At 39.0% G+C, this 288,358-nt stretch overlaps 5 protein-coding genes and 1 long non-coding RNA gene across 13 annotated transcripts; 2 read left to right on the top strand and 4 right to left on the bottom strand.

Moving 5' to 3' along the window:
* Window positions 1-59,077: 59,077 nt before the first annotated feature.
* LOC309692004 lies at window positions 59,078-76,479 on the top strand. Its single transcript, XR_014272189.1, has 5 exons — window positions 59,078-59,118; window positions 70,575-70,755; window positions 74,163-74,197; window positions 76,119-76,208; window positions 76,428-76,479. It is a non-coding gene; the product is annotated as an uncharacterized lncRNA (long non-coding RNA).
* On the bottom strand, window positions 76,319-201,700 carry LOC309691999 (contactin-associated protein-like 4). 2 transcript variants are annotated; one of them, XM_082510100.1, is made up of 24 exons: window positions 201,275-201,700; window positions 171,789-171,899; window positions 150,810-151,003; window positions 147,241-147,388; window positions 145,770-145,976; window positions 134,061-134,236; window positions 133,516-133,662; window positions 130,193-130,460; window positions 128,985-129,134; window positions 125,588-125,759; window positions 111,514-111,620; window positions 107,803-107,922; window positions 107,454-107,654; window positions 106,674-106,836; window positions 105,248-105,375; window positions 104,449-104,619; window positions 102,400-102,618; window positions 92,556-92,795; window positions 88,388-88,612; window positions 85,025-85,158; window positions 84,231-84,318; window positions 78,765-78,980; window positions 78,257-78,328; window positions 76,319-77,464 (listed from the first exon to the last, which is right to left on the bottom strand). In XM_082510100.1, the coding sequence occupies exons 1-24, from the start codon at window positions 201,354-201,356 to the stop codon at window positions 77,268-77,270; spliced, it is 3,936 nt and encodes a 1,311-aa protein (XP_082366226.1). In that variant the 5' UTR covers window positions 201,357-201,700; the 3' UTR covers window positions 76,319-77,267. The 2 variants fall into 2 exon arrangements, with proteins under 2 accessions (XP_082366226.1, XP_082366225.1); XM_082510099.1 differs by lacking the exon at window positions 201,275-201,700 and adding an exon at window positions 180,138-180,215 and having other exon boundaries at window positions 76,321-77,464.
* LOC309692002 (uncharacterized protein) lies at window positions 187,951-192,739 on the top strand. 5 transcript variants are annotated; one of them, XM_082510108.1, is made up of 13 exons: window positions 188,045-188,428; window positions 188,947-189,021; window positions 189,130-189,368; window positions 189,681-189,784; window positions 189,899-190,161; window positions 190,266-190,463; window positions 190,554-190,639; window positions 190,799-190,897; window positions 191,100-191,254; window positions 191,374-191,502; window positions 191,730-191,870; window positions 192,145-192,262; window positions 192,641-192,739. In XM_082510108.1, the coding sequence occupies exons 1-8, from the start codon at window positions 188,215-188,217 to the stop codon at window positions 190,844-190,846; spliced, it is 1,227 nt and encodes a 408-aa protein (XP_082366234.1). In that variant the 5' UTR covers window positions 188,045-188,214; the 3' UTR covers window positions 190,847-190,897; window positions 191,100-191,254; window positions 191,374-191,502; window positions 191,730-191,870; window positions 192,145-192,262; window positions 192,641-192,739. The 5 variants fall into 5 exon arrangements, with proteins under 5 accessions (XP_082366232.1, XP_082366235.1, XP_082366234.1 ...); XM_082510105.1 differs by having other exon boundaries at window positions 188,806-189,021; XM_082510106.1 differs by lacking the exon at window positions 192,641-192,739 and having other exon boundaries at window positions 187,951-188,428; window positions 188,806-189,021; window positions 192,179-192,194.
* LOC309692000 (uncharacterized protein) lies at window positions 192,937-255,067 on the bottom strand. 3 transcript variants are annotated; one of them, XM_082510101.1, is made up of 8 exons: window positions 255,027-255,067; window positions 196,227-196,846; window positions 195,509-195,642; window positions 195,059-195,206; window positions 194,567-194,710; window positions 194,349-194,453; window positions 193,975-194,239; window positions 193,380-193,620 (listed from the first exon to the last, which is right to left on the bottom strand). In XM_082510101.1, the coding sequence occupies exons 2-8, from the start codon at window positions 196,595-196,597 to the stop codon at window positions 193,411-193,413; spliced, it is 1,377 nt and encodes a 458-aa protein (XP_082366227.1). In that variant the 5' UTR covers window positions 196,598-196,846; window positions 255,027-255,067; the 3' UTR covers window positions 193,380-193,410. The 3 variants fall into 3 exon arrangements, with proteins under 3 accessions (XP_082366229.1, XP_082366227.1, XP_082366228.1); XM_082510102.1 differs by lacking the exon at window positions 194,567-194,710; XM_082510103.1 differs by lacking the exons at window positions 194,349-194,453; window positions 194,567-194,710 and having other exon boundaries at window positions 192,937-193,620.
* ncbp2 (nuclear cap binding protein subunit 2) lies at window positions 237,550-243,309 on the bottom strand. The gene is made up of 5 exons (XM_082510175.1): window positions 243,142-243,309; window positions 242,710-242,796; window positions 241,918-242,012; window positions 240,444-240,582; window positions 237,550-238,116 (listed from the first exon to the last, which is right to left on the bottom strand). The coding sequence occupies exons 1-5, from the start codon at window positions 243,214-243,216 to the stop codon at window positions 238,018-238,020; spliced, it is 495 nt and encodes a 164-aa protein (XP_082366301.1). The 5' UTR covers window positions 243,217-243,309; the 3' UTR covers window positions 237,550-238,017.
* Window positions 255,068-256,694: 1,627 nt separating the features above from the next.
* LOC309692001 (uncharacterized protein) lies at window positions 256,695-259,130 on the bottom strand. Its single transcript, XM_082510104.1, has 4 exons — window positions 258,717-259,130; window positions 258,153-258,293; window positions 257,850-257,931; window positions 256,695-257,316 (listed from the first exon to the last, which is right to left on the bottom strand). Exons 1-4 carry the CDS (start codon window positions 258,762-258,764, stop codon window positions 257,201-257,203), a joined length of 387 nt encoding a protein of 128 aa, XP_082366230.1. The 5' UTR covers window positions 258,765-259,130; the 3' UTR covers window positions 256,695-257,200.
* Between the last annotated feature and the right edge of the window lie 29,228 nt (window positions 259,131-288,358).

The following is a 288,358-nucleotide window of genomic DNA, read 5'->3' as shown; positions in this document are numbered from 1 at the left end:
AACATTGTTTTATCTTAAAATTCTACTACCTTTGTTTGTATTGGACACGTTTAGGACATGATACTGGTATATGGAGATTCAAAAATCACATCACAGTTTGCCTCCAAATACGTCACATTCAAACCTCTGACCTCACTTTTACATTTCATATCTGTATTTCTTTGAAGTTGACCCCAAAATGTGTTATAAACAAAGTGAAAGAGAAAGAGAATGAGCTAAGGTTAGTTAGAAATGATAAGATCAGGTTATCCATGTCCAGTTGTTCTTAATTCAGTAGCTATTATTCATTATGGGGGTGACCGTGGCTCAGGGGTTGGGAAGCTCATCTGTAACCGGAAGGTCGCCGGTTCGATCCCCGGGCTCTCTGTCCTGGTCGTTGTGTCCTTGGGCAAGACACTTTACCCTACCGCCTACTGGTGATGGCCAGAGGGGCCGATGGCACGATATGGCAGCCTCGCTTCTGTCAGTCTGCCCCAGGGCAGCTGTGGCTACAACTGTAGCTTGCCTCCACCAGTGTGTGAATGCGAGAGTGAATGAATAGTGGCATTGTAAAGCGCTTTGGGTGCCTTGAAAAGCGCTATATAAATCCAATCCATTATTATTATTATGTACTTCTAAAATAAACATATCATACTACCCTTATCTGATTTTAACTGCAGTACAAACTTAATAACATATGTTAAAAATGAAGAAACCAAAATAAAAATATATAAAATACATTATAATTCCCTTAAAACTAAATATTGCTCAGAGAGTCAGCTGCCTTTGCAGAGGTTGCAGAGTGCTTCTTGTATTTATTTATTGCCATTTAAGTCATGAATATTAATGGTTTAAAGTAAAAATAAATCACCAAAAACTCCAATAAGCTTGAAGCCGAGAGATTTGACAGAGGGCAGGTGTGGTAGTATTACAGTGCGGCTCTGAACACATATTAAATGTACCACAGACTGAGCATTTAAACATTGAAAGAATGATGATCATTTATGTACAAATCTTCTTGCTGTAGAAAAAAGAGGGTTTTTGTTTGAGTCATAGAGCATGACAATGTATCGCATTCTGCAGCCAGACTGGAAGAAGCTTGGCACTTGCATCACTTCTGCTGAAACAGAGCATGGCAGATATCAGGGGGACAACATCTTTGTGGCTCTCTCATTGAACAAACCCAACGAAACACATCACATTAATTCTTTGCTTTGCCATGAGGAGGCAAAACACCAAACAAGCCAGCTGTCAGCGAAAGAAAATCCCCCCCAGGCCAGGTATAAATCTGGATAGTCCAAGAGTAAAACCACACACCAGCAGTCAGCAGTAAAATCCCTCCACCATTCAAAAGCATAATCGCCCTAATCCCACATGTATCTGTCTAGAGGCTCGAGACTTGGCCTGAATCTGTCCTTCCACTTAGCCATTCCTCTGTGTTTGTGCCTCTGCTCTGTTTGTGTAAATGGATTTGTTGTTGGGCATTATGTGGCGTCTTCATCATCAGTATGAAGCTCTGAACAAACACCTTCAGTGCTTCCCTTCACTTGACATTAAGTTCATCATTAAAATGTGTATAAAATCAAATAACCTCAGACAGAGTGCCTCTTCTTTTTAAAACAGATTTACGCTATTCATCCAAACGTATGCGGAAATAATACTCCTTGAGTAAGATTTACTCAATAACTTCATTCATTTTGAGATGCTTCTAGAATTTCTCCATTGCATATATTTTCCACTTCCAGAAGTTTTATTTCTACATAAATGTTATTTCTCTTTTTTAAGCACTGCCTGGTTAATGTTTTATTTTGGAATGCCCGCGCCACCAAAAACAAGTTTGTGGAGAATCGATCCCAGTATGCAGAGTTCCAATGACTAATTGTGACCTCTCCAGCAAACTGGAATCACACAGTATTGACTCCATTTGTGTTTTGTCAGTCTTTGGTTGTGAGGACACTGCTGATGATCTCATTTAATCATCAGCGACATTTAAATGTCTAAATCTGGTCACATTCTAAATAGTTACTACTAATACATACACTTACTGGACACATTATTAGGTACACTTTGCTAGTACCACGTGGATCTTTTGTTTACTTTTGGAACTGCCTTAATTCTTGGCACAGATCTAGAGTTGGATGTCTCAAGACCACTTTTTCGTGGTCTCGCTCTTGTCTTGGTCTCGCTGTCTCGGTCTTGCTGTCTGAGATCAACATAGTGGTCGGGAGATTTGGAGTCAACAGTATCCATGACACACAACGTAACGTTCGATAGTGTGTCATGCGTAAAAGCATCAGCTCTAAGAGCTGTGCTTAGAGAGTGCTTTGTAGTGAATCAGAAGAGTCGACTCCTCACTTCATTTCCTTTCGCTGCTCAGCTCTCACACAGTGGCTCAGTCCCTCCATATTGTGGCCAATCACATGCGAGGATATAGGATAATATCATTATGTGAAAAACAGAGAGGGTGAGAGACGCGGCAGTCAAGTGGAGCGTGCGTCTGTCCTCTCAGTAAGTGAGTGAGACAGTAGACAGTGAGGAGGGCTTTGCAAGTGCATCGCAAAAACACATAAACATGCCTGACACCCGTAAACAGCGCAGCACCTGGCTGCAGTTTAAAGACTTTTTTGTCTCGGTCTGTCTTGGTCTTGGTCTCGATACCCCCTGGTCTTGGTATTGTCTTGGTCTTGGTTTAGGGGGTCTTGACTACAAGTCTACTCAGATCGTGGTATAGTTGAAAGATAATTTCAGTTTCTTGTTCTTAATAACAGGATTTGCACTTGGTGTGGTCTTTTGTTGCTGTGGCAGTTCTCCTTTGAAATTTGCTGCGTTGTGTGTTGAGAGATGCTCTTCTGCAAACGTTGGTTGCAAAGAATCTGCTTTATTTCTGTTCCGTTCCCATCAGGTCCTTTGACCTCTGGCTTAACAAGGCATTTTTGCCCAGAGAACTGACACTCACCAAATATTTCCTTTTATTTATTTATTTATTTTTTACCATTCTCTGTAAACCCTAGAGATGGTCCTGTGGCAAAATTCCAGTAGATTTGCTGTTTCTGAAATACTCAGACCAGCCTGCCTGGCATTAATAGCCATGCCACATTCAAAGTCACTTAAACCACTTTTCGTTCCCATTCTGACGCTCAATTTCATACGGGATTTCTTGACTATGCCTACGTGCATAAATGCTGCAAAGTGACTGGCTAATTAGACATTTCTAGCAATGAGCAGTTGAGCAGCTGGTTCTAATGAAGTGGCTGGTAAGTGTATATCATCATACAATCTGCCTGGATTCAATTTATAAATGTATACATTTAAATGTCCGCTGGGATTTGATTGTGTAGCTGGAGGGTAAATTGTGTGGTTGTCTTAGCACAAACATTTCGCAAGCAAATAAAAAATGCAAGTCAAAATTTGCTTGTAAAAGCTTTTAAAAACAAATGTGGATATTTTAAACAATGATGTCTCAATCAAATCAACCAAAATAATTTGAACCAAACAATTCAATCCTAATATTAATCTTGATGCCTGATGGACTGTTTAGACATATTTTAAACCTCAAATCAGAAGAAATAGCTCCTATGGAAAACATTAATTAATTGATGAAAGTTTACAATGGCTTTTAAAAGAAGACCATTCACCATTTTAAACCAGATTCAGACTGATTAGTAAAGGTTCTGGTCACTGTTTCCAAATTCAATTCAGTTCAATTCAGTTTTATTTATACAGCGCCAAATTGCAATGACAGTCGCCTCAAGGTGCATTATATTGTAAGGGAGACCCTACAATACAATAATGTGAATTATTCAACCACAACAAAGGCATCCAGTGAACCAGTGTTACACAAAACAGACGACCTTAAGAAACTTAAGGGACTTTGTTATTAGCCTTTAACAAAATCAGAATATTTCTTCCAATTTATTTCACTCAGTCTTTAAAAAATAACAAACATAACACAGTTTAAAAGGCATAAAATAGTCTTTTTCAACAGCAAGGTGACTCAAATAGAGGTATTAGATGAAAACCTGACATATCTTGGCATGGTGTGCAGTGGAGGACAAAAGAAGAAGTCGCAGGCTTAAAAAACAGACAAGTCTGAAAATCTTTACGAAATAGGAAAAAGAGACGTGACACAGGACCTAAGATGAATCTGGATCTTCAGTTAACACATCTGCTGCTCACTGCAGTGTTAATTCTGGCAGAAAATTCAGATTCAGTTTCAGTCATGGTCTTGTGCCTAATATTTCACTTAGTTTTAGTCATAATTTAGGCATCTAAGTTTAGCTTTACTTGACTAAATAAGATTATCATAGACTACACCTTAAGTTGATTTAGCAGTCATAGATATTAAGTGTAAAAGCTTCTTATGTTTGTACCGGGTTTTGAGTTTACAAAGCACTTTATTTTCCTTCACATCAAATGCGGAGTGTGTCCGTATGTCTGCTCTTCTCTTCCTGACTTTTTGTCATGTTTTCATGAGAAAGAGGGAGCATGGAAGCTCCCCTGCCTCCCACACTGTTTGTTAGCAGCAGATCAAATGTGCACATCTAACCTTACTCAAGAAGGCAATTACTTTTGATTGGATCACTTCCAAACTCGTTCTGCCTTTCTACACAACTTAACTAGTTCTGATTGGATCTTGTCTCCAGAACATTTTCATCTTGTTTTATTAGCTGATGAAAGGGTAAATGCTTTTCATCATAGTTTCTGTCCTGGTGTGTTTTCATCTTGTTTTAATCAGAAACAAAAACTATGGTGATAATTATTGGTTAATGAAATTAAGACTGGTTCATTAATGGTGCTAAACATACTTGCAATAAAAGCATACCTGATTAGAAAAAGACACAGTGGGACACTATCACTCACTGACTGGCCTCCCCAGAATGTGGACATTATTGAAGCAACGTGGGAGAAAATAAACGGCAGCAAACATCCAAAGAGATTTGTCCTTCAAGAAACCTGGAGAACTATTCCTGAAGACTACTTAAAGAAATGACAAGAAAGCTTGACTAAGAGCGTTCAGACTGTCTTGAAAGATAAATGTGGTAATACCATACATAGACTTTCAAGTTCATTAGAGTTCTATAAACTCAAGGGTTCATACACCGTTTTCAGGGTCAAATTCAAGCACTTTTTAAGCACGTTCAAGATCCATTTTCAAGCTTTTCCAGCACATTGCCAAAAAACACAATATATGCTTCACTTTGCATCACCTCAATAAGACAATGTAAAATTTTTAATCAAATCATCTTAGATTGACTTAAATGTACCTTTTCACCTTTGGTTAAAAACATAGAAAACGTGACACAAAATGCTGCAAAATTAATTCCCTATAAAACCATCAGTAAGATGTTTAACTGTGTTGCTGTCTGTATTGTTTAAGTCCTAAATTATGGCCTTTAAAGTATTAGTCCTAAATGCATCATGTACAGTAAGACAGGAATGGAGAATAGAGGAATGGAGGCTTTGAACAGATGACATAGCCAGTTCAATTCAACACATAAAACTTTAAGAATGTAAAAGCATCTGTCTAAAAGCTGTTTATTTCATCGATCATCTGTGATATTATTATATACAGTTATAATGCATTGTTCATCTCCCTTAAATAAACAGGCAGCCTCAAAATAGGAAACATTCATATACGAAAACACATAGATATTTGTCTGTTGTCTCAGTGGCTGATAGTGCCCCACAGGCCTCAGTGTGAGCTTGAAGCAATTTATAATTTTTAAGTTGTTTAATGTGTAAGCCCTGACAATAAAAAGATTTTGCATTAAAGCCAGGAAACTTGACTTTTCTTTGTGACCATATGGATCAGTCATATCACCCCTAAGGTGTTGCCAAAGCTGCCAAGTTAATAGTCGAAAAAGCTGCAGCAATACACAAAAATATAAACAGTATTCTGTTTACTTGGTGACAACTTCGATTTTACCTTTTACTTAGAAAGCCTTAAGTTGGCTAATTATGTATCGAGCTAACGTTTAAAGCTTTCACTTGAGGGAAGTAACTCACATTACTGCAACTGCTAAGTAATGTTAGCTAAGTACACAGCATATTCTATAAATTACCATGCCATAACTAACTGCTATACTAGCGCTGCTGTATTGCATCACACTCAGTGCATTTCAATAATGTATCCCCTGAGTTTGCTAGCTAGCAAAATAATAATCAATTGTAACATCAAATGATTCAAGAGTGGAAACTCCACCATTGTGAAAAAGTGCAAATCCTTTTTGCAGACTTTTCAGGTGTCTACTCATGAATTTGGTCCTTGTCTTATCCATGATTTGTATTTGTATCAGATAGTAATTTGTTGTGAATAAAGTACAATTACAATTTCAAGCAGTTTAAGCACCACATCTGAAACTCAAGCACTTTTCAAACCTTGAAAAGACAATATTAAAATCCAAGTATTTTCAAGGCTTTCAAGCACCCTATGAACCCTGAAACTCTGTTAATGTCTTATATACTGTATCTCCATGTATGTTTGCACGTTTTTATAAATTATTTCTATAAATTTGATGAACATAAAGAAATGAGGGGTATGTCATTAGGGTGATGGTTGGTCTAGTTTCTCCTTTCTTCTAATTAAACTTCCTGCAGTTATTCTCCTCTCTAGTGAGCGGAGTTCTGTTCCCACTCCTCAGGCTGACACTGTTGCTGATTGTCATCATTAACGCCACTATATGAGGACCAGGTGATCCATCTAGCCTCTGCCAGATAGTCTCCCTCTCTCAAGTGGTAACAGGCCAAATCTAACCTCCTCGCACTTACCTTTTGCTCAGTTCCCTGCGGTAACCATTTCAATAAAGACTACAAAACCTTCTCTGAGTCTCTTTTGGTTCTGCATTTAGTGTATACACTTAGTGTATTGTGTTGCCATTCAATACTCTGGCCATATGATGAACCCAGGTAAAGTGTAGAGTGCATGTGGAGCCCTGAGGAGCATTCATTGAAAGCTGATTAAAAATGATCTGAAAGCAGAATATCTATTTTGCAATTGCTCTCTCCGGAAGAAATGTTTCGGATTATTAAGCAGATCGGTGCACACATACTCAAAACAGGGTAATTAAAAGATTTAATTTTAGATAAAGACAAGATCAGTACTTGTAACAACACATACATACATTGGAGAGATGAGGTTTTTTTTCCTTTGTAGTCGGTGCCAGATTGTTACCAAGAGACCACATCTTAAAGGTACACAAATATTGATTAAAGCAGTTTTCCCTTTAGAATTGAATCCTTGTTATCCACAGTTAGAGTAGCACCGCATAAAAAGAAAGGGCCAAAGAAATGTCTGGGGAAAGAAAGTCCAGCTGGAATTTCAAAGTTCGTTTTTTCCTTTCTTTTCGTTTTTAGTGCCAGCTGGCCATCCTGTCAAAAAAAAAAAAAAAAAAGACAGTCTGAATGGAGTTTAGCCAAGGACATATTTGCGTGCTGACATGTCTATTCTCTGTAGTCAAGCCTCTTGATGACAAAGAAAAAGAAAAAAATCCTACCTCGTGTTGTTGTGATTGAACGACCTTGGGTTTGTTTGTTGCTGTCAAACTCTTGAAACAATGTGTTGGAGAATCTGAGGACTTTGATTCTTAAGACTCAAATATTTCAGCGACAACATTCAACAAAAACACAGATTAAGACCCCCTGGAGATATAAGCATCTACTGCTGTCAGACTGCTGTCTGTTTCATGTTTCAGTTTTCCTTTTAAATAGTACGCGTGCAGCACACTTCTCGTACAGTTTTAAATACACTTGGTTCCGTTGTGGCGATCAGTTTCATGTAATTGCATATTCAATATCTCGGTGTGGGGCAGGGATAGCTCAGTAGGTAGAGTGGTGGCCCCATGATCGGAAGGTCGGGGATTCGATTCCCCTGAACAGCTACCCTGAGGTACCCCTGAGCAAGGTACCGTCCCTACACACTGCGCCCAATGGCTGCCCACTGCTTCACTGAGTGAATGGGTTAAATGCAGAGAGGAATTTCCCCACAGGGATCAATAAAGTACACTTTCTTTCTTAACTTCAGCATTATCTTGTATCTACTCAGCCCTCCAATAATTTCAGACAATGTCTCCAGCAATGGTCACTCTGATTCAGTAACGACCTTTCAGCCCCCCTTAAAGTAATTATGAACTCATTGCTGCAGGCAGCGTAAAGTCTTTTCTTCAAGCTGTGCTGAAGGTTTTATTCTTTTAAACCAGTGAATGACATGGAAAGTATTATAAGAAGGATTTAATGAATAATAAGCTTAAAAAATGAACATCAAGTGGATTGAAGGGCAGACTTTGGGAGTGCACGAATGACCCGTTTCAATCAGAGATTGTACATTTTGTGTCTCAACCTCCTTATATCAGCAGAGTGACGACATTGTATTAAGTTCAGGTAGACATAAAATCCCTGCTTCATTACTCTTAAACCTAAACTGTGTCAGTGCAAATTAAGTATAAGACTATTGAGATGATTTTTTCCCTTTTTTTGTAATTCACATGAGATACAGTACATGAATATAGATTTCCATATTTGTCTGCAGAAGTGGATGATGTGATGACATACTGTGATAATGTTGAAGCAAGAGTTATTTCAGCTGGGCTTATTTATGAATTGGGAGCATCTGGGTTTAGCAGAATGCACCACAGAGAGCTGAGATTGCTGGAGGTGACACTTACATGGTAGTTGAGTCTGGCTGGTAACAGTGGTAGGAAGGTTCGCCACAGCAGGACAACCACATGCAAGATAAAATATTCTCCTCTTCTGTGCTCTACACACTGTTCTTGAAGGCCACTTGAAGTTTGGAGGTCTGCAGTGACTCTGCAGAAAGTTGGTGACCTCTTCCTCAGCACCCGCTGACCCTGCTCTGTGAGTTTAGGTGCCCTGCCACTTTGTGGCTTAGTTTCTGTCGTTCCAAGTTTCTTCCACTTTGTTTTATTACCAGTAACAGCTGACTGTGGAATATTTAGTAGTGAGAACATTTCACAAATGGTCTTGTTTTGCAGGTGACATCCTATCATGGGATGATTCACTGAGCTCCTCCTAATGTTTGTAGAGGTAGTCTGCATGCCATAGAGGCTTGTTTTATACAGCTGTAGGCACAAAAGTGATTGGAATACCTAAAATGATCAATGATCTGGATGGGTAAGTGAATACGTTTGGCAATATACTCTGTATATTTCAAACTTAGAGGTTTGAATAGAACAGTTTTGTCCTCTATGGGTAAATTTTTTTCATAACTCTTCCAATTGAAGGAGCGTGGCCACTGACTGACAGTCTACTGGGCATCATCCACCGCTTTGTTTCATTAAACTGGGCCTCTTCTCTGTGTGTGCACAGTTCGTGCCTCTGAGGTCTTTTAAATTGATTATATGACTAATATTGTTGCTTACGACACTGAAAAAAGGGGATTGGCCAGCTCTTGGATTGACGTAAGCAAGTGCCTCATGCTTTAAAGTTAAGTGTAACTATATAGTGTAGAAACTACATGATATGCAGAGAGGGTAGATTAAATTGTTTATATGCACGGGTTTCAGACTCACGCTCTTTAGATCGTGGTTTCAGGAAGGCATCCATCTCAGTCAACTCGAGCAGCCGCCTCTACTTTTTTTGGTATACCGAAAAAAGTAAATTGGGTGGTTGTTACATTAAAAAAGTCTAACTTGTAATTTGAACACAATAATTTCATGTTTCTATGAACGTAATTAAATCATGAAGGAGCTGTACGAAATTCAACAACTTAATTTGTTCTTGTTGAGATGACATGATACAGTCTAGTGAGAGTGGTTAGTTGTCGAACTCGTGAAATTCACAAGATCGCACGAGATTTCAAACTGCAGGAAAATCACTGGAGTTATAAGAGGCAGAGAACTACACACACACCACATGCATGCTATTGCTGTTTATTGTGGATTAACCTGTCAAGGACAAAAACAAAAAAATTCTGCATCAAATACAGGAAATCATAGCTTTCCTGTATTTCCTAGATTGGTGGCATGGTGGTTCATGCTGTTGCTACACAGTAAGAAGGTTCTGGGTTCAAATCCACATTATGGCTAGTTTCTCTGGGTATTCTGGTTTCCTCCCACAGTTAAAAGTCATGCAGTTATTAGAGTTAGGGTTAACTGGTGGTTCTAAATTACCCGTGAATGTAAGTGTAAATGGTTGTTTGTCTCTATGTGATAGACTGGGGAGCTGTCCAGGGTGTACCCTGCCTCGTAACCTATCACTTCAGGGTTATTTCCCAGCCCGCCTGCAACCAGGATAAAGATAGAAGGATGGTAGTTGTTGAAGACCCGTTCAATTTTTATGGTAACCGGGATCTAGACTTTGTTGAACATATCATATGTAATATGAAGACAACATGTAGTATTTAAGTGACCAAGTTGTATTGGGGTAAAAGTTATTGAATAGTGTGGAAATAAAATGACAAAACTGTGAAGGATTAAAATATTCCAAGAGCTCAACTTACTTCATCTGAACATGTTTCAATCACGTTTTATGAACACAAAATGCACAGATTTATTGACATGAATAAGCGTTGATTTAACTCATTTGTTTAAGTTTCTGGCAAAGCAAAACATTTGTGTGCAACCAATGTCCACTATTGAATCAAATAAATCCAACATGGCTTTTTTTCAGTGTATGTGGTACAGTAAGCCATGATACAATAGCACTTGTGTTTACTCTGCCTCACTTGTTCCCTATCAGCTGTTTACATCAAGTTTCCATTTGTTCTGAACTGAACCTTTCCAAAGCTTTAGACTGTCTCATGAGCCACACACAGCTCTCATTTTGGTGTATGACCACTCCCTGCAAAATGCCACAAGATATTCAGATAAAAAAGGCACACACAAGTGACACTGCTGGTACACTTAGGTATAAACTGTAAAAGAGTCAGTGGAAATACATGATGATTGCTTCTAAAAAGATAAAATGAAAGCACAGAAATAAACCATGTATGAGAAAATGCCTCAAATATATGGGATTTCTATTTTTTCCATCTTCAGCTTTTTGTGACAAACAAAGAGCAAACCTGCAGTATTTCTTAAGAAAAACTCCCAAGTTGCTTCACTCATCTGAAGCCAAGAGAATACAATGGAGACTGGTGTCATCCAAAGATTTACAGCAGGCAAACAGCAACCTAAGCTTCACTGTACAATGGAAATGGCTTTGATTCAAGTTTAAATGTCCCCAACCCAATCCCAATCCATGCAACAATGACACAAATAATTTTACTTTATGTTGAAACCATTCATTTAAACCCTTTAAGCTGTAAACATTACTTTGACAGAGGCAGACAGCTAGAATTGTATTTTCCCCAGACTCCATATAAATGTGCAACTTTCCTTTGTGATTTGTTGGTAAGCAGCAATTCTGTGAGAGAAAACTCCCCTTTTGGAAATTACAACCTTCCCCGCTGTCCTTGGTTCATCCCTTGTGGCTTTTCTTTCATTAACAAGCTCTCATCCTTTTTACAAAAAGCTGATCTCATGTCACAAAAAATCTATAGTAGAGGAACGCAGGGAATAATAGAGAAGTTAAATTGATCTGTGAAGCTCTCAATTTGCTTTTGTTCTCTTTTTTATCTGGGCAGTCTTTAGAGTTTTATTTTGAAACACAACACTGCAACAAACATTTCTCTTGTGCAGTGCTTCTTAAACCACAGGTTAACGTAGTAACATATTAATGCCGTGACTTTAATGTTGCTGAACACAGTGGCTGTTGGACATTATTGAAAAAGGTTGCTCTATACATTATTTAATATACTGCATTGAAACGGGTCGTGAGTATATCAACGATTATACATCATTTTGTTTTTTAGCTCTGCTTTAACATAACACTAACGCTAAACTATTACTATAACACTACATAACGCTATGGATGCTGGTTTTTGTTGATGTTAAACATGGCGACTCTGCTGGATCACTGTCATTAAGTCAGCACAGCCATGTGCTGTCACTCACCCAGCCAGAATATCAGGGAAAATTGGCACCTTTGCCCTGGATGCAGAGAGAATTAAAATGAAGTGATCAAACATTTACAGACCCGACACTTTTTGTTCTTTGTAATGCAGAGCAACCACTTTACTATTCTCTGCATGTTTTGCCTCGACCCATCTCAAACCTCAAAAACTTTTTAACTTTTAAACAGAAAATACAAACATGTGACATTGCTATTCAGCTCATGTGCTCCTATTAGAAGCACTAGGTGAAGCATTTCAAGGATCTGAAGATCCCTTACAGATTATTGGACCAGATAATCTTTATTTTAATGAAGGGGCAATTTAATTTGCGAACAGCAGTCAACACAACATGCTAAATGAATAATAAACCCCCACCCCCAGAAATGCTAATATATTACATAACATAAATTAGATACTGTCACAATAAAAGCTGAAATGAGTTGTAGAAGCACTCAGCTAGATACTCAACAGCTGAGGGAACAAATGATCTCAGGTGCCTCTCCTCATAGAAGAGTGCCTCACTGATGCTGGTGCCAGTGGTCTTTTGGCAAAGTTTTCATGTCTTTCTTTTTGTTTGTTTTGGATTTTTTTTCTTTTTACTGTCTTCAGGGGGCCAAACAACAAAATAATCATGAGGTAAAACTAGGCGTGTGTCGTTACGATAAGTGAGGCTTTTCCCTGCAGAGTCAAGAGATTCACTGGATGAGGAGTCAAGAGAAAATTATTAATTTCTTTATTTGCAATTTATATGCATTAGAGACTTTTAACAAACTACATATTTTGGACATATTGGGCTAGCTTTCCCCACAGTCTGGGAAAACACCTTTGGATGTGTTCCCTACATGAGGATAATGTATGTGACCTCCTGTGAATCACTGCTTGTATCCAAATAAGGATTTATTTAGGAGAAAAGTTTAATGTTTTTTGACTTGCTCCAACTTGAACAGTTTGCTTTTTGCTGCTGCCTTTAACATTCAGCCGCTGATATTTACAGACCAGTCTAATCGGAAAAAGAAGCAATAACAATAAAATTGATTTTGCTCCATTTGGTAAATATGAAACTGGATTAAAACTAACAAAACATCAATCTTATACAAGGTATTTCAGTTAAACGAACAGATTCTAATTGTAAAACTGATTTTAAAGTGTTATTAACATCCACATTTTGATTAAGACCTGCTACACCATAAAAATGAGCAAACATATTTAGTGCTGTTCTGTATTTCAGAAACGAGGACCACAGCTGGAGACAGCACATGAAGCTCAGAACATTTGCTGAACAGAGCAGCAGTCGAAAGAAGCTGCTTCACCTCTTTGGGGATTTATTCAGATGCTGAACTTATATCCTTATTATTGTTCAAGGCTGCTTCAGATTGGCTCCCATTAGTGGTGTGCGATACCACTGATTTCATTTCCGATCTGATACCAAGTAAAATTCAGGGTGGTATCGACGATACTGATCCAATACCGATACTTTGTACAAAAACGTATTTTATATGTTGTATCTTTTATTGTATCTCAAATTATAGCATTATCATGATTACAGGACATCGTATTACTTATTCCTATCACTTAATAATGCAGAATTCATCATTTAGAAATAAACAAACTGAAGTTGTGCGCTATTTGAACATGGAGGACTCCGCAGAGATGTCTGTCCCCTAGCAGCACCTGTCCCTGTCCACTGCTCCTCTTCAGTTTGTCTCAGCATAAACTCATCATATTCTGTGATATGATTTACTCTGAGGTGTTTGACAAGGTCAGTGGTGTTGCCACAACACCTCACTTTCTTGCCACATGTATCGCAAACCACGTCTCGGCTGTTTGTGGAGGTAAAATACATCCGAACGTGACTCCACTTACGCTCAGCCATTGTGAGTGCGCACGCCAAGGGGCTGCAACACATTTCTACAGCTGGCACATGACAATGGAAGGCAGAAGAGAAAGTAGTTCCTTCCAACATAGACAATCCGAACGATATAGTTTCTTTCCACTGTGTTCCTGTTAATGATAAACTACAAATTTACCCTAAATTACTAAAATATCGATATTTTAATATGAGAATCGATTCTAGAACATAAATGGCTGGTATCGGAGGAATCGATATTGATCTGCACATCACTAGCTCCCATCATCAACATCAAACTAGCAGAGAGCAGAGCTCTGCAATTCAATTATTTGCAGTCACAAACAACTGTATCTTAATAGAGATGCATGTGAGCAGCTGAATAAATAGTTTTGTCTCTGTGACGATTTGTGAAAGCAAATTATGGTCATGATTTAAAGCAAATGTCAGTGGTAACTTGACTCAGTCACATTCATGCAGATCTTTAATTAAAATAAAGTGTGGATTATAGAGATATATTGTATCCACGTAGTGGGAACTGAATTAGAAACAAAACTAATATGCAAAATTATTCACTGGATTTAGCTTGCTTTGGTATACGTGTGTTTGTTTGCTCTTCTGCTTCTAAATTGAAAAGGCAAAAATCAATAACAAATCATCCATCCATCCATTCGCTTCCGCTTATCCTTTTCAGGGTCGCGGGGGGTGCTGGAGCCTATCCCAGCTGTCATAGGGCGAGAGGCGGGGTACACCCTGGACAGGTCGCCAGTCTGTCGCAGGGCCAACACACAGGGACAGACAACTATTCGCACTCACATTCACTCGCACATTCACACCTAGTGTGCTACAAGCTGCATGTCTTTGGACGGTGGGAGGAAGCCGGAGTACCCGGGGAGAACCCACGCAAACACGAGGAGAACATGCAAACTCCACACAGAAAGACCCCGGCCTGATGGTGGAATTGAACTCAGGACCTTCTTGCTGTGCGGCGCGGTGCAAATCAAACCTGCTCTTGCTGTTGACGAAGGCGGTTGCACTTTTCTCCTCTCCTCCTCTCCCTTAGCTTCCCTGCTTAGCGTCTTATGTCCTTGTCTCGTGTTTTTTGTATTACTTTTCCCTAGAACACTCTCTCACACTCTGTTCTCTAAAACCTAAAAGAGAAATTATGGATTTGATCAACTGGTCCCTAAATGCAATTGACACCCCTTTCTCAACGAGAAGTTTGGGCTCGGGTGAGCCTGAGTGCTGAAGATATCTACCTATTCGGAACCATGGTAACAGGGTTCTGGCAGATCGGAGCTGGCTTGGCCCTGACTTATCGAAGGAAGGAAGGAAGCGGCTGTTCAAACCTCCACAAGGCTGCCCGCGGGATTGAAACGATGGAACGAGGCGTGAGTTTCTCCAAATGGGCTCATTGAGTGCAGCACGGATAAGATCTTGGAGAAGCTTACGGCTGCCGTGAATACTCAGAATAAGATCTCTGAGTGCAGACTGGATGACATCTTGGGGAGGCTCACTGTGGTCGTGAGTTCTCAGAATCGGCTCTTTGCGCACAAGATTGACAACATCACAGAGCGCAAGTTTGATAACATCATGGAGAAGCTCACGGCTCTCCAACGGGAGATTGGGAGACCAGTGTTGGACTGTTAGAACAGCTTTGAAATTCATATGAGTTGTTCGCACTAAAGTAAAAAGTTAAAAGCACCATCACTTCATGCGGATACCCTTTCGGCGCCAGCTGCAGTCGCAAGGCTGGAGCCGAACAAAAACACCCTGATAATGGACTGTGTTTAGTCTGTTCCTTTCCATTCCATGCAAGGCCACCTGGCTTGGCTGGAAGACTGTTTTCTTAGCCTAGCAGGGCGAAGGACACTGTCTCAGCTGAACTCTGGACACGCACACACATACATATACACTGATATGCACACACTCATCCCCCCTCCCTTTCCAAACGCCTTCGATGCTTGTTCCCTCCTGGGGAACACGGCGGGTCTGAGCCCGCGCTGGAATGGTAGCGCTGGGCAGGATGGCTGCTGTGTTTGCTTCGGATTACTCCCCATTCCCCACCCGACCCTGTGGCTTGTCACGTGTTCCATAATGTTGTGCTGTGGACATTTGTGCTTTTTTGTGCAGAGGAGGTTTTTGTTTCCTGTTCTAATGCTGTCCTCCCAGGAGCCCAGCATGAGTAGAGGTCTCTTTTTTCCTCTTGTACTTTGTAGTGTATATTTCAGTGTTCTTTTTTTCTGTAACGGTACCGATCTCCGACCTGTATCCCCATGTGATGTCTGTGTTGTGATGTCCTGCACGTGGCGAATAAAGCCTTGATTGATTGATTGATGTGTGTATCTGTCTTGTATTTATATGTACTCCTACATACTCCTGTATTACTTACATTAGTAAGCAATTTCTGAACACAGACATAAATAGTTAAAAAATGCTACATCAAGTACAAACTAATAGTTTAGGCTCTATTAATAGTTAATTGAAAATCCATGTAAATGATTAACATCCCTTAACTTAAGAATTAAGCTTATTTATGTGATTAAGATATGCACTATACTTTGTGAATAAACAGTGGTGAATGGGGAGCAGTACATCAAGACTCAATTACTGTATGTCTCTGCTATATTCACAACAGAAAAATGAAAAAGATGAAGCACAAAGGGATAAAGATGATAAAAATTTAAAGGAAAAATGAAATGAAAGAGCAATGGAAATTCAGAGCTTCAGGGACGACCTGCCATTGCTTCATCAAGGAGAATCCCAAATTAAAAGGGTATTGATTTAAGTAGATTTGTTGCTCTATTGCTTCCGGTTTTACTTTCTTTTTTCCTGCCACTTGCTTGCTACCTGCTTTTCTCAATATCTTCCTCCTTTTTTTCTGTTCTCAAACTGATCTCCCTGTTGGAGCTCAGTCTGGGAGGAGTTTTTTTTCTCTCCTTATCTTTCCTCATGTTGTGCATTTTCCATCGTTATACCTCTCTGACCTGTCTCCCCCATGTGATGTTTTTGTGCAATGTATGTATGGTCGGAGGGTAAGATGGTGCCGCCATTGCGTGCAATTGGTTGGCAGCCTTAACATGAAATTTCCCAATAAAGGTATCTTATCTTCTCCATCTTTATCTTCATCTTTAATCTCTCTCCTTGCCCCCCCTGTCTTCACACCAATTTTTCCTCTCCCTATCCCCCTCCCTACATGTCTTCTTCCCTCCTTCTCTATCTATCTCACGTCTGGGAGTAGAAGAAGAAACTCTACTAACTTGCAGTTATGTAGTTATAGGTTTAAGTTTCTGGGTGACTGGATATGCCATGATGCGCCCAGCACTTCTTCTCCACCTCTGTTGTTTCACTCCCAGTGTGTTTATATACTAATACTGCATGCCATTAACCTTTTTGTCATGGTCCCTAGGATCTGTAGGATGTGTTGTGTTTTGCTGCCAAAAAACGTTTTGGTGTTTGTATTTGACATTGATATTAGTAGTCATGGGACAGAATTTTATGCCTTAAAAATGTTAATGCCTAAATGATACAATTTGAATAGCAAATGTATTTTATTCAAAATTGTAGATTTTAGATGATGCTTTCATTGTAGAACTTCCAACTTTCCATCCATCCATCCATCCATCCATCCATCCATCCATTCTCTTCCCTTATCTGGAAGCTGTTCTCACAAACATCAGTGTAATTATGAACAAAACTGGGGAGAGAAACAGTGTGCAATCCACCCTTTAACAACAATGGCCACGGTCTTGGAAGTGGCCATTTTCATCTCAGCCACTTCACTGTCTGCTGCAAACTGCTCCAATGCAAGTCAATGACATCAATGTGAACACCACCAAAAAGCAAAGGTGTGATCCCAAGGCCACTGAATCTAAGAGAAAAGGTTTGAAATAAAAAGAAAAGCTGGCATACCAGAAGAAGGGGAAGAATGGAAAAAAATTAATCTCACCACACTACCTTAAGATGTTTTCAGTTACCATCAGAAAAACCTAATGGGGCTATAGCATGCTGATCATTTACTTCAAAGTGCATCTCCAGTAAAACTGACAGAGGTGGGACCAAGTCATTGTTTTGCAAGTCTCAAGTAAGTCTCAAGTCTTTATCCTCAAGTCACAAGTCAAGTCTCAAGTAATGTCAGGCAAGTCAGAGTCGAGTCTCAAGTCACTGGTGTAAAAGTCTGAAGCTTTGAATTTCAAGTCCTTTCGAGTCTTTAAAAAAAAAAGAAAAAACGAAAAAAGAATGTTGCAGTTATGCTAAATGTAAATATTAGACCATGTAATTTTTAAATCTGTGTTTTTCTAAACAGAAGACGAAATAGTGAACTTAGAAAATATACACAAATTGTGAAATTGCACCTCTTTAAAATGCAGCTCAATTAAACTTAGCTCCAAGAATAATTTTCACCGACAGTTCTGAGATAAGCTGCATGTTATTCTTGGATGCGCTTGTAGGACCGGCTTTAAAATCGCATGACAAAAATATCATACACATTAAAAAAAACTGTATCACCAACGTAGCCTGGACAACATTTGCTAGTTAGATGAAGTCAGCTATCTCATTGTAGCAAAAGAGAACCTACCGTTCTTTATGCAACTTCAACTGTCGGACAAAGTTGGAAGTTGTTCCATCTCTGCCTGTGATTCTCTTCTTGCATGTTTTGCATATTGCATTTCTGTTTTTTGTTGACTACTTCATAGTTTATGTACCTGAAAAAAATAACTCCTTGCAGCATTTTTGAGCGTTTTTTTTTTCTTTTTTTTAAAAAAAATCTGGTTAATTTGATTGGCTGTGCTACAGCTCACGCACACATACGTACGGAGTGTGGTTTGAATGAATGAACTGAATTAATGGTGCACACTTTCTATATAATATGCGTGTTAAATTTTATATTTGGGGTAAAATATCAAGTCTTTTCAAGTAAACCGGTTCAAGTCCAATTCAAGTCCCAGGTCATTGGTGTAAAAGTCCAAGTCAAGTCACAAGTCTTAGAACATTTTTTCAAGTCAAGTCTAAAGTCATAAAATTGATGACTAGAGTCTGACTCGAGTCCAAGTCATGTGACTCGAGTCCACACCTCTGAAAACTTAATGTTACCTTTAAATTTGTGACAGAGCTCTACCAGCTACAACTGATGTAACAGGTAATGCAAAACCAAGACTGTGATGTTACAGCAATGGAGACTTTAAATATAGCTTGTTTGGACTGTTTTGTATCTAAAACCATACAGTACAGCGAGAAAATAAAGCATTCTGTGTAAGTGGTAGCTGAAGTTGTTAAGTGCTCTTAGAACAACTTTTCCAGTTTCCTTGGCTGTGTATCAACTGATCTTTCTACCTACACAGGCAGAGCTGACTGCATCTACTGATCTATGGACATGCACAGGACTGCCACCATTTCAGGATTAGAGCACAAGAGTGAGTTTTTTCTCAGTGGTGTCTGTGCAGACTAAAAGCTGCTACAACAATAACTGTTTTTCAAGGCTCTTAAGCTGTTTCTAAAACATGTCACCAGACAATGAGAGGCCAGAGCAGTACTCATTGTTAAATTATGTAATGTAGAGTTTCTTGCGCTACTTTGGTCTGAAATAAAAAACAAAACAAAAAAAAACACAGATTTTTAAGAACGTGCATTATATTGTCAAAAATATTTACTTCACATGTATATGAACTGGAGTGACGTCCCATTCTTAATTCATAGGGTTTAATATGATGTCAGCTGTAACAGCTTGAACTGTTCTGGGAATGCTTTCCACAAGCTTTAGGAGTGTGTTCATGGGAATTTTGGACCATTCTTTCAGAAGTGCATTTGTGAGGTCAGACACTGATGTTGGATGAGAAGGCCTGGCTCACAGTCTCTGCTCTAATTCATCACAAAGGTGTTCTGGTTGAGGTCTTTATTGACTGTGCTTTGTGCAATGATGTACAGTAAGGGCGATCCCCAAACTGTTCCCACAAATTTGGGAGTATGAAATTGTCCAAAATGTCTTGCTTTACACATTGCATCCAACATTTTGCATTGCACTTGGTGATGTAAGGCTTTGATGAAGCTGCTCAGCCATGGAAACTCCTTCCATGAAGCTCTCTGCACACAGTTCTTGAGTTAATCTGAACGCCACATGATGTTTGGAGGTGTGTAGCAACTCAGCAGTTGCCTCAGCATCCGCTCACCGTACACACAAACCCCATGACTGGACTGGTTACAAAGGTGCATCTTATCAAGGTACCACCCTAAAATTCACTGAGCACCTGAGAGTGACCCATTCTTTCACAAATGTTTGTAGAAGCAGTCTCCATGCCTAATCTTAATTTTTTACACATGTGGCCGGGGAGGAGATTAAAACAGCTGAATTCAGTGATTTGAATGGCTGAGTGAATACTTTTGGTAAAAGAATGTATATTTATGACATGATTGTTGTAACAAAATCAGGTCACTGTTGTCAGATTAGCATGGGTACAAGTCAGTTTTGTATCTTTTTCATTATATTATAATTTATTTATCCTGATGTTAATGTCACTGACATCAAAATTGTCCATTTCAAGAGTGACCTGTGCGGAGCGCCATGCAGATGCTATGTTGTGTTTGTCTTGTGTAGGATATACACTACCTAGCTCATCAGCAGCTGCCTTCCTGCAGTGTGTGCTATCAGTGCTAATTGTAATAATATGTAATATGTTTAATATGGTTACTGCATAGCTGACTTTAAAATGATATTAATGTTGATGTATGATGTTATGTCATGATTTAATGCCAAACACATGGTTTGTGCTTCATGCTTGTCACCTCAGTGTGATGAACCCTCTGGTGGACTTAACTGCATGCCAACACATTTAACCCATCTGGCTTTTGGCATTCCCGCTGGGTTTAGAGCAGTGAGGTGTGCTGGTGAGCATCACATAAATCACAGCAGAGGATGTAATCATCATGCAAAGCTGATGCAAGAGTCAGAGGGGACGCCTTGTTTGACTGTAGATATCGTATGTGAACGTGTCAAGCTTTCCAGGGGTGGCTGTAGACCACACACGCACATGTGCACACACACACACACACACACACACACACACACACACACACACACACACACGATTGTCTGACTATCAATGTCTCCTCCTCTATTATTAATGCTCCTCATAACCCTCCATCCATCCATTGCTGGCTTAGACTATATATTATGAAGCTGTTTAATGAAACATAAATGGATGCGGTGGAGTTACAATAACATGCCTCTCTGACTTCATCTCTGACGGAGAATCCTGACGGTTTTGTGGGGTGAGCCGCTGCAGCTGAATGGGCCATAATAACTTATTACTAATAAAACACAATATCTGTCAGAAATATCATCTGTAGCACTGAAGATATTAAGATGTGAATCATTCATTTCCTCCAAATACAAAAAACCTAATTGAGTCTCCTTTAGCATTTCCATTATTCATGTTTCTGTGGATTGTGGTCACATTTCCAAGGTAGGGTGGGAATCCAGAAGATCAGTGTAATTACAGTATGAGTAATGACCCAGCAGTGACTCAGACAGTGGCGATTTTCTCCCAAGGTCCCATGCATTATTTTGCTCCTTTATTCTTCAGCTTCTCGACCATACCAGCTACCTCGTATATCACACAACTACTGTATTACTCTGCCATTACTGAGCTGCACCTTCAATAGGGATCTTCTGCAGAATAACAAAGGACTCATGGCTAGATTCCAGCTTGCAAAGCACCAATAGCGCTTTGGTGAGAATAGTGTTTATTACCTACCTTGCAGGTGGTGGATTTAGTAGATATAAGTCTACTCTTATCAGTGGGAAGCACAAAGAGGTGAACAAAGTGGTGCCCTGAAATGTTTGATTTCTGACTGAAGATGTGAGTCACTGTTAAATATTTTTTTTATGGTGGAAATGAGCTATGGGGAAAAATAGCAGCCAGATAAATTCAGTATTTTTGTTCTTTTTGACTCACCCATTAGGCATTTACAGCTGTATTTTCAATGCCATGACTCTATAGTCCAGTTCCAGTAACCATCATACCTAAATAAAGTGTGCCTTTTCATTGAGAACTCAATATATTATTTAACAATTCTAATAATACAAGCTATTTGTTGAAAAAGTAACTTTGGAAAACGTGTGAACCAGGCCCCAGTAGTACAATGCAACTTCAATATACACAGGGTGTCACTCTGTACTGTAAAATCTAATTAGTTCCCAGAAATAAAATAAGAAAAACAATTATGTAAACTCGTTGCATAAAAATTTAAGTCAAGCTTAATTAAGATGACAAAGTTAGGCCAACTTTTTCATTTTGAGTAAATGGTCTTGAGTAAATGGATAAGTGATCAATTTGTTAAGTTAACCCATGTTTTCCCTTGGACATTCAAATGAAAGGACTGGCACCAGTAGCATCTGACTAACCACAAATAGGAGCAGCTGATTCCACAAGGGAAGATAAAACTATACTGCCGATACACCCCAGGAAGAAGTGACACGGATACAAAATAAACACAAAATATCTTTGACAGGAGTCTTTTACTAGGACTCCCCACTTCAAAAACACCTCTAGAGGCCACTGAAACAGTTAAGAATAATATTAGTCACATAATTGTATTGAAAAATACTCTCCCTGACTTAAATTAGCTATAGTAGAGAGTAGCCAGCACCCTCCTGTGATCATCAGGATAGGCAGCATTAGCTGATTGGACAGAAAGAATGGACAGAATACATTTATTCCTCGCTGTATGGTCCTGAAACCCAAAAGTTCGACATCATCACCCAGACTAATGCATAACTAATAATGACCCACAGGTAGAAGGAATTTTCAGATTCCATAAAAGCTGAGATATTTACATTGTTTTTTATCAAAGTTTTAAGTTGCTGATGTTTATGTCAAAGCTTTAGATGTTTTCTTAGCCAAGTCAACTTTTAAGTCTTGATAAAATTGAAACGTTATGAAAAAAATTCAGAAGGGGAAATGAAATACAGAGGTAAACCATTTTTGTACCAGGCTGTAAACATTTTACAGTTTATTTTTGCTCTAAAGTCTAAAGTATTTTTGCATAGTTTGGGCACTGACTTGGTTCTGCAGCCAACCTCAAGTGATTTAGAGGAATCTGCAGAGTTTGCTTTTTCTTTTTTCTTGACACCCAGAGTACGAATAACAATGTCCGACTACCTCAGCCTGCGACTTGAAACATCCAGTGTCATTTTGGTTAGAGTTACAATCTATACCAATACTAATGTCCTTTAAAGATATCCATCTCATTATTTTTTTCTCAGCAAGTTGTCCCAATTAAATTTGTTCCAATTAAAATAGACTGTACATTGCTTTAAAATATAAAAAAATAATCATACCTGCATGTGTTTTTCAGTACACATTTCTCTTTCCACTAGCGGATAGCCCATTCATCATAATCTGGTAGCCTCTGCACAAAAGCAGAGAGAAAGAAAGAAATACTGTCAACGTCATCCAAAAAACTGTCCCAGGTTTCACTGTCTGTTTGATGGATGAGCCCATTTGATGCTTTGCTTACGTATCAGTTTCTCTTTAGCTACTGTCTGCCTCTGTTTACAGGTATGTAACATGCGGGCTGTTCTCCTGGTTTTTTTTGCACAAAGTTTACCCATCTGTTTGTGCACATGCTTAGACATCCGACTGTCTTAGTTTCCTAATAGAACAATATCCCATCGAAGGAGATCACTTTGACAGGAGGATGGCTGAAAACCTAGCAACCTTCCTCTGCTTTTCTCCCCCCGCTGACCTTTCACATCGACAGTATCAGCATTTATTTTGTCAGAGCAGCATTTTGAACTAGCATCCCATTTGGTCTCGCATTAGAAAGAAGAGAAAAAAGGCAGAAAGAAGGAACAGACATCTGAGACAAAGGTGCTTCACAACATGGTTCCTGCTGATTAAAGAGAAGCAGGCCCGAGAGAGGCGAGCTTCAAAATCAAAGACACGGGATTAAGTTGACCTCAGAGGGAATCTCAGCCTAATGCCTTGGCTTTGTCCTGCTAGTCTTTGTCGGCGAGTAAACAGCTCACACAGAATCTCAAAGTAAATGAGGATGTATGCCTCGAGATTTTTCATCTGGATGCCATGTAATCAGCATCACAAGTTCCCGCTGAGTGCACCAAGTGACTATTTTTCTGCACGGATTAATTTGTTCTGAGTGTTTTATTTTGCTCGCCTCCCACAGCCGGAGCTGTTTAAAAGGAGGACTCGCAGCTGTCCTACGCTCTGTACCCATAACGACTTTAAGCCTCAAAACTAATCTGAGCTTCTCAGTTGAATTTCTTTGTGACTGTGAGCAAAATGAGACAAATTCAGATTGTGTAATTTTTCTGTACCACTAATCTCTCATACAGGGATTGTGAACTGTGTCGACACTGAGCCAGAGAAAAGTAAAAAAGATCCAGGAAGACCTCGCCTGTAACTAGACATATAATTACTTAGCTTTTAACACAAAATAGAATATGAACTATTTTAAAAAAAAAAACGTTAAAAACTTCAACACCATCTTGATGTTGATACGTGTGATATTGTGTTGAGTAGCTGACATTAAAAATGGTTTCAAAATGCAATGCAATACATTTCCCAATAATTCAAATGGAAATGACAGAATAGTAAAACAAAAATAAGACTTATAATGTGTAAACTGGATATGAGCTGTCAAAATGGTTGTGAGTTAAGAAACAGTCTGACCCTCTCATAAAAGCCCAGAGGTCAGTACTACCAATTTAAATTACCATTTTATTTTATTTTATTTTTGGAGATATGCTAACAGGAAAAACAATGTTCTCTTTGAGGGAGGGCATGGGAACAGAAATAAAGAGGACTTAATCCTCGTGTAACAGTGACACTGATCAAGTCTCTGAAATCCCAAAAAACCTCCAGAGGATTCGGAACATAAGAGTGAGACTGGCTTGGCGAAGAAACTTTACTGTTTTGTCTCAGTGATACAACACAGAAAGTTAGCATGCAGCATTGATAGCCCCCAGGCACATGAATGTAACAGAGCAGTTTCCACATTTGAACATTGCAAATGGAGACTAAGCATAACAAAGTAATATATGATCACACTAAAATCATGTTTTATTATCATTTAAGCATCAGAATAAGCTGCTATTTTGTTTATTCATAGAATAAAGCTAGAGAACATGTTGTAAAGGCTCACCTTTCAGCACATTCACTTCACCAGATGCACCTTGTTTCTTTTCCTCACCTTTGATTGGGGGTGGTGCTTGGCCTTAATTGCACTCACCTGTCACTTGTTATATAAGGACTGCACTCACCTACCCCTCACTCTTTCTTCACTCCCACATGGGGTGGCAGCTGAGGTGAGTTTCTCTTTGAGTCTCCTGAGTTCATGTATCATTTTGAGTTACTTAAATCATACTTTGTCCTTTTTAGAGATAGCAGTCCATGTGTCTTTCCTTTACCCGTTATCCAATAAAAAGACAAAACCTGCAAATGATTGATGACTGCTTATTCTCATTCTAATCGGCTGAGCCCATGATGATGACTACTTAAACCCTGAACCTTCCTTCCTCCAAAACAGAACACAAAAGCTATTTTGGCACTCAGTGCAACAGGGTCGCAGTGGGGCTGAAGCATGACCCTGGACACACTGCCAGTCTGACAACAATTCAGAATGACCAGCACCATGTGCATGTCTTTGGACTGCTTGGGGGGAGGTGGTGTCAAACCGAGGATCTTCTGAATATGAATATATATAGAATTTGTTTCAAACATGCAAATATAGCTGAAATAACAAGAGGAAAAAAAACCCTTAAAAACATCAAGTTTTCTTTAATATCTCTACACGTATACCCCTTATTTCAAATTTCATTGCTTGCAAATCAATATTCAGAATTTAACATATGATCCATACATTTGAAACTATAATTTACACTCGTATACAAGACATAAACACACTCATAAACCAATTTCAGCTTGTAAATCAAAACAACAAACTACATTTAAAGATAAACGAAGCACCCTGTGGTTAACACCCACTTAATCTGAGCTTATTTTATATCTATGTGACAAATACTTTAATGAACACTTTAAGCTTGGGTTACTCTTGCCTTGATCCATAAAAATGAGGACAAGGCTTCAATAGAACACAATGAGACAGCTCAATCACAGATTTCCTGTATTCATGGAATTTATTATTTTTAAACAATCGTGAATATTTGTATTGATGTACTTTTCTTAATTCCATCTGTACAGGTGTTCCACACAATAACTCCTGTGACTGTAACTTGTGACTTCTTATCACGAGGTGACAGTGCTAACAATATCACTGTACTGCCCTAAGAAAAAATGATTAGGGCTTTTGAGGCGAAATGATCTATTCTCAGTGGGTAAGAAGCCCAGCGTGCTGGCTTAACTTGGACGATGAACTGAAGCTGCAGCTCAACCAGGTTAAGGCACCTGATCATTTGTCATACTATATATTATTAGTAATACCAAAAACACAAAATATATGTTTACATTTTATTATATTTTTACACTCATTTTTACTTGGGTTCTTAATTGATTTCAGTTAGACCATCTGTAAAATAATCCCCAGAGTCCCATTAGGCTTAAAAGAAAACAAAAGCGAGGGTATAGGGAACGGATTCCCATCTGAATTCACATCATTTTTTTAAACCATCCCTCTCCTTTGAGACAGAGTTTTGAAATGTAGATTTGGCAGTTATTATTACCGCAGCATATTTACATATCATTATATAGTATATGGTTCATATTTCCCAGAGATCATAAATATGTAAATGTTGAAGTCTACCAGGTGTTTAAACGACCAATGCTTTCAGATGACCAGGAGTCATTAAACAGCCAAGAACTTCCTGTCTCTTGCTCAGTTATTTGTTATGAGATTCTCACACTGAAATCACATTTTCCTTGCTTTCGTGAGACCTTGCAGTGGTGCAGTGGTGCCGTGCTGCGTGAGCAGGAAGAACTTTGAAGGTGCAAAAACCATTTTTACAAGCAGCCACTATTAAATCGTACAGTACAGCTTCATTCTGTGAATACGCACACCCAACTCTCCGTGGAAGGACACGCTCTACAGCAGCATAATGTATGTCGTATCTGCATTCAGTCCATATGCTCCCTCTTTTCTCCACTGGTCAAGAGTATAGTCAGCGGTGGTCTCAGAAGGATTAATTATAAACCCTCTAACAAAACAGGCTAATGAAAACCTGTCAATCTGTCTGCTCGTCTTCTGATTCGCTGCCGCTCTCCTCCTCATTAGAAGAGCACGAGATAACAGTGATGAGCAGAGCTAACTGTCAACCCAGATCCATATTTTAGTCATGTTCATGTTAAAAAGCATTTACTCTATAGTTGACTTCAGTCAGATGTACTGATGCATGAGAATGAACACTGCTGTTAGGGCTGAAACTCAGGAGAGAGCTTACAGAATTATCATGCTGCATCAGTGATTCGGCGCTGTTTAATGATATTCTATACATCAGGAAAACACACACAGTTCACTATCTCGCTGCTGTCCTCTGCAGCCTGGAGCCTTTTTGCAGCTATGACTTCATAACGCTTCCTCATTGACATTCATTGGAAACGTTTAGGTGGCAAACTATTGCTTGATGGTTTCACAGCAATGAGCTGGTGAATTCAACATGGCTTTTAAAAAACTACTCAAACACTGTTATTTTGTCCGTGTGAAATGCTGGAAAGTTTTTGGCATGCTGTTTCGGGAAAGAGAACCAAGCATTAAGTTTCCTACAGGAATATTGATGTCTGAAAACTGTATGGTACATCTCAGTTTACTCTAAACTCAGGTGCATGTTTTGACTGATGAGCTCTTTCTCTTTCTACAGCAACATTCCTGCTCCTCTAAAGTGCTCTGCTCAAATTAAAACTTGAAAAACCCCAGGGCATTCTGATTGCCCGGGGTACCTGAAACTGTGTTGTTTTCATGACTTCTGGCTAATGAAAAAGGTGGTGAATGCACTTCACCAAAAGTCAAAAGGCAGGTGCTGAAAAATGCAATGTGAATTATGTGGAATAGAATCTGCAGGATGTGAGAGGCCACACGTTTGAGTGCCAGGCAAGACTTTGAAATTTTCTATCAGGATAGATTCCAACTTTGAAACAAGGTGTGAATATTTGAGTTTTTTCATTTTCCCCTCTTCATGCCATGACTCTGTTACATGAGCTTTATGCTGTCTATCAGTGAATACGCAATCTTGAATACGCCCAGAGAAGTCCAGTGTGGACTTGGACAAATTGGGATATAAACATGTGAAATCAGTTTGTTCTTTGCCTAATAAATAACAGTTTAATAAGTTTTTGACAGATTTCTAAAATATTTGTGTCTTTGTTGTTATGACAACTTAAATTTGTTAAGAACTGTGTGCAATCTTTAGAAAATCTGAAATCCATCCATCTCTTTTCTACCACTTATCTGTGTCTTGGTCACAGTGGCTATAATCTAAGCAGAATCACCCAGACCTCCCACTCTATGGCCACCTCCTTCAGCTCTTCTGAGGGGATACCAAGGCATTCCCAAGGTACCCAAGAAACATGGTTTCTCCAGCATGTCCTGGGTTTCAAAAACCTCATCTAGGAGGTGAACAGAAGAGATCCTGGTCTGGTGTCTGAACGTATTCTACTGATTCCTTTTGTCATGGAGGAATACAGAGTCCCTCTAAAATGACTAAGCTCCTCATTCCATCTTTAAGGAAGAGCTCAAATACCATTTTCATGTCTACCCAAGTTATTCTAGGAGCTATGAACTTTTACGTCATTTGACTCAGTAAAACCAGGATCCCATTGAGGGATTTTGTTATTATTTGTCATGGACTGCTGGGGCAGACTGTGTGGAGTGAGTAGAGGACCCAAGAGCAGACAGAGACGAGGAGACAAAACTGGACTTAACAAAAGGCGAAGCTTTATTTAGGGCTGAAAACTCATGGAAAAAAACAACAAAGTAACTGAGGGAAAACCTGAACATAGACTAGGAAACTATGGCTATGTTCACACTGCAGGCGAAAGCGCATCAAATCCGATTTTTTTGACCCTATGCGACCCATATCCCATCATGCTATGACAGTGTGAACGGCACAAATCCGATATTTTCAAATCCGATCTGGGTCACTTTCGTATGTGGTTCTGAATCCGATACATATCCGATGTTTTAGAAAGCGACTGCTGTGTGAATGGTCAAGTCGCATTAAATCCGTCTTTTACGTCACTGACACAAGACAGACGCCAATTATCAGCGCCCGAGAAGACATCGCGAACGCTTCCTGGCCATCCCGTGTAGATATCAGTGAAACTGTTGGGAAGACAACGTTGGAGAAACGTGAACATTTTATTTGTGCTGTATAATCTGCAGATTCTGACAGAAATCTGCAACTATCCTTTGAAGCACCGCTCCTCTAAAACAGCAATAAGGATCATTATTAGGTTATTTACATAATAATGTAGATAACCTAATAACTTAAAGCAAAAATTGGGAAACGTAAAGCCTGAAGTCTTTATATTAACGGCCATCAGTCAAACAATACTGTTTGCTCTGGGTCTAAACAGAGCGCGTTGTGTGTGACGTCTTCTTTTGCGCATATGGGCCGCTTTGAGCGTTCACACTAGAGCGCGTTTGCTGTCGCATTTTATTTGTAGTGTGAACGAGCAGACAAAAAAATCGGATTTGATCAAAAAATCAGAATTGAGCATCAAGACCTGCAGTGTGAACGTAGCCTATGACTCTTACTGTGATTTTTTTTACTATGACTTGACTGGGAAACCATGACAAGGAGTAGGGGAGATAACACAGACGAAGCAACGCTGAACACAGCAAGACTGAGGACTAAATACACACATGAAGTGATCAGGGGAAGTGGAGACACATGAGGACACAGCTGACTAGAATGAAACATGATGACAACACAGGGGAGAGTAAAACTAAATGCAGTGAACAAAGAACACCAGACTCTTTCAAAATAAAACAGGAAACACAGAGATATAGACATGAAATGAACTTGACAACAAGAGCCACACAGACATGATACATGACAGGTAGGCGCACGAACCAGGAAGACTGAGTACAGGGGGAGATGGCAAAAGGAATTTAACAAAGGACTAAACAGCAACCTGGAAATTAACTAGATGAGCCAAACTGAAACTAGAACACCAATGAATACAAAATGATACATTAAAAAAAAAACACATACTGGGTGACACGACCCAGTACCGTGACATTATTTGCTGCCTGCTTTGTGTGAAGAAAACAAAGAAATCATCATTAAAAATAATAAAATTAATCAACTAGAGCAAAATTTCTGAGATCAACATCATTCACTGACATTCATAAATGTGATCTTACTGGACAAATGGTTTCGTCAAAGTAGGCTGATATATCGGTGCAACTCTATACACAGTGTGTACATGTACAAACATTTAGAACGCATAAAATATTAGCATATCTAGCATGACATTATATAATTTTCAAACAACAAATAAACAAAAAGAATCACACTAATAATACTTATGATTGTTTACATTTTTGTGGTTTCACCACAAGTCCTGCAGCCTGAGAGTGTGCGGTAAGTGAGAGGAAGGAGGCCGGGGACTAGTGAGTGTCAGAACTACTATCCAGGATGAAACAATGAACATCCATTTGTACATCAGGAAGTGCTTAGTTAATACCTCAGACAGCAGAAACCCAAGAAAGAAGAGGAGCAAGAGGAGGAGCCATCATGAAAGGACAGGCCCCTGCACAGTATGTAGTGGCTGACATTCAGTAATCCTACTAGTGGATTGAAACCTGGACTGAAAGACAGCACAGAAACACTAATCATGTCAGCACAGGAACAAGGTCTGAGCACAAGATCCATAGAGGCAGGGGTCTATTACACCAGGCAAGATGTAAAGATGCCCCTGAGACAATCCAGCACATGGATACATGGAGCGCCATAACCAAGAGGCTGCCATAATATACAGAAACATCTGTGCCGAGAATGGCCTGGAAATCCCGAGGTCAAAATGGGAGACGCAGGAAGTCACATGTCCTGAGAGCAGGTCAAGCACGCAGGACCATGACAGGTTTTGCTATCATAATAAAACATATCTAGAAATGGTGTTTTTAATTTCACACAGTAGCTGCAACTTAACTTGAGTCCACTACACATTGCCCTAAATGTTGCTTTTTCCATGGAACATTTTTGAGCGTTGTGGAAAATGCTTCGGCTGCTTGTGGCTGAACTTTGTCTCCTCATCTTCTTCTAGCAAACTCTATTTTTATCCTTATTCACAGAAACCAGTTTCCATATAACACGGTAAAGAAAGCTCCTGTCAGAGTAGAGACACTAGCACAGTGTTCAAAAGCAATGCCTGTAGGCTAGATCTGGGAGCTCTGACTGTGAGCAAAAGCTGACAGAGACGCAGAAAAAAATCATGTAAATCCATTCTTCGAGGTTCCAGCTGAATCATATGACGACAAAAGAAACAAACAGGACCCTGTAGAAACAGGTCAGGCGGAAGCTGACATTTAATTTCAGTCTCTTTATAAACACCATGCATGGTCAGAGAAGTTATCTGAAGGATACAGAGTAATTATTTGATAGTACTGAAACTGTATCACCCAATGCAGACTGCTGAGTTTCCCTATGGTCTGTTATAGTTGGGCTGTTTCATTCCAGGATTAAACAGGGATCTGCATCTTGCTATAGACAGTGACATCTATCCATGGGGCATTTGGATACGTGTTCACAGAATCGGTTGTTTTCACTTTGCAAATTTAAAAAAGTAATCTAGAGCCAGACCAAAATGTAATGGGTTTTTCCAATGGCTATGCTCCACATCTCTCACAAGGTACTCAGCTGAAATCCAGCTGGGTACCTTTTGCACAATCTTACTGACACACAAACAAATGGCTCTTTAAACAGACTCACCTTGGCCTTGAAGAAAAAATAGTGCTCTTGAATTTATAACTGGCTGAGATCTGTTCATGCAGCCCAGTTCACCTCCAGATGTGGTCTATTAAATTCACACTGTGTTTTTCACACATTTGAATTTACATCTTTGTTTTTCATTGCCAATTACCAATTTATATTAATGTCATGGTAATTGTACATGCGGCACAGAAGATAATAGAAGAAGTCAAGTATTTAAGTCAAGTGTGTTATGCACGCTGTGTTTGGGATATTATTAACGGTATTTGAACATAGTGGAAGACCTCTGTGCCCTACTGATTGCAATGGCTGTCATGGAGTGAGATACTGGAGTTTGCAGGTCAGAGTGACCCGGTAGTGATAATGAACAGGAGTAAACTAGAAAATACCAGATCTTCTGAATCCCTGTTAGACAGTAGGTTAAAGAATGGAAATTTACACAGAGAGTGGGCTTGGTAAACTACTGTCTGTAAAAGTAAGAATCCCTGAAGGTCCATGTGTGTGCGTGTGTTCATCTTTAGTTGGGTTCATATCTGTTTGTCTATGTCCTAACCTCTCTGAGGCACACTTTGTCTGGTTTTTCTGTATTTTGTGTACACTTCATGTTTTCAATAAACTATTTCTGCCATTTTAAGCTGTTTTCTTTTGTATAGTTTTGATTGTATTAGAAATCGTTTGACAGTCACGTTGGAGAGTAAATTTGGTCTTCTTCCAGCTTCCTCCAGACCCCCTGGCAACAAAACGTGAACTGTATATTCCATGGACTGGTGGCGAGTAAATGCTGGAGGTTGCTGCCAATCAGTTCTCCTTTTTTGGTTTGAGTGACTTTTTTACATTTGACAACTGCTCTGCAAATAGTTGGCCAGTGTTTGCAAACAAGTTGGTGCATTTTTTAATGCAAACATGTGAAAGTGTCAATCTGCTAGCAACAAATCAATCACAAGAAGGCTTTTGGTGCAGCACTTTCTTTCGAACTGATATCATATAGCCACTGTTGGCAACCTTCAGCAATCATTTGCTACCTAGTTGGGGAATACAGATTTTGCCTTAACACTTTAATTTGCCAGGCAGTCTCTGGGCTGGTGTCAGCAAGAAGTAAAAAGCCCCCAAAACAATAAAACACTGGAAACTTAATATTCCAAACAGCAAAGCTTTTGGCTCACAGGAATTTCTTCAACATATGTTTACTTCATTTGAAAGTTTGGCCACATTTGTTACGCACATAACGTCTCATTTAAAGGTCTCTTTCTTCCGGGAATTTCAGATTTTTGGACCTTTGCTGTCACTCGAATAAAAAATTTTCCCTTCCAGACTCTCCACTCTGTGTTGCTATGGAGACCGCAGGAAAGCTTGACCTTTTTTGAGAACTAGGAAAAATGGGGCTGTCTTGTAGTATGAGCTGACCTTTCATCCTGAGCTCTCCTGTTTGGATCTTATAGCTCTAAGTTCTCCTTAAAATATTTCATCCGCTCATTCAGCAACATCTCTGGCTGCTGACTTGTGTGAGCGTGATGGGGAGTAAAGGGGCTCCGAGATAGACCAAGCTAACCTCTAATTACTCCCCAGGAGGGATGAAGCCAAACCCCTCTGTGTATGTGTGTGTGTGTGTGCATGTGTCTGTTAGACTAAATGAGAGTCTGGGGAGCAGACTCCCTAAACAGTACAAAGTATTCTGCCTTTCCAATACAGGTCGATGTCCCACCACCATAACAGCAGTTTTCTCCTGGATAGTTGAACAAAGATGAAAATAATTTAGTCCAGCAGGTATCTGTGGTCATGTTTTTTCCATTAATTTTCTTACTTACAGGTGGCCAAGGAAGTGCTGAAACAATTAAAATTGAACATAAATAAAGAAAAAGGGTGAAATAGAACAACTGAATTCAAGTACTATCAATTAGCAGAAATGCAGCATTTATGGCCACGACTTCTTACTGCCAGCAGCAGAAGTTGAAATCTAAAGGGGTATTTGAGCAGAAACACATCATGGCATTTTCATAACCTTTTAAGCTGATCTCAGATTTGTTAGTAATGAAGCCTCCTGTTGGAGAGAATGAGTGTTAACGAACAAGACTGCAATCACACTTCATCACAAGCATACTTAATCTAGCTGCTGCTGCTGCCTCTGTCTTGTGCTGGTCTTTCTTGATTGAGCATTTTTGATCTCAGTGGGACTAATTTAGATTAAATAAAGCCTTAATTGGCTATGAAAAGCTTGTAAAACAGCAAAAGATTCAGACAGAATCCATGTTCAAAACTCAAAGGATTTGTTGTCCAATTATGATAATAATGGCGCCTATAAGTCTACAGTTTTGTTTTTGAGTGCTTGTTTTCACGCTTATCAGAGCCTCCTGAAGAAGCAACCGATTAGTCTGCCCACAGTGAGAGTTTATCTGTGTTTTTAGGGGTCATTTCTTATCTTGTATGATGGTGCTCTGAATTGCAAGCGCACCTCAATAAGTCATGTCCAGTTGAAACACAGGAACCAAGTTGATAATGTGTTTTGCTTTTGTATATAAATCTACCTTTTTAGTACAAAAATCTGTTTTGCTTTATTTAGTCACTGGCCATTTTATCAGGTACACTTTCCTAGTACTGGGTTGGACCTTCATTTGACATGATAGCATCACACAGTTGTTGCAGATTTACATGTTGACTGGCTATGATGCATGACCCCGTTCTGTCACATCTTGAAGGCGCTCTGTTGTTTTGAGATGTCGTGACTGTGAAGGACATTTGATTACAGTGAACTCACTCTAAAGGTGAAGCAACCTGTTTGAGATAAAGAGCTTTGTGGCATGCTAGCCATCAAAGGATAAATTCTGACTTTACCATCCTAATGTCACAGTACAAATCAAGACTCAACAGACCACACAACATTTTCCCAGGTTTTTATTGTTCAGTTTTGTTGAGCCTTTGTAAAGTGTAGTCTTAGTTTCTTGTTCTTAGCTGACGGGAGTGGTACTGAGTGTGGTCTTCTGCTGGTGTAGTTCATCTACTTCAAAGTTCGATGTGTTCAGAGATGCATTTCTGTACCTTGGTTGTAACAAGGGGTTACTTGAGTTACTGCGTAGTTGCAATGAAGAAGGCGAAACTAAATCATCACTGCTAAAAATACATTTTATCAACAGTTTAGCTACATCAGAATTTGAATAAAAAGGGTTAGCATAACTCTTAAAAAGCTTGTGAGGCACTGGATTCAAAGCAGGAAAGGGCAGTTTGCTGGCATTAATATTTGCTTAAATTCTGTAATAAATACTTACTTAGCACTTAGTTCCTCCTATGCAGAGCGGCGCATCGGGCAGCTGACGATCTCCATCGACGTCGGTCAGCAGGAACTGCTTCATCTTCATCCCAGGCAATGTCGACGGTTTTTATTATCATCCATAAACGTTTGATGCCACGTGATCCTTGGTCAGCCTTGCTTTTGCTTGCCACAGCGCGGGAACCATATAATGGGGATCTTGGCCAGGTGATGAGGGGGTAGACGTAGAATATGGCCCGCAAATCGGAAGTGCTTTTCGGCAACAACATCAGCTAAAGGGCGAGTGCCCGCTTTTTGTAAGGCCGCTTCGTTCATTATCCGGTCCTGGTAGGATTCGCCACAGGCCAGGTTGTTGAAACACGTTCAGGAGCAGAGTGTAATAGAGATGAACATAATTTTAATGTAAGCAGCTAAGCTGTGGGTATTGATCAATTGATTTTCAAAACATGCAGACAAAATATTTCACAACATTACTGTCCTTCCTGACTGTGTGTACACTGATATTTAAAAAGGCAGTGCATCATGTGGAAAACACACTCTCCCAGCTAGTGTTCATAAAATCACAGGAGTCTATTTGCATAAGCTCCGATGCCCAGATGGCTGACACTAACTTCACCTGACGTAGCAGAACAATAACCCTTAAAGGGAAGGCCTTCAAGTTCAGTAACTGTCCATAAATCCACTGATTAACCTCACAAATGGTCCACACTGTTGCCTTGAAGCATTTATTCCAAATCATTAACCAAGAGTGCATTTCTCATCACTGTAAATTACTTTTGTTACCACTGCGTCTTTTCCATGGGACTCCACTTTGAGCACATCAGGCACAATAGTAAACAATGTTCACACGTCCCCACAGTGCACCTCTCCTCTCATAAGGTGGTGGACCATAACTCCCTGAAATATGTTTATATAAAGTCAAGCAGAGAAGAACATAAATTTTCAAGCCCGAAATGCATTATGGTTGGCAAAAGTTGAGAGTATGCAGAGCTATGTAAAACCCTGGTGGGTAATAATGAATAGAATGGTCATAAATAGGGACCATAGCCAGCTTTACAGTCAGTCATATTGGATAGGAAAGAAACTACTTTGTGCTTGACATTAACATGCATCTTTGACACGTGAATTGGATTTATTCAGTTTATCCATTTTGTTTAAATCAGAAGAAATGCATGAAGTGAACTGATTATGCATATCCAGACCTACAACAGAGGTGAGTACATCCATGGGCGATATCCTTTAAATGTCAAGAGTAATGCAATTATGGATAGGTGATGCAATTTTGAATAATTTAAGCATTTAAGTATAATGTAAGTATTTTATTTGCTTTTATGTAAAATGAAACATGAACACTTCAAATTTGCTATGTAGAAATACAGCCGCCACAGAGGGAATCTCAATGCAGCAAAGTCAGTATACTTTACATTAACCGAGTTTCCCATCTTTTACTTTTTTTTTCTTTTTCTTTTTTTTTGCCTGTCCCGTTTGGCTCTTTTGCCATCAGAATTATTGTCTAAAGGCAAAGAAAGATGCCCAACGGATTTACTTTACCAAATTGACCATCCCAGCCTTGCCGTAATGGTCCATTTGATTCACCTTTTATTGTTTATTTTATTTTCACTTACTGAATACGGGACAGACTTGACTGGGGGAAAGAAGGGGAGAAAGAAAGAGGGAAAGGGAAACAGCAGAGAAGAGGGACGGGGGAGAAGGGCAAAAAACAAAAACCAACAGAACGGGCAGAGAAAAAAAAAATGCATATATCAATCACCTGGATCACCTGCTGAGAAAGAAAAAAGAAAACAAGCAGAAGAGAACAAGAGTAATAGAATAAACAACATCACAATGATATATGGGAATATGACAGTAAATACTAAATGTTAAACATTATTGTGCAGCACATAAGATCAACAGAACACAGTGTGCTTTGAGGTAGGAGCCAAAAAGGGTGTAGTTTGTGGGTGCGATCACCCGTGTGTACACCTGTGAGCATGGATGCGCTTGTTTTTTGTTTTTTAAAAGGTTCCTTCATGTAATAATCTGCTAGAGGGTGTGGGGGGGCCATAGCCCCGTCCTCCAGGGCATGAAGCAGGTATGGAGGAGATCAAAACTCCAGACATCCAGAGGCCCCCAGAACACAAGAGACCAAGGAAGACCAACAGAGGGGCAGCTGCGCCACTGTCCCAGAAAGAGCTGAGGAGAGTCCCAGATGAGGGCTCACTCAGCAGCCGCTGAGCAGAAGCCAGGGGGAGTTGCAGTGACGCGCCCGTGAGCTCCGCCAGCAGCCAGCCGCGCCTGAGTGACCGAGCCCCAGGCCGAGAGGCCGGGGGCACCCCACCTCCGAAGTGGCCCGAGCGAGCCCCAGGCTCCAGGCCCCGATAAGCGGCCGCCAAGGAGTGAGCCGGTGTGTACCTGGACGCCCATCCCCGGACACAAAGAACCACCAACGCACCGATGTCTGAGGGGGTCCGCCACTGGCAGGGGAAGTGGTGGTAGGGGGAGATAGGCCTCCAAACCTTGGAGGGCCTGAGATGTCCCCAGAGAGGTGGCGCCTGACACCCAACCTGACATATAGACACAGACATACAGGCACACACAGATACAAACATCCATTCCCACCCTCATGCTCTCATATGCACTTACTCCACACTCAACCAACGTGGAGACAGACATAAAGAGACGCTGTACACACGATCACACTCCCCAAGCGTACTCTACAAACCGGGTCTAGGTGCCCTTGCCCCTGGAGGGGGGAACTGCACCCAGACCCAGGTGGTGTTACCCTTTTCCCTGCGGTGGGGGGAGGCAGACCGCCCCGACTCCGCAGCAGCAGGAAGGCCCCACACTCCAGACCGCAGTCGGACGGCCAACTCCTCCTCCTAGCCCCCCCGCTCCAGCAGGTCGCAGAGAATGGGGGTGAGAGAAGACTCCAAACCTCCCTCCACCCGCTCATTGTAGTGTTGATGCATGTGTGTTCTAAGGTGCATTTAAAACCCAGGAGGGCATGGAGCTACCTGCCAGAGAGCAGCAGGTAAGCGCATGGTCCCTCCTGCTAGCCCTCAATGTCTACGTGTATTTAAAATTGAGAGGTGGGCAACGATGCCAGGGGTGGGGTGTACACCCTGATGGTACTTTGGACTCCGTGTATCGTGCCCACCCCCAAGATCCTATATGTATGTGTAATGAGAGTGTGAGTAATGTGAATGTCTAAGTTGTGGGATAAAATTGAGGCAGAGGCAGCCAGAAGGGGACGGGGAGGGGGGGGGGGGGGTAGCCTCCTCTGCACCCTGGTGACATACCCCTACTCCAAGGTCCTGCATGTGTGGGTGGTTGTGGTGGAGCGGGAAGAGGGAGGCAGCTGGAGATGGGGAGGGAAGGAAGGGAGGGGCAAGTGACCCCTCCCTGGGGCCAGCTCCCCCGCTGACCCCAGTAGGCACCCCCATACTCCGCGACCCACCAGGGAAAGGGGGCCCAGGCCCATCCAGACCGGGGCCCAGTGCAGCAGCGCCACCCAGCCCCATCTTTTACTTTTGCCGGTGGTTTGTATTTAGTTTACAAGATACCCGTGTTTTGTTAACCTGTGGTGAAATATTCACCTCTGCGTCATATGTGTTCATATTTTGCCTCTTTACAAACCCTTGTGTGTTTTGGTTGTGAGCTTTGGGTCATTGTCTTGCTGAAATACTCCTCTTCTGCAAAGCTTCTCAAGAACACCTTTGCATTCTAACCCGCTAGCAGTGGTTGCAGACCTGGTCCATGTTTTTAAAGCAAGCATTTCAAAGGCAGCAAGACCACAAGTTCATTGTACACAGTCACATCATTTTGGGTCATGCCATGGTCTGTCACCACTTTTTACACTAGTTTGACTGCTAGCATGAAGTTTATGAAGAAGGAATATGATTAAAAATGTTCTTCTGGCCACGTTTTGTTGCAGCAAGTCAAGCCTGATTGCCTTAGCACATTACATTATATTTCAATATACACAACTCACTATTCACAAACATAGTGTGAACTACATTATATTCTTCTTCCCTGGATGAATTGCATTGTATTAGTTCTCGATTGTAATCGGATTATGTTCTCTGTTTTGGTTTGTTTTTACATCCATCGGGGCCTGTTCCTATTTCTGCATGATTTCTTCATTTTTTGCCCCCAGTATTGTTTCTAATTTCAGAAACGAGTCCATCAAACCTATATTTTCTTTTCTCCACTTCTCCTGTGAGACTAATTGCATTTCTTCTTTGAAGCTGTTTTAACTGCCATATGTGATCATTTAAGTGTAAATCATCTTATATGCAAATGATGAAATAAGGGAGCACCTTTGTATGATCATGGCTGAGGAGGAAGTGGCAATGAGGCTTGTGCTCATGAGGAAACCTGAACAAGACCATGTATATAAATGACCTTGTAATTTTGATGAAATGCATGCTTCCATGCTTTTTTGCTTAGTACACTCAGCTGCAAATCTATGCAGGGTTTTATGCATTTATATGCTACTGTGACAGGCCCTCTGATGTCAGATGATCAGAACACCAATACTGCAATACTCTGGAAGGACGGCCAGTCTAGTTCATATTGATTAATGCTATGATTCCTTCCATACAAAGCTACCAAAACCTCCCTGACCCAGTGAGAAAAAAGTAATTATATTAAAACCCCCAAAAAGAAACCATCATGGCAACACTCAAACATTGGTGGTGGTGGTATCACAGTCTGGGACTACTTCAGGACCTGGACAATGTCCTAACATTGAAACCATGAAATCCTGAAGGGGAATGTCTGCCTTCAGTTCATGTTCAAGCAGGACAATGATCAGAAAAACACACCAGAAAGTCCACATTTGGATGGCTAAAGAAAAGACAAAATCAAGATTAATCAAAGCTTTCACAGCACGGTCTCCTGATTACTGTTTCATCTTTGTGAAGTCAGCACAGCTGTGTGTATTAACAAAAAAAAGTAGTGCCTAAAACTAAAACACTGAAAGTTTAGATAAATATATTCACATAATTTACCTAATTACTCTGTATCTTTATGAATTCTTATTATGAATATAGCTCTAGGACACAGGGTTGCTCATTGCAATATAGTCATCAGCTAGTAAATTTATATCAGTACATGATGAATCAGGTTTGTAATCACCCAAAAAGAAAACTGACAGAGACAGAGAGAGAAAAAGATTTTTTTTAAAAAAAGTTGCTCAGCGTGTTTTCACAACTCTGGCTGAATGTGAGAGCTGGCTCATGAATATTGCATGGGATCTTATGACTCCATTAAGTGTGATATATTCAACTTTGAGTCAGTCAGCATGAAATGATGCAGTTTAATGCGGCTTTAAAAGAGTATTTATCATGTTCACATCAGGGAGTCTGTCTATAAGATAGAACTGTTGGTAGGTAGACAACCTTTTTACATCAGCCGGCTAAGGGCGTAACATTTCTACAAATGTAATAGGTGTTAAGTTCAAATGCCGTATGAGCCTTTTGACAAAACAGTGTTTGTGAGGCTTTGTGAGCTCACATTAAACGCCTATTGAAGAGAAAGATATGAGCACAAGCAAAGAGGATGATCATGTATTCATGTTAAAAATGATAAAATATGGAATTATCCTTGTCTTAATGCATTTTTCTGTGGCTATTTAACACCAAAGTATGTATCTATATATCATTTACACAGTACATTTAGAATGCACACCATGAGCCATTTTGAAACGGTTGATGTGTTTAGCTCATCCGCAGAGCAGCTCACTGTTCTATCAGAGCAAAACAAAACAAAAACAACTGAATTGTACGAACCCGGTAATTAAAGTTAATTTCACGCATCTGCAGTTTGTGATCCACTAGACACGGAAGCATTAATCATAATTAGTTGAGATGCTCAGATGCCCTCCAGACCTATCAATCAGCAGGCCACCTCTGGCCCCGATGGCAAGCTGCAGAGTGTTGTCTGCACTGCTGAGCGGGTCATACGCTGTCAGCAGCAGCCGCTCATCGAGTCAGGAAGAAAAAAAGGGCAGCAAGGATTGTCACCAACCTTTTTCACCCCGGCAAGCACCTGTTCGAAAAGCCTTCTTCTGGGAGACAGAAACCGTCCAGATCCACCAAACCCACCTCCTTCACTCTTCTTGCCAAAAATTGCTATCTAACTGACAACCAGCCCTCAAAGGACTCACACAGTGTGGACTCATACAGACCCACCTGTTAGCCTTGTTACTGTCATAAATTATTACCCTTTTTGTAAACAGCATGACACTACTCACTGTGGAACATATTCACTAAGCTCTATATAATTTATTCCCAAGAGAAATACCCTCATCCTTTAGAGGCTGTAAGCAGCAAGGGAACAATGAGATGGGCAGTAAGTAGTGTGTTTACTTATTTGTCTGTCACTCCATACTTATAAACATAACTTCAATCTATTTTTCATTTTTCTCCTTTTTCATCCAAATATAACAAAATATTGACAGTATTCCCACAAAATATCTTCGTAACTTCGTAACTGAATTCAAAGTCAATAGGATCCATTAGAAAGTAATCACGTAGAAAATATGCTCTTATTTGTTATTTTTCATGGATCCCTCAGTTTTTTTCTGTATTTAAACAATAAGACCAATAAGAGGTCAGGACGTATACTCGGTAAATTCTCTTTCTTTCCTCACTGCAGAATTTTTAAGGATAGCACACAGGAATACTCTACTGTGCTGCACACCAGGAACGCTACTTTGATCTCACTTCACCTGTGGATTTAAGCACATTTCACAATTGAGGAGCTGAGTTATTTCTCGACAGGGAGTACTGCTGGTGGATTTGCAGGCAGATGCCTGCTGAGGACATCCCTGTGTTTTATTCTATGCCGCAGATTGAGTTTCTTGCTGTCATTAAAAACAACCATTGAGGTGGAAACTGAGTCCCTGTTGTGTGCCCTTTGTCACATAAAAAAACTGCATTGCAAAGTTTTGTCTTCATTTTTAAATCATCTCTAACTCTCCTTGTTTCCATGTATCAATCTAGAAACAGTCGCACTTGTGCTGTGGGTCACCCTATGACATGAATTTGACCAAGTGAGGCTCTAAATCTCAGCACATAAGAGCACATTGCAATATCTATAAGTTATGGTTGTGCTGAGCATTTCTTACTACAATGTTCATAGTGTGTGTTTGTGTGAACGCCTCTATGCACCTGATCTGCTCTTTAACGGTGTCATGGTCCTGCGACCATGACTCAGTGACTTTATGTTTATGTTCTTTATTGTTATTACTTTCATTATTATTCATGGCTGTTTTGGGATGGTTTGTGTTTGGGATTTTAGACACTGGGTTCTGGGTTTGTGCTCCCTCTGTTGGTCCCTGGTGTTAGTGTTCCCCTGTCTCGTCAGGTTAATCAGGTCCAGCTGTTTCCCCCACCTGTGTGTGATTTCCCAGTGTCTCTTTGTGTATTTATAGTGTGTGATTTCCTCTGCTCCTCGTCGCGTCGTCTGTGTTCATACCTGGTGTAATCCCTTGCGTGCTCTCCCTGCTGTTCTCCCTGCTGTTCTCCCTTCATGCTCAGGTTTGCTATTTCTTTGTGTAGTTTCTCCCAGTTAGTTCATCCTTAGTTCTGTTTTACCATCCCCACTTTATATTGGATATTATCAATAAATCACCCTCACACCTGAATAAGTGCTGCGTTTTGAGTCCTCCTTCCGCTCTCCACACGGCCGCTGCCCCGGACCGTGACAAACGGGTCTGCCAATCTGAACAAAACTTTGCATGTACATCGTCACACTGTAGATAACTTAATGGTCACCAAAATTTATGGAATTTGGTTTCAGTCACCACTAAATATATGATGAAGAATATAAAAAAGTGTCTGTCTGTATCTGGAAGTCCAACAAGATCACCCTTAGGGGACATCTCCCATTTTGACCAGGGGGCTTCGACTCCATACTCAGCACTAGGGATGGGTATCGTTTAGGTTTTATCCGATACCGGTGCCAAATCGGTACTTTTGAAACGGTGCCGGTGCTCAAACGGTGCTCAAACCGGTGCTTAAAGAATGGAGAACACAAAATTGGTCCAAAAACCTCTCATGTTCAGCTGTTTTTTGTAAAAAGATAACAATGTTAGCCTTTTCTGCAGCTATGGGGCATATATGGTATCACTCTTGGCTGGAAGCAGTGCTTAAACAATGGAAAAAACACAAACTTTGTCCAAAAACCTCTCATGTTTAACTGTTTTCCACTTTTTCTTTGGTCATTTTAGCCTTTTTAGCCAGGGTGAAGGGAGTATATGCCATCAAACAAGAAGACAGCCGCATGTAGCTATGATGATGTTTGCTAGCTCACCTTACATGCATTAATGTAATAACGTGGTTAGCCTACTCAACGTAAATTAGCTACTCACGCAGAGAAGAACGGCTGCTGCCACCATCATCCGTCATCATTTCTGCTACACTGGCAGGGCTAGGGGCCAGGACTCTCCTCTTCGTGTTTTTGGGGGATGTTGCATAACAGGCAACCCACCGGCAGTAGATGTGCTCGGTGTGAGGTCTCGCGGCAAGCTATCAAATACGGCGCATTTCTGGGCTTTTAAAAAAAACGCTATGCGTCGCCAGGTGTTTCATCGGATTTGAGGTGTTACCTCCTTTGACAGTATCACAGTATCAGCTTAAAGCACTTGTTGCAGGCTGCTGAGTTTGCATCTTTTGCTATGAAGTACAGCCAGACTTTTGACCGCTTCGCCTTGGACATTTTTAATCTGTAGCTCTGCTCTAACAGAACGTACGTACCTGGCCCCGCCTACTATCCTCGGAAACGTAAAATGATTGGCTAGAATCTAAAGTGTATCACAGCTCAGGAAAAAAAAGCACCGAAATAAAGCACCGAAATGTGCGCTGCTTTTCGGTCTGGTTACTACTGTTTATGTCAGAACCGGTGCCATCATGGCACCGGACACCGGTACCCATCCCTACTCAGCACAGATGTTTCTGTACACTATGCCGGCCACTTGCTTATGCCGTTCCATGTATACCCTGTCTGCTAGCATCTTGCACCCTGCTGTTATGTGCTGGATGGTCTCAGGGCCACTTCCTCTACCTGCCTGTGATACATACCATGCAGGGGCCTGTCCTTCCATGATGGTTCCTCCTCTTTCTTGGGTTTCTGCTACCTGAGGTATTCAGTGAGCACGCAGTCGGTTGGAGCCATCCTCCTGATGTATTCGTGGATGTTTGTTGTCTCATCCTGGACACTGTTATGGACACTCACCAGCATACAGCGTACAGCCTCATGGTGCTGGACTTGGGGTGAAACCCTCCATACTTGGTCAGGAGCTTCCTCGTTTGACTTCTCAGGACTTGCCTGACCCTCTGTAGGTTCTTGGTGGTTGCAGCTTTCCTAGCAGCCTTTTCATGGTTCCGATTTGCCTGTGGGATTTCCAGGTACTTGTAGCTGTCATCTATGTCTGAGGTATGGACAGCTTGCTGTACTTTTTAGGCACCTTTTTCATTGCACCTTTCTGCAGCTCTGATAGTTGACTAACCTCCCTTCGTGCTACCTTGATCTTGGCCTATAGTCTCCTTCCATATGGAGGGTACTGCTGCTTGTGGCTGTTCAGCTTGTAGCCAAGCATCTCACTGATGCTGCTGTAATGTAGATCGGTAATGGTCGCCGTAGGTATTGTCCGTAGCGTTGCATTCACATCATCTAATAGATCTTCTGAGATTACTTCATGTAGTCTTGGTAACCGTCTATGGAGGATCCTTGTTTTTAAGCTTTGATGTACACTGCAGGCTGTGGTGTGCATTCACTCAGCTTTAAGTCACTCTGGGTACTTGGCTAGCTTAGCGTTAGCATACTGTCTGCGTAGGTGTTTGCAAGGGACAAAGTTGTGTTAGCATTATAATACAGTTGTTTCTAATCTGGAGTTTTCTATCTGCCTGGTATGCAAATTACTGAAGAAACTTGTAATGTGATTACAGTAACAAGTTACTTTGTAACACGTTACACCGAAGACTGAAGAAGAAAATGTGTGTATTTTTTTCTGTTGTATTCTTTCCTATCTGCAGTCATATGAAAAGAAAATTTTAACAGGACTGTATGCAGCATGCAGTCTGCATTGTGCATATATTCACCCAGTACTCATTTAGTACCTCTGCATAGACTAATGGCTGTGGCCCGTGGTTTATTTTGTGGTGAATAAAATCTTAACCTGTGTTCCAACAGCAAACCACATAAACCCCCATCGACAATTTATGTGTGGATTCACTGTGACTGGTTTCTGTGCAAAAAGTTTTTGTTTTGAAGTGATTGATTTTTTTTTCTAAATTGCATTTTGTTATAAACAGTATGCATAACACTCTCAAATAACTCCTATTCATTTTTAATGAGGGAGATGCAGCAATCATCATGAATCCTGTGAAGTTTCTTCAGAAGCTCATAATTAAAAGTTTTTTTTACACATATATTTAAAATAACTTTTGCTGATGCCAGTGTGTAGATTTAAAATCTATAAAAAAATAATCATATTTTGTGTTTTTGTTTTTCCACTCAAACACTTGACTGCCCCAAGGACAATTTAGACACAGATGACCTGCAGATATAACATGATACTTTAATAGGTGTTAGTTGCTCATGGCTAATGAGTCCAAACACAAATATACACATACATCACTATATACATAAGAAAACAGTAATTTATTAGACAATAACCACAGCAGGAGTGCCAAAATAATTGCTGTCACATCAGCATGATAAGACTGCAATATTTGTGGGAAATCTAAATGCATGTATTCTTTTTGTTTTGTCCTCAGCAAGAGAGGAGAAAGATGGGATTGAGGGCATGAAACTGGAGGCTTGTGGTGAGCCACAACACACTTTTCTTTCCTACTGAAGGCAAACCGTGTTTAGTTTATTAAAATGCAACACACTTAGTGTTCACAGAGCACCGAATACGAATCATCAACGAAGGTTTTATTTTGTAGAGATGGATTAAAGTAATAAAATAAGGCATAAGCAGCTGCGAGAGTCAAATTCAAACAATGTGTCAAAGGACCACAAAACATACAAAGAAATGTAGAAATTGATTTGTGCTTTCTTCTGTTGAAATCTAATTGTGTTTACTAGGTTATTCTTAAAATCACAAAAGATCAAACAAATCCCATCCACAAAACAGGGATCTGTTTTAATGAAAAAACAACATTTGTGAATAAAACTGTTGAACCTTGAGGGCACCCTGACAGGGCTGACAACTCATCTCACGACTTGTTCCACAGCGCACAAATCCGTGCTTCAACTCCTGGCCTGAATCCAGCATTTGTTCTCTCCACCCAAAACTTTCACATTAAACTTTTGCACACCTTCAACTCCTCTGTGTGGCACTCCTGAGCAGCCTTTTCTTTACTCAGACAACCTGTGAATTTACACATGTTTCTCCCCAAGTCCCTGTTTCATCTTGAACCCAAGTCATCACCTCCAGCTCTAAACCAAACCACTCTGCTGGGACTCAACCTTTTAGTTTTTATTTTTTCTCTCTCTGTACCCACCAAGTATTTTTGCTGTTAAACTTAACAACACAAGTCAAACAAAAGCAAAATGTCATTGGAAACATTTTCTATTTGTCCTCAAACTGGTAAATGAAGAGATTGTTTTCTCTCAGTTTTTAACAACATCCATTTCACTGCCGAGAATAAGATCCAAACCATCAATCTATACTCCCTACCGGTCATCACATAACAGCTGGAATAACAAGCTGGTCAGAAGAGGAGATAGATGCCACTGATGTGAAGACATGAAAACTCATCATAATGCATGGAGGTTTCCACCCGAAGTCCAGCAACAGAAAGAGGGAGGATTAGTGAGTGTTAGACCCACGATTCAGGATGAAATATAGAACATTAGTGAATACAAGACAATGACCAAAATGAGCTGCTCTAAGAATGCCTCATTATGCTGCAGAGAGAAGGTGATAAGGAACAGGAAGAGGAACTATCAAGAACATCATCAAGAAATGCTGGCAGTTGCTAGAAAAAGGCAAAAAGAACTCTGACCATTGTAGGCAGAACTGACCCTAAGTACCAGATCCATAAAGACAGGAAGGAATTTAACACACCCAACATGACCCAACTGGCTGGAATAGTATAGGTGTGACAGATATAGACTGAAAGTCTATTAGCTGCAGACAACCAACCAACCCTGTGAAGCCAAGTTCTGTACTAACACTAGATGGACAGACATGTTCTAAAAACCTTAGGCACTTATTTCCTAAATCCAGCTACACTCGGTTAGATCTATGTCAGTTTCTTCCTTTATATTCTGTCTATACTTTATACTCTTTATACTCATGTTCTGGCCACAACAAACTCTATCCCATAAGGTGGTTCATAAATATACTTGATAGAAGAGAATCGTAGGCCTAAAGTTGTTTTTGTATCTGATCTGATCTGGAACTGTGATAAACTGCATCAGATGGTAGGGAAGTCTGTCAGACAGACCTAAAAAAACCCCAAAGAGCTGTGAAAATGTGGTAGAGACCTTTTTTTTGAAGGATCTTTAACTGTCGTGTCTGGAAGGATTTCTCTTGCAAAGTGGTAGAAAGTGGAGACAGAGTCTGAATGGGGAAAGATGACATACTGTCTGTCTCTGGTAGCAGAGATAAGGACAATTGAAGGTGATGCAGAATTACCTGAAAATAAGACATGACACCAGGTGGGCAGTCTGGTCTGATAACAGGTTCATGGTAAGGGCAAGCAAAGCCTTTTGGATTGCTGTGATTGACAGTTCTGTCAGACAGTGTGGAATTATAGAAAATCCGATAGTGTTGGGCAGAGGAAGATAGTTTTTAAGATGTTGTGTATTGTACAAGAGATGCATTGAGCTGTCATGAGGTTGCACCGGACATCAATGAGGAAATGATTAAAAAACAGTATAGTGTCTCTTCACTCCATCTGCATCCTCGCTTCTGTCCATCAAATTCCAGTAAAGACTGCATGAATGACAGGAAAACACTTGGGACTTGTTGTGTTCTCTGTTTGTGCTCTTGATTATAATTAAACCACATTTTTGGTGTAAAAACTCTTTTCTATTTGTGCTGTGCCTCCAGAGCATGAACTGTACAGCATCCTATAACTGTTTGTACTTTTTTTGTGGCACGATGGAACTGTGATTTGTTGCATTCTTGTTTCTAGGCTTGATTTGTTTGTGTCTGTTTATGTCATTAGCCAGAGTTACTTTGTTGTTACACAATATTGAATCTTACTGGTAGATGAAACAGATTAAAACTGAGTGCTGGCTCAACTGTAATGTATAAAAACATTAAATACCAGAATCCCCATTGACTTTTCATTAGAGTCAAGGTTTAATACAGGATTTCTGATGAGATTAAACATTAAAAGATTAAACATGTCTTAGAGAAAGAAATGAACTGAAAACTTTTCAGCATATAGCTATGCAATGTATTTCAAACCATCAACCTCAAGTGGCTGGTGAATGGGATACAGCAGCCTGTAAATATATTGACTTATATTACTAAACTAAAGACACTGGCACATCAAAACTGAATGACATTATGCCCAAGTTGTGTTTTGAAAATACAACTTGGGCAATAGTGACACATTTATCACTCCAAATCCTGTTTTACCCCAATCCATGATTTCTTCCAAAGATAGACAAGTAGTTTTTGTTGCAGAAGGCTAACAAATGTGAAAAAAGTAAAACAAATGAGTAAAGACTAGACAATGAAATATAAAAGAAAGGAAACCAAATACAAAAAGCAAAGTTCCCGAATGGAACATGAACCATCAGTGCACCCCTTTAAATGGACTTCGGGACCAACAAAAACGCCTTGCTCAATTTTGGGTTCACTTTTCTCGAGCCCAAATGTATTTCTTAAATGCTGAAACGCATTGCTGTTTCTCTCCAAACATCCTAGCTGTCAAATGCTTAGAAAAGAACTTTTAAATAATTACACATGCTAGATGAAAATGGTTTTTTTTTTTTACATTTGAAGTCAGCAAGTGAGATTTATTAAAGTACAGGTGAAAGAACGTCAGAAGCAAAATGCTTGTTGGCCAGTGTAATCGCACATATAACTGTGTACCAGTAACATCTCTGATGTAGAGAAGCAACCAATTACTGAAAAAAAACAATCTTTTCTCTTTTACAGCAGCCAGTACATTTTCTAAGAAATGAAATGCTACATGTATAAGAAAACAACTTTATGACTGCATATCCCCAAACAGCTCACTTTCAGTGCAAAATGTCTGGAAAGAGCCTTTCTGCAAATGTATCTTTTTTTCTTCCTGGGATTTTGCCCTACCTGTGACATCAGCGGACATCACCAGATTTTTGGGGTAAATAGTACAACATTGTGCATCTCTGGTGTAGTATCAGAGCTTGTAACCAGTCGCATCAGCTGATAGTTTTTGTTATCTGTTCATTTTTAAGCTGTTAAAACTAATTTTAATATCATACTATTAATAACTATTAAAGCTAAGCATAGTCTAAAACTCAACATTTTATTTAAAAATAGCAGTCAAGAGATTAAGACATGTTCACTGTCTGTTTCTTGTGGTGGCTTTGCAGTGACAGAGTGTGGGCTCCCCGAAGATGAGCACAACACAAAAAACCTGTCATTCCACTTTCCAAACCTGCTTGTGCATGAACTCCTGCTGACACAGGGAAACGTTTCCAAAAATAACTAATGAGTCATGCACACACTAATTCATGATCAATACTGTGGTTACTATTTTACCTGATTATTTTTATTATTATTATTTCTCCCTTTTATCCTCCTTTTTCCTTTTTTTAACCATTGCAGCCACATTAGGCAGAACAAACAAATCAGGTAAGCCCTCAAGGGAATCCGTCTTTTACCTTGACTGCTGCTGTCTTATCATCTCTTGTACATTTCCTTGTGCAGCCTGTAAGGGAGAAAGGGTCACAGGTGGTGTTCTGCCTCACAGCACTCACTTTAACTTCATTATGCAGATTTTCCCCCATTTTGTTATTCACCCAGCTTTGCAGAGTCTGGAGATGAATCATTAATGGTCGGCAGTGATATCACAGCAATCAGTAATCAGTACGTCAATACATCTCTTGAGACTAATTTCAGAACCAATTTCAGAACCATTTATCGTTCATATAATCGCTGAAGACTGAAAAAGGTTCAAATTTATTTTTGACCAAAGGAAAAAAAAACCCTGTCTCTGCGTTTGACACTGACTTATCAAAGATTGAAAATGGTAATTATTAAAAAGAAGTAATGCAAGCCTCACATTAGCGCTCTCAGTAAGAGGCATGAACTCACGGTTTGCCATCAGCCTTCTGCACAGGAGAATGGTTACTTTAAAAACTATGTGGAGACGAGGCTGAACGATAGCAAGTGGCAAACTGCAGGCTGATGATATTAATTATCACCATAGTTGGCAGTTGACCCCAAGCTTCAGGGATGTGCACATAACAACATTATTTAATGTGTTGCTCATGAATTTTATTGTTTTTTTCAAAATAAACATGAATTCCAATTTTGGTTCTTGCAACACATTTCAAAAAAGGTTGGAACAGTAAAGCATTTACCACTTTGTAATGTTGCCATTCCTTTTCACAACACTTAAAAGATGTTTAGGGACTGAAGACACCAAGTGATGAAGTGTTTCAGGTGTAATCTTGGCCCATTCTTCCTGCAAACAGGTCTTCGTTGTCGCATTTAGCACTTCAAAATGCAACAACTCTATACCATGACAGACCCTGGCTTTTGGACTTGTTGCTGGTAAAAGTCTGAATGATCCTTTTTGTCTTTGGTCCGGAGCCCAGGGAGTTCATTTCTCCCAAAAAATACCTGAAATACTGATTCATCTGACCACAGTACACGTTTCCACTGTGTGATCGTCCATCCCAGATGCCTCTGAGCCCAGAAAAGTCGATGGCGCTTCTGGACACTGTTAACATCGGGTTTCCTTTTTGGCACAGTACAGTTTTAATTGGCATTTGTGGATGTAACTACATATTGTGGTACTTGACAAATGTTTGCCAAAGTAGTCCTGAGCCCATGTAGTGATATCACTTATAGATGAATGACAATTTGTGATGCAGTGCCACCTGAGGGATCAGAGATCACTGTTGTTCAGCTTTGGCTTGCGCCTTTGTCCTTTACGCACTAAAATTCCTCCAGATTCTTTGAATCTTTTAATTATGTTGTGCACCGTTGAAGGTGAAATATCCAAATCTCTTCCTATCTTTCTTTGAGGAACATTGGTTTTACACATTTCAATAATTTTCTCTTGTATTTGTGAACAAGAATCACCAGTTTCGCAAACTGGCAAATATCAGCCTATCTTTGCTCCTAAAGACTTGACCTTTCTTGGATGCTGCTTTTGTATAAAATCATAATTACAATCACCTGCTGACATCACCTGTTTTAAATCACATCATTATTTAACCAATTTACCTGATTACTAGCCCTAAATTGCTTCTGTCCCAACCTTTTTGGAACGTGTTGCAGGTCTGAATGACAGGAAAGGATGCATATTTACAAATGAAATGAAGTTGACCAGAAAAAATATGAAACATTTTGTGTTCGTATTGTCTGCAATGGAAAAATACTTTTTTGTTTGTGTTTTCCATGCTGTCACAAATTTTTCTGGTTTGCGTTTGTACCTGTCTAAAGCCCACTGTCACTGAATCTGTAGTCCGGAGATGTAAACCCAACCAACCAAACATGTATTGGTTTTTTTCCTGTTTTTTTCCCCCTCTGTTTTCTTAGGTGCCAGATAATTGACCACATAATTCTTAGACGAAAGGCTGTGTAAATCCAGCACTTGAGTTAAGAAAGCAGGTTAGACTTATTGCTCTTTTTCATAAGTTCATCCATTTACTTCTCTGTGTTGGATATCCTGCTTTCTGCAAAGTCTGCAAAGTGTCAAAGCTTTGCTTGGATTTCTTTGTGTTTTTGTCAACATTTCCCCTTGAACCTATCTGCTAGTTTGCACTTTGGATGACTGAGAACTTTGTTTTTTTAATTTTGTATATTTTAGCTTTTAAATCATTCTGTCTGTGGTATGAGTAGTTCGTGTTCTGCAAGGACCCATTTTGCCTGCACGTTTTGGTGAGGGAAGGTCAAAAGGACAAAATAAAACAGCGGTCCTCAACCCCCGGGCCTCGGACCGGTGCCGGTCCGTGAGTCGTTTGGTACCGGGCCGCGAGAGTTGAGGCTCAGGTGTGAAATGTATGGTTTTCATGGTTTTTATTGGTTTTCAGCGTTATTTTGTTATCGTTTTTATTGTTAACTCTGCTTTCCTGGGTCTTTTCAGGTGTGTTATGAACAGAGATGGGCAGTAACGCGTTACTGTAATCTGATTACTTTTTTCAAGTAACGAGTAAAATAAGGGATTACTATTGCAAAAACGGTAATTAGGTTACCGTTACTTTCCCGTAGGAACGCTGCGTTACTGCGTTACTAAAACCGTGATTTTTTTGCGAGAATGTCTCATGACAGTGACATAAGCGAGTGCGGCGTTAGTGACAACAGCTGTGTGCAGATCAACAATGGATCATATATCGAGTGCAGGAGAGAGTATGAGCGTGCAGCGTTTAAAGCGTGGAAGTACTGACCTTACTTTGAGTTTGATTCCATAAAAAGTGACAAAAACATTAGCGTCCATTGTGCGTGGGAAGAAAACTTCTATTTACAGCGGAAAAAAACCCTAAACAAGCACCGAGTGCGCTACGACGTAATGGGAAATTCACAGAGAAACTCGCGGATTCTTCCACTGACCGCTGCGGCACACCTGCACCAGGGTAAACCTCCGCCTGCTTTACAGGTGAAAATAGAGCAACAGGACCGCTAGTCTTTGATTTTATTTATTTTCTGCTGTGTTTTACTTGCATCTATTTGAAAGAGTGAGTGTAAACACAAAAAATATTTTATTTTATGTGCTGGAATGTGCAGAAAATAGGTTTAAATGTTAAAAAATTTCTTCAAGTCAGAGAATGGTGCATATAATTTAATTTTTGCTTGATGCATAAAGTTAAAAGATTAAAACTGATAAAACAGGTTTTAAAAAAGGAGACTTTTCCATTTGATTACATTTTGTATGATGGATTATGCAGAAAAAGTAGAATTGGGCTGAAAGATCTATCACTTTATGACCTATTCAGGTGATAAATCGTGTTTTTAAAAAGTAACTAAGTAATTAATTACTTTTGAAAATAAGTAATCAGTAAAGTAACGGGATTACTTTTTTGGGAAGTAATCAGTAATTAGTTACTGATTACTTTTTTCAAGTAACTTGACCAACACTGGTTATGAATGAATCTTCTGAAATAGAACATTCAGAACTCCTAACAGGACTTGGCTGCCATGATCAGGTTTTAACCTGAATGATGACTGCCCATTAGATTTCAAGTCAGAACACCTACTTTTAGATGGTGGCTGTCTGACAGTTGCAGCAGCCCCAGCAGCCTAAAGGACAGACCACTGGCTTCCCAAGCTAGTGATAACAGGTTTGTGTCTCATCTAGGCTCCAGAGTAAACAAAGAGTAAGATATAAAAACTCTAAACCTATCCTTCCAGTTAATGTGTGACTGTATACCAACTACAATTGTGGACATAGTAGTTAGGTAAGTAAAGCAAAATGTATTTATATAGCACTTTTTAAGACAAGAATCTATTACAAAGTTCTTTACAGGGAATTTAATAATACATCAGACAAAAAAAAACATAATACACAACAACATTATCCAAATGCCTGTCTAAATAGAGAGTTTTCGGCTCTATTGTACAAGAAGCCACAGAGTCAATGGTGCATAGAGGGAGTAAGCCCATTTTTAAACGGGTCCTTGGAATAGCACTTTGGAAAATAAGGGCGGAGAAGATGGATGATATAAGTGGGGGACTCCTCTAAGGCCACAAAGATAAGAGTGAAGATTTTCATCTGATACCTGCACCTAACTGGACACATTTCAAAGACTTTAACAATGGAGTGATATGTGAGAATTGCATGTAGCAGAAGGGCTTTTGTTTCGTCTAGTGATCACTGTGAAACTTGAGAAACTCAGTTTGCAGTAAAAATGCTTTTACATTATACTATGACTCATCTGGGAAGAAGTGGCAGCAGAATGTATCATGGGATGGCAACCAGCTAGCAGAGGTAGTGTGATGCTCTGGGTAGTTGTCTGCTGGGAAATCATGTGATTTATGTGAATGTTGTAGGTACCACCTAACTAAATAAGGTTTTTATGCTAAGTATAACCCTACAACCCTTCATGGTAGAGGCATTACATGCTGGCAGTGACCCCTTTTAACAGGATAATGAGCTCTGCCACACAGACAAAAAATATTTCTGGAATGATGTGAGAAACAGGACAAAGAATTCACAGCCTCTTAAATTCCCCAGGTCTCAACCTGACCAAGCACTTGCTGGAAAAGAGCAAGTCTAATCAATGGAAGCCCCACCACAACCAACCCCAGAGACACCGTGTACACAGGCCTGTGGCACTGAAATGTTTTGTTCTCTACCACTGGGTAAAAAAAAACACATCTTGAATGTATGTTTATATGAAGCCCACAGGACCAGTGTTGGACTGTGTGGCGGTTTTGGTGTGGTTGAAGAGTGCAAACCTAAAGAAGCGTCCAGTTTTACTTAATGCACACACGGTTTGTGCACTACAAAGTGCATGTCGGAAAACCAAGCACTCTCTGAGCAATATGTACCCATAGATTGAACTTCCTGACTTTCTCCCCATTGGATGTAAACAAGAAAGAGGTAATCTGTCAACAAGGGTGCTGGTAAATAAGCTGACACAGCTTTCTTGGGGGGAAAGAGGGGATCTTAACTTGCCCCTACATTTCTGTCACTGACTGTTTTTACAACATAATGCACAAGTGATAATGGCTGCCAGGGCTTAAAGAAGAAAAGTGACGCTTTCTTGCACAGGAGTCTGGTGAACATTAGTTATTATACTATAATTTTCCAGCAAAATTAAAGTGGTGGAAGGTCAGATTATCAAACAATGATATTTAATGTTAAATGAATGTTTTCTTTTAAACCAGTATGGAGATGTGAGGACATATAGCCTCTCAGTCTGTGCTCCCAACCTTGAAAAATGTTTAATAGGCTGTTTGAACCAACCTGAAATCAAAAGAAGGAAGTTCAAAGAATAAACTAGAGATGGACCTAATAAAGCAGGAAAAAGCAGTCTGTGGACCGAGTAGGCAAAAAATTCATTCAAAAGGTGCCATTCAGTATTTGATTTATATAATACATGCAGTCTGCACAAAGTCAATATTTGGTCCACTTGGTAGAGGACCAGAGAAAATGACAGATTTTCCTATTTTAATGCCAATTACACAATCCTGAAGGCAGTGCTGGCAGCTCTTGGTGATAATTAGCTTAAAACTGAGGTTCCTCATTTGGCTCACCCTGAGCTGCCCAGGGCTCTCACTTCAATTCTGGCACTAACCCTTGTTGGTGTGTTCCATTTTGCTAGTTTACATTTAAGTTGTTTAATATTTGAAGCAAAAGCATTTGTATGGGCTTCCTCTTTGCATACCTTAAAGTCAGTGTTGGGGAGTAACGGAATACATGTACCGCCGTTACGTATTTAGAATACAAAATATGAGTAACTGTATTCCGTTACAGTTACCGTTTAAAAAGGTGGTATTCAGAATACAGTTACTTTGTTGAAATAAATGGATTACACTGCGGTACTTTCCTGTTTCATTTTGTCGCGGGTCAGGACTGTTTGGGTTTTGTTTGACAGCTACGTTCTGTTGTTCCAGGCGGCAGCGTTACGGTTGCCATGGTTACAGGGCGACGCTCTCTCTCTCTTTCTGCGACTGTGTGTTTCCTGGGTGAGAGAGCGCCTTTTCGTTGTTGTTGTTGTTGTTGTGCTAAGCTAACAGGCAGAATGCTACAAGCATAGCTCTAAAGAATGTAGCATCATGGCCAGTGTAGTCCGTGCTGCAGGGAGAATGCACTGCCATACACGTTATGTGTCTGTGAGCGCGAGGAGGGAGAAAAAGGTGAGTGGAAAGGTACGAGTTGTCATCGAGGAAAAACGGGCGCTGGAAGCATGTAAATATAATAATAACCACTGCAGCCAAGAAGAGTGCCTGACGAGCCCAGTTGTAAGTAAGCTATTAAGACTCGACACTGTGTTCGTGTTTTCCTCCGAAAACAATAAGTTCCGTTGGAGCAGTCTTTCAACGCCTCTCTCTGTCTCTCGCAAGAAAAATTGACCCACACAACAAAGTAAAGCTATTTTTCGGCTACGAGCCGACAGGAACCCCGCCGTATTAGTCAGAGGTCCCTTTACTACAGTTCGGAGTCGCGGACCTTCAGTAATAGTAATAAATCACACAGCAATAGTACATTCACGTTGTTGTAAAAAGCATGATAATATATTAAGTAATCCAAAGTATTCAGAATGCGTTACTGTCATTGAGTAACGTAACGGAATACGTTACAGAATACATTTTGGGGCATGTATTCTGTATTCTGTAACGGAATACATTTTAAAAGTAACCTTCCCAACACTGATCATAACAGCCAAAATTTAAAGAAAAATTAAGAAACAGTTTCTGCCAAAATCAGCTGTTGACTGCTCTGCCAGCAATTTAATCTATGCCATATGTTCATTAGAATATCTGGAGTGCTGCACAAAGACTATGCAACCATTAGTATTTAAATGGTTTTGTATAATTAGAAGAGATTGTAATTTCATTGTGTCTATTTTCACGGTCTTTCTTACAGTGAGTGGGCTGGTAGGAAGGAGTGGGAGGGATTTCTGAACAGCAAAGGCCTCAGTTTGTTAATGCTTTAGATCTGGCAAAATTACTGTCACATCAGTCAGGAGCCTTCACATTAAGCCAATTAAAATGGTTTTGAAAAACCATTAGTAACACTTGCACCACTAGCGGTATGAACTGTGCTGATTTTATGCGTAGCTGAATATCAGTATGTATCTTCACAGAACAGTGTAGGTGGTAGGCAAGAAATTATAGATGAGAGAAGAAGAAAGATGAGGGGGCAGAAGAGAATAAAAGCGTCCCAGGAAGAGCGGAGTATGGGGTATAACGGGCCTAGTGCACCTTTCGGAGGAGTAGAAGCAAAAGAGCGAAGAAGTGAGAACTTGAGCACAAATAGTAGATGTCTGTCTTTAGAGTAAACACTGGTTCTGGGACTACTTTTGACAGCCCCTCTCTGTGCAATAGTTTGCTGAATGTTTTTTTTTGTTTGGTTTTTTTTGGTATTCTTGGTACCTATATGATTCCTGTTTACTTGGGTTTCCCTATAGCTGTTCATTTCCAAAACCACAAAGTCAAAATCCACGATTCAGTATTCAAAATACCGTATTTTCCGGACTACAAAGCGCACCCGAATATTAGCCGCATAAGCTAAAATCAGGGGAAAATCCTGTTTTGTACATACATTAGCCGCACCTGACTAAAAGCCGCAGGTGTTTCAATGTTGACTTATCATATGTAAGAGAATATGCACAAAGGGAATTGTCAGGAAAGAGATGGCTGTTTGGAGACACACCCCTTTTATTAATATTTTGAAAAACAAGTTAGGGGTACATATTTGCATAACTTTTTAGGTATATGTACAAGTACCGGTAATTACAAGTACGAAACATGTACTGTGCTTCATAAATGAGTAACAAATGTAGTACATAACAGTAACCTACAGCACACCAGAAAAATAGATTCGGCCTACCTTTTAGGCTCAGGTGCAGTGACACGGCTTTAACAAGAAGAAAAGTCAGTCATTCACCACCATCTTCCTGCGCACTAAAACCACCAAAGTCCTCTTCTCCAGTGTTGGAAACGAACAGGCTCAGGATGGCTACGTCATCCACTCTCCGCTTCTCTCCTTCGTTGTCACTTTCAAAACCAAAGAAATCCTCGTTGTCAGTGTCAGAGTCGAACACCCTCAGAAGGGCCGTGGCGGTGTCCTCCTCTCCATCATGCAGCAGTCCAGCCCTTCAAAATCCGTTGGTGATCGTGGATGTTTTCACACTTTTCCACGCTGTTAGAATCCACCGGTGGAGTTGGGCATAACTTGCTTTTCGCAAGTTTATCGCCGCTCATTATCTACGCCTCCCGCTGAACGCGTAGCGCTACTTTGAAGTTTGTTTTTCGCGCTACTTCGTACGGCACTACGTTGCCTGGCGGACGGACATGTGACCAACATACCACTCTTGAACCCCGATACTGTGTGTCTGATCACATGCCCTTCCGCCAGGCAACGTAGTGCCGTACAACAGCGGAACAAACAAAACAAATCGTCTTACGATATGACAAAAATCACGGACAATCCATAGAAAAGCCACACCTGACTAAAAGCTGCAGGGTTCAAAGCGTGTGCAAAAAGTAGCGGCTTATAGCCCGACAATTACGGTAATGCTTATTTATCTCCAGCTGCAGGCCCACAGTTCATCCTGTGTCTGAAACAAGCTGTTTTAGCTCCCTCCTCCTCTACTCAAGCCAGCTTTCTTAAGATTGGCTGCCTCTTGCAAACAGAGGGTTTGAACAGGAAGTGGGTGGGGTCGTGTGCCTGAGATCACCATATTGAGATTTCCACTATCATTACACTATGCAGAATCAAGAGTAGAAAAAAATGCCGTCTGACGCCTTAGCTTTAGTCTAACAGGCTTTACTCGCTAATTTACTGCCTTCATTTAATGTGGATTTAACAGACGGCAGGAAAGAGAATATTCTACTTGAATAGTCCAGTTTAATGTGTGGAACTAACAGCACCTCTTAGATGAGCAAGTTGCCATTGCAGATTGTGCTCATTAAAATGGAATACAGTCATCTAATATGCATTTTAACATATTTAATATATTTTAATGTATTTATAAATAGATATATTTGCATTAAAAACAAAAAAGGTTCACACTTTTTCAACTGGCAGAGAACAGGGACCACAAAGTGTTGCTTTGATTCTTGCTCTTACCACAAACATAGACATCCGTACCTGGGAGGCTTTTTAGCAGATGGTCAGAAGTTGTCAGTGATTGACTTCAAAAATAAAAGTCATGTGTTTTTTGTTTTACTTTTTTAAACAACATGCTGAGTGATCGCACAGTTGACAGTATGAAACCTAAAGCCTCTATGCAGTTGGCACAATAAGATTTGTAATTTTGTGTATCTGTGAATCCTCCCTTAGATATGCTGCAATAGAGACCACGCTGGATCCTAGCCTAATGCAAGTATACTTTATAACCTGCTTGATGTACACACAACTAGATGATTAAAGTGCCAGGATCCGACTGCACTGTTCTACCTGACCGCACTGACACATGTCAGCGTATCCAATTATGGCTTTGTAAAAGGAATATAAACCTGGAGCCTTTTTATTGTCTCCTACCCTTCCCAGACCATAGAAGGTAGGAGAGTGTGTTGGTGAGCACATCACACTCCAATGAGATTAAGTGAAGATGACAGTTAAATAGGAAATTAGATAAAAACATCATTCCTCCTTGCTTCACTATGCTTTTAGCTTTCCACACAGATTCTCTGGATTATCGTCAAATAGAAGCCCGTCAAATGCACTCATGTGTGATGTTTTTGTTGAGATGTTATGAGGCGTGCCAGATGCTTTGACAAATGGTTAAAAAACTACCAACTGCCCTGCCCGAGCCTCAGTTTTGCTTCCGAATGTGTGATTGGGAAGATGTTGCAAGTAAGTAAAACTGCTGATTTCATACAGAATAAACACTGTCAGCATGTGTGTGTTTTTATCTTAACCACAATCAGTAGTCATGCATCCGTAGTGGGTATATGGTATGACTTTCAGCATGTTTATCAGCAAACATGGCAGCTCCTGATATGATGATGTGTATATAGTATGACGATGATCTTCAAATGCATCACTCAGACACGTGATAGTGTTTTTGCACCTTCAACAGTGAAGAACAATGAACTTTTGCATTTAATAAAGTAGGTCCTTTATCACTTATTACATGACAGATGGAAGTGAAATGTGAAAGGAGAGATCATTGACAAAAGTTAAGTTAAAAATTTAACTTATTCAGTTAAAATTTTTTCAGCTTCTAATTTTGAGGATTTACTCAGGAAGGAAAGATTTGAGGCTGGCAGCTGACCTTAGATTCACCTGTACTTGTCTTCATTTTACCATTTTCATTATACATAGTGCTACAATGCACTGTTTTGCATGAAAGATGGAAAGCAGGAAAGAAGTAGCAGTGTTGAGTGCAAGATACGTTTGACAAATTTATCTTGATCCCCATCATGGCACTTATTGCTATGCACAGTTACTGAATGAAGGAGTGTGCACGAATCTCTGTAAACTAGCAGTCGGCACTCTTAAGGCACCTTGAAGTGATTGTTATATTAATTAATAAATAAAATTTACATATATAGAGAGAGAGCTTCTTGATTAAATTTTATAATTAAGCATCCCAAATTCCTAATCTTATTTAGGAAAGAATGTGGCAGTTCACATTCAGTCCAAAGTTCCTTTCTTTCAAGCAGGTTATTTAACCAAGTTACACTGACTGTTTCTTCTTCACTCACCTCTTTTCACTCTCAATGTGTTTTTACATCACTCTGCATTTAATCATTAGTTATTATTAATTTCTGGCTTCCTTCCTCATGTCACAATCTGCAATGGCAGATCGTGTGGAGTGAATGAGGTGTGGACCCAAAAGCAGACGATAAGACTTAAAACTGGACTTAGCAAAAGGTGAACCTTTATTGTGGCGGATACACAAACGTAAACCAAATGAGGGAAACAACTACAGAAGAGACTAACATAAAATCTAAAGTGGGAAAACCTAAAATACACAAAACCTGGAAATAGTTGAATATCTGAACCACGGAAACGCTGGGGAGATTAGCAGACGATCCAACAGTGAACAGAGGGAGACAGAGGACTTAAATATACAGAAGGATAAAGAGGAAAGTGGAAACACACGGTGAGCACACCGACACAAATGAACAGGACGCCACAGGGGAAGCAAAACTAGACGTAATGAACATGGAACACGAGACTGTCAAAATAAAACAGGAAACACTGAGATGTAGACTGACAAGTGAGCTTCACAAAGGACCGGAACATAAACTCAAAAAAACTCAGCTTTATTGCGGGATAGTAGACAACAGAAACCTAATATAACTGAGAACATAAACTAAGCAACAAAACAGTTGACAGGCAAAACGCACAGCATGGTAGACAGTAGATCATGACACAGACAGAGGAAAACACAGGGCTTAAAAAAAACAGAGGGCGCAATCAGTGAATGAGAGACAGGAGGGAAACACAGCTGGGGCAAATCAGGGCTAACGAGACAAGGGAAGCAAAAACTGATACATTAACCCGAGACACGGACTTCAAAGTAAAACAGGAAACAACACAGAGATGCGGACTTGACAAGGGGATACAGCAGGCAGGGGAGAAATAAACTAATGAACACAGACAGAAGCCAAAAGAGTAAAACTCTAACATAAACCACACAGAGAACCTAAACTCAGAACAACCCTATAACCCATAAGACAAAGAAAAATATAATAAACCCAATCAAAGAACCAAAAACACAAAACCTGTACATGTGAAAGCACAACACAACAGTGACATAACATGGAAGACATGGCACTCAGGGGAAGCGTTGCATCAATCATAGAAGGAAACAAGACATAAGGACTCACACAAACACAGACACACAGAGAGGGACACAGGAAAAAGACACAAGTGGAGCCTAAATCTAAACAGAATCAAGTCAGAGCTACTAAATGAACTTTAAATAATATATCATAATACAAAATGACTCAGAACCACGACACCTCGGTGTGATTTTGGTTCTGTCTCCCTCCCATCACCCCTAACTGATCACAGCAGAGCCTGTTTCTACTGCTGGTAACGGGGAGTTTTTCCTTCCCAATGTCGCCATGTCATAGGGGGATCTTACAATTTAAAGGGCCTTGATTGTTATTGTGATTTGGTACTACTGAACTGAACTCAACTACAGAGCTATGAAAGCCTCAAGGAGCAACTCAGGCTAAAACCCTGAAGACTGCAAACTTCTTTTATCAATTGTGGCAAGGCCATGAACCAAAAAAGGAAGTGTTTGAGGCAGAGCTTACAAGAGTGTTTATGTTATATGGATGTTTGAGTAAAATGCAGCTGAACACACAACCTGAGGCAAATGCAGTGTTTTGAGTTCAAGGTGATCTGAAAATTATCTTTATTTTTTTAAAAATCAGCTGAATGGCCTATTGTCCTTTAGCAGCACAAACCAGAACCACACTGGATTCTGAGATGATGGAACGAGGCTGAATGATTAGGTGTTTAGGTAAAAATGAAAAGTGCAAAGAAGAATTACTCAAGGGTGAATTGAATCAATGTTCTTAGCCCTCACAGGCACACTGCAACAATGAAATGTGAATGAAAAAGGCCACTGTCTTCACAAATTCATTTATTGTTAACAGCTGCTAAAGGACCCATTTTCATCAATTTGATAAGGTAATTGTGATTCCCGAAAAAGCAAAGTCCATTTAGGTTTCCTTGAGCATTCGAGAGGTATGTGATTTAGCCCTGTGTTTACTGCTTATGAGGACTTACATCACAGTGGAACACTAGGAAACACCGAGGCCATATTTTCAGCCCGCTTCTCCCAAGTGTCAGAGAAAAAGAGTCTCAAAAAGTCTGTTTTTTGTTGATTTGCTGAAATGTGTCAGTGTCGCAGAGAGTTCAAAGCCTTGGTAACTATTAATCCATCACAGGCTTGGCTCCCTAGCCCCTCTGCTCTGACCTTGGGCAATAAACAGCATTACTGATGTATTACAGGAGCAGAAACTGAATAATTACATGGAGGAGTTGAGGGAATTTGACACACAGCATGACAGGCTGGATGCTGCCAGCACAGATGGGTATAAATAGTAGATGTCATTGGAACCTTAAAACGCCTACAGATCTGATTGTATTGTGGGGTAAAATCAGTGTGGGTAGTGATTATGGATGCAAGGAGTTTCACAGTGCTTAAGGATATTATAAGTACAAATGACCAGATATTCAGGTCCGTATGTTTTCTAGCAAAATTTCAATTCTCAATTAAATTTTTTGCAAGTGAGACTATTTTAAAGAGCTGTAGAGCAATGTGTAGGAATGCCAAGAAATGTTCACACTTGGACTAAAACCAGACATTCACACAGAAAGCTTAGAATCAAGCACCTTATCTCCTCTTGTTGAAACATTCAGCATTTGGGCTGCACAAAGTTTCTGTTACACTCTTAAGTTGCCATTGTCAGCACTAGTTTCAATACTTGCTGAGTCATTAATACCTCCTGCTCTCTTTATCCTGTGTTTGTCCACCAGTGGGTGTCTGCATGGTGTCTGTTTGTCTCTTTCATTTGTCACTGATGGTGACAGCAGATGTCAAAACCAACAGCAATGCTCCATATTCATGCTAGGAGGCTCAAGAAGTAATGTTCATCAGCGTATACCAAATCTGGACATCCAAATATACTGAGTGTTTAGACTATTTTAGAATTGTAGGTTGCAGGTTATGAAATTTACAAGTTATAAAAAGCACAAAACACATAAACATTGATGAAAATATGGAGAGAAAAAAAGCATCCTCTCAAATCACCATGAAGAACAAAGGCAGTTCTGAAAGCACAAGAGGGCCCAGCCTGGTACTAACTAACTGTCCTGTGAGCGTGTACAATATCATGCCAGCTTGGAGCTCACTTCCCCCTCCTTGTGATGACATATGTTTGTTTTGCACTAATTTTTTGTCAAGTGCACATTATATCTTTCACTTTCACCTGTTTTTACCTCTCTGTGTGTGTGTTTCTGAATACATACTAATGTGACCATGTTTCATGCATTGAAGGAAAGGAGCTGGAGCAGCATCTATTGTGCTGCAGTTCAGTGCGTCTGACGAGGAAATTAAAGTGTATTCTTTTGCCCCACCTGCGTCACCCTACTTCTACAGCTGCGCCCCCAACAAAACAAACCGGTCAAACTATATATATATATAAATAAAATAGAGAAAGAACGCTAGTGAGATTGAATTAGGGCATCACAAGTAAGCTTTAAATTTCCAATTCATCAAATTTCACATGCCGAGCAGTCGTAACCTTTGAAAATATTTCATCTTCTTCTCCTTTCCTGTGTTTCTTAGACCTTTCTCCATCTCTGAGAGTGTCGCACATCATTTTCTTCTCTCCCTGGTGAATACAGCAATTTTAAATTTAGCTATGGTGACATAATGTGTGACAAAATGCTCAGAGACATTATATGTTTGCTACTATTTTTTGAGCTATTTGGAAAGTTACATCTGAAATAACCTGCCACTTAAAAAATGTTACTTCATCTATACTCATTTCTTTTCCATAGTGGTGAGATGCTGAACTTTGACATCTGCACCAAAAACTCATAACATAACAACAACATGAGATGTGTTGAAGGTGTGATCAGGACTGTGGTATGTCATTTTCTGATTATGGAGCAAGTATCTCCATGAATGAAAAATTATATCATTCAACAGTATGATGCATTAATCTGCCTATCAGATTTAATTACTCAGTAAATCCTAATTGTTTTGGCCCATTTTAACCCCTGGGTATTCTCCTCTATTTGTGCTCTGTTATTACTTGTTGCTACTACTATTTTACAGTTATTGCTCTAGTCTTTAACCTTTTATGCAATGGTGTTAGTATTGTTCATGTGACCTGGGATAGCTTGATATAAATTTAAAACTCCTTTATGTCTAAAATCCTTCATGCAATTCATTAATAAAAACCACATTGATCAAACTTGTATTTCTGTGTCAGAAAGACAGATAAACCTGCAGAAATTACTTGTCTTAATTTGATTTAAATGTACCTGTTCGCTATTCAATCGAATGTTTTTCAACTTTAAACACCTTACCCCCTAAAAAGTTTCTAGGAACTTTCTAAGTTCCCTTGGAAGTGCAGGATTGTTCACATTAAACTGTCCTTAGTGGCAAGAAAGCCTTGGCGAGCACTGAACTGTGCCAAGTGAGGTTAAAATCCTTGAGACTGGAGCCAAAAACAAATCATACCCAACAAGGCCAGAGCCTACAGTGGGAGGTAGTAAAGACTGACAGGATCTTTTATTTTAAACATTAATTTTAACTAACTAGATTGTATGAATAGGACTTAGTGTTTCATTAAACACATATCAAATACAGAGGACAGGTGTTTTAGTTTAGGTAAAAGAACATTCTAGTAGTATGAGACTGCTGTCAATGAAAGGCAAAACATGAACCCATCATCCCAACACTGAGGAGGGCTTTTCCAGTAAAAACGTATTTTCGCAGGAAAAGGTTCTACATTATTAAAACATAAAACTACAAAAGTCCATGAAGTACATGTTCAAAAGCACAGACTGACTGACACAATAGGAAATAGCATGTTGTGCATATTCATATACAAAGGGATGCTTTGTGTGTCATGTGACTTTTGTTCAACACAAAATGATCCCTGTGAGAGCCACCTCAATAATCAGGGACGTTATTGAGATGATGATAATATATTGATAAAAATCTACGAGGAACATAAAAAATTCAACATCAAAATGAAACATTAAATATAACATATCTAATGTGCAGTCATTACAGTACATATAAATAACAGCGTTAAAATATAATAACTCAAGTTAACTTTTATTTTACTACTCTGTCTAAACCCTGTTACTAACAATTTCCTGCAGCTTTAATGTCTTGTGTTATTTACAATAGTCTTGCATTCTGTTCTTATATTTTTTATATTCCCATTGTATCCCCATTTTTCCATCATCATCATCATCTGATATTTGATTCTAGTTTGATCATAGGGGTAATTTTATGGTCAGAGGATGTATGAAATCCAAGAAACACAGAATCCAAAGCACAAAGCCTGGCCCAACATGCTAAGTTGGATACCAGTTGGATACCAATTATATCCAAATGGGGTTTTAGGTTTTCTAAAGCCAGTTAACACAAATAAAGCCTGACTGACTGAGTGTAAATTGCTTTCTAGTATACCCCTCTGCTGTACCTCTTCCATTATAGGCCTTCTGTGTATATACGCTCCAGTCCTTCCTGTGTCGTTGTGTCTGTTGAGCTACCGTCTGTGTTTCCTGTTTCCTGTCCTGCCCTTGCACTTGTGTGTTTACTGGCACCTCATTGCTGGTTTTGATTTGGGTATTGTTGGGACTGTTTGTATTAAATTCGGAATATATCTTTGTAATAGAAATGGTGTATAGTTGATTCTATTGCAGATATTAACATCCCGTTAATGTATTTATTCAATTCAGTTTAGTTTCATTGGTTTTATTGCACCAAATCACAACAACAGTCACCTCATTAATTGATTAATTTATTAACCCTGAAAACATGAAGCTAGCTCTTACCTACTAGTAACTTTTAAAGTAAGGTGAATTATCGAGCAATTAATAAGGATCAAGTGCTGACTCACTTCTATCTACTATGTAAATAGTACACACAGGTTGGCCAAAAAGGTCTTTTGAAATTCATATTATGAAAGTCTAATTCTATTAAGTATGCTAAAGTTATTGTGTGAAAAATTACGACTTCATGAAATGACCTGTCAGTTTTGTATCTCAGACAATTAGATCTCTTCATTCACCTGATTGTTTTCTATCATGTTTTCTTTTGTGAAAGGAGACAAGAAGTTTGCATGAATCATAAAATAATAATTTTTACACTCTTAGCTTATCTCAGCTTCCATTCTCTTGTCCTTGTCTCGTCCTTGTCCACTAAAGTTCTGTGATAAGCAGCTTGAAGAAACTCTGTTAACACCCTTCGTACTGTTTCATAGTTTTAAACCTCTTGTGTAATATCTTTGTGCTTTTTGTTTGCCTCACAAGCTCAAAAACAAGATTCACTACTACCACTTCTACCTTCCTTCATCTGTCATGACACTTGGAGGTTGAAAAGGTGAGACTGAGGTCTTGTTGACATTCTGAGAGATGAGCTTTAGCGGTGAGCGGTCAGAGGGATGAACTCTGGCTGTTTGCAAGCACAATATCAATAATACATGAGGTGTTTAGTGAGTCTGTGTTCGCCAGATCACTTTTATTTATGGAGCTTCTTCTGCATAATGCGGCTGAAGATGTAATCAGTGGAACAGCAAAGCCGAGTGATCTATGTCTGCACTCTTATCGGATCACTGAAAGGTTGCACGCTGGCCGGGTGGGGACGATATGTACCAGTGTTCCTAATTAATGGTGGACATTGTGTAGATGTAACGGTGTCAAAAACCATCCTCAGCCCTTCACCTCCTTCGACATCATTATCTGCTGTGGCGATAAGAGACAAAGGTGATGTTGAAAAGTGTTCAAGAAAATTTATTATCAAACTTAGAGTCCCCAAGGTGGCTTGGTGTTGATAATTGATATGTATCAGGAGAAATATTAAATCCTCTTATGGAGGTAATCAGGGCAGACCATGAAGAGATGGCTAATCTTGAAACTCTGTCCCTCACAGTGCCCTCCTAGTGTAATATACGAATATTTCTCCAGCATAAGAAAATAACTTCATAACAGTTTGAACTTTTACCTTGTATAAAATATTTGATGAAATTACAAGAAAATGTTATTTTTATTTTTTAAAATTTGTACCAACCCGTTTACAGTCATTAGCGGTAAAACATACTATGTCAAGTTAGCTTATTACTGCAAAATGATGTACAGGGTATTTATGAGTCGCGGAAATGTGGCTGGAAAAGGACCTTAGTTCAAGGAGACCACTGAATAAATGCTCCCACCAGCTAAGTCATGCCCAGTATGAGCATTACTAAGGATGCTTTTAAAACTGTCACTTCTCACATGATATGCTGTTGATTCTCTCACGAAACCCTGCTCGATGCCACACGTCCCTCTAGTTTGAAAACTTTCCCTCATTTCTGAAGTTGGTAATGAATTATAGTTGATAACAAAAAGACATTTATAGTCAGACAAAAACTTGAATATTCAACCTTTTCATGGAAATACGTGAATGGGTGCTGCCTCCACATGTGTGGAGACACAGAAAAAAACTGGCAAAAGAAAGCTTATGGGGAATTTGATTACGGTGAATGAACAGTTGTTTTACAATTGGTTCATGTTGGGTAGCGTCACAAAAGTGTTTTGTGTTTTTGGTTCTTTTATTTTATTTATTTTATTGTGTTTTAGCTTTCTTTGTCTAATGGGTTACAGGTTTGTTCTAAGTTTATATTCTTTGTGTGGTTTATGTTAGAGTTTTAGTCTGCTGGTATCTGTTTGTGTTGATATCTCCTCTGTATCCCCTTGTCAAGTTCACGTGTCTGTTATGTTTCCTCTTTTACTTTGAAACACTGTCTCATGTCAGTGTTTCTGGTTTTACTTCCCTTGTCTCATTAGGCCTGATTTGTCCCAGCTGTGTTTCCCTCCTGTCTTCCATTTCCTGATTGCTCCTTCTGTGTATTTAACCCCTGTGTTTTCCTTTGTCTGTGTCATGACCTCTGTGATTCTGTACTCTGTGTTCTGTCTGCGAGCCTGTTTATTTTTTTGTATTTTTTCAGTTTAGTTTTTTGGTCCTTTTCAGGAATAAAGCTGTTTTGAGTCCTATCCCGCCTTCACGCAGCTTTCACTTGACAAAAGGATATAGTGGTGGTGTCCTGTACACCGTTATTATTATTTTATACTACTTTTTTCCTGTCACTGTTTGGTTAACACCTGAGAGAACTGGTTGGTTGGACTTGTCTAAAGATGAATAATTTAGCAGTAGGACATCAATGAAAAATAACCATAGTGGTTGATTTTTAAGGAGGTTAATGCCTCCTTAATGTTAATGATCATTTGCTGTTAATGTAAGATTTGTGACCTTTCTGAGGTAGGTCTGGTCACCCTGGTAACTAAGGCTGCGTTCACACTGCAGGTCTTAATGCTCAATTCCGATTTTTTGATCAAATCCGATTTTTTTTTCTGCTCGTTCGCACTACAAATAAAATGCGACAGCAAACGCTCAAAGCGGCCCGCATGCGCAAAAGAAGACGTCACACACAAGGCGCTCTGTTTGAACCCAGAGCAAACAGTATTGTTTGACTGATGGCCCTTAATATAAAGACTTCGGACTTTACGTTTCCCAGTTTTTGTTTTAAGTTATTTTGTTATTTACATAATAATGTAAATAACAAAATAATTATCCTTATTGCTGTTTTAGAGAGGAGCGGTGCTTCAAAGGATAGCTGCAGATTTCTGTCAGAATCTGCAGATTATACAGTACAAATAAAATGTTCACGTTTCTCCAACGTTCTCTTCCCAACAGTTTCACTGACATCTACACTGGATGGCCAGGAAGCGTTCACGATGTCTTCTCGGGCGATGTCTTCTCGGGCGTCTGTCTTGTGTCAGTGACGTAAAAGACGGATTTAATGAGACATGACCGTTCAAACAGCAGTCGCTTTCTAAAACATCGGATATGTATCGGATTCAGTACCACATACAAAAGTGACCCCTGTCGGATTTGAAAATAACGGATTTGCGCCGTTCACACTGTAATAGCATGATCGGATATGGGTTGCATAGGGTCAAAAAAATTGGATTTGATGCGTTTTTGCCTGCAGTGTGAACATAGCCTAAGACAATGGAGAAAAAGCTTTACATGGTAAGAGGTAGTAGTCATTTATACTTCTGTGAAACCAGATTTTTTTAAACGATCCTTTAATAACTTGATTCTTTTAAATTTTTGCAAAAAATTTTAATGTATGTGTGATATTTGCACAGGGTATATAAAAAGTTTTTGGTTAGGGAAATAATGTGTAGTTCAGGTCAGGCAAATATAATACTTTTGTAACTGTGTTTAACTGTGTGGAGTTTGCAGGTCCTCTCCATGTCACTTCAGGTTCTCTCTTGGTATTCCAACTTCCTCCCAGATGCTTAATGACCCCCAAATTTTCATATTGATCTAATAAAAAAGTAAATATGTAGCTTATGTAGGGGAGAGGAACCAACTAAGATCCAGAATGGTAGTGGAGCGCAAATGTGTCTGTCTCTAAAGCACTTTGGAGCCTATAGCACTGCTATTGCCTATAAATAAAATAGACATGAATCTATCAACAGACTGTAAATATTTCCATGTTCACCCTTTACTTTGTGTTTACTACAGTGTACATGGGATGGGCATAAAGCATACTGCAATGTGCACATTTATGGTAGTGCTATGGTATGATACTGCATGTGATTTTAATATTGCACAACAATGGAAATCTATCGCACACAAATAAGCTAGTTAACTGCACACCTTGGTTATACATCATACATGTGTTGTATTGGAAGCAATTAAATGTTTGTTTTATGGGGATTGTGACAAGAAAATGATATAATACCACCAGCCTTATCCTGCAAAACAGTGGAAAAATGGGGATATTGGGCTAATGTCACCTGCATTACCTTATGCTGCAACTAAACTGCTAGAAATGGCTGAAATAGCACAACAGAGTTCACATATCTACCTGTGTGCTCTTTGTTTGTTGCTCATGTTAGATTCACTTGCTTAATCATGTTTCTAAACTTGACAGTGTTTTGCCACCATAGAAGCCACGCTGCAATTCCAGATCAATTTTCCAGAACAATTATGATGGATACAAAGTGACAACAGAGGTCTGCGATGTCGTATATAATCAGGCGGGTGGCGATGTGTTTTCTGCCTGTAGTGCTGCAGTCTCATCAGATCACTAATCAGGGAGAAGGCTGCTGGTAATTATCCATCAGATCTCCAAAGTGCAGCAGGAAACAGCAGCAGAGAGTCAACGCTCTTTCTCTCCACCCGCCTCTTCTCTTACCACTGATTGCTGCTGTTTCACAGGAACGCATTAATCAACTCTCTTCATTCAGGTGAGAGCACGTTTATTCATAACACTTGACACCAACTTTGAGTGAGCAGTGTGTTAAATTAAATTTAGTCCACATGTTACATTAGAGATGAGCAGAAATCCTAATGGTATTTGGGTAATTTAGAGTCATGTGAGCATGGAGTGATACTGAAACAAAATGATTATTCAAAAATGCCAGCAGTTACAGAGGATGCTCCATGGGAGTGTGAAATAATCTGACAGGCATGCAGACAGAAACAAAAGTGGGCAATAACATACATGAAACACACGGAGTCCCACTTTTTAGATATTAAGTAGTAATCCAAAGAATGTCAAGTAGACGTGGAGACAGGTTTCATTTATACAGTGATTATCAAATGAAGAGTCTCCCAGCAGCAGATATATTATTTGTTCGTTATTAGCATTCAATCCACAGTAAAATAATTTCATTGTTACTGAATGAAAAAATAATAAACTGTTGATTTTTCTCAGAAATTATATCAATGATTTCTGAGAACATTATGCTTAATTTGTTTTATGTTTCTTTGTCTTCAGAGAGTTAGAAAAACAAAAAGAAAAATAAGCGGGGACTACAGCTCAGGTTTTTGTTTTTCTGTCCACTGCCCAAGAAGTTGCCGGTTACTCCCACTGGGTAAACAAGTCACCCAATCAAAACATGCGACATCACCTCATGAGGCCTGAGATGACAGTTTGAACAGAGAATCCAGTGTTTATTCAGGGGACTGCATTCTTACATAATTTTCAAGTAAACATATAAATCTTGAGCAGAGAAAAAGAAGGAACATGATGTCTGCATTGTGGAGGGTGTCTTTGCCTTTAACACAGAAAACAGGTGAGCAGGTATGGAATTGTAAAATCAGTTGTAGTGGTTCAGAGTACGGAAAAGACTCACAACTCGCACTAATTTCTATAGAGAGCTTCAGTAGATTTTCTTTATATGCAGGCTGTGATCGGCTGATCTGGGCTACTGCTGTTCTGAGGTTTACTGCTCTTTGTGGATTTACACATCTGAATTTAACAAGATGTTTCATAAGATGTCCTGCCTCATTTCCGTCCTCTACACTGACAGTACACTGTTTATACTGTTATTATATTAGACGGTATAAAGTTGGTGTGAAGGTGGAATTCAGTGGATGAATCTCAGCATTATCAGCTTCTGCTAACCTAACTCTGACATGAAACCACAGTCAGTGTGCACAAATGCTTCTTTACTTTAAACCCTTCACATTACAGCAAACTAACCTGCAGAGGATTTTCATGCAGCCTTTAAATATCAGTAAGTCTACCTCGGTTTGTTTTGCAGCACAATTCATAACATAAAAAAAACACATAATGTCACAAGCCTTTTTTGAAAACGTAAGGAGTAGAAAGTACAGATATTTGTTTAAAATTTAGAGCGTAAAAGTAAAAAGTTCTCAAAAAAGAAAAAAAAAACAGACTCAAACAGAGTACAGATACTTGAAAATTCCACTTAGCACTGGGAATGCCTGCGCCATTTATTGTGATTATGGTGGATACCAGAAGTTCAAATTTACCTATCTGTGATATGGACTGAGAAACACACAAAATTCAAAATTTGATGCAATCTTGTTGTAATGAATGAATATAGAGACTGAAGCCATTTGCACTCATAAAACACAGTTTGGAAAAATGTGTATCTTACAACAAGTAATAATGAGCTAATCCATGTGTTTCAATGAAGAAACTGAGATTCCGGGTTGGATGATTGTATTATTGCTGTGTTTTGTTTTGTTTTTTTGTACTTCTGTCACAATTGCTTAGGCAATGAAAGGTTGCTGGTTCAATGCCAGATGTAGACAAGGAAGAGCATCTGGTGTAAAACACTTCTATACCTGCTATAGCAACACCTTGTGTCAACACAGCAGCTGAAAGGAGCGTATTCCCTTGTCAAAATCTTCAAAATGCTGTAGCAGAGCTGACTTTGCTTAGAAGTTCATTTGTTTCCGAAACTTCTGTTAGCGATGTGAGTCATCTTTCCAGAACTTGCAGCCTTAAACAAGATGAATTCATTCCTGTCGTGAAAGTTTGGACCAAGAAGTAACTTCTCTTCGCTCTCCAAATGTTGTAATTTGGAAGGAATTTGGCGATTATAAAACACGCTTCCGTTTAGTCAGCTTTGATGTTTATCTGTGTTTAGGCTGATGGAAGCATATTAATACCCATCAATAATGTCACATAGAGCATAAAGAAAACCTTGCCTTAAAAGTTTAGGAACTACAATACATGATGTAAATTTATGTTAATTTAATTTGCTCCAGAGATGCAAAGTGCTGCTGTGTTTCAGCTTCATTTAACAGGGAAACAAAAGACCTCAGCTGCCTCTAAACACTGTTTTTCCACTGCATTTCCTGCACAGCAACAATTTTTTTTTCATTCAACCAGATTTGAACATAAAAACAATCCTATATACAATGTAAAAGTTTGCTTTAAGGTCGTAAGTGATGATTAAAAGGACATTCAACACAAAGATCAGCCAAAGTAGAGCTGATCTGTAAAAACCAGCAAGATTCTGGTTCAAAAAGAAACACATAAAAGTGTCTTTAACCACCCATCCAAACAGCAATGGCTTTGTTCCAACAGCAGACACAAAAGCAGATAAAAAGCTTTGCATCTCTTCTATATGACTGGGGGACAGAGACTAAACAAGCACTCAGAGGGATGGAGAGGAAGTCGTTAAAAAGCAGTTACGCCACTTAAAAGGACGGTTAGCAGAACCCATATCGTGTAATTTCCCCAGTTGGTCCCAGGAGGAAATTTATTACCCTTTAACCTCTTTAACCACCAGAGACTAAAGCTCTCAGCCAAGGTCTCACTCAGATGTCTGAATCACCTGGGCTGCTTCTGACAGCAGAACCCCAAACTAGCAGCTGTTACAGGACATGCAAGCTATATAGTTTCATTGAATAGTTGCCATTTCTCTCTGTGAGGACAAATAGGAATTCAGGATAACAACAGTAGGAACATTTTTCAAGCATTTTTTGTGTGTTTGAATCTCAGTTGGAACAACATAAAATCCATACATCCTGTCACAGGTAAACACAGTTTCCTTCTGCACAGTGATAAGGCTGGCCAGTCTAATACGGCAGACAAATTAGTTCCTACGAGAAACTACTTACAGGGTCATGATTTACACAAAGCAACATAGATACTGAGTTTTTCTTGCTTTTGGTTTACATTAATAACTGGCTCTTTTAAAAACAACAACAAAAAAAAAAAAAACAAGTCGATGACAAGGTGAAGTTTCTCTTTAAATGAGTCCTATTGTGCTTTTATCCTTTGCTTTCTGCCATTGGTATTCTAAAGCCATTCTGGATATTAATGTCAAATACAGTCATTCAACAACATTGTTGCATCACCCTGGTTACAGGTTCTTTTTTTCTGTTTCAGGTCTCATCACATCGGTGCTGGTGTGTGATTGACAGGTGATTTGTGTTAAAACATTAATCTGTCTATTCCCATAATCCAGAGCAGGGAAACACCTCTACTGATGTCATTAAGAGATGCAGAGTATTATAAAATTATGGGATACCTTGTGGATGTAAATACCTTACTCATTTTATGAGTGTGTTTGCCCAAGGTTTTGAGGGTTCAGGAAACATATTCCAGCTTTCAAAAAACCTTTCTTTCAAATACTTAGTGAATAATCAGACCCATCACATTTTTAAGACCTCATAGTAGCACCACACAACACATGTTGAGTGGGAGGCAGAGCCTTGCAACTTCAGGCCCCTCTTTTGTGGAACCAGCTCCCAGTTTGACACCCTCTCTACTTTTTAGATTAGGCTTAAAACTTTCCTGGATCAGGTGACCCTGACTCCTCCCTTAGCTACGCTGCGATAGGCCTAGGCTGATGGGAGCTCGCCTCTTTTCATTTTTATACACCTATTTGGATTTTAATAATTAATAGTCAACTATAACTTTCTCTTGCTCCCTGTTGTCCTGTCTGTGAGTCACAGCAAATGGCCTCCACTCCCTGAGCCTGGTTCTGTTGGAGGTTTCTTCCTCTGAAAAGGAAGTTTTTCTTTCCTGCTGTTTCCACGTGCCTGCTCATGGCGAGTCGTCTGATTGTTGGGGTTTTCTCTTTATTATTATATGAGCTTTCCCTTAAAACATAATGTACCTTGAGGCAACTGTTGTTGTGATTTGGTGCCAAATAAATAAAACTGAACTGAACTGAAGCGAAAAAGTAGCTGCAGCTATAAAGGTTAGTACAGACTGAATAGATTAACTTATGCATATAAATGATGTTGCTATGACTGTTCGGCATTTATAAATGTTCCACTGTCTACAGTCTGCAGTGAATTAATCACACTTTTCTCCATGAACAAGAAAACTGTAAAAGAAGTACAGCATTTTTTGTGTGTCTTTTAGATTTATTATTGGTATGTTGTTAAAGAAAAACATTTGCTTTTAAGAGACTGACTGCAGGCTGAAGGAGCAGAGACTCGGCTATGCAGCAGATCTAGACGTACTGAGACCGGGTACTTTGCAGGAGAACATTTCTCCTTTTCTTGGGATTCACTTTATACACTTTCATTTTGTTTCATCAATCAAAATGCAGACGACTGCTGTTTTGTGTAGAAGACTTATTCATAGTAGTCCTCTGATGGGAGCTGTGTGAAACCACAAAAATTACTTTCTTTTTAAGTTATTTTTTGCAGACATGATCCATACCGTTCCCCTGTTTACCTCTCCACTCATTGGGCATCGCTTTGCTGTTGCTTTCCTTTGATTTTCTAAGCATAAAGTTTGCATTTGGAGCACTTTGTGGTTTCTCAGCTACATTGTCAGCAGTCAGCTGATGTGTAGAAGAGCAAGTAACCATTTTCATGAAAAATGTATCATCGCATTTGCGTGGATGTTCTGTGCTAAAGAGCATCAACAAAGACATTTATTTGAATGGCAATGACAGCTTTTGAGAGAAATGAGCAAAAAAGAACAAATAGCTAAATTCTGCAGTAATGACTTCACATTGTGATGCATGAAACCATTAAGGAAAAAAAAAAGCACTACTTTTTCACTTCTTTGGTCAAAAAACCTCCAATGATTCAGAGTTTTGCATAAAGAGTGAAATATATATGTAACAAGCATCAATACTGAGTTGGTTGGCTTTCATTGCATCATTTCTACACAGCCGTCTCCTTGAGTTCATCCTAATTCTTTTTCTGATTATCCTTAAGGGATCCTTTCTCAAACTGGGGTGCACCTGCAGCAAGGCTAAGATGAGATGATGCATAGCTCTGCAGCAATAGACAAGTTTGTAAAAGGACCACTGGGTAAACATAAAAGGGCCGATGAATGTACACCAGATGTCACAAAACTTGAACATGTTTTTATCTACAGGCTGGGGCGCTGCCAGGCTCGGCTGCCTCGTACATTTGTCCTACACCCCACCCACTGCTAGCCTGCATCACACTGTGCTTAACTTTCAGAGTGAGTATTCTTCATTTTTCCTCTCATATTCCCCATATTTTGTACCCGTGCTTCCTTTCCTTTATCCCGAAGTGAATGGAGCATTAAAGCTTTAACTTTGTGGATTATTTGGGTGATTTTTGGAGGGAACACAGCAGTCTCACTAGTCAAACAAACTGGAGTTTGGGGTCAAACATGCTCAGGTGTGGTAAGAATGTTCTAGTGTGGTTATGTCCTCAGGACACCTATCAGGCAAAGACAGAGGAAACGGCAAAAACAGATGAAATGTCTGCAGAGTGAAAGCAGGGAGATGGTGTTTTATGGTCCGTGTCGCCTTGAGTTCTCGGGCTGGCTGCTCACTGCAGGAGGTACAGGTAGGCAACTTTAAAAAAACCCAAACCTTGGTCTCATTGTAAAGCTTTTATTTTGTTCATGAAAAAGTACACGGAGTAGCATAAAAGCTTTCCGACCAACTCGGTGACAAAGGGTTGACGTAAAGCTTTGGACTGACTGACAGTTTATTATTTATATATACAGCAGGTGTTGAAGTTATGTTAAGTTAAAACAGATGGATTTTTTTTTATTCTTGCACTGTGCTTTGGCTGAGGTTTCACATGTTAACCACGCATATCAATCCTCCTGTCAGTAAAGTCCATCTTCCCATCTTTTAAAACATCCTATGGCTCTGACATCTCGATTTTTTACATAAAAGTCATCATCCTCGTAGAAAAGTGTTTCTTTTTTCTTTAAAAATCAAGCATAAATGTGCCATTACCTTTGTTTTTCTTTTTAATAAATTAATTGTAGCATTTCACAATGGCAGAGAATTTGGATAATAAGCACACAAATCACCATTTATTGTGCATCATTAAATATTATGTACATCAAAGTGACACCATCGATTACTTCCAGGGAAATGGAGTCCAACACATTTGCCAGTGTTTCTAGCAAATTATACAACATTTACAAAAAAAAAAAGGTAACAAAGAAAAAAGCTCAGTGGTATTTTATAAAGCACTGAGAGTAAGTCCTCCTGATCTGTACAGGGCCAGGTCAGTGAGCGGTTATTTAGCAGTCCTGCTAAATAAAATACTCCTTCTGGTTTTCACTGGGAGCGCTCGGAGAATCCGGCTGGCCGCTGAAGGGGAACTCGTTGCTGTCTTCAGGTTGAGCTGCTTTCACTTCCTGGTTCCGATATGTTTCTTTCCTGCTGCATATGAATCTGGCCATCACTGCCAATGCGGATAGGGTGACAAAAATCACAACAGCAATCACCCCTAAAAACAACAGAAAGGTAAAAAGAAAGAAAAATAATTGTTGAATTGTTTCAGATGTTGTGTAATTGTGCTAAAAAACCTGAAAAAAAATTATCGCTCTCTAATTTTTAACCATATGTTAAAAATCACATAAGGGTAGCATGACATGTTTACTTTGATTACACAAACATAGGAAACATACCTAAACATGGGTAAGGAAAATTTAAATGGATCGTTAAGTTGGCCCCACTTTACACCCCGACAAAGTTTTATTCAATTTATTTGAAACTTTTCAAGCTTACAGACAGAATGACACCATGCATGCAAGCGTTACCAAAAACAAAACCTCCTTGGTGGAGGTAAGAGCAGCTTTCTGCAGAGTTGAAGAATGTGCCCACCAGCACCTCTAAAACTCACTTTGTCACATTTGTTTAATCTTTAGCCAAACAAGGCTGCAGCCAAACACTGTGTTTAGATGCACTTAAGTAATGGATTAAAGTCTGCCGTCCACAACAACCTGTCATCGTAGCTGCCCCGCAAATGAGAAATTTGGTTTCTATAACCATGGTGCAGGACAGAGAGAACAACCTGGCAGTTCACAAAGTTCCTGACTGCCTTCAAGCACACATACGACGAAGCAGCAGTGAGTCACACATGCAAAAGAAAGCCCACATAAACACAGTCACAAGAAAAACTGACGAATAACCAAAAAAAGGTGTTCAGTTCTACAGAACTGCATCTTCCCAAAGGTTTTGATTCAACTTTTATAATCTATTGATTTGTTCTTATTCCTGCTGAGAAGAATAGCATTACCTCCAATTAGAGCGGAGTCACTTCTGATGGTGTTGACTAAAGGCTGACCTGGATCCACTGAACCAGGCTGGCCTGCAAACAGAGGCAGAGGAGAAAAATACGTAGAGCAAAGATGAGAAGGCAAGAACATACACACATCTATCTCTATCTCTATATATCTCTACATGTATATATACATATATATATGAAATAAAGTGACAGAAGGTAGAGTTACTGAGAAAGCCATCAGTCAGTACTGAGAGTGCTTGTTTAAAGTCTCAGCACAGCCTTAAAGGACCTCACTACAGTTGTCTGACTAATCTCATCTGCCGCTGTGCCATCACTCTGTCTGTTTACCGAGGAGGATGGTTAATGAGCCAATAAGAAAGTCTAATGAACAGCCATAAGAATAATATTAAAGGCGTACCAGACAGATTCCCACACCAGGAGAAGGTGGGTGGATGGGAGAGGGCTGGCCAATAATATATACATAAACTGAGCATACAGAGGCTGACTTTGCTCCCTGTACCTGATAAGGAGTGTGTTGTTTCTGCTGCGTAGGTGTTGGCTGGAGAAGAGGAACCACAGCTTGATTGTACCAATGGGCCGGTGACAATAACAGGGCTGTCAGGATGGAGCAGAGCAGCTTTCAGAGGACTGATGGAGTTAAAATGAACACCTGACAGGCAGCCAGTGAACCCAAGCGAGGCCAGCTCGGCCATCTCGGCATCCAATCCATCAGGCTCTGAATCCAGAGGGAGAAACACACAGCAAGGAGAGGGAAAAGGGGGCAGATAAATAAAACCTCGACTTTGACGACAATGAACAACCACTCATTATGTTCAAAGTCTTTGATTGCTTTAACAGAGTTATACAGTTATACAGTATTCGTACACATCAACAGCAATATGATGACAGTATCAAAAGGTTGGGAAAGTGAAGCAAACTTTAAAGAAAAAATAAACGTCAAAGGGCTGTGATGGTCTGCTTGCCTTTGTCACTGCTCTATTTCTTTTCTACTTCCAGCATAGCGTATGAGTGGGGCAGGATAGCAGATCAGGCTAGTTGGAGACACCTGAGCCCAGCGTTTCCTATATAAACCCCACTCTTCCTCACACCTTTGAGTGCTGTTCTTCAACATGTTTCATGGTTTTGAGTCTCATGATAATTCGACCTCAGCACTGTTCACTCATCCACTCACACACCCTTACTCCTTTTCTTAATAATAGCACCTCGTCTGTTTCTGCTTGTTTTAATTCCATGTTTGGTTTTTTCTTAAATGATCATTCAGCATTTATCCTGCATGTTTCTCTTTTTTGACATGGCATCAAAAGGCTGTGTTTTTTGAGATGGGGCATAAATCATAGCATCCAGCATCAAAGCCACACAAATTATGTTGTGTCTGTCGTGCTGCATCTGCACAAAATAGTGGCAATTTAAGTGACTTTGAACGTGGCACGGTTCTTGGTGCCTGACGAGGCTGGTCTAAGTATTTCAGTATTTCTGCTGATCTGATGGTATTATTGGGATTTGTAACACTTCTGGGGTTTACAGAGAATGGCCTGAAAAAAAGGGAACATATCCAGTGAGCGGTGGTTTGCTGGAGTGAAAATGCCTCAGAGGTGAGAAGAGAATGGCTAGACTCTTGCAAGCTGACAGGAAGCCAACAGTAACTCAAATAACCACTTGTTACAAGCAAGATATCCAGAAGAGCTCTGTCAATGCACAACAGGTCAAACTTAGAAGCAAATTGGCTACAAAAGCAGAAGACCACACAAGCTGCCACTCCAGTCACCTAAGAACAGGAAACAGAAGCTACAATTTGCACAGGCTCACCAAAATTGGACAATAGAAGATTGCCTGGTGTGATTCTCGATTTCTGCTGCAACATTCAGATGGTAGGGTCACAGTTTGGAGTAACAACATGAAACGACATGCCTTACATCAACAATTCAGACTGCTGGTGGTGTAATGGTGTCATATTTTTGGGCAGCTGAGCATTTTTGGGCAGCTGAGCATCATTTAAATACCACAGCAAACCTGAGTACTTTTGCTAACTGTCTCCATCCATCCCTTTGCTAACTGTCTCCATCCCCGCTTCAGGACACCTACACCAGGAGATGCCGGACTAGAGCAGCGCAGATACTGAAGGACCCGTCCCATCCTGGCAACAAACTGTTCCAACTTCTGCAATCTGGTAGAAGGTTCCGCATCTTCCGGGCAAGGACAGAGAGACTCAAGAGGAGCTTCTATCCCCAAGCCATCCGTGCCCTAAACACACACACCCGCCCTCTCACATCATCTATAATTGACTGAGACAGGACTCTTCCAGACACTAAACCAAGGAACAATGTACATTTCAATTCCTTTAATTTTAAATATGTTTATATTGTCTATCCTGTAAAATAGTCAGATATCTATTCATATTAATGTACAGAATTCACCTGCTTGCTGCTACTACTGCACATTCACCCAGTGTATATACTATATGTATGTATATATATATATAATGTTCTTCCTCTACACCCCCCCCAATTTTTGCACATGTCGAGGAGCGTGTCAGGCTACATTTCACTGTGTGTTATACTTGTATAACTATGCATGTGACAAATAATAAAGAACCTTGAACCTTGAACCTTGTGACCACAGTGTGCCCTTTTAATGGTTACTTCCAAAATAATAATGCAACATATCACGAAGCTTAAACCACGTCAAACTGGTTTCTTAAACTTGGGCAGTAAGTTCACTACACTCAAATGACCTCCACAGTCACCAGATCTTAATCCAATAGACCACCTTTAAGATTAAGTGTAATGAAAGATTCACATCATGGATGTGTAGTCAACAATCTTCAGCAACTGTGAGACGCTATCATGGCAATATGAACAGTTCTCAAGACAAAAGCAGGGTCCAGCCCAGCATAAAAAAAGTGTACCTATTTCTCGTGTGCATACCTCTTTAAGGAGTGAGTCTTACTTTCTAATACAGTCACATCCCCGCTATGTGTGGCAGCAGGTGCTAAATAAAATCTTAAGCAGCTATAAATGTCAGTACAAACCACAATTATTCCTGCAGTGCAATTTGATTACACAGCACATCACTGGCAGTCATCTAAGTTATTACCAGAGAGAAACAACTTTTCACCACATTAATGGGACACTGCAGAGTGGCCTGGTTGGAGAGGCCAGTTTATCAGCTGCATATTTGATCAGGCGTTGAGTTTTTAAATTCAGCGTAAATTGACTTTGATTTAAGTATCTTGTGTCATGTGCATATATGCATGAGTCAGCAAGGTATGACTGAGGACAGGAAAAAAAATAAAAGGAAAAGCTGTGGTGGTAGAATGATGGATGTATTTGAAAGAAAACTAATTTCTTTAACACAGCATGCAGGCTCACAAGTCTAACCACCTAATGTATTAAGAAGACAACATCTCCTCTTGTGAGAAAAAGAATATATATAAAAATATATATTAAAAATTAAAATATGTGGAATTGAACATCTCAAACTCAACATGTATTAGTAAAATTACAGCTGATGTGGCAAAAGTTTTGATACTAATCTTACACAATGAATAATCCTTGGGTGCAAAATGCTAAAAAGAGTCAAAAGGTGTTTATGTAGCCAAACCCTGACAGTATATGAACTGAAAAAAACTTTACTTCCACCTCCTTTCACTGTCTCTGTCTCCTTCTGTGAGCATCTGAATCTCTCCATTCTTTCTTGGTCCATTAGTTAGGCTGATGGATGACAGGGCTGGCAGGGAGCGACAGTATATCAACTATTTTGCTGCCTCTCTGACACTGATATGACTGCCCGAGTCCTCTGGCTCAGCATGGGGGCAGTGGGGTTACATACTAACACAGACTGGGTCAAGAATAATTTTTTTTTAAAAAACGTAACAAGGAGGACCTAAAAACAGCAACAGCATCAATTTATATCTGTTTCTTACTTGTGAACCAAGTACAGGAAGGAGTTCAGTAGCTTCCTGACAAAAACAAAATTCAGCCCCAATTGCTTTATAAAATTTGGACACTGTGCAAATTGTCAATTAAAACAAAATGTAATTTAATCACATTTTATTCACAACACAACACAGAAAGCAAATGTATTTTATGTTCATCCCATTTATCCTCCTCTCCCACTCATTGTCTTATTTCATCAAAAATATCGAAAAAAAAAACCCTACACGTAGATATATAAGGGAATAGTGAAATGAGAGGCCTGATCTTGCAAAAAAAAAATAAAAATGTACGAGTCAAAACTGGTTTCAGAAAGCGTTGCTAATCCCTTGGCTCATGTACTTTAGGGCCAGGGCTAATGGATAAAAGTACTGGGCCACTCGATATCATGGCAAAATAGACACGCCGGTCCAAAGCATGAAATAGATATGAAATAGACATGGATGCAGAAGCAAGGGAAAGTGTTTAAATAGACATTCTTACACACATTAGCCGCCTAGCTTTCTGGCGACTAAGCAGCCTGGAATACACTTTATATGTTTTTTGTTCACTACCAGCCTCTTGGCTTTAAATTTTTTTTCACCCCTGCTAGTGTGCAACTTCTGCATGCAGCAATACAATTCCTGCATGCATGTCCATTTAATACTTTGGAGATTCAAACTGTGGAATGGAGATGGTGGATGTCGTGCCATTTACACATTTTTCTGTGATACTGGGTTGTTTCGGAGCCTTCTACACATTACACCTAAAGAAGCTGTTTGGCAATGGAAACCCATGCCCTGAAGCTCCTGGCGCACACTGTTTGTGCTGATGTTAATGCCAGGGGAGGTTTGGACCCTGCAGTTATTGAGTCAGCAATACGCACTATTTACGGGGTGACCCTGTTCTGCTACTTTAGATGGTCTGCCACTGTATTGCTGAGTTACTATGATTTCTAAATGCTTCCAGTTTGCAATAACAGCACTTACAGTTAATTGTAGAGGGAAGAATTTTGACAAACTGACTTGTTTCGGTGGTGGCATCATATTATTAGAGCACTCAGATTTATTGAGCTGTTTATAACAACCAGTCCTTCCACAAATGTTTGTAAAGACACTGCATTACTAGGAGCTTGATGTTTTACATCTGTAGCTTTTGAACTTAAAACACTTGAATTCAAAGGTTAAGAGGTGTTGCAGCACTTTTACCCTGTGCTACCTCTACATTTTGAGAAACAGTGATTTTCTATTTTAGCAATATAAAATCCTTTCTAACGCCCACAGGTTCTAGCAGCAGTGAAAAATCCCAAGTGATGCTATTCAAAAACAGCGTAGGGAATTCACTTAAGTGTTTCTTTCATAATGAGAACTCCTTGCAGATAAATCAGCTGTGCAACTACTGCAGCAATGCTGAAATACAACATTCTGTCATAGAGGAATAGGGGGAACGGCACCTCCTGACTTCCTGGTTTAGTTTGACCCTACCCACAGCAGATTAGATTTATTATTTTTTTTGGTTGTTATGCTGAATTGAAGGTGCTGACTCCAATCTTCTAAGTAATTTGTTCTTTTCATTCTCTCCTCATTACCATACAAAGTGAAGGACCTTTTTCTGAAGTTGTTATGATTACAGCTGTCTGAAGCCTCGCTCAGCTAGACAGATATAAAGACTGTGTTACTCACCGCCCTGATACCACAGATAAAACTGCACAGACATGCAGGTATATTTTGAACTTCTGCACTAGTGCCATTTACACAATTATCTTAACCTACCATACTTTTAGATGCATCTACATCGCAGTGACTTTCGCAGAGTGCTGTCCTTTTCTAATCTCTTCAAGAGAGTGACCAGCTGAATATGGATGTTAGCTTGATTTGCTTCACAGAGTCACAGCTGTTGCTTGGGCAGCAGCTTTCCCTCTGTTCCAGACAACATGATGACCAGAGAACAGCACAAGGATCCAGAACACCACTTTGCCACATGAGGCCAAACATCTCAGTACTGTTATTCAAATGAGCCGGTACTGGTGCATGTCCTAAGATAGCCACACTCACCCTCCACTCTGCCCAGTATGAGTGATTTGATGCTGTTGAACTCCACATCAGATGTCAAGTTCAAGTCCTCTCTGGCGTTCTGGTCAATCTGAAAACAACATTAAGCAAAGACTTTTATGTCAAGTGTTTAAATGACGACGGCTATGTGAGCCACAGTGAAGGAAAAAGCATAACATGTGAGGATTATATGTTCAGCCTGGAGCCTGATCTGCATATTCTAATGAGAGGCAGTCTGAAATGTGACTGTGCGATTCACAGCAGCTGAGCAGGAAAATACTGAGGTAGTAAACGTGTCTGAGAGAGATCCTCTCTATTTAAAAAAAACAAGCTAGGAAACAATGACATTTGGGCTTTAGTCTCATTTGTCAATAAGACATTTGCTAATGCTGAGACTTAAGTGGAGCGATAGAAAACAGAGTGGTTGTCATAGCTTGACTACAGAGAGGAAATCTGCCATTTATTATATTTTATTTTACTTCCGAAAGCATCCTTGTGGTCAGGGTTGGTTTTTAAATTAAAGAAATAGCTGCAAGCATCAGCCCACAATATTTCCCTTCCACTCAGAGCCTGCCAGCAGACTCCTTATAGCACCAGCGGCTAAAGTAGTGTGAGCAGCAGATTAATTAAACCATGTACTCTTTAGCTCTTAGACTTAAATGTTGGTGGAGTTCTGGGGGAAGAAAAACCTGTGTGTCATTCCATTTGGTGGTAACAGCCCAGCTTGCTTATGTCTGCAGAAGCAGCAGAAACCGGTAAGAGAGAGTAAGAAAAATCTCCCGTGTGTTTGTATTCACCTGCACAGAGACGATATCTGCCAGTCTCCTAACAATCACTGTGTGCAGGCGCCCATCAGCCACGTTTATGACTCTGCTTCTCAGCGTCTCCACATCTCTGCCGCTGTGCAGCTTGTACCTCAGTTCCAGCTCGTCTTCACAAACACAAAGCAACAGTACAATTGTAGTCGAATGGATACAGAATAAAACAGTCAGAAAGTCAAAAGTGGTCATTTGGTCAAAGTGTTCTCAAACGATGACAAGAACTGTGTTAGATATGTGTTAAATATAATGTTACTAAAGACCACAAACAACAAAGTAGATCTATTCATGGAATAATGCAAAATATGAATCCGTATTATTCTTTAAATGGTAATCTTTGGCCTCAACATGTCTGCAGTTACAGTTGCAGTTGGCACAAATGGAGCAAAGCCTGTGATAAAGTTCAAGTAAATTAGTTTAACTGCACTGTGTCAGACATGCACAACATGCCGCACTCTCTTCATATCCTATCCCTGCAAAATCCTCCTCCTAACATGCTAGTGTCCCTCCTACTATGTATCGTGTTGAAGGGTTGAAACAGCAGGCAGTGCTGCACCTCGCCCACACTTGTAAATCTTTTTCTCATGACTTCCCTTATTATAAACGCAGCAAGTGGTGAGCTCAGAAGCTAAATCTGACTGTATTCTACTGCTATAATAAATGTTAGATGTCTGACTAAATTGATGGTCTCTCATTGCATCACCTCCTCTAACTACTCATAATCTGACCAGACAATACAACTGCAAATTTTCTCAAACTTGAAAACAAACAAGTTGACGTGCAGGAGTCGAGTTCTACAGTCACCTGATTCACAATATGGTTAATGGGATGTTATCCACATAGCAAAATTGGTATGGCCCGGATCTGGCCCACACAATGTGCTTACACATGGCCCACATACCGCAGAGCATGATGGCCCTTTGATGGCCCAGATCAGGTTTGCCAGATGTGGCCCACACGAGGGCCAGCACAAGGCCAGTTGCAGACGCACTGGTGGTCCTGCGCTGGCCCATGTGTGGACTACGTCTGGCAAACCTGATCTGGGCCACCAAAGGGCCGTCATTCTTTGCAGTATGTGGACCATGTGTAAGTTGTGTGCAGCCACGGGCCAGTTGCAGACACACTGCTGGCCCTGTGCTGGCCCAGACCAATTTCCGCTCTGGCCCCAGATGTCAGCCTAATGTGTACCTTAATCAAGCCATGTAACAACAACATGTGCCAGAACATGCAAAGGTAACATGACAAAACTCTGTTCTGACAATGAATGGACTGACTCTTATATAGCGCTTTTCTAGTCTCCCGGATTACTCAAAGTGTTTTATACAACATGCCACATTAACCCACTTTCTCTAAACTGAGTGCTTCCTAACTGCATACTCTTGACATGCAGACTGGAGGAACCAGGGATCAAACTACTAACCTTCTGATCAGTAGACGACCTGCTCTACCTCCTGAGCTACAGCCACCAAGTAGTAAACGCAAGTAAACCCTCACTAGGTTTTGGATAAAGTGTACACTCACAAACCTGTCAAACCTGCATTTGAAACGTTGGCCACCATAGCAGTATAGTATTGCAACATGGCATTTGGGTCTTCTAAGTAAAATAGGAAAATAGGAACATAAATAGTACCATCATTGCCAGACATGGCCCACATCTGGTTGACATACACCCTGTCATGACACCGGTCAGTCAAAAGTGCCAGCTTGATGCCAGATCTGGGCCAGACCTGTTTTCTAAGAGCCTGGGCCACATAAACCAAACCACAATTGACCAGAAATGTCATGCCATCACATAGACAGTGCCATCTATGCCAGGCCTTGCCCATATCTGAAAGACATACGTATCATGCCAGAAGTCAGCCTGCAGTGCCGGCTTGATACCAGATCCGGGCCAGACCTGCTTGCTATATGGTTGGGGTTATTAGGCCAAAAACTCGGGTTAGCTCGGGTAGTAGATGAAAGAAACTATTGTTTAATAAAACCAAAGAAGAAAACAAGCCACATATCTGAATATTTTAATAGATCGTCTACAAACCACGTAATACTGTAAGAATTAACACTTTATAATAATGGATTGGATTTATATAGCGCTTTTCAAGGCACCCAAAGCGCTTTACAATGCCACTATTCATTCACTCTCACATTCACACACTGGTGGAGGCAAGCTACAGTTGTAGCCACAGCTGCCCTGGGGCAGACTGACAGAAGCAAGGCTGCCATATCGCGCCATCGGCCCCTCTGGCCAACACCAGTAGGCAGTAGGGTAAAGTGTCTTGCCCAAGGACACAACGACCAGGACAGAGAGCCCAGGGATGGAACCGGCGACCTTCCGGTTACAGATGCGCTTCCCAACCCCCTGAGCCAATCTTTATATCTAAGATTAAACTCCATGATACAAAATTGATCATGTTTCACTGTTACATTTATATCCCTTGGCTGCGGATATAATTTGAATGTTCTGAGATTCTTGCAGGCTTAAAAGATGAACAGAAATGATAAGAAATAATATTTCTTTAGTACTACACATATAATTTGATACTCTATGCTATTTCTCTCATTTTGACTTTTTTTCAGTATGGGCTATTAGTGATTAATTCCCTTATCATAAAGCCATATATTTATAATAAAAAGACTTATAGCTGGAGCAGTGTCTGGAGCAGGATTTCAGTGAATGAGTCAGCTGGGAAATTCTTTTCCTGTGCAGTAGAAGGGGCCTTTAGGAAATTGCTTTGATTTGTGCTTTGGCACAATCAAAATAAAACTCTCCCTGGGATTTAATTGGATACTTCAGCAAGAGTTCAGATACTTGATATTGGCTTGATCAGCTAATTTAAACTTGCTTTCTTTGTGTCATTAAAAAGCTTCAATATTGTGTCTACAAAGCAACAACAACTCTATTCATAACAAAAAAGGATATTTTCAGTAGCTTAGACGATAAATCCAGATATTTTAATCAGCCCCTTTGGAGTTTTGAATCTGATTGGTATTTCCTATTATTCCAGTTTACTTACTTTGAATACAATGACAAAACAACCACGACAAACAAAACAAAGAAATAAAAATAAATAATTTAAAAAAGACCCCCCTCTCAAAAATAAATGATCATTTTATTATATCTGCACCAGATATTTTTTTTCAAACCCAACCCGACTAGTCAGGCTCTGTTGGAAAAAAGCAGCATAGGACAGACAGAGAGGGAGGAGAAAGCAAAGGAGAGAGGAGAGGCTTAATTCAACAAATTGCAGGAACAATGAGATGAGAAAATAGGTTGCAGAATTAAAAAGACGCAATCATTTATCAACAAAAGACAGCCAAGAGAAAATGCTATCTGAGAGTCCTCACCATTTTTGTTGATGAGCAGGATCAGGTACTCTCTGTAGAACGAGCTGACATAGAGCAGAAGAGCAGGACTCTGATTGGTACTGAAGCTCAGAGAGATGTTTTCTCCTCTTAGTGTGATATCTGAGTAGATGGATGAAGGCAAGCCACTGCTGTTCCTGCTTAGTTCAAAGGGCTCCTTCAGGATGTAGGTGATGGATGTTGTTGACTTAAAGGTGGCTGAAACCTCTGGGAGTTAAGAAGTTAGTGAGAAGTGTCACTGTCGGAGCTGAATGTGCTGGTTTAAAGACTAAATTCAACTAATGCTCTTTGCAAATTCTGTTTTGATGATAAGCATCACATCAACTGAAGAAAGTAGAAAATATTTTTTAAAACTCCAGGTGGACGAAATGGATGCAAAAATTCAGAGTTGACGTCTTGAGCTTCATATGATAAAGCGAAGCAGCAAATGGTTGAGATTAGGGAAACAGTGTGGCTTTGATTAAATGTTAATGAGCATCTGGTTGAATACTTTAGTAAATTTTGAGTTTTGCAGTATCTGAAAATGTAATTTAATATCTGGCTTAAGGTCTTCTCTGTGATCTCCCTGATTCTGCAGTATCTTCTCAAACTGCCTATCTACACAGTCCAGACAAAGCAAAGTAGAGAACAACAAAGGAGGTAAGTACTTTTTGATGAATAACTCAACAAGTTGCTTTGCGAGTTAATCAGCAGTTTAAACAGCAAAACATACTTTACCTGTGGCATTTTATCAGGGCAAGCAAGGCAAGCATTGTTTAATATCGGCATGATTTTTTTTGCCCCCCACCAAGATTTGATGTATTTCCTAAGTCTTCCTTTAAGTTTGTGTTTTGAGCAGTATATAAAGAAATGCAGGTTGAGATTGTTTGCATAATATTGTATATTAATGCCTCTTCGGTGGTCCATACGGTTAAGATAGGTCACTGAGTGCTTTGCCTCACACAAATTAAAACCTGCTCTATTCCACTCCCCTTCTTGAAGTTTTTTATTATTTTTTTTATGGAAAACTTGAGAAACTAAATAAAATATCAAATTTCCAAAAGTTTTTATTTAGTTTCTCTTGTTTGCTCCTTCTCTCTAACAGGCATGTCAGACCTGATATGCTTTAATTACCCCCTATAACAACAACTAAGTGCAGTCCAAATGTATGGACAGTGTGTGTCACGGCCTGGAGGGTCAGCTGGTCGCTGATCAGCTGATTTCTCTCTCTATCTCTCTAGTTCTCTCTCTCTCTCTCTCTCGCCAGGGCGGAACTCATTATGGCTTCACGCCCTTGGCCCGCGCCCTCGGAGGAGGAAACACCTGTGCCTCATCAGTGTTGATGGCATTTAAGCCAAGAAGCAACGGCTATTCTTCGCTGGATCGTTGTGAGAATCGCGTCAGTGAAAGTCGAGCGTCTAGCAAATGTTTTTCCATGTAGTTGTGTGTTTCTTTGTGTGCAGAGTCAGACCCTCTGGACTGTTTTCCCTGGTGTTCCCTGAGCGACGAGTGTTTGAGTGGATTCATGTTTGGATTGTTTGGAGAGAGGCAAGAGTGTTCACCTGGATTTCCCCCGGAGCCCTGCCCCTCTCACCTTTTGCCCCACACCTTTGGAGATAGCACTGCCCTGTACCTTTTGTATATACACTCATTGGACATTGTTCATTAATTAATTCTCCTGTGTGCATCAATCCCCGGAGTCCAGCGCGTGAGTCCACCTTGTACACCGTGACAGTGTGTTTGTGTCCTCTAGTAGAAGTTGCAACGTAGCATTACCAATACCAGAGTTTGTGTTTTCATTTAGCTCTTCCACTGCATATAGTGTTTCTCCACTGCGTGCCCTGATCGCTGCCATAGCAGATTGTAGGCTAATATTAGCTGCCCTTACCCTACTGCTTTTAGGAAAGGTCAAACTCATTAACCTGAATAGTGTAACAAGACAACACATGGTCCTGATCTTTTCTGGTGTAACATTATGTGTATGAATGACAAAGCATAAATCAAACTTTTAATTCAAAGTTTTATACTTTTTTCTTCTTTCTTTCTTCTATTTCCATGTTTACTATAACAGTGAGCGTAAGAAGATGTTGTTCCATTGAGAGTTTCACTAATGTAATGCCTGTGACTGATATATGAAATTGGCCAGCAAATCTCTTTTCCTTTATTTGGAGAGCAGCTCTATAGGATGCACAGACTGAACTGTCAAAATAAAGTGCCATAAAAAAACATAATAAGCTGCTGTTAAGACAGAAGGAAATCACTCTTGATTTTCAAAGTCATTCAAAAGTTGGTACAAGTGTTATAAAATGTGATGAAAGCATCAGGAATATATAAATGTATAAAGTACTAAGATGTTCATTTATTACAGAGAAAGAGAAAAGAAAAAGTGTCTAAACATATTTTCTTGCACTTATAAAATGTTACCATTAAAGCCTTAATCAAGATATCAATCATCCCAGAATGCTGATTCTATTTTTCTGGACGTAGCGTTTCAGTGGGAGAAACATATGAGAGTCAGAAGACGACCCTTGGACAGGTGATGAAATGTTGGACAACACTACATCCAAAAGAACAGAATCAGCTTACTGTGATCTGAACCAGACACTTTCTAGGTCTCTCAATATTACAGGAATATTATGCAGGGTTGTAAAATACAAAACTGTGTTTCAGAATAACTATCTTCAAGCGATCAAATACCACCCTAATATTTCTTTTTCATTCCTTATCTCATGAAAGATCCAGCATCTAAAAGTGTACTCTGCCTTTCTTAGACACAAACCTATAATGAATTTTATGCTGAATTAGTCTTTCATCTCTTATGCACAAAAAAAATGAAATTGTCAAGGCAATAGTAGGGACAAAAATATGGAGGGAGCCAATTTCAACTCTAGAGATTTCCTTTCAATTTCATTATGATATCAGACCATGGCTCCCTGAGGTGTTTGCTGCTGCAGCTTGTGATCTTAAAATATTAGTCGTTCTTGTCTGGAGGCTGCTGGAGATTGAGATTTCTGGGTCTGCAGTTATGAATAAAGTTCACGTTAATACTTTTGTTTAATCTGTTAAATATAGAAGGAAGCCTTGCATTTGCTTTTAAAATATATTTAGTAAGGCACAGAGCCAGAGAATGTGCACATCCTAGCTTGAATTGTCAAGGACTTTGACGGCGACGGTCACTGCGCACTGCTACAGTGGTGTTATATCAGTCAAAAAGTAGGCCAGCTCGAAAGGAGATCTTGCTCTCTTCTTCTTTTTCTTTTTTTGACTCGAATGGATACCATGATGTATGAAATAATTATCATACTGTATTTTATAAGACTTAAAAGAAGGTATTAAGACAATAAAGTGATACAGTGTTTACTGAGCTCATAAATCAAGTGATCCATAGCCAGAGATGGGCAGTAACGTGTGTAATCCGATTACTTTTTTTGAGTAACGAGTAAAGTAAGGGATTACTATTCCAAAAACGGTAATTAGATTACTGTTACTTTCCCGTAAGCACGCTGCGTTACTGCGGTACTAAAACCGTGATTTTCTTGCGAGAGTGTCTCATGACAATGACATTTATTTGAAAGACTGAGTGTAAACACAAAAAATATTTTATTTTATGTGCTGGAATGTGCAGAAAATAGGTTTAAATGTTAAACAAATTTCTTCCAGTCAGTGAATGTTGCATATAATTTAATTTTTGCTTGATGCATAAAGTTAAAAGATTAAAACTAATAAAACAAGTTTTAAAAAGAGACTTTTCCATTTGATTACATTTTGTATGATGGATTATGCAGAAAAAGCAGAATTGGGCTGAAGGATCTATCACTTTATCACCTATTCAGGTTGTAAATCGTGTTTTTAAAAAGTAACTAAGTAACTAAGTAATTAATTACTTTTGAAAATAAGTAATCAGTAAAGTAACGGGATTACTTTTTGGGGGAAGTAATCAGTAATTAGTTACTTATTACTTTTCTCAAGTAACTTGACCAACACTGTCCATAGCACAATTTTCTCACAGGCGTACATGCAAATAAAAATGAAAGAAGGCAGGTTTGCCATTAGGTTTTCAGGCCAAGAAGTCTTTTATAAACAGTCTGTACAAAGAACATCAATGAATTGAGTCTATGGATCTGTGTAATCAGTGGCAGAAAGTCTCCACTGTCAGTGTGAGTGTCTGTACCTTTGTGGCAGAAGGCTCCAGTGTAGGCCGACTGTCCACAGTCGCAGGAGAAACCGTTGGCTTTTTCCTCACAGCGACCCTCGTTCTGGCACAGCGAGCCATAGCTGCTGCAGTGGCCTGGGCATCCAGGTAGGACTCCAGGCGTGATCTTAGCTCTCTTCTCCAGGTCCAGAGTGACGCCATTCAGCTGCAGAGAGCGGATACAGCCCAAAAAGCCTTTCTGTCTGGATGCAGTGCCTCCTGCCAGGAAAGAAATAACACTTGATACACCATTGCTCTTTTTCTGCCTACTCAGACTCAAACCTCTTAATGTAAGTTCTATGCAGTACAGACTAGTTCCTATAGACTGCAGATCTATAGTTTTTCATACTTCTCAGCAGTAAATTATGATTGACAGCCATAAGTTGCCACTGTGGCACAAGACCATGTCTGCACTGCAGGGCAGACACAGTCACACAGCCTAAAACTGGTCCTCGCTGTTGGACTAACTACTTGGCTGTTGAGCCATCTGGTGTGCGCGGACGAATCCCTGCTTCCTTTCATTTTCCTATTAACATTCGAATATAGGCAGTTCACACAGGGTCTGGGCAAAATTACAGTTCCAAGCTGGCTGCATCCATTCCTGACAGTTATTATTGTTTTCATAGACGGTTATTGGCAGGGTATTATTGTCACAGTCAATGTTCAGCCAAAGCGGCTTGTCATTCCACAAAATCGATAACCTCTGTGTGGCTCTGACTTCCTTCTGCAACAAAAGTTATAAAACGCCTACACATTATGAGCACACATGGCAGGAAAATTAATTAACGTCTTTTAACATGTTCTGTGAAGATAAGCTTGACTACAAAGAATGAAATACAGAGAAAGGAAAGCTCCTGCTCAATGATGATTTAAAAAGCCAAATCTACACCATGATTCTATAAAGTACTGGTTGTGACTGTTAAGAAAGGAAGAGATCACAGTGCACAAAAAGAACAAGGACGGGGTCCTGAGGGGTGCCACCTCTGACCAAGGGAAGAAACAAAGGACACACGCTGCCAGAGGAAGAAGTCCTGTAGGAGTGAAAGGAAAAGCCTTGCATGACAATATGAATTTCAGCCATTTAAGCAGTTTTACTTTCCCACTTTATGGTGAATAATCCAGATCCCTGTTTTAACTCCAGTGCAACAACAAGCTCAGAGTGGTCTTTTTAGGTCATTCGTACATGCTTGTAAGTGCAAAGGGGCTGACTGAAGTGAATTATAAATCAGATGAAATGACGTGACTAGTAATTTCACTCTCATCCAATCACCGGTCTCCTCACTGTACAGCTGAGACAATCACAGGTTTCAACAGCTCAACAACTGAGAGGTTGCTTCTGGAGAAATTATACAATGCTTAACAAATGTATTAGACTATCTGTGAAGAACAAGGAAACACAAATAATTGAGAAATCTGTCAAAAGAAAACTTGTTTAAAACTAAAAATTTATTTATTTTTTTAATTGAAAAATTGAATTGCAGGTTCCAATCTGAGCCTGGAAGTCGAAAATTAATCAAGGACTAAAACTAATTGTTCTGTTTATTAATGCAAGTTAATAACTGCAATTTGGCAACTTTATCAGAAGATAATAACATATTTCCTCTGTCTCTTTTCTTTCACGAATGACAACAATGGTTATATTGTAGCATTAAAAATAATAATTTTGATTAAAGAGCTTGCACACAGTACTGCTGTTAAAAGAATAGTAAGAACAGTGAACTACAATGCTTAGTATTCAATGCTGCAATGCTTAATGCTTTGGAACGGCACTGCTAAAATCAGAGGCTGAGTATTTTTCCACCTTTGTGTCCTACTGCCTTTGAATGGCTGCAGACATTTAATAAATGGAGGGGAAAGTTTTTAATGTAGCACAAAACGCATTGCAGGCTGATTTTTACCAAGTGTGCTTCCTGATCGAAGCAGCCTATGATGGTTTGCCTAGTCCTGCAAATTTTCACTCTTGGGGGAAAGAGCAACACGCCTTGGGTACAATGTTTGGGTGGAGGATTCAAACCCATCTTCAGCAGCTGCCCAAAGAAAGGATGCTCCCGGTGGTAGCACATTCAGGTGCACAAAGCAGATGCTGAGATAGCAACCTCAGCAGTCAGTTACAGCAACAAACATAATCCCAAGAAGACCAGGGCCCTGTGCTTCGTACGTCGCTTACTACATCCAAGATCAAATGAAACATCCAAGACCAAATCATCGCGCTAACTCTGAGCTCGCTATTCCGGTTCCCCGAACACACCTGTTGTTGACGATTAGTATAGCTGGATGAAGTAATGTGAGATCACTGGGTGGCCCAACAGGGGCTACGCATCGATAGTAGAAACATTGATCGGCAACCCTTTGATTGGTCGGCGAAAATGTCGAAGGAGCGCGCTCGGTGTTTTTCGGCAGCAGAGCAAGAACTCTTGAGTGAGGGATTTCAGGAGTTTCAGAGTTTAATTAAAACGCAAGGGAACACTGCAAAGGCTGCAAAAGCAAGGAGAGAGGGCTGGCAGAAAGTTGCTGACAAATCAAACTCGTAAGTAATTCAATAATAACAATAATAATGGAGTGGATTTATATAGCGCTTTTCAAGGCACCCAAAGCGCTTTACAATGCCACTATTCATTCACTCTCATATTCACACACTGGTGGAGGCAGCTACGGTTGTAGCCACAGCTGCCCTGGGGCAGACTGACAGAAGCCAGGCTGCCATATTGCGCCATCGGCCCCTCTGGCCAACACCAGTAGGCGGTAGGGTAGATTTATCATATCACACAATATTATCCAATATTATATTACATTATATTATATTATAATATGTTATATTATATCCCCTTTCACATTAGAGCCACAACAGGACCCACTAGAACATGGGAACAAGTAAAAGTGAAATATAAGAATATTCTACAGAATGGTAATATTTATCACTTATATTGCTTTTCGTCTCTTGGAAAGAGACCCTGGAATACTCTGTTTGTTTGTTCATAACAGCAACCAAGAAAAGGGCAGAGCAAAAAAAAAGACAGGTGGTGGTCCTGCACCCCCTCGTCAACAAGTTGGTTAAGTGAATAATACCCTCACGGGAAAATCGATATCTCTCTATGAGCACACTGTCGCGCTGAGCTAAAGGATCCTGTCTGTCCCGCAATATACGCTGAATTCTGAGGACTCTCCTTATCAATCTTGCACCTTCCGCAATGGGTTGCTCGCGTAAACGGACAGGACATGGCTGTGACAGGCTTCCCAAATCCACCTTGGCTTTTATAGCCGTGGTCTCTCATCTTGATTACACGAAGTACTTTACAATTACTACTCTGAAATATGAATTACATCTGTAATAATCACATACATGTAATAGAATGTTAATAGTACATTTCCCTTTTTTAGGGAATGACCTGTATGTATCTGTGTGAAATCAATAAAAGGATCAAGTGCTGCATTATCTTTAGTTACATTGATGTTATTTATTTATGGTGAAACAGTGGTGGAATATCGCTGTTGCTTTCGTATGAATGACGCGGACATACCTGCGTGGCCGCGATCTAATCCTGTTTACATAAAGTAAACCTGCTCCCCAGCAGGTTTACGCTTACGGCTCTGTTGCTATGACAGCAAGTCCCGGATGGGCTTCGGGGAACCGAACGATCCAGGATCACGCGAAATCGTCAACAATCTCATCCAGCTAACTCACTTAGCGCGGTACGAAGAACAGGCCCTAGCTCTTTGATCAAGGCTGAAGAGAAGCGCCTCGCAGCTAAAAGCACAGACAGACTTTCCCATCTTGGAAGAAGATTGGCAGATGGAGCGAAAGACCCTGGGGCATACTGCCATATCAACACTCCGCTAGAATACTGGCTGTGAGCTGACTGAAGCGAGCTGCTGAGGCTTTGTAAGATGGTCATTTTGCAGAGTTTTGACCTAATTCAGCATAGCTGGGCATGTGAAAAAAACAGCCTGATAATATATATACTGTAGCTTCGGAAAAGAAAAAAATCTACTGATTTCCTGAAGTTTCTGCTTTACACAATAAATGCATATCCATTTTCTGGTGCTTATCCTTGTCATGTTTGAGGGGGGGCTGAAGTCTATCCCAGCTACCATAGGGCGAGAGGCAGGATACACGCTGGACAGGTCGCCAGTCTGTCGCAGGGCTAATGCAAAGAGACAGACAACCATCACATCTTTGGGAAATGTAGATTCACGTCTTTGGACTGTGGTAGGAAGCGGGAGCACCCAGACACAGGGAGAGCATGCAAACTTCACACAGAAAGGCCTCAGCCAGGTGGTGGAATCACAATCAGGGCCTTCTTAAGGTCCTGAGCATTAAGAGGATTTATCTACTTCATCCAGTTGTCCACCTGCACTTGGTGCCAAACTCTGCACATTTCATGTTGTCTGGTTGCTGCACACGTTGGTTTTACTATATGTGGAAATATTATTATATGGAACACAAAAAAAAGTGTGCACAGTGTAACCACAGTGAATTTTAAATGGAATGGCAGGAAGTAAGGGGGACTGATCATTTTTACCCTGGTGATTTTTTAGGCATCCATCTATAAGGGACTGTGTCATGCCAGAGTACCCACACAGACACGGGGAGAACATATAAACTCCACGCAGAAAGGCCCATGCCAGATGGTGGATTTGAAGTTTCCTCTGCTTGGTTTAACAGCATTTGGGAATTTTTTTTTAAAAAAGACATGGGGGGCTCATAATTATGTTCTCATCTGTATAATTCAGACACAGAAATATTTCGAGCTTTAAGTCCTGTGAATTTACTGATTATCTGCCATATAAATACAAAGCTGCCTTCCTCTGTAAAGCCTTAAAAGAATCAACCAGAAAACAAAAAAACTATTACACAACCATGACCAACAGGGTTATGAACACTTCATTATCAAGCTACAGAGATTTAATAGCCCCATACTCCTTCACCGAAGCAGTATGCACCATTAAAGTCAGATGTGCCGTGTACCAGTACGCTCACCTATGATTTATTAAAGCATTGATTAATGTAGCTACATCCTAGGCCAAGTAACAATAATGCAAAACATAACCCATAGTGACATCCTGCTTAATTTTGCTGAATTGTATTGTTCATAAACTGCAAGCGTAAAAACAAGGAAATATTAAGGTTTATTTATTTAAACCAGCAAACATAATTTCTTATTAAGTTACACAATTTTATATATTACAAATGAGATCCATTATTCATAGTAATACAGATGTCTTTGCAGTACTGTGAATTATGATTCCACAGAGGGCGTGTTGTGAACACTGGATTAACAATAAAGCTGCAGAAAGAGCGCAAAGGCACCCAAACACTGACGTTTTACTGAAAACAGAGTCAAGACAGACAAAAACACCTTCTTAAAAAGTATTGTCCTTCAAAATCCTTTTAATCACATTTCTGTTCAAACAAATGAGTCCCCGTGTGTTGCCGGTGAATCCCGCCCAAGTAAAGAAAACGACTGATGTTCGTTTCTTTTTTAGCTGTTCAGAGCGGATTATCAGCTTAACACTACCAGCAACTCAATTCCCACTTCGATCTCTCTGCAGCCTCTCAGTCTCATCACACTTTGTTCAATGGTTTTGTTTCTCTTCAAAAAATGTAATACCTACAAAAATAAATGAACCAATGTTATTTGAACAAAGCCAAAGCCTTACAGTACAAGACTGATTTTCAAGCACAGTTCAGATAGATTAATGTGTAGGCATCTGGATGTGTTTGGAACAGAAGTGGTGAATTTAAGAGGAAAATGGTGGAAAAATGTATGCAACATCTCCTAAAAATGACCAAAAGCTATTGATTTAATAAAAGAAAGCTCAGTCAGTTTAAACTGTAATGTTAAAGAGGCAATATTACATTTTTTAAAAGAGTAAGTGTCGCTCATACAGTTAGGTTTATCTCCTCTAAAGGATAAAGCTGCTTCTTACAAATCTCATGAAAAGAAAAAACGGTAATAAGTATACGCATGTAGCCAAAGTCTGACATCGCTCGTTCCCCTGTGCTGCTGAGCTCTGCTAATGCCTCAAAATACACAGAGCTGCATTGTCACACCAGGCGACATGCTCCTTCATTGAACACAAGTGATTTATTTTGATTCAGTCCCACAAACACTCCCCTGGTAGTATAAACACTCACTAGAAGACCAAATGACAGCGTCAATGTTTCCTGTTGTTTTGGTAATGTTCGTTAAAAACAACATCACATAGCTTCATTTGCCATTTGAATTTACATGTAACTTTAAAAGTGTGACCCATTTTCATTTGTGTTTCAGTGGAAACTAACCGACGTTTGGTTACACGGCCACAGAGTGGGTAATGATGAAAGTCAGACAATACATCTGTTTGGTTTTGGTTTCTTCTCAGGATTTATTCGGATTTAACATTTAGGTCCCATGGGTCACCTACCAGTTGCCTCTGGCTGTCCCAAGAGCGAGGCTGAAGAACAGGGAAGGTATTTTCAATGAAAGCCCCCAAACTTTGCGTCTGTATATGAGGTACAGAACAGCAGTCTATGAGTCTTTCACTTCCCTGTGGAGGAATTTTGGCTCACTCTTCTTTGCAGAATTGTTTTTAATTCAGCCTCATTGGCGTGTTTTCCAGCATCAGCGGCCTGTTTAAAGTCTGTTTAAAGTGTTTAAATTCATGCCAAAGCATCTTAATTGGATTTTAGTCCAAACTTTGACTAGGGTTTCAAAACCTTCATTCTTATTAGCCATTCAGAGGTGGACTTGCTGTTATATTTCAGATCATAACAGCACATAACCTGAGTGTGCTTAAGCGTCAGGGGATGAACTGATAGTCAAACATTTTCCATCAGGATTCATAATTTAATCAATTAGGACAAGTTGTCCAGGCCCTGAAGAAGCAAAGCAGCCCTAGACACTGGGCTAGTGTCTAGAGCTAGCTTGTTAGTGGGCTAGTGTCTAGAGCTAGCTTGTTAGTGGGCTAGTGTCTAGGGCTAGCTTGTTAGTGGGCTAGTGTCTAGGGCTAGCTTAGTGTATACTAGGCAGAGTAATTGTATACTTTGTTATACAATGTTTGATTGTTGCTATGATGTTCTTTTTATCAAACGCTGTACTAGTTTTACGGCAGATGTAACAAGACACAAATCTTTTCTGTTGTCAGTCCACAGAGTATTTTCCCCAAAGTCTTGGAGATCAAGATGTTTTTTGAATTTTTGGATTCGATCTTTTTGGTCAGCAGATGTTTTTGCCTCGGAACTCTCCCATGGATGCCATTTTTGTTCATTCTGTTTCTTACTGTTTCTTTAGATTGCAGCACAGTGTGTTGCTTTCTGAGATCTTCAGTTTGTCGGACAGCTTTCAGCAGGTCTGGCAGTAATCAGGCATGGGTGGAGATAGTGACGTTGAAGTCACAACCCTGTATCCCCATACCATGGCTTTTAACTCACTAGGGCTATGGCAGTTGCTTTATTCCTTTAAACTTAACTAGTCAGTATTACTGCACAGGTTTCCATTTTGGCTCTTTGTTTGCATTTACTTTCCATGTAACACTGCTTTTGTCAGTGATGTCTAAAACATCTTCAGCTGTCTAACAGATGTGGTGAACTTAAACTCTGGGAATAATAATGATATATCTCAATTATTGGAGCCACAGCTCAGAAAAAATATAAGAGAAAAAGTGAAAAAGTGAAAACAGGAAATGATTGAAATTTCAGAGACTTCACACTCTTTTGCAGAAGGCTGTATCTTTTAGGTATTTCACCAGTCTCTTTTGGTATCCAATTTCCTGCACTGATGCATCATAGAGGTGTCTGTAGAAGCCAACCTCCTCACAGACTTCTATCTCCAGGTTACAAAAATGTCATTTCTTTTGTGCTTGTAAAACTCTTACACCTAGTATTATTGATCTTCTACAGTATTATAGATAAATTGTTTCAAATAAGCCAGGCTCATGGAATTTTTGTAAGTGGTCTTGATCAATAGAATAGACTATCTGAAGGGTTCCAAAGTTTTTCTTTGTATATTGGTTGCTTTTTCACACATTCTCAGTCCAGTCCTCGCTTATGACCATTTTCACATCAATATTCTTTCAGTTTGTCTTTTGTTTAGCCACTTACCACTGAGTCATGACTTAATCAACCATAAAAAATGCAACTAACAGAAAGAATGAGTAAGTGTCGTCTCTACATATAACAGGCAACTTAGCAAAGAACCAATTTTAAATTAAATTAAATTAGAGACTTTGTTACTTTATTTACTACATTTCAGCCAGTGGTGTTTGAGATTTTGTCAAAATTGATAAAAGCAGTGTGGGACCTCATGACAATGAACAGAAGAAAAAGCAGCCAACATCTAAAGACAAGCTTTGAAGACAATTACAAGAAAGTTTGTCTAGGGTAGTTCAGACTATGCTGATGAATAAAAGTGGTTGTACCAAATACTGAGTTTCAAGCTCATTAGAAATGTAGTAATTTTGGTGTATTTACTATATTTCTAGGTATTTTTTGCAAATTTTAATAACTGGCTGCACTTACTTCCCATTTTCCTAGCAGAATGCACAGTTGGTTTGTGATGGTTATAATCACACACACACCAAATATTACACTTTTTTATCACACACAAATGGACATTACTTATCCAGAGTAATTACTGTTTAGAAAAACTGAATTCAGCACGTCCTGCATACAGTATAGCAGAATTCTTTCTTGGTAAAGTCAAAATCATCAGCTCTTCTAATCACTCCTCACCACTTTCCAAATACCTAAACACCAACTGGATTGGACTCTAACAGTAAGGTTTGCTCTTATTTTACATACACTATGCAGATAATCAGTCGACCACCTCCAACAGGTGTCCATGTGGGACTTGTGTGGTTGGGTAGAAACTGCAAGAATTAAATTCTGTTTTTATCAGGTTGTCTTTGCATGTGGGCACATTTGCATGCGTGTTTGTACATATCCAATTCTGTGTAACACTGTGTAAAATATAAATAAAAAAACAGAATGATGGTTTGCAAATGGTTTGCAAATCTCATTAACCCATATTTTATTCAAAACATAACACAGAAAACATTTTGAAAAACTGTGTAAAGTGAAAAACATAATTTTAAGAAAAATCCCATTTGAGGTCATTTTGAATTTGATGGCAGCATCCTCTTTTAAATTCAGCCTGAGGAGACCAGCTCCTGGAATTGTGGGAAAGGAACAGTGTCATCCCATATGGAAAAGATATATATAAATCTTATAAAGTTTGTATCTGTCTTGTGTGAAACTTGTATGAAAAGCATATAAGAGCGAAAACAGATATAAGATCCCTTGAAAGATTATATAATGAAACTTGTATGTTTTGGATACTTACTAAAACAATATATGAAAGTAATGAGAAAGTGGCCACTTTCATGAGTAATCACATATAAGTTTTTACTATTTCTTTTCCATATGGGATGTTTTTGTCTGATATTGTATTCTAGCAGCTAACAGTTGTGACTACTTCTCAACAACATCTGTAGTACAACTTTACAGCGTGAGCCATTATTCTGAAGTTGTTCCATCTGCCCACCTTTGCTGCTGAGAAATTCTGCCTCTCTAAGTTGCTTTTCTTAAATCTCCACTCCTGTTGCTGAGCTATTGTCAGCTGTTTCTTTTTAGTTTAACTTGCCCTTCTGGCCTTTTGAGACTTTTGAGATGCGTTGTTGCCATCAAATTAAAATCGAGACAATATTTTTTCTTAACAAAGTGGCTAATCTTGATAACCTTAAATTAACCCTGACTTATTTTAATCTAAAAATCCCATGTTCTCACTTTAAATGTTCCTCAGGTTTCTTAAACTTTTTGAAAAAAAAGTCAACTTTTGCTCCTCACCTATAAATAACTGGCTGTTTAGCTGAAGATGCATGAGTCCATCAGTGGGAGCTTCGTGGGTGGCGGCGGGGAAATTATCGACACGCAGCGATGCTTCCTTCACATTTCGCTCAGCTTGCACTCTGTGCCATCGGCTGTCATTCAACGGGAGGCTTGTCTTCACTCGTACATCCAGTGGCCCATTCCCCACATCGAAGGAGAAGACAACCTCCGTAGAAGCTGAAGAGGATTATTCACAGATAAAAAGATCATATAAAAGCCTTAAAAACAAACATTAGGTGAAGAAGCCACATCAGCAGACCACATCTGATTCATGGAAATCTTGATTGAAAATGATCAAAGGGGTGCTTATTTTCACTGCAAACCACGATACTCCAAAGAATCAGTCCATAATCACACTGTGTCCAAAGCTGATGACACTCTTGAAGTTAAGGCTTAAGAAGTTAAGAGGTTTATCATTGATCATTTATTTATGGATGACAAAAACTGCACAAAATGTAGAGCCAGTGTATGATAAGTGCCAGTGCCAGACCATGCTTCATTTCCGGTCTGATACGCCCTTACTGTCATCTTCTCATTGTTGGCTGTCCAGTAGAGGCAAAGCTGGTAGTAGTTGGAGCGGGAGGATGAAGCTCTGGCTTAAATCAGTATAAAGCACATGATAGTGTACGTATATTCAAATCTAAAGCTAATGTAGATCAGATGGTGCCAGAGTCGTCTGATAATGCTGTAGCTGGAAAAATGAACTGAAGAGCACATGCATGCTATGTTTTTTTTAAATTAAATTATAGCCAAATCAAATAATTACACTAATTTCAAACTGTATTAGTTAAGCATGTGGGCAGAGTAGAATGACTGCAAGGAGTCAGATTCTTGCTTTGTATTCAAAAAGAGGAAAGAAAGAAAAATCCAAACACAGTTGAGAAAACAAGCTTTGACTTGCAAGAAAGCTCTTTTTTCACTCATGTTTTTCTATTAGCAGCTAAAGTGTATCAGACTCTTTTGTGGCTTTTTTCAGTGATATTTTTAATAGACTTCTTTCTCCCTGCAGTCTGGCTGCAGAATGCGCCGTCTTTCAGCAAACCCATTAGTCAGTCATGTTCGTCCATCATCATATGTTGGCAGAAGTGTGAAGTGACTTCCTCCCACCGGCCCATCTGTTGGCAGCATGGACAGACAGCTGGACGCAGATCTGAGATGATTTAGAGGCAGGAAAAAAAGACTCACATCTGTTTGTTCCTGTGTGTGTCTGTGTGTGGGAAATTGCATGTGTGCTGAGACTGTTACAACCAAGCCTAATTTGAAATCAAAAGTAATGATAATTCTAATGTTCAGTAATACATTTCTAGGCTCACTGGGAATCACTCTGTAATCTAATTTTAATTTTCAGATTTTTTTTATTCAGTTGGGTGGAAAAATATTGCAATTACAGGCCAATTAGTTGGAACTTCCTGATATATACAGATATTTTTTTAGCCAGCTCTTGTACTGTAATAGGCTTTTGAGGAACTGCTGCTGTGATTTTTGTTATTTGCCTTGACTGGACTGTCAACTGCAAGAAGATCAACAAAAACATGGGACAATGTAATCATCATAATTGGCAGCCTGTAGTTTGCATGCGGCTACTGACTTCTATGCACATGTTTGCTCTATAAAGAGCTGAGCAGTAGTACGACCTGAAAACCTTTGACACAAACTGGAAAATACAGCAGACTGTCGCAATCTTCTTGCAACCAATTTAAGGAGGATTCAAGTCGACTTATTTTCCCTAGCGAGTTGCAGTTGCCAGGGAGTCACTCAGCAGTCTGTAGGCATCTGTGGCTAGAGGCTGAAGTTAGCAGTGTCTGAACAAATAAAAACATTCGTAAACACTGAGAAACTCTTCCCCTCTGCCAAGTTAACGTGAAACAAACTGCACAGTTAATCTCAAAATAGAAGCAGAAATGCAATAATCCCTCTTATAAACTGTCATTATCAGTTATTTAGAATAAATCAAGAAAGCATTGAGCATTCGATAACAATTATCCAGGACATTAAGTTCTCACTTACAGCTGAGTTCTATCCTGATAAAGTCCTTGATGCCCAAATTCTCCAGGAAAACCCCAGAGGACGATGTCGTTTTAAACAGGAAAGAGATGTCTGCATTCAACTCTCCCTGAAAGGTTGGGAAGTGAAGGTAGGATGTTTCCTTATCAAAAAATGCAGCATTCCAGAAGTTCTCTGCAAAGAAAAAGAAAATCACTTCTTAAATGTGTCATACCATATCTTTATGTTTGCTCATAAAAAAGGGATGTAAAACTTTCTTATAAAAACTTGATATATCACTTTGGAACAAAGCTTATTAAAAGAAAACTCATTATGATGGCTATATAATGAAAATCGCATGGTAAACAAATGAACCAACTGTTCAGCTAATTAACTAAGAATAAAGGCATAACTCCAGCTATGCTATCTCATTTAGGCTGATTTATCAGTAAGCCATTTATTTATGTAGTCATTAAACTAAGTGGTAAAATTAGAAGCAATTAACACAAGGTAAAATCTATCACTTACATTAGTTTGTTATATATCTTTGTGTTAGTTGTTATTAAAGAGTAAAAATAAAGTCATATTTTAGCTACTAATTAGCTTGTGCAGACTCTTTTCCCATTAACAAGTTAAATGGTGGGTGATTGGATACACTAATTACTTGAATTCTCTTCACTCTGTGGTTGAATAAAACCTACTTCTTGAGTACTCCATCAAAACATCATCAATATGTATGATATTCACATGGAGAGAACTGAGGTCTCAATATTTAACATCATCCCCCATTGTGCTAAACCATAACCAATTTAAATGGATTTACTGTCTCCATGACAACGTAGCGGTCCGACCCTATAGGCAGCCTCTGACCCAGGCCGATGGATGTCTCCCAGCACCAGAGACCTTACTGGGAGGGTCTCCTTATGGGTAAGCAGGCCTGAGTCCTCAGTCCTGAGGTACAAGAGGGGACAGAGGAGGAGGGTTGCATAAAAGGCAAAGAAATGCAAGAAAGAATAGGAAGAGAGTGTGGAAGGTGAGAAAGCATTGGTATTAGAAAGCTGAATAATCATGCATGCAAAGCAAAGGTAAAACTTGTCACCATTAAAACTCAAACAAAACTGTGTCTGAAAAAATAGGACAGGCCGTATTTAGATTAGTAACTCCTCATTTCTCGACTGCGCTTGTCTGCTCTCAGAGGCTCACTGGTGAATGTTGAGAAAAGCTGACACAACATGTCTGAAACAATGTCTTGTGAAAACCGTCTCTGAACGAACGCAGGTCGAGTGATTAATCTGTAAATTCACCACACGAGCTCGGCTCTGTGGCGCTTCAAATTCCAGCAGTCTGCTTTGTTGCTGTGAAATGTAGTCAAAAAATAAATCTGGGACTTTAGGCAGCATCCAGCGCCCGTGTATCTGATGGGATATTGATGGCAGGAGAAGAGTCTATAAAAATAGAGTTCCCCAGTACAGATTTAGGCTAAGAGATAATAGAATGAAGGACCTTTGGCTATGCAGGCACCAACAGGATTGGTTACAACAGGGGTGTCAAACTCAAATACACAGTGGGCCAAAATTCAAAACTGGAACAAAGTCGCAGGCTGACGTTAATATTTATTGAAATATATTTATTCCTCCAGATTTAAGAATGAATCTTTTCTTATGGACTAAAACACATTTTGCTGAAAAACTGAATATGGAACAAGCAAAGCTTAATACTAAACAATATATATATTAGCTGTATAATACCAGTAGGCCAGCTCTAATAGTAATTTGGTATGGCTTCGCGGGCCAAATGTAATTAGGCTGCGGGCCAAATTTGGCCCGCGGGCCAGAGTTTGACACCTATGGGTTACAACATGGGTCTAACTGCAGAACTGGTCACAGGATTGGAGAAGGTGACCTAAATACAGAATTGCTTACAGGATGGATAAAAGGATTTGAATAAAAAAGGAGTGGATAACAAAAAGGAAGAGACATTTAAATATCTTGGGATTTGTTGTTTTATGGCTCTTTGCTGTTCAGTGTGGCAGGATGTCATGGGAAGCAACCAAATCAGTTTGTAAAAGAATCTCAGAGACATGCATGTGTTTTCAAAATGGAGTGACACACTCTGCCTGCTTTCCATGATATGGTAACAAAAGCTATTTTCTTTTACAACACAAAGAATCAAAAACCCAGATTTAAATAGAACTTACAGCCTGGAGTGATACCATAATAGTTCACATTTGCAGTTCCAAAGTACAGTACCATTGGTCGTAGTCGGCATCACAGTTGCAGTCGTGACTTGGATCCAGACAGCTGTCCTGCAGACTGCAACCACACTGCTGGGTACCGGTCAGGGCTCCACCCCAAGATGTTTGGCTCTGACCTGGTCCGGCGCCTCCCACCCACCAGCTGAAAGGAGCACCCTCTTGAGCACACACACGCACACACACACACACACACACACACACACATAGATAAAGACGTGATTAATCATTAATTTATTTTTCACTACAGGGAAGAGTTAGACTGCAAATGCAATCAATTTTTCAGTCATTTTGAAATGGTATGAAGACGGTGATTCCTATAAAGATAATGATAGCGTGGAAGGGAAACATCCCCAGTAGAGAATTTATCATTCATCTGTTTTCATTTGTTTATTTTTTATCATTTCATTTTTATCTTTGGCACAGTGATTAGCACTCAGTCAGTCAGTGCAGTCAGTGGTGATTCTACTGGTGATTCTAAATTGGCCATAGGTGTGAATGTGTCCAGGGTGTACCACGCCTCTCGCCCTATGTTAGAAGAGAATCGATGGATGGATAGATGGATAGTTAAATCTTTATTATAAAATCAAACAAATCCACTTAACTTGTGTTGCAAAATCAGTAACAAATGTGCAGCAGTATTGTAATATGATTTCTAATTTCTTACTAAATTAAATACATCAGCAGTTCACACCACCTCCCTTCTTCTGAATATCTTATGTTAAAAAGTTGATAAATTTAACACATAATAACTAACAACTATTTCTCCAGATGTTACCAAGTGTGTTGGAGAGGCGGGACTTCCTGCAGTGATAGGACAGTTCCTGCTCGCAGTGCTCTGATTGGCTGATGACAGCCACTAATTGCTCCTCTTCAGAGGAATAGTCAAAGTAGGCAAAATGTTGATTTCGCTCAGCGGAGGACTGAACTCTGGTCAGCTCTGTGTTATTGTGCTGAATCACCATCCACGTCTTATCCTCTGGTGGAGAGACAGGCAGGGTGGAAAGACCAAGAGAAGGTGTGAACATAGTTACGCTGGCAGCCAAACAATCTTTCAAACTAAAGAAACAAACAAAAACAATGCACATTTTCTTTAAAAGGAAACAGAATACGTTTGTGTACCATACCTGTCATGTTACAATAAATCAGCTGGGGTTTGATTGGTCCGCTGCCATCCACGTCTATATAGTAATGCCCTGACATGTTGCCTTTGTGTTTGTATGCCTCACATGACTGTTCATATATTGCTGAGGAAAAGAACACAATAAAAAACGTAAACTTTAATAAACTGGATCAACACTTATTGATTTCTTAGCTATGCTTGGGACCATTAAACCATAACATGCATCCTAATAAATGGCAGGCAGACGTGGGCGATACAGTCAAACTGAATTCACATGATGTAACCTTTTTATTATTTCTAATATTGGCAATTGAATGATACAAATTTCAAACAACAAATACATTCTTGTTTATTTGTTGTATCTACATAAAGAGCCAACACTACCAGTTAATACATTATGTGTCACATCACATATAAATAACTCACTTGCTTTATGGCTCAGTCACACTAGAGTAAAAATAAGACTTCAGCTTATGAAAAACATTTTATTGTGGGGGATTGCTTTCACTTTTTTGCATACAACAGCCATTTTCAAAATGTTCTGTTAAAAACATTCTACTGCAAGGCGATTGCACAGATTTGCAACAGACATTAAATTCATAAATCCATATTGATTGCCAAAATGTTGCAATTAATCTGAGTCACTCTGATATCCACTGATATCTTTGCAATAGAACTTAAATCAACTGGTTACCAATTCAATGCATTCTGGTTATGTTCCTATAAGAAAGCAAGGTTGTCAAACTCCTATGCCAGTACTTTTCTGTGCAGGAAGTAGGTTCACTATTTGTGGGGACTTTTTAAATTTAAATTTCTGTTCCAGACCTGTGAGGTTCTGGCAGGATTCTAAATATGGAGACAGTAAAATAGTTGTATTTCTTTTTAATTGAATTTCTGTGTATGTAGATGGCAACGGATTTGCGGCTTTCGGATTTATCACAAATAGATTGGATGTAATTGTCAAATTGACCCCATGTAATTGCATATTGATAGCAACATCTCAGCATCTAAAGTTGCTTTAAAGACAGTGATTGACTGTAAATGGCTGCATATCTGACTTTGAAAGAAAGATTTCAAAGGCAATGAAATTAAATGTTCATCAAACACAGTCCCAATAATTTTCCCTAGTGTGACTGTAGTTACATAGACACCAGTTACATGGGCAAGTCATCTATGCAATTGTTTGCTGAAGATTTCCAGCAGTTGCAAGATAAAAGTGGTCATAACTTCCCTGTGGTTTCGTTGCTAGCAGTAGTTTGCAAGAAAGATGCTCATTTGTCTGCAAACACTCAGCAACTACTTGCTGACTAGTAGTGAAACTGTGAAAGGTGCACCGCAACCTGGAACTAGAAAGTGTTCGCCTTCAAATGATATATGACAAGTTTTTAAAATTCAGTAGTGAGGCAGAGCTTTTACTTTCAAGGCTAATGTTCTCCATTTCCAGTTTTTCAAGTCTCATTACTGTTCTACTTATCACTGCTACACATTTCTTGCTCTCAACCGGTCATCACCAAGGAGTCACTGACTGTTTTCAGTATAAAAGTCAAGCAGACTACATGCCCACCAGTACATATGTACATGTATACCCAGAGTATGTGCATAAAAAATTCATGGAAACATGAGAAGATTAGTGATTTTAAAATAATTAAAAACATCTATCAATTAAAATTTGTGTCCATCAATTAAAATTGTAACAATAAAACTGGTAATTGTGCGGGAAAAAAATTAGATGAAAGCAAATTATATAAAGCCCTACGATTACATAATGCTTGTTGCGGAGAATACACACACACACACATCCACAAGGGAATATGTCTGAGTCCATCTATGAGCAGCAACAGCCACGTCAATGCTTGTTTAACTTTCCCCAAGACACTGCCCTGATACAGTTCAAGAAAGGTTTTGACCCAAATTCAACTACCATAGCTGCATGCGTGTGTGCGTGTGTGTGTGTGTGTGTGTGCGAGAGAGAGAGAGACCTGGCCCTAATCCAGCTCAGAGCTGTTCACACCACCAGCGTGTAGAAGGATTCAATTAATGCTCAGCGGTACAAGCAAAGCAAAAAATCAGTTTAATTTCTAATCTGACTCACCTAAAATACTGTAGGCACTCTCTCAGTTGCCTTGAGACTTACTCTCCTTTTTTTGACATGCTTGCTATGTGCCTCCCATTTACTCCTATTCTAACCGCCTCTTTATATTTCTTTTTCCAATCATCGTCGTATCTTTCTTGATTTCTCCCTTAGTTTTTTTCTAACGCATTTAAGGCCGACAATTAAATTAAGTGATTTATTCTGAATGTTTGATTGCAGTTCATATGTGGGGACCCATATCCCATATAACAATTTTAAAAACTTTTTGAGGAGAAAACATTTTCATACATAAGAGTGTACATTATTTTTAATATCTGGAAAACTCATACATTTAAAAATCAAACTATTAAGGAAGCAGGAAGAAGTCACAGTCGGATATTGACGCTGCGCTTGATGCGCGCTCTTTGAAGTGAGAAGTGGGAGAAAACTGTGGCTTTCATCTGCAGCAGGATGCCATCCCTTTGTTCTTTGTTCAGCTTTTCCTCGGTGGATAAAATGACACTTTATTTCTGCATTATGTATTACCAACCGGGCTATTTCTGTTAAGAAGCAGCATATCAAATTTGGGGCAAAGTTATTCACAAGTCTCCACAGGCCTGCAGGTAAAGTGTAACTTTCAATGAAAACCAACCACAGCTTTTTAGGCTTTTTGTTTTTTTCTTTTTTACTAAAAGCATGTTTAACTTAATTCTAAAGTACCTAATGCAATCGGGAGAAGCTATTTAGAGCACCTTTCATCCCTCGCTGCACTGGATATGGTTTAAGTATAAACTGATATCACATATAAAAAATTTACCAGTTCAGGCACGTTTTTTAATCCGATAACTTCTCTGCAAGAGAACCTTATTCATTATTCATTATGAAATGTACATATTATGTATTTTTTATGCTGGATGGGTGTTTGATTTCAGCGTGAACCTCTGGCTGATTGTGTCCACTGGGAGTGAAATCCAGTCTGTCAAACTTCAAACACACACCTTCACGTGACATTAATACATACATATATTCAAACTGAACAAATACACCAAGCGAAGATGAGAGATAGTGGGATATCTGCAGGTGTCAAAAAATAAAAAATACGACCTTTTAAGACTTTTGAATAGAAGTCCAATTTACTCAGCATAATGAAGTACCACCAATCCCACTGATCTATTTCCATTTGAACATGGCTAATTAAAGTTCTGAAACAATGGCCTGAGAAGAAAAAGAGGGAAGTGAAATATCTATTGGAGGGCATGTGGCCTCTATTTTATTAAGTAAATAGTACAAAGTCCTAAATATTAACCTTTTCTTGTAGGAAATAACTAAACACGCATGTATGAGCAGCCTTCTACTGTTTTTGCTGTAAAAGTTATTAACAAAAAACAGACAAAAAGACATCGTCTGCACTCCAAAGCCATGCTGAGAGAGCTGGTGGCTAGTTGATGAGTATAGAGGAGCAACACAAGAGAGCAAGGGTTGGACTTACATTTACTTATATTTCTGCTCAATGTGTAAATACACAAATCTGTGTCACGTAATAATAAATGAAAAGTTAAAGGGAAAAAAATGTCACTACTTTTTCCTAGATAAATTTTAGGCTTCAGGCATTTTAAAGAGCTTCAGATGAAACTGGTTGCTTACAGCTGTGGCAGGTGGCTCCCCTGTAGCCACTGTTGGAGCAGTTACAGTGAAAGGTGCTCCACGATTGAGTACATATTCCTCCATGTTCGCAGTGACTGGGGGAACACCTTGAAGAATGAAAGAGACAGACAGAGAGAGAGAGATGTTTAGTGTTTTTTCTAAAGTTATCTGAAAAAGTTTATGCACGGAACAACAGACCTTCAGCATGCCTGACGGTTTTGATGAGGTGTGTAGGAGAGACGGGGAATATACAAAGTCTTTCAAAAAAAACCTTTCAGTCTTAAAAAAACATTTCAGAGGGCTTTATTTCAGTGTCAATGAGAGCACAGGTGTGTGTTCTCAGATGTAGGTGGCTTGAAACCTTCCTTTGTTGTGTTAGTATTGTTAACTACCATTGTAGGATCCACAGACAAAACTCTTGAACTCCCACCCAACCTGCCACTCAAAAAAAAGAAAAAAAGACACAATTTATTGTTTGCGCTTCTATTTTTTTTTTAGAGAGAAGAAACACTTTTGTCCCACACATGGAGCAGCATTTCTCTTGTCAGTCTGCTGTGGTGCTCCATAGCTGCTCCTCTTTTGCACCCCTTTATACAAACACCTTCTGGTTATTGTCTCTCACAGACTAAATATATAGCCTATAAATACACAATAATGATTTTCCATGAATTCTTTGTCTTTTCGTCTGTTGGCTTAGGCAACCAATCCGCCATGGCTACATTATTTATCAAACTCATACCTCTCTTTTTTTAAATTAATTCTCCCACAACACAGCATACAGCCACAACAGCAAAGCTTTCCATTCTGTGCAGCCTGTGCTCTGCATAATGTTTCTCACAGGATCACAATGCATGTGTCCTGCTCCTAATAGAGGTGAGATGAGCAACTTCCTCCTGTGAGCCTAAAACATTAAGAGAGCTGCAAAACAGTAATTTTGTGTATATTTAGCTGGGACCCAGTGCAATTACATAAACTGTATTTATAAGCACTTATAAGCTAATTTGCATGTGCACTCCACACTGCAGTAATGGGCCTTAGCTTTCTTTTGCAATCTGTGAAATCGTACATTAATGCAAAATTTGCATTCCCATCTGGAAAATGACAATCATTAACTTTCTTAAGGCTTGACTACTCCAACACCTCCCTGTCTACATTAAAAAAGTCACACTCTAGAAGTGCTGCTTTTTATTGTTTTTTTACCAAATGACATCACACTGTCAGAATTCCTTCCACTGGCTCTGAGGACATTTTAAGATCTGTTTTAAATATATGAAGTAAGATATATGGAATTATTTAGCAAACAACAAATTGATGAATAACTCTAAGTATGTCTTATATTTTAGAGTTGCACAAAGTAGCCAGCCTTTGCTTTGTTGACAGTGCTGCAAACCCTTGGCCTTCTCTCAATGAGCTTCATTCTGTAGTCACCTGAAATGGTTTTCACTTCACAGGTGGGCCTTGTCAGGGTTAATTTGTGGAATTTCTTACCTTCTTAATGGGGTTGGGGATCATCAGTTGTGTTGTGCAGAAGACGTGTTTGTACGCAGCTGACAGCCCTATTTGACAATTGTTAGAATTCATAATATGGCAATAACCAATCAGCTCAGTAAAGAGAAATGACAGTGCATCATTACTTTAAGAACTGAAGGTCAGTCAGTCTGGAAAACCGCTAAAACTCTGAATGTGTCTTCAAGTCCATCAAGCACTACGTCGAAACTGGCTCACACGAGGACCGCCCTGGGAAGATTCACCAGTGCTTCTGAGGATAAATTCACCCGAGTCACCAGCTTCACAAATCGCAAGTTAACAGGACCTCAGATTAGAGCCTAGATAAAAGCCACACAGAGTACCAGTAGCAGAGGAGACTGAGTGAATCAGCCCTTTAGGCCAAATAGCTGCTAAGAAATCACTACTAAGGAAAAGCAACACGCAGAAGAGAGATTTGTTAGGGCCAAGAAAGCCAAGGACTAGACATTAGACCAGTAGAAATCTGTGTTTTGGTCTGATAAGTCCAAATCTGAGATCTTTGGTGACGACTGTCACGTCTTTATGCGTCTTTATGCAGAAAAGGTGAACAGATGGTCTCTACATGCATGATTCCCACCGTGAAGCATGGAGGAGGTGGTGTGATGGTGTGGGGGTGCTTTGCTTTGTTGGGGATTTATTCAAAATTGAAGGCACAATGAACCATCATGGCTACCACAGCATCCTGCAGCGACATGCCATCCCATCCAGTTTGTGTTTAAGTTGGACCATCATTTATTTTTCAACAGGACAATGGAGTAATGGGTAACGGAAAGTAATGGAGTGCTGCGCCAGATGACCTGGCCTCCACAGTCACCTGACCTAAACCCAATGACATGGCCTGTTTTCTAGATGGTACCATGGTGGATCAAGATCTGATGTTATTTTACTACATTAATAGTTCCAACATTGTTTCACCATTGGCTGAAATGTAGCCCCAAACCATGACAGAGCAATAGAATTAACAGAATGACCATCTCTCAGATCTTAAGGACAAGACTTTCAGAAACTGTTCGTCTGCTGTAGATGCTTTTTTAGATCTGCCACATCTTCTATCATCAACTTACCAGTTTCCTCAACTTTTTTTAAGGATATGCTGCATAAAATGCCAACATATGCTAAGTTCTTTGGGAAACACGTGCAAAAATACTATTTCATATCTGTCAACCACTTTTTGTAGATTCTACTACAAAAGTTATCTGTTTTTATTACAGGTTGCTAGTGACAAAGTGCCTAAAGGTACAATTTCAAATTGGTTCTTTGCTGATGTGTGGACACAACTCTGGTTCATCCCTTGAGTTAGGTGCCTTTTTTTCATGCTTGAATGACTCATAGGCCAGTGTTAAGAGGTTTAGCAAACAAAAGACATTTCTCTGAAAATGGTCCGGTCTGGAAAATGGGCTGAAGATAGGTGAAAAAGCAGTCAATATTTAACAAAAGACCTTGAAAGAACTTTTTTTCCCATAAAAAGCTGGTTTCCAGTTATTTCTAACTCATCACACCAAGCAGGCGAAAAATAGCACAATACACTCCATCTCCACAACGCTTACCCATGAATACACTATTTAACAAGTCAACTTGGGGTCCTTGGAGGTTCACACAGAAAGCAGGAGTCTAATGTGGAAAGTCTGTGAAGTAAAAGTGTGCTCAAGTGTCCATGGTACTGCATGGTGGACTTTAGTTTTTTCTTTCTTTCGTTGCCCAGAGTGTGCTTCTCATCTACCACACAATAGCAGAGACTTTTCTACACTGTGGAATTTCAGCATGTTTTGGCAGCCTGTCAGTGAAGTAAAAGGCTGCCTCACACAAAGGCCACGGAGAGCATGGGAGTCAAACAACAACCAAACTCCTCACTGCATAAGAGGAAAACAGCATCAGGAAAGAGAAAAACACACCCTTCACCTCCTTTCAGTGCAGCCATTTAAAATACAGACACTGCTGCATCCATCACTCCATTACTGCTGTTAAACACCCGGGCAGCAATAATGGATTATTTATTGATTTTTGGAATACTGTGTTACTTTGTATGTAGTTATTAATGAGATGAATGATGTGTACCAATGTTACAGTTGTCAGTAGCAAACAACATCAACTTTGTACATACAAAAGAAATTACATTTGGTACAGTAAATCCTAATCTCTTGACTCTTATAAAGACTTTCTTTTTAACTATGAAATGATGACTAGGAGCTGTGTTACATTTGTTGAATCTTGTGTGTGAAAAGGAGCTCTACAACAGCATTTAACCCCTAAATCAGTTTTAATCAGCTGTCAACACACACAAGCACGTGTCTGTATACTTGTAAGAACCCTCACTGACATAATACTAGACTTGAACCCCTAACACTACTTGCCAAATGTCCTGATGGTAACCCCACATTTCAAAAATGTCTTGTTCTACTCGAAAGTTCCTGGGTACTATAATGTAAAAATCTTCCTCAGCCGTGCAACGCATCCGAAAAGATCAAAGAAAAAGAGTGAGGATGGGGCGGGATGGGATGGTGGGAGAGAAAATCAGAGAAGGTGGGAAGGACACAATGAAACTAACGAGTGGGACGGATGAGAAAACAGAGAAAAACAGGGACTGGATATCAACAACACCTGGAAAACAAACAAGGGGGAATAAAGAGGTAAAGCAAACTTGGTGAAGAACTGATTTCTAACTGTTTAAATGATAAACAACAGATTTGGTGACTGCAGACTGTTATGAGGGAAACATCTGTCTCCAATCTCCAATGAGTTCTTTTCCCCAACTTGATTGACTTGATGAGATCCTTTTACCATAATTTTTGGATGGACTTTCATGGCCCTTCCATACAAATCAAATCAACAGTATAACTTTATCTTCATTAAGTTGAGCAAACCAAACTTTTCTTGGCAAGAACTGCTTACATTCACAGAGAGTAACACTTTCCAGAAACATTAGAGTTTTCTGCCAACTGTCTCAACATTCAGGGAGTTGTTTGCAGCCTCAGACAGGAACACAGACAACGAGACTTCAGATTGGGGCGAATGGTGAGATGCCCTATAGCATTTTATCACCAAACCCAGTGAAAATTTACAAACAAGTCTCCAGGGGGCTCCTAGCTTGACGATTTGCAATGAAACTTGGTCACGTACGGCACGAACCACAGTCCACATCACAGGAGTCCTGGATTAACTCAGTCAAGACTTTGTAGCTTATCTGAAATGTTATAGTATGGAATGACAGTGTGCTGTAACACAGCTTGGATCACAAGACTCGCATCCAATCTCCCTGGTTTCCATTACTGCCTCTGGCTAAAGCAACACGGCACAGAAACTTCCCTGATCTGAAAATTATTACTGGACAGCCCGACTAGGATGTCCAACAAAGACTTCAAATAGCTGTAGCGTGATGTATTGCATGAGCAAGAGAAGGGAAAGGTATGTATTTTCACTCTTTTTGCCTGCTCTGCACTTGCTCCTAGATATGCTTTCACATCACACACACGGTGACTTTGCATAGCAAATTCGATGTTTGTGAGTCCCTGCTCATGCTGACAAACTGGTGTGTTTGTCAGACAGACAGACAGACAGACACAGAGACAGTCAGACACAACAAGAAGAAGAGTGGACCTCTTAGTGACCTGTGTTTCTGTCATGGTCCTGCGACCATGACTCAGTGACTTTATGTTTATGTTCTTTATTGTTATTACTTTCATTATTATTCATGGCTGTTTTGGGATGGTTTGTGTTTGGGATTTTAGACACTGGGTTCTGGGTTTGTGCTCCCTTCCTTCCTTTCCTTCCTTTTTTATTTATTTCACACTTGGTACTACAATCAAACAAAACAACCACATCTTCTGTCAACAAAACACAACAACCATGTGTGAAAAGGAGCAGGAAGAAGAAAATATTCTTATTAAACCCTGCCCCCTATCTACCATCGAACTTATATCACCGGTGGGCACCAAAAATCAGGAACAAACTAATATTGACATTTCTCTCCGGTCGAATCCCAAACCAACATCACATTCATTCGCATTCTTCATACTGAGTTATCGTTTTAAACATATAACACTTTTTAAAACATTGTAAATTTATACAATTCTTTAAATCATAATGAAGTGAATTCCACAGTCTTATACCCCTAACCGTTGTGCTCATTAATCTTTGTGTAGTCCTGGCTAACTGATGTTTAAAATAAAATTTCCTTCTATTCTCTTCTCCCCTTGAACACATCAAAAATACTCTTTGTAACTTAAAAGGCAAAATATTATTTTTAGCCTTAAACATAATTAATAATGTCCGTAATTTCACTAAATCTCCTAATTTTAATAATTTTGATTCTATAAATAATTTATTTGTATGTTCTCTATATTTAACATTATGAATTATTCGTATAACTTTCTTCTGTAATAGGTTTAAAGGTTTTATGGTATTCTCATATGTATTCCCCCAAACTTCAACACAATAGTTGATATATGAAAAAAACAAAGAAAAATATAAAATACGCATTGTTTTATAATTTAATAAATCTCTTATACTACCCAAAATATAAATACTTTTGACCATTTTCTTTCTAATATGTTCAATATGAGATTTCCATGTCAAATTCTCATCCACTATTACACCCAAAAAACGAAATTCAGTAACTCTTTCAATCAATTCTTCCTCTATAAACATAATGACTTTATCCTCCTTTACACGATTGCCAAATATCATATATTTCGTTTTTGTCAGATTCAAAGATAACACCCTCTGTTGGTCCCTGGTGTTAGTGTTCCCCTGTCTCGTCAGGTTAATCAGGTCCAGCTGTTTCCCCCACCTGTGTGTGATTTCCCAGTGTCTCTTTGTGTATTTATAGTGTGTGATTTCCTCTGCTCCTCGTCGCGTCGTCTGTGTTCATACCTGGTGTAATCCTCTGCGTGCTCTCCCTGCTGTTCTCCCTGCTGTTCTCCCTTCATGTTCAGGTTTGCCACTCCTCTGTGTAGTTTATCCCAGTTTAGTTCATCCTTAGTTCTGTTTGCCATCTCCACTTTGTGTTTGATATTATCAATAAATCACCCTCACACCTGAATAAGTGCTGCGTTTTGGGTCCTCCTTCCACTCTCCACACGGCCGCTGCCCCGGACCGTGACAGTACGACGCGACCACAACATGGACCCAGCAGCGCTTAACCTGTCCAGGGAGCTACGGGAGACGCTCATCGATGCCACACAGGAGCTGATCGACCTGTGGCTGGAAAGCCCGGGTGGCACGTCCCAGCGCGCTATAGAGAGGCGGCTACAGCGTCTGGTGACCGGTCTCCCATGGCTTCTGGGCTCGCTCTGTTCGTGGGAGCGGGAGTTTCTCCTTTTGGACCTTGGACTACACCCCCCGTCTGCATTCACTTTCGAGCAGCCCGATGCGGTGAGTGAGCGGGATGCATTGCTTTCCCCAGTTTCCGGGACTTTATTTTCTGGGGCTATTCAGAGCGGGATGGGAGACTGTACGGGTCGCTTACCTACCTTCGTGGTAACGGATCCTTCCCAAGTGGGCGTGTACAAACCCTCTGTAAAACCGAGAGACTGTTTCTCTGCCGCTCCTTCTGAGCCAGGACTTTATTGCCATTCTCCGGCTCAGTTCTGTGTCCAGCCACAAGCTTCCCAGTCTGCAGCTCAACCGTTAGCCTCCCTACGGACACAATTACCGGTTCTGCCGCCGCTCCAGTTAGCCACTCAGCCACCACCACCGCTAGCCTCGCTACAACCCATAGTTCAGTTAATGGCTGAGTCACAACATTCACACTATTTTTCCACCGCTGTTTCTAAGCAGGGAGACGAACTGTTTTACAACGGACCTGTTCCTCAAAAGTTGGCAACAATAGAGACTGTTGCTCACTCCGGGGCTTCCCCAGAGGCTGGGTTACTGCCCTCAGCTTACTCTGGACCCCTGGAGGCCAAGATGCCAGCTGTGAACTGCACCGGGCTGTCACTGCCTGAGCAGGGTCAGTGCTCTGCGCAGCTGCAGCCCTCCGTATGTGTGCCAGAGGCCCACATGCCTACTGGTTTTGTTTCAAATGTGCCAGAGGCCCACATGCCTACTGGTTTTGTTTCAAATGTGCCAGAGGCCCACATGCCTACTGGTTTTGTTTCAAATGTGCCAGAGGCCCACGTGCCTACTGGTTTTGTTTCAAATGTGCCAGAGGCCCACGTGCCTACTGGTTTTGTTTCAAATGTGCCAGAGGCCCACGTGCCTACTGGTTTTGTTTCAAATGTGCCAGAGGCCCACGTGCCTACTGGTTTTGTTTCACGTGCACCAGAGGCCTACATGCCTCCTGGTTTTGTTTTGTGTGTGCCAGAGGCCCACGTGCCTACTGGTTCTGCGGCTGTTTTCGCTGGGGGGCCCGAGGAGCCCGTCCAGCCTCCTGTTTCGCCTGCTGGGGGGCCCGAGGAGCCCGTCCAGCCTCCTGTTTCGCCTGCTGGGGGGCCCGAGGAGCCCGTCCAGCCTCCTGCTTCGCTAGCTGGGGGGCCCGAGGAGCCCGTCCAGCCTCATGCCACACTGACTGCCACGTCGGCTGGGGGGCCCGAGGATCCCGTCCGGCCACCTGTGGCTGCTTCTCCACCTGTGGCTGCTTCTCCACCTGTGGCTGCAGCGCTACCACCTGCTACTGCCACGCCTCAGCCTGAAGCTTCAGCTACGGCGTCAGCTTCGCCTAGCCCAGCTTCAGCTACAGCTTCATCATCGCCCGGCCCGGCTTCATCCACGCCCGGCCCGGCTTCATCCACGCCCGGCCCGGCTTCATCCTCATCCTCGCCCGGCCCGGCTTCAGCTACAGCTTCATCCTCGCCCGGCCCGGTTTCATCCTCGCCCGGCCCGGTTTCATCCTCGCCCGGCCCGGTTTCATCCACGCCTGGTCCGGCTTCATCCTCGGCTTCAGCCTCACCTGATTCTGGTCCAGCTTCATCCTCACCTGGCCCAGCTTCAGCTACGGCTTCAGCTACGGCTTCATCCACGCCTGGCCCGGCTTCATCCACGCCTGGCCCGGCTTCATCCTTGGCTTCAGCCTCGCCTGATTCTGGTCCAGCTTCATCCTCACCTGGCCCAGCTTCAGCTATAGCATCAGCTTCGCCTGGCCCGGCTTCAGCTACAGCTTCGTCCTCGCCCGGCCCGGCTTCTGCTTCAGCATCGGCTTCGCCTGGCCCGGCTTCAGCTACAGCTTCGTCCTCGCCCGGCCCGGCTTCTGCTTCAGCATCGCCTGGTCCGGCTTCAGCTACAGCTTCGTCCTCTCCCGGCCCGGCTTCTGCTTCAGCATCGCCTGGTCCAGCCTTCGTGTCTGCATCCTCGTCTGGTCCAGCCTCCGTGTCTGCATCCTCGTCTGGTCCAGCCTCCGTGTCTGCATCATCGTCTGGTCCAGCCTCCGTGTCTGCTTCATCGTCTGGTCCAGCCTCCGTGTCTACTTCATCATCTCCGCCTGCTACGGTCCCGGCTTCCGTGCCCTCAGCCTCGCCTGGCCCAGCCTCGTTTGGGTCTGGAGCTAAACGGCCGTTTTCTGGACCGCTGGCTAGGCTACTGGCCGGGCGCCGTCACCTGAGCGGCCGCCGTTGCCTTCCGCACGGCCGGCCCCCGGACCCTCTTCGCCTGAGCGGCCGCCGTTGCCTTCCACACGGCCGGCCCCCGGACCGCCATTGCCTGAGTGGCCGCCGTTGCCTTCCGCACGGCCGGCCGCCGGACCCTCTTCGCCTGAGTGGCCGCCGTTGCCTTCCGCACGGCCGGCCCCCGGACCCTCTTCGCCTGAGCGGCCGCCATTGCCTTCCGCACGGCCGGCCTCCTGAACCTTTTGTGCGCCTCCACGGCCTTCTTCGTGGCCGGCCTCCTGAACTGTCCCATCCCGGCCTCCTGTGTTATCGGGCCCCTGGCCGGCCACCTGAACTGTGTTTTGGACTCTGCTCCCCTGTGAGTTTTTTTTTGTGAACATTTGTTTGGGACTCTGGGGCCTCCGTCTTTGGTCTTGGCCCGGTCCCTCCGTCCTGGGCCCCCTGCTGCCCGCCCGGATCTGGTGGTGTGTTTCTGTGGCTGTCGGGGGCCAGCCCTTGAGGGGGGGGTACTGTCATGGTCCTGCGACCATGACTCAGTGACTTTATGTTTATGTTCTTTATTGTTATTACTTTCATTATTATTCATGGCTGTTTTGGGATGGTTTGTGTTTGGGATTTTAGACACTGGGTTCTGGGTTTGTGCTCCCTCTGTTGGTCCCTGGTGTTAGTGTTCCCCTGTCTCGTCAGGTTAATCAGGTCCAGCTGTTTCCCCCACCTGTGTGTGATTTCCCAGTGTCTCTTTGTGTATTTATAGTGTGTGATTTCCTCTGCTCCTCGTCGCGTCGTCTGTGTTCATACCTGGTGTAATCCTCTGCGTGCTCTCCCTGCTGTTCTCCCTGCTGTTCTCCCTTCATGTTCAGGTTTGCCACTCCTCTGTGTAGTTTATCCCAGTTTAGTTCGTCCTTAGTTCTGTTTGCCATCTCCACTTTGTGTTTGATATTATCAATAAATCACCCTCACACCTGAATAAGTGCTGCGTTTTGGGTCCTCCTTCCACTCTCCACACGGCCGCTGCCCCGGACCGTGACAGTTTCTTTTTATTTGAAAATGTGTGTGTGCTTTGACATGGTGTATTATTAAGTTGTCAGCTACCTGGCAGAAGCAAAGAGGTCAGAATTACTGCCTTCTGACAGCTTCATCTATTTGGCTTCAAAACACGCACTCACACACACACTTGCTGTGGACAGAGGTTGAGGTGGTGGTGGTAAGCTCAGGAGCTTTATAGCCTTGGAAAGCATCTGCGTCCTAAAGTTGTCAGTATGCTTCAATCAAAGTGTTTGTTTGAAACCGCCTCCTCCCACGCTTTTGCTGTGGAAAATTTTAGGGCTGCAACAACTTTTGCAATTTTCCAAAGGCTGACAATCTAACAAACAGCACTTTCCTTCGCTTTTTTTCTTTCATTCTTTACAAAGGTGAGGAGTAACCTACAAGCTAGACGAAGCTTGAGCTGCACTGCATCATGCACATGTTACAGTCCTCACTCTATCAAATTTGGTCTTTTTGAGATGCAAAATTTTCCACCTCTCCCTCCAACATGCCAGTACCTCTTGGTGCTGCTGGATCACTACCTGCTGTTTCCACTCCTCCACTACCCCTACAATCCACATATAGGCTCCCCAGCAGTGGCAAAGAAAGAGAGAAGAGTTGAGATGCTGAGAGAAAATGATGCGTACGTGGACCCAGATCATTAAGCGGCCAGCAGGGGAGTGGGGAGGAGGGACAATTGTGTTCAGGCATGGTGCAAGGCAACCATGCTCAGTCTGAGTACACACAAAATCCACTGCCAATTCCTTATTGTATAGTGTTGCTTTTTTCTTACTTTCAAAGTCTGTTTTCTCCAAGGAAACATGGTAAGAACTTAAATGCAGTCTTTTTTTTTTAATCTGATAATCGCCTACACAAGGTGCCCTGTTATTATTTGCCTTTCAGTGCCAACTAATTCCCTAATTGCACAGCAAACAAGGCTTTAGGCTCTCCTAAAGGGTTGTTAAGCAGCAAAGGAAAAGAGCTCTGCATAAGTGGCTAGTGGTTCTCCCATTTCAGTTTCACATGCTAACTGTGTGTTAGTGGTTGTGCTAGTGGATATTTGCCGCTGTGCATTTGCTGCAAACACATGAAAGGGACGAGTCTATTCTTTAAAAATACACTGTCATGTTATGTTTCTAAAGGATTATCTGTAGTATGAAACTGCTGCACACTCACTGGCTAACGACTTGCCAATCACAAATTTCACAATCAGACCTCTGACATCTTGTAAACATCTCAAGGAGCTTCAGAAACCAATGGGTAATTTCATGGTAGCCAAGTCCATCATCATTATAGTGTCCACGGATATATACAGTGGGTGGAGAACACTGAAATTCAGAAAATTACTGTCCACGTTCATGGTACATCTCTAATTATTACCCAGTACTTAGTTATAATCAGTGTAGGAACTAGCGCGTTATTAATTAACGCATTACAGTAACTACGTTATTATTGTGGTAACGAGCACGGTAACTAGTTATTATGCCAAAATCAGGAACACGTTAATCGTTACTGGGTTTTAGATAGGGTCGTTATTCATTATTTCATGTGTTGCGTTCGACTTACCTCGGAAATCGGGACACGGACCTGGGAATAATGTTACACTTGAGTAAACGGCTTTCTGGTTAGCCTCGTCAGAGAAGTTGGGATTCCAATATGGCAATGCCCTCGAAAACGGTTGTTTTGCTAGCCCTCTACAAAAAACAAATTACTACTAAACACATATGTAGCCATAGCTGGACTCAGTGAGCCAATGGAGATTTTTCATTTTTTCTTTTCTTTTTTTTTTCCATAACGGTATAAACAATGAAAGGTGGTGGATTGACCAGATGCTGGCAGATGTGTAAAAATAACTCAATTGTTTGGCGGTGGGTGGCTATCACGGAGCTTCCACAGATTCAGTAACATTAGCAAGCGGTGGAGGCCAGCAGGTGGATGAGGGAAAGGTGAGGTAGGAGGAGAAGCGACGCGAGGCGGCCGCCGGTCCAAGTGTAAGGTGAACTTCAGGTAAGAAGTTATGACCTGCAGTCTATGTGGGTCAGATATAAACCAAGTTTAGGTGCAGTTTATTTTCATTGTGCTAACATTTTACAGTCAGTTATAATAACTCATACTGCATACAAGCTAGCATGACGGAGTTTATATACTGCTAGGGGGGGGGGGTGCTATGATGTTACTGATAGTGAACTTTATTTTAAGGTTTAAGGTTAGTTATTAGAGTTGCCAACCGTCCCCTAAAAAATGTATTCAGAGAAAATATTACGCGTTTACAGTTTGTCCCATACTTTGGCTACAATGAAAAAAAAAATACACAAAGCTGGATTTATTCTGTCTTTACGCTGCACAGCTGCCTCTTCTTCTCTCATCCTCTCCCCATCCCTCTTCTGTTGCTTCTTCAATCATGAAACTGATCAATGATCAGTTGACCGGCTTTTCTGTCGCAAGTCCCGTCTCTCTTGTTTGTTTATCGCCCACTTTGCGCCAACAGCAGCACCTTTGAGCTTGATTTATTTAATATTACTTTCTAGTATCAGCTGATGTTTGCTGAAGCCACAGGTGTAAAAGCTGCTGGTCATATTATCAATTTGGATATGTGATGAGAGGGAAACATGAAGATGAAACCAGGAGATGTCCTTACTGAATCATTAGAGCTGAACAGGTGATGGAGAAACAGGTTCACCTTTTACGTGACATGAAGGAGTTGAAGGGAAGTTATGGTAAATGGACTGATTCTTATATAGCACTTTTCTGCTCTTCTGGAGTACTCAAAGCGCTCTATACAACACGCCACATTCACCCAGCCACACCCATTCTGACAAGCACTACCTCTATATTGTGCACTATACTATATACTCACACACATTTATACTCCGATGGATGCATCGGAGAGCAACTTGGGGTTAGTATCTTGCCCAAGGATACTTGGCATGCAGACTGGAGGAGCCTGGGATTGAACCTCCAACCTTCCTGCTCTACCTCCTGAGCTACAGCCACCCTGAACTGTTTCTGAGAGACAAATAATACCAGGATCCTTTTTTAGACTGACAGCTGGTAACTGTACAGAGTCTAGCAAAGTTTTGCCAGGGGGGCAGGTAGGGCATTAACAGGGAAAAGGGAAAAGGGGGGCACAAAGAAATACTTTTCTTTCTTATTCTCATGTGTTGTAGATAGTTCAGGAGGTTAACTCAAGCATGCAGTTTGGGGGTTTTGGCTAAGTACTGTTTAGAATACCAGAATAGGGAGGGTGGTATAGGTTTAAGTTTATTAGATAGATAGATATACATCACTGTCACAACAGCGTTTGTTTTCATTCAAAGGCTTTATGATTTTTCCTATAATTTCCTAGCCAAAATGCCCAGGACCGATTTTTTGTCCCAGTCCAGCCCTGTATGCAGCTCATCTGCAGTCTGGAATTTCCCACATCTTCCTACTCAGAAGGCAGAATTTCCGAGTATAATCGAAAGCACCACGACTGCAGTTTCCGTGTTGGATGTAAAAAGTGCACGTGACGCTGTGACGTAGGCTAGAATCATGGCGGCGGTCAACGACAGTCCAGGCGTGGGATTTCTGCACATTATTTTTTCCTTTCTGTTGGTAGGTGGCATAGTGCACTTGTGGCAGGATAGTGCTAACATGTAAGCAAGCTAGAAGACTGCCATCCTTGCTGGTATTGCAGTTAGGGAAGCAACACATTAATAAGAGAATTCTGAGTAAAACCAAAGTTACTTTCCCTAGTAACTACTTACTTTGAAAGTAACGAGTAACTTTAAGTAACTGAGTTACTTTTGATAGAAGTAAATAGTAATGTAACTAAGTTACTAATTTAAAGTAACTTACCCAACACTGGTTATAATTAATATTAGGTGTTATTCTTGTATTGTCATTTGTATGTCAGTTGTAATTACTAACAAATAAAAGTCACTTCACTATGTCTACATTCAGCCTGGCACCACATTTGAAAGGTGGCACTTATAGGGACTTACCTGTCAATGATGCCACACATGTCAATCTGCAAGTGGCTGTAGTTTCCCAGCAGCCTTTGCTGCACTTTGATCAGGTCAACAGTTTGGTCATCCAGATTCAAGAGACGCATACATCCTTGAAATGTGTTGAAGGGGTTCTTGCACTTTTGAGCGCTCTCCCCAGTGGGACAACCTGAGAAGGGAAAAAAATCTAATGGTTGGACTTTTAAATTATCCAAATGATTCCACATGATGTCGATACAAAAATTCAGAGATAGATTTTCTCCAAAGTTTTTCTCAACAATATTTATTTCCATCCTTCCTGAGAATGATCTCTTCACATCTTAATTAGGTGCAAAAATACACCCCCAAAAAAATCTTAATTCACATTTTTGATTTTAAAAAAAATTGCACGTTATAAGACATTCAGAAAACCCCCACAGACGTCTTATAAAATCCAGCTCACAAAAACAAACATTAGCATTGTGGAAACAAAGAAACAGTTTGGGGTATGTTTTTAATATCCCTTGTTTTTTTGTTTTGGAACAGGAGGTTGTTTTGCATCGTACTACATCACTTCTGTTTTGAGCAACACCCTGTAAGCAAGAACTGAGGAGACTAACCTCCGCGGTTTTAAAAGCAAAATATTTTCTCATTCCTGTTGGGCTGTCAGCTGTTTAAGAGCTCAGTGCTTCCTTTGCTGTATTTTTTTTGTCATGATGCTCCAAAAGATTTTCAATGGGTCGTGACTGCAGTTAGGTCGACTTTGTACCCCTGACTCTTTTAGAATACAGAACCTAGCAGTGAACTACAGGGACTAGCTGCGAATGAATGCAAACAAAGTCAGCTGGGACAAACAGGCACTACAACTGCAGCTGTCATCTAAAAAGCAGCTCCTTCTGAATATTATTAAAAACTTTTATATTATGTTTTATTATTCATCATCATTCATAAGCTTAAATAAACACTCTCAAGTCATTTTACACTCTTCAAAGTTGTAGAATGATCACACCTCTGAAGACTGCACCTTTAGGTTTTATAAAGACTAACAGATTGTTTGGAAATGGTATGGGTTTCAAATATTTGTGATTACGTTTTCACAGAACTCTACTCTGTGATAAACTAAGTACATGTCAAGATTCACGAGCTTTAAGAAATACGTTCAGCAGTATAACTGCTGGTCATTGTACTGTTGCACAACCCAGATCAGCCAAACTTAATGGACATCTCAGTGACTTCAAGGGGCCCAAGTCCCGTTTTTACAAAATAAGCCCAAATCATCAAACTTCCACCACTGTGCTTGACCATTAGTATGAGGTGTTTGTGCTGATATAATGTGTTTGGTTTTTACCAAATGTATTGCTGTGCATTATGGTCAAACATCTTGATTTTGGTCTTGCCTGCCTGCAGACATTGTTCCAAGCCTTCGAAACAAGCTATACTTACTTTTGGGTTTTCGTAATTGAACTGTTATGAACTTTAACATTTGACATGCTGACTGAGGTCTGTAGTATCTTCCTGGAAAGATTGTGTTACCGTGTTACCATACTGTTGTACTACAGATCAGCAAACTGCCAGGTCTTCTGCTCTGATAGAGTTTACACTTGCTAATGACCAGCTGAACTGATTAGCAGCACCTGGTTGCCACTTCCCCTTTTAATTCCTATAGAAGCAATAAGGGTGTACGTAGTTTTTCAGAAGACTCCATAGCATCCTGTGAGCACATTTTGTGCTTTCAGTTTTTCACATGAAAGCACAAATGTTGAACAGATAGAAATGTGACACATTTATATATCCAGGCAATCAAAGTTTTTACAAAATTTGTTGAAACCCCAATGCAGCAGAGAAAACCTACAGGAGAGCTAAAATCAAAAGTATTCAGCCTTTTCAGAACACAAATACTTAGATGTTGAGATGTTTTGTCAATCTATGACCTGCTGGTTGCACTAACACAAAGGTTCAGTAAGCTTTCTTTTTCTGATCACCTCATGCACAAAAGAGTAGCTGACCAACAAAGGCCTCCACCCCACCTACTGTCCCAGTCCATGTTCATCTTATTCATTCATTTGAAAAAGCAACTCACAATATCATCATGGTCTAATATCTACTTAGGCAGTTACCCTCAATATGTTTTTGCTTACCACTCCCTTAACTTGCTCTTTGATCAGCCTTTGCACAGCATTTGGATTCTGTGTATGAACTCTGATTTAAGCCCTCAGCACAAGCAGTCCAGAGGTGGCTGTCAGATAAATCCTCTCTGCCCAATCCTGTGAATGAGCCCCATGTTTTATCCATCAGTGATTCGTGCTTCAGGTTGATCCTGGATGGCAGCATTCGGTGACCCAACACAGCATTGCTGCTCGCGGCTCTGCATTGCTCTAATTACAGTCAGTCAGACACACAGTTTGGCACTTCTTACCACAGGAAGGGGGGAAAGATGAGTCACTGGTCGTTGTCACCTTAAATTTTAGAAACTCAGAAGAAGACTTTGTTGGATCTGTTTTGCTTATGGCAGTCAAGATGACGCAGCAGGAAGTTTAGTGTTGATCACAATGTCATAACAATTGAGTTTCACCTGAAATTTGGTTAAGAATGTAACTACAGCTCAACTCACTGCCATCCTTTGCTCATTATACTAAGGCTGCTGTCTCTTAGAAAACTGGAGCACTTCTTTAATGTTGTGATACCATTCACAAGCAGTATATAAACATTTATGCTGCAGGCAAAGGTGTGTGAAAGGATAATGCATGTAAAAAAAGTTTAAAAACAAAACATTTCAAAAGATATCCTGTACATTAACAAAATTGTGTTAACAAAATCTGTTGTGGCATGGAAGTGACCTGCGCAATATTAGGCAGGTGGATGTAATTTTGCAGCTGATCTCTTAACAAGTTTGTCTTTAGCTCCATGTGTTTACATGTGTAGGGGTGGAAGAGAGAAAGTATACATGTGCTACAGTAACAGGTGGGAGGGAAATGAAAAGAAGAAAACCTCAATTTTAAAATAAAAACACCGGTGATTTGGAGAGACAGAATGACAGAGAGAAAATAGTGGATACAGTAAGGACAAAAAAGGAGGAAAAAAAAGAAGAAAGATGGGTGGAGCAGCCAGAAGAAAGATGAAAGAAGAGGGGGGTGGGGAGTGAGAGCCACCGAGCAGCTTTATGACTTTGTCCCTCTCTGGGTGGCACTAAACCTCCAGAGGAGATCTGGAGATGATAATTATTACCAGAGTACCTGCATGAATTTTAACTACCCCCGTCTGTCGATGTCAGCAGTTTCTCTGGCAGCAAAGCCCTTGCACATGCTTACAGTATGTATAATCTGTTGACTTTGACCATAGAGAGCTTTTAGAAACGCTGAAAATCCCCCCCAAAATCTCTCTATATAAAAGTAGTACATGATGCAGGTATTCTTACCACCAAAGAAGAGTTGACTATCTGAGGTGAGAGGAACCGAGATGCTGATGTGAGCGGTGGCTCCTTCATCTTTGTCCACTGTGATGCTTAGATGATCATTTTTGAAGCTCAGCTCCACATAATGCCACTGACCGTCATTCAGACCTGAGCCTGAGACACAAATACACACATACAAAATCCAGAACAGGGTGTGATTGAGTTCAAATCAGGATGTGACTTTGGTTTAATTTTAATTTCAAGTATAAGAAAAATATAAATTACTCCATTTCCATTTTTTACTTGCATACACTTGTTGGCCACTTTGTTAGGTGCACTTTGCCCGCACTGGGTTGGACCTCCTTTGTTTCTCAGAACTTAATTCTTTGCGCCACAAATTCAAAAAGGTTCAAAACTTTCCCTAGAAATTTTGGTCCATATTGACATAACAGCATCAGAGTTGCTGAAAATTTGTCAACTTCACATCCAAGGTGCTTTATTGGATTGAGATCTGGTGACTGTGAAAGCCATTTGATTATACTGAAATCACCGTCTCATTCAAGAAACCAGTTTGACATGACTGTGGTCGTAAAGGGTGGTCATGGCCAACAAAACTCAAGTAGACCATGGTGTTGAAAGCTGCTTTAAATTTGCCAAGAAAATATCCCCCAAACCAATGCAGCAGCAGTCTGAAACACTGATACAAGGCAGGATCGATCCATGCTTTCATGTGGTTTACACTAAAATCTGTTCCTTCCTCTTAATGTTACAGCAAAAACAGAAACTCATCAGATTCGCAAATATTTTAACTTCTCTGTCCTATTTTGGTGAGTCTGTGCTGATTGTAACCTCGGTTTCCTGTTTTTAGGTCACAGGTTAGCAGCCAGTGTGGTCTTCTGCTGCTGTTGCCCATTTGTAATGAGTGGGTATATGAGTTACTGCTCTTGTCAGCTCGAAGCAGTCTATCCACAGAGTTCTCCTCTGACTTCTGGCATCAACAAAGCATTTTCTGCCAGAGAAGTGCTGCTCACTGGATATCTTTTTCAGACGTTTCTCTGTAAACTTTAGAGATGTGGGAAAATCATGTATGTTTTGCTGGTCTTGCACCAACAGCCATGCTATGAGTAGATAGTTGTGTCGTTGAACTGATGTACCTAATGAAGTGACCATTAAGCATACTCTAATGTATACGCAAATGAATAGAGAAACATGCAGATCGTGACTGAACCCACCTGCGCTGAGGTCCAGAGAGGATCTGCCTGCTTTACTGATCTGTAGTCGAAGCCTCGCCTGGCTCAGGTATAGGAACACTGTACCATCCTGCTGCGGGAGACCAAAGGTCAAGAGCAGACCTCCCTTGTTCCACGTCCTGAACTGCAGCATCACAGACACTAGCCCTGTTGACCATGATGTAAGGCCAGGCAACTGGAGGAAGCTGTGGGAGTCAGTGAACGTCACAGCCACTGAAACTGGCTCAGCACAAGAAAAGGTCACATTGCCCTGAGAACAGGAGGAGGGAAGAGAGAGAGAAAGAAATGATTGTGAAAGAGATAAAACATGAATATTCATCGACTGCAGAGGCTGACTTGGTTTGACTGGGTGTCACAGAGGTCTCATCAGCAACTCTCTGAAAAAGGACACCTGTATTTCCATATTGATATCAGCTGAACAGCTAAAACGCTGAAGGCTTTCTTTGGAAACCTGAAACATCAGAGTCAGAAAGGCTTTGCACACACTGCCACATAATCAAATTTCTTAATTACATCGGGAAACTGAAATAATACAACATGAGAAATATAGTTTTATAAACAGCAGTGTGTCCAAATATTCCATGATGAAATTTACCACGTATAAGCTAGTATGGTTCAAGTTTTCTTCTTCTTTTTTTTAACTGCCACTTGTCTCATGCAGCTCTTTTGCTTTGGGCTTTGTAACATCAGAATGTAGATGTGATGACACTGGTGATGATAATGAAGGAGATTATGATGATGCTAATGACGCTGATGATGATGATGATGATGGGTGTAAAAATAGGGAGGATGATGATGCAAATGATGAAAATAATGATGATAACAATAGTAATCATGACAGTGACCATTAGCATAATAATTACCACGATGCAGAAAAGGCAAAGAGGAAGGCTGGGGGAAAAGTCACTAAAAGTCTGTCGTAGGGAAAAAAAGTTCACAGCTTGTTCAAACTTTCATCACGGAAGTACTCTAACAGAAGAATGATAAATGCTAAATAATTAATTACTATCATAATAAATTGACAGCCTTGACAGAAGGATAACACAGCTTTACTAGAAAATGCTATCATCACTATAATAAAACACCATTTTTCTATTAAATGATTTTTTTTACAGAAGACTTTTTATTTACTATAAAAATGTCACTTGTTCTTAAGCTACAAATACATAAACTGAAAGTTGCTTTGAACTTGCAGCTAATGTTTGATTTTCAAAGGGAAAAAAATGAACGATTGGCACACTGCAGAACTCCAATTTCTTTATTTAATGCATTTAGTACTTTGTGATGTTTCAAGCATACCTTCCCATCTTTAATCACCTGTGTTAGGTCCAATGACCACGATCACTGACAATAATATACGATCACATCCACGTCTTACATAGGACAAACAACTGATGAATAAATCTTCTATGAATAACACATGGAAGACCAGCGATATGTGGAAGATGTCTATGTCACATTTTTTGGCTCTGTAACAGCTCAACAAGGTGGAGATGATGTGCATGGATTTTTTTCCCCTAATTTTCTAGAGGTGCAGTCTACTGGTGGATGAAAATAGGATCAGCCAGACTGACCTATAAATAATCAGAGTGGTGAAAAAAACTCTGATGCAGTGATGCTACCCCTCATATCCATATTAAACCCTAGATATAGGGCTGTGGCTGACTTTTGTAAAAACTTTTTAAAACTTCCCAAAAACAAATCAAACATAAACTCTTAAATTTGCCCGATTACCTTGCTAAAGTGCCCTTCACATACAACGCTTCAATGGCACCGTTGTGCTCTGAAATTTATTATTTTCCTGGTTGGTGAGCACTCGCTGGTGACATGGTGTGACATTTGCATGACCAATAGAAAACATAGAATGGCAGGGAGCGTGCACATAAAATCTACATAAAGACCATTACTAGCTGCAAAAACAGTACATGCAAAGCACAGCAGCCATTCCAATAGCTAACCAGTGCTGACTGCTAATGTGTAGCTGATAAGTGAATTATGTGAATTAATGAAGTACATTTAACTTCTGCACATTGGTTCAATCGATGCAATGGCCCAGTAAATTATTCACTAGAGATGCAATAATGATAGATGTTAACGCATTCTTACAAATAACACACAAAGTGGATCATCACCAAACACAATTTAGAGTAAGAAGAAAGTGTAAAACAATACAACAATAATTATCCATCCACCCATTCACTTTTGCTTATCCTCAGGGTCATAGGGGACGGCTAGAGCCTATCCCGGGCACCACAGGGTGGAAGGCTGGGTACACCCTGGACAGGTCACCAATATGATGCAGGGCTAACACAGAAAGATGGACAACCACATTCACACCTGTGCGAAATTTACTATCACTAATAATCGAATCCCACTAAATGCATGTCTTTGGATTGTGGGAAGAAGCCAGAGTATCTGGAGAGAATCGACAGTGTCATGTGGAGAACGTGTAAACTCCACACAGAAAGGCTTCGACTAGATGGTGGAGTCACTGGACTCAGGACTAATATTGAATGTTTAGTTTTTGCAAGAACTGCAATGCTGAGTCCTTCATGACATTACAAACCTATTAGAAAAGAAGTGATTCCTGAAGATGCATTTTGAAAATACTACTTAGTACACAAAAATGAAGCAATTTCAACGTATGCTCAAAAATCTCTTCTTTTCTCGTAGGTTTGAAATGTCATATAGGACTCAACATTGCAGTTCTTGCAAAACAAAACAAAAAGCTGAAATAAAATATTTAGAATACTTTACAGATATTACAAATGGATTGTGGAGGCAGTCAAGGCACTTGCTGCTAAACGACAGATGAATGTGCCATACACCCTACACAAGCAGAGATGCATGAAGATGAACTGGCAAGTGAACCCCAACACAACAATGAATATTGTACTGAAAGAACAGATGTCTTTGAGCTGGCTTTGGACTTGGACTCAGCTTTTCTCCTTTACGCACACTAAGATGAGGCCATGTTTTTTTTGTTGTTTTTTTTACATATTTAACAATGAAAGCTTTGTGTAAAAGAAAGGAGTTACTACACGGTGACATATAGCAGTCATTCTCAATCCTAGACTCCACAAAAACTTTTGCTTTTTTTCTACTAAACTTTTTGAAACTGCGTGTATGCAAAGAGCTGTCCTCAGAATTATTAATATAAACATGCAAAACTTAAATTAATAACATTACAGCTCTAATTCGGCATCATGAGTGACAAGCAATTAGTAGGCAAAATTGTACCACACTATTACTTTTAGTGCTTGTGGTAAAATTAATTCATAAAATGCTGAAATATAATGACTCACCACTATCGCGACCTGTGAACTGCCGTGTTTGGCCAGGTCTATCAGGTTGATGTCGCTGTACAGCAGGTTCTCAAGGCAGCCATGAAAGTTCCTGTTGGACAGGATGGGTTTCTGCAGTCCGTGGCTCTGGACAGCTGCCACCGTCAGCTGCACAGTAATTTCAAAACACGCTATAATAATATTACCTTCTTCCTCTGAATGACATCAAGGTTGCTGTAAGAGGTTCATTCACAGAGTACGCTGCCTTTTAACGCAGAAAAATAAGCTCAAAAACACCTCTTCATTGCCTCAGTACACTCACACAGTTAAATTATGCACTGAATAGCCCCTTTGAATAACCCTCTCAAGCTGGTTGGCACAGAAAGCTGCCCACCTTCTGCCTTTTCATTCACTAGAAGAACTAATATGACTTGAACGTCCTGTCTGATTTATTCTCACTCTAACTCACTCACGCTGCTGAACAAATGAATATTTCTGCAGGAGTGGATGCGCTTTTGACACGTTTGCTTCAGAATGTGTGTGTGTGTCTGTGTGTTTCCTCTCACCGTGTGAATGTGCCAGTGGCTGAGATCAGCCGGTATTTGAACCTGCAGTGTATTTTTATCTACGGTCAGGTTTAGGTGAGTGCTGAGCCGCTCCAGCTTTACATGGTGCCAGTGCTGGTCATCAAGCAGACTGCCCAGGGAAACGAGAAGTTGACCACCAGAGGATGAACTCACACCTGCAACACAGAGGGAGAGAGGAGCGGGAGAAAAGTTGTCATGTCGGTGCCATGGTACATTTCAGAGAAGAGCAACATCCCCGGCCAACGCAGAAATCCCATTATGCATCTCCTGCTGAGGATCTTAGATTTTTTTTTTCCTGAAGTTTATTACCTCCAACGCACTTGAAGAAGAACATCCATAAAACATTTTTAACAAGGACAAACATCTGTAAAGAAAATAGTCAGTGTTTTTTCCCAGCAAAACACCTATAGGAAGGGATTGTGTTCAATCTATCAAAACAAAAAGCGCCACGGAAAGATTGCTGCATCAGTGGGATATTTTTTAATCTCTGTTTCAAAACAAGAAGCAGGTCACTGAGGTCACCCTCTTTCATTATAGAGCACATTTCTGTATGCTGAGAGGGAGGAGGACAGAGTACGAGAAATGATGATGCTACAAAATGATACCAGGACATAATTAATGACAGACCCAACACCAGTAGGTCTGATAGGTGGATTTATCTTTGGGTCCTCCAATGTGTTGGTTAGGAAACGAGGTTCTGCTGACAGAATGAGCTACAACAAAAGGAGAGATATAAGCCAAGTCATTAATTATGAAAGGTGTTTTCTTCTAGATAGAAAGACAGTTCAAATTACAGAATTCCAACTCCTCATTGTGTGTTTAGGGGTCTGAGGTAGAGCTACGCAAAAGGCTGGTAAATGCTGGAAAATTGGTGGCTGGGAGTTAGAAAGAAGAAACCTTACAAAAAATCTGAAGCCTGCTCCCCAAATCAGTTTGAGGTTTTTAACCACTACTATCATAAACCAAGTAATTTCTCCAATCTAAAATAACTGTCAGCGATCAACTTGCTGAATAGATCAAACTGTGGGTATGAGTTTCAGGTTTCAACAAGGGAGTACGCTGCATTCAAAGTTTGCATCAGTGACTTCATTTTTTTCTATATTGGCAATGTTACAGAGATATATTAGACTTATCCTAAATTGTCTTTAGTATTGTGCTTTAGCTATGAATCAAAGGTCCAACAACAGTTTTCCCACTACTAACAATCAAATTAAATCAAATGAAAATTAAAATCTGAAAGATAAATCTAACATGGAAGTCACAAAAACTGCAGGTAATCTAGAGGCAACTTGAGGATAGTTCCTCAAAGCTAGTTGCTCCTATTTATTTCCTGTGCTAAAATGCTCAATTTTGCAATGGAAATAAGCAAAAATAAATAAATAAATAAATGTACGTAAATAAATCTCATCAGTATTTTTTATACGAACCAAAAGTGGATTAAAAGTACACACCGGCTGTTAGCTATCTCATGTTACAGTGCTATGGTTAAATGTATTGTAATTCAGTTTGGTTATGCTAGTATTACTTTATTAATACGTTAGCACTAAGTCGCCTGTGTGTTCTGCTCCTACTGTAGCCTAAAGAGGCACCTTGCTAATGAAGCTAGCTAATGTTAGCTGATGAGTAAACGTTCCAGCTTCTCCAAATATATCCCTACCTCCTAAAAAATGCAGGACTGACTAAAATAGCCAAAAATAGCCAAATCGAGGAAAACAGTATTAAAATTCACAAACCAATAAGTGATCAGTGTCTCTATCTTTTATAACACAGTTTGTGATTACACAAACATTTAAGTGAGTATTCAATGCTAAACAAATAAGTGGCTACATAATGCTCTTAAGTTTAACTGAGATCGTGATTAATGTTAAATAGTATCCAAACTTACTTCCAGTCTGAAACCAACTTTTCAGGGGCTTCAACAATGGAGCTTTGATCAGGACACAACTACCTTAGCTTAGTTTAGCGCAGAGATAGGAACATGGGAAACAGCTAGCTTAGTTCCATCGACAGAAGCCTGTCTTCCTCTTGCATCCAGTACTTACGCTGAGGATAAACAAGTAGTTTAAGAGAAAACAATAATAGAAACACTTCACTTCCATTAATGAATCTCTTTCTGACTCTCTGTCAGTCTTGATTCCCTTATTCCTCTTCTCCTTGCCTGCAAGTTTAATAGGAAGCTGAGAGAAAGAAGGTTCAATTTAAGAGAACCGTAACCGTGCCAGCATTTAAAATACAACTTCACTGCAAAGCTAACACACATTCTCAAAACCAATTCTTAGTTTTAGTCACAGTTACGAGGAATTTCATACCATACAGAAAGAAAAGGAGCAAGACATCCATGGCAAGAATTTGACTATGAGTGGGTTTCAGATTTGTTGATTTCATGTATTTGCATCTTTGTGTATGAGAATGGTAGGACACACAGTCTTACCAATGGTGTCAAACCATTTCACAGATCAATGGCTTTGAAAAAGATCAAGATTAATTTAATTATCATTATTCTACACAAGGTTGCACAACAAAATTGCAGATGCAGTACCCTCTATGAAAAATCCAAAATGAATTGAGTATTGCATAAACGACCTTGGTTATATCAAGATACAACATGTTTTGGGTCTGTTCTTTTCTCTTGTTATCTTGTCTTGAAAACAACATGGGATACATTTTTATAAGTTATTACCCACCTATTTATATTAGAGTTATATAATCTGGTTATATTATATATAATTAATGGCTGTGGCTGTTTTGAATGACAATTTGTGTTATTTTTTATCAAAATATGATTCTGTTCATCTGGACGTAGTGTTTTCAGTGCGAGAAACGATGAGTGACGAAACGTTTCTCGCACTGAAAACACTACGTCCAGATGAACAGAATCAACTTTTGGAGATTTACTTACCTGGATGATTGAGAATGCATCAAGATGTTTTACCAAAATACTTCAGTTTTTCCAGTAAATACAGTATCTTTTTCAATAGCACAAATTGGCGTCCCATTTGCTGTCAGAGAGAATTAAGTATCAAACGTATAGATGATGTCAAAGTGGCTATGTCCATTTTAATGTACAGTCTAAAGGTAAAACGCTTTACCACACTGGCAGCAACTTGCATTTGTTTACAAAAAACCTCAATTAAGAGATCACTAAGATCCTGAGGGGAACATAAAAGTGTTTAACTGTTTTTTTTAAAAACCTACTAAACAGAAAACATGACAGCAACAACATCAAGATCAAAGTGCTAGATAGTCCCTTGTAGACACAGAGTAGTAGATAATTATAGCATAGGTTGGGATTTATACCCCAAAGATGCTATTCCTATTCTTTTTTGAATTCTTTGTCAGAGACATACTTTGTCTCTCTAGACAAAGTATGTCTTCTTTTGAAACATTCATTTTAGCTTACCATAAATTTAAATGAACCAAATCAGTCCTATAGTAAGTGTGAAAGGCAAGAAGTTATAGCAATATTTACCATCCACAGTAAATTAATATTTAGAAAGAGTCCTCCATTTGTTCTCCTTTTTTTCTGCCACAAATCTCTTTCACTTCCCAGTGTCTTCAAAGGCAAACAAGACGGCAGTCATTTACATTTTTACATTTCCCTTTAAACAATGAACTATGAGGGTTTTTTTTAAATTGTTTTAAATTCTATTTTAAAGATGCATTCTTTATTTTTACCGCACAAAAAAATTCAGTAGTAAGAAACCTATCATACAGCAGGGGAGTGCAGTAAGAGGTTTCTTTCCATTTTCTGGCTCCTCTGGGACTCTTGGGAGGCAGCATACAAAACGAGTAAATCGCTGTAGACAAAGTGGAATTGAGTAAGCAAATGCAACAGCAATCACCGCAGTTCATTGTCTTCTATTTTCTCTGCCAATTGGCACACTTTGTCCAAAGACATTCATCTCATTTCAGCGGCGCTGTTCAGATGCCTGGGGGGAAGATCTAGTTGTAGCTTTTGCTGCTCTGTACAATGAGCAAAATGCTGATTGTGGCAAAGTCGTGCTACTGTAAACCCTGAAATATTCCATTTAGTATGCCAGAGACCAGACAGTGAACACAGCATGTCCTCACTGCTGAGAATACGGAGAGAAGAAAGCCTTTCACTTAACATGCAGCCTGCCCTGCATGGATCTCTGATGCCATCCTAATTTCGTCAGTGATACTTAACACCATTTGTCCAAAAGGCACTGGAGCCCTCAGCGCATTTACTGCTGTGTATTACAGTTTTCCAATGGCAGTTCAGAATTGAAGTGAATTATGAAGCAGCAGGCTACATTACAGCAAACTGACATTTTGATAAATGTAAAGCATAGAGGAAATGAGATGGTTTTGGATAGCGGACATAAATCTTAATGAGCCAGTCAATTTATTCCAACTGCTTGGACAGCCACAGGCACACAGAGAGGGTCTAAGTGTCTCACTGCATGTGTTTGTTTGACTGTCTGTCTCCTTGGTCACTGTCTATTGGTCTGTCTGTTATTCCTGTCTTTGTGTTTCCATTCAGACGTGTACTTATGCTAATGGATGTTGCTCACTAATTAATGAAAACACTTGCAACCTTATAAGCTGTACATTTACCCAGTTCACAGTGTTCACAGCCACCTCTCTGTCTCAGCCAGCTTGCTGTTCTCGTGAAGTGACATGAATCACCGTTAAAGAGAGGACCGGGACTGACAGGATCAGGCCGGCAAAAGGGAGAGATAACTGTGAAAAGCTTCAGAGAGTCTCTCACATTCTTCAGTGTTTAGATAATGCATCTAAACCTTCTGCTATTATCTATTAGCTCTGTTAGTTTGATCTTCTCTTGTCTTCCAACAGCTGACTGTGGAGGAGCATGCTGTGGCTCAGGGTGGATGCTCCAAGCTATTGATCTAAATTACACTGTCTGTAGACTCCAAGCTCCTTGGAGATTCGGAGGGAGGAAGAAGACAAAAGATGAATACCATGCAATTGTTAAAGGTAAATAATTCAATCTGAAAAAAGAACTAGCAGAGGCAGAATTTGGATCACATATGAAAAAGGCTTTGATAAATAAACATAAATATTTTTTTCAATAGCAAAAAAACAATAGGGTAGGGATTGACAGAGAGGCAGGGCAATAAAGAGAGCGTGCAGTGTCAGTGCTGTGACTGGGGCGAAGTACGATTTTTAGGATAATCTCAATTTAGCTCAATATAATCTCTGCACCGTTACAACAATCCTGTGTTTACTGTCGTTCCCAGCCAAGTTCTTTGAGCACTTTGCTGACTATCGGACTGAGCCTAGCAGGGATGTGACAGGCGTCACTCAGGGAGCTGATGTCAGACTGACAGCTTTTGCAGATGACGCCTCTTTCCAGCTGACATATACTAGACAATACCACCAGGGAAATAAACTGCTTCCACCCAGTCATAATGGGAATTGGACAATATTCTGCTTTTTATTTCAAGAATGCAGAAAGGGGAGGGTGAGACTAGGGTGAGGGGATGTAAAGAAGTAGAGAGAGGCCTGGAGTTGGAAACAGCAAATTTAGGCTTTCACAAAATCTTAGAAAAATAGCTGAGGGAATCTGGGATTTTCAGCGTGTGTGTGTGTGTGTGTGTGTGTGTGTGTCTGTGTCTGCATGGCAAAGGTCCCTTGTTCAAACATTAATATAACACTAAAATGCAGTTGAATTATGTCTTCTCTTGAAATGCTTTTTATGGTTAAGTAAATGGATGATGCAGGAAGTCTGACAATTGTGAAACGTGAACTGAATGGTACAGCATGTATTGTATTCAGGTTTTGATGTCATATGATCACTAAACATATGATGTTGACTTGTCTGTCATTTCGAACATGTGCCCCTGTAGGGTAAGTTTAATAAAGCCCCATCTCTCAGGCCTAGTGACACTCAGTGCCCCCTCCTGGCAGCTACTGTGCACTAAAGCAAAACATATATTTCCTACCTGCAAACACCTGGCTTTGGTTGCTGGCAGACTGCTACGTGTCACTTGTAGTATGCATGAAAGAAACTGACTAGTTGACATGTGTTTTCCAAGTTACAGTGAAACTGTGGAAAATGCAACACAGCTAGAAAACTGAAATTGTTAGCCTTCAAAGTAAAAGTTGAGCCATTGCTGCGCCATTGAAGCACACTTTTACTTTGAAGGTAGTGTTTGCAGACAAGTCTGTGTCTTCCATGCAAACTACAGACATCCATGGCAACCTGTTAATGGCCAAAGCAACTGTAAGGATGTTTTTTTGCACAGCAACCTCTTTGCATCTGATTTCACCAGGAACTGTCATAAACCCAAGGAACCACTTGCCAACCAGTTTGGAGGACTTATTTCTCCATAGAGCACATATTTCGTATCACATCCAATCTGGTGGACAATCTTCAAGCAATATATGCATGGAGCAAACTCAGCTTTGCTTATAGTGATGGTCAAAATATTCAGTTTTCCACAAATCAAAACATGGCAGGAATTGTGGGAAATTCGGTGCTTATAGTGCATCTAAGAAGGTTTTGATCGATTATTAGTTCTAACAGCCGGATGCTCTCTGTTGCATCATACTCCTACTTGACCTTCTGGTGTGTGCTACCATTAGTTCATCAATGCTCTAACCTAATCTTTCTTTGAATTCTCCTTTCACCCACACAAAGAGCAGGTACCGAGTCTCACTCAGTTTTTCAGCAACCAAACAACTAGTCTGCAAAATTTCAACTATACTGCATGCCCCCTGTTTTGGGATAAGAGAATACTGTGATTAATGAAAAGTACAGTGACTAAGTGGTGCTTTTTATTTATTTATTTATTTATTTGTTCATTTATTGCTACATCAAAGAAAGTTTAACTTTAGATCAAATTATTGCTTTGTTATAAATATAACCACACAATCTTACATCACAGAAATAAATAAATAAACACATAAAACTAATTTCTATGATTAATTATCTGCAGTTTCACTTTTGGAATATAACTTCATTTAGGACCACAAAATATGGTTTTCTGAGGGAAAGTGATATATTCTCAGGAAGCTGCACTTTTAATTTCAGCTGTAACTGAAAGGAAGGCCTGGCTGATGAGCAGAGCAGCAGAGTACTCCAGCAGCCAGATGGCACGGTTGATGAGAGCTTTGCCATATGGTGATAATACGACAGGCTGGCAGTCCAACAGCACCTCAGGTTTAACCTTGTTTACGCCAGATACGCACACACGATGTCTCGCCTTGCACCTTGGGTCATGTTTTCTATTTTCCTGTCATTCATCATGGTTTCCTATTTTATTTTAATACACGTGTTTTAGGCACTTCAGTGTTGTGTCATCTCCACCATCATGAGTGTCATCTGTGCCTCATTGTGCCATTCCCAGTTTATTTAATATGGTTGTACCTCTCTTTCTGTGCCAGACTGTATTGTGTGCTCCAGCCTCTAGTTCCCAGTGTACATTTTTAGGGAATTTGACTTCCCAGATTCCCTGTACTGCCATGGCCTGGTCCCTGTCAGCGGCTGAGTGATTACCAAACTTTTTTGTTAAAGTGAAGAGTGTTTATTTTATTTTTTATTTTTTTTACTTTTAATTCTATCTCTCTAAGTTGTGCTTTTGAGTCCTGTGTCTGTAGCTTCATGGTCATCACAACATTTTACCTTCATTAGCTTCCACACAGGCAGTGGGTTATGTTATGCTAACCCACTGTGCTCCACAGTGTTCATCCTTGACGCATGTTTATAGCATCCATCATATATTATAGATTAAAAGAGAGAGATGAGGATGTCAAGCTGGGAGAGAAACGGCCAGAAAGTGAGACCCCCCACTAGATAGAGGCGAAGAGTCTGGGAATAGCTAAGAATCAGTGAGACAAACAAGACAAGAAAAGAACAAAGCTAAACACAAGTTCCTTCTTGACAGTCAATCACCAACATTCTGATTGACTGTATCTGCCAGATATGTACAAATCCAGATAACAACAGTAGGGACGCTGTGTAAACAAATGTAAATAAAGAATTGATTTGCAAATGTCACAGACCCATATTTTAATCACAATAGATTAAATATAGGACATATCAGATGTATCCTTTTTTAAAAAAAAAAGTATTTCTTCATTTTGAACAACACGTTAAAAAAGTTGGGAAAGGGCCATGTTTCCCACTGTGTAGGATGCCGTGTTCTTCTAACAACATCTGGAAACGGAGGAGACTGACTGCTGGATTCCTGTGAGAGGAATGTTGTCCTAATCTTGTCTGATAGAGGGTTCAAGCTGCTCAAAAGTCCTGGATGTTCTTCGTGGCATTTTTTTTGTTTGTTCGTTTGTTTGTTTCGTGATGTATCAGATGTTTTCAGTTCGTGAAAGGTCTGGACTACAGGTCAGGTTAGCTCCCAGACTTCCATTATGAAGCCGTGCTGCTGTAATAGATGCAGTGTGAGGTTTAGGAATCCTGCTGAAATGTGCAAGATTTTCCCTGAAAAGGTATTGTCTGGATGGGATAGTAGCATGTGTGCATTTTAATTCAGCTTTGGCCCAGAGAGATTGGGGACCTTTCTGGATACTGTTCAGTAGTGATGGGATTTCCGGCTCTTTTTAGAGATCCGGCTCTTTCGGTTCTGCTCACTAAAAAGAGGCTCCGAACCGGCTCTTCAGGTTGTTTTGTTGCTTTAATTAATTTATTATTAACAATAATATAAAATTATGCACAAAAGGAATTACTAATTTTAAAAAAGTGGTTTTATTTATATATGTTTATATATAAATATATGCGGTGGCCCCTAGAGACAAAACATGTACAATCTCCAAAACACATTTCTAGCATGAACTAAACTTCCAAAGCAGAGCTACTAGATCACTTAAATTACACAATTGAAAGCATGTGTGTATTGTTTGTGTATTTATACACAGGCACTCATATATATTCAAATAATTTTAAAAAAAGTTCATTTACCTGTTACTATCACACACCAAATCCGGTCATTGGTACTTGCTGGCTTGTGTAGCCACAAGATAACAAAAGCTCAACACTGCGCCCAGCATCCTGGAGCACTTCTGTTGTCTTTTGTACGTGTTTTGAGTTTTTATGTGCTTCTGAGTTTTTATGTGCTTCGGAGTTTGTACATGTTTTTACGTGTTTTGGAGTTTGTACGTGTTTTTACGTGTTTTGGAGTTTGTACATGCTTCAGAGTTTGTACGTGATTTGAAGTTTATATGTGCTTTGTCTGTAGGGGCCACCGTAAATATACTTTTATTTATTCACTCCACATAAAATGTAATAAATAAATCATATAATACAAAAATCAACTATTCACATTTCAACTTTTAACCATTTAAATTTTCAGCTGTTTCCTTTTACAAATTTAAAGTGAAAACAACACAAAACACTGCAAACCACAACACAATTAAATATAAATTATAATATGAAAACAAAAAGAACATGCACATTCTCTGTCATATGGGCCCGCATGAATAAACTTTCTGAATCCTTTATCATCTGCAACCGAAAATAGTTGTGGATGATTACTATACCTTTCTAATGTGATGTTGTTGTCCCTGGCTCTCTTTCTCTCTCTCTCCCTCTGGCTCTGTTCCTGTGCTACTGAGTGTAACTACCGCCCCTCCCCCCTCTGCCCAGCGTAAAGCACAAGGCTCGCGTGCAGAGTGAAGCGGAAAAAAAGTGCGAGAGAGAGGCTGAGAGAAAGAAGAAAAAAAAACCCACGTGACGGCTCGCGATAAGGAGCCGGCTCGCATCGTTCATGTCAAAGAGTCGGCTCTAAGAGCCATTTCGTTCGCGAACGACCCATCACTACTGTTCAGGCAGTGGCTTCTTCTTTGAATGATAAAGCTTTAACCTGTACCTGTGGACAGCACAGTAACCAGTGTTCAGAGACAATGAATTTTGGAAGTCTTCCCAAGCTGTGCAGTGATTTCCATAACAATATCATGCCTGTTTTTAATATGGTGCCCTAGAAGCCCCAAAGATCACATGCATCCAATATTGATTTTGTGTCCTTTCCTTTGCACACAGAGATTTCTCCAGATTTTTTGAATATTTTTATGATGTTATGTACTGTACATGATGACATATTCATAGTCAATTTTATGTTGATGAGCATTATTGTGAAATACACAATTTACAGATTAGTGATCCTCTGCCCATCTTACCTTATGAGAAACTCTGCCTTACTAAGATGCTCTTTTTATGCACAGTCATGTTACTGATCAGTTGCCAGTTATTTTAATTAGTTGCTATGAAATTCAAAATAAGCTAATATTTATTGGAAAACAATTAATATGGTTTTATGTTCTACAGTGAATAAAATATGGCTTTTGAGATTTTCAAATGACTGCATTCTGTTTTCATTTACATTTTACAAAGCATCCCAACTTTTTCAGAGTTAGACATATAGCACTCTTTCTAATTAGCTTGAGACATATGGATAAACAAACAAGCACTGTAGTGAGCGAAAAGGCATATGTAGAAAGAACCATAATTCCCCTGAGTTTCATCAAAATTGAATCAGAGGTATTTCCCAAAATTGTTTCTGACAAACATGCAAGTAAACCAGCAGATGGGTTGAGAGTGACTTCAAGCTTGTTCCATTTCATTATAGGAACAAAACATGCAAGATATTAAATTTGCTATACACAGAAGGGATTTTGGAAGCTCTGGACCCTGAGTGAGTGCATAATTATGCTGTACAGTTTGCGTGTTTAGCTGACATTTACTCGCAGAACTAAACAATGAAAGAAAAATAAATGAACAGATGAGTGGAGCTGCAGAGTTTGCCAGTGCAGTTGGCTCAAGGAACTTCCAAAATATTGAATTCAATTCAAACATCGGAAGTTTCACTCACTCTCCAGCACAGAGTTTCAGTCATTGTCCTCAGGAAGTCGATCACTGCTGATTTGGTCCTTCCAAAAACATTACCATGTTCAGTTGGTGTGAATATGTTGCTTGCAAACTGTTTGAGGAGTGCAAAATAGTCCCTGATTATATAGTATGACAACATGACAATCAGGCACACTATTAAGATCAAAACACACGTCATCACAGCAGACAAAGTCCCTCTGACAGGTACGGTTTTTCCCAAAAGGGTAAATCTTAACAAGTAATTTGTTAAATCAGTTGGACTGCCCTAAAGCGTACCCTCCTTTATGTCTTTCTGGACACTAATAGGACCCTTACAGGTTAGAGGTCAAATTTATACCATCAGTACATCCAGTGGGAAGCTGAGGGGTCACACTATATACACACACACACATATATATATATGTAAATTACAAACATTCAGCAGTAACAGATGGACAACACAGACTCGGGGAAAATACCTACAGAAGGACTCGTGCTGGGGTTTAAACTAATGTTGTCACAGGAGGCTTCTTAGAGAGCTTGGCAGCTAATGCTAGTGCTAGTCCTTTGGGACCACAGACTTTCTGTATATGTGATGCTACTGCTGCCTGTTCAAATGATGGAAAATGTATGTTTTACATCTCTGCTGGCAGTGCCATTGTCACACCTTTCCAACAATGTGTGTCTCAGCATGACAAGCTACACATGCATAAAAGACCTGATTTAAACAGAGTGAATATATTTATCTTGCACAACCAATTAGGCAATATCACTATAAACTGCAATTTCGCAGAATGATTCAGCATTATTGGGGTTATGTTTATCATGTAAGAAAACACAACAAAGCATTAATTTATGTCTGTAGCTCTTTGAGACCGGTGTCCTACCCTGTAGGTGGTAGAGTAGCAGCTTTCCTTTCTCGAGCACCAACGTGAGGCTGTGATCTCGCTGTCCCCCTGCATGGAGCAGTGTCCCAGAATTCTTCAGGGTTTTAAACTTCAAAGAAATAGTCTCCATCACAGTCCAGCTTGCCCTCACACTCAGTCTGTAGACCAGGCTACTTCTGCTCCCATCAAAGCTTGCCACGCTAGAAGCTACAGAACAAAATTAAGTGGGAGAGGGAAAAGTTTTATTCTTTACATTTCATTCATTTTAAATAACATACTAGCACCAAATACTAACACAACTGTGCAAACTCTGTCTTTGCCACCATTTTTCTAACATCATGAATTTCACAGAATTGTAAGATATTTCTAGACAGATTTGGATCTCTTGGTGAAATTATTTACTCAGCAAGCACATTTAACTCCATTAACATCACTTTTCCATATGATTTAGCCCAGAGTTGACCATTCCTTTTGGTGCTATGTTCAATGCTATGTTCGATTTGTGAAACTTCTTTAGTATATTTTAAAATAAAGAGGCGATTGCGATTGATCAGTAGGCTTCACTAGTTGAATTTAAGCCCTGTTGTCACAGAAGTACAGTTTTACAAACCATAGCTTTATTATAGGTAGGGTATAACACAAAGTAACAGGGCTGACATTTAGTTAAGTCAGTTACAAAGAAGCAAAGCTTGCTGCTGCTGCCTTGAAATGCTTGGATTGCTTGAAGGCATTTTGCATGTACATTTCTATTGTTTCAATTCGTATTGCACTCTGTATTAAAACCATGTGTTCTCTGTACATCTCACACACAACACCCAATAATTCTAGTGCATGGCTTAGTGTTTGAATAGCACTGCTTATTTTTCTAAGAACTAATGGTTTCTAAATTGACTGCAAAAGGTTTGTATGACTCACATCACACACCAGAGCAAAATCAAACCAAAGCCTATGTGTGTGGGAGTATTTTAAATCTATTTTTCTAAAAAACAATGAACAATCTTGTTCTGTATATAATGCTACAGGATTAATATAACTTTCAAGGTGTTCCAGGGACCATTTCTTATTTTTCCGCACCACATTTAAACACCATAATCCAAATTTGATAGAGATAATCTGTGTAGATTTAATCCAACAAATCAAGATTTTAATTAATTGACTAAAGTTTGACTTTACATTCTAAGATACAAAACTAGCTGCTAGCAAAATACTTGTAATACAATAACAAGCCAAAACTGCCATTTGTAATATTTTAAAAGAAGACACTTTTAATGCCACAACACATTTACATTTTTAGCATTCAAAATGAGTTGAAGCCAGTCGGGCATTAAAGACTTCAAGACAGGCAATCAAGACCAACTAACTGTTGATAACATAATTATATGTTACTTAAGGTCAAAATATTCTATGATAAAATAAACATTGGATATATTTATAATTGCTATAACATAACACTTAATTCACAGTTACTTACTATATCGACATCCATATATTTCCAGTCTGAGGCCAATCCTCCCACTGGGGTTCCAGTCCAGTGGGATTAAACGAAGAAAGCGAGCTATGACCGGCTGCTCCAGTTTGTACTGGACTACAGTGTCAGCATTACTGTTACCTGGAAAAGCCTGCAACAATACAGTTACATGTTTGTTACAGTTACCGTTTTCTTCATTCTTACACTCTGTCTCAGTCAGCTGATTGCTGCAACAACAATGTAATAATGTAATAATGATGTAATAGCAATAACAAACACTAAAGGGTGATGCCTCTATCAGGAAAGCAGATAGATATGCTTCTCATCAAGTGTTCATAATGGTGACTAAAAGCTAGATAGGACCATTATACATTGAAAGTTTTACATATTCGAGGGCTGAAAATCTCTTTGTCAGTGGAAAGCCATTGATCCTAAGTAATGATAATGTCTCTCCCTCTCCCTCATCTCTGTCCAGTAATCAATAACTTGGACCTATTCTGTCTCCGTAGCAAGCCTCTCTTTAAAAGACTAATGGCTTCTATTTTTCCCAATCAGCTGCCTGTGGGAATCCAGCAGGGCTCACACACACAGAGAAACACCTGCAATAATATGTGTAAGAAGAAAACAAGAAGAACAAGCTGCATATATGGTATAGAGTAGGTGTCCATGTGTTCCTGTGCATGTCATTTGCTTGTGTCCTATCTGGAGCGCTTGTGTGATGCTACCTGTGTGTTTGTGTGAGAAACTCAGCTGAGGGTGTACCGATGTAACTGTGTGAGAGAAATTGGCTTCTCTGGCACTGCATAATTGTGATCTCAGTGCCGTCTTCAAGGGCTGAGCCGGCTGGCCAGCAGAGCGTTAAGCTCAACAAATGGCTCTGTTTCCTGCTGAGGAGAGCAGCATCTCATTTACTTGCCTGAGCATCTTTTGAAATATGAGTAGCCTCTGACAAGCCTTCAGTCAAGGAGAGAGGAATGGCTAGAGAATGAGTCGAAGAAGAGGATGAGAGGGCATGACAAAGGAATCGCAGAGGAACTGTGCCTGGCGTAGTTGGTACCACCAAGACAATATAAAAATACTGAATTATGCAATTATGCAATAAAGTCTTTCATTAAAAGGAGCTACAAGAAAAGAACGTTTGGAATCAGCAGTATAATAATGTTGGCAGACACGTTATTCAAGTGACATGTCAGTCAACATAGGAATTTCACTGCATAGCTTCCCACAGTGAAGCTAGATTATTCACTATTAAATAGGGTGTTTGCTGAAATATACTTGTTGCCATGCTAATGACTTTTGCTCCTTAGGAAGTTCTGAGGAGAGTTGCCAGCTTTGTTAACCTCATTTACTCCTCTTTACTTTATCAGGGAGGTAAATTATCATAAGTGGGCTTTAAAAAAAACTTCTAAATGACGCACTGACTTTTAAATCTCAACCAAACTCTTGTGCCTGCCACCCTATGGGCCAAAATCAGATATACCTCTTATGGTGGTCTGGTTTTCCGGCAATGTTTGGATCGCATCCCAGAAGCATGTTTGTGGCACAGGAAATCCTGGGGATGCTGAGGGATGCCTTCATAGTGCATAACTCCTTAAAGGTCGAATTTAATGACAAGTATTGTCTTGGTCATGCTTCTGACATGATGTGCTTTCTTTAGGATTTGAGATTGCTGTTTGGTATCTGGGTTGAAGCCAGAGATATACTGTACAGTGGGGGTAACAATTCTTTGATCACTTGCTGAACTTGTAAGTTTGCTTACTTCTAAAGGAATGAACAGTCTCTTTGGTAGTTTCATAATGGAGAGAGACAGAATATCAGTGAAAAAACCTAGAAATAAAACACATTACATGAAAGTTCTAATTTGATTTTTATGTCACCGAAAATGTCATCTCTCTCTGCAGATTTTCTAGCTGACTGAAGTCTGAAGACTGGCTGGGCCACTCCATGAGCTTAATGTGCTTCTCCTTTAGCCACTCCTTTGTTGCAGAATGATGGGGAAGGATAGGTCATGATCATGGATGGAAGACCCGCCCACAACAAGTTAGTGCATACTCAAGTTTGAAGAAAAATGGTGAAATGCAAATGGTCAGATTGGGACTTCAAGAAAACATCCAAAAAAGTAAGAGTGAATGATAAAAGGTTAATTAATGTCATTTTTGTGTTTGTTTTCTATAGGCACAGTCTCCTTTTGAATCACACTTTAAAACATTTGAAACATGTGGCATCATAAAGTAAGACTCCACATGCAACTTGCTTGATGATGGGATCTAATTTTATTCTATTTTTAATCCATGAAGTAGTTAGTGACTCTAACCATCAAATAAATGAAAGTAACCTGAGTAGAGACTTTGTTTCTACCTTTACCTCACAAGTCAGTGAGAAGCTGTGACTGATGCAGCTGTTTTTGCAGTAAAATTCTCACCATCACAGAGACGCTAAGCAAGCCTGACTAATATACGAAGCTTTAAAAGTGCTCTAAAAGCTGATGTGGATTCACCGCCTTTCATGCTGACTGTCAAATCAACATGTTTTTAAGCTACAAGGAGTGTGTTCTTTAGTGATGACTTGAAGGGCTTTGGAGAGTTTGTATCCTTCACTGTGAAAAAGTTGTACCCAGTCAAATGTGAGGGGAAAAAAAGTTTTCTTTGGGTTGCTGCTGTAGTGAAAGCTGCACTTTCTTCCACACAGAAGGGAGGATACGCGTGACATATCAAACGTTGTTCAGTCAGTCGAGGTTTGCATGGCTGCCTGTCATTCTGACATCTGTACTTTGCTCATTGGTGATCAGTCATTCTCCCAGTCTAGTATTCTCTTTTTTATTGAAACAACACTGGAAAAATAAAAAATTAAAGAGAGAAAAAGAAATGGGGAATATATTTAGACGTAAAGCAACCGCAACACTAGGTACTTAAGTCACTGCGTGCTTTTCTCAGCGAGCTTTCTCACCAATTTCTTCTGCACATTTACATTTTAAGAGCCGCCACACTTATCGAAAGCGGCTGAGCTCGAAAGCGCCCATTCAGCGACCTGCTTGCAGACTGGTGATGGACAGCTTTCAGGCATCAAAGCTGGGAGTTTTTCTACGCCAGGCGGTCTTTCTCATAACAGCACCAACCTCCTGTCAGCACAGGCTAAACTGTCTGACAGCAGACCCACACCGTCAACAGACTCCTGCCCAAGTTCCTTTCATTGTTCCATGTATTATTAATAAATAGTGAAAGGCTCCTGGTGTGCACGCCATGTTGCTGCAGGCAGCACCAGTCCCCACAGATAATGTTAAATAATGTCTATGACAGTTAGGTCAACTGTGTGTGATTGTAGAGTGTCACTGCCTGGACAAACTGTATTTTTAGCTGTTAAAATCTGTATTATATAACACATGTGGGGGGTTTCTTTTTGTGTGCACTTTTTGTTAAATATCTATGATCTTGTCACGATCAGTTAAAAAATATGTACTTTTCTACAACAAGATGATGGATTGACATGGACATCCATACTCCCATCAGGTGACTGCACAAATATGTTGCACACCCAACACTACTATGTAATCCTGCCACCGGAAGAAGAGTTACCCCTAAGCTGTCTTCCTGCCGGTGTTGTCTCCAGTTGTGTCCTGTGTCACTGAACATCAACAGATAGGCCGTGAGCCAATCAGAGCTGCCGTAGCGGCCCTGCGTGGCAACAGCAGTGATTTGGGTTCTCCTCCCCAGGTCCACCTCCAACCACTGGTATCGGTCTGAGACCAGAGGAGACCAACCTCCAGCTCCTGCACAGGGGACAAAAACAAAGAGTGGATTATAATAATGGGTATACGCGGTTAGTGTAAACTTAGTGTGAGTATTATTCTTGTTGTGGGACCACGACTCTTACACAGTCACACTGCAGGCACTATGGTTATCATAAGGTAAATATTATATTTTAACAAGAAGACCTGGTTTAAGATCAAGATGAAGTTCAGGCAAAAAGCAGTTACGGTCGACAGTGAAAAAAATGCTCTGTGTTTGTGTGTGAAAACATTAGCATAAAAAGTCATTGGTGTAAGGTTTGACCAGTCAGGTGGTGATTAACTAATCTGACCAGCTGACCACTGTTCACATGCATAAGTTAGTATTGTGGATCACATTTGCAAAACGGTATTACTAATACTCCATCCAAGCATGTGTTATTTGACTGTTTGGTTAGCCACGGCTCTGTAAATGGTGTCAAAATCATTTCACTTGTTATTCTGTGTTTGCAGCCTATAACCATCCTAAGCGTTGATTAACTCTGAGCTGTGTGACTTTTGACTGACTTGAGACATTTGTATGAGTGTGAGTAGTAAAAATGAAAAGAATGGAAATAATACCAGTTCAAACAGCCAATTTGGAGAAATCATTAAAGAACAAGAAATCAAAGACAGCAACATAAATTACCAATAATCCGCTAATGCCTGTTGATGCCTTCAGGTATCTAAATTAAGATTTAACACACCATTTTATTCTGTTTTTGTCTTTTAAAGCATTTCTTGGTTTGTACAATACATTTTTTTTAGATATTCTTAAGTCTTCAGATTGATTATAAAATGGTAAATGGGTGTTTTCTAATCTGCATACTTCAACAGCTCAAATATCTGGATCCAAGCATGGCAGCCACTTCAGTATGAAATCTTCAGGTTTTTCATATCACAAAATGTCACGATGGTCAAAGATGCCAAGAAGCCATTGGCTCCCTTTAATCGACTTGAAGGGAAGTTTAAAAACTATTTGCCAAAAATGCAGATCCCTTCAGAGATGACAGAAACATCACAGAGAGCGTTTAAGTTACTGGAAAGGTATATTAGTTAATGTTCCATTTGTAAATATTTTCTTCATAATAAGGAGACCCTGCTTTGAACTTTAAATATTGCAAATCACAGTACAATTATAGTGCATCCCTTTTCTGGATTTGATTGAAGTCCACATAGATGCTCACAGACATAAAACCCTAGAATATGTCAACATTTGCCTGGTTTCATGATGATAACTAATAAATCCTCAAGACATTAAGTGGGATATATCTGGGCCACAAACCCTTTGAAGAAAAATGGATTAGATGATGCAGCACCAGAATGGTATTTATGAATCTCCACAAGTAAGTGTCAAGATTTGTCCTGCCATTTAATGGATCTGTTCTGGTTTTTATGAGCTCACCAAGGTCACAATATGAGAGAAAGTGAATGTGATTCAACTTCACTTAAAATATCTTCTCTGACATGAGACAAATCACTGAGCTGAAACTTTTGTCTGTTCTCCAGTGACATGCAGAGTACTATCATATTTTCCAGGGGTAACGTGCTCCATTTTTGTCTGGGCAACATCTGTTGCAACAGCTGGAGAGGACACTCAGGGATGTAAGGGACTAACACACACTGTGTTCATGCTGTTGTCTAAAATAGGTACTTCCATCAGCACTGTGGTATGTCTGACACTGCTATACCATTTTTTTTAAGAAGATGCAAGTGTGGAGGTAGCAGCACACTGGAAGGACAGAGTCATAATACCTAAATGCACTCATTTAGAAATCCTCATTAGAATGAAGGCTGATAGTCTATAGTTAGATCTGCACATTTTCTTGTTTCAAAGGGAATTCAGATAAAACTAAGGTTATTGAGCTATGTTCTAAAATTTAGAATCAAAAAATCTTGAACAGTCAGGCGCCATCTAATCTTAAAGACCTAATAGTAGCATATAACTCCAACATAGCATTTTACTATTGGACTGCTGGCTTACCTGTGGTTACTAGGATATTTAAAAGGAGTATGGGAGGGAGAGCCTTCATCTTTCCGGAACCTCGTCTATGGAACCAGCTCCGAGTTTGGATTCTACTGTAATTAGGATTAAACTTTCCTATTTTATAATATTTATATTCAGGATTGGATCAGATTAACCTCCTGTCTGCACTACAAACGGCCTAGGTTGCTGGGGGCTTCCCATGATGCACTGAGTGTTTCTTCTTCCCTCACTCTCTTTGTGTTTACACACCACTCTACATTTAATCATTACTTAATTTTAATCTGGCTCTCTTCAATAGAGCATCTTTTGTCACGCTCACTCCAACCTGTTGCAGCAGATGGATGGTTCTCCTGCAGGTGTCTTCCTGTTAAAAGGGAGTTTTTCCTTCCCACTGACAACAAAGTGCTTACTCATAGGGAGTCATTTGATTATTGGGGTTTTCTCTCTATTACTGTAGGGTCTTTATCTTACAATATAAAGCACTTTGAGGTGATTTGGTGCTATATAAACAAAGCTGAATTGAACTGAACAGAAATGACTGTTCAGTTTGAAGCCTTTGAACTCAGCTATTTGTGCAAAAAGTACAGCTATAAAAATACGTTTTTGGATTTCTTCTAGTGTTGACTTTTTTTCTTTTTTTTGCCTGCCAGTGTTGATTTTTTTTTAGCTACAAACAAAAATCACGGTGGATTTTTCAAAACTAAGGACCTTTAATATCCAAGTAAATTAATCAAATAAAAAATATATAATGCAATAAACCTGTTTAAGTAGAGCTAGCAATACACCCTCCAATTAAGTATCACAAAATGTTGGGGTATATTTGACAATGTATCACTGTTTAGTGTTTTTATCAAGCTTCGTTGTTGAAGTGAAATCAAAAGTAAAGTAGGTGAAAGTTGATTTCACTAAATGTTCCACAAAGAATAACGTGGAGTATTCACACACAGATTATAATATCCTTTGGCATCTTAATCAAAGAAGAAAAACTCACTGTCATGCATAGTAAGCAAAAATCTAAATGAATCTGGATTAGAATATTGAATATAAGAGCATATAAGGAGAAACAACATATTTGTTTTGTGGTACTCAATTTTATTGAGCTAGTATGTGTTTTTAATGTTTTGCCTGCTGTAACACAGTAATTTCTCAAAATTTCTGGCATAAACAAAATATATCTTATCTGAAATAAGCTGCTGAATATTTATGCACCAGACTCCATCAGGGATGTTTGAGTCTGAGAGCCTCCATGATTTGTTTTTCTATAAGTACAGTTAGTTGCATCCAATCACCTCTAATCACCTCAAGCTCATGTTTCAAATGAAATGTTTTGGGAAAAGATTAAAATATCTGGATTTGAAAAAAGAATGGTGTAGATCGAAACAGGAAAGATGGCAGGAACACACAGCAGGAGTGTGAACTGTGTCATATAAAATACTGCAGTTAATCAAGTGGGTTTGTATTTGGGAAATTTAGGAACATGTCGCAGAGGATGAGTAGGTTGGAGAAAGGGAGTGAAGAAGTGAACTAGCCCAGAAAGTGAAACAAAGGCAGAAAAGGACTGAAAGGCACAGACACAAAGAGTGGTGCCCTGATGCAGTTGCTAACCTTTGCAGAGACATTGCCATAACTAACACAGCTGCAATCTGATTTTATTTTACTTTGGATGCTGCTGGTATCCCTGACTCAATGGAGTATGTGTGTGTGTGTGTGTGTGTGTGTGTGTGTGTGTGTGTGTGTGTGTGTGTGTGTGTGTGTGTGTTTGAGTGGCTGTGTCTGAGTTTGTGAGTCTACATGTGTGTAAGCTTGATAAAAAGTGCTGAGTCAGGGCAAAGCAAATCCATGGTGCCCAAGGAGCAGATGGAGGGATTTCTCCCCTACTGAGGGTGCACACATACACACCACACCCACACACACACACACATACACACCACACCCACACACACACACACACACGATAACGCAGCCACCCTGAAGAGCAGTTGAGATTGTGTTGTCAAAGTGATGTCATGCTGCTATTAGGACAATGTAAATCAATACTACAAACTCTTTCAAACTGCCAAAGTGGACACAGTGTCTTTTTATCACATCTATTATTAATCCTCCTTATATCAGTTTACTGTGTTAACCAGAGGTGTGGACTCGAGTCACATGACTTGGACTCGAGTCAGACTCGAGTCATTAATTTTATGACTTTAGACTTGACTTGAAAAAATGTTCTAAGACTTGTGACTTGACTTGGACTTTTACACCAATGACTTGGGACTTGAATTGGACTTGAACCGGTTTACTTGAAAAGACTTGATATTTTACCCCAAATATAAAATTTAACATGCATATTATATAGAGATTGAAAATGTGACGTCATTCACGGGTAGAACCGCAAAGGATTCTGGGAACTCGTGGCAAGAGGTACTAGCGCACGCAGGCTTTCAATTAAAATCAGTCACACAGCGATAAAAAGAAACACAAAAATGTCAAGAAGCTGTTGTATTATTAACTGCAATAGCCGGTCGCATGACAGCCACGGGAAGCCGACGGGTAAAGAGATCGGTTGTTATCGGATTACGTCGTTGAAGAGAAATTGTTCGAGCCATGTTTCCGAAGTAACAAAGAGGCGACTGGATTGCAGCCATTCAAAGACCAAATATAACGTCCCAGAACACTCCAGCTCACAGGTTAGTCTGCTCCAAGCATTCCCACAAAGGTCAGTCTGCTGTTGTAGTTAATGCGTCATTTTCATAACATAATTGGTGATATAGGTTACAAGCAAGTCTGGCGCTGAACAGAAATTGTCGCACTATGCTCCTTTGTTTATTGTGCATAAATAGTGAATTATCCTGACACAATATTGCGTTTCGCTTCTGTTATTATGGTACATTGACAAAAACATATACTTTTATTCACAGGATAAAACAGGTTTTTTGTATCACTAATTGCCCAGTACGATTACAGCATACAATATTATTGTCACTGCTACATTTCTGTGATGCTACCAGAAATTATTTCCACTACTAATTAATTACCGTTGAGCTCAAAGGTCCTATTAATAAACGGTTAAGGAATGTGTATTTATGACGACAATTTGTGAGACTGGTAAACTTATGATACGTACGATGGTCTTTCGTTCTACACGGTGCATTTCAAGGTCCTGCACCCATCCGTCGGTAAACTGTACCTGGGCTTGTTGCAGTGACCGGAAGTTACTAAACTTCATGAGTGTATGCACTCACTCCAAGAACCGTATAATTATAAATATGCATATAAATATGCTACGATGAGATAGCTGACTTCATCTAACTAGCAAATGTTTTCCAGGCTACGTTGGTGATACAGTTTTTTTTAATGTGTATGATATTTTTGTCATGCGATTTTAAAGCTGGTCCTACAACTGCATCCAAGAATAACATGCAGCTTATCTCAGAACTGTCGGTGAAAATTATTCTTGGAGCTAGGTTTAATTGAGCTGCATTTTAAAGAGGTGCAATTTCACAATTTGTGTATATTTTCTAAGTTCACTATTTTGTATGTGTTGAGAAAAACACAGATTTTAAAATTACATGGTCTAATATTTATATTTAGCATAACTGCAACATTATTTTTTCGTTTGTTTTTTTTAAAGACTCGAAAGGACTTGAAATTCAAAGTTTCAGACTTGTGACTTGACTCGGACTTTTACACCAGTGACTTGAGACTCGACTCTGACTTGCCTGACATTACTTGAGACTTGACTTGAGACTTGAGGATAAAGACTTGAGACTTACTTGAGACTTGCAAAACAATGACTTGGTCCCACCTCTGGTGTTAACACAACCCGCCATGAACTTCATTTGAATTGTTCAACATAGCACGCTGCAGAACAGATTGCTAAAGTACAGCAGTGATTGGTAATGTCAGTCAGCATCATAACTGATCATAGAGATTATGGACCTTTAAAAAAACAGCCCACACTTTCAGTTGTAGCTTGAAGGAGAAACAAATCTAACAACTTTAATAATGGCTCAGTTCCATTCTGCCTCCCAGTATAATGTGTCAGTGAGAAAGTATCCACGCTGCCAGCATGTTGAAATCTCTTCATCAAATTGGTTGATTGCTATGAGATGAAGTGAGATGCATGGCAACATGCTAACATTCAACTCAAGGAACAGTAGAGAAGTCAATGTTCAGCTGAGCAACGTTACAGAGAGTAGTTATTTTAATTTGTAGTTAATTTTAAAAAGGCAAACATGTATATTCATCACAACTTAAAAGGGAAATATATTACAAGGGAAATATTTCAAGCCCTTATTGTTTTAGTTTAGGTGATTATAGCTTACATAATATTTCCTAAAATCAGCCAAAAGAGAAAAAAAATTCAACAGAGAAATCTGTTCTGCGTTGAAAACCTCTGAAAAGCAACTCGTTTATACCGTTAGTACTTAGTACCGCAAATTCCCACTGCAGTGTGGCGTGGACTGCATTAGTGCGTGGTTCTGCAGAAGTGTTATTGAAGGCCGGGTTGCTTTAAAAACAGCTTTCAGCTTCTCTGTATTTTTAGGGTGGGTTCTTTTTGACAATCACTCATCGATTCTCTGTGGAGTTCAGGTCAGGTGAGCTGTTGGCCAGCACAGTAATAATATGGTCAGCAAACCATTTGGCAGTAGTTTTGGCACTATGGGCAGATGGCAAGTCCTGCTGGAAAAGGAAATCAGCATCTCAGTAAAGCTTGTCAGCAGACGGAAGCATGAATAAAAAGCATGCAATAAAATCTCCTGGTAGAAAGTTGCAGGAAACTCTGTGGTATAACCACAACTAATGCTGCAATCCAGATAGCTTGGAACTTTGATGTCAGAACTCGGGTGTGATGTCATTCCCATTTTGGTTTTCAGCAAGATAGAAGCATCCAGGTATCAATAAAAATAAACTTTTTTTGCACTTAAAAACCACATTCATGGGTAGAGCCATGCAAATGAACACCTTGGCGTCACGTTTAACCCATGTGAGTAATCATTATTTATCAATGTGTGTTTTAGAAGGGGCATACTGTAACCCAAGAAATGATTTTTTCCTAGATTTAATCTGTTTTTGGTGCCTAAAAAGTAAGCAGTGAGTGAAAGCCAAGGCTAAAAGCAAATGTGGGGGAATAAAGCAAAGCTTGAGAAACAAAGCAGCAGTCTCCTGGCTGACAAACTTGTGACTTCACTTGAATTAACCGTGTCTGAGGTCATCTTCTTTTCTCTTGCTGTGCTTCCTGCTTGTTAGGGCAGCAGCTAAAGGCCAGAGCTAATAAGTACCTCAGTAACATGGACACTGACAGCGCAAGAGGAGAGAGCAGACAGGCTGACCTTTACTCATTACAGCTGGAGTGGAGAGGGAAGAAGTGACAAACACAAACAAAGGAAAGGAAGAGACTGACAGAGTGACAGAAGAAGGCAGATCAATTGACATCTATAGGACTGCAGAGGAGGGAGACTTAAGAAGAGAGGAAGAAAGGAAGAAACACCTGGAAGAGAGGAGCGCTGAAGGGGTCTAAATAAAAGAGGGGAGAACTGGGTATAAAGTGTTTGGGGAAAAAAACTAATGACCATGTTTCTCACATATCACCTGTTTGATCAGCAGCATAATTATTTCTGTCAGTTCTAATCCAGCATATCTGTTTGTTTTCTCTGTATAGCCTGTTTTATACAGACTATGGTATGTACCAAGGCTGCATTCCTTCCAGTACTGAAAGGAGGCACCATACACCTATACTGAAGGAAGCTCAAGGTCACGTTTATTTATATAGCACATTACCAACAGTCTATGCTGCACAAAGTGCTTCACAGTGTAAAAGGAAGGAAGAAGGACACCAACAAACAGACATGCAAATAGTCCTATCATAGTTTTCAGACAAGGAAAGACTTCAAATAAAGAAAAGCACCTAAAAAAACAGCAGCAGCTCGATTTGTTCAAAGAATTCAAGGTGAATGAGTTTGAGTTCCACATCCAACAACATCAACAGCATTATCCTTTTTTATGTAATCTTTAAATACCTGTCCCTATTGCCAGTCTTGGCAGCCGGGGGTCAGTCCGCCAGGGCCTCCGCTCCTGGCCGCCACCCGGAACACAATGCACCCGACCCCTATGGCGCCTCCTGCGGGTGGTGGGCCTGCGGGAGGATGGGCCCATGTCTCCTCTTCGGGCTGTGCCCGGCCGGGCCCCATCCGGGAGGGCCTCAGAGTAGAGCAGCTGCTGCTCCACATCGAAAGGAGCCAGCTGAGGTGGTTCGGGCATCTGACAAGGATGCCCCCTGGGCGCCTCCTGGGTGAGGTGTTCCAGGCATGTCCCACCGGGAGGAGGCCCCGGGGCAGACCCAGGACACGCTGGAGAGATTATATCTCTCAGCTGGCCTGGGAACGCCTTGGTATTCCCCGGGATAAGCTGGAGGAGGTGGCTGGGGAGAGGGAGGTCTGGGCCTCTTTGCTTAGGCTGCTGCCCCCGCAACCCGGCCTCGGATAAAGCGGATGAAGATGGATGGATGGATGGATTTAAATACCTGCTAGTATTTTATCTGCAAAAGCAGCTATGTTCCAGGAGAAAATGTAGTGGCTAATGCTAAACAAATACACAGCCTACACCAGCCATCCTAACATTTCAGTCTGGGTCCCATCAACAAAATAAATAAATGGTCTGCCAAGAGTGATAGAACAAATTTTTTAATAAAGAAGTTTCTATTTAAGAACATGAGATAATTATTTTTTGTTATTGCATTTGGGTATTGAAAATTATGTATTTTATTGGTACTGGTGCCAACTATTAAAATGCTCGTATCCTGACATGATTGAAAAGCACTGTAGAGCAGCTGTACTTTGTTGCTACAAGTAATTCCTTTGAGTTTATGGTTTGCCTTGTTTACATTAAAATATTGATTTGAGACATTTAGATTTTACTGTAGAACACTGGCCAAATAAGAAACAAATGTAATTAGCAAATTTCCAATTAAAACATGCACGCACAGCAGAATTATATAAGAACTACAAGTTCAAGCAAGAGTTTTGAATTTTTGTCACAAAGTAAATTAGCTTTTATTTTCATTGCACAATTTAAAAACAAAACAGACACCTTTACATCTGTACCAACAACAGTACCCAGGTGCAATGCTCTTTGAGAATTTAGGAGTAAGTTAATGCCAAACAGTCTGCTTGGAAATTAGATTTGAGGTGAGACTGGGAGACTGTGCAGTTTTGATTTCTTCATGGTTGGTCAATAAAAAACTGGATAAATTGTAGTATTGATTGCACAATGTTTTATTATTAAAATGTATTCATCTGCATCTGGTAGATTTTGAAAAGCCACCTATTTGTCTTAGGAGTGTGATAATCTACTGAGAGTACCTAGTGTTTAGGTAGGATTCAAGTTCTACTCTTCCATAAACAAGCACATCCTTTCATATAAGTTAATATGTGTCATTGCGGTAAATCGGGCATGGTTTTATTTGGGCTAGCATGAAAGCATCAAAGGGGGTGTTATTTTAGAGGCTTCCTCCTGGCTCAGAGCTAGGATACAGGCCAAGGACACGTGGTGTCAGCTATGGATTATGACTTTTTCATGGTGGGCAGGGGTGGGAGATGGAACAGAAACTCACAGATAACAAGTTCAGTTCCCACAGCACCAAGTTTGTGCCCATCAGAAACTGCAAATGTTTCACAAGTGTCCTTGAGTCACACCAAATAAGAACACCATCTTAGTGCCTAAGATTGATTTAGATCAAAATAAGAAAAAAAAAACTACTGAGAAACCACACATGACTGGGATTATCGGAAATGTGGAACAGATTTTTGATAAAAGCCTCATATGAATTAACAAGCTATATCACTGCAAAACACTTGTTACGTAAAAAAAAAGAGAAACAAAATCTTTACACTCTTTAAACCCATGCACGTACAGTATCTCACTCTGTGATTAGTAAACATGAAACATTGTCAAAATGATCATATTTTAGTTCATATGGATAAAGAAGTAAAACGGAAATAGTCCAACATATCTACACACATTTGTTTGCCATAAAATTATTATAGAAAACCCCAACGATCAGACAACCGCCAATAAAGTAGCACTTGGCGACAGTGGGAAGGAAAAGCTCCCTTTAAAAAGGAAGAAACTTCCAGCAGAACCAGGCTCAGGTAGGGGCAGCTATCTGCCATGACCAGGTGGGGGTGAGGCGAGGGAGACAGGACAAAAGAGAGCCAGAGATTAATAATAGCTAGTGATTAAATGCAGAGTTGTGTATAAACACGTACTGAGTGAAAACAGGTGAGTGAAGAAGAAACACTAAGTGCATCATGGGAAGCCCCCGAGGTCTGTTGCTGTGTAACTGAGAAGGGAGTTCAGGGTCACCTAATCCTAAAAGTAGAGAGGGTATCTGTCTCCCAAATCAAAACTGGGAGCTTGTTCCTCAGGAGTGAAGTCCGAAGGCTGAAGGCTATGCCTCCTATGCTCCTTTCACCACATGTAAGCCAGCAGTTTGAGAGCAAAGGGCTCCGTTGGGGTGATATGGTACTATGATGTTTTTAAGATAACATGGGGTCTGATTATTTAAGACCCTGTATGTGAGGAGAAGGAAAGCATCAAAGGGGTGTTTTTTAGAGGCTTTTCCCTCTGCTTGCTATTGTTGACCTGCCTGGTTTTGCAAATTTATGTAAGAAAAACTAACTATGCATATGTGAGCTTATGTATCAGAACCTGCTTCTTTTTATGTGCATTTGAGTGCTAGCAATGATCTCTGATGGCACAACCATATTTACAAAGGATGGGCACTACAGTTTTCCTCCTAAAACCTTCATTTTGTCACTTAGACTTAATGATACTGCAGTCACGTCCTGTTTATATAGCTGACTGCTTTTGATTGGAGAGCTATAAATTTTCTCAGCAACCCAATTACATGTCCCTATAAAATCTTTATTATCTATGCTATTTATTATCTTTTAATGGTGAAGCTCGTTGTTAGTAAATCTCTAGTTTCAAACTAGCAGTAGCCACTAGGAATTTTACTGAGAAATACCTGCTGCTGCAGTTACTGTATGTTCATGACCAAAGTCTGTGGCTTGACCACAGAGAGACCAATCAAGCCGGTGACACAGCTTTTGTTGCAACAAATAATGGAGCAGTGCCCCTGGTGCTAGACAGAGCCATCTCCACTTGCAGAATTAACTTCAGCTTTTGTCTCTGCTAATAAGACGGTAAAAGAACTCAACATCCTGCAATCTATTTCTATCCTCTCTGTTCTAATTGCTATCTCCACCATGTTAGTGTCTATTGGGAAATAGATGGTGACACAACGCTTGTCAGGGCAGTGGCTTTACAAGGAGGAATAGATGTGTCTGCCAGATAAATGTACTGTTTGGTTAGCACTGCTGCACAGTTGTTCATGTCAACAGAAGGTTGGAACAAGAAGACAAAAGCAGAACTGTGGTAGAGGGGAAAGGATACGAGCCATTACAACAAGGGAAAAAAGTCACCCAAAGTCAGCGGGTCTCAAAGATGCAGTAAGTCACAGATAACTAAGCAGAGACGCATGGCAGTATTTCAGGCCAAGCTCTGTAAATGTGTCTGTGTCTGGTTTTTAAACTGATTTGAGTGGGAGAGTCAAATATGAGACAGAGCTTGAGGTGTATTTCTGACAACCTGGGAGATAATATGCAGCTATATATAAAACTGACCGGGCACCAGAGCAAATAAACAGTCTTGGAAGTAAAAAAAAAAAGAAAAAGAAAGAAAAAAAGAAAAAAGAAACACCTGAAAGATACAGAGGCCAGGTCACTGAAATCTTTTATGAAAGCCTTTAATACAGGTATAGCAAAACCACTTTTAGTGTCCAAATGCAGCAAAGAAAAGAGCTTAAAATCATAAAAACCAATGTGATTTTTTTAAATATGTAACAAAGCTGATCTTTGAGTTATACAGAATCCTAAGGGGGTCTTAATTCATCTTGAAAATGAGAAGATAGGATCCTTATTCCCAGAAAAAGAACCTGTGATTATTATTTGATAAGTGAATACTCCCTGTGAAAGGACAGTGCTTAGAACTTACGATGCTTGGTTGCCTTTATTCTGCTTCAAGATGCATCAAACACTTTTAAAACATATTTAAGTCTCTTGATTTACTTTTTCTGCATGAAGGGCTTATGCTGGGCTTAACCTGGGCTCATGATCATTTCCATACCATTGAATATATTCGAGAATTTAGAGCTGGGCATTTTCTCTAGTGGATGAGGATGAATTTGAGCTAAAAGACCTTTATTATTGACCAACATTAGCTAAGTTGGGTGAAATAAATGGTAACATCAACCCAAAAGTGCTGAATGTATAAAAGTAAATATTTCGTAAGACGATTTTTCATGTGCAACCTGGTTTCATTGCTGCCGTGCGGTTTAAGTTTTGATCAAGTTTAAGCACGTGAAGCTTTTAGCTTAAAATGTAATTTGTGTTCATTTCAAACTGTCGTATTTCCCATTAATAGCATGACCCTCAGTTACTGAGCTTGGCAGTGATGGTACTGACACTTCCATATTGCAGATGTTGAGAAGTGAGCATTAACAATGAGCAGTGTATATCAGAAATTAACCTTCTTGACAACTCCATTAGGAGTCTTCATCCACCGATACTTGCCATCTGAACCGTGTGTGACCATGGCCATGCATATCCATTAATAATATACAGGATGTTATTAAATATATGATATTTCATGTGAGTGAACACAGTTAAAGAAGACTTATGGGTCCCAGATAGTTTATTATCAGCAGTAAATTGGGGTTAGTCACAGCATAAAAATGTGATTTTTAATGAGCTGTCATGGATTAGTTACCGGTACTCTGGCTATTTTCAGTAAATTGACTGAAGGATGTAGAAGCAATGTAGACAGAATGCTAAGATTAGAGGCTCTTTAGCTGCATTTTGTCAAGGAATGAGGCAATATTTATATATATTTATCCATATAATAAGATTTATGGGGAGGCTGACTACCTCAGATTAGAAGGAACTGAATGGAGGAGCTGTGGAATTTAACTAGATAGGGTGTTTAACAGTAAGCAGTAAGTGGGCACCTGGGGTGGCAAAGGTGACACATAAACATATCACACTTAAATCAATATCTGATTCTACATTTAATTCCCCCCCTCTGCTAATGTTGCACCCCTCCTTGAACTCTAAATGAGCACTTCCAGAAAATGATTACTGGGGACTGATGGAGTGTTCCAAGCCTGTTTCAGCATAATTATAGTGACTCTAATGTGCAATTATCAGTATGGACCACTGAAAAACAGAAACTGTTTAGAAGTTAAATACTGCCATTAACATTTGCCTATAAATGTTAAATGCGGCCATTAACATTTGGCTTTAAGATGAAATGGAGTTATCTTAATGTTTTCTTGGCAGTCCAAATGAGACTGAGTTTAAATTATAATTACAGCTGACCACACTGTACAAAGAAGAGCGGCAAGAGAGAGGAACTGCTGGATTTGAGAGGAGGGAGGGGCTAAAGAACTCTATTGTCATTCCCCTTATATGGAGGCAGATTTCAGCTCAGTATCTGTAATATGAACACCTGAGTGCACCCATTTAACATCAGCTTGATCACCCCTGTGGGAAATTTCCCCTGTGCTTTTCTTTAGTCCTGTAACAGCATTGACACAAAGATGAGACTGTTAACTAACTCAAGAAGAATCGCAGGTTTCCAGGCATACATCATGTATTTTCAAATTTTTCAAATGCTTTGTCACGGAGCAAACTCCCACTAGGATAGATGAAAATTCAGTGTGTGTGTGTGTGTGTGTGTGTGTGTGTGTGTGTGAGTGAGAACTGGCTGACTTTGCCAATAGCAGTAAAATAGCTTTTTTCAAATCTAAAGCCCTGTTCTGGACTTCACTTTGCTTTTTTTCCACACAAGACCCTCAGTTCCAGTTCTAGGCCTGATGAGGTGGAAAAAGTCAAGCCTAAAGGCAGTAACAGCAAGGCACTGATCAGCTTGTACAAAGCGTCCTGGCATCTATTAACCTTTATGTACCTCAAGAACCAAACTGCCACTGTACAGAAGATTTGAGCGTGACTGACCTCATTATTCTGGATTTGAAAGGTGTACCTTGTACCCCGTTCTGCCTTGGATTCACTTTCCGTCAGGTGCTATCAGCGGTGTGAAAATATTTCTTCATTAAATAACAGGTTGAATCTGGACAGATGGCACCACACTGCTCCTCATTTATGAACAGAAATTTCAAAAATGTTATCCCCAACTCTGTGCCTCTGTATTGCTTTAGGCGTCTGAACTCACATGGGTCAATATAAGTTTTGTTTTTACTTAGGCTCTGATAAGCTGCTGCACCACTTGCACTAGTCTCACTCCTCCAGTAAAGTAGTTCAACTTAGTCCTACAAAAGTGTCTTTCTTGCATAACTGATGGCAAAAAAAACCAAACTTGCTCAACATATTGAGGACTGTTGCTCCTTGGCCTTTAAATTAAAGCCTTCTGCTTGAGGGCCTCTGCTGAATTCTGTGTCAAAGCCTCTCTCTGGCCTCTCCCAAGACCCTTTTTTTATAGCTTCATCAGAAGGAGCAACTCTCAGTGCCAGGGCCATTTCCCAGCCTAATGAATTGGCCACGTTCAATGTTCAGCCAAATAATGCATACAGTGAGGCACAGTACTGGGAGTGGAGGCAGTACTGTGATCCTTGAGTGGGATTAACAGGGCACCATGTGTGAGCAGCCTATCCAGCACCAGTCCCCATATGGGCTGAGCAGCCACGATGCAACTCAAGAGGTGGGAATGAGAGCCAAAGGAGCCCAAGGAAGCACGTGGGAGTTCTGTCACCTTCATCTAATCCGGCTGCTTGGCTTCTAGTAGACTTCTAACTACTTTGTGATGGACAGGACACTTCACTGTGCTTTGCTCTTCACTTTTTATTGCCCCTGTTCACCAACAAGAGGGAACTAGTGGAAACTGACAATCACTGTTGTAGAATCCTGAGTAAATGACAGGACGCTGTTTCTGTTGTTCCTTTAAACAACAAATGAGGGTGGGATCAAGAACTTCCTGGAATCTGCTTGTAAAAACCAAAACTATTTACATTTGGCTTGTATAGGTCTGGGCCACTTTCAGACGGATCTTTACAATCCTGTTATGACCATTTCACCACAGATCTCAAATGTGTGCAATGAGCAGTGGGTTTCTCTGTCAGACTGGTCAGACTTCCATGTTCAAGATCGTAGTTTGGGGCTCAACTTAGCAGTTTCAGGATGTATGCATGTATTTTTTTGAAATTTACAACATTGTGCATTGTGAATTCTATTTTAAAGTTAAAAAAGGGAGAATACTCAGCAGGAGAGACCCAAAAAAGCTGAAGGGTTGCTGTTTTGACACACATGAAGGAGATTCAGAGACACATCATAGAGACGCCATCAGAACAGGACTTCCTGTTATTAATCTAAAAATAGCCTCACCGAGCGTTGTCCAGATATGCCTAACAGTTGACTTTGAAGGGTTTTAGTTTTCATGAGTTATTCCCACCACTTTGTAATCATACCTCAAACCGAGTTCTACTTCTGCCACTAAAAGTACACGGGACCTGAGATGGTACCTTGTGGTATTTCGCACTAGGATGTTGCCTTTGGATCCCTTAACGTTATTTGTTGATCACCTTGTGAATCCTGCGGATGTCTGATCAGACTAGGATGTGGGGAGTCTGGAGGCTGGATCAATTCATTAGGTTCATTATGTCCCACAAGTCATTCCTGAGGAGTTTCTGCAATGTGCCAGGTGTGCAACAATGCGCCAGGTAAATGTTGGTTTCTAAATAACATGCACATAAATGGCAGGAGCCCAGGTTTTCCAGCACAATGTAGCATTTCATTGTCCCATAAATGTATTGTACGTGTACAATGACAATAAAGGCCTATTCTGTTTTATTCTATAATAATGCTTTGATAAGTGTTATTCACATTACTTGTCAGTGGTTTTAATGTGGCAGATGAATTATGTATTTTGCAGATATTTTCTACCTCCCAAGACATATTCTGAACCTGCCCTGAATGAAATTACAAACTGAGCAGACACAGTACATGTTACACTAGGCAGTTGGAAGTGGTCCAATAAGTGCCTGGCTTTAGTGTTTCAGTGGAAAAACGAAAACAATAATTCCTCTGTCTCAGTCTAATATCGATCAGGGGCCTGTTCTTCGTACCGCGCTAAGTGAGTTAGCTGGATGAGATTGTTGACGATTTCGCGTGATCCTGGATCGTTCGGTTCCCCGAAGCCCATCCGGGACTTGCTGTCATAGCAACAGAGCCGTAAGCGTAAACCTGCTGGGGAGCAGGTTTACTTTATGTAAACAGGATTAGATCGCGGCCACGCAGGTATGTCCGCGTCATTCATACGAAAGCAACAGCGATATTCCACCACTGTTTCACCATAAATAAATAACATCAATGTAACTAAAGATAATGCAGCACTTGATCCTTTTAGTGATGTCACACAGATACATACAGGTCATTCCCTAAAAAAGGGAAATGTACTATTAACATTCTATTACATGTATGTGATTATTACAGATGTAATTCATATTTCAGAGTAGTAATTGTAAATTACTTCGTGTAATCAAGATGAGAGACCACGGCTATAAAAGCGAAGGTGGATTTGGGAAGTCTGTCGCAGTCATATCCTGTCCGTTTACGCGAGCAACCCATTGCGGAAGGTGCAAGATTGATAAGGAGAGTCCTCAGAATTCAGCGTATATTGCGGGACAGACAGGATCCTTTAGCTCAGCGCGACAGTGTGCTCATAGAGAGATATCGATTTTCCCGTGAGGGTATTATTCACTTAACCAACTTGTTGACGAGGGGGTGCAGGACCACCACCTGTCTTTTTTTGCTCTGCCCTTTTCTTGGTTGCTGTTATGAACAAACAAACAGAGTATTCCAGGGTCTCTTTCCAAGAGACGACAAGCAATATAAGTGATAAATATTACCATTCTGTAGAATATTCTTATATTTCACTTTTACTTGTTCCCATGTTCTAGTGGGTCCTGTTGTGGCTCTAATGTGAAAGGGGATATAATATAACATATTATAATATAATATAATGTAATATAATATTGGATAATATGGTGTGATATGATAAATCTACCCTACCGCCTACTGGTGTTGGCCAGAGGGGCCGATGGCGCGATATGGCAGCCTGGCTTCTGTCAGTCTGCCCCAGGGCAGCTGTGGCTACAACCGTAGCTGCCTCCACCAGTGTGTGAATGTGAGAGTGAATGAATAGTGGCATTGTAAAGCGCTTTGGGTGCCTTGAAAAGCGCTATATAAATCCACTCCATTATTATTATTATTATTGAATTACTTACGAGTTTAATTTGTCAGAAACTTTCTGCCAGCCCTCTCTCCTTGCTTTTGCAGCCTTTGCAGTGTTCCCTTGCGTTTTAATTAAACTCTGAAACTCCTGAAATCCCTCACTCAAGAGTTCTTGCTCTGCTGCCGAAAAATACCGAGCGCGCTCCTTCGACATTTTCGCCGACCAATCAAAGGGTTGCCGATCAATGTTTCTACTATCGATGCGTAGCCCCTGTTGGGCCACCCAGTGATCTCACATTACTTCATCCAGCTATACTAATCGTCAACAACAGGTGTGTTCGGGGAACCGGAATAGCGAGCTCAGAGTTAGCGCGATGATTTGGTCTTGGATGTTTCATTTGATCTTGGATGTAGTAAGCGACGTACGAAGCACAGGGCCCAGGTGTGTACATCGTTTACAAACAACCTTATTTAAAAAACAACATTCTGGTGGCTCATCTTCCATTTTTCTCCAGCTTGATCAAATTATTCTTACAGTCTGAGTAAAAGATGAAGAAGTCTCCCGCTCCCACTGACGATGTTGTCCACTGGTTCTGCAGTCTGCAAGTGAGCTTTGTAAAGCTCCAAACATGGCATTGTAGCCCTTTGCAAGGCCAGCATCTGCATCCAGTAGAGACATCTCTCTTGAATTTTTACTGTGTTCTGTGAATCACAACCCAGTTTTATGTCCCTATTGCGAGCAGGTGGCCCGGTAGAGACTTTTGATGTACTAGTGTAATATAATTTCAGTGTGTTGTACAGTACAAATTGTTAGCAGTAACTGTTCTTTATCTATCTATCTATCTATCTCACATGTTAGAGTCATTTATAAAACAAATGATAAATTGATAAATGTCATCTTCTTCTCTTTGTTTCGATATCCCTACAGCCAACGCGAATGTATTTCTCACACTCTGTGAATCCAGCTTAGGCTTGCCTTTGATGTTTTGTGCTCAGTGCCCTGTAGGGAGGCAAAGACTCTCCTGCACCACTGACACCCACAGAACTGAGCACATCTCAGTAAAAAGACAGAGAGTCGGTCAAGGAGTACTGTTTTTTTTGTTGTTGTTTTTTAATTCTCAGTCTGTTCCTACCATTTCATTGGCCTGAAGGTGCTTCTTGACGGTTGATGTCAACAACTGACCAAATGTATGAAGCGTAAAGCTGCACAAGGTAAAAACTTTTTTATGGATAGCCTGCACCTCAAACCCCTCACTGTTAATACTTTCAAACACAAATGTGAAAAATGGAAAAGGTCATTGCTGTAAGGGAAAAGGGTAGAGAAGAATGATAACCATGCAGGTTGAGCTAACACAAATCTTATATTTAGCCCTTTTCGACAGAATAGTTGCAGGAAATATGAAACCGTTCCTGTTTTTTTTACCAACAACATTTAAAGAACTGATGATCAAACAGATTAGATCAATGACCTTTGTTATATTTTTAGTTTGTTTTTTTAAGAACTCGAGGTAAGCAGTGGAAACAAAAGCACAGAGTAAACTTACTGTTCTTTGACTTTTCGATTTTGTGTATCCACCATGTTTGAGTTGGATGTACAGGACGAATGTAAAGGAGATATTTAACTGAATGGGGGTTTGGGGGGGTCAGTACATAATGAAACTTGTTTTTTTTAATAAAAAGAACTATCTCAGTCTTAACCCAATATTATTATTTATACACTTTCTTCTAAGAAAGTTTGCGAAAGTTGCTTTGTGGCCTCTCATAGGTGCTTTGGGGTCAGCCATCAACGTTCAGCCTCAATTGTCACAGCACTGACCAGTGGCCCAGTGTTTTGTGTTGCTAAATTTATATTCCTTAATGATTGTTATTCATGTTGTTTTCTGCTCACGTTATATTTGTGGTTCCAGCTTTTAGTTTCAGCCACTGTGTCTTCCATGTGTTCCAAGTTTCGTGTCCAGTCAGTCGCGTCTCAGTGTCAAGTCTGTGTCTCTGTGCACGCTTCACGTTTCACTTTGACAGTCTTATGTCCTATGTTAGTGTGTTCAGTTTTGCTTTGCCTTTGTCTTTGTATGTCTGATTAGTCCCTGCTGTGTTTCCACCTTTCCGTTTGTTGTCACGTTCTCTACATTACCTGTGTGTCATGTGTAGTTCCATTTTCTTCAGTCATGTCAAGTCTTGTCCAGTGACTAATGACCAGTCAGGAGTTTCCTAGTTCTAGTTTGAGTTTGTTTTGTTTCATTAGTATTCATGTATCTTGTTTTTAGTTTGCATTTTCAAGCAATAATGCTGCCGCCTTTAGTTAAGCTTTCTGTCTCCGAAACTGGCGTTTGGGTCCTGACCTAGCCTGCCACATAGCTCACCATGACATCAATAGCATTTTGATCTTTATAAAGTTTTATTACTGAGAGAAGTTTTTAACAAAAGATAAAAAATAAAGGAACTAAATCCACTGATTGATCCTTTACAAGTGAATACTTCATGACAATAGTTTTTGTAAGGGGGGGGGGGGGTTAAAAACATGAAAAACGTGTGCGGTTTGGAAGGTAAATCCAGTGTGTCACACAATCTGGGTCAGATAAGATTCAAGAAGCATACAAAGTCCCAGCATGATGTCACAAGCTACACTGCAGACAGACATATGTTGACATTGTTTCCACATACAGCAAAAAAAAAAATGCAATAGTAACAGGAAATGCATGTCTCATCCGACTGTCAACTTATTTGGTTACCAACCGAGTGTAGACAGCCAGATGACATCTGCTCCACATACACAAGCTAGTATTACCAGATGGCAATTTAATTTTGGAACATTTTTTTTAAACCAAGAGCAAGAACTCAATCCAATCAAGACCAAGAAAAGACAGTCGGCCAGTCGCGACAGTAATTCAAACGTCATAATGTTTGCTGGAGTACTGAAATCTGGTTTCTGTGTATGCAGATGCCTTCCACATGCACAAAACATGATGAGAACCATCTGACAGAAGGGGATACAGTTCTTTGTTTATTCTTGTTAGCCAACACAAAAAAGATCAACCAGCAAAAACAGCATCTTACAAGAACTGGGCGAAAGGTGTGTGAAGCACAGTATAGCAAAATACATATGAAGCCCACAGTGTGTGTACCTATTATCTTTCTGCGACATCCACAGTTGTGGGCTGTACGATGACTACACCATGAGGATAATTGAATTTTACTGTGAGTGCTCTGTAAGGTCAGCCAAATGGATTTCTTCACAAGGTAGCAAATAAAACAAAAACAAAATAATTGCCTTTACAATAAGAGAGCACTCCCCAATGAGTTCAGTTTTATGTTTGAACTTTTACTGCTGTGTGGGATTAAGTTTGAGTAATGAATTCTGGGTAATAAAGTCACAGTTTCACTTGGGCTTGCAGTGGTGCACGGCTAACCAGCTTGGATTGTCTCTGTTAGCATTTTTGACAATTACCAGGGTACTAACAGCAGATGGTGAAACGTCTAAGTTTAACAATAACAATGAATAACTACTCACCTTCTCTCCTGTTGACCTTAGCAAAGACCGGCCCATGACTACTGGACAGCTGGGAGGAGCTTCTGAAGGATGATGGTAGAAGACTGGACATCAGTGGGTTGTCACAAACATCTGTTATCCAGCCACAGCAGAAAAGACAGAGATCAGTGTTTACACTCACGGTCTGTTTCACTGGACATTCATAAGGACTTTCTGTGAGGAGTTTGCATGTTCTCCCTTTGCCTATGTTAGTGTTGTCTAGGTGCTCTGGTTTCCTCTTGCAGTCCAAAGACATTTAGGCTAAATGTTCATCCTGAATCCACCGTGGGTTTGGAAGTGGGAAAGATTCTGCACTTAAAGTCTGTATGTATCTCACTTTCCCAGGAACTGGCTTTGGTAAGGTGTCACATCCCCTCAACAAAATGATCAGATCTATCATAACTGTCAAGGGGGGAGGGGGGACCCCATCCACTCTTCCAAAACAGTTAGCCTAAAGGAAAGTACAGATTAAGAGTTTAGAGCTGTGTAAGTGAGGCACATAATGTAGGATGCTTTGTATGGTCAGTAAGACTAGAAAAAGTGATCTATACTAGCCCATTTCAATCAGTCTCATAGGCTAATATCTCAGTGTGTTTTGCTCATATGATAGTGTCATTCCACCTGAAAGGTTAAACTTGGATTGCCCGATACCCAAAATATATGTAATCCTAGGTTGGGGGATAGATATGGGGCCTTAAAATGCTCTTTCAGGCAATAAGACAGCTTGGTTTCATGGAGAGACGTTTACATGCCTCATACACTCTAATGTTTATGGAAATCAAGGACAAGCAATACATCAACGTTCAAATTTTATATGAATTAGTGACTTATGTACCTGCAGTTGAGTCATTGATACAATGCAAAAACTATATCATAAAGTGAAGTGCTTATTATGATGTTATGAATGGCTTTGATGATCAGAGGATCTACACTATGACAAGAGTTTGTCCACGGGCCTTTATTAGAAAATGTAAATTCTGCAGTAGTAATATAAAGTGTATATAAAATACTGACAAATGTTTGAGTATATTCATTCAGTCTTTAATATAATCAGTGTTATGCTTATTAAAGAAACACTGGACAAATTTTACCAGACCATTAATACAGGGTTTAAAGTAATAAAGGGGGAAAAATCTGATTGTGATACATTGATCACAATTACACAATGTGTACACAATTACTACAACTTGCAGCAGTGAAGTGTGCATATGAACTATACAATTTCATTGGTTTTCTGCTTTAATACTGACGCTGCTAGGATGAATCTTAAATATTGAATCAATGAACACAGAAAATAAATCATTTCTCTGTTACCGAACAAGGTCAAATGCTGGCATACTGAACCTTAGTGATGTAAATTTATTTAAAAAATTCAGCACTAATGCCAACAGGTATTCAGTAGAAATACTAGATATAACCATATCAGAAAAAAGTCTTGTTATTGCAACATATGTAACACATACTTTTATTTGTAATTGATCGTATACATTTACGACGAACAGCATCATAAATGCTGTTTCTCATCATCAGTTATAAGCGGTATCCATGACATTTTGTCTGATGTACGTACACTACAAGTGCGTCTAGCGAGTTCTAGCAACAAATCAGCCACAAAATGCTTGGGCTTCTAAACTGATAACCTTTAAGACCCAAAGGATTCACTGCCAAAGGCAAGATGCCAAAAGAAACCAGAGATCCTCTTTCCATGATTCAGTGGTCCAGGACAAATTTTAAAATATGTCAGAAATATAAACAATACCAGTGAAGTGATTTTAATGTTGTGGCTCCCTGTGTTTAAATTGCTGTAGCGTATATCTGCCAATGCTACTTCACAGCTGTTGTTTTTTTGAAGTGCAAGAACACATTAGTGAACAGGATTACCCTTCGGTGGAGGACCCAGACTCGATATTTCTGTCTGTCAGAATAAGTCATGCTGAAGAACCCTTTAGTGAAGAACTGAGGGCTGCTGTTCTCCTCATGACTGAAGTACTTATAAGACAGAGGCTGTGACTAATATGTCATTTATTCACAGGGAAGCCGTTTCCCCAGAACACCTGACTATTAGATCATTACAAATGTTCACTCATTTCTATGACTATTGTGTAATCTAACATTTTTTAATGGATTTCCACCACCAAGAAGAGTCGGCCTAAATTATTCACAATCCCTTCAGAGATGCCTGGTCCTGTCTCCCAACCATGACAACAAGGCTTCCTCTGAGATTACTTTGTCAACATTATTGTACTTCATTTCAAGCACAGAGGGATTTTCATTACCTGAGACTATAAACCAGAGACTGTTGACAGTTTTGAATAGCCTGTCATATCCACCTAAGCCTTTTCCATCTAAAACCGCTCTTCCCTGCAAGTACTTGAGAGTTTGTGCATTTCTATTCAAGCTCAGGTGAATTTATTGTCGGAAATCTATTCTTTACTTTGGGTAGCCCTGTGCAAGAAATTGGATAATCACAACTGTCATTTCTTTCAGTAGTCCATGTTTTAAAACAACAGCAATACTTAAAAAAAATACTACACCACCAAACAGTTGCACAAAGTAATAAAGTAATATTAGTCAACTACGGAAAACAGGAAAACATCCAGGCATTTTCTTTGAAGCCGTGATGCACTGATGCAGATCCCATATGGACAGCAGTGACTTGTAAGCCCTTCATAACATAGGAAACAGTAAACATGTTTCTCACCTACAGAAAAATGAAGATTAAAGAACAGATAATTAAGCTGTGCAGTATAAAATGACAGTGGGAATGACAAGGTGTTCAGGAAATGTATAATCTCACTATAAGATTATAAGCTGTGCAGTATAAAATGCCAGGATGTTTTCCTTAGTTTACTAATATTACATAACCTTGTTCATCTGTCCTCCTTAACAAGTGAGCCAAATCTCAACAAACCTTTGCACAACATTGTCACACCTAAAGCAAATATTAACATCTATGTTTTAAAAAAAGATTTATTATAAATCCCAACTTGTTTGATTTTCATATTTATACCCCCCTGCAAGTAAGCCACATTCTCCAACTGCCTTTTTCTCCCACATATCCGTAAATAACTTAACAGATACCAGAATTTGTGTCTGCAATACTGAATAAAGAATGTGAAAAAGCTGTTGTTTCCCACCTTATGGATGTGGATTTTGCTAGTTATGCTAAAGAGCTTTTTCTAACTTCTCATTTTGAACAGCAATTACGTAGTGTAGCTAAGTTACATGTAGCTAGCTAGCTTTAGCTTGTTAACAGACTAAAGTTTTAGCCTAGGTATAGCTAGCAAAATAATCAATGAATATCTTAGTCAGTCAGGTTAGCAAAGCAGACTAATTTAATGACCCATTATATTACAAACTTATTTCTTATGCAGGTCGTTATTTTAACAAAATAAAGTAATATAAAGGTACAAAGAAAGGCATGCAACTACTGTCATGGCTATGTTTAATTCCTTGCTGGAGGGGAGAGGGAGGGGAAACAGGGATACAAAGGAGGGCGGGAACAACTAATCTATAGTGCCTTTTTCACTGTGCAATATTTTTGTGTTAATATCCAACAGTGCAATAGACTCACAATAGTTGAAATGTGCAATTCCCTTGTATATTCTTATTTCTATTTATTCTATTTATCCCTATTGTATACTCTGTATTTATATATGTATCTTTATTTATATATGTGTATATGTGTATATATGGTATATTTCTGCTCACATTCTGCAACTTCTGTCGGTGCTGTGCTACTGAAAGCTGAATTTCCCAGAGAAACCCACCCGAGGGATAAATAAAGTTTCATCTAATCTAATCTAATCTAATCTAGCAAATGGATAAAACTGTGCTGTTCATGTGGCAGCATGAACTCTTGGACAACAAACGTCAATAATCCCATCATAAACAGTAGAGACTGGTAGTTTGGAAGAATAGATGTGCAGTAAATCACAAGTCTGTCAGTCAGAAGACTGCAGTTTGTGTCCTGTTTGGAATCTTAGCATTTTGAGTTTGTTTTCACTTGCTAAATAATCTACAGTTTTTACTCCCTAGAGTTAAACTATGCTGCACAACATTAACCCTGCTGCTTAAAATGATGCTTACTCAGTGCATTTAAATGCAGCACCCAGGGGTCCTCTGCAAGCATCCATATGTGACGAGTTGGCAGTGAGACTTGGCCTAATAACCTCGTGTCATCATCCACTGTGGCAAAAGGCACACATGTGACACTCCAGAGGCTTCAAGGAAACAGTACAGTTGTCTCGTGTGTGCCTGCTTCAGCAGATACTTGCTCGAGCCAACCTACAGTGGGTGAGCATGGACTCAAGCCCGAGCGACTGGATTCTGATTCTATTTCACTAAATGTGCACAGTCATCATCAATAACTGGGGATTTCAGCTGTTTTTTAAGCAGTGAATCTTTGCAGATTTTCATTTCAGTTCATTTATGGAAACAACATATAACCCATGCAACCTAACACATTTCATATCATTCTGATGCTGCTTCACCTGCGTCTAGCTTAGTCTAAAGCAGACAGAGATACTAAACAAGATATAGATGATGACCGAAAGGGCATGAGTGCTGTAAAACATCATCAGATTTCTGAATAAGCAAGTCTGATTTTCTTCAGAGTTGCTGTGACATTTGAAAGGTGGCTGTGAGGGGGAAAAAAGTACTGATTAACACAGGCAAACATGATATAACATGATATAGCAATCATATATAAGATGCTTTGAAATCCCAGCCACTAACTAACTTTATTAGACTAAAAAACAGCTTCAAGTTTTGCTTAGAACTTTTACTGAGGACTAAACTGACAGAAGGACTAACTGGATTTGATTGTGGAACAATAATGCAAACACTGATAGAGCCTGTACTACCGGAAACCTAATATAACACTATTATAACACTATTACAAGTAAACTAAAGCTATGCTTGAAATAAGTCTATTATTTTGAGTCCCTGAATTCTGAGCGTTAATTATTTAAGTGTATGTTTTTGTCACTTAGTAAATTTCCACAAAGAAGTGGAATAAGGCTGTTTCAAGAACACTGTTTCTCTCAGCAAACCCACAAATCAAACACATAACACCTACAGACCCTGCTCCTTTGCCATGAAGCTCCCAGTGCATAGTTTATGTGCTAATGTTAATACCAGAGAGCTGAGTGTTGGCAACTTTTACTCACTGTGTGTCTCAACAATTGGCATCTTTATATGCAGTACTTTTGCCAGATTTACTAATCTAAGTATGAGCGCAACCCCTGAATAGCGCTAATAGGTGTGATTAATTGCACCACTTTCTAAACACAAGCACAATCAGTCCATTTCAACATGAAGTGCAAAAACTAAGACGTGCTTTTTTCTGCACTAAATATTGGTGCAATTAGTAGTAGACTGAGTGTCAAAAACATTAGCAAATCATTTTGCACACTTTAATTAAATATTCTTTTTCTTCTATTTTGTGCCGGATTACCTTGTGAATAATAAGGAAGTCTGGCATTTATAGACTATATCAGAGATAACACAGTGGTTGGAGTGGATGGTAAGTATGTAAAACATACAACTATAATATCAGAGACCAGTGTTTGCATCCAGAGTACAGCTCCCTATCTAGTTAGTTTTAGGCATCCAAAGCACTTCAGTTCAAGATATTGAATACTGAGTGGTATCTAACATTTTAATAAATGACAGATAAGAAAGATCAAGTTAAATACTTTCTGTCGTGGTCCTGGGTCTGACCCAGAGCTTTTGAGTTCTTGAACATGTTCACTATTTGTTTGTTTTATTTTTTGTATCTTTGTATTTTCCTTAGTATTTAGCTCTAGTGCTTAGTTGCTGTTGTTATGTGTATTGGAATTCATTATGCTTCTAGGTTTAATGTCTTTATATTTATTAGTGTCTCTTATTTCTTCGTTGCAGGTTTTGATTATTTAATATTTGCTTGTATTGTGACATGGACACAGAAAAAGCATCACATTTACAATCACATTCTTTCCTCACAGCCTGTTTAGAATCACCAGTTAACCTAACATGGATGTTCTTGAGACAGTGTGAAGGCCAGAGTACCTGGAGAAAGGCCACACAGATATGGGGAGAAGATGCAAACTCCACACAGAGAGGCCCAAAAGCTTGTTTGCCAACCAACCTACTACCGAGCCCACTCATTTTTGTACATCATACTTAGTTGTAATTTTATGTATTCAGTTCATTTGGAAATTTAATTCAGTGAACTTTAGTTGGTTCAGTTAAATATGTGTCTCTGCACAGTTAATCACTACATGCGATATGAGAGGTCAGCATGTCGCCATTCCTAAAGATGGCCCCAAATAATCCACAAAATCATGAACTTGCCCAGACAAACCAAAGCATACCTCTTTAAGTCCTCTCTGTGTTCTTTGGCACAGTCGAGGTAACTGCTAAGCTAAACTCCAGCTACTAAACTGATACCAGAACAACTTATGCTGTCATTGAACGGAACTGAGCTACAATTGATCTTTTCCTAAACCCTTTTGGAGCAAGCTCACTTCTCCTGTTGTGTCTTCCTATCTCTCTTTTCCCTGCAGAAGTTGTGAAATAAGACTATTCTGTTGAGTCATCCATAATCATTACTATTTCGTGGCCATGAAAGTCAAAGGAAAAGTTTGCGTGGTAATGCAGTTTGGCTGAGAACGATATGAATCCTGTGTCTTCTTTGGCTGCAGACCACAGCCTGACAGTCTGACAGCTCAAGTGAGATGCTGTGCTGCAGGGCTGACTGCTAACAATGAGAGAAACGTTAGTTCCTCCATACCAGCCCTTCATCTGTCTATTAGCAACACACCAGGCCAGTAATTCTGCTGACTCATGATCGAAGCCCTCCAAAGTTACAAAATCACATTAAGCTATAAAACACTCATAAATTCACCTTCCCATGCAACATAATTAACCACTCTTTTTTGACACGGCATGAAAACATCACTGCTGTTTGGCATTGCTGTGTTAACTGCATTGATGTGAGGATTCATGGGAGGCAGACCCAATCAGTAAATTATATCATCAAAAGGAACTGTGCTGCAACAAGGCCACAATTAAAACATGTATCTGTAAGCTTTAACCCTTACCACATTACAGCACATGCTGAAACTAGTAATTTAAAAAAAAATGAATGAACACATTGGTAGTAAGCAGGAAAACTTAAGACCATTCACTATGAAATATGTCAGTCTTATGTAGATTGGAAGAATTGCTGCTGGTTACATCACACTTACTAATGGACCCAGAAGGAGACATGTGGATTATGTGATGCAAATATCATTAATGGATCATTTTTGCATTTCAAAATAGGGACAAATACACTGAATGGCATACTTGTCTTTATAGACATTCTCCCTGAGAGAATATTAAGTGATATTAAAAACAAACAAACAGACTTACAAATTATTATCTGCTTCCTCCTTTCCTTTTTGCCTCCAGCATTCATCCTCAGCATTGGGTAAGAAGTTAGTCCTAAAGATTTTTGCAAAGCATTGTTTTTTCTTTCTTTTTTTCCTTTTAAAGGTACATTATCTAAACCTGAAGTTTCACAAATTCTGTCAGACAATTTGGATGTATTACAACAACTCATACAGATCTAAAAACAACTATTGTTTGTAACATTTTAATGACAGTAACCATTTCCTTTATAAACTACAGTGGCAATGATTCACCACTCCCTCTGAAGTTATCAATGGACAAGAATTACAGTCCCTATGGCCACTAGAAGGCTTTGTCACTTGAATGAACATCATTACTGGGCATCTGCTAGAATGACTGTAGTTCCTCTGCCAAGATGAGGAGCCAAGATGGAGCCTCAAAACAAGTTTGTCTGCTGTGGTGTTTGTTCATTTCTCTATCGGCAAGATTTTGCAAAACCCAGAGCTGAATTTCACAAAAAAATGGTGGAACTTGGACAAAGAAAAAAACAAAAGAAATTTAAAGTGGACCTGAAGAGCTTTCTAAAAAAACATATGGTCATGGCCTTAGAAGATGATTACACTGTGCACAACAGTGTTCCCCAACCACTATGCCGCGAGAAATGATCAGGTGTGCCGTGGAAGATAATCTGGTTCAATCTGATTAGTACTCTGAGCCAGCGGTCCCCAACCTTTTTTGCGCCACGGACTGGTTTATGCTCGACAATATTTTTCATGGACTGGCCTTTAAGGTGTCGCGGATAAATACAACAAAATAAAACTAGTACCGGTACCGAAAAAAAGAAGATTTATTCATAACACGCGTGAAAAGACCCAGGAAAACAGTTAATGATAAAAACGATAACAAAAGAATGCTGAAAACCGATAAAAACCCTGAAAACCATAAATTTCATACCTGAGCCTCAACTCTCGCGGCCCGGTACCAAACGACTCACGGACCGGTGTGTTGGGGACCGCTGCTCTAAGCGATCAGCGTAGCGTGCAGAACAATTACATTCTCTTCCAGTAGAGGGCAGTACAACTACCTGCTCTAATTAAATAGGTTGCCAACTGCCAGTAAAACAGAAGAAGATGAACAAGAACTTATATAATAGTCGTGCTGTGAGTGAGACAATGCAGCATGTAATAGCAATAGATAAATATTTGAAAAGAAAAAGTAATCAGTTTAATTCTAGATGAAGGCCCTAGCATGAGTAGTAGACAGAAGAAAGCAAAAATGGTATACTGGGGACAAACGGAGCCAATTCCGCTATACCTGGTGCACGGGGAAAATTATTATGTTTTTTTGTGATGTTTTGTTTGGTGGTGTGCCGTGTGATTTTTCTAATGTGAAATATGTGCCGTGGATTCAAAAGGTTGGGAAGCACTGCTGTACAAGACTTATTATTTTGTTGAGAGCACAGTCCCTTCGATTGGGTTGGAACTTCTCCATTGACATTAACTGCAAATATAGAGACATTTACTGATGGTATACTTCATATTTGATTTGATTATATTTTTTACTCCCAAAACTCCACTCAAGGAGAATATGCAAACTCCACAACTGGTGTGGTCAAACCTTCTTGGTGCAAGGCAGCACTGCTAAACACTGTCCACACTAGGAGCCTAAGAGCTACTTGACATGTTCCTCTGTTTTCTCAGTTCTTGCAGGACATTTACCCTCCAGAGACAGTACATATCTTGACCACAGAAAAGTTTTTTTTCACTGAAAAAGTTCATCTACTTCAACCAGTCATTTTTACTGATCAGTGTCAAATTACACACAATCCAGCAATAGGGAGCCAGAAGCCAGCGTATTCATAGTGTCAGTCCAAAGCCTGGATAAATGGGGAGGGTTGCATCAGAAGGGCATTCATCATAAAATCTTTACCAAGTCAAACATGCAGATAATAAAGAATGTCTGTGCAGGATCGTTAAGGGCCCTGGTTAACAACGACCGCCTCTGGTGCTGTTGGCCAACAGGGTGTCAGCGGAAAATCTCCTACTGTTGGACAAAAATAAAAGAGATGAGAAGGAAAAGTGTGTTAGGAGGTAGTAAGAAAGAAGGAAAGGCAGGCTTGCTGAGGTGAGAGTAGGGACTTTAAATGCACGGTTTATTACTAGTAAGGTGACAGAGGTGTCTGTTATAATGGAGAAAGGTATATACAGGGTGGGCCGTTTATATGGATACACCGTAATAACATGGGAATGGTTGGTGATATTAAAGTCCTGTTTGTGGCACATTAGTATATGTGAGGGGGCAAATTCCTCAAGATAGGTGGTGACCATGGTGGCCATTTAGAAGTCGGCCATCTTGGATGCAACTTTTGGTTTTTCAATAGGAAGAGGGCCATGTGACACATCAAACTTATTGGTAATGTCTCAAGAAAAATAATGGTGTGCTTGGTTTCAATGTAACTTTATTCTTCCATGCTGTCAGGGACCACGCAGTAAAGCATAAAGGACACAGGTGGTTTTAATTCAAAAAACGGGTTTTATTGACCCAAAAATATGAAAATATATTTAACAAAGCCAAAACTTAAACAGGCCGACCAATAAAAGAGGTCAACTCAATAGACTAAACTCAAGATAATAATTAACAGAACCTCAAACAAACATATGACAAACTGACCTCCTGAAATGACACACAGGGGAACTTAAATACTGGTTTAGCTAAACCAAATGACACACACGGGGGAAAACAAGATGGCTGCCATATAACCAACTAATACAAAACATTTAAACAAACATGAAACACCCCCCAGGCAATGAAGCATGTGGTGCAATCCAATTAGGCGGTCAGTAGTACTTCAGGTCTCCCAGCCCTTTGCCACACCTTTTGCCAGACAGGAGGAGACACCAACCCCCAGGTAACTCAAACAAAGAAAGATATATTAATATAACATAAAACAGAACTTTGACCTTGCAAGGTTAATATGTGTGCACGCCATATAAACATTGGAAGGTGTGATGGAAAAATGAATAAATTTAATAAAGAAACGATATTGAACAATAAATAGAATATTTTAAAGTAGTGACTGTAAATTAAACTAAAGTGAATCAACGGGTGGTGAGGTGTGGAGCTTACCATGTGTGGCATGCCATCACACATGCGTTATTTACAAGTTTCTCTTTGTTTACAGCCATTGACATGTTGAAGAGGTTAACACGTGAGGAGCGGATCGAAATTGTGTTGATATCTGGTGAACGCAGTAACCGGGTCATTGCAGCAGATTTCAATGCAAGACACCCTACGAGACCACCCATCTCCCATGCTACAGTTAGCAAACTGCTTGCTAAGTTTCGTGAAACTGGTTCAGTGTTGGATTTGCCAAAATGTGGACGCAAGAAAACTGTCACTAATGAAGAAACATCAGTGGCTGTCCCAGCTTCATTCAGCAAGAGCCCACAGCGTAGCACTCGCCGCATGTCAGTGGAGAGTGGCATTAGTCGAACATCCCTTCGGTCCCTTAGCTACTCACAAATGGCACCCTTACAAACTCCAGCTACTGCAGCATCTCAACGAGGATGACCCAGAATTTGCAGAATGGGCAAAACAAAAATTGGAACAGGACCCTCAGTTCATGCAGAAGATTTTGTTCAGTGATGAGGCAAACTTTTATGTGAATGGTGAAGTTAACAAACAAAACCACCGCTATTGGTCTGACACTAACCCACATTGGATGGATCCCTCCAAGACTGTTGGAACAACAAAAGTGATGGTTTGGTGTGGTATATGGGGTACAACGATAGTGGGTCCATTCTTCATCAATGGAAACCTCAAGGCCACTGGATATTTAAAAATTGCTACATGATGATGTGTTTCCCTCTTTATGCACTGAAGCTGGCACGTTCCCTGAGTTTTTCCAGCAAGATGGTGCACCACCACATTATGGGTGCCAGGTCCGAGCATTCCTAGATGAACAGTTTCCTGGAAAGTGGATTGGTCGTCGTGGGCCAGTTGAATGGCCCCCAAGGTCTCCCGATCTGACCCCCTTAGACTTTTATCTTTGGGGTCATCTGAAGGCAATCGTCTATGGTGTGAAGATACGAGATGTGCGGCACCTGAAACTACGGATACTGGATGGCTGTGCTGGCATTTCTCCTGCGGTGTTGCTATCAGTGTGTGAAGAGTGGGAGAAGAGGGTTGTATTGACAATCCAACACAATGGGCAGCACATTGAACACATTTTATAAGTGGTCAGAAACTTGTAAATAACTCATGAAAGAATAAAGTTACGTTGAAACCAAGCACACCATTGTTTTTCTTATGACATTACCAATAAGTTATATGTGTCACATGGCCCTCTTCCTATTGAAAAAACAAAAGTTGTATCCAAGATGACCGACTTCTAAATGACCACCATGGTCACCACCCATCTTGAGGAGTTTGCCCCCTCACAAATACTAATGTGCCACAAACAGGACTTTAATATCACCAACCATTCCCATGTTATTACGGTGTATCCATATAAATGGCCCACCCTGTATATTGTGTGTGCAGGAGATCAGATGGGAGGGAACCAAAGCCAGGAGCATCAGTGGTGCATCTTACCATGGTATAGAAAGGAACTGAAATAGAATAGATCATGAATAGATCAACAGAAAAGATCATGAGCTTGAAGCTGGGAATCAAAGTGCTGATATTGAATGTTGTTAGTATGCATGCCCCACAGGTTGGACGTTCAGAAAAATTAGAGGAATTGGAGAAGATTTAAATGGACATGTAGGTGAAGGGAACAGGCGTAGATGAGGATGTGTTGGGTAGGTATGGTGTTAAAGAAAGATGTGCAAAAGGGCTGATGGTATTATAGCAGGTATCACAACAGACTTGTAAACCTTCTCTTTCACTCTATCCTTCTGTCACGAATCACCCGTAGCACTTTAGCACTTCCACCCACTCCTGCACTCTCTTCTCCACCTATCCAATAAAGCCTTGATTGATTGATTGATTGATTGATTGATTGATTGATTGATTGATTGATTGATTGACAAGAGAGGTGGAGAAGAGAGTGCAGGAGTGGGTGGAAGTGCTAAAGTGCTACGGGTGATTCGTGACAGAAGGATAGAGTGAAAGAGAAGGTTTACAAGTCTGTTGTGATACCTGCTATAATGTATGGCTTCAGGACAGTGGCACTAAAGAATAACAGGAGGCAGAGCTGGAGATGTTGAGATTTTCATTGGACGGACAAGATTAGAAAAGAGTACATCAGTGGGACAGCTGAGATTGAGTGGTTTGGAGACACAGTTAGAGAGGCAAGGTTAGGTGTATATGCGTTGAAAGATGAATAGAAAGGATGTTGGATGGGTAGCTGCCCGACATGAGGAAAAAATGTGGAAATAAATTCACGAATGTCATGGAGTCTAGTGTAGTGACAGGTTGGTATGAAAGAGGAGGCTGCTAAGGATATAGCAAAATGGAGGTAGATGGGCTGCTGTGGTGACCCCAAATATGAGGAGCCTAAAGAAGAAGAAAAAAAAAAAGGTGTTAAATCACATATAAAATGTGAACTTCCAGAAGCGAGGGGTGAATTCTTTTATATTCAGGCACAATAATTTGTGTGACAGGCAATCATTTCTAAATAACGTTTTATTGTAATGTTTCACACTAAAATGTTGTATCGACATGCCTTTGACTTATATTTTATTGTATATATTGATCTGTGAGAAGCAGATTTTCCTTGGATGACATCCTGCAACTGAAAAACCTTTCTGTTTCTCAAGGCCTGTCTGATAAATAATAGCCCACAATGACAATATTGCTTCTCATACAAAGTGACATTGAGGGTTCCTTTCACAATCTTTTTTTCTCTTTGTGGTTTTCACCTTCCATCAGCCTTCCATCAGTTTTAACAAAACTTAACAGAACAGAACATGCTAATAAAAACACACATTACTGTAACTATGAGTAAACACTACTACAAAGCAAAGCAAACACACTCAACAAAAAAGGCACTACTGAGAACAACAAAGGAATCATTTCAGTTGATGACTCAGTCCAGTTCAATTCAATTCAGTTTCTAATCATTCTAATCTAAATCTAAATAATTCTAAATAATTCTAATTACAACAACAGGCACCTTGAGGTGCTTTCTATTGTAAAGGAAGACCCCACAATAATACAGAGAAAACCCCAACAATTAGATGATGTCCCTGTGACCAAGCACTTGGCAACAGTGGGAAGGAAAAACTGCCTTTTAACAGGAAGAAAACTTCCAGGAGGGAGCAGCAGCCATCTACCGCAGCCGGTTGGGGTATTCAGCATATTTTAAGAGGTTCTTACATATTCATTAAACTGAAAACAGAGAAGGTCACCGACTATGATTAGGTTCGATGTGACGATGATTTCCTGTTTAACTGGTTGAGAGAGGAACAAAGGAGAATGCGATACATGCGATACTGCACACAGGGTAACATGATTAACAGTCAAATTTTTGTTTTTTGTTTTTCACCAAAAAATTCAGTTTGTTTTTCTCGAGGCAGTTCAAAGTGGATTTATACAATAATACAAGCAGTTAAGTAGGTTACTATTCACCTACCACCCTGCTACTCCACCCCCAGCCTTTGTTACAGTAATACCATACAGAGAGAGATTGTGATGCAGGACTGAACAGGACTTCATTGCTGGGACTTGTGTTGTTGTGCACCACAGAGCAGCAGCTGTGTGAAGGTGAGATGAGGAGAGACAAATGAATCCGAATACACACACACACATACACACACAAAGAAAACCCACTGATGGATGAAATGAGAGAAGGACCTGGGAGTGTCACTGAATGGATTAAAGACGAAGGGCGCAGGCAACGAATGTCCATGCAGGGCAGTGAACCAAACTCCTCCACTTTCTTGTTGATTTCTTGTGCCTTCCACCACCATATGCTGATCTCCTCAGCTTCTCCTCCATTACGTTAACAGAAATACAGCGTATTCTTCTAAGGATCAGCTCGTATGACCCTTCCTTTAATAATAAATGACTTTGTAGCCATATCATGTATTTAATTTGAATGGAAGAACACATTATTCTCCACATGAGATTGTCAAAAGCAGTTGGAAAACCTTAAAACTGTGCAGGGCAGTAGGGAAGCTCTTGGGCTCAAAGCAAGCACATAAACATTAATTCCACTAAAATATTGATGCAACTCTTGCATTACTCACTGCAATAATCGATATTGTTAAGATGGCAATGGCTTAGATGATTATGTCAAAGGTGTTGCGTATGCTGACAAAACCCACAGGGAGTTATGTAAAGCTGTTTCCTTCAGCTCTAAGGAATATTTTAGCACCTTTTAAGTCACTGTTTTGGTTTCTTAGCTTGTCACTAACAAGTGTTTCAGCAAAACAAAGCAGAAAAACCCTGCAGTTCACTTCATTAGGCATTAAATGGTTAAAACTGCTTCCTCAGGATGGCAAAGCTGAGGTACGAGCCAGAGAAATTTTGTTTACATTTTGAAAGTGGCCAAATACATGTTCATGCTCTCTCTGGGAAGTTCCAGGTCAACAAATCTGTTAATCACGAATTGTTTTTTGACAATTAGCCACCGTTTAAATCCTAACATGTTTACCTTTGATTTATATTACCCGAGAACAGCAGAGCACATCCCAATATTTTTGCACAGTTTCTGTGCCTCTTGAGCTACCTGATAACTGAAGGAACCTAATCATACTTCCGTGTCAGTGTTAATGGGTGGCTCAGCTGGTGAGGTGACACAGGGAAAGTCTTTATGTCATTAAAACTACTCGCATTACATGAAGTTCATGTGTAGAACAGACAAGAACACAATAACAGTAACTTTCATAGTTTTTTGTATGTAAGTGAGGGATGTAGCAGAGTGGTGGATCTGACTGACAAATCAAGGTACACGGCGTGCTAATATAGTAGCGACTTGTCAACAGCAAGGCAAGAATACTTTGGGGCCTTTCTTGTCACTAACAAAACACCTGATGAGTTTATGGGCTTGGTTGCAACCAACTTGATCTTTATTATGGTCCTTCTGAGCTGATAGACAAGCAATATTAAGGCTGTTCTCCCAGAGTCTTCTATGAAGAAGCAGTCAGAAAATTGTTATCATGGATTATCCTGACCACCCTGCACAACACTTAGTGGGTGGGCAGCAGAGAAGCATCTGTAACAGACTGATTAACTCCACTCCAAGGACAGATACAGGGAATCTTTATAGCACACGCTGTGACTTTCTATGATACAATAAAACACAGAGAATTATCTACCAGATATATAATATCAATAATATATTGTACAATAACATATTGTGTAATATATTATTGATATTATTTCTATGTATTACTATTTGTATTGCTATTTTTTACTTAGTTTATTTTGTTTTTAATATAACAAATTATCATTAGTGTCATTATTATTAGTATAATATGCTGGACAGATATGGAACTCCAAAGTGTTCAAAATTAAATAAATAAATAAGTCATGATGAAATAAATAACTATGTGAATAAATAAGACACAGATATGTAATGTGAGAATGATATTGTGAAATAATTGAACACATTTTGAAATAAATGCTCATTATTGTGAAATATATTCCATTCTGCTATATAAATTTACTTATTATTGTGAAATATTATTTCATGGTCTTTATTTTTCACAATGACAGAGATTATTCCTGAGGCATTTTATTTATTTCCAGCCGTTTTTATTCCAAAATGTCCTTTTTTTCAAAGTCAGTCTTTATTTCAAAATCCCGTTTTTCCCGATGGCCTATTTATTTCATAATGCGACTTTTCAGCAGAATGACTTTGTCTGTCAATCAAGAGAGACAGGGCGGAGCCACTCGTGTGATTGGTTGCTCCTTTACTCAGACATAAGTAATAGCACATGAATTGTCGATTTAGGTTTAATGGAGCAATGCGTCTCCTATGCAGCTGGCGGCAGTATGCAGCTCAAGATAAACTTAAGGCACCGACAAATGCAAAACACTGGGCGCGAATAACGTTACAGGTGTATCAATTCTTGTGAAGGGCATGGCTGCAGGAAACAAGTCCGTTTCTGAGTTACTCAGAGAAGTTGCTAACCGCTTAGATTGTACGTCTTCACCTCAGTCTGAGAGAGTGTTGCAGCAGCATACTGGAGATGAAGCGGTCCCTGGTCCAAGTTCTCATCAAAACATCACAATGTTAACGTTAGCAAACGCTAACGCTATCACAGCTAGCTCCACTCCACGAAACGCTGTTCAGGGTAAGTAACGATGTTATTACTGCTTGGTTAGTCTGTCTGCCAAAAATGAGCTTTTTAATCAGTTCAGTCACAAATTTTTTATACTGTTTTTTATCATAGCAAAGAACTTAATAAATTAGGTAAGAGAAGATAATCGTCTTCTGGGTTAATGTCTGTATCACTGTTTACATTGTTGTAGGTAATAGTTAAATCATGTCGTTTTAAAGTGTCTGATTTTCTCTGCTAATATGGAAGTCAAGTAATCTATGTGAATGAAAATAAAGCAATTCTAGTTCAATGTAGTGATTTTGTAAGCGGGTATAATACTTGCAAATTAAGTAGCAATTAATCTAAGCTTTTAGAATGTTTTCTATAATATTGTTTTTCCCTTTTTAAAGCTGAAGTCGCAAGACTGTTTGCCCCTTACAGAGTGAGGCCTTCCTCAGCGCCACTTTCATCTCTGACCTCGCATTCTTCCAAGAAAGCATGCCGCTCCATTTACACACACACCTTCTTCTGTTTACATGATCATATGTCAGACACAGTGCCAGCTAAAGCAGTCAAATTTGACCTAGCAGCAGCTGGACTTGGAGAGAAACGGATTTCATTCCAAGGTGATGCTACATGTCATTTGTTAATATTTCAAGATTCAGTTTAACTACATTTTTACTGTTATATGTACCATTTTTGTAGTAATGTACAGCAAGTAATGTGTTTTATAGGAAGGGATGATGACCCAGAAGTGGTCAAGGCAAAGATTGAGGATACCTTCCCTCAGCTTAAAGACACAGGAGGGTTTGAACTGCTGAGAATCTCTGGTACAACACGAAGCCGTAACCTGTGCACAATCCCAAGCCCAGACACTGGATATACAGTGCGATATCTCCGCAGTCCATTGAGTGGAATTGGACAAGCTTTGATCTATATAAGGCCACTGCAGAAAAGTATTGATTTGGAAGACGTGAGTAATGACTAGGGTCAGAATATGTTATTTGCATGTATTAATAAACTAGTTCAAATGGCTAGCTAAGCTCAACTATGTGTCAAATCACTTTAGCTGTCAGCTGGTTAGAAACATGACTGCATATGAGTAATAATGGTTCTGAATGTAAGCAATTCTTAGAAAAGGTTTAGAAGGAGATATGTAATTTTGTGTTTACAATTTGTTTCTGCTTCTCACGTTGGCAAATGCGATTGCAGAACTGTCAAAACATTTTTTATCACAGTATGCACCAAATGTATATATATATTTTTATCTCCATATTCTCTGTAGAGCCTGACAACCCTCCAGCAACACGGACCCCCCACAAAATGCCTGAATTGTGACATTAACATTCCTTTAAATAAAATGAAAAACCACATCACTAAATGCACAAGGTAAGGAACATCTTTGATTTTCTATATATTTTAGTATATAGTGTGGAAACTAAGTAAGTCCACTTTGTATATATTGGTGATGGATGCTGAAATCTCTGCCAATCCCTCTCACAGTTCATTGAGTGGTGCTGAACCTCAGTCTGTTACTGAAAGTCAGGCTAGGCAGACTCGTAGTACAACAGCAAGGTCAGAGGTCCCATCCTGTAGCAACAGTGATGCCTGGAATCTGTCCTGCGGGGTAGAGGAACCAGATAGTATCATCTTGGAATCCACCATAACCTCAGCAAGAGCAGAGCAATCGTCAGGTGATATGGTGGTAGTGCAGGAAGATGCATCTCATCAAGATGAGGAAAAGTCACTTCTAGGGGAAAAACCAGGTAGTGACAGGAATTAAGTTAGGAAGATACCAGACAAATGGCAAAAAATACATATATTTTATTTCTTTTGATTCATGTGATCCATACAAATGTGTACCTTTCAGAGTGGAAATGTGAACAAGATGCAACCAGAGCAGCCTGGCTCTACAAGTCCGAGTTACTTTCAAAGTATGAGACAAGAAAGGCAGTAGTCCTGCAAATGGACTTGCGGGAAAGTATTGTGGATCAACAGAGATCACTTATCTCCCTCTACAAAGCTCCAAAGGTAGAGTGGGCGGGCCCTGTCAGCTGCAAACTGGAAGGTATTTTTCCTGTATTGTGAAAACATTAGAAATCCAGTGACTGACTAATCCGAAACTTCACAAGTTTTTTTTTTTCCTTCTTCCTTTTAGGGGATGTTGCTGTTGGAGAAGGGGTGAAGAGATTCTTCTTCTCAAAGGCAGTTTCTCTAGTACAGTCTGGTTTGCATTTGAATTTTGTTATGTATGAAACTAGACTGGGCACATGTATAGTGGATTAAATAAGAGAATATTTATTCATGTAAAGAAAATGTATTTGTTATGTAAATGAGTTAATTGTGTTAAAATTACTGCCTGGATTTCTCATACTCACCATAACCTAGATGTACTCTTTTCAGGGAACACAGATCTTACAAGACTGTTTGACGGTGAGCCAGAACACTTGACTCCATCCACTTCTCAGACCTTGCTTGAGAGTGACATGTTTTTGGTGGCAGGTAAGAAAGTTATGTACAGAAATAAGAGGAATAGTAATTTAAAATAATTCATGTGCAGCACTAAAGGAAAAAGCATTACTTGTGTTACATTATCCTAACTGTAACCATAAAGATGAAAACTAGATTGAATACAGTTACAAAACTGTTTGTCTTTACCCCCATGCAATGTTAGGCTAAGTGAATTTATTATGTTTGATCTTAGGAAGAATAATGGGACATTCATTCATTCATGGTGGACCGTGTGTGTCTGGTATAAGTCCTGCAATCATCCATGTCCTTTTTGGTGGCTCACCTGAAACAGCTACAGTTCAGATTGAGGATTGCCCTGATATTGATATCCGCAGCACTATTCAGCTGGTTTGCATTTTTGTACCATTATTTTAAAGAATTACTATTTCACCAAATATTAAATTTAGAGACAAGATTGAATAGCCATCAGTACCTACTACTGACTAATTTTTTTCCCTCTGTCCTAGCTTGATGGCACTGCTGAATTAACAGAACTGGAACGAAGAAATGTTCTCGAGCTAGCCCTGGCTTGGGACCTGCCAGGTGTCACACAAACCAATAGAAAGTGGCTGTATGAACGTCTGCTATTCCACGCTGTGAGTACGGACTTACTCTCCCCAATAAATGTAAATTTTAAATAGAAAAGCAAATCAAACCTTTGGATGTGAATAAGTACATTTTTCATATACATTAAAAAAATCTCTTTGGAGGCCATTTGAAATGCTTTATCAGTACAGTGGATGTTCTTTAAGTATTTAACATTTAAAGTGTGTTTTACTTTACGGACTCACACTTCAGTTTTGGTTTGGTCTCACTGTTGTAGGTCATAACACGAACAAGCCGTCAAGTCAAGCAGCTGAGGAAAGGGCTTAAGGAGACCATGGTATGGCCGCTTCTGACAGAAAGATCAGACATCATTCCTCTTTTCTTACCAAGGGAATCAGAGACTGCTCCCTGTTGTGAGGTAAAGTCAGGTCACATCTTTTAACATCTGAATAGTAAAGGTATTTGGTTAATTTATGAAGGATGAACATTAATTGTTGACACAAAACATCAATATACTATTTTGTATGCTTGGGCTAGTCGAACAGCTGGGTTACATTTAATAAAAATACACCTAATGTTGCTGACGCTCTTAAGACTACAAGATAAGTAAAGATATAAAATGACAAATTAAGCTTATTTTATCTTGTAGCATTTAAGAGAAAAAATTAACCAAGGTGAACTATTTTATGCAGTCTATTCTAGAAAGGATAGTGTGGCCTGCCACAGAAGATGAAGATGAGGAGGAAGAGGAATGCTCTCTTGAGGATAAATGCAGAGTGGCAGGCTACCTTCGGTCCTTCATTGAAAATGGTAAGTCTGCTGCGATAGGTATTTTGCTATTGGTTTTCTCTGATTATACTTTGGTAAATTACATACAGTCCAGTGATCTCGGGTCATTAACAAAGTACACTATAGTATAATTTTGTTTTCTTATTTGCTCCATACTGCCTCCATGCAATACATAAAAAACAGAGTGGTGGCATTATCAGTTGCATTATAATTGTATGTAACTACTTTTAGCTTTGTTACCATAAAAATATCTATGACAGCTACAACAGCAATTTGAGTGGGGCAAAAATGTCTTGTGCTCTTTATGTAATTGTTCATCTTTTAAGGTATTTCTCCATAAAAGACTCAAAATAATGAATATAGGATGTCATTATAGCTCAAAACAATGTTCCATTGCAGCGTCTTGTGCACAACGAAAAGCCCTCATCAAGTTTTGGACAGGATGGGAAGTCTTGCCGAGAGAAATGACTGTGGAAGTGGTCAACAGCAGTCTTCCAAAGTCTTCCACCTGTTTTGAAGTACTACGTCTTCCTGCACACTACTGTACCTATGAATCATTTCTGATGGACATTGAGGTGTGTCTCAACTCTACTGACTCAGGTTTTGGTCTGGTTTAGGATTGATTCCATAACCACATGGTAAGATTAGACCATTTTTCTTTCTTGCATCACATTACTGTATTCAGTGTTCAAAGAAACGGACAATCTAGTGAGTTCTAGTTCCTTTAATACACTTGACAGTGTAAAATACACAGTAGAGGTGAGCATTTATTGCTTTTTGTCAGTTTATATTAAAAAGAGTTCAGAAAACAAAATCAGTTGTTCACTGTACATTATAAATTACACATTATGTTTATTTTATTCTCGCTACTGGAAAATTTATTTGCATTAAGATTTTATACTACTGTACCGTGTGCATTGTATTAAATCTGCTCAGAGTTGACATGTACCGGTACTGTACATCCAAGAAATGAATATCAAATCAAATCACTTATTTTTATTATTATTAAAGTGACAGCTGTGTAAAACAAATCCTGTTTTATAGCCACTCACTGTTTTGTTGAAAATGAAATTGGTTATGCTGTTTTGAGTCAGTATTAGCTACAAAGCCATAGATGTAGAAACTTAAAAAAGGGGTGTGAACATATTGCACCTGCTTACTTTGAAGACTTACGGTGTGGTATCACACATAAGTTTGAGTGACTGAACAGTTTCACAGTAGGTATCCAAAGCTTGACTGAGTGAAACGTTGTTGTTTGGTAGCACAGCAAGCTCTCGTTCACTCAGTGCACGTGGGAGCTGAATCTCAGGAATGGTGATCTCATTTGATGGGCGGTGATTATGTGGTCCTGTCCAGTCCACACCATAATCCTCATCAACCTGAAAGAGCATGCACATGTTTTAAATCTAAACTGAAGAGGTGTTTCCTGCAGCTGTTCCTAGATGGACTTATTGAGTCTGTCAGGGCCTATGTGAGTTTCTTAGGCATAATTATTCATTCACCCATTCTAGGTCAGGATTGGTTCTCTTCAGGTATAACAAATTTAACTTTGTTTAAAGTATTGCCATCTATACCTGACAGATGGAATAAAAGGAGAGAATGGCTTGAGAGACATTTTCACTTACAGGAGAAATATTCGGTACACCAACTCGAACAGTAGAAATAAACTCACCTCAACTACAGATAGTAGAGTTTTACATAGAAGAACAAATACGGATCAAATAGTCATGTACCTGTGACAAATCTTGTCCCTCCTTTCTGTGCAGCAACCAGAGTTGCAGAGGTGAATGGTTGTTTGCTGTTCTGAGTCCGTGCTGATTCCATGCTTCCTGGAATGACTGAAGATGATGTTGAATGTGATGCAAAAAGCATCTGTGCAGTGCAAACAAGTCAATTTCTTCACCAGGGTTGAGCAGTCCTTGAATCTCCAGCTGGGTGAAGATTGTGTAGAAAAGGTCAAGGACGTTTTCATATACATCCCTCCACAGGCGCTCAATGCTATAAGACACAGTGAAAACCAGTCAATTATGCTCAGAAACCATTTGTTTTATTACAATTGCATGTGTGAAAAAAATGTAAGACAGGCCATCAATTTACTTGTCCTTACCGCTGGTTGTGAACACTTCTGCCTGTAATGTGAGAGTTCCTGTTCTCCCCCATTGTCTGCACCATGAAATGTGCAACCTTCACATTTTCCCCTCCTTTGTCTGACCTGGAAAAAAAGTAGAGAAGTTTTGATCCGAGTCAGTGAGAGTAACAATCTGAATATAACTACTGTCCAATACAGAGTTTTTTGACATACTGTATTTGTTAAACACCTCTTACCGGACTCTTGACGGTATGCCATATTGTCTGATTGCTGACAAGAAACCATCAAAAACTGTTGTAGCTTTGTTGTTGGTGGCAGCTTTAAGGTAGACAATTAACCTAGAAAAACCATCTATCCCACCATGGACAACAAATCTCCATCTGACAAGGCAGAATTAAAAAAAAACAAAACAAGAAAAAACATTGTCATGTCCCCAGTTACATACAAGCAAGACCAATATTTCAGTTCCATATAAAGTGACAACATGTTATAACAGGAATGTAAAAGAAATAATAGAAGGGAAACTTAAACACTTTACAGAAAGATCTGTAGTGCAAGGAATCACATGCATAATGTAAAGCCTCAGACATGACTATAGCAAATCCTGTAAATGGCCTTATATGACAGCATTTAAGATGACATTTACAAACTCAAGGCTTCATTTTACAATTTTATACATGCATTCTGTTACTTCAATGGAATAGGGAAAAGGTGATGCAAGTACTGACCGAATTAGTTTATGATTTCCATCGATATGCCAAAGGTGATTTGGTGCTGGTACACTGTACTGACGACGCCTTGCAGTCTGAATAGATAACCATCGCATCATGACCCCTTCTGGATTGACTCGTCTCATTGAATCCATCAGTCGAAATCCTGATTAACAAACAGATCATGTCTTAGTACTAACAACTACAAAAAGACTGTATTGTAAACACTGTAATGCTTATGAGACAGATCTTCATTGCTTCAGGTAAGTATCCAGGTGCTGTACAGATTTACTAGGGACAGAGAATCATGTACAAACTGGTTCAAACAGGAACATAACTGCATAACAGTGATGCGAACATGCCTAGTCATTTTTGATGCCTACATTATAATATCACATCATGGCTACACTGACACATGCTTTCTGGGCCAGAAACTGGTGTTTGGATATTCAAACAATATCAGCTTACTTTGAATGTGTATGCCTCTGGATCGTAGATGTCCCATCATCATTCTGCAGCCGGCATTTGGGTGATGACGCTGAATGTCCAGCACTTTTGCATCCAAGTCCTCATTCCCAATAGAAGAATACCTATCAGATTTTCTGCACATAATTTTTTTTTTTTTAGTATAACAGCAAGTCTCAACAAAACGTTTTCCTGAAAGAACCAAGGACGTAAATGTATTCTTGTTTTAGCTTTACTGAAGACACCAGAGAAAGTATGATATTTAAAACGCTGCTGTAATAGACAAAACCATTTCAATAAACTTGCTATTTAACATCAACTTTGTTATGTGTTATCAGAGAACAATTAGCTGCAAACAGCAATGAAACATTCAACTATGTACTATTTAAAGCACTAATGACCCTGCTGTCTACCAAGATGTGATAAGTAAGTAGACTGTGGAAAGCTGGTGGGTTTACTCTGTGTAAAAGGTTCCTACAGGTTCCACTGCCGCCAAGTCTCCGAGTTAACACACTCTAACAGCTAACACTGCGCCAGCTAAACGTGTCTCAACAACAAGATGGCGCCGATAGCATTAGCCGTAGCTGCCACGCTTATTTTAGACATTCACAATAAAAAAGTAAGCGATAATATTTCAATATCAAACGTCATAATTAAGGTCAACATCTAAATAATGCTGTGTACAGACTCACACAGGTGTTAAATTACAGCATAAACTTACCTTAGACCTTCCTCCGTCATTCTCCTCCTAATTGTGCTCGGAGACACAGAAAACATATCGGCAATTACCCCGATGGTTATACCGGACAGCACTAAAGTCCTGAGTGCTGCAGCCGGGATTTCAAGACGTGGACGACCAACATTTGAAGACTGTTCTTCCTCGGCGTATTCCAAACGAACACGGTGCTGAATTGATCTTAAACTTTCGACAATGGTGTCATCGATGCGAACATCTTGAAGAGCAATTATCATCCCAAGCATTTCAGAAACATCATCTAAACGACTCAAAACAGTATCTACAGGTAAATGATCCCTCTCTATCTGATCTGCTAAAATGAGCAGAATTGACTGAAGTTCACACCAGTCCGCCATCCTCCGTGACTTTTGACCTAGCACGTTTTTGCTACCTGTAGCAGCCGTCCGCGGAGCAGGTATCCAGGAAAACTAGTCGATAGTAAACGATCAGCCAATAGGCGCAAAGGTCAAGCCCACTCACACTGATTGACAGACAAAGTCATTCTGCTGAAAAGTCGCATTATGAAATAAATAGGCCATTGGGAAAAACGGGATTTTGAAATAAAGACTGACTTTGAAAAAAAGGACATTTTGGATTAAAAACGGCTGGGAATAAATAAAATACCTCAGGAATAATCTCTGTTATTGTGAAAAATAATGATCATGAAATAATATTTCACAATAACAAGTAAATTTTTATAGCAGAATGCAATATATTTCACAATAATGAGCTTTTTTTCAAAATGTGTTCAATTATTTCACAATATCATTCTCACATTACATATCTGTCTTATTTATTCACATAGTTATTTATTTCATCATGACTTATTTATTTATTTAATTTTGAACACTTTGGAGTTCCATAGACAGAGTGCAGCTTTAAGGTGCTTTTGCAGTGGCTTCAGTTTTCAGACTTTGATGGTAAAGCCATCTTTTATATACAGTCTATGAGGGTTGCACTGCCCCCAGGTGGCTAAAATGTAATGTAGGCTTGAAATCTTTGTTTAGCAACAAAGCAGAAAACATAAGTTTTTGGTAGGTTTATTTCCAGCAACCATGGTTGAAACTTCCTGGTCAGTGCTGCAATATAAAAGAAGGACTGTAAGGAAAAAAAAACTGGAGTAAAAAAAAAAGGATGTTTAATTAATTATTTATTATTGTTTAATTTCAAAAATATGTTTGATCAAAAGGTTCAGACTACACTCATTTGAAACAGCAGTTAAGAATCTCATCACATCTTCCATTTAGCAGCTTTTTCTGCAGATTTTCTTGTAGAGAGTGATGGTAATCACAGTGTGGTTTTGCTAATAGCTGATGACTACAGTTTCTGCTTTCCTGCTGCTCCAGAGAGTGACAGTGAGTAGTGACCTCAGCAGAATGTGGCCAATTCTTGAACCGATAACAAGTCATCTGATATAATGACAGGCCCATTTGATGAATGGGTCTGTTTTTAGGCAGGCAGACGTCCGCTGGGGAGCTGGCCTTGGGCAAATACAAAATCCCAGAGGTTACAAAGGCAGATGGATGGACTGCAGTTCTCTGTCACTTTTATGGCTTAACTACTTGTCCCTGGATTAATAAATCTAGATTCATGACTGACAGCTCCAGGCTCACACCACCAGGTACTGCCACCTTTGTGCAACCTTGGTTTAATCAGAACCTCTTCATGACTCCACATCTGCTAAATACATGACATAAAAATAAGGGCAATTTATACTTAACTACTTTGCTCTTTTGCCACATACTGGCTCTCTAAACCTCATGAAGCATAAAGGACAGGGATGGTTTGCAGAGACACATTCGCATCAAATTGATTTTATTCCGTGGTTTTAGATCACTCTGTGCAAACCACCAGCTCATTGAAAAGTAATAAATTCTGATGAGACAGGGCTGTTCCCATATGAAGCGGGGAGCCAGCCACAAATTTAAATCAACTTCTCCCCCAGCACATTTTTTTATTCTCTGTCTGGCTGTGACTGGTGGAGATGAATTTCCAGCACTCTTAGAAAATAACAACACCTTAAAGTCATTGTCGTCCCAGCCTCGGCTATTTAAATAATCAAACATCTACCCTCAGCCATCTGAGAGATGAAACGCATCCTGTGCTACCTTGGTGCCCCTGTCGGTGCAATAATCAAAAAGAAGATAAAGAAAATTTGTGTTTTCTTTCAAGTTTGAGAAAAATGCAAAAAGAAATGTGTCTACCTGTATTGTGAAATGAAACAAAGCAAACAGTGAGGGTGTGTGTGGGAGGAAGGAGATCCAGATTGTTTCTCACAGATGATAATGGTGGTGCTGCTGATGATGCTAATGATCTAAGGGGTGAAGAGTCTTCGCTGGGGAAAAAATAATAGCCTTGGTCATTTACTCAAATGTTTAAAATGACATATTTATCCAGCAGGTGACCTCTGTTTTGTTACTAGCAGCAGCAGTTGCATAATGTTCTTAAATGGTCATTAAACCCCCAATTAGAAATGTACGTTTAATGGTAAGAGAGCCTTAAAAATAAATTCTCCTCTTCATGAATTGATTAGCAGAGGATGAGCGCTGGGCGAGAAAGTAAAACTTTTAATTTCCACTGTGGCTGTTGACAATCACGACACAAAACACTTTTCTTGGCCTACTTTCCAACTTAGGTATGAAAAATCATTGGATTTGTCTGCATTATTCTCACCTTAAAGTGACTCTGTATTGTACTGTAATTTCGCTTTAGGTATCACCATCTTTCGGGTTAGGCTTGTGATCGTGAGTTAGTGGATGAAAAATGTATTTCAGTCAGGACTACAGCAGTCAAAAGATTTTTATTTTCATTTTCAGCAATTTACATTTGTTCACATTTGCTCTTTCTGGGACCTCTCTGTCCTTCTCTGTGCATACACGCAAAGCGAGCTCAAAGAGAACAGAGCAGCCATCAGATAATGACGCTGATGAGGTCAGAAGCACCGTGGAATGAAGCAGCTGTGGTGGAGGTGGGTTGCAAAGCAGCTTGCAGATGTGCAGCAGCTGTATGCAGGCTAAAGCAGCATAAATACCATGCCTGATATGACTTATGCTAATTGGATTTAAAGATGAATAGCAGCTCAGCCACCGGCTTATGTGTGCTGGCACTGAGATCACCTGTTCTGCCTAAATTGATGCTACACACAAATAGCAAAGACGATTTCAATCAAACTCATTGTTTGGTCATTAAATGGCATCTAAAACCCTCTACCTCAGCACCTTCCGTGTCATCACAGATACCTTGACTTTAAGTACACACAGCCTGAAACATCTTGTTGTGTCCAAGGCTGAAGTCTTTGTTTGAGCTGGGAGTTAGTTAGGGTAAGGACTGGGTCGCCAAAGAAAGAATTAGTTTGTGTAACATGTTGTCTGTCCACATTGGGAAATAAACTGACTCATAGCTGTTCTGGAAAGTGACGAGTTCAGCAGTTCACTTCCTCACCATCACACAGCTGTTCATTTAGTTTGTCATGTGGGTATGTTATATTGTCATTTTGGAAACGTTAGAGAAATTGGCTCAGTGTGTGCGTGCTTGTGTGACAAAGTGGGTATATTGACAGATAGAGACTATTACAGAATGGACAGAAGCATCCCATCCTCCTTGTAGGAAACATGATGAATGAGATGGCAGTTCTTTACTGAGCTGACACCTGCTCATTGCTTAGGAAGCATAATATGGACAGACGACAGATTGTTAGACGGATGATAAAGGCTCCCACTAATACACATTACTCTGTAGATCAACTATTTGAAGCAAAGTGAAATTGCTGGCTTTGCGATTGTTAGGCTTCATGAACCTGAACAAAGTGGGTCTGCACCAACACTGTCTTTTCATCCAAATTTAGGTCATTTTCAGGCAGTAATATAAATACGTCCACTATCTATCCAAACAATCAATGCAGCTGAGAAAGTGCTATGCCTGTGGATGCCCATCTTTACAGTCGTCCTCCTGATTGTTTTTTGTTTTTTTTGGCCAGTTGCGTGCACAAAACCATCTGATCCTTTTGTTTTGTTTTTTAATCTGAGATGTCACATACAAGATTGCCCTTATTTACAGTATCATGGAAGTAGACTACAGTAATTACAGTGGGAAGCAGGGGGCCATGACATCTTACTGAACCACTTCAACTGTGGAGGTCCTGAAACCATTCACTAAATTCCTCCCATCAAAAACTAACAGCTCATATGCACTCATGGACTGAACAGCAGCAGTGAACAGGAGATGTAGCACACTTGTTGCAGACAAAAATTCTATATCTGTTATACAGACATGTTCAGTGGTTTCTTTTAAAGAAATCTCCTCACACCATGAAATCACTTTTTAAGGATCTTTTTCTGAACCTTAAAGAAGCTCCAGGATCCTACACAGCTTCCCTGCCTCTCCAGGACGAGCCCACAGTCTCTCCCACTCTCCTTCTCATGAGAAAACATCAAATGCTGAAAAATGATAAAATAAGAAGGCAATTGGAATTCACTATCTCTTAAAACTTGACAGCCGTAAATCCCCAGAGGATATGCGCTCCCTTTCAACAACAAGCCCTTGTGGTGGTCGGATTAGATCCAGTCAACTGTTTAATTCACTAAATTTACTGCGCTGAGCTTCTCCTTGCCAAACCCGGAAAAACAGGTCAGATCAGTTAAAGCTTTCGCAGGGCAGACACGAAATATTTCTTCATTTTAAAATCATTTGTACCATAATGACTCGAAAAAATAATCAAGAAATTAAATCCAAATAAACAAACTGTAATGTGTTTTATGAGTTATTATAGTTATTTATAATAGCCTTTTCAGGGTTTTTTTGTGAATTAACAATCTGCAGAATATGAGAACAAAGACGAAGTAGACTTTTTTTTTCTTTTTTGCCAGCTGGCAGGTTAATTAGCGGGCGTGTTTACAACCGTCCAAACATATTATTCTCATTCATTACAGCTGAGTGAGTCCAGGTGGAATAGTAAACCACAGGGATGACTTTCAAGAAAACACCCCACTCTACATCTCTCCTAAACAGTGCCAGAGGCGCGCGGAGCCGCTCACCTGCACCTGTCCCACAAGAGCCGAGCAGCAACGAGGCGATCAGCGCGATAATCCCAGCAAGTCTTTTATTCCCTCGAGGCATGTTGAAGGGACGGGATACTGTGGGGTATAATCCCGCCTGTCTGAGGGTAGCAGTCCGTCCGTCCTCCACCTCCTCCCCTTCTTCTGCTCTCCTGTTCGCTTCTCCCCTCTGCTCTCCTCCAGCTGCGCTCCGGTGCGCTGCGCCGCACCGAGTAGCCTCGCTGTCACAGTGTACAGAGGCAGGCCGGTGCCCAGCGGAGGGAGGAAGAGGATGCTCACACGCCGCTTGTACTCCGCCAAGTGATGGAGGCAAAAGAATGGAGCCGTGAGGAGGAAGGGCTCCCTTTTTTTTTTTTCCTTTCTTTCTTTTTACGATACTGTCGCAGGTCCGAGTCCAACGCACTGCCTCCCTCACTGAGATGAAAGAATCTTAAGAGTTCCTTCTGGGAGCCCCAGGACTGGTTTAGTGCCACCACCACGGCGCAGTGAGCGCACTTGATGTTTAACTCTTTAGGAAGCTTTCCCCGTAAAAGCAACACAACTGTCACGTTTATTTGAACAGAAGCAGGAAAGGAAAGGATAATTCATAAGGAGACTATGAGGCAGTTTTGAGCTCACTCTGAGACACCCGAACAAAACTGCTATTTTTTAAATTTGCAGTTTTGATCACTTTGTGGTCAATTTTAGTGTGTTTGTAACGATTTTTTTAAAAATCGTCTAACTCTTTCTTCTTTTAAAAACAAAATGTATTCAAATGTCTTTGCTTTACGCTGGACATCAAATATACCCCACTTTATAAAAAAAAATAATAATCATTATTAGCATGATTCTATATCAGGCTGCATACATGTGAACATCACAAAATTACGCCCAAAGCTACTGATCCAAAACTCAGATTTAAGGTGAACTCGTTCTTCTACACAGCAAATCCAGCATGTCCAAATTAACACTGTCGGATTTGATTTCAACACTATTAAAGTGTCTATATGGGTCCACACCAGAGAGTGTTAATTTAACACTTTTTGGAGAGTTGGTACGTTAACTCTGATTTAGTGTTAAACACCAAATCTGTCTGGAGTTGATAATTTAACACTTGGTGTTAAGAGTTTATATATTAACTCTCAAAGAGTATTTTAGTTTAACTACGTAAGAGTTATCTTCTAATTCATTCTAAAAAGCGGGAATTTTACTGTTCTGAACTTCTAGAAATTTCTTTTGGAAATAAACATTTACTAAAAAGATGCAATGGTTTTTGAAAAACATTTATTCTGAACTGTGCACCACAATTTCAAAACATTTTCTGAAAGATGTAACAGTATACATGTTCTCACTTTCATTAGAATTTTGTTTATCAAAAGGTCTGACATGGTAAATGCAAATAACAGCATTCTCATCACTTATTTCTTCAATACAATATTCATGTCCTTCATTCATCCCTTTGTGGAACTTCAACGCACTTCTGCTCTCCCCCATATTCCATCTTCACAAGCATATCCTGTGCGGAGATTGAATAAAAATTAGTTGACACTAATTAATGGCACAAATAATCCAGTAAACAATTGCAGCACAGTAAAAAAAAAAAAAGGAATCCTCTTTGAGCCATTACTTGTGTAAAGTATTTTCCCAAAAGACAAAGACACAGGCAACAGGTATAATGAACTAAATGTAAAACCTCAACCTTTTTCATTTTTACCTAAACCGTGTGCACAAAACTCTGGAGGGATCTAAATGCTAACGTAGAACCCAGTCAGGACGTCTGCTACTGCTGTTTGCTCGTTTTGTTTTGTTTTTTTATGGGCGATCGTTTTCAGGCTTCAAGTAGCACCATTATACCAACATTTCACATTCTACACATTGTTTTAGGTGTATTTGACCAAAAGGTTGACTGAAAATTCACATGCAAGCTTTCTTCAAGGCTGTGGTATTTGCCCGCAAACAATACCTTTCAGCTAGCTAAAACAGAATATTATGCTATCAGCGAGCAACATGGCTAATGCCTTTCACACAGCTTTGTCTCAACTCCAAAGAGCCACAGAAGTAAAAGCTCATAATAATAATTGAAACAATCTTTGAAAACATGACTTACCAAGCATGGCAAACAACTCAAATATGTAGAGCAAAATGTTCTGAAACGGCTTCACTTCAGCTTCGATTGGAGCCGTGCTGGGGGCGGAGTCTGTGAATTTACTCTGTTGGTGTCATAGCCCCTCTAGGAGTTCAGAGTTAAGAGGTCAAGAGTTAATGTTTCCATTGTAACACCTCCAGATTTGACAGAGAAACACTCATTTTTAACACTCGATTTTAACTACTATCATTAACATCTCAGAGTTACATTAAAAGAATGTGACTCTACTTAGTGTAAAATTAACTCTTGCAAGAAGACTATTAACACCAAAACATTTAACACTTTTGAATTTGCTGTGAACAGCCTTCTAGTATCGAATCCTGCATGTCTATCATTCTGCATCATGGAGGTCTAACAGCCAACTAAAGTTACAATGAGCAAAGCACTTTTTTTTTTTAACTTAAGGTTCTTCAAAATTGTCCCTGCATCAAAGCTTAAGCAGCAGTTTTATTAATAGGGTCACTTCAATAGCTTTTCTGTAATGTTACACATCACTGCATCATTTTTGTCTCGTTTTTTGATGTTCCTTTTATGCAAATCAGTTTATACAACGAGGTTTTGTATAATTAAAAGCAACAAAGAGGGGCCCTGGGCCTTCACAGCCATATCTGAATAATGCACTTTGTGCACAGATAGTCAGTACATCACTACATTTTTGTTTTTTTTGTTTTGTTTTTTCACAACAATCTGGGGAGTTTACAGTAGGTCACTCAGGCACTCCGACTCAGTCTACTACAGCAACAAATAAAATCTCCACAGAGAAAATACAAGCATCTCGAATATTCGTGGAAATTTAATACACAAGTATTTCAAGTGTTTTTGTGTGTATCGAGTCCAGTAACCAAGAAATACTTTGAGAATGTTACAAGCACGCAAACATTCATCTTTTAGAAATGATTGAAATTTGTTTTTATAAGCCCAAAACTGCATTAAAAATAGAATGAATATGTTCCTTCTCTCAATAAGAGGTCAATGTTACAAGTACACAACTCCACTAAAGGTTCATGGTAACCTGAGAAAGTACAAACTATTTCAAATAAAATCTGGTAGAGGATATGTTGTCATCCTTGGGTTTCCTGGGGAAGTACTGTGTAATATATTTTTCCTCAGGTCTGTTCTGGCTAAATATGAAAATGAGGCTGAGTTGAAAAGAGGAAAAAATTGAAGGACACCAAAGAGTGAAGGCTGGCTTTGACCCAGAGACATTCATGGCTGTGAAGCACTTGAGCCAAACAGACACCTTTTAGATGCTCTCTAACTCAGTACATATTTAATTTAATGATTATTCTAGCCTGACACACATCATCAGTCATTTTGATGTGCTGGAGAGAGGTGAAATGCCAACTCGATTCTCTGGCACAGTACCAATACACTTGGTAATTATGCATGTACTTTTTCAGTATATATTCAATGAGTAAGAGTTTGAATTTCAAAATAATAATCAATCAAACCTACATTTAATCCCCAAGGTAGCATGAAGTCTTGTACAAACTCATTGTAAAGGTCCACAAATATGTCCAGTATTTACTGCTGACCTTCACAGTTGTGAAAACTGCAGTGGAGCTTCTGCTGTTCCTCATGAAGGTCACTGGTGGGTGCAGTAATAGTTTAGCCTTGAATGTCATTGGACACCTTCAAACAAAATGCAAATAATAGACATGGCTCTAGGTTTTGTTTGCATTTTAGATGGAACACATGGGTGTGTGTGTGGAAGTGGGGGAGGGCGGGCCTCCTGGATGATATTTTGGGCATCAAACAGTGGATGCATGCTGATGCTGCAGTTTGTTTGCTGTGAAGGTTTTTCTTTAAATATAGCTATTGACTCAATTTAGTTCACTTCATCCATCCATCCGTTCTCTTCCGCTGATCCAATTCAGGGTCATGGGTGGGCTGGAGCCTATCCCAGCTGTCTTAGGACGAGCTGGGATAGGGTTCAGTCACTTCCATTTATTTAATCACAGCAAGAATCATCTCAAGGTGATTTATATTGTAAGTTAAAAACCCTGACATTAGATGACCTATGAACAAGCACTCTGGCAACAAATGGGGATGAAAAACTCTCTTTTAACAGGAAGACATCTACGGCAGAACCATGCTCAGGAAGGGTCGGTGATCTGCCACGACTATTTGAAGGGGATGGGTGTAGAAGAGAGTCAGAGCATGAAAAGACCAGGCAACGAAAGAAGTTTGACTTTCTTACTTTTCATCAGAAACCACAGAAAAGTATGGAGAGTGTCCTCAGCAGCCAGAAGAAAAAGGATGCCACACGGAGGATGTGAACAAGTGGGTGAACAATTTGTCTGACAGACAACTCACCCAAACAGTGAGTTTTCTGTCAGACTCAAAAAGGTTGAACTTTGCTATGACACCAAGACAAGTCCCGCTTTTGGAACTGATCACAGCCACAGAAACAGAAATGTGAAAGAACAACCTTGCAGACATTGAAGCAGAGCAACTGCAAATAAAAGTTTCGGCCTGACTCGTCAATGCACAGCCCCCAGCATCCAACATCAGCATGGAGGAAATGAAGGCACTCATATTACTTAGGAATGACAACAACACTATTATTCTTCCAGAAGACAAGGGTACTTGTCTATGGTATGGTACTGAACTCCATATCCAGAACACCTTGGATTTTGTTGAGAAAGTGAGAGGTTATTATGCAGGCAGATAAAACCATGGTCACGTACGATGTTACAGCTCTCTTCACTTACATTCCAGTTACTAAAGCGTTGGAGGTAGTTCCTAAGAGATTACAGGATGAGCTCAACCTCAGCAACAGCACCACACTCAGCACCGACCAAATGTGTTTGCTCTTTAACTGTGTCGTCATCTACATGTTTCACATACAAGGGTCAGTACTACAGGCAGAAACATGGGTGCGCCCAGTTTCACCCATTGTGGCTAACTTGTACATGGAAGAAGTGGAAAAGAGGGCTCTGTTATCCTACCCTGGAACACCACAAAGATCAGGTTCAGGTATGTGGATGACACCTGAGTGAAAATCAAATCTCAGGACAATTCACAGATCACATTAACTCGGTGGACCGACACATCAAATTCACCAGGGAGGATATGAAAAGTGGCAGGTTAGCCGTCTCAGACTGTGAGATGTCGATCAGTAATGGCGGATATTTAACAGTGGATGTGTACTGTAAACCAACGCATACGGATCAGTATTTAAGGTTTGATCCAGTCCAAACTATAAGCTTTATTAAAAAGGAAAGTTTAAGGCTAATCTTAAAAGTAGAGAGTGTGTCTATCTTCTGAATCCAAACTGGGAGCTGGTTCCACAGAAGAGGGGTCTGAAATCTGAAGGCTCTGCCTCCCACTCTATTTTTAAACACTCAGAGCAGTATTCTCTTAGAGTCTCTCTTGATCTCATAATTATTTAATAATCTAAAGTAATTTATAAACCCATGGGGTTTTCATAACAAAACATCTGCTTATGTTCAGATGGCTTTGTATATTCAAATCATATCAACCACATCTGTGTTGTGGGATCATTCTCAAGAATCATGTAGGCTACATCTCACATTTGTCAAAGTCATAGTAGCATAAGACAAGGAAGCCAAAGAGCAAACAACACTTTGAAAAATATTACAGAGTGGCTCCTAACTTGACTGGCTTTGAGAGTTTTTGAGGGGCAAAATGCTCTAATAAGAGTCCTCTTCTCCTCCTCCATCTCCACCACAGTCTGAATGCTTGGTGTTAGACGAGATGCTGTTTTGCTGATGCTGACCAAGCTGATAAATCTTTACAATGTGTTGCAAATTGTTATGCAAACAAGATTTTAGTGTCATAAACATTCAATTTTTTGTTTTCAGTTAAACTCATGGGTGGTATTGTGGCTCGAGGCTCTGTGGATCACTGATATCAATCTCAGACAGCTGTCATAATTAGTTTGGAACAGGATGAGCCCAATAAGATAAAAACTACTTAAGAAGGATGTTCCACATCATTAAGCATGCCACAGGTTTCAAGTAATATGGGAAAGAAAAAGCATCTCTGCTGCAGAAATGTGGTAAATAGAGCAATGCCTTAGATGAGGTCTGAAAACATTAGAAAATTAGATATTATACAAAAGCTTAAGCATGATTAGTACGATAATCATGCTTAAGCTTTTGTATAATATCTAATTTTCTTTCTTACCTTTCTCATAAAAGGTAAGAAAACAAAACTAGGAAACATAAGTCACTCTAGCAATACTGCGATAATGATTAACTAAGATTCAAAGGTCCACAAACACAAAACACTGAGTCAAAGCACCAGAACTATGACAGACAATGTACCATTTGATGCTGCAAAAATACCTCTGTGGCACTGGCTGCTACGGGCATAACCTTACTGAGAACTGATGGAGCATCTGAGATCTATGATGGATGGTTGCAAGAATTGTGAAGGTTAGAAGGGGTTAATATGTAACTTGGCCTGTTAAGATGTTTATGATTGAAATAGCTTTCAGTAAATATGATCTCCTAATGTTGCACTTTCAACAAATGATCATGTTCAGCTCTTTACAACCAATAAAATGTTTTGAAACTCTGTTGTGCATAATAATTCGGATCAATGGATTTTATTTTGGGGGGGGGGGGGGGGGGTATTTGTGCAAAATCACAGTTATCATTGGGAGGTTTGTTCAATAAAATTTGAATTGTGCTCTAATGATTGATGACTTGAAAAGTATAATGACTGTCATTTGAATAGACTCTGTAGGAAAGTCAGCGACAAAAATTCTTTGCATAATAATTTGGAACCCGGTCTGTATGCGTTTGCATTTATGGTTTGAATAATTATATTTGTAACCAATGATTCAGTGGCTGCAGAAACTCTGCTGCTGAAGAACAAAAGCATCGGTGTGATTTTTTCCCCCTGAAAAAAACCTAAATCATTTGCACAATACATTTTTATGCAATTAAAAAAAGCCAGCTGTAGCAAATACATCTCAAATTTAAAGTTTGTCAATTGGTTCAATAAACTCAATTTTCACATAATTAGAATTTCTGGGAATTATTTTGTGGTCAAGGCTTTAAAGAGTTAACTGCAAAATGGCATAGTCGCTCAGCTACCCTGTTTTGTATAGAAGAATATTACCAGAATACAACCAATTGGAAACAAGCTGAGTTAAGTCCCTTGTTGCAAAGCGATGCACTGTAGACAAGCTGCGCTTATTGACACAGACTGACTCAAACTGACTGCAATCCTTTGTCAATTTGTCTGCATGTATAAGCTACACGGCAGTTGTTTGAATACCTTTGCCAATTTGTCTGAAAGGGACTGCAGTCACTGCAAATCGAGCCCTAGCTCCCCCAGGTGATCTGTGCAATAACCTTGTGATAGAAAGCGGTTGTCCAGAGGTTAGTCTATGGGCAACCAGCTGGTCATCACGACTAATTGCAATCAGTCATCAAATACGAAAAAATAAATAAATCATTCATTGCAATCACCGGTAACCACTGATTTTTCCTGGTCACCATGCTGTTCTACTTTTACTCTTGTGTGACTGAACCATAACAGAGAAGACTGAATGAGGTTGCCTGTCAGGAGCAGTGTTGGTCAAGTTACTTGAAAAAAGTAATCAGTAATTAGTTACTGATTACTTCCCCCAAAAAGTAATCCCGTTACTTTACTGATTACTTATTTTCAAAAGTAATTAATTACTTAGTTACTTAGTTACTTTTTAAAAACACGATTTACAACCTGAATAGGTGATAAAGCGATAGATCTTTCAGCCCAATTCTACTTTTTCTGCATAATCCATCATACAAAATGTAATCAAATGGAAAAGTCCCTTTTTAAAACTTGTTTTATTAGTTTTAATCTTTTAACTTTATGCATCAAGCAAAAATTTAATTATATGCAACATTCTCTGACTGGAAGAAATTTGTTTAACATTTAACACTCACTCTTTCAAATAGATGCAAGTAAAACACAGCAGAAAATAAATAACCTTATCGGACCTTATCGCATTACGCGTTACTGCTCATCTCTGGTCAGGAGCACCTATTTGTAGATTACTTTAAGTATTTTAAGTAACTTTTAGGTGATTCATGCCTATGCGGTGCTTTGTTGAAAAATCTAGTCACACTTGGAAAAGATCTATGTATGAATATGACTAAACCAACTCTTTAACATGACACGTATAAATGTGGGGACTTTCCATTCTGAAGCATTAAGGATTCCATCACAGTTTCACCCCACCTAAGATGCAAGCGTAATGCATGCAAAGTAAAGTGATTTCCATATCATTTGCATACGCATGATTATACAGGTGTAAAGAGCCTTATTTTGGCAGAAATCCATCTGCACGGCTCCATTTTCCTGCTCTACTGTACCTCTCAAATGAACACTAACAAGACCTTAGAGCTGAGCCAGAATGAGCTGCACGCCGCCCAGTTCATTTCCCCACTGATTCAGTGCACTGGCAGCGCTGATGAAGCTGCTGCATGATCATATTCAACAAAGTATGCTGGGTAAGAAATGATAGCTGGCAGCAGAAATGAGAGGAGGCACCTGTTCGTACGCGGTAAAGGAGGGATGGTGAGGAACAATGACTCTGAAGTGATACATGAGGAGAAGAACTGCGGCGAGAAACAGCAGGTAACATCAATCCAAAGGGAGGAGTAAGTGGGGAGTGACAGTGGTTTACACACACATAACTGCACACACAAATGGAGCAACTATCAGGCAGCACATAGAGGAATCAGTGAACTATGTAATGGTAATATCTGCTATTTACAAACAAAAATAAAGAAAGGTGTGCATGTCCACAGTAGGTTCATGCTATAAATAAGAAGTGGCTTGAACTCTTTATTTTCACTGTCTTAGAGAGAACTTTACAGTGTCGACTAATGCAGCAGGCTTCCAGAGGTCAGGGAGCTCAGGAAGTGAACATAGAAGTCAAATTCAGGTTGTCACACGAGTTGACTTGAGTGACATTGCCAGTGGGGTAGCACACCGGTAGTTCATAGGTTCAACACAAGGCTTTACACATCTACACCAACATATTGTAGAGTTGTACTGTCATGTGGGGGTGGTGCCAAAAATGTTTGGAACAATAGGCAGTGTAGTGTCTGTCCTCTTTATATGGCTTTCACCTTAGCCTTTGCCAAGGAAAAGACAGAAGTCATAATGTACAAGTGAACAGAAACCTCTCTGCGTCATACCTTTTCATACTTTTTTTTTTCCTTTTTTGATAAATGCCACAGTTGCTTCTTGCACATGCGTGAATTATTCACAATGTAAACAAGCCACTCACTTGTTTACATTTTCCGTTTTCAAACAGCACAATAATGAGGCATCCAAAACAACACTGTAAACAGGAGCAACGTCATCATGAAACGCCATTAAAAAAAACTGTCCCATAGACACCTTGTTTTGTTTTTGCTCTTCTTTTTTTTTTTTTTACAATAAATGAACCAATTAATGAAGTGGGATTTTTATAAACTGCTCCATACAGAATTACAACAAAGACACCGACAGCAGAATTAAAACTGCAGTCACCTATATCATATGTTGAACTAAATGACAAGATTTCTCTGACCATAAGTGCTAAATGCCAAGTCTAACCAAAAATAGTTATAAATTTAAAGTTTTTATTTAGGTTATTTGTATTTGTATTTGTATTTTTTTTGCCTACACTTCCCTGGACCACATCGAATGATAGCACATTGTTCTCACACACTCTGGAGTATACTTTGGAATCACAGCAGCAAGCGAGGGTGGAGTCTTCAGTCAGAAATTTTGGGTGACTGTGAGCGGATTAAAACTTTTTAGGAGCCACGGGAATATGATATGGTTGTTTACCTGGTAAGTAAGAACAGATAGCTTTATATATGCAAAGTTATGAAGAGAGTCATTGGAGAGATCCAGTCCAATCCCTGTTAGGTCATACAATGGGTGATTCTATGGTGCTTTTGGTGGCGTTTCTCAGCAGGGGCTGTGAGCTGTGATATTGCATCAATTGATATGACCATAGAAAAGCAGAGTGTGAAAAAGTGAAGTCAACATGAAAGTTTGTTTTAATGGCCACCAGGGGGCTAAACAGACTTTAAGAAAGCTATTTCAAAATGCCAAGATGGTATTAGCAAAAAGCTAAAACATTCATGTCAAGGCTTCAGAACGGGAATCTGCAAACCAGTGACTGATATCCCAGTAGCTGCATCCATCTTTCATACTGTCTGTGAATATGACCTCACCTAGATACCCAACCCTGTGTACCCAGTTAAAGTGATGGTCATGACGGGGTCTTCACAGTTCAGGAGGAGTCTTTGGTTTACTAATCGTAAAACCACAGCTAGTGTTGAACAGCTCGCCATGTGACTTGTACTTGATAGTAACACCAAAGTCAGGCAGCTCAGTGAATCCATTTTTTTTGGTCATTGTTGTATTTGGCTGACAAATCCACAACTCATTTACCTGGCATGTATTATACCTTGTGATATAAATGTGTTGAAACTCTATAGAGAGATAGGTAGGTGATAAATGAATTTTTCTCTGTTTCTGACTTCTTTGGATATCGTTCCTTAGCAGCTACACTTATTAACTTTGGTGTCTGAAAGACCGGTCTTCCTCCCCCTCCATAAGGTTCGTGGAGTAGAAAGACACTTTAGAAAATGCAAAGAGCCCCCCCCCCCCCCCCCCCCGCCTTAATAGGACGTGGTGTCATAAATGGGAACATATCGCTGCCATCACCAGCCCCTCCTACTGTGAAAAGCAAAATTGAAAATTGGATTGATGCTATTTCTTCTTGTGATTATTTGTTACCGTATCTGTGAGATCTGATGAAATTGCCTTGCAGAATGTAAAACCATGCTGGAGGTGCGAGAAAAGTAATTTGTCGCATATTGTGAAAATGCATCTTCTCATCTTTGCCAGCTCTTTCTTTTGAATATTACTGTGAAAATATGCCCCATTCTTCTTTGAATACAAACATGTATTATTATTGATACACCTATTGTTACTTCTGAGCTTAATCATAATGACCATGTTCTGCATGAATTTCATTTCAAATGTGCTCTAACAAAAATAAAAAAGGGAAACCAAACATATGAAAAAAGTAGTAAAACTTTCTGCATGCTTGGTTTTTCTCCCACCCTGTCTGTAGGCTGAGTGCAGACCTTGGTCCTAATGATAGCAGGAAGTAGGCTTACACTGATAGTAAAGTTTGATTCACATGAGTCCTGTCTAAAGTAGGGGTGGGCAATTTACTTTGTCCAAGGGGTGTCATGAAAAGCTGCGACTGTTCTGGATGGCCTCATCAATATTTTTTTCTTTATAAACCGCTACTAGTAATGAAAATGTGAAATGTGAAATAAATAAAATAAAAAATCCACAAACCAGCTGTGAACAAATGTTCATTTTTGTAAGATTTCTGTCAGGGACCCTGGTCTGAGCGACCCAGGGTCGATGAGCTGTTGTGGTCTCATTTTATATTATGTATGTTTGTGTGCTGCTGCTGTTGTGTTCTCCATGCTTGTACGTATAGGTAAGTGGGTGTGTGTATGGGTGTGGCTGAGCACTGGGTTTCAGGCAGACCTGGTGGGTGTGTCCCGTCTGGAGGCTGGCCACACCTGACTCGTAGGGGAGCTACTTAACAGTGTGGCTGAATGCTCCTTGGCGCAGGATCGTTGTGTGAGACTCCATGTCAGTGCTCTTAGATAGACAAGTCCAGTGAGTGTATGCCCGCAGCAGTAGAGTGTCTTGACGGCTGTTTCTATTGTTTACGGCAGGAAGTGCGTGGAAGGCCACAGAGCAGCAAACACGGGGAGTGCAGGCACGGTAGCGGAGAGCACGAGGCACAGGAGTCAGGGGAGCGCACGAGGATTTATTGTTGGATTATTATTTACCTCACTGTAAATAAATGCATTGTTCACCACATGCAGAGTCCTGCATTTTTGGTCCTCCTTTCCCACATTTCCCTGGCAAACTGTGACAATTTCAGAGGCTTTTTTTATTTTGGTTTGGGTTTAAGTGCTATTGATATTTTTGTTTGTTGTTTAAAGATTTAATCTGCATTTTTTTCTGTTATTTTTTTTTTGTTCAGTGAGAGGAATTTAGTTGGTTTTGGGCTTGAAAAATACATTGAAGTGTCACGGCTGCCGAGGCGAGCCGTGTGGAGTTGGAAGAAGGACCCAAGATGCAGGCAGTGGATGAAATGCTAGTGAGGTTTATTTACAAAGGTGTAGTGGCAAACAAGCAGTGGGGCATGACAAATAACTGAAGACACCTAAACTGGGAGAACTAAAAATAACAGACCTGGGAGCATACGATAAAGGGATGAGAAGCCGAGAGACTGGGACACAGGTTAACACAGACGAACCGGCAACAGGCAGGAGAACACACAGGGCTTAAATACACACACCAGTAATCAGGGGATGAGAGACAGGAGGGCAACACGGCTGGGAGGAATCAGAGCTGATGGGACTGGGGAAACGTAACCTGAACACACTCACATCAGACAGAGACCTTCACAATAAAACAGGAAACTAACAGACAGAGAACCAGACAGGACACTGAACTTGATAGGCGGACTCATAAGTAGACACAATAACACCATGGACAGACAGAGGGAACACAGAGAAGTGGGAGCAGGCAGGCAAAGAACAGAAACCTAACAAATGGCAAAATCACAACAGAATACATACTCGGAATAAACAAAAGCATAACGAAACACAAAACACTGAGTCCTCAGACTCAGGACCATGACATGAAGTCGAATTCAGTGTTTGAGATTCTTCTGTTTAGCACTTTGCCCAAGCTTACCTGACAGCTGCGTGGTAGCCTATGTCACTATGTTCAGTTTCATGTTGCTCTACAATTGCAACAAATTCTTAGTACTTCAGTGTTCTTGCTATGGTGATGCTAGCCATTTCAGATTGAAACTAGGGATAGGACTCGGGGCCTGGAGCCTGGGGCTCGCTCGGGCCACTTCGGAGGTGGGGTGCCCCCGGCCTCTCGGCCTGGGGCTCGGTCACTCAGGCACGGCTGGCTGCCGGCAGAGCTCACGGGCGCGTCACTGCAACTCCCCCTGGCTTCTGCTCCGCGGCTGCTGAGTGAGCCCTCATCTGGGACTCTCCTCAGCTCTTTCTGGGACAGTGGCACGGCTGCCCCTCTGTTGGTCTTCCTTGGTCTCTTGCGTTCTGGGGGCCTCTGGATGTCTGGAGTTTTGATCTCCTCCATACCTGCTTCATGCCCTGGAGGACAGGGCTGTGGCCCCCCCACACCCTCTAGCAGATCATTACACGAAGGAACCTTTTAAAAAAACAAGCGCGTCCATGCTCACAGGTGTACACACGGGTGATCACACCCACAAACTACACCCTTTTTGGCTCCTACCTCAAAGCACACTGTGTTCTGTTGATCTTATGTGCTGCACAATAATGTTTAATATTTAGTATTTACTGTCATATTCCCATATATCATTGTGATGTTGTTTATTCTATTACTCTTGTTCTCTTCTGCTTGTTTTCTTTTTTCTTTCTCAGCAGGTGATCCAGGTGATTGATATATGCATTTTTTTTTCTGCTCATTCTGTTGGTTTTTGTTTTTTGCCCTTCTCCCCCGTCCCTCTTCTCAGCTGTTTCTCTTTCCCTCTTTCTTTCTCCCCTTCTTTCCTCCAGTCAAGTCTGTCCCGTATTCAGTAAGTGAAAATAAAATAAACAATAAAAGGTGAATCAAATGGACCATTACGGCAAGGCTGGGATGGTCAATTTGGTAAAGTAAATCCGTTGGGCATCTTTCTTTGCCTTTAGACAATAATTCTGATGGCAAAAGAGCCAAACGGGACAGGCGAAAAAAAAAAAAAAGGGATAGGACTCGAATTAAAAAAATTATCTAAATAATTAGAGGCTTTGTAATTTATTAATCTCGATCAATCACATTTGATTGCACAAGAAAATTTACCCAAATCACAATTTTATTTTATTTTTTTAATGAATATTCATGAATATTGTAAACTTGAGCTCTTTTCATTTCTGGTGAAAAAAAAGTAAAAACTGTATTTCAATTCAAAACAGAGGAACAAAATAATATCCCTGGCCAAAATTGAGCAGACTTGAAAAACTAAAGTGCTATTTTAAGTACTTTAAGTCATTAGGCTAACACAGTGTGATCGCTGAACATTTCAGTGCCAAAAATAACAAATCCATTGGACTCACAATACCTCCATGCTTATTTACTGTCCGTCTTTTTCAGCCAGTTACTTAGACAAACTAGCCTGTTCACATTTTCAGAGCTCAAGGCAGCTCTCTCTTTTGTTACTATGTGACCTGCGAGTGAGAAAAGTCTCTCACATGGGACAGACGTGGCAGGACTAATCAGATACTTGTGGGCCAGGACAGACAGCTGTGGGTGGGTCCCTGCTCAACTGGACCACCACCACAGTTACACTGTTCCTGCAGCAGATCCTCAAGGCTGGTCCAAACCTCTTCTCGCTCTCCCTTTGCAAGACATTTTAAATCTATAAAGCATGGGTCAAGCACAATAGCTTTCTTGAGCCACTGATGGTTGACTATAGCTACACTTTGGGATAGGTCCTTTGTGAAGGCAGTCTTAAATTTCACCACGTAGTTTCATTCATCATCGGAGACCTCCATGATGTGATGCAGGCGTCAGAAAGCAGGTAAAACCACTGAACATATGTCTCACCTCCAAGAAGCTCAGTTACAAATCTGTTGTAGACAGTTCAAGAAAGTAATTATTAATCTACATAATTACTGTCAACTAAAGCTTATTGAAGAAACAGTAACAATAAGTTTAAAAATTGTTTTATTTGCCTGCATGGCTCAAAGACAGCCGACAGCTTTGGGAGTTTTACCAGCTCTGATGGAATGAGTAGCTTGTGCGTTTGTTTGTCTAAAGCAGGAAAAATAGCCTCTTGATTCTTTAGTAACCAAGAAACCATATCCAGGGTTGAATTACACTGTGTGGAAGCATCCTGTATGTAGTCTTTCAGCACAGGAGTTCGAAAGTTAGATCACCTGACGCCAGGGCTGGACTGGAACAAAAAAATCGGCCCGGGCATTTTGACTAGAGACCAGCCCACCAAAAATGTGACGTCATTCAGGGGTAAAACCGCAAAGGATTCTGGGAACTTGTGGCAAGAGGTACTAGCGCATGCAGGCTTTCAATTGAACTCAGTTACACAGCGATAAAAAGAAACACAAAAAATGGCAAGAAGCTGTTGTATTATTAACTGCAATAGCCGGTGTTGTGCCAAAAGGTGATTGTCTGCCAAAAACTGATTTCCGGTATTTGCCAAAAGCTGATTGCTCGTATTTAAATTGCTATAAGTAACTTGTTGGGCTATAATATGTGAAACATATGTCAAATGCATCCCTCATGGATGACATAAAGTCATCTCTCCATCTCCATCTCCTGCTCTTTTATTTCTCTCTCTTGCTCCATCTCTCTCTGCTGCTCTTCTGTCTCCTCTGTCACAGACTTCTCCACTTTTGATGATAAATCAGCCTGGTGCAACATGTAAGGATTGGCACAATTTGTTAAGATTTTGAGGAGTTTGAGAAACTAACCTTAAGCATAAAATAAAATTTACTATCAGTAACTTCATAGCACCCGCCCAGCAGTATATAAACTCCGTCATGCTAGCTAGTACGCAGTACCAGTCATTCTAAGCGACTGTAAAAAGTCAGCACAACGAAAACAAACTACAACTAAACTTGGTTTATATCTGACACAGATAGACAGCAGGTCATAACTTCTTACCTGAAGTTCAGTTCGTCTGCCACTATGACCGGCGGCCGCCTCGGGTCTCTCCTCCTCTTGCCTCCCCTTTCCCTTATCCACCTGCTGGCCTCCACCACTTGCTGATGTTGCTAAATCTGTGGAAGCTATGCCATAGCTACCGCCAAACAATTCAGTTATTTTTACACATTTGGCAGCGTCTGCCTGAAGGGCTTGTTTCTTTTTGGCCCTAATTTTTTCTGCACCTCCTTTCCTTTTTTTGTTCTCCATTTTCTTTAGTTTGTCTATAAGATTACTAAACAAGGGGGAGGGTGCATCCGACCTCCTCGGCTGTAATTGGTCCAGCCCAGAGTCGATCATGACCAATTGGCCAATCCAACACCTTTCATTATTTATACCCTTCCAAAAAAAATAAATAAAATTGATCGGCCCATAAAAACAAAAAATCGCCAGTGGCCCACCGGGCAAATGCCCGGTATGCCCGATGGCCAGTCCAGCTATGCCTGACGCTAACTGTAGCACATTTGCTAACCCCCTGTCTTCTACCACTGATAGTGGTCTACAGTCCTGAAGCCAGTCATTTCATCAAGTTTGGGGTGCCGAACTGGGACAGCTAACGCTACCAGCTCCCACAGTTTCTGTGCTCGCTGTAACATGCTTCACACTTAGATGGTACCCTAAGGTTGTAATGCTTCGGTGGTATGCAAACTCCTGTTTGCACAGTTTGCACAAAACCACGCTTTTATTAAGGCTTCCGTCGGGTAGTCTTTTGAAATGAAATTTGTCTCCAATCAGTCCAAGCAACGCGCTTTCTTCTGATTTATCCATTTATGTAGCTCTGATGTGTCCATCAGTCTAATCTGCGTACTAGGAAATCGTGCATTAACAAAAGTTCGAAGTTTGATTGGAATGCAAAGTGTGATTAAATGCGTTATGTTTTTTTTAACGCAATATTTTTTTGTAATTAATTAATCGCAATTAACGCGTTAAATTCCCACCCCTAGTTAAAACATCAATAATGTAATTCAATTTTAGTATTGAGGTACACACTTCTTGGTGTATAACACAATGCAAAAATACTCATTTCAGTTCTGGGTTCATTTAAGTCACTTTATCTTGCATCCAGTTCAAAACTTGGACTTTATTTCCTGCCAGATTTGGTCATAAAATCTGCCAGTTCGTCTGACTGCCAGCTCCATTATAATCTCCAAAAAAAATGTTTATCCCAATTATCACTTCAACATCTCGTATTAAAGATGAAGTCAGAAATGTCCAAATTTCCAGCAGTGCATTTGATCCATCTTGTTACAATTTGCCCAGAGAGGGGCTCATTCTTAAATTAATTAAACTGCAGTCAAACAGCAATCTGCTCCTCACACGCACCTCACACAGCTTTACCTCTGACTTCATTACATACTTTTATATCTGTTTCCTGTTAAAAAAAAAAAAAAAAACTCTATCAAGCGCTCTTTTTTTTAAAATCTTTGCTGGATTAAATGGAGCTAACTATATGACTAACTATCCTAATTTTCTATTGACCTAACGAGGTCTGTCAGGGACAACAGAAGGGCCAGATGTGGCCCAGGGGCATACAAAGGCCAGTTCTGTTCTAAAATAACTACTCTGTGCAGGTTTCTGTACTGCAGACTGGTGTTTCTGTGTACTCTGTGGGGGAGAGTCAAACATCGACAAGCACAGGCAAAGAAGAGAAGGCTCCCTTGATTTACTAACAAGCCCTGCTAAAATGCAGAAAGAACAAGCAGTTCATATTATGAAACCTAACTGTGGTGCTGACTGAAAAACACTTAAACCCACTGTTACTAACTGGTATGTCCTTGTGTTCAAGAGGAGGCATTCCTAGCCTGTGTTGAACACTTTATTAAGATTGAAGGATTCACTAACTAGAAAGTTATGAGTTTGCATCAAAGATCAAAGAGCAGCAGTCCTGATGCAAGATGGAAAAAATCATATTTATGCAGCCCTTTTCCTCTGAAAAGTGCTCCACAGCAAAGCAAATGACAAAATCAAACAGTGAAATAATAAACACAAAGAAGATTCTAATCAAACATAAAGAAAAGAGAAAATAGCAAGAATGGTAAAAATTAAGATGAAGACCAGCTAAGAAGATGCAAAACTTAGTGCATCTACCAATGTGTTTGGGAACTTGAACTTTGGAGGCTGTGAACATAATATTATAGATATATAATATTAAGATGTTTATTGGACATCACTGCTTCGATTTGCTACAGCACAGAAAGTCTGGTAATACCAGTAATGCTTTTATCATTGCAAATTTAATATATTGCTGATATATAGTACTGATTTCTGGAACTTTGAGTTTGCACCTTTTTTGCCATCTGTTATGTTAAACCTCCTGTAGAAACCTATTTATTCCCAGCAGAACACATCTTGTGTTTCTTGACAATGTTTAAATATAGTCCTCCTCTCCAACATCTACTCTTGGTGCTCATTCCCCGCTTACCTGCTGTTAGCCCTAGTTAGCATATAATGCAAATGAGTCTCAGTGGAATCTGTGAAAATAATTGCCTCATTTATCCAGACATCCGCTTCACTTTGATATTGAAATCTTTTTGCCCATTAAAATGTAAACAGATGCACGCTGGCATATTTAGGCTTTCTCACAGGCAAACAAATACACATCCACACACGAAAAAGACAAACGCTTCCTCCATACATAGAATGCTAAACTGTTTTTTTCTCTTTTGTTTCCTAAGCATTAATCCATCTGCACTGGGGAATTACTAATTTTAGCTACATGTAACAGAGTTATTTATAGTCAGATAACTGATAAAAGTATGTTTAATTAAATGATGGTGTGACATTCAGAAATGTTATTTTACAAATTATTTTATAGTCATCTTCTGTCAACTTTTGCTGCGTCTCTTTGAGATGTTGCATCACCAAACCTGTTGTAAAAACGTGAGTTTAGCATCCTAAAGAACAGGATAACTTACAAGTTAATGGACAGCTTTAAGTGCTGTGTATGCATATTAGTGGCCAACGGGAGGTCATTTTGTACAGACTTTGGGAGACTTGATCAAGCATTACCTTACCTTTTGGAGTAGTGTAGCGTTCAGCTCCATCTTGCCAACCCAGTTATAAAAGGTTGGGATACTGTGTAACATATAAATAAAAAGAGAATGCAATGTTTTGCTAATCTCATAAATCCATATTTTATTCACAATATAATAAAGAAAAGCTCAAGTTTAAACTCATTTTTAATTTTGATGACAGCAACGTGTCTCAAAAAAGTTGTGTAGGGACAATAAAAGGCTGGAAATGTAAGTGGTAATAAAAAGAAACAGCTGGAGAAATATTTTGCAACTAATAACGTTAACTGGCATCAGGGCACTAACGTGACTACATATGAAAAGAGGAAGAGATTCTCAGAAGTAAAAATTGACAGAGATTCACAAATCTGCAGAAAATTGCTTCTTTAAATCATTGAACAATTTCAGAATAATGTTCTGCCACATAAAATTGCAAGACTTTGGATATCATATCGATGATATCTACATGCCATCATCATAAGATTCACACAATCTGGAGAAACTCAGTACTGGAAACCTGTGATCTTTTGGCATTGTATTAAACACACACATGATTCAGTCGTGGAAATCATTGCATGGGCTCAGGAACATTTCTAGAAATCAGTCTGTTAACACTGTGCCACCCACAAACGCAAGTTAAAACTCTATTGTGCAAAGAAGAAACTATAGCTGAGCATGATACAGGAGGACTGCCGTCTTCTCTGGGCTGAAGCTTATTTAAAATGAATTGAGACAAAGAGAAAAAACTGTTTTAGGGTCAGACAAATCAATATATGAACTTCTCTTTGGAAAATATGGATGTGACATCCTCCAAACTGAAGAGGAAAGAGACCGTCTGGCTTGTTTTCAGCATTCAGTTCAAAAAGGAAGCATATCTCATGGTATGATTGGCAAATCACTGGATTCTGTTTTTATTTTAACTCATTCACTGCCAGCCATTTTCAAATCAGGTAACTCCCCACTGCCAGGGTTTTTGAGCATTTTTACTCATTTTTGAAGAGCCACAGAAAACTGTGTGTTATGATCATATAAACGCTGAACCTACCAAAATGAAGAACAGACTCTCTTCTTTCATCCAAAAAAAAAAGCTTGTTTCTACCATTTTCCATTCTTTAGTAATCAGCTGTAGAAGAGAGGTGGGTTCCACCAAAAATGCCTGTTTTGACCAAAAAAAGGGAGAAAACGAGCTTTTTGTGAAAAATACATTTCAAGCAGAAAAGTGCCTTTGACACTAATATTTCTTGCTTTGTGACACCTCTAACATATAAAATAGTTTTTCACTTCTATAAAACAGAAATAACACTGAGAAAGGTTATGTATTATCAAAACAATTTATTTACAAATATATGAAAAAATAAAATGTACATAGTGAAACATTTATTCACAATGAATAATTCACTTTTGTGTGGTAATCATTATAACACTTTCCGGGATGCAAGGGCACACAACAAGACTTGCACCACATTTTTGTCTCACTGCGCAATCCCTTACGTGCGCAAACCCTGCACCTCCTTGCAGGTCTACTTTTACTGCTGGTGGGCTTCAATTTTTCAAGTTGGTGCCTGCCTAGGTCACCGTCTAGCCTGCTATCAGGGTCGGTGTTGTAAGGTGCCCTTGGGGTTTTTCTGCCTTTCCAGTCACCTTCCCCTTCAAATCCCACACCTGCCCCCTCCCATTGAAAAATGTAATTGACGTCTATAGACGTCAATGGCAGTGAATGAGTTAATTTTACATTCCAATTTTTGGGGAATTTCGGTTATGTTTAATTTCAATATTACCTATACCAGATGGAGACAAATACGAAACAATCGATGGTGCCAACAGCTGTAAAATTATAAAAGGACTCATTAGTAATTCTAAACATTTGATAGTAGACAGGAAGCAGAAACAACAAAACCAGGTCAAAGGTCAGAGTTCATGAGTTCTTGGTGCGGTCTGATCAAAGTCCATACTTAAATCAGATTGAGACGCTTTGGCATGACCTTAAACAGGCAATCCATATTTGAAAACCCTCCAGTGTAGTTTTTAAATAATTTCATTTAAGTAATTCTCTAAAGAAGAGTTGGCCAAAACTCCTCTGCAGAGATGTGCATTTGATCACAGTTCTTGCTGCCAAGGGTGGCACAACCAATTATTAGGTTCACAATTGTAACAGGTAGATTTGGATAGTTTTTTGTCCGCTGCAGAGAGGAATCTGGAGAAATGGAGGCGAGACGAAGACAGACAGAGAAAGAAAATATCCATTCGTCTAGCAGCGTCTGTGCCTTTAGTTTGTTCGGAGCTGGTCTGCTGGTCTATATAAATCAATGTAATGAGTAAATGTAATGGCCTGGTTGGGGTGGGGATATAACAGGGACATTTTGCTGATGCATACAGTTTACATCAACTTTCCTTATCATTATCACCTCTAGTTTGAGCATAGCTTTAGCTGCCTCATTTACATTTTACATTTTTTAATATGGAATAAGTGAGAGGGGAATATTCATGGCTGAATATTTGAACACAGGACATTTAACTGGAGAATTTTCAACAGTTACGTGTCAGCTGATTCACTGTCTGAATATTGATAGAAGTGGTTATTTCCCTTCAGTGTCCTTTATGGTTGAGTTCAGCTGATATAAGATGATGAAATTTCATATCTGTGCTTATAATGGTGACCGTGCCTCTCATCATAATTGGACTCAGGGGGGGCAAACAATGAGAGTGTGTGTGTGGCTGTGTTGGACTCTCCCAGGTGTAACTATATGCAGCTTATGCTAAAAATGAGCATGTGTACTCAGCAAGCTTTCCTGCAACAATATGTACTTGTAGTCTGCTCCAGTAAAATTATTTGGCAGTGTTAAGTGATGAAGGGCTAAGATTTACCAGGCCCTGTGGCTTTTCTAGATACTTGTCCCGATGCGATGCTGTAATTTGCCACCAATTTCAAAGCCACCCCACAGTCCCCTGTCCCAATTTTCCTCGCATGCTCTTATTTATTCTGCAAACCAAACGGAGCCAGCCAAGGGATCAATGCACTCTTCCTCTAACTTTTTATTCACAGCATCTGCTCGTGGAATATTTTGGCAGGTCATTTGCCTGGAAAAGTATTCAGTCGTCTCCACGGCTTTCTGAAAGAACCTCAGCATAAGCTTAGTTGTATTATTCATTCATTTTCCAATATTACTTTTTCCTGTTCAGGGTTACATGGAGCTGAAGGCCTATCCCATCATGCAATGGGTGGAAGGAAGAGCACTGAAACGCTGGCACTAAGGTTCACTTTCACACCTACTACGCTAAACAGTCATTATTTAGCTTATGTTGTATAAGTGAAGTCCATTTTTGAGGTTTAAGGAAGGTTTTGTCAGTATGCTGAGAGCTGCTTTACATCTCTGTCCAGTCACCCTTGTGTGACGGAGTGACCCGTCTCAAGGCAGAGTCCGCTGAGTATGGCACCGCCACCATTAGATCGCCACCATTAGTTCGATTTGGCACCCGGGGCGGCGTATCTTTCTGACGACCGAGTAGAGGAATAAAAGGGGTGAGGAGCAAGTTGTGAGCCGCATCGGGGGTGGCTAGATTTTGGTTCCCACTTACTTGTTAAGGGCGTCGGTCGGGGAGACGTGCGGGGGATCGCCAATCGTGCAGGGTGACGCAAGCCGATGGTATGGGGGTGTGGGGTTTAAATAATGAGTTCACGTGTGTCTGGACCGTCATGAGAATGGCCTCATTACGTGGGCCGTTAATGTGTATATGAAGTCGGGTAGACTTCCGGGAAATAGTTGAGAGCCTGTATCAATGTATATGTTTTGTGAGTGTATAATGAAAAAGAAATTCTGGGGGAGGGAGACAGGGATTAAAGTTAGAATAAAGAATTGGTGGTGACGCCAAGGGGGAGGGGTTACGGGATATAAGAGACGGCGAGCCGGATATGAAGGGGAGTGTGTTGTAACATACAGGCTGTGTAGCGCGGATCTCAGTTTTATGTCTTTGCAACCATCTTTTTATGCACTGGGGAGGCCGTTTCAAATAAAGTATCCACACTAATACCTTACCGACTACGCCTGTGTTTGTCCGGGAGAGGTCTGGAAGGGGACCCCGTGACACCTTGTAATGAAAACAAACACAGCCTCGAGGTGTTACTTATGAGACTAGATTTATAAAGCAAGGTCAGACGAGAGGAGAGAACAGCACTCCATAAAGCTGATGTGATACATGTTTCTTCTGGCTCATTCGTGAAACATTCTGGTATGACATATCTGGAAACAATGCCTTTCTTAATCCCACTTGTTCCCCTCTGGGAAAAACACTGGTTTCGTTTGAAGTTCCTACCAACTTTATCTATTACTGATTTATTTATAATTAATATCCAACAAAACATATATGTAAGAGCACTCCAGGATCGAAGTTTTTACTAAAGCCACTGCCTGACTTCATTTGGGGCGACCGTGGCTCAGGGGGTTGGGAAGCGCATCTGTAACCGGAAGGTCGCCGGTTTGATCCCTGGGCTCTCTGTCCTGGTCGTTGTGTCCTTGGGCAAGACACTTTACCCTACCGCCTACTGGTGATGGCCAGAGGGGCCGATGGTGCGATATGGCAGCCTCGCGTCTGTCAGTCTGCCCCAGGGCAGCTGTGGCCACAACCGTAGCTTGCTTCCACCAGTGCGTGAATGAATAGTGGCATTGTAAAGCGCTTTGGGTGCCTTGAAAAGCGCTATATAAATCCAATCCATTATTATTACTTCATATAAAATCTAACCCATATTTATATCAGCACTTAATGTAGTTTTTCTTTACACCATGTTTCATCTCTCTACCAGTGAAATTTAAATGAGCTAACTAAAAAACAGCACTGATCACTTTGGCCTTGCCTTGGCAGAGGTAGTATATCAGTTTAGTTTGTTGTGAAGTACGTGGTGGTGTCAGTAAGTCTCTCCTCCAAAGACAGTTAACAGCACTGACATGAAGCTTTCAGATCCTTGGGGATTCTCCTCAGACGTCATTTTTTCTGTTCAAGTTCATGTGAAGTCATACTTTATACGTGCAGGTTGTTTCTATGGAATCAGGCACAATAACCATGTAACACAGTGAGATGATATCTTCACAGGTACTCCATTGATCAGGGCTTCACAGTTAACTGCTGAGTTCCTGTCGTTCACTTTGGTTTCAAATGTATTTTCATTTTTGTGCATTAATAATCTAAAAGGAAACTGTTTCATTATATCCATAAATATAATTCAATTTCACCTCACTAATGAAAAGATTATTTAAAGGAAATTAATTTAAGTCTAAACTCCACGTTGCTGGAAAGCTGTGGTTCTGCCTCAGAATTAACATGATTGATAGAAGTAGTTGTCACATCATCAATCAGACGTTGCTATCAGGGTGTCTGCATGGCTGGAATGGGCCCCAGTCCCCCCACCCAAACTAAAAGATGGGTGGATCTATTGGTGTGCCATGTAGCTGAGTTGTTAGCATTATGGGTTCAAACCTTATCGGGACTTTCTGTGTAAAGTTTGTACCTGTGGTCGTTCTCCCTGGGGCTCCATTTCTCTCAAGCCGCGTTTTAAGCAATTCTAAATTGACTATTGTTACAAAGTTAAGCCTTTCCAAACTTACCCAAACAGCCTCCACGTGTTTTTCCATCTCATATAATTATTAATATTATCATTATTATTATGGCTCCCTTTTGCCATAAGCCAACTTTGGGTAGCAACAATTAGGTATTAGCAGTTCCAGCATAGCTATCACGGTTCGGAATTATTAACGGACCTAAGATGCGGCACAACTGAGGTGAGGAAGCTTTATCTATGGAACGTGCTCAAACAACAAAGGCGAGGGTGGCGAAAAACAGAACTGAGTAAAACCTAAACTGGGAAAACTTAAACAAAACCTGAACACGAGTGAGGGTAACTTGCAGGGAGAATTCACAGGATGACGACGGGAGCACAGCAGACCAGAAAACACCAAATAACGCATACAAACCAGCAACAAGCAGGAGAACACACAGGGCTTAAATACACACAGCAGTAATCAGGGGATGGGAGACAGGAGGGAAACACACGTGGGAGAAATCACAACTGACGAGGCAGGAGAAACGTAACCTGAGCCAAGGACCTTCAGAATAAAACAGGAAACTAACAGACACAGAGAACCAGACAAGACACTGAACTAAACAGACAGACTCACAAGCAGACACAGTGACACCATGGACAGACAGAGGGAACACAGAGCAGTGGGAGCAGGCAGCACAAAATAAAACCCAAACGAATGGCAAACCAAACCCAAAGACATAACAGAATAAACAAGAACACAGAGTAATATAAAGAAACACAAAACACTGAGTCATCAGACTCAGGACCATGACAACACCTAACTGTAGTTGTCTCTTAGCTTTAGCAGCCACTCAGTGTTGCTTCACCAAGGAATTATTCTACATTTCTTTTTTTTAATGTGTCTTTTGTTTAGCCCTTTGTAGCTTTTTTCCCTCCACATGCTCAGTCTGGTTGATAAATGAAACTTAGCTAATCCCTTGGTTGCAGCGTTATATCTGGTGTATCTATCGACATTAAAGTCACAGTTTAAACTTTTTGCTGTTAATACTCACAGGAAGAAGGTAATGTAGGTACTGAGGAACCTAAAGTGCAAATTATTTTAGTAAGGAAGAAAAAAGGAGTGTATGATTCAGTTTGATAGCTACACTAGCTGATTAAATTACAGTCAGGCATTTCAAGGTAGGATAAATATAGGTCTTGCCTTCTGAGCAGATGGAGTCTGCCAGGGTTTGATGTGAACCTGTAGACACTGGCTCCACGGGATGCTTTTCATTTGACAGCTGCAGCTTGGCCTAAACATCAACAGCTAAACTGTGAAGATGATAAGGAGGACCCCAGCCTGCTGAGAGGCAGCATCCCACCAACAGAATTATATAAATATACAGTACTGTATGCAGTATTATATCATGTTCTCTATGGATGAGGAAAAGATTTTAGGACAAATAAGGAGTTTCAAGATGGAAATGATGAAAAAACTTTCATTTGGCACTGTTTGGTTCTGGCTTGAAAGATTACTTGAAATTCAAAATACTTGAGATAAATTTACAAAAAGGCTTTAGGATAATGAAAGTACTCATTCAAGTGCCTTTAAAAGCATTCAGCCCCCTTCTGAGTGGTTCTACAATGCCTCCTATGAACTGACATATCATGTGACTCAGGTAGTGGAACAGGTCATCCACCAACAGGGAGATTGGTGGATCAATCCCCAGTTCCTCTAGTCTGCATGTTGGCGTAACCTTGGGCAAGATGCTGAACCCTGAAATACACCTAATGCACCTACTGGAGTTTGAGTGTGTTATTGTGTGAATGAGACTTTTAGCAGAAAGTGGTTTGAGTGCACAAATTGAGTGGAAAGGTGCTATATAATTACCAGTATTTGTATGTCTGTGAAGGTTCTCAGTCATCCAGGTCATCGTAGTCAAAGGAGCTTGTAAAGAAAAGCGTCTGGACTTCTTTAAGTTGCTTGAAGACATTTCACCGAGAAGCTTCTTCAGTTCTAATGCCAGGTTTCACAATGAGCTCACCCGAAACCCTGGCTGATTGGGACCCACACCCATTTTCCCACCTTGGCTCAGGCGATTAGAGGATCATCAGGAGGTCCTTTTGTCCCTCTTTGGGGGGATACTCCCACTAGGTTTAAATCTGGGACTCTCCACCATTTGACCTTAGAACTGAAGAAGCTTCTCGGATGAGAGGTGAAACGTCTTCAAGAAACTTAAAGAAGTCCAGACGCTTTTCTTTACAAGCTCCTTTGACCAGTATTTGTACCATATCGTTGTAAGTTGTGCCAGACTTCAATAAAATGTAATCTGAAGAGCAACCTTTATTTAAATTTTTAAAAGCACAAAGGTTACATTTAATACCATAACCTACTAAATCGAAAACAACAAAGCAAAAAACCCTGCTCACCAAGATTCTGGACATGCTTTTCACAAGGTTTAGGAAAGTGTTTGAGGGGAATTTTTGACCATTCTTTGCAGAAGCTCATTTGTGAGGTCAGACACTGATGTTGGATGAGAAGGCCTGGCTCACAAGTCTTTGCTCTAATTCATCCCAAAGGTGTTCTATCAGTTTGAGGTCAGCGAAGGCCAGTAAACCTCCTCCACACCAAATCATGCTGCAACGGGAACTGAACATCCCAACAATTTCATTGGAGTATGAAATTGTCCAAAATGTCTTGGTAAACTGAGCCATTAAGATTTCCTTTGACTGGAACCTCCTGAAAAAAAACCACACCATAATCTCTCTTCCACCAAACTTTACATTGGGCACCCTGCAGTCAGACTAACTGGCAACTGCCAAACCCAGACTCGTTCATCAGATTGTCAGACGGAGAACCTGATTCTTCACTCTAGAGATCTCCACTGCCTTAGAGTCCAGTGGTGACATGTTTTACACCACTGCATCCGGCAGTTTGCACTGTGCTTGGTGATGTAAGGCTTGGATGTAGCTGCTCAGCCACGAAAACGCATTACATGAAGCTCTCTATGCGATTTTCACTAGGCGAATTTTGGCCATATAGTGTATATACACATGCAAACTAGTGGGAAGTTTCTGTACTGTAAACCAGCTTGTAAATGAGCTGATCGATCAGAGTTAGGAAATGGACTGTGCACAACTGAAAGTGACTGAGGAAAATCTCCTGTAATTATAATTGTGTTCAATTAGCCTTAACATGATTACCAAAGGGACTAGGTGCTCTGCAATTGGAGCAAAAGAAGATCTTGCATGACAGCTTTTGACATTTGTTACACTTGTGGAAAGCGTCACTGGTATCACAGGAATGATACTGGTGTGAAAATCCTGACAGCAAGTTTGTCACTTAAAAAACACTTGACCTGTAGCCACGGAAGTCACAGGCTGCACAGGTATGAGTGCGTTCAAATTAAACTCCCCTAAGTGTTTCACTCAGCTGACATTGATCTTTAGTGAGTGAGCACGAGTAACACATGTACTGCGGCACTTTGGGAGCACAGAAGATGAGGTAAAGCTCTGGAGAAAGCTGTAGGGTATTGAGAGTGTTGTGGAGTGTGATATTAGGGCCGATGTTTCCCATCGAGAGACCGACGCCGTAACTGTTTGCAAGCATCACCAGTCCAGCAGTTATGACAGACAGGATCTCTCAGCTGGAACAAGACATAGAAAAGAATAGCAAAGACTTATAGTTGCTGTCCAAACAGACACCTTTTTATGATCATTATTATGAGTTATGCTCAAATGAAACTACCTGAAAGCAAACTGCATCAACATTGTTATTCCAAATTGAAGGAGATCATACTTGCCATTATGCAACTAATGCACCTATTGTCAGTCCTTCATTATCACCACGAGTGTTTGTTCTAATCAGGACTCATTGTCACTGGTAACACACTCTGGAGATTAGAGTACCAGTTTAATGAACGCCTCAAATCAAGTTTCTTCTTTCTCTTTTTGGACATAAAGCAGTATGCAGAATCCTTACTTCTCCTCACCTATCCTTTAATAAACTCACTATTAAAGGAGTTATCCAAAATGAATGTAGACACATTTAGCAGTGCTTTGTCAGCCCCATCAGCCCTGTGTGGGCAAAGCTTCAAAAACATGCAATTTAAGAATTCAAAAAGTTGACAGAATCACCCTGCAGGTCCATGTTTTTTACACTGGACACCATACTGTAACCAGCACTTAAAGCTGAGAGCAGCAATGAGCCAAAAATATTAATATAGCTCACACAACTGAATGACAATAATAATAATAATATAGTAATAGGATCCAATCAGCAACACTGAAAATGCTCCTAACAACCACAGAGAGGACAGCTGGCTCAAGCTTTGATCAAAAGGCTGTCACTCCGGGCCTGACACTTCACACCTTCATCCCCTTTTTAAAAAAAAATCAAAATAAGACGTCAGATGTGAGCTGAATATCATCTGGAAATGAAACTACAGGCTACGTGTCAAAATGGTGAGGTGTGGGATGTTGGAGGGGGCAATGGGAATTGTTCAAACTACATAACAACTCATACCTGCGAGCTCAAAAACAGGATGTGTATTAAGACAGTCAAGATGAGCCTACACTCCTAGTTTCTATCAGTACTACAGAACTCCGGAGGGACTAGAAACCATATATCATCAGAGATGGCGGGAAAAAGAATCCATATTATTATTATTATTATGATTATTATTATTATTATTATAATTATATCTTAACAGAAGTCATATTTAAATATTTAACATGGGCAGAATTTATCTTTCCATTGATCGCACACACAAATGCTACACAAACTCAATGTGGCGTCTCACTTTTCTCCCACACAGACACGTGAAAGGAAAATCTCCAAAGAGTAAAATGCATTCAATAAACCTAAAGGTAAATATTTTATCCTATTAATAGAATATTATTCACAGTGATATTGTTGTATTTCTGTCCTTGTTCTCATGTTATTATTATTCCAGTCTCCCAAGTTTTGTTTACACGCTCCTGCCTTGCCTTTATCCACGTCTCTGTTTGTGTGTTTAATGTTCGGCTTCATGTCTTATTGTTAGTTTTCTTTGGACATTTCTTGTTTTACTGGAGGTGTCTCATTCTATTTTAACCTCCTGATGTGAATCCTTTCCTCCTGTGCTCTGCTCTGACCTGTGCCCTGTATCCCAGTTACTCCTCATTGAGTTTATATATAGTCCTATCTTCCTTTAATCTTTGTCATAGTGTCTGCGTGTCTCCCCTGATACATTGTCCTGATGTGCTCTCTGTTTATCCTCGCTCCCTGTGATTATTTTAGACTGTGGTTTGCTCCTTTATTTGACTTTGTTATTAGAGTTTGCTGTTTTCCTAATAAAGGGTTTATTTACTATTATTTCTGTCTGTCTGGTGTTCTGCATTTGGGTCCACCTGCAACCGACAGAACGTGCTCACCCTCTAACTCAATGCTTTATCCTTCATCATCTGTTAGTGGTCATAATGTTATGCCCGATCAGTGTATATGTAATAAATCTGTTTTGTCACAGGTGATAGTGAAATTTGGTAGGTAAACTTTGGTTGGACCCTTTTTTAGCTTAAGAACTAGTGCTGAAAAGATTTCTCAAAGATTTAGTACACTGGAAAAATCCCAGTCGATGAGCAGTGCCTGAAATACTCGGACCAGCCTACCTGCCACCAACAACCATGCCACATTCAAAGTCACTTAAGTCGTTCTTTCCTCATTTTGATCCTCGGTTTAAACTTGAGCGGGTTTCTTTGAATATGATAAACATGATGAATATGATTTGACATGTGTACATTTGAGTTCAATTTCCCTACAACTGAATATCTCAGATCAATGGTGCACATCAGTGTCAGTAGGTGAGCAGTTGGTCCTTGTACAAATAAAAACTGCATGAAGTACATAAAAAACACATTTTAAGCCTTTGCGAAACATTTTTGGCCATGACTGTATTCTCCAAACCCATTTGTTATCTAATACCATGGTTAGTCTCTCATCCAAGATAAGTCTTGCCAGTGTGTAAGCCAGGAGCCATGTTTTTATTAAATATTCACTAACTATAGACTGTATAACAGGAACACAGCTGTCATTGATCATCAAATGATATGCATCTGTTAGCTTTAACCTCAGTGGCAAATATTTCCTGGAAATGGATCACAGATCTATGAACATCCATTTAAGAACATTTAAGGCTGTTAAAAAAATGAAAGTTGTATTAGCATCTGGGATGTGGCATCATGTCTGCCGGATGTCCGTATTAGTGTCGCTGTGATGTCTTCCCTGGACTTTTCCCTTTTTGTCAGTACCCAAAAACAAACACACAAAGAATAACAGTATGACCCATGTGGCTCATACCTGACACCAAAGGCCAGTACAAATACGCTCAGCAACAGACAGTCAACAACAGACAGTGCAGATATACATGAATGGTAATAAAGAAAATCATGTTTTAATATTTAAAAATCACCTTCTGATGCTTTGAGTGTCACAACAAATGAGTCACTGACTAAAAACTGTTGTATTTAAAAACACATACTTTTCTCATAGCAAGAATATGATTTCGTGGTTGGTAATAGAGCCTCTGACTGGACCGCTACTGGATGTTAGTCGCAGCTAATGTTATTTATTTCCCTGTAACTCTGGGTGATAACATTACTGGTTGCTTTTAATGTATTAAACATAGCCCCGGGCTACATTTCCCTAAAACAAGGTTTCCTCCTCAGAAATTTGATTCACTCGCCTTCCCTCCTGTCTTTTCTCACTCTTCCATCTGAGCTATTTCCTCCACCCAGCACGTGTCTCTCATCTTAGTCGATTGCCACGCTGACAGATGAAAGGCTGATCTACCAAACAGACCTACTGAGTGAAGGAGTATAAATATACCTGAAGTAGATCTGCACTTGACCATTCGTGGGTCAAATGTTTCAGATTTCCTTGAACATCACATTGAAGCTACTCTCCCATCTGAAGCAAGGAAGATCTTTCATAGATCATATTAGGTTTTTTCCTCTTTCCTCTGTGTTGATTTTACAGTGTCAGCTCTAACTCCTGCCGTGTTTTTATGTCCCCAGCGTCATGCCTTTATGGTGTATCGGATGACAGATGAAACAAATTTAATGGAACCGCCGATGATGAAACACTATCCAACAGCATGTGTGAGGAAGGACAGAGGGCTTTTTAGGGCTCGACACAGAGCACCTACCTGTCATATCTGTTACAGTGATTCTTCCTCAGCGCAGTGCTGAATCAAGAGCTCACATTTACGCTGAATGTAAAGCAGGCGGCCAGATAAAGCACCTCATTTCCCGCAAACACTTCCCCTATGGCCACAAAATGTCGAACTACCATGTGCTAATTTAGCTCTTTTATGGGCACGCTGGAGCTCTCGGGTGTAGATGCATTTCCAAAGCAGCCACTGAGGAGTGAATTACTTTGCTGTAATGAGATCCCCCCTCAATAACAGGAAATCTGCATGTTTAGCCACTGAACTGTTTGAAGTGCCTGTAGCTGATATTTTCAGGCAAAAAAATAGAAAGAAAAAGAAAGAAATGGGATAAAATGACTGTTTCTTCTGACTCAGTAGAAAGGTGACGCATTTGTCCATCAGTGAGCCCAGGACAACATGTCTATATTGTGCTAAAGAGTGCTAATATGTGAAATGTTGGGCTGCTGGGTGAAAAGTAATGAGATGGTGTTTAATCTTTAATCGTGTCAATTTTACTTTCAGTGTTTTTAGGTCAAAATGGCATTGACTTTCTAAAAACATGATAATTTAACCAAGTCCTTATTTCCAAAGTTGTGATGAAATTCGTCGTAGAAATAGGCTCCAACAGTTACAGACTGAATCAGTCCATGTTTCTCTGCAGTGCTTCTCACCTGCTGTATATTCCCCGCTAATTTATATTCCCTCGAAGACTAATTATGAACTCCAAATTGTATTCTAACTGTGAAATTAATTTATTAGCTGACTCGGTCAGAAAGCATCTCACGTGAAGGCTGCTTTGTCTTCTTTCTTGGAAGATGGTATATTTAAATCAAAACATCATCTCTAATTTTCTGTATGTGGAAACAGAAAAGGAAAAGCTGTTTTATCCAAAGTTCACTTGTGAGTAAATGAGTTAAGATCACCTGAGAAATGATGAAGTGTAGGTGGATGTTCCACTTACCAGATCTTAATGTTGTGTCAAAGGCATTTTTTGAGCCTCTTGATGCTATTATGCATACTAACTCTCATAACTTACAATGCACAGAACAAAAATTGGTCACATAGTATCTTCAATCCCAATGCCCCAAGTGTATAAGATCAAGCAACTAGCCATGCAGCCTGTCTTTACAAACATGTGTTGCTCTCAAGTGCTCGCTGAATTCAAGTGTGTTATCTTAACAATATGTGAAATTTCTTCCCTTCTAGATATTCCATGATTAACTTGGGTTGAACTGTGGCTGTGGTGCAAGGTAGAAAGGTTGGTGGTTCGATCCCTGGCTTCTCTAGTCTGCATGCCAAAGTATCCTTGTGGAAGATAGTGAACCCAGAGTAGCTCTTAATACTTTCACTGGGAAGTGAATGTTAGATAAAAAGCACTTAGACATAGAAAAAAATGCTTATGTGAATGATGTTTTCTAAGAACCAGTACATTTGCCATAACTGAAAAATATGTGGATGCGTTTAGGAACCACAGAGACTCAGCAAATAGTGCCAGAAGATGTAATGCTACAGAGCGGGCAGGTCACTGAGGCGTGTAAGTGTGTAAAAGTCGCCTCTGTTGTCGCCTCCTTTGGCATCAGCACAAAAAATATGCACGGCTTCATAGCAGGGGTTTCCATGACTGAGCAGTTCGTGCAGGTTTAATGTCTAGTAGGCCCAGTATTTCTGGCCTAAATAGTCTACCAGGATCGGTTTCACTTAACCTCCTCCTGCTATTCCCAGTCATAATCTCTGCTGGGAGGTATATTGCTGAACATTTAAAAATGACTCATCTAAAAGATGTTTCGTGAACTCTGAATGCATACTATTTTCTCAAATGTTACCGAGAGCTTCACACTGAGGTTTCCGTGAGGTTAAACTAACTTCAATTAAAAACAGACATACAGAAGACATATGTGAAAGTATGTGGACAGGGGTTTGGAAACACTTAGTGCTTAGAAAGGCTTAAAGATGAGTGAGTTTATGCTGGTTTGTTTGACTGCTTATCCATGAACCACTCTCATCATGAATTAATAACCACGCTGTCTCCCACTCCAAAGGCTGGTGTTGAGAGCTGTTGCTCTTAATTGTGATGGTGAAACATTATCTGACTTTAACTCCAACCTGCCAACGACAGGTTGTCTTAGGAATGTTCTTCTTAATGAGAAAAAAGCAGGCGACTGTGATGCATTTCAGTCCTCTCAATAACACGATGTTTAGCTAATTCTGACTATAATCTGACCCCATTAAAAATTACATGTTGAGCCTGAATGAAGCGTTTTTTAAAAGTGTGGTTACTGATAACCACCAGGCCATCATGTGCTGTGTTTTCCTGCCTGCAGGCTTGGAAGCTGCTGAGAGATGGAGGTCCACTTCAACCAGAATCAGGAGTAGGTGGAGAATTGGTTCATGTGCTGCTACACTGAACACACTGTGGCTTCAGAGCAGAACAAGCACCACTGATGCCGGCCACATTCAAAGACACTGGAGTTGAATCCATCTGTGTGACAAGACATTCACTAAATGAAACAGTGACTTAGCCAGTCTCCAGGTACCTAAACACAACACTGAACCACAATCTAGATCGAAATGGTTAGTGCAGATGGAACTTTCAAAATAAAATACTTTAACACCTTTCATCGAGCGTGCAAAAAATGTGATATATGATGCCCAAATTATAACAAAGGTAGTTTTCATGGAAAGCATGAAAATCCACATAAGAACAGGTTCTCTGTGGTACTGAGGACAGAGTGAAAACCTTTTACAATCCATTAGTCAAGGCCAGATCTCCTTCAACTTCAAACTCCACCTGCAGCGTAACAAAAGGGCCTGAAGATACAGGTTAAAGGTGTGCAACAGAGACAAACAGGCGCCTATAATTCAGTCTGATTCTACTTTTACATTTACGCTGCCACACGAAGAGTCTTTTCTATCAAATTGTCTCTTCATGCATCAGATTTCATCATTTCAAAAAAGTTTGTTCAGTAGTATTACATAGCCTATAGTTTTAGGTTGTTGTTGTTGTTTGTTTGTTTTTTGTTTACAGTATTCAATCATGTGTGGGATGGCTAGTTTCACGTTTTACATCTGGTTTAATATTTGCTTTATTTTTTAGCTTTTTTTATATTTGCATCTTAGTGTGGGGATATTATTGAAACAGAGACACCTACAACTTATAAAGTATGTGGGGCATGGGTATGCAGTTTGGGGGCCATTATACTCTTGGACCTCCTGGCACAGTTGCTGCTTATCTATGCCTGGGTCCAAATGGGTTATAAGACAACTGGTTCCTTGAGCAGCAGGGTAGCTAGCACTACTGTCTCACAGCAAGAAGGTCTTGGTCAGGTTAACTGGTGATTCTAAACTGCAATAGACCTGTCCATAGTGGGTTAACTAATCACTGCCGGAGTGTGAGGCACATCTGCCAAAAACAATCTGAGCAACTTGCTGAATACTTTTCACTTACCTCTACTCTACCTCTACTACTGATAGCAGACGCAGTGTCAGACCAAAGATGGAAATGGAGCATAATGAGTTTATAATTCTGTCTGATACTGACCTTTGCTGAGCCATTAACTGCTTTTGTCTATTTTTAGATACTCTACTCAGTACTCTACAGTCTTCCTAAGTACTCTGACAACTCCACAAATACTTCCTCCTATTGGGAATCACAGTTTTTGTTTGTTTGGGATTTTTTTTCCCGGGGAGTCCCCAGGAAGAGGCTATGAAAGTGAAAGAAAAGGGGGGGAAAGTGCAAGTACGTGTTTAAACTGTTAACTCTACGCTCTCGTCACTCTGAACAACCTAAGCTCACATGGAAATTGTATTCTTTTCAGTCTCTCTGCCCTTCATTATTTCAAGGAACTCCACCCTCCTCTTCTGCCATCTTGTGTTCATTTTCAAAACCTGCTTGAAAGGATGTGATGTAGGAACTGGTGGTGAGGGCAAAATGAGAAAGCTAATTTCTAGTATTCTGCTTTGCTAATTGCTTCATCTCCACATCTCACGTTGAGATAAGAGAGCAGCTGACTACCTATTAAAACTTGCAATATTAAAATCACAGGCAGAGTGAGGACTGTACAATCCTGAGCTTTTCAAACTGTTTGTGTTTATTCCATATTTAGTTTGTATAAAAGTGTAGGGAGGTGATGGGTTTAAAGTGTATATCCAAAATGTACTATTTCTTCTCCTTTTATTGCTGGATTTCCTTTATTTTATTACGCTCATATTATGACCACCAGCCTAACATTGCGTTGGTCCCCCTTATGCTGCCCTGATGAAAGTAATATCCACATGGATGGCATGAACCAAGGTTTCCCAGCAGAACATTGTCCAATGCTACACACTGCGTACAGCCTTGCTTCACTCCCCACATGCATCAATGTGTCTTTGCCACCCATGACCCTGTTGCTGCTTCGCCATGGTTCCTTCCATAAACCACTTTTGGTAGATACTGACCGTTTCAGACCGGGAACACCCCACAAGCGATGGCACTTTTGGAGACTAAGCTAGCCGTCACAATTTGGCCCTTTTCACTAACATTGTTATTCAAACAGCCAAAATACAAAGAGGAAAAGGAATCAAACATTGCTACATTTTGTTCTTTAGCCGTATTTGAGAGAGATCGAAGATTTAAGCAAAGACCTGTTTAATCAAACAGACTCCACAAAATGACATGAACTTTCAAAAAAACAAGACTTTATTTTAAAAAGTATGCAGTTTTGGACATGGTTTCAAACATGGAACAGCAGACTACATCTTCAAAAATTCAGGTTGTTATTTGAACATGACACAGAAAATCAAGACGACAACTTTATCAGAGGGTTTCCAGCCTGCAGGAAAATCAATGGCATTTCTTTACACAGGATAATAAACATCACCAAATATCACATGTCAACCATGTAGACAGATGGCAGGTATATTAGTCGCAGAGGTGGGCAGAGCAAAAACCAAGCCTCCAAAACAAATAAATAACATCTGCTCACACCTGGATCCAGTGGTCCGAGCAGGACTGCTGCACAGGGCTTTCATGACAAAATTCAGATGATCTGTGGTAGCTTGCTGTGACCTTGTGGGAGAGTTAATCCGGAGCAGGACTGACAGCTGGGACTCTGTAGTCCAGGCAGACTGCTGTGGACTTTATTCTAAAAACTATTGCGCACCTCTGTGGGTCGATGCTGCTGAGCCAGCTTACCATAACCGCCTCTCGCTGGATCATAATCCTGCCTGTACTCATCTCTCACCTACACAGTTACACACAGAAACACACAGAGAGGGGGGGGAAAGGAAGAGAGTATAAATCAATCACTTGTTCAACTGAGACTAACACACTCTACCCAACCCTGTAAAATCAGCATCCAACCATTTGAGAAGCACTTCTCATCACTCCAACCTTTAACGTGACATTTGTTTAACCCTTTAAGACCTACCATAGAACCAAGTCCGCCAGAGCTTATATTATATTTTTACCTGCTGTGGAGCCATTTTTGGGAGCATTTCAAGTTGCTATACATCAATACAACCATTATAGCCCAGATTTTAATAATATGTATTCATTAAGTGCATAGTAATTACATAAATTGCAAAAAAGTGCAATAAACTACAAAAAAAAATTGAAAATCGTTTTTGTTTTTTAACATATATTTCTAGTTAGAGAAATTTAAGAGGCTTATCCCTCAAAACTGTAAATACAAAAAAGTTGCACAAAATAGTTTCCCACCACAGGAAATTTATTTTGAGTGTCTTCATAGTTTTATTTTTGAAATACACCAATTTTTATACACTGCAGGAAAAACGAAAATAAATATTATACTGCAAATTTGCAAAAAAGCAGCATATGCATCAAAATAAACTATTTCCAGCAGTGCAATATGAGTCCTAAGCATCCCAGAAACGACACAGAAAGTCATAAAGTCAAAGATAACTTTTAAAAAGACCAGTATAGGCTCTGAGGGCCTGATAGTAAAAAAGACTACATTTCCGCGAAAATGACGTCACTTCCGGTTTCGGGCAGGTAATGGCGGAAATGCAAAAGTTCGCGCTGACGTCTATTCCAACGTAGGAAGTGTTATGAACAGCTGATCGGACCGGCACAGCGTGTTTCTGGAATATTATGTTTTTGTTCCTGCAAGCGCTTTTTATGCAGTTTTTGCAAAGCTTTATGTGGAAGGAAACTGTGACCTAGGACAAGCTGATGGCATAAGATGTGAGTACTACAACTCCGGTTTCATATGCAAAAAAAATTTTTGCGCTAGCTTACGTGGTTGCAGTGCTACTGGGATTTAAAAATAGTTACGCAAAACAGAGCGTGTCCGCTCCGATCGGCTGTAAAGGGTTAATGAGCTGTTCTCAATGACCAAGACTAAACTTTTACGCTCCAACACAAACATTTTCAGGAGTCATACTGCTGGGTGTTTGTAGGAAAGGAAAATCTAAACAATAATCAGGTCCTTTGCCCAATATTTGCTGCCATGTTTACGCTCCCAGAAAGCTCGACAAAATAAAACATGATTATGTTATGTTTGTTAACAGCATAATATACCAGCTCATTTTGCTAATGCATTACTACGGTAATGCCATCTATTTAAAGGCCATGGGTATTCATGCATAATTTATTTTCTAAGTTCTAAATATCATACTGGTGTATTAAAATGCCATGATAAAGTGTATTGATTTTTTGAATGCCATTTCAGTATGTGTCATTTTTCAAATGTCATAGTATGCTGCATTTTATGTTGTTGTCCAAAATATCTGCAGTGCAGAGATTGCTGAAGTGTTCAATGATAGACAATGATCGTCATGATGATGACAATCAGGCAAAAAGCATCAGCCAAACCTGAGCTCTCAACATAATGGAAACTACTACAATCACCAATTAAGTGTCCCTACTTTGGTGAGTTCATTTATGAATTGTATGAGTAAAATACCGTATTTTCCGGACTATAAGGCACACCGGATGATAAGGCGCATTAAACGAAACAAATCTGATATGATATGGATCTGAAAAGCAGACGCAAGCATTTCTGGACTGAAGTCTGGACAAGCGGCTTGAGGCGGCTGTTGTTTTTCGGGCTATATAAATAAAATTGAATTGAAAGTTGCTGATCTGAATGTTTAGTAACAAAGTGCACCCCAGTCAAGAGGTTTAAAAACTCTTATCTCACAATCAGTAAAAAAACAAAACAAAACAAAACATAACATTAAAAACTAAACTGAAACAATATTTTTATCAAAGTGATAAAACTGCAGGTTATGCAGGGTTCGAATCACAACAGCATGATCTATTGGAGGCTGATTTCGTTCAAATAAACAAGATGAACAACTAAGTGTTTAAATTATACCAGTGAGCTGAGCTCTAAAGCCCAGATCAGAGACGTCGACAATGTTCTTTAACATTACTTTAGTCGTGGGTTAATATCTTTTTGGATTAATTCAAATACGAGTGCAGTTACTCACAGAACTAACTTTAAGCTTTGTAGTTTGCTCCAATAAAAATAAATAAATAAACCAGCAGTCGGCATCCACAGCAGGTTGCTTCCATTTATTAAAGTACTCATATCCTAACCCTCACCTGTCCTCCTGATTTGCCACGACCAAACTGTCTTCCTTCCTTGAAGCCGGCATCCCAGTCTGTCCTGATGATGCGGTCATCCAGCCGTGTGCCATTAATGAAGCGCATGGCATGCTCTGCATCTCCACGGGTGTAGTATCTGGGACAGCGTTAAGGCACAACACGTGCAATTCATGATGTTCTGGTAACTTCTGAAGGGGATTCTGGAGTAGGGGTGGGCGATAGAAACGATATACGATAGAAACGATATAAATATGGCCAACGATAGAGATTTTGACTATACCGCTCTACCGCATGTTGATGATGTCATCAAGCTGTGCCTGTTTTGGTTGAAAGCATCGCAGCGGCTTCAACCATAATCATCTGCAAATTATGCCGGGCGACAGTCATAGCAAAGAGATGAAGCACTTTTAGAATATGAGGAAAGCCAAAAACTGCCCTTCCTCCACTTCCGTACCATTGATTCATTAATGTTGAATTCTCTCGCAGCTGTTCTATTCCCATGTTGTTGCAGTATATTGATAACTAACCTCGTATTGTGGATGAATAATCTCAGTTGTTCTCCTGACTGAAGTTTGGCCCATGTATAGCATCCTGCTATGCGATTGCATTTGTCCCTGACCACCAGAATCCCTCACGTTAACTTTTATCGAGTGGAAAAAAGTTGGCGTTCATCCTCCAGCTTCACTGTGCTAATGTTATGCTAACATAGCTGTGTCGCTAGCAATCACGTAGCACAACATTATATACCAGGTAGTCCAACTTCAGTAACCCTGTAAACGCCACTGCTGTTTAGTTTTCTGTCTTCATTTATGTTGGAAGTGGTAGCAGAGCTGTACGTTTTAATTAGCTTCAAAAATCTCTCAGTCAGAACATGGTATGAAATGTTTAGGTGTAAACTAGCGAGCTAACTTCCTGTTAACTTGTAACTCCGTTAAATGTAATAAATTCTGTTTTCATGGATGCCTGGATGTTAAACTTAATTGTTACACCTGGTAAAGCAGCAACGCTGATGATTTTATTAAAGATGAAAGAATTTAGATCGTTTTTAACTCTGTGTTCATTTGACTTTGGGAGCTGAAGAGGACGGAGTTTTGGACCCAGATTACTCTGCGAAGCTCCTCACTATGGCAGCCGTAATGCTCTGACAATCCATCAAGCAGTGCAGCTTACCAAAGTAGTACTAAAACATTTTTTAACAGATTTCTGCACGCCAAAATCAGTTCGAGGTCAGTAGGTCATACATAAGGCACACTCTCGATTTTTGAGAAAATTAAAGGATTTTACGTGTGCCTTATAGTGTGGAAAATACGTTATACAGAAGAAAATAATATATCGCGATATATATCGTTACCACACGTGCTAAAATTATACCGTGATATGGATTTTAGGCCATATCGCCCAGCCCTATTCTGAAGGCAGTCAAATTACTGACAGTTTCATTTAGCATGAATTAAATATTTTTGAAGGATACTCGACAAAGCAGAACCCACAAGCAGTCTTCTTGATTTTGTCCAGGCCAATGATGATACGCTTGACATCTCCACTTTTAGAAAACAGCTCATGTACCTGTTCACAGTGGCAAAAAAAGTTAGAAAACTTGAGAAAATTTAACAAAATATCTTCTGTGAATTTTCCAACTCTGAGACTTCTCTTATGATAAACTATCAGAAAAATCAACACTGAAAATATGTCTATTATGTGTTTTTTGACATATATTTTATGTGTGACACATTGACGTTCAGTTTTTTTCCATCAAATTTTCCAACCCTTGAACACAAAGACAGCTTGAGTGCAGTACTGCTGAAAGTGTCAAGCTGCTGTGAAGCTCAAAACAGCTAAAATGCCACTTTTACATGACTTTTGTCAGGCACACAACATGGCTCACTCATCCATTCATACAAGCACTTTCTATCGCACAGTCACACACAATTGGGGAAAGCAACTTGGGGTTCAGCATCTTGCCCAAGGATACTTAGGAAAACCAACAATCTTCCAATTAGTAGATAACCTGCTCCATATAAACACTTGAAGCTTATGTGTAATGCCAGTGGTGTTTTGCTGGCATAACTATAGGACAATATTTGACTAACTATATTTGTTTTGAAGACAGATCACATGCACTGTTTTATAAATGAGTCTCCTAATGTATTAATAGCTCAGTCAGCAATTTTCCCCATCATATTGGTCTCTTTGAAGAAGAAATTCAGCAACTTTCCAATAAAGCCGAGTTATTACTTTAACTGGTGAAGGTTTTGTGTCTTACCTGCTCCTCGGTGGTGTAGAAGGAGAGGTTGCCCACATACAAAGTGTTGCTCTGCTTCAGAAGCTTCTCCTGATCATAGCGATTACCCTAAAAGCACAAGCAACGTTACAAATGTTTAAAAAAAAATTGCTCTCAATAAGTTGACATTATAGCGTTCAAACGACCTGTGTTGAAGCAAGGAGTTAAGTTATAAGTTAGCCACGCTTTAGTCCCAACGAAGCATCATAAAACAACATCAGGAGTTTTTAAGGCCAGGTTAAAATACAGAGATGTGTTTTGCTGTTCTGTTTGTTCCCGAGTCACCTCCACCTCCACTACACAGCACCGCTCGCCTTTGTTGTTTGCTAACAGTTAGCTAAAAGACACATTACATTTACATTCCCGTAAATTACGATAAGTCACCGCCTTCCTAAAGACCACTTCCTCATTTACCTTAAAGTGTTGGTCTCTGTATTGGCTAATGTCAATGTAAGAATCACTGTTTAGCGCATTTAGTTTAACAGACATCGTGGAAAAAATCGCAGTGAGGCGCTTTGCTGCTCTTCAAATAGGCGCATGCCGGAAAAGCGATGATGTTGCTTCCGTTTCATGTGTCCGTCCTTTGAATAAGTCCGGGTACAGCAACTTCTATATCAGGTTAATGGCGCCGCCTGTTGGTATCACTGACTGTAGAAAACACATAACAGTGATTTGTACAGTCATCGGTTGATATTCAATCATTGGCAAAATACAGTCACTGTTACCAGCAGGCAGACTGTCTGTGACAGTTTAAAGACCTATTTGCATAAATCATAAAACCCCAAAACCTTAAAAACAGATGTTAAAAAATGTTAATTACGCATCAAAATACTATTTTGAATCCTGTTTCTATTACACAAGTGCAAGGGCATAATCACGCATGAGCTTCAACTATTTTTTTTAAATAATACTAAAAATATGTTTTTTAACGAAAGGTCACAGTACCTCAAAGTCAACAAAAATAAATAAATAAAAATAAAACAACAAACTTGGCTTTTATTCCCAAAATACAGATTTTTTTATTCATTAATATTACAGTTTTAAAAGTTTGTCGTTCGTTTTGTTTCTTGTATCCAAACTGGACACAAAAAGACTGAAAGCTTGCTACTGTTAAACTGAGTCGTAGTCACATGACTGCTGGAGCTGTGTGAGATGTGGTGCCACGCTGATGGCTACTGCACTTTTATTATTATTGGCTACTAAAGGATCAGTGCCCCTCTTTTCCTTCGTTCTTCTTCTGCTATTTTTTAAATAGTTTATTTTGTTAATATTTTACTGTTTTATATATGTTATATATGTTGAGAAAATGTGTCTGTGTGTGGGGGGGATTAATTTACTTTAATCTTATGCTTAACAAAAAGTTATTATTAATTAATGAAGCTGAGCTCTCTTAGGCAAACTAGTCTCCAGGCTCCGTAACAGACATTTAGAGCTCTTTTTTGGATGTTGGCTGCCTTTTACTTGTCTGTGAAGATGATTCAACACCACTTCAGTAATGTTGAGGCCTGGGCTCTGATGAGGTAAATACATGACAGACAGTCTTCCATTTTGGGTCTTTCTAGTTTCAATTAGAAGAGTGAAAACAAAATTTGCATTTTTGCAACAGGATGCTAGTAAGACTTTCAGAAAGCCTGCAGAACTACTGCTGAAGACCATAAAAACAATTGCAAGCCTGCTTGAAATTAAAATAGAAATAACTAGGGGTTAGCTAAATTAGTTTTCAAGTAGTAAAAAAAACAAATCAAAACAACAAAAGTACTAACAAACATTTTATTACATAATTCAAATTCTTACTGTTAAACCCCCCCCCCAAAAAACGTATCCTAGTCTGACACGACTCCCATGTCACACTAAATTATTTCCTGAACAAAAAACCCCCCTAAATAACAAAAACAGTGTGCAGATGTGAATAAACCCGCTTTATAAAATTAAAGAAATTAAGAAATGAGATGAAGAGACGGTACAGCGTATTGAGCCCACAGTAAAATACAGGGCATAGGTGCTGCTGTCAACTCTCACTCTAGAGCTTAGCTGGTACAAACAGCCAGTTCTTGTATCTTCTCAACTTCAATTCAATGACTCAGAGCATAAAAGCAAAGCTGGTAGAAGGAAAACAGGAGCTTTGCTGACTCTTCTCTCACATTTGCCTTTTAATCTTCATCAGAGGTCACATGGTCTCCACTCAGCAGCACCTCCTGGAACCTGGAAAAATAAAGTCAAAGCGCATATTGTTATAGTCAAAGTAGAAAAACAACAAAAAAACCAGTGTGTGTCAATCAAATCAGTATGTCCAAGGACATCATCCCCTTAACAGATCCTGAAGGTTTTTCATATGCAGTAGTTACATTTTGAGTTCTCCAAAGAACAAAGCATTATTATCTGTGTAGATAGTTTAGTCTGGGTTTCAGCTTTGTTGCTGGAGCAATTGGCCTTTCAATGATCGAACAATCCTCAAAGAGAGAGAAAGTGAGTAATGCGTGATGCAGACCATTCTGACAGATCTGCTGGGTCTGGCAGAGATTTAGTCATAATGTAAATATCCCTGCTCTTAACACACCTGCTAACCTAATCTACCCAAGCTCAAAAGACATGCAAACAATGCAAAAGTGAGAGACATTCTTACTTCTGTGTCAGGAAGAAGGACAAGCCGATCTTCTAAAATCTATGCACAGCTTCAAAAAGGGAGTTTGTGAATCATTTGGAATTAAGATGATTTCACTCAACTTGAATAGAACCTGAATAAGCTAATTAACACACATAGTTGTGCTTTTCATTGCTTAATTGAACACATTAAGAAATTATGGCAAAGACTGGAAAGAGTTAAAAATTAACTCTTGAATTCAATAACTTGTGAAACAAGTTAACAATCAGATATGGCCAATAAGTGCTTATGCAACACGCAGAATGCTGAGGAGAAACAGTGGAGCCTTCCTTCCTACAAAACTCCCAGGATGTGAAGATCAAAAAATCCCTTTGAAGGTCCTACCCCAGGATCTTAGCTGGATTAGTGTCAAACCTAATCAAAACCTTAATGTTGTTTCACTGTCTTCCAGTTATTCTGGTGCTAATTAACTCGTAATTTCTTCTTCAGCTCTCAGCGAAGGTGGTCGCACTTTTCTCCTCTCCTCCTCACCCTTATCTTCCCTGCTTAGCCTCTATGTCCTTGTCTTGTCTTGTGTGCATTACTTTCCCTGGAATAGCCTCCCACTGTCGTTCTCTAAAACCTAAAAGAGAATTATGGATTTGATCAACTGGTCTCTGAATGCTATTGACACCCTTTTCTCAACGAGAAATCTGGGCTCGGGAGAGCCTGAGTGCCCTGGAGGGACTTTCCCTGCCGGATACACGATGGACGGGTGGCAGAACTGGAGGATCATGTGCCTGGCGGGACTGTCGATCGAGGACGCTGAAGATATCTATCTATTCGGAACCGTGATAACAGGGTTCATGCTGATCGGAGTTGGCTTAGCCCTGGTTTATCGGAGAAATAAGAGAGCGGAAGCGGCTGTTCAAACCCCCCCAAGGCTGCCCACTGGAATCGAAATGGAACGAGGCGCAACCTCTCACAATGAACGTAATATGGTCAACACCTTGGAGACGCTTGCAGCTGCTGTGAAGGCTCAAAACAACACCATTGAGCGTATGGGGGGAAACATCAGAGAGAGGCCTGCTCAAAATGAGACCCTTGAGCGACAGTTGGAAGACATCGCGGAACGGATCACTGCAGTTGTGAGGTCTCAGAATCAAAAGAATGATAACACCATGGAACAGAAGTTTGATACCATCATGGGGAGGCTCGCGACTCTCCAACGGGATTGAGAGACCAGCGTCGGAGTGTTAAAGAGCAGCCTGAAAATTCTCCTGGGCTGCTCGCATGGAAATTAACAAAATCAACATGAACATTGCGGATCCCCATCACGGCGCCAGCTGCAGGCCCAAGGCTGGAGCCGAACAATCACTCCCTGATAACGACTGTGTTGCGGCTATTCTTCCCATCCCATGCAAGGACACCTGGATTGGCTGGAGGACTGTTTACTTAGCCTGATAGGCCGAAGGACACGGTCTCAGCTGAACTATGGACACGCACACACATACACTTACACTGATAGGCACTCACTCATCCCCCCTCCCTTTCCAACGCCTTCGATGCTTGTTTCCTGCGAGGGAACACGGCGGGTCTGTGTGCCGCGCTGGAATGGTAGCGCTGTGCAGGGCGTCTGCTGTGTTCGCTTCGGATTACTCCTCACCCCCCACCCACCCCTGTGGCTTGTCATGTCTTCACAATGTTGTGCTGTGGACATTTATGTGCTTTTTTTCTGCAGAGGAGTTTTTTTGTTTCCTGTTCTCATGCTGTCCTACCATGGAAGCACAGCATGAGTAGGGGTCTCTTTTTTTCCTCTTGTACTTTCCCCACTGTGGTGTACATTTCAATGTTTTTTTCTCTGATTCTACCAATCTCCGACCTGTATCCCCATGTAATGTTTGTGCTATATGTGTAAGGTCGGGGGGGGGGGGGTCCCATTTCACTGCAGGGCAACCTGCATGTGACAAATAAAGCTTTGATTGGTATTCTTATTGCTTTGCAAGCTCCAGGTTATGGACTGCTGTCCTGACAAAATGTCTTCATGCAATTTAACTTCATTATTTCTTCAATTGTCGCAAGGTGTCATGGGCTCGAGAACGCAGTGGCAAAACATGAGACTACCACCTCCATGCTTAATACTTAGGAGCAGGTTTTCTTGGAGTGCAGTGGTTTCCTTACTGTTTTCATCCTATTTGTGCAGATGTCTGCAGGTGTTTTGCTGCTACCTCTTTTGGGATTGAAGCCTTGGGATGATCTCTGCAGTATGTCTCAAATGCAGAGGAGCAGCAGCCCTAAATTACACCTAATTTACAGACAATTTGGCTCATTGTAGACTGATGAACATTCATGTCACTGTAGTTTTTCTCGCCTTTCCCACTTCTTTTCATCACAGTAATGCTTCTAAGGTCCTGTGAAAGCTGTCGCAAACAAGGCATGTTAAATGCCAAGCAGGTTTCCTTAAGAGGTGCAGACTTTGCTTGCCTTTATTTACAGGAATGAAACCTCCTGCAGCCCACACTTCAAATTTCATGTCTTAAATCTGAACACCAAGCAAGCAATTTATTTTTTATAGCACTTTCAAAACAAATCCCACCTGAACACAAAGTGCTGTACACTTGACATGCCAGAAATGATACATTGAATAAGTTAAAAAATAAAAGATAAGATAAAAAAAATTTAAAAAGATGATAATTAAAATGACATTTAAAATAATAAAATTCAACCACAAATAGCAAATAAATAAATAAAATAGTATAAAATGGTAATTAGAATAACATTTAAAATAAATAAAATCAGCACATTAGATTAAAACAATAAAATCAGGGTCATATGCCAAGGAGTAAAAATAGGTTTTAAGACATGTTTTAAAAGTTGACAGTGAAAGGGGCCTCTCTAATGTGCTGGGGCAGATTGTTCCAGAGATTTAGAGCAGCAATAGAGAAGGCCCTGTCCCCTCTGAGCTTTCTCTTGGACCTGAGCTTCCCTCTCTCACCCTGTTGGACAACATCTACAGCCCGTTCTCACTCCCGAGGCGTAACATGTCGACGTTTTGTCACGTCCCGCGGCATTCCTGAGGAACGCGAAAGGAGACCTTTGGCGTTCTTATGGTACGCAGCGGGTTATGGCTGGAATCCAGTGCAATGACGCTCCCGCGGTAATAGACGTTCCAGCCCTGTATTCCAGCCCTAAACCTAACCTTATTCCCAGCCCTAACCATAACCTTATTCCTGATCTTAACCAGGACTATAATGATGTTAAATAGCGTGTTTCTAAGTGATTTGAAGAAAAAGAGCGAACATGTATAGATGGAGTCCAGGCGGTTCTCGTATTTCCTCTTTTTTACGAGGTCATCATTTAGGAACGTGCTGGGTAGCCGAAAACGTAATATGTTGACGATTTGTCACCTAGCGTAAAATGTTACGCTTTGGGAGTAAGAACGTGTTGTCTGTACATTCTAATTCCGTTGTTTTCATTCAAACTCTATTCTGTACATTCCAATTCTGTGTTTTTCATTCAAATTCCATTGTTTTGATTCAAATTCTGTTCTCTACATTCTAATTCCGTTGTTTTCATTCAAACTCTGTTCTGTACATTCTAATTCTGTTGTTTTCATTCAAACTCTGTTCTGTACATTCTAATTCTGTTGTTTTCATTCAAATTCTGTTCTGTACATTCTACTTCAGTTGTTTTTATTCAAACTCTGTTCTGCACATTCTAATTCTGTTGTTTTCATTCAAACTCTGTTCTGTACATTCTAATTCCGTTGTTTTGATTCAAATTCCGTTGTTTTCTTTCTACTTCTGTTTTTTGTCTTAAACTTCCATTGTTTTCATTCAAATTCTGTTGTTTTCATTCAAATTCCATTGTTTTGATTCAAATTCTGTTGTCTACATTCTAATTCCGTTGTTTTCATTCAAACTCTGTTCTGTTCATTCTAATTCCGTTGTTTTCATTCAAACTCTGTTCTGTACATTCTAATTCTGTTGTTTTCATTCAAACTCTGTTCTGTAAATTGTAATTCCGTTTTTTTCATTCTAATTCCGTTGTTTTCATTAAAATTCCACTGTTTTGATTCAAATTCTGTTCTGTACATTCTGCTTCAGTTTTTTTTCAAACTGTGTTCTGTAAATTCTAATTCCTTTGTTTTCATTCAAATTCCGTTTTTTTCTTTCTAATTCTGTTTCTTGTTTTAAACTTCCATTGTTTTGATTCAAATTCTGTTGTTTTCATTCAAATTCCATTGTTTTGATTCAAATTCTGTTCTGTTCATTCAAATTCCGTTGTTTTCATTCAAACTCTGTTCTGTACATTCTAATTCCGTTTTTTTCATTCAAACTCTATTCTGTACATTCCACTTCTGTTGTTTTCATTCAAATTCCATTGTTTTCATTCAAACTCTGTTCTGTACATTCTAATTCCGTTGTTTTCATTCAAACTCTGTTCTGTACATTCTACTTCAGTTGTTTTTATTCAAACTCTTTTCTGTACATTCTAATTCCGTTGTTTACATTCAAATTCCGTTGTTTTCTTTCTACTTCTGTTTTTTGTTTTAAACTTCCATTGTTTTCATTCAAATTCTGTTGTTTTCATTCAAATTCCATCGTTTTGATTCAAATTCTGTTCTGTACATTCTAATTCCGTTGTTTTGATTCAAATTCCGTTGTTTTCTTTCTACTTCTGTTTTTTGTATTAAACTTCCATTGTTTTCATTCAAATTCTGTTGTTTTCATTCAAATTCCATTGTTTTGATTCAAATTCTGTTGTCTACATTCTAATTCCGTTGTTTTCATTCAAACTCTGTTCTGTACATTCTAATTCCGTTGTTTTCATTCAAACTCTGTTCTGTTCATTCTAATTCCGTTGTTTTCATTCAAACTCTGTTCTGTACATTCTAATTGTTGTTTTCATTCAAACTCTGTTCTGTACATTCTAATTCCGTTTTTTTCATTCTAATTCCGTTGTTTTCATTAAAATTCCACTGTTTTGATTCAAATTCTGTTCTGTACATTCTGCTTCAGTTGTTTTTTTTTCAAACTGTGTTCTGTAAATTCTAATTCCTTTGTTTTCATTCAAATTCTGTTTTTTTTCTTTCTGATTCTGTTTCTTGTTTTAAACTTCCATTGTTTTCATTCAAATTCTGTTGTTTTCATTCAAATTCCATTGTTTTGATTCAAATTCTGTTCTGTTCATTCAAATTCCGTTGTTTTCATTCAAACTCTGTTCTGTACATTCTAATTCCGTTTTTTTCATTCAAACTCTATTCTGTACATTCCACTTCTGTTGTTTTCATTCAAATTCCATTGTTTTCATTCAAACTCTGTTCTGGGGCCTGGGCCCTGTTTCAGGAAGCCGGTTTAGTGGAAAAACTGAGTAAGTATACCCTGAGTTAACGAAAATTCTGGGTTTTCGGTTTCACAAAGCGAGTTCAGCTGCAGCCTGAGTGAGTCACTATGACGACACACTCCGTGAAGCTAACCTGCCCCCTAGCAGGTTTACTACAACTAACCCTGACTGTCTCCGCCCCTTTGTCGGAAACCTGACAGTAGGAAGTGTCGGACATGGCGTGCCACTTCCTTGAAGAGCCAGTAGATCGTGAAGCCCAAATTCTCCGCAGAGCTCTCCGCCGGGAGAGAGTGATCAGAGCGCGTTTGGACATTTTATCATTTCCTGATGATTTTCTGTGCGAACGTTACCGTTTCTCAGCACAATCTATAATTTATTTGGATAACATCCTCAGGCCATATATTACGCATGTGACACATCGCGGACATGCTCTCAGTTCATTGCATATTATTTGTATCGCACTTCGGTTTCTTGCAAACGGGAGCTTTCTGTATAATATTGGTGACGCTGAGCACGTTTCCAAGGCTACCGTCTGTCGGGCAGTCAGGAATGTTACAGTTGCACTGAAACGTCTCCTGTACTCGTCTGTGGTGTTCCCCGGTCACAGACCCACAAGATTTATCAAAGAGGGATGCCACAAAATTGCAGGTATCAGGATGACCAAAACTTAATGTATGATGTGGTGATACTTGGACTACTACTTAAATTGCACATTTATTTTCAGGGTTCCCAGGCGTGATTGGCTGTACAGATGGCACTCACATTCCAATCATTGCTCCTTCAGTAAATGAAGGAGACTATGTGAACAGGAAGTCTTTCCACAGCATTAATGTACAGGTACATAGTTCCCTGTAGCATGTCAAACTAACAAATTATTTCATTATAGTAATGGATGCTAATTTGTGTTCTCTGCACTGTGAAGATCATATGTGATGCTGCCAACATTATCACAAATGTGGAAGCCAAGTGGCCAGGCTCTGTCCATGACTCACAAATATTCCGTGAATGTACACTGAGCACAAAATTTGGACATGGTGAGTTGAGAATACTTTAAAATATATAAAGACCAATTGCTTCAGGGACATTTGAACTGAAGTGTACCCTTCTGTCTTAGGAGAGTTCACTGGCTACTTGCTTGGTGATAGGGGGTATCCATGTTTACCCTATTTGCTTACCCCTTACCCTGACCCTGAACCGGGCCCACAGCAGCGATATAATCTGGCTAATTGCAGGACAAGAGCCAGAGTTGAAATGACTATCGGAATGCTTAAGGCCCGGTTACAGTGCCTGCAAAGACTCAGGGTCACCCCAGAAAGGGCATGTGACATTATTGTGGCATGTGTGATTCTTCACAACATTGCCACAATTAGAGGAGAACACTGTCCTTCTGAACCAAACATCAGCAGTGATCCAAACCATGAACATCCTGACCCTCCCACGGACATACAAGATGGAAGAGCAGTCAGAGACACCATATGTCACAATCATTTCTTTTGACCCATCACCTCAACATGTTGAAAGAAGAATAAACAGATTTTTTGTTCAACTGGCTTTATTGGTCGCCTGTATTTCCTGTACACAAAGTATTAAAAGATGTAAACCTCATAAAGTGTCTCTGTTGCTTCCTCCTCTGTAACAGCTGTCAATGTTTCTTCATTATTTTCCTGTAGTAAAGAAATAGACAACATTGCTGTTCTACTGTAAACTCATATAATCTGTGGAGTATTACTCACAACTGCATGTTGGTCTGGCTCAACAGGAGGCTGCACCAGATGCAGTACACCACCACCATCAACTGATAGAATATGAGGTTTATACAGGTCACTTATAACTTACAAGGGACCAAATGGCAATTAACAAACATACCAAGCACCTTACACTTCATTGTCATTATGCTCTCAAAGACAACCAAGACTGAGGGAAGGCAAAATCAGTCGGAAAATAACTTCACTACAAAATAATTCATTATGGTAAAGAGTTTATCAAATGAATGTGTCGCACTGCAAAGGTGACTGTGAAGAAAGGATGTATGCACATCATGTATTATTTTGAATTTACCCCCTATGTAGGCACTTGTGTCTTGCGGGGTTATTGCCTCAGAGGATGTCCCCGCAGAGATGCCTTCGGCCACAGGGCGCCCACTGTTTTGGCTGAGGGCCAACTGCTCAGCCTCTGTGAGTGGTGGTGGTGGAGGACCCCCACCTGTTTTTCGGGCCTCCGCTTTTTTTCTGTTGGCTATAACGGGCCACATTTGAGCATACAGAGTAAGCAAATATGTACTTGTAATGTGCTCAGATAATTTCAATAAGTGCTTACAGAAAGAAAATTAATGTAGCCTCTAACTGCAATTGATTTACATCGGACAAACAGACCAAGCACTATGGCTCATAATACAATTACACCTTACCTGTTTGGACTATATTTTTATATTTCATTTTTACTTGCTGCCAGGCACGTTTGGGGCCTGTTGGGTTGCACCTGCGCTCACATCACATCACAAAATAAAATGTATAAAATAACAAATAAAATAACATATGATAAAATAACGTGTTAAATGGGTGGAAATCCCTCGATCAATGTTTAAATTAACACTCACGCATTGACTCTGTCGGCTATGTTTTGCCATGCATGCTTTTGCAGCTGTGGCTGTGTTACTTTTTTCCGCGGAATTTGCATGTTATCGGCATATGCTGCCATCAGAATTTCGGCCTCAAGCGCTGTGAAATACATTGACCGCGCCTTCTTTCCCTCCGTCTCCATGGTGACTCGCTTAATCTGTGCTCCGCTTATCAGGGCTTTATGTATCCTCGTCCGCGCGCTTCACTTGGGGTTAAAGCAACTCCGCGTTGACTGAACTAATTGTTATCAGCCTTTCTGAAACGGAATATTCCGAGTTGGACAGTTCGGGGTTACTCAACCGTGAGTGTCGTTTTTCACTCTGAGTTTTCCAAACCGGCTTCCTGAAACAGGGCCCTGTTCTTCGTACCGCGCTAAGTGAGTTAGCTGGATGAGATTGTTGACGATTTCGCGTGATCCTGGATCGTTCGGTTCCCCGAAGCCCATCCGGGACTTGCTGTCATAGCAACAGAGCCGTAAGCGTAAACCTGCTGGGGAGCAGGTTTACTTTATGTAAACAGGATTAGATCGCGGCCACGCAGGTATGTCCGCGTCATTCATACGAAAGCAACAGCGATATTCCACCACTGTTTCACCATAAATAAATAACATCAATGTAACTAAAGATAATGCAGCACTTGATCCTTTTATTGATTTCACACAGATACATACAGGTCATTCCCTAAAAAAGGGAAATGTACTATTAACATTCTATTACATGTATGTGATTATTACAGATGTAATTCATATTTCAGAGTAGTAATTGTAAATTACTTCGTGTAATCAAGATGAGAGACCACGGCTATAAAAGTGAAGGTGGATTTGGGAAGCCTGTCGCAGCCATGTCCTGTCCGTTTACGCGAGCAACCCATTGCGGAAGGTGCAAGATTGATAAGGAGAGTCCTCAGAATTCAGCGTATATTGCGGGACAGACAGGATCCTTTAGCTCAGCGCGACAGTGTGCTCATAGAGAGATATCGATTTTCCCGTGAGGGTATTATTCACTTAACCAACTTGTTGACGAGGGGGTGCAGGACCACCACCTGTCTTTTTTTTTGCTCTGCCCTTTTCTTGGTTGCTGTTATGAACAAACAAACAGAGTATTCCAGGGTCTCTTTCCAAGAGACGACAAGCAATATAAGTGATAAATATTACCATTCTGTAGAATATTCTTATATTTCACTTTTACTTGTTCCCATGTTCTAGTGGGTCCTGTTGTGGCTCTAATGTGAAAGGGGATATAATATAACATATTATAATATAATATAATGTAATATAATATTGGATAATATGGTGTGATATGATAAATCTACCCTACCGCCTACTGGTGTTGGCCAGAGGGGCCGATGGCGCAATATGGCAGCCTGGCTTCTGTCAGTCTGCCCCAGGGCAGCTGTGGCTACAACCGTAGCTGCCTCCACCAGTGTGTGAATGTGAGAGTGAATGAATAGTGGCATTGTAAAGCGCTTTGGGTATGGAACTCCAAAGTGTTCAAAATTAAATAAATAAATAGGTCAAGATGAAATAAATAACTATGTGAATAAATAAGACACAGATATGTAATGTGAGAATGATATTGTGAAATAATGGAACACATTTTGAAAAAAATGCTCATTATTGTGAAATATATTGCATTCTGCTATATAAATTTACTTATTATTGTGAAATATTATTTCATGGTCATTATTTTTCACAATAACAGAGATTATTCCTGAGGCATTTTATTTATTTCCAGCCGTTTTTAGTCCAAAATGACCTTTTTTCAAAGTCAGTCTTTATTTCAAAATCCCGTTTTTCCCGATGGTCTATTTATTTCATAATGCGACTTTTCAGCAGAATGACTTTGTCTGTCAATCAATGGGCTGGACCTTTGCACCTATTGGCTTATCGTTTACCATCGACTAGTTTTCCTGGATACCGGCTCCGCGGACGGCTACTGCAGCTAGCAACAGCGTGCTAGGTCAAAAGTCACGGAGGATGGCGGACTGGTGTGAACTTCAGCCAGTTCTGCTCATTTAAGCAAATCAGATAGAGAGGGATCATTTACCTGTAGATACTGTTTTGAGTCGTTTAGATGTTTCTGAAATGCTTGGGATGATAATTGCTCTTCAAGATGTTCGCATCGATGACAGCATTGTCAAAGGTTTAAGATCAATTCAGCACCGTGTTCGTTTGGAATACGCCGAGGAAGAACAGTCTTCAAATGTTGGCCGTCCACGTCTAGAAATCCCGGTGCAGCACTCAGGACTTTAGTGCTGTCCGGGATAACCGTCGGGGTAATTGCCGATACATTTTCTGTGTCTCCGAGCACAATTAGGAGGAAAATGACGGAGGAAGGTCTAAGGTAAGTTTATGCTGTAATTGAGCACCTGTGTGATTCTGTACACAGCATTGTTTAGGTGTTGACCTTAATTATGACGTTTGACAATGAATTATTATCGCTTACTTTTTTTTGTTACTGTCTAAACTAAGTGGGGCAGCTACGGCTAAAGCTATCGGCGCCATCTCGGCGTTGAGACACGTTTAGCAGTGTTAGCTGTTAGTGTGTTAACTCGGAGACTGGGGTCAGTGGAGCCTGTAGGAACCTTTTACACAGAGAGTAGACCCACCAGCTTTCCACAGTCTACTTACTTATCACATCTTGTTAGACAGCAGGGTCATTAGTGCTTTAAATAGTACATAGTTGAATGTTTCATTGCTGTTTGCAGTTGATTGTTCTCTGATAACGCATAACAAGGTTGATGTTAAATAGCGAGTTTATTGAAATGGTTTTGTCTATTTCAGCAGCATTATAGATATACTTTCTCTGGTGTCTTCGGTAAAGCTAAAACAAGAATACATTTACATCCTTGGTTCTTTCAGCATTAATTGGAAAACTTTGAGATTTGCTGTGCGCCTCCCAAGCCATTCTCTTTTATCCCACCTGTCAGGTATAGATGGCAATACTTTAAACAAAGTTAAATTTGTTATACCTGAAGAGAACCAATCCTGACCTAGAATGGGTGAATGAATAATTAGTTGGTAGCCAATGCCTAAGCAACTCACATAGGCCCTGGCAGACTCAATAAGTCCATCTAGGAACAGCTGCAGGAAACACCTCTTCAGTTTAGATTTAAAACATGTGCATGCTCTTTCAGGTTGATGAGGATTATGGTGTGGACTGGACAGGACAACATAATCGCTGCCCATCAAATGAGATCACCATTCCTGAGATTCAGCTCCCAGATGCACTGAATGAACAAGACCCTGCTGTGCTACCAATACTTCAAAATCACTTGTAGAAAGACATTATTACATTTAATCAGTTTCTATGTCAGGAGGATTTTTTTTTTTTTTAATTTCTACAGCTTTGTAGCTAATACTGACTCAAAACAGCATAACCAATTTCATTTTCAACAAAACAGTGAGTGGCTATAAAACAGGATTTGTTTTATACAGCTGTCACTTTAATGATATTCATTTCTTGGTTGGACATACAGTACATGTCAACTCTGAGCAGATTTAATACAATGAACACAGTAGAGTAGTGTAACATCTTAATTCAAATAATTTTTTCTAGAAATTTTTTTTGTATCAGTAGCGAGTATAAACAAAACATATTGTGTAATTTATAATGTACAGTGAACAACTGATTTTGATATCTGAACTCTTCATCAGTTTATATTAAAAAAGCCATAAATGCACACCTGTACTCTGTATTTTTCACTGTCAAGTGTATTAAAAAGAACTAGAACTCACTAGATTGTCCGTTTCTTTGAACACCGAGTACAGTAATGTGATGCAAGAAAGAAGAAATGGTCTAATTTTACCATGTGGTTATGGAATCAATCGTAAACCAGACCAAAACCTGAGTCAGTAGAGTTGAGACACACCTGAATGTCCATTAGAAATGACTCATAGGTACAGTAGTGTGCAGGAAGACGTAGTACTTCAAAACCGGTGGAAGACTTTGGAAGATTGCTGTTGACCACTTCCACAGTCATTTCTCGGCAAGACTTCCCATCCTGTCCAAAACTTGATGAGGGCTTTTTGTTGTGCACAAGATGCTGCAACAGAAGATTGTTTTAAACTATAATGACATCCTATATTCATTATTTTGAATCTTTTATGGAGAAATACCATAAAGATGACCACTTACATACAGGGCACCAGACATTTTTGCCCCACTCAAATTGCTGTTGTAGCTTTTATAGATATTTTTATGTTAACAAAGCTAAAAGTAGTCTACATACAATTCTAGTGCAACTGATAATGCCACCACTCTTATGTATTGCATGGAGCAAATAACAAAACAAAATTATACTATAGCGTAGAGCTGGGCGATAGAACGATAACGATATGTATTGCGAAATAACTTTTTCTCAATAGAAAAATTAAACTATTGCGATAGACCTCACCGCTCTTGTCCTTTTTATAAAAAAATAAATAAAAATAAATATCGTGATATGAAAAAATCTCATATCGCCCAGCTCTACTATAGTGTACTTTGTTAATGACCCAAGATCACTGGACTGTATGTAATTTACCAAAGTATAATCAGAGAAAACCAATGGCAAAATACCTATCGCAGCAGACTTACCATTTTCAATGAAGGACCGAAGGTAACCTGCCACTCTGCATTTATCCTCGAGAGCATTCCTCTTCTTCCTCATCTTCATCTTCTGTGGCAGGCCACAGTCATTTTATAGCTTTACTTATCTTGTAGTCTTAAGAGCATCAGCAACATTAGGTGTATTTTTATTAAATGTAACCCAGCTGTTCAACTAACCCACGCATACAAAACAGTATATTGGTGTTTTGTGTCAACAATTAATGTTCATCCTTCATAAATTAACCAAATAGCTTTACTATTCAGATGTTAAAAGATGTGACCTGACCTTACCTCACAACAGGGAGCAGTCTCTGATTCCCTTGGTAAGAAAGGAGGAATGATGTCTGATCTTTCTGTCAGAAGCGGCCATACCATGGTTTCCTTAAGCCCTTTCCTCAGCTGCTTGACTTGACGACTTGTTTGTGTTATGACCTACAACGGTGAGACCAAACCAAAACTGAAGTTGGAGTCTGTAAAGTGACACACACTTTAAATGTTAAATATTTAAAGAACATCCACTGTACTAGTAAAAGCATTTTCAAATTATACCCACTTACAAAATCACTACGTTGAACTAAAATTGCTTTCTTTTCTTTCACATAGATTACTTGTCTTCCATATTAGCACAGAAGATAAGCCACTTTAAAACAGTCATGAATAACTATTACCTACAACAATGTAAATAGTAATACAGACATTAACCCAGAAGACAATTATTTTCTCTTACCTAATTTATAGAATTCTTTGCTATGATAAAAAACAGTATTAAAAAAAATCTGTGACTAAACTGATTAAAAAGCTCATTTTTGCCAGACAGACAGACTAACCAAGCAATAATAACATATCGTTACTTACCCTGAACAGCGTTTCGTGGAGTGGAGCTAGCTGTGATAGCGTTAGCATTTGCTAACGTTAACACTGTGCGGTTGTGATGAGAACTTGGACCAGGGACCACTTCATCTCCAGTACACTGCTGCAATACGCAGACTGAGGTGAAGACGTTCAATCTAAGCGGTTAGCAAGTTCTCTGAGTAACTCAGAAACGGACTTGTTTCCTGCAGCCATGCCCTTCACAAGAATTGATACACCTGTAACGTTATTCGCGCCCAGTGTTTTGCATTTGTCGGTGCCTTAAGTTTATTTTGAGCTGCATACTGCCGCCAGCTGCATAGGAGACGCATTGCACCATTAAACCTAAATCGACAATTCATGTGCTATTACTTATGTCTGAGTAAAGGAGCAACCAATCACACAACTGGCTCCGCCCTGTCTTTCTTGATTGACAGACAAAGTCATTCTGCTGAAAAGTCGCATTATGAAATAAATAGACCATCGGGAAAAACGGGATTTTGAAATAAAGACTGACTTTGAAAAAAGGTCATTTTGGAATATAAACGGCTGGAAATAAATAAAATGCCTCAGGAATAATCTCTGTTATTGTGAAAAATAATGACCATGAAATAATATTTCACAATAATAAGAAAATTTATATAGCAGAATGTAATATGTTTCACAATAATGAGCATTGTTTTCAAAATGTGTTCCATTATTTCACAATATCATTCTCACATTACATATCTGTGTCTTATTTATTCACATAGTTATTTATTTCATCTTGACCTATTTATTTATTTAATTTTGAACACTTTGGAGTTCCATATTTGGGTGCCTTGAAAAGCGCTATATAAATCCACTCCATTATTATTGTTATTATTGAATTACTTACGAGTTTGATTTGTCAGCAACTTTCTGCCAGCCCTCTCTCCTTGCTTTTGCAGCCTTTGCAGTGTTCCCTTGCGTTTTAATTAAACTCTGAAACTCCTGAAATCCCTCACTCAAGAGTTCTTGCTCTGCTGCCGAAAAATACCGAGCGCGCTCCTTCGACATTTTCGCCGACCAATCAAAGGGTTGCCGATCAATGTTTCTACTATCGATGCGTAGCCCCTGTTGGGCCACCCAGTGATCTCACATTACTTCATCCAGCTGTACTAATCGTCAACAACAGGTGTGTTCGGGGAACCGGAATAGCGAGCTCAGAGTTAGCGCGATGATTTGGTCTTGGATGTTTCATTTGATCTTGGATGTAGTAAGCGACGTACGAAGCACAGGGCCCTGTACATTCTAATTCCGTTGTTTTCATTCAAACTCTGTTCTGTTCATTCTAATTCCGTTGTTTTCATTCAAATTCTGTTCTGTACATTCCAATTCCGTTGTTTTGATTAAAATTCCATTGTTTTGATTCAAATTCTGTTCTCTACATTCTAATTCCGTTGTTTTCATTCAAACTCTGTTCTGTACATTCTTATTCCGTTGTTTTCATTCAAACTCTGTTGTTTTCATTCAAATTCTATTGTTTTGATTCAAATTCTGTTCTCTACATTCTAATTCCGTTGTTTTCATTCAAACTCTGTTCTGTACATTCTAATTCCGTTGTTTTCATTCAAACTCTGTTCTGTACATTCTAATTCTGTTGTTTTCATTCAAACTCTGTTCTATACATTCTAATTCCGTTGTTTTCATTCTAATTCCGTTGTTTTCATTCAAATTCCATTGTTTTGATTCAAATTCTGTTCTCTACATTCTAATTCCGTTGTTTTCATTCAAACTCTGTTCTGTACATTCTTATTCCGTTGTTTTCATTCAAACTCTGTTGTTTTCATTCAAATTCTATTGTTTTGATTCAAATTCTGTTCTCTACATTCTAATTCCGTTGTTTTCATTCAAACTCTGTTCTGTACATTGTAATTCTGTTGTTTTCATTCAAACTCGGTTCAGTACATTCTAATTCTGTTGTTTTCATTCACACTCGGTTCAGTACATTCTAATTCTGTTGTTTTCATTCAAACTCTGTTCTGTACATTCTAATTCCGTTGTTTTCATTCAAACTCTGTTCTGTACATTCTAATTCTGTTGTTTTCATTCAAACTCTGTTCTGTACATTCTAATTCCGTTGTTTTCATTCTAATTCCGTTGTTTTCATTCAAATTCCATTGTTTTGATTCAAATTCTGTTCTCTACATTCTAATTCCGTTGTTTTCATTCAAACTCTGTTCTGTACATTCTATTTCCGTTGTTTTCATTCAAATTCCATTGTTTTGATTCAAATTCTGTTCTGTTCATTCAAATTCCGTTGTTTTCATTCAAACTCTGTTCTGTACATTCTAATTCCGTTGTTTTGATTCAAACTCTGTTCTGTTCATTCTAATTCCGTCGTTTTCATTCAAACTTTTCTGTACATTCCAATTCTGTTGTTTTCATTCAAATTCCACTGTTTTCATTCAAACTCTGTTCTGTTCATTCCAATTCTGTTGTTTTCATTCAAATTCTGTTGTTTTCATTCAAATTCCATTGTTTTCATTCAAACACTGTTCTGTACACTCTAATTCCATTGTTTTCATTCAAATTCCGTTGTTTTCATTCAAATTCCATTGTTTTCATTCAAATTCTATTCTGTACAATCTAATTCCGTTGTTTTCATTCAAACTCTGTTCTGTACATTCTAATTCCATTGTTTTCATTCAAATTCTGTTCTGTACATTCTACTTCAGTTGTTTTCATTCAAACTCTGTTCTGTACATTCTAATTCCGTTTTTTTCATTCTAATTCCGTTGTTTTCATTCAAATTCCACTGTTTTGATTCAAATTCTGTTCTGTACATTCCACTTCTGTTGTTTTCATTCTAATTCCATTGTTTTGATTCAAATTCTGTTCTCTACATTCTAATTCCGTTGTTTTCATTCAAACTCTGTTCTGTACATTCTAATTCCGTTGTTTTCATTCAAACTCGGTTCTGTACATTCTAATTCTGTTGTTTTCATTCAAACTCTGTTCTCTACATTCTAATTCCATTGTTTTCATTCAAACTCTGTTCTGTACATTCTAATTCCGTTTTTTTCATTCTAATTCCGTTGTTTTCATTCAAATTCCACTGTTTTGATTCAAATTCTGTTCTGTACATTCTGCTTCAGTTGTTTTTATTCAAATTCTGTTCTGTACATTCTACTTGAGTGGTTTTCATTCAAACTCTGTTCTGTACACTCTAATTCCGTTGTTTTCATTCAAATTCCGTTGTTTTCATTCAAATTCCATTGTTTTGATTCAAATTCTATTCTGTACAATCTAATTCCGTTGTTTTCATTCAAACTCTGTTCTGTACATTCTATTTCCGTTGTTTTCATTCAAACTCTGTTCTGTACATTCTAATTCTGTTGTTTTCATTCAAACTCTGTTCTGTACATTCTAATTCTGTTGTTTTCATTCAAACTCTGTTCTGTACATTCCACTTCTGTTGTTTTCATTCAAATTCCATTGTTTTCATTCAAACTCTGTTCTGTACATTTTAATTCCGTTGTTTTGATTCAAACTCTGTTCTGTACATTCCAATTCTGTTGTTTTCATTCAAATTCCACTGTTTTGATTCAAATTCCATTGTTTTGATGCAAATTCTGTTCTGTTCATTCAAATTCCGTTGTTTTCATTCAAACTCTGGTCTGTACATTCCACTTCTGTTGTTTTCATTCAAATTCCATTGTTTTGATTCAAATTCCGTTCTCTACATTCTAATTGCGTTGTTTTCATTCAAATTCTGTTCTGTACATTCTACTTCAGTTGTTTTCATTCAAACTCTGTTCTGTACATTCCAATTCTGTTGTTTTCATTCAAATTCCATTGTTTTCATTCAAATTCTATTCTGTACAATCTAATTCCGTTGTTTTCATTCAAACTCTGTTCTGTACATTCTAATTCCGTTGTTTTCATTCAAATTCTGTTCTGTACATTCTACTTCAGTTGTTTTCATTCAAACTCTGTTCTGTACATTCTAATTCCGTTTTTTTCATTCTAATTCCGTTGTTTTCATTCAAATTCCACTGTTTTGATTCAAATTCTGTTCTGTACATTCCACTTCTGTTGTTTTCATTCAAATTCCATTGTTTTGATTCAAATTCTGTTCTCTACATTCTAATTCCGTTGTTTTCATTCAAACTCTGTTCTGTACATTCTAATTCCGTTGTTTTCATTCAAACTCGGTTCTGTACATTCTAATTCTGTTGTTTTCATTCAAACTCTGTTCTCTACATTCTAATTCCATTGTTTTCATTCAAACTCTGTTCTGTACATTCTATTTCCGTTGTTTTCATTCAAACTCTGTTCTGTACATTCTAATTCTGTTGTTTTCATTCAAACTCTGTTCTGTACATTCCACTTCTGTTGTTTTCATTCAAATTCCATTGTTTTCATTCAAACTCTGTTCTGTACATTTTAATTCCGTTGTTTTGATTCAAACTCTGTTCTGTACATTCCAATTCTGTTGTTTTCATTCAAATTCCACTGTTTTGATTCAAATTCCATTGTTTTGATGCAAATTCTGTTCTGTTCATTCAAATTCCGTTGTTTTCATTCAAACTCTGGTCTGTACATTCCACTTCTGTTGTTTTCATTCAAATTCCATTGTTTTGATTCAAATTCCGTTCTCTACATTCTAATTGCGTTGTTTTCATTCAAATTCTGTTCTGTACATTCTACTTCAGTTGTTTTCATTCAAACTCTGTTCTGTACATTCCAATTCTGTTGTTTTCATTCAAATTCCATTGTTTTCATTCAAATTCTATTCTGTACAATCTAATTCCGTTGTTTTCATTCAAACTCTGTTCTGTACATTCTAATTCCGTTGTTTTCATTCAAACTCTGTTCTGTACATTCTAATTCCGTTTTTTTCATTCTAATTCCGTTGTTTTCATTCAAATTCCACTGTTTTGATTCTAATTCTGTTCTGTACATTCCACTTCTGTTGTTTTCATTCAAATTCCATTGTTTTGATTCAAATTCTGTTCTCTACATTCTAATTCCGTTGTTTTCATTCAAACTCTGTTCTGTACATTCTAATTCCGTTGTTTTCATTCAAACTCGGTTCTGTACATTCTAATTCTGTTGTTTTCATTCAAACTCTGTTCTCTACATTCTAATTCCATTGTTTTCATTCAAACTCTGTTCTGTACATTCTAATTCCGTTTTTTTCATTCTAATTCCGTTGTTTTCATTCAAATTCCACTGTTTTGATTCAAATTCTGTTCTGTACATTCCACTTCTGTTGTTTTCATTCAAATTCCATTGTTTTGATTCAAATTCTGTTCTCTACATTCTAATTCCGTTGTTTTCATTCAAACTCTGTTCTGTACATTCCAATTCTGTTGTTTTCATTCAAATTCCATTGTTTTCATTCAAATTCCGTTGTTTTCATTCAAACTCTGTTCTGTACATTCCACTTCTGTTGTTTTCATTCAAATTCCACTGTTTTCATTCAAACTCTGATCTGTTCATTCCAATTCTGTTGTTTTCATTCAAATTCCATTGTTTTGATTCAAATTCTGTTCTCTACATTCTAATTCCGTTGTTTTCATTCAAATTCTGTTCTGTACATTCCAATTCCGTTGTTTTCATTCAAATTCCATTGTTTTGAATCAAATTCTATTCTGTACAATCTAATTCCGTTGTTTTCATTCAAACTCTGTTCTGTACATTCTATTTCCGTTGTTTTCATTCAAACTCTGTTCTGTACATTCTAATTCTGTTGTTTTCATTCAAACTCTGTTCTGTACATTCCAATTCTGTTGTTTTCATTCAAATTCCATTGTTTTCATTCAAATTCCGTTGTTTTCATTCAAACTCTGTTCTGTTCATTCCAATTCTGTTGTTTTCATTCAAATTCCATTGTTTTGATTCAAATTCTGTTCTCTACATTCTAATTCCGTTGTTTTCATTCAAATTCTGTTCTGTACATTCTAATTCCGTTGTTTTCATTAAAATTCCATTGTTTTCATTCAAACACTGTTCTGTACACTCTAATTCCATTGTTTTCATTCAAATTCCGTTGTTTTCATTCAAATTCCATTGTTTTGATTCAAATTCTATTCTGTACAATCTAATTCCGTTGTTTTCATTCAAACTCTGTTCTGTACATTCTATTTCCGTTGTTTTCATTCAAACTCTGTTCTGTACATTCTAATTCTGTTGTTTTCATTCAAATTCCATTGTTTTCATTCAAACTCTGTTCTGTACATTCTAATTCCGTTGTTTTCATTCAAACTCTGTTCTGTACATTCCAATTCTGTTGTTTTCATTCAAACTCTGTTCTGTACATTCCACTTCTGTTGTTTTCATTCAAATTTCATTGTTTTCATTCAAACTCTGTTCTGTACATTCCACTTCTGTTGTTTTCATTCAAATTCCATTGTTTTCATTCAAACTCTGTTCTGTACATTCTAATTCCGTTGTTTTGATTCAAACTCTGTTCTGTACATTCCAATTCCGTTGTTTTCATTAAAATTCCATTGTTTTGATTCAAATTCCGTTCTGTACATTCTAATTCCGTTGTTTTCATTCAAATTCCGTTGTTTTCATTCGCATTCCACTGTTTTGATTCAAATTCTGTTCTGTACATTCTAATTCCGTTGTTTTCATTCACACTCTGTTCTGTACATTCCAATTCTGTTGTTTTCATTCAAATTCCATTGTTTTGATTCAAATTCTATTCTGTACAATCTAATTCCGTTGTTTTCATTCAAACTCTGTTCTGTACATTCTAATTCTGTTGTTTTCATTCAAACTCTGTTCTGTACATTCCACTTCTGTTGTTTTCATTCAAATTCCATTGTTTTCATTCAAACTCTGTTCTGTAAATTTTAATTCCGTTGTTTTGATTCAAACTCTGTTCTGTACATTCTAATTCTGTTGTTTTCATTCAAACTCTGTTCTGTACATTCCAATTCTGTTGTTTTCATTCAAATTCCATTGTTTTGATTCAAATTCTGTTCTGTTCATTCAAATTCCGTTGTTTTCATTCAAACTCTGTTCTTTACATTCTAATTCTGTTGTTTTCATTCAAACTCTGTTCTGTACATTCCAATTCTGTTGTTTTCATTCAAATTCCATTGTTTTGATTCAAATTCTGTTCTGTTCATTCAAATTCCGTTGTTTTCATTCAAACTCTGTTCTGTACATTCCACTTCTGTTGTTTTCATTCAAATTCCATTGTTTTCATTCAAACTCTGTTCTGTACATTCTAATTCTGTTGTTTTCATTCAAACTCTGTTCTGTACATTCCAATTCTGTTGTTTTCATTCAAATTCCGTTGTTTTCATTCAAACTCTGTTCTGTACATTCCACTTCTGTTGTTTTCATTCAAATTCCATTGTTTTCATTCAAACTCTGTTCTGTACATTCTAATTCCGTTGTTTTGATTCAAACTCTGTTCTGTACATTCCACTTCTGTTGTTTTCATTCAAATTTCATTGTTTTCATTCAAACTCTGTTCTGTACATTCCAATTCCGTTGTTTTCATTAAAATTCCATTGTTTTGATTCAAATTCCGTTCTGTACATTCTAATTCCGTTGTTTTCATTCAAATTCCGTTGTTTTCATTCGCATTCCACTGTTTTGATTCAAATTCTGTTCTGTACATTCTATTTCCGTTGTTTTCATTCAAACTCTGTTCTGTACATTCTAATTCTGTTGTTTTCATTCAAACTCTGTTCTGTACATTCCACTTCTGTTGTTTTCATTCAAATTCCATTGTTTTCATTCAAACTCTGTTCTGTACATTTTAATTCCGTTGTTTTGATTCAAACTCTGTTCTGTACACTCTAATTCCGTTGTTTTCATTCAAATTCCGTTGTTTTGATTCAAATTCCATTGTTTTGATTCAAATTCTATTCTGTACAATCTAATTCCGTTGTTTTCATTCAAACTCTGTTCTGTACATTCTATTTCCGTTGTTTTCATTCAAACTCTTTTCTGTACATTCTAATTCTGTTGTTTTCATTCAAACTCTGTTCTGTACATTCCAATTCTGTTGTTTTCATTCAAATTCCATTGTTTTCATTCAAATTCCATTGTTTTCATTCAAACTCTGTTCTGCACATTCCAATTCTGTTGTTTTCATTCAAATTCCATTGTTTTGATTCAAATTCTGTTCTGTTCATTCAAATTCCGTTGTTTTCATTCAAACTCTGTTCTGTACATTCCACTTCTGTTGTTTTCATTCAAATTCCATTGTTTTCATTCAAACTCTGTTCTGTACATTCTAATTCCGTTGTTTTCATTCAAACTCTGTTCTGTACATTCTAATTCTGTTGTTTTCATTCAAACTCTGTTCTGTACATTCCACTTCTGTTGTTTTCATTCAAATTTCATTGTTTTCATTCAAACTCTGTTCTGTACATTCCACTTCTGTTGTTTTCATTCAAATTCCATTGTTTTCATTCAAACTCTGTTCAGTACATTCTAATTCCGTTGTTTTGATTCAAACTCTGTTCTGTACATTCCAATTCCGTTGTTTTCATTAAAATTTCATTGTTTTGATTCAAATTCCGTTCTGTACATTCTAATTCCGTTGTTTTCATTCAAATTCCGTTGTTTTCATTCGCATTCCACTGTTTTGATTCAAATTCTGTTCTGTACATTCTAATTCCGTTGTTTTCATTCACACTCTGTTCTGTACATTCCAATTCTGTTGTTTTCATTCAAATTCCATTGTTTTGATTCAAATTCTATTCTGTACAATCTAATTCCGTTGTTTTCATTCAAACTCTGTTGTGTACATTCTATTTCCGTTGTTTTCATTCAAACTCTGTTCTGTACATTCTAATTCTGTTGTTTTCATTCAAACTCTGTTCTGTACATTCCACTTCTGTTGTTTTCATTCAAATTCCATTGTTTTCATTCAAACTCTGTTCTGTACATTTTAATTCCGTTGTTTTGATTCAAACTCTGTTCTGTACATTCCAATTCTGTTGTTTTCATTCAAATTCCACTGTTTTGATTCAAATTCCATTGTTTTGATGCAAATTCTGTTCTGTTCATTCAAACTCTGTTCTGTACATTCCAATTCTGTTGTTTTCATTCAAATTCCATTGTTTTCATTCAAATTCCGTTGTTTTCATTCAAACTCTGTTCTGTACATTCCAATTCTATTGTTTTCATTCAAATTCCACTGTTTTGATTCAAATTCCATTGTTTTGATGCAAATTCTGTTCTGTTCATTCAAATTCCGTTGTTTTCATTCAAACTCTGGTCTGTACATTCCACTTCTGTTGTTTTCATTCAAATTCCATTGTTTTCATTCAAATTCCGTTCTCTACATTCTAATTCCGTTGTTTTCATTCAAATTCTGTTCTGTACATTCTACTTCAGTTGTTTTCATTCAAACTCTGTTCTGTACATTCCAATTCTGTTGTTTTCATTCAAATTCCATTGTTTTCATTCAAATTCTATTCTCTACATTCTAATTCCGTTGTTTTCATTCAAATTCTGTTCTGTACATTCTACTTCAGTTGTTTTCATTCAAACTCTGTTCTGTACATTCCAATTCTGTTGTTTTCATTCAAATTCCATTGTTTTCATTCAAATTCTATTCTGTACAATCTAATTCCGTTGTTTTCATTCAAACTCTGTTCTGTACATTCTAATTCCGTTGTTTTCATTCAAATTCTGTTCTGTACATTCTACTTCAGTTGTTTTCATTCAAATTCTGTTCTGTACATTCTAATTCCGTTGTTTTCATTCAAATTCTGTTCTGTTCATTCTAATTCCGTTGTTTTCATTCAAACTCTGTTCTGTACATTCCAATTCTGTTGTTTTCATTCAAATTCCATTGTTTTGATTCAAATTCTGTTCTCTACATTCTAATTCCGTTGTTTTCATTCAAACTCTGTTCTGTACATTCTAATTCCGTTGTTTTCATTCAAACTCGGTTCTGTACATTGTAATTCTGTTGTTTTCATTCAAACTCTGTTCTCTACATTCTAATTCCATTGTTTTCATTCAAACTCTGTTCTGTACATTCTAATTCCGTTTTTTTCATTCTAATTCCGTTGTTTTCATTCAAATTCCACTGTTTTGATTCAAATTCTGTTCTGTACATTCTGCTTCAGTTGTTTTTATTCAAATTCTGTTCTGTACATTCTACTTGAGTGGTTTTCATTCAAACTCTGTTCTGTACATTCTATTTCCGTTGTTTTCATTCAAACTCTGTTCTGTACATTCTAATTCTGTTGTTTTCATTCAAACTCTGTTCTGTACATTCCAATTCTGTTGTTTTCATTCAAATTCCATTGTTTTCATTCAAATTCCGTTGTTTTCATTCAAACTCTGTTCTGTACATTCCACTTCTGTTGTTTTCATTCAAATTCCACTGTTTTCATTCAAACTCTGTTCTGTTCATTCCAATTCTGTTGTTTTCATTCAAATTCCATTGTTTTGATTCAAATTCTGTTCTCTACATTCTAATTCCGTTGTTTTCATTCAAATTCTGTTCTGTACATTCCAATTCCGTTGTTTTCATTAAAATTCCATTGTTTTCATTCGAACACTGTTCTGTACACTCTAATTCCATTGTTTTCATTCAAATTCCGTTGTTTTCATTCAAATTCCATTGTTTTGATTCAAATTCTATTCTGTACAATCTAATTCCGTTGTTTTCATTCAAACTCTGTTCTGTACATTCTATTTCCGTTGTTTTCATTCAAACTCTGTTCTGTACATTCTAATTCTGTTGTTTTCATTCAAACTCTATTCTGTACATTCCAATTCTGTTGTTTTCATTCAAATTCCATTGTTTTCATTCAAATTCCGTTGTTTTCATTCAAACTCTGTTCTGTACATTCCACTTCTGTTGTTTTCATTCAAATTCCACTGTTTTCATTCAAACTCTGTTCTGTTCATTCCAATTCTGTTGTTTTCATTCAAATTCCATTGTTTTGATTCAAATTCTGTTCTCTACATTCTAATTCCGTTGTTTTCATTCAAATTCTGTTCTGTACATTCCAATTCCGTTGTTTTCATTAAAATTCCATTGTTTTCATTCAAACACTGTTCTGTACACTCTAATTCCATTGTTTTCATTCAAAGTCCGTTGTTTTCATTCAAATTCCATTGTTTTGATTCAAATTCTATTCTGTACAATCTAATTCCGTTGTTTTCATTCAAACTCTGTTCTGTACATTCTATTTCCGTTGTTTTCATTCAAACTCTGTTCTGTACATTCTAATTCTGTTGTTTTCATTCAAACTCTGTTCTGTACATTCCAATTCTGTTGTTTTCATTCTAATTCCACTGTTTTGATTCAAATTCTGTTCTGTACATTCTAATTCCGTTGTTTTCATTCACACTCTGTTCTGTACATTCCAATTCTGTTGTTTTCATTCAAATTCCATTGTTTTGATTCAAATTCTATTCTGTACAATCTAATTCCGTTGTTTTCATTCAAACTCTGTTCTGTACATTCTATTTCCGTTGTTTTCATTCAAACTCTGTTCTGTACATTCCACTTCTGTTGTTTTCATTCAAATTCCCTTGTTTTCATTCAAACTCTGTTCTGTACATTCTAATTCCGTTGTTTTGATTCAAACTCTGTTCTGTACATTCCAATTCTGTTGTTTTCATTCAAACTCTGTTCTGTACATTCCACTTCTGTTGTTTTCATTCAAATTTCATTGTTTTCATTCAAACTCTGTTCTGTACATTCCACTTCTGTTGTTTTCATTCAAATTCCATTGTTTTCATTCAAACTCTGTTCTGTACATTCTAATTCCGTTGTTTTGATTCAAACTCTGTTCTGTACATTCCAATTCCGTTGTTTTCATTAAAATTTCATTGTTTTGATTCAAATTCCGTTCTGTACATTCTAATTCCGTTGTTTTCATTCAAATTCCGTTGTTTTCATTCGCATTCCACTGTTTTGATTCAAATTCTGTTCTGTACATTCTAATTCCGTTGTTTTCATTCACACTCTGTTCTGTACATTCCAATTCTGTTGTTTTCATTCAAATTCCATTGTTTTGATTCAAATTCTATTCTGTACAATCTAATTCCGTTGTTTTCATTCAAACTCTGTTGTGTACATTCTATTTCCGTTGTTTTCATTCAAACTCTGTTCTGTACATTCTAATTCTGTTGTTTTCATTCAAACTCTGTTCTGTACATTCCACTTCTGTTGTTTTCATTCAAATTCCATTGTTTTCATTCAAACTCTGTTCTGTACATTTTAATTCCGTTGTTTTGATTCAAACTCTGTTCTGTACATTCCAATTCTGTTGTTTTCATTCAAATTCCACTGTTTTGATTCAAATTCCATTGTTTTGATGCAAATTCTGTTCTGTTCATTCAAACTCTGTTCTGTACATTCCAATTCTGTTGTTTTCATTCAAATTCCATTGTTTTCATTCAAATTCCGTTGTCTTCATTCAAACTCTGTTCTGTACATTCCAATTCTATTGTTTTCATTCAAATTCCACTGTTTTGATTCAAATTCCATTGTTTTGATGCAAATTCTGTTCTGTTCATTCAAATTCCGTTGTTTTCATTCAAACTCTGGTCTGTACATTCCACTTCTGTTGTTTTCATTCAAATTCCATTGTTTTCATTCAAATTCCGTTCTCTACATTCTAATTCCGTTGTTTTCATTCAAATTCTGTTCTGTACATTCTACTTCAGTTGTTTTCATTCAAACTCTGTTCTGTACATTCCAATTCTGTTGTTTTCATTCAAATTCCATTGTTTTCATTCAAATTCTATTCTGTACAATCTAATTCCGTTGTTTTCATTCAAACTCTGTTCTGTACATTCTAATTCCGTTGTTTTCATTCAAATTCTGTTCTGTACATTCTACTTCAGTTGTTTTCATTCAAACTCTGTTCTGTACATTCCAATTCTGTTGTTTTCATTCCAATTCCATTGTTTTGATTCAAATTCTGCTCTCTACATTCTAATTCCGTTGTTTTCATTCAAACTCTGTTCTGTACATTCTAATTCCGTTGTTTTCATTCAAACTCGGTTCTGTACATTGTAATTCTGTTGTTTTCATTCAAACTCTGTTCTCTACATTCTAATTCCATTGTTTTCATTCAAACTCTGTTCTGTACATTCTAATTCCGTTTTTTTCATTCTAATTCCGTTGTTTTCATTCAAATTCCACTGTTTTGATTCAAATTCTGTTCTGTACATTCTGTTTCAGTTGTTTTTATTCAAATTCTGTTCTGTACATTCTACTTGAGTGGTTTTCATTCAAACTCTGTTCTGTACACTCTAATTCCGTTGTTTTCATTCAAATTCCGTTGTTTTCATTCAAATTCCATTGTTTTGATTCAAATTCTATTCTGTACAATCTAATTCCGTTGTTTTCATTCAAACTCTGTTCTGTACATTCTATTTCCGTTGTTTTCATTCAAACTCTGTTCTGTACATTCTAATTCTGTTGTTTTCATTCAAACTCTGTTCTGTACATTCCAATTCTGTTGTTTTCATTCAAATTCCATTGTTTTCATTCAAATTCCGTTGTTTTCATTCAAACTCTGTTCTGTACATTCCAATTCTGTTGTTTTCATTCAAATTCCATTGTTTTGATTCAAATTCTGTTCTGTTCATTCAAATTCCGTTGTTTTCATTCAAACTCTGTTCTGTACATTCCACTTCTGTTGTTTTCATTCAAATTCCATTGTTTTCATTCAAACTCTGTTCTGTACATTCTAATTCCGTTGTTTTGATTCAAACTCTGTTCTGTACATTCCAATTCTGTTGTTTTCATTCAAACTCTGTTCTGTACATTCCACTTCTGTTGTTTTCATTCAAATTTCATTGTTTTCATTCAAACTCTGTTCTGTACATTCCACTTCTGTTGTTTTCATTCAAATTCCATTGTTTTCATTCAAAATCTGTTCTGTACATTCTAATTCCGTTGTTTTGATTCAAACTCTGTTCTGTACATTCCAATTCCGTTGTTTTCATTAAAATTCCATTGTTTTGATTCAAATTCTGTTCTGTTCATTCAAATTCCGTTGTTTTCATTCAAACTCTGTTCTGTACATTCCACTTCTGTTGTTTTCATTCAAATTCCATTGTTTTCATTCAAACTCTGTTCTGTACATTCTAATTCTGTTGTTTTCATTCAAACTCTGTTCTGTACATTCCAATTCTGTTGTTTTCATTCAAATTCCATTGTTTTGATTCAAATTCTGCTCTGTTCATTCAAATTCCGTTGTTTTCATTCAAACTCTGTTCTGTACATTCCAATTCTGTTGTTTTCATTCAAATTCCATTGTTTTGATTCAAATTCTGTTCTCTACATTCTAATTCCGTTGTTTTCATTCAAATTCTGTTCTGTACATTCCAATTCCGTTGTTTTCATTAAAATTCCATTGTTTTCATTCAAACACTGTTCTGTACACTCTAATTCCATTGTTTTCATTCAAATTCCGTTGTTTTCATTCAAATTCCATTGTTTTGATTCAAATTCTATTCTGTACAATCTAATTCCGTTGTTTTCATTCAAACTCTGTTCTGTACATTCTATTTCCGTTGTTTTCATTCAAACTCTGTTCTGTACATTCTAATTCTGTTGTTTTCATTCAAACTCTGTTCTGTACATTCCAATTCTGTTGTTTTCATTCAAATTCCACTGTTTTGATTCAAATTCCATTGTTTTGATGCAAATTCTGTTCTGTTCATTCAAATTCCGTTGTTTTCATTCAAACTCTGGTCTGTACATTCCACTTCTGTTGTTTTCATTCAAATTCCATTGTTTTCATTCAAATTCCGTTCTCTACATTCTAATTCCGTTGTTTTCATTCAAATTCTGTTCTGTACATTCTACTTCAGTTGTTTTCATTCAAACTCTGTTCTGTACATTCCAATTCTGTTGTTTTCATTCAAATTCCATTGTTTTCATTCAAATTCTGTTCTGTACATTCTAATTCCGTTGTTTTCATTCACACTCTGTTCTGTACATTCCAATTCTGTTGTTTTCATTCAAATTCCATTGTTTTGATTCAAATTCTATTCTGTACAATCTAATTCCGTTGTTTTCATTCAAACTCTGTTCTGTACATTCTATTTCCGTTGTTTTCATTCAAACTCTGTTCTGTACATTCCACTTCTGTTGTTTTCATTCAAATTCCCTTGTTTTCATTCAAACTCTGTTCTGTACATTCTAATTCCGTTGTTTTGATTCAAACTCTGTTCTGTACATTCCAATTCTGTTGTTTTCATTCAAACTCTGTTCTGTACATTCCACTTCTGTTGTTTTCATTCAAATTTCATTGTTTTCATTCAAACTCTGTTCTGTACATTCCACTTCTGTTGTTTTCATTCAAATTCCATTGTTTTCATTCAAACTCTGTTCTGTACATTCTAATTCCGTTGTTTTGATTCAAACTCTGTTCTGTACATTCCAATTCCGTTGTTTTCATTAAAATTTCATTGTTTTGATTCAAATTCCGTTCTGTACATTCTAATTCCGTTGTTTTCATTCAAATTCCGTTGTTTTCATTCGCATTCCACTGTTTTGATTCAAATTCTGTTCTGTACATTCTAATTCCGTTGTTTTCATTCACACTCTGTTCTGTACATTCCAATTCTGTTGTTTTCATTCAAATTCCATTGTTTTGATTCAAATTCTATTCTGTACAATCTAATTCCGTTGTTTTCATTCAAACTCTGTTGTGTACATTCTATTTCCGTTGTTTTCATTCAAACTCTGTTCTGTACATTCTAATTCTGTTGTTTTCATTCAAACTCTGTTCTGTACATTCCACTTCTGTTGTTTTCATTCAAATTCCATTGTTTTCATTCAAACTCTGTTCTGTACATTTTAATTCCGTTGTTTTGATTCAAACTCTGTTCTGTACATTCCAATTCTGTTGTTTTCATTCAAATTCCACTGTTTTGATTCAAATTCCATTGTTTTGATGCAAATTCTGTTCTGTTCATTCAAACTCTGTTCTGTACATTCCAATTCTGTTGTTTTCATTCAAATTCCATTGTTTTCATTCAAATTCCGTTGTCTTCATTCAAACTCTGTTCTGTACATTCCAATTCTATTGTTTTCATTCAAATTCCACTGTTTTGATTCAAATTCCATTGTTTTGATGCAAATTCTGTTCTGTTCATTCAAATTCCGTTGTTTTCATTCAAACTCTGGTCTGTACATTCCACTTCTGTTGTTTTCATTCAAATTCCATTGTTTTCATTCAAATTCCGTTCTCTACATTCTAATTCCGTTGTTTTCATTCAAATTCTGTTCTGTACATTCTACTTCAGTTGTTTTCATTCAAACTCTGTTCTGTACATTCCAATTCTGTTGTTTTCATTCAAATTCCATTGTTTTCATTCAAATTCTATTCTGTACAATCTAATTCCGTTGTTTTCATTCAAACTCTGTTCTGTACATTCTAATTCCGTTGTTTTCATTCAAATTCTGTTCTGTACATTCTACTTCAGTTGTTTTCATTCAAACTCTGTTCTGTACCTTCTAATTCCGTTGTTTTCATTCAAATTCTGTTCTGTTCATTCTAATTCCGTTGTTTTCATTCAAACTCTGTTCTGTACATTCCAATTCTGTTGTTTTCATTCCAATTCCATTGTTTTGATTCAAATTCTGCTCTCTACATTCTAATTCCGTTGTTTTCATTCAAACTCTGTTCTGTACATTCTAATTCCGTTGTTTTCATTCAAACTCGGTTCTGTACATTGTAATTCTGTTGTTTTCATTCAAACTCTGTTCTCTACATTCTAATTCCATTGTTTTCATTCAAACTCTGTTCTGTACATTCTAATTCCGTTTTTTTCATTCTAATTCCGTTGTTTTCATTCAAATTCCACTGTTTTGATTCAAATTCTGTTCTGTACATTCTGTTTCAGTTGTTTTTATTCAAATTCTGTTCTGTACATTCTACTTGAGTGGTTTTCATTCAAACTCTGTTCTGTACACTCTAATTCCGTTGTTTTCATTCAAATTCCGTTGTTTTCATTCAAATTCCATTGTTTTGATTCAAATTCTATTCTGTACAATCTAATTCCGTTGTTTTCATTCAAACTCTGTTCTGTACATTCTATTTCCGTTGTTTTCATTCAAACTCTGTTCTGTACATTCTAATTCTGTTGTTTTCATTCAAACTCTGTTCTGTACATTCCAATTCTGTTGTTTTCATTCAAATTCCATTGTTTTCATTCAAATTCCGTTGTTTTCATTCAAACTCTGTTCTGTACATTCCAATTCTGTTGTTTTCATTCAAATTCCATTGTTTTGATTCAAATTCTGTTCTGTTCATTCAAATTCCGTTGTTTTCATTCAAACTCTGTTCTGTACATTCCACTTCTGTTGTTTTCATTCAAATTCCATTGTTTTCATTCAAACTCTGTTCTGTACATTCTAATTCCGTTGTTTTGATTCAAACTCTGTTCTGTACATTCCAATTCTGTTGTTTTCATTCAAACTCTGTTCTGTACATTCCACTTCTGTTGTTTTCATTCAAATTTCATTGTTTTCATTCAAACTCTGTTCTGTACATTCCACTTCTGTTGTTTTCATTCAAATTCCATTGTTTTCATTCAAAATCTGTTCTGTACATTCTAATTCCGTTGTTTTGATTCAAACTCTGTTCTGTACATTCCAATTCCGTTGTTTTCATTAAAATTCCATTGTTTTGATTCAAATTCCGTTCTGTACATTCTAATTCCGTTGTTTTCATTCAAATTCCGTTGTTTTCATTCGCATTCCACTGTTTTGATTCTAATTCTGTTCTGTACATTCTAATTCCGTTGTTTTCATTCACACTCTGTTCTGTACATTCCAATTCTGTTGTTTTCATTCAAATTCCATTGTTTTGATTCAAATTCTATTCTGTACAATCTAATTCCGTTGTTTTCATTCAAACTCTGTTCTGTACATTCTATTTCCGTTGTTTTCATTCAAACTCTGTTCTGTACATTCTAATTCTGTTGTTTTCATTCAAACTCTGTTCTGTACATTCCACTTCTGTTGTTTTCATTCAAATTCCATTGTTTTCATTCAAACTCTGTTCTGTAAATTTTAATTCCGTTGTTTTGATTCAAACTCTGTTCTGTACATTCTAATTCTGTTGTTTTCATTCAAACTCTGTTCTGTACATTCCAATTCTGTTGTTTTCATTCAAATTCCATTGTTTTGATTCAAATTCTGTTCTGTTCATTCAAATTCCGTTGTTTTCATTCAAACTCTGTTCTGTACATTCCACTTCTGTTGTTTTCATTCAAATTCCATTGTTTTCATTCAAACTCTGTTCTGTACATTCTAATTCTGTTGTTTTCATTCAAACTCTGTTCTGTACATTCCAATTCTGTTGTTTTCATTCAAATTCCATTGTTTTGATTCAAATTCTGCTCTGTTCATTCAAATTCCGTTGTTTTCATTCAAACTCTGTTCTGTACATTCCAATTCTGTTGTTTTCATTCAAATTCCATTGTTTTGATTCAAATTCTGTTCTCTACATTCTAATTCCGTTGTTTTCATTCAAATTCTGTTCTGTACATTCCAATTCCGTTGTTTTCATTAAAATTCCATTGTTTTCATTCAAACACTGTTCTGTACACTCTAATTCCATTGTTTTCATTCAAATTCCGTTGTTTTCATTCAAATTCCATTGTTTTGATTCAAATTCTATTCTGTACAATCTAATTCCGTTGTTTTCATTCAAACTCTGTTCTGTACATTCTATTTCCGTTGTTTTCATTCAAACTCTGTTCTGTACATTCTAATTCTGTTGTTTTCATTCAAACTCTGTTCTGTACATTCCAATTCTGTTGTTTTCATTCAAATTCCACTGTTTTGATTCAAATTCCATTGTTTTGATGCAAATTCTGTTCTGTTCATTCAAATTCCGTTGTTTTCATTCAAACTCTGGTCTGTACATTCCACTTCTGTTGTTTTCATTCAAATTCCATTGTTTTCATTCAAATTCCGTTCTCTACATTCTAATTCCGTTGTTTTCATTCAAATTCTGTTCTGTACATTCTACTTCAGTTGTTTTCATTCAAACTCTGTTCTGTACATTCCAATTCTGTTGTTTTCATTCAAATTCCATTGTTTTCATTCAAATTCTATTCTGTACAATCTAATTCCGTTGTTTTCATTCAAACTCTGTTCTGTACATTCTAATTCCGTTGTTTTCATTCAAATTCTGTTCTGTACATTCTACTTCAGTTGTTTTCATTCAAACTCTGTTCTGTACCTTCTAATTCCGTTGTTTTCATTCAAATTCTGTTCTGTTCATTCTAATTCCGTTGTTTTCATTCAAATTCTGTTCTGTACATTCTAATTCCGTTGTTTTCATTCACACTCTGTTCTGTACATTCCAATTCTGTTGTTTTCATTCAAATTCCATTGTTTTGATTCAAATTCTATTCTGTACAATCTAATTCCGTTGTTTTCATTCAAACTCTGTTCTGTACATTCTAATTCTGTTGTTTTCATTCAAACTCTGTTCTGTACATTCCACTTCTGTTGTTTTCATTCAAATTCCATTGTTTTCATTCAAACTCTGTTCTGTAAATTTTAATTCCGTTGTTTTGATTCAAACTCTGTTCTGTACATTCTAATTCTGTTGTTTTCATTCAAACTCTGTTCTGTACATTCCAATTCTGTTGTTTTCATTCAAATTCCATTGTTTTGATTCAAATTCTGTTCTGTTCATTCAAATTCCATTGTTTTCATTCAAACTCTGTTCTGTACATTCCACTTCTGTTGTTTTCATTCAAATTCCATTGTTTTCATTCAAACTCTGTTCTGTACATTCTAATTCTGTTGTTTTCATTCAAACTCTGTTCTGTACATTCCAATTCTGTTGTTTTCATTCAAATTCCATTGTTTTGATTCAAATTCTGTTCTGTTCATTCAAATTCCGTTGTTTTCATTCAAACTCTGTTCTGTACATTCCACTTCTGTTGTTTTCATTCAAATTCCATTGTTTTCATTCAAACTCTGTTCTGTACATTCTAATTCTGTTGTTTTCATTCAAACTCTGTTCTGTACATTCCAATTCTGTTGTTTTCATTCAAATTCCGTTGTTTTCATTCAAACTCTGTTCTGTACATTCCACTTCTGTTGTTTTCATTCAAATTCCATTGTTTTCATTCAAACTCTGTTCTGTACATTCTAATTCCGTTGTTTTGATTCAAACTCTGTTCTGTACATTCCAATTCTGTTGTTTTCATTCAAACTCTGTTCTGTACATTCCACTTCTGTTGTTTTCATTCAAATTTCATTGTTTTCATTCAAACTCTGTTCTGTACATTCCACTTCTGTTGTTTTCATTCAAATTCCATTGTTTTCATTCAAACTCTGTTCTGTACATTCCAATTCCGTTGTTTTCATTAAAATTCCATTGTTTTGATTCAAATTCCGTTCTGTACATTCTAATTCCGTTGTTTTCATTCAAATTCCGTTGTTTTCATTCGCATTCCACTGTTTTGATTCAAATTCTGTTCTGTACATTCTATTTCCGTTGTTTTCATTCAAACTCTGTTCTGTACATTCTAATTCTGTTGTTTTCATTCAAACTCTGTTCTGTACATTCCACTTCTGTTGTTTTCATTCAAATTCCATTGTTTTCATTCAAACTCTGTTCTGTACATTTTAATTCCGTTGTTTTGATTCAAACTCTGTTCTGTACACTCTAATTCCGTTGTTTTCATTCAAATTCCGTTGTTTTCATTCAAATTCCATTGTTTTGATTCAAATTCTATTCTGTACAATCTAATTCCGTTGTTTTCATTCAAACTCTGTTCTGTACATTTTAATTCCGTTGTTTTGATTCAAACTCTGTTCTGTACATTCCAATTCTGTTGTTTTCATTCAAATTCCACTGTTTTGATTCAAATTCCGTTGTTTTCATTCAAACTCTGTTCTGTACATTCCAATTCTATTGTTTTCATTCAAATTCCACTGTTTTGATTCAAATTCCATTGTTTTGATGCAAATTCTGTTCTGTTCATTCAAATTCCGTTGTTTTCATTCAAACTCTGGTCTGTACATTCCACTTCTGTTGTTTTCATTCAAATTCCATTGTTTTCATTCAAATTCCGTTCTCTACATTCAAATTCCGTTGTTTTCATTCAAATTCTGTTCTGTACATTCTACTTCAGTTGTTTTCATTCAAACTCTGTTCTGTACATTCCAATTCTGTTGTTTTCATTCAAATTCCATTGTTTTCATTAAAATTTCATTGTTTTGATTCAAATTCCGTTCTGTACATTCTAATTCCGTTGTTTTCATTCAAATTCCGTTGTTTTCATTCGCATTCCACTGTTTTGATTCAAATTCTGTTCTGTACATTCTAATTCCGTTGTTTTCATTCACACTCTGTTCTGTACATTCCAATTCTGTTGTTTTCATTCAAATTCCATTGTTTTGATTCAAATTCTATTCTGTACAATCTAATTCCGTTGTTTTCATTCAAACTCTGTTGTGTACATTCTATTTCCGTTGTTTTCATTCAAACTCTGTTCTGTACATTCTAATTCTGTTGTTTTCATTCAAACTCTGTTCTGTACATTCCACTTCTGTTGTTTTCATTCAAATTCCATTGTTTTCATTCAAACTCTGTTCTGTACATTTTAATTCCGTTGTTTTGATTCAAACTCTGTTCTGTACATTCCAATTCTGTTGTTTTCATTCAAATTCCACTGTTTTGATTCAAATTCCATTGTTTTGATGCAAATTCTGTTCTGTTCATTCAAACTCTGTTCTGTACATTCCAATTCTGTTGTTTTCATTCAAATTCCATTGTTTTCATTCAAATTCCGTTGTCTTCATTCAAACTCTGTTCTGTACATTCTAATTCCGTTGTTTTCATTCACACTCTGTTCTGTACATTCCAATTCTGTTGTTTTCATTCAAATTCCATTGTTTTGATTCAAATTCTATTCTGTACAATCTAATTCCGTTGTTTTCATTCAAACTCTGTTCTGTACATTCTAATTCTGTTGTTTTCATTCAAACTCTGTTCTGTACATTCCACTTCTGTTGTTTTCATTCAAATTCCATTGTTTTCATTCAAACTCTGTTCTGTAAATTTTAATTCCGTTGTTTTGATTCAAACTCTGTTCTGTACATTCTAATTCTGTTGTTTTCATTCAAACTCTGTTCTGTACATTCCAATTCTGTTGTTTTCATTCAAATTCCATTGTTTTGATTCAAATTCTGTTCTGTTCATTCAAATTCCGTTGTTTTCATTCAAACTCTGTTCTGTACATTCCACTTCTGTTGTTTTCATTCAAATTCCATTGTTTTCATTCAAACTCTGTTCTGTACATTCTAATTCTGTTGTTTTCATTCAAACTCTGTTCTGTACATTCCAATTCTGTTGTTTTCATTCAAATTCCATTGTTTTGATTCAAATTCTGTTCTGTTCATTCAAATTCCGTTGTTTTCATTCAAACTCTGTTCTGTACATTCCACTTCTGTTGTTTTCATTCAAATTCCATTGTTTTCATTCAAACTCTGTTCTGTACATTCTAATTCTGTTGTTTTCATTCAAACTCTGTTCTGTACATTCCAATTCTGTTGTTTTCATTCAAATTCCGTTGTTTTCATTCAAACTCTGTTCTGTACATTCCACTTCTGTTGTTTTCATTCAAATTCCATTGTTTTCATTCAAACTCTGTTCTGTACATTCTAATTCCGTTGTTTTGATTCAAACTCTGTTCTGTACATTCCAATTCTGTTGTTTTCATTCAAACTCTGTTCTGTACATTCCACTTCTGTTGTTTTCATTCAAATTTCATTGTTTTCATTCAAACTCTGTTCTGTACATTCCACTTCTGTTGTTTTCATTCAAATTCCATTGTTTTCATTCAAACTCTGTTCTGTACATTCCAATTCCGTTGTTTTCATTAAAATTCCATTGTTTTGATTCAAATTCCGTTCTGTACATTCTAATTCCGTTGTTTTCATTCAAATTCCGTTGTTTTCATTCGCATTCCACTGTTTTGATTCAAATTCTGTTCTGTACATTCTATTTCCGTTGTTTTCATTCAAACTCTGTTCTGTACATTCTAATTCTGTTGTTTTCATTCAAACTCTGTTCTGTACATTCCACTTCTGTTGTTTTCATTCAAATTCCATTGTTTTCATTCAAACTCTGTTCTGTACATTTTAATTCCGTTGTTTTGATTCAAACTCTGTTCTGTACACTCTAATTCCGTTGTTTTCATTCAAATTCCGTTGTTTTCATTCAAATTCCATTGTTTTGATTCAAATTCTATTCTGTACAATCTAATTCCGTTGTTTTCATTCAAACTCTGTTCTGTACATTTTAATTCCGTTGTTTTGATTCAAACTCTGTTCTGTACATTCCAATTCTGTTGTTTTCATTCAAATTCCACTGTTTTGATTCAAATTCCGTTGTTTTCATTCAAACTCTGTTCTGTACATTCCAATTCTATTGTTTTCATTCAAATTCCACTGTTTTGATTCAAATTCCATTGTTTTGATGCAAATTCTGTTCTGTTCATTCAAATTCCGTTGTTTTCATTCAAACTCTGTTCTGTTCATTCAAATTCCATTGTTTTCATTCAAACTCTGGTCTGTACATTCCACTTCTGTTGTTTTCATTCAAATTCCATTGTTTTGATTCAAATTCCGTTCTCTACATTCTAATTCCGTTGTTTTCATTCAAATTCTGTTCTGTACATTCTACTTCAGTTGTTTTCATTCAAACTCTGTTCTGTACATTCCAATTCTGTTGTTTTCATTCAAATTCCATTGTTTTCATTCAAATTCTATTCTGTACAATCTAATTCCGTTGTTTTCATTCAAACTCTGTTCTGTACATTCTAATTCCGTTGTTTTCATTCAAATTCTGTTCTGTACATTCTACTTCAGTTGTTTTCATTCAAACTCTGTTCTGTACATTCTAATTCCGTTGTTTTCATTCAAATTCTGTTCTGTTCATTCTAATTCCGTTGTTTTCATTCAAACTCTGTTCTGTACATTCCAATTCTGTTGTTTTCATTCAAATTCCATTGTTTTCATTCAAACTCTGTTCTGTACATTCTAATTCCGTTGTTTTGATTCAAACTCTGTTCTGTACATTCCAATTCTGTTGTTTTCATTCAAACTCTGTTCTGTACATTCCACTTCTGTTGTTTTCATTCAAATTTCAGTGTTTTCATTCAAACTCTGTTCTGTACATTCCACTTCTGTTGTTTTCATTCAAATTCCATTGTTTTCATTCAAAATCTGTTCTGTACATTCTAATTCCGTTGTTTTGATTCAAACTCTGTTCTGTACATTCCAATTCCGTTGTTTTCATTAAAATTTCATTGTTTTGATTCAAATTCCGTTCTGTACATTCTAATTCCGTTGTTTTCATTCAAATTCCGTTGTTTTCATTCGCATTCCACTGTTTTGATTCAAATTCTGTTCTGTACATTCTAATTCCGTTGTTTTCATTCACACTCTGTTCTGTACATTCCAATTCTGTTGTTTTCATTCAAATTCCATTGTTTTGATTCAAATTCTATTCTGTACAATCTAATTCCGTTGTTTTCATTCAAACTCTGTTGTGTACATTCTATTTCCGTTGTTTTCATTCAAACTCTGTTCTGTACATTCTAATTCTGTTGTTTTCATTCAAACTCTGTTCTGTACATTCCACTTCTGTTGTTTTCATTCAAATTCCATTGTTTTCATTCAAACTCTGTTCTGTACATTTTAATTCCGTTGTTTTGATTCAAACTCTGTTCTGTACATTCCAATTCTGTTGTTTTCATTCAAATTCCACTGTTTTGATTCAAATTCCATTGTTTTGATGCAAATTCTGTTCTGTTCATTCAAACTCTGTTCTGTACATTCCAATTCTGTTGTTTTCATTCAAATTCCATTGTTTTCATTCAAATTCCGTTGTTTTCATTCAAACTCTGTTCTGTACATTCCAATTCTATTGTTTTCATTCAAATTCCACTGTTTTGATTCAAATTCCATTGTTTTGATGCAAATTCTGTTCTGTTCATTCAAATTCCGTTGTTTTCATTCAAACTCTGGTCTGTACATTCCACTTCTGTTGTTTTCATTCAAATTCCATTGTTTTCATTCAAATTCCGTTCTCTACATTCTAATTCCGTTGTTTTCATTCAAATTCTGTTCTGTACATTCTACTTCAGTTGTTTTCATTCAAACTCTGTTCTGTACATTCCAATTCTGTTGTTTTCATTCAAATTCCATTGTTTTCATTCAAATTCTATTCTGTACAATCTAATTCCGTTGTTTTCATTCAAACTCTGTTCTGTACATTCTAATTCCGTTGTTTTCATTCAAATTCTGTTCTGTACATTCTACTTCAGTTGTTTTCATTCAAACTCTGTTCTGTACCTTCTAATTCCGTTGTTTTCATTCAAATTCTGTTCTGTTCATTCTAATTCCGTTGTTTTCATTCAAACTCTGTTCTGTACATTCCAATTCTGTTGTTTTCATTCAAATTCCATTGTTTTGATTCAAATTCTGTTCTCTACATTCTAATTCCGTTGTTTTCATTCAAACTCTGTTCTGTTCATTCAAATTCCGTTGTTTTCATTCAAACTCGGTTCTGTACATTGTAATTCTGTTGTTTTCATTCAAACTCTGTTCTCTACATTCTAATTCCATTGTTTTCATTCAAACTCTGTTCTGTACATTCTAATTCCGGTTTTTTCATTCTAATTCCGTTGTTTTCATTCAAATTCCACTGTTTTGATTCAAATTCTGTTCTGTACATTCTGTTTCAGTTGTTTTTATTCAAATTCTGTTCTGTACATTCTACTTGAGTGGTTTTCATTCAAACTCTGTTCTGTACACTCTAATTCCGTTGTTTTCATTCAAATTCCGTTGTTTTCATTCAAATTCCATTGTTTTGATTCAAATTCTATTCTGTACACTCTAATTCCGTTGTTTTCATTCAAACTCTGTTCTGTACATTCTATTTCCGTTGTTTTCATTCAAACTCTGTTCTGTACATTCTAATTCTGTTGTTTTCATTCAAACTCTGTTCTGTACATTCCAATTCTGTTGTTTTCATTCAAATTCCATTGTTTTCATTCAAATTCCGTTGTTTTCATTCAAACTCTGTTCTGTACATTCCAATTCTGTTGTTTTCATTCAAATTCCATTGTTTTGATTCAAATTCTGTTCTGTTCATTCAAATTCCGTTGTTTTCATTCAAACTCTGTTCTGTACATTCCACTTCTGTTGTTTTCATTCAAATTCCATTGTTTTCATTCAAACTCTGTTCTGTACATTCTAATTCCGTTGTTTTGATTCAAACTCTGTTCTGTACATTCCAATTCTGTTGTTTTCATTCAAACTCTGTTCTGTACATTCCACTTCTGTTGTTTTCATTCAAATTCCACTGTTTTCATTCAAACTCTGTTCTGTTCATTCCAATTCTGTTGTTTTCATTCAAATTCCATTGTTTTGATTCAAATTCTGTTCTCTACATTCTAATTCCGTTGTTTTCATTCAAATTCTGTTCTGTACATTCAAATTCCGTTGTTTTCATTAAAATTCCATTGTTTTCATTCAAACACTGTTCTGTACACTCTTCCATTGTTTTCATTCAAATTCCGTTGTTTTCATTCAAATTCCATTGTTTTGATTCAAATTCTATTCTGTACAATCTAATTCCGTTGTTTTCATTCAAACTCTGTTCTGTACATTCTATTTCCGTTGTTTTCATTCAAACTCTGTTCTGTACATTCTAATTCTGTTGTTTTCATTCAAACTCTGTTCTGTACATTCCAATTCTGTTGTTTTCATTCTAATTCCACTGTTTTGATTCAAATTCTGTTCTGTACATTCTAATTCCGTTGTTTTCATTCACACTCTGTTCTGTACATTCCAATTCTGTTGTTTTCATTCAAATTCCATTGTTTTGATTCAAATTCTATTCTGTACAATCTAATTCCGTTTTTTTCATTCAAACTCTGTTCTGTACATTCTATTTCCGTTGTTTTCATTCAAACTCTGTTCTGTACATTCTAATTCTGTTGTTTTCATTCAAACTCTGTTCTGTACATTCCAATTCTGTTGTTTTCATTCAAATTCCATTGTTTTCATTTAAATTCCGTTGTTTTCATTCAAACTCTGTTCTGTACATTCCACTTCTGTTGTTTTCATTCAAATTCCACTGTTTTCATTCAAACTCTGTTCTGTTCATTCCAATTCTGTTGTTTTCATTCAAATTCCATTGTTTTGATTCAAATTCTGTTCTCTACATTCTAATTCCGTTGTTTTCATTCAAATTCTGTTCTGTACATTCCAATTCCGTTGTTTTCATTAAAATTCCATTGTTTTCATTCAAACACTGTTCTGTACACTCTAATTCCATTGTTTTCATTCAAATTCCGTTGTTTTCATTCAAATTCCATTGTTTTGATTCAAATTCTATTCTGTACAATCTAATTCCGTTGTTTTCATTCAAACTCTGTTCTGTACATTCTATTTCCGTTGTTTTCATTCAAACTCTGTTCTGTACATTCTAATTCTGTTGTTTTCATTCAAACTCTGTTCTGTACATTCCAATTCTGTTGTTTTCATTCTAATTCCACTGTTTTGATTCAAATTCTGTTCTGTACATTCTAATTCCGTTGTTTTCATTCACACTCTGTTCTGTACATTCCAATTCTGTTGTTTTCATTCAAATTCCATTGTTTTGATTCAAATTCTATTCTGTACAATCTAATTCCGTTGTTTTCATTCAAACTCTGTTCTGTACATTCTAATTCTGTTGTTTTCATTCAAACTCTGTTCTGTACATTCCACTTCTGTTGTTTTCATTCAAATTCCATTGTTTTCATTCAAACTCTGTTCTGTAAATTTTAATTCCGTTGTTTTGATTCAAACTCTGTTCTGTACATTCCACTTCTGTTGTTTTCATTCAAATTCCATTGTTTTGATTCAAATTCTGTTCTGTTCATTCAAATTCCGTTGTTTTCATTCAAACTCTGTTCTGTACATTCCACTTCTGTTGTTTTCATTCAAATTCCATTGTTTTCATTCAAACTCTGTTCTGTACATTCTAATTCTGTTGTTTTCATTCAAACTCTGTTCTGTACATTCCAATTCTGTTGTTTTCATTCAAATTCCATTGTTTTGATTCAAATTCTGTTCTGTTCATTCAAATTCCGTTGTTTTCATTCAAACTCTGTTCTGTACATTCCACTTCTGTTGTTTTCATTCAAATTCCATTGTTTTCATTCAAACTCTGTTCTGTACATTCTAATTCTGTTGTTTTCATTCAAACTCTGTTCTGTACATTCAAATTCCGTTGTTTTCATTAAAATTCCATTGTTTTCATTCAAACACTGTTCTGTACACTCTAATTCCATTGTTTTCATTCAAATTCCGTTGTTTTCATTCAAATTCCATTGTTTTGATTCAAATTCTATTCTGTACAATCTAATTCCGTTGTTTTCATTCAAACTCTGTTCTGTACATTCTATTTCCGTTGTTTTCATTCAAACTCTGTTCTGTACATTCTAATTCTGTTGTTTTCATTCAAACTCTGTTCTGTACATTCCAATTCTGTTGTTTTCATTCTAATTCCACTGTTTTGATTCAAATTCTGTTCTGTACATTCTAATTCCGTTGTTTTCATTCACACTCTGTTCTGTACATTCCAATTCTGTTGTTTTCATTCAAATTCCATTGTTTTGATTCAAATTCTATTCTGTACAATCTAATTCCGTTTTTTTCATTCAAACTCTGTTCTGTACATTCTATTTCCGTTGTTTTCATTCAAACTCTGTTCTGTACATTCTAATTCTGTTGTTTTCATTCAAACTCTGTTCTGTACATTCCAATTCTGTTGTTTTCATTCAAATTCCATTGTTTTCATTTAAATTCCGTTGTTTTCATTCAAACTCTGTTCTGTACATTCCACTTCTGTTGTTTTCATTCAAATTCCACTGTTTTCATTCAAACTCTGTTCTGTTCATTCCAATTCTGTTGTTTTCATTCAAATTCCATTGTTTTGATTCAAATTCTGTTCTCTACATTCTAATTCCGTTGTTTTCATTCAAATTCTGTTCTGTACATTCCAATTCCGTTGTTTTCATTAAAATTCCATTGTTTTCATTCAAACACTGTTCTGTACACTCTAATTCCATTGTTTTCATTCAAATTCCGTTGTTTTCATTCAAATTCCATTGTTTTGATTCAAATTCTATTCTGTACAATCTAATTCCGTTGTTTTCATTCAAACTCTGTTCTGTACATTCTATTTCCGTTGTTTTCATTCAAACTCTGTTCTGTACATTCTAATTCTGTTGTTTTCATTCAAACTCTGTTCTGTACATTCCAATTCTGTTGTTTTCATTCTAATTCCACTGTTTTGATTCAAATTCTGTTCTGTACATTCTAATTCCGTTGTTTTCATTCACACTCTGTTCTGTACATTCCAATTCTGTTGTTTTCATTCAAATTCCATTGTTTTGATTCAAATTCTATTCTGTACAATCTAATTCCGTTGTTTTCATTCAAACTCTGTTCTGTACATTCTAATTCTGTTGTTTTCATTCAAACTCTGTTCTGTACATTCCACTTCTGTTGTTTTCATTCAAATTCCATTGTTTTCATTCAAACTCTGTTCTGTAAATTTTAATTCCGTTGTTTTGATTCAAACTCTGTTCTGTACATTCCACTTCTGTTGTTTTCATTC

Source organism: Aulonocara stuartgranti, assembly GCF_965226115.1.
Source record: "Aulonocara stuartgranti genome assembly, chromosome: 17".
Taxonomy (NCBI): domain Eukaryota; kingdom Metazoa; phylum Chordata; class Actinopteri; order Cichliformes; family Cichlidae; genus Aulonocara; species Aulonocara stuartgranti.
This window is presented reverse-complemented; position numbering and strand designations above follow the sequence as displayed.

What these genes read in the sequence shown, in the direction of transcription:
- LOC309691999 (XM_082510100.1), bottom strand. Translation starts at nt 201,356, where the DNA reads ATGCCTCGAGGGAATAAAAGACTTGCTGGGATTATCGCGCTGATCGCC. An exon ending in GCCACTGGCACATTCACACG is followed by an intron (nt 133,663 to 134,060) that starts GTGAGAGGAAAC and finishes ATTACTGTGCAG; the next exon opens with CTGACGGTGGCAGCTGTCCA. An exon ending in GTTCACAGGTCGCGATAGTG is followed by an intron (nt 130,461 to 133,515) that starts GTGAGTCATTAT and finishes TCCTGTTCTCAG; the next exon opens with GGCAATGTGACCTTTTCTTG.
- LOC309692000 (XM_082510101.1), bottom strand. Translation starts at nt 196,597, where the DNA reads ATGGCGGACTGGTGTGAACTTCAGTCAATTCTGCTCATTTTAGCAGAT. An exon ending in CAGAGGCATACACATTCAAA is followed by an intron (nt 195,207 to 195,508) that starts GTAAGCTGATAT and finishes TTTGTTAATCAG; the next exon opens with GATTTCGACTGATGGATTCA. An exon ending in GGAAATCATAAACTAATTCG is followed by an intron (nt 194,711 to 195,058) that starts GTCAGTACTTGC and finishes CTGCCTTGTCAG; the next exon opens with ATGGAGATTTGTTGTCCATG.
- LOC309692002 (XM_082510107.1), top strand. Translation starts at nt 188,215, where the DNA reads ATGGCTGCAGGAAACAAGTCCGTTTCTGAGTTACTCAGAGAAGTTGCT. An exon ending in AAAGTATTGATTTGGAAGAC is followed by an intron (nt 189,369 to 189,680) that starts GTGAGTAATGAC and finishes TATTCTCTGTAG; the next exon opens with AGCCTGACAACCCTCCAGCA. An exon ending in CTGGTTTGCATTTGAATTTT is followed by an intron (nt 190,640 to 190,798) that starts GTTATGTATGAA and finishes TACTCTTTTCAG; the next exon opens with GGAACACAGATCTTACAAGA.
- ncbp2 (XM_082510175.1), bottom strand. Translation starts at nt 243,216, where the DNA reads ATGTCTGTTAAACTAAATGCGCTAAACAGTGATTCTTACATTGACATT. An exon ending in TCTACACCACCGAGGAGCAG is followed by an intron (nt 242,013 to 242,709) that starts GTAAGACACAAA and finishes CACTGTGAACAG; the next exon opens with GTACATGAGCTGTTTTCTAA. An exon ending in TGTGGGTTCTGCTTTGTCGA is followed by an intron (nt 240,583 to 241,917) that starts GTATCCTTCAAA and finishes ACGCTGTCCCAG; the next exon opens with ATACTACACCCGTGGAGATG.
- LOC309692001 (XM_082510104.1), bottom strand. Translation starts at nt 258,764, where the DNA reads ATGCTAACGCTATCACAGCTAGCTCCACTCCACGAAACGCTGTTCAGG. An exon ending in TCCACGAAACGCTGTTCAGG is followed by an intron (nt 258,294 to 258,716) that starts GTAAGTAACGAT and finishes TCACCGTTGTAG; the next exon opens with GTCATAACACAAACAAGTCG. An exon ending in AGACTGCTCCCTGTTGTGAG is followed by an intron (nt 257,932 to 258,152) that starts GTAAGGTCAGGT and finishes GGCCTGCCACAG; the next exon opens with AAGATGAAGATGAGGAAGAA.